General features: G+C 40.7%; 7 protein-coding genes and 1 long non-coding RNA gene across 14 annotated transcripts; 5 read left to right on the plus strand and 3 right to left on the minus strand.

Moving 5' to 3' along the window:
• The first annotated feature begins 65,629 nt into the window (after positions 1-65,629).
• Positions 65,630-80,162, plus strand: LOC130094483 (mucin-2-like). Its single transcript, XM_056260800.1, has 5 exons — positions 65,630-65,875; positions 66,539-66,859; positions 67,409-68,468; positions 79,350-80,061; positions 80,159-80,162. The coding sequence occupies exons 1-5, from the start codon at positions 65,630-65,632 to the stop codon at positions 80,160-80,162; spliced, it is 2,343 nt and encodes a 780-aa protein (XP_056116775.1).
• A 46-nt stretch (positions 80,163-80,208) lies between these two features.
• On the plus strand, positions 80,209-85,375 carry LOC130092674 (uncharacterized). The gene is made up of 3 exons (XR_008807946.1): positions 80,209-80,291; positions 80,409-80,494; positions 85,191-85,375. It is a non-coding gene; the product is annotated as an uncharacterized LOC130092674 (long non-coding RNA).
• A 4,502-nt stretch (positions 85,376-89,877) lies between these two features.
• Positions 89,878-90,897, plus strand: LOC130094492 (uncharacterized). The gene has a single exon (XM_056260811.1). The coding sequence runs from the start codon at positions 89,878-89,880 to the stop codon at positions 90,895-90,897; it is 1,020 nt and encodes a 339-aa protein (XP_056116786.1).
• A 14,848-nt stretch (positions 90,898-105,745) lies between these two features.
• Positions 105,746-108,404, plus strand: LOC130094658 (uncharacterized). The gene is made up of 3 exons (XM_056261058.1): positions 105,746-106,454; positions 108,138-108,239; positions 108,319-108,404. The coding sequence occupies exons 1-3, from the start codon at positions 105,776-105,778 to the stop codon at positions 108,375-108,377; spliced, it is 840 nt and encodes a 279-aa protein (XP_056117033.1). The 5' UTR covers positions 105,746-105,775; the 3' UTR covers positions 108,378-108,404.
• A 2,232-nt stretch (positions 108,405-110,636) lies between these two features.
• psmd1 (proteasome 26S subunit, non-ATPase 1) lies at positions 110,637-171,934 on the plus strand. Of its 2 annotated transcripts, none has more exons than XM_056260507.1 (24): positions 110,637-110,826; positions 111,514-111,557; positions 111,639-111,712; positions 118,035-118,204; positions 118,347-118,555; positions 121,849-121,992; positions 122,070-122,296; positions 123,862-123,922; positions 124,018-124,143; positions 124,237-124,325; positions 124,420-124,498; positions 125,762-125,935; positions 126,024-126,135; positions 132,160-132,356; positions 132,642-132,737; positions 134,501-134,565; positions 150,824-150,938; positions 154,032-154,148; positions 155,181-155,283; positions 159,275-159,444; positions 161,631-161,723; positions 161,808-161,894; positions 161,992-162,207; positions 171,758-171,934. In XM_056260507.1, exons 1-24 carry the CDS (start codon positions 110,811-110,813, stop codon positions 171,902-171,904), a joined length of 2,931 nt encoding a protein of 976 aa, XP_056116482.1. In that variant the 5' UTR covers positions 110,637-110,810; the 3' UTR covers positions 171,905-171,934. The 2 variants fall into 2 exon arrangements, with proteins under 2 accessions (XP_056116482.1, XP_056116481.1); XM_056260506.1 differs by having other exon boundaries at positions 110,638-110,826; positions 124,015-124,143.
• Positions 136,498-145,437, minus strand: htr2b (5-hydroxytryptamine (serotonin) receptor 2B, G protein-coupled). Its single transcript, XM_056260514.1, has 3 exons — positions 144,963-145,437; positions 140,081-140,281; positions 136,498-137,847 (listed from the first exon to the last, which is right to left on the minus strand). The coding sequence occupies exons 1-3, from the start codon at positions 145,222-145,224 to the stop codon at positions 136,955-136,957; spliced, it is 1,356 nt and encodes a 451-aa protein (XP_056116489.1). The 5' UTR covers positions 145,225-145,437; the 3' UTR covers positions 136,498-136,954.
• Positions 171,935-181,361: 9,427 nt separating the features above from the next.
• On the minus strand, positions 181,362-229,617 carry LOC130092711 (arf-GAP with coiled-coil, ANK repeat and PH domain-containing protein 2-like). 6 transcript variants are annotated; one of them, XM_056260513.1, is made up of 24 exons: positions 229,278-229,614; positions 221,736-221,793; positions 217,423-217,542; positions 216,397-216,450; positions 215,252-215,310; positions 214,306-214,489; positions 212,041-212,085; positions 211,862-211,957; positions 208,080-208,154; positions 200,138-200,250; positions 199,983-200,034; positions 199,802-199,902; positions 199,242-199,347; positions 198,955-199,163; positions 196,768-196,837; positions 196,319-196,413; positions 195,692-195,882; positions 187,397-187,477; positions 186,187-186,270; positions 184,760-184,959; positions 183,708-183,817; positions 183,503-183,613; positions 183,342-183,403; positions 181,362-181,467 (listed from the first exon to the last, which is right to left on the minus strand). In XM_056260513.1, exons 1-24 carry the CDS (start codon positions 229,328-229,330, stop codon positions 181,388-181,390), a joined length of 2,409 nt encoding a protein of 802 aa, XP_056116488.1. In that variant the 5' UTR covers positions 229,331-229,614; the 3' UTR covers positions 181,362-181,387. The 6 variants fall into 6 exon arrangements, with proteins under 6 accessions (XP_056116488.1, XP_056116484.1, XP_056116483.1 ...); XM_056260510.1 differs by lacking the exon at positions 181,362-181,467 and adding an exon at positions 207,138-207,191 and having other exon boundaries at positions 183,227-183,403; positions 229,278-229,616; XM_056260509.1 differs by having other exon boundaries at positions 198,955-199,347; positions 229,278-229,616.
• Positions 229,618-232,460: 2,843 nt separating this feature from the next.
• ppp1r2 (protein phosphatase 1, regulatory (inhibitor) subunit 2) lies at positions 232,461-255,344 on the minus strand. Its single transcript, XM_056260515.1, has 6 exons — positions 254,979-255,344; positions 246,609-246,716; positions 245,938-246,021; positions 237,159-237,262; positions 236,304-236,474; positions 232,461-233,835 (listed from the first exon to the last, which is right to left on the minus strand). The coding sequence occupies exons 1-6, from the start codon at positions 255,101-255,103 to the stop codon at positions 233,816-233,818; spliced, it is 612 nt and encodes a 203-aa protein (XP_056116490.1). The 5' UTR covers positions 255,104-255,344; the 3' UTR covers positions 232,461-233,815.
• Positions 255,345-259,473: the final 4,129 nt, after the last annotated feature.

Here is a 259,473-nt window from a genome sequence, read left to right on the forward strand (position 1 = left end):
TCGAACCGTTGCAAATGGCCGAATTAAAACCACTTTCACTGAAAACTGTGCTACTGCTAGCCTTAGCATCACCATCACTTGCACCTGCTCTGCCCAGTCAGAGCTCTGAGAGCATACATTGAGCGCTTTGCCCAGTACAGACAGTCGGAGCAGCTTTTTGTAAGCTTCGGTGGCCGCACCAAAGGGCTTCTGGTCACGAAGCAGAGACTATTTAGATGGTTGGTGGATGCTATCGCTTTAGCCTATGCTTCTATGGGCCTGCAGTGCCCCATAGGCGTCAGGGCCCACTCCACGAGAGGCATGGCCTCCACCTGGGCGTGGTCCAGTGGGGTATCCATTGGTGATATCTGTAGAGCGGCAGGCAGGTCTTCGCCGTCTACTTTTACCAGATTCTACAGTCTCGAAATCCCTGATCCCTGATAAAAAAGGGGGGGGGGGGGGGGGGGCCTTCACAGTTAGCCCTGTACTACAAGTACTTAACCCTTCACTAGGATGGTGGCTGGCCTCAGTGAGCCTGGCCCTTTACAGTTAGCACTTGGGGTCCATACTCAGACACATGTCATTGCACTCATCATTGTGGAAGCAATTTAATATGCAGTTTAATATCATAGCACGGCGTGACTGAATAGTTTCCCTAGCGTCTTAAGCTAAGACGTAGTACGACTGACCGTTCAAAAGGGAACGTACTCGGTTACTAACGTAATCTCGGTTCCCTGAGATAAGGGAACGAGTACTGCATAGACGGCCGTGCTATGGTGCGGATGACTAGCGATCGTCGCTTCAGTCGATAAAAACCTGAATCCATGGTAATTTGAGCGTCTTTTATAGGTGGATTCCCCTGGAATTCCCCCTGAAATTTCCCTGGGGATTCCCCTGCGCTCAGTTCGGAGGGCTTCGCACCGATTGGTTCGTGCAGTTACGCCACTCTGTTGTGCGCAGGGGCAGTGAGGGAAAAAACACTGAGTTTAGGGCAATCGGTTCGTAGCTCTGCTTCGCTGAACCACGTCCCCCTTGCCACACACACACACACACATATATATATATATATATACAGGTCCTTCTAAAAAAAATAGCATATTGTGATAAAGTTCATTATTTTCCATAATGTAATGATACAAATTAAACTTTCATATATTTTAGATTCATTGCACACCAACTGAAATATTTCAGGTCTTTTATTGTTTTAATACTGATGATTTTGGCATACAGCTCATGAAAACCCCAAATTCCTGTCTCAAAAAATTAGCATATTTCATCCGACCAATAAAAGAAGTGTTTTTAATAAAAAAAAAAAAAAGTCAACCTTCAAATAATTATGTTCAGTTATGCACTCAATAGTCAATACTTGGTCGGGAATCCTTTTGCAGAAATGACTGCTTCAATTCGCCATGGCATGGAGGCAATCCGCCTGTGGCACTGCTGAGGTGTTATGGAGGCCCAGGATGCTTCGATAGCGGCCTTAAGCTCATCCAGAGTGTTGGGTCTTGCGTCTCTCAACTTTCTCTTCACAATATCCCACAGATTCTCTATGGGGTTCAGGTCAGGAGAGTTGGCAGGCCAATTGAGCACAGTAATACCATGGTCAGTAAACCATTTACCAGTGGTTTTGCCACTGTAAGCAGGTGCCAGGTCGTGCTGAAAAATTAAATCTTCATCTCCATAAAGCTTTTCAGCAGATGGAAGCATGAAGTGCTCCAAAATCTCCTGATAGCTAGCTGCATTGACCCTGCCCTTGATAAAACACAGTGGACCAACACCAGCAGCTGACATGGCACCCCAGACCATCACTGACTGTGGGTACTTGACACTGGACTTCAGGCATTTTGGCATTTCCTTCTCCCCAGTCTTCCTCCAGACTCTGGCACCTTGATTTCCGAATGACAAATGCAAAACTGAGCAACAGTCCAGTGCTGCTTCTCTGTAGCCCAGGTCAGGCGCTTCTGCCGCTGTTTCTGGTTCAAAAGTGGCTTGACCTGGGGAATGCAGCACCTGTAGCCCATTTCCTGCACACGCCTGTGCACGGTGGCTCTGGATGTTTCTACTCCAGACTCAGTCCACTGCTTCCGCAGGTCCCCCAAGGTCTGGAATCGGTCCTTCTCCACAATCTTCCTCAGGGTCCGGTCACCTCTTCTCGTTGTGCAGCGTTTTTTGCCACACTTTTTCCTTCCCACAGACTTCCCACTGAGGTGCCTTGATACAGCACTCTGGGAACAGCCTATTTGTTCAGAAATTTATTTCTGTCTTACCCTCTTGCTTGAGGGTGTCAATGATGGCCTTCTGGACACCAGTCAGGTCGGCAGTCTTACCCATGATTGCGGTTTTGAGTAATGAAACAGGCTGGGAGTTTTTAAAAGCCTCAGGAATCTTTTGCAGGTTTTTAGAGTTAATTAGTTGATTCAGATGATTAGGTTAATAGCTCGTTTAGAGACCCTTTTCATGATATGCTAATTTTTTGAGACAGGAATTTTGGGTTTTCATGAGCTGTATGCCAAAATCATCAGTATTTAAAACAATAAAAGACCTGAAATATTTCAGTTGGTGTGCAATGAATCTAAAATATATGAAAGTTTAATTTTTATCATTACATTATAGAAAATAATGAACTTTATCACAATATGCAAATTTTTTGAGAAGGACCTGTATATATTCGTTCAGGTTAGAATTAAATTGTACATGTGTTTGTCAAAGATTAATTTTAGCATTTAATTCAGTCAAAAGTATATAAAAACATAAAATACTTTTTTCATATACACATACTTAACTGCAGAGACTTAAATGACATACACTATATGGTACAGTATAAATATTTTGATTGTTCTTTATACAGTCTCTTATATTCCTATACTGAATCAAGATTATTTTCCTATCCCTTATTTTCATTTGCTGAAGTTGGCAACCCTATACTATGCCCTGTTTCAACAGAAAACACACACAAAAAAAGTTATGTTTGCCTGTCACACCACGAGCTGTCCAGCAGAGGGAAACAGGGAGCACAAGACCAAACTTCTCCTGACTCTCTGTTCATTCATTATTAGTTCAGTGAGATCCCCTCTGTGCCTGAATATAAGTTCTTCATTTGTTTATACCTTTGCTTAGTCTTGTCTTGTGCCTTGTCCAAATACCCACACTTGTGGTCTACTTGCATGACGTATTTCCTCTATTTGGCCCAAGTGTTCAAGTTGGCGTAAAGACTGCAAGTGTGTGTAGAACTTTTGATTACTCGATGGGACACTTATAGTCTTGCAAAAAATGCGTTTACAGATCTATTATATTTTCAATACTTTGCATTTTAAAATAAACTTCTACATATCTGTTGAGTAGTCGCTATGTAACTAACAGAAGACACAAATTTAAAATTGCTTCTAATTAAGTGATAAAAACATTTGCAAATGTTGTACAAAATAGGCCTACACATACCATACTCATCTTTGCACCAACAAAAATGTTTTTACTACCAAATTATATGTATCTTATTAATTTAAATTACAGAGGAATGTTTTCCTCGACATCTCGCGATTTCGGGACACACGAGTCCCCGGACATAATGCATGATGGGATATTGTTGCTGGGCAATCTTGCCAAGCGATTGTTGCTTGGGCACTTTACCATTGAAAAGGGGCAATACATTTCTATCTGGATAATTAAGATCGGTCGTGGGCCCGGTGTCTCATCTGGTTGCCCGTTGACGGAAACATTGCCCAGCAACATTGCACAAAAAGTTGTCCTGTGTCATCACCTTTAGCCTTGAATACCGCTTCGGAGCTAGTGATAGTAAGGGTTTAGTGTGCATTCAGGGACCCTCAAGGCATTTTTAAGACATGCGACAGTCTTGCACACCTTTTTCCTCATGCATACACGCGCTCTCAAGTGGCCAAGACCGCAAGTGTGGGTATTTGGACAAGGCACAAGAGTTCCTTTGTTAAGGTAGACCTGCTGGGAATTGCCTGTTCTTTTGTGGCACCACAAACAGGCAAAAGAACAGGCAGACAAAAGAAAAAAATCCAGACCATGTCTGGATTTATCTGAAAGACTTTTGCCTCAACTCTTTTGAGTTGTTTGTTTTGAATTTTTTTCTTTTCATTTGAATATTTATTGGACATTGTTGCCTAATCCAAGCCTACTATAGCTCTGTATTATCTTCAGCCGCTGCATTGATTCATGTACTCTTTGCCTGTGTTTATTCAAGAGGATTATAAGTAAAGACTCGAGAGTGTTTATTTCCCTTCAGTCCTGCCTGGCTGCCTTTAATATTTTTTTCTGCAATTGGGTCCTCACTACCCCATAGAGTAGTGGTTCACGAGTTCACACTTACATCAAGATTATGCGTATTTGGCATGCTGTCCGGGGGGAGGGCTCCGAGCTCGGAATTTTGCCCGAACCCAGAGTACTCCCCCCGTTGTTGTAAGAGTATTAGGACTATAAGTGAGGAGATGGGGTGGTGGAGGGATGCTGTTAAACTGTCAATGAACGGAGGTAAGTTTGCTGTATATATACACAGCGCTTAACTCGTTGATTAAGCACCACTCGTGTCTAATTAGGTTTGATTATCTGAATGTGCTCCACGTGTGTTTAATTATCTGAATGTGCTCCTCCCGAACTTTGTTAATAAAACATCATTAGAGCTCTGGGTTTCCAGCACCACAGTACAAGTTTTAAATCCTGCTCATGACAATGCCAAATTTAATACCTCGTGCTAATGAGGACAAATTAATAAATTATTTAATTAGTAATTGATCATATAACCAGCTAAATTATGAGACAAATCACTTCAGATTTGAAGGTTGATGCTATTATTGGCCAATATAATATTCACAAAAAATCTTAAGGCTAGAAGTTGCTCCTAATGTAGAAGTTCTAACTTTAAGAGCTGGTTTCACAGACAGGGCTAAAAATAATTCAGGATTAAGCCTTAGTTAAATTAGGACATGTAAGTAGCTTTTATAAACGTGCCTTAGAAAAAAAACATTACTGGTGTTTATCTTGAGACAAAACAAAGACACTGACATATTTTAAGATATATCAGTGCAAGTTGCTTTCAGTTAAAACAGCTCAAACTTAATTTTAAATCTGGGACTACCTTAAAAGGATACTTTTTCATATTAAACTATGTCATTCCCTTAACTAAGACGAGTTGATACATACCTCTCTCGTCTCAGTGCATGCACCAAATCGCTCTGTCTTGCGGCGAAACTTTGTTAGCACTTAGCTTAGCCCAGTTCATTCATTAGGATCCAAGCAGAGAAGCGACCAAACACCTCCATATTTTCCCTATTTAAATACAGTTACACGAGTAGTGTAACTCGACCAAGAATGGTGACACAAAATAAAACGTTGTGCTTTTCTAAGCGTGTAAAGTGGATAACTATAATGTATGGCGAAATGCCACAGCAAGTGCTTGGGAGTGGATAACTATAATGTATGGCGGAATACCACAACAAGTAATTGGGAGCACTTAACTAAGCGTATTAACACTAAAAGTAGCTCCTAAACCTAGGATAGCTTAGAAGTCCTATTGAGGGCATCTGAATCCCTAATGCCTATAGACTATGCGATTTCGGCAATCCGATGAGATCACTACAAATAACACTGTGCGACACGGATCTAATAAATTTGGGTATGGCATGTATGTACACTGTACAATGATGACACCTGTTTATTTGAAGGTTACGACACAAAACAAATAGAGCAAGATCAATCGCACTTTGGCAGTTGAGGTTTTTAGTGTATGTGCGCTGAAAAAAAGAGGAGAAAATGGACATGGTCGTGGCCAATGTTGCAAATGGAGCTTGAGGTAAGTAGTTTTAAGTTTTACTGGCATGCTGCGTTGATCAATACGCCATTTCATTCTTTTTGGCTAGTCAGTAGACGTAGGTCGTAGCAGCAAACACACTGTAAGGTGATCATGCTAAATTTATGATACTGTCAGAAAATGATCGCAGGCTATCATTGGTCACAAGACCGTGACAACGGCCGTCTTTGAGCCTCTCTGATAATGAGCATCACCTGCACGCCACACTGGTTACGTATCTCACGGAGGAGCTTTGGAAGCATAACAGCGCTTTTCCACTGCATGGTACGGTTCGGTACGGCTCGGTACAGCTCATTTTGGCGCTTTTCCACTGCATGCACGGCTCGCTTCGGCTTGCTTTAAATGGTACCACTTCTGTTGAGGTTCAAAGCGTACCGTACCAATACTATAATGTGACGTGAAAACACTACAGATCACTGATTGGTCAGAGAGAATTGTCACTACTACCAGCATCATTGGATTTGCAACACGAGACACCAAACCCGCTAGATCTATATAGTCAGCAACAGCCACCGCAGTATTATTTGTTTCACAACTTTTATTAAACGACTTGCTTTAAAAAAGAAATAAACTTGAAAAAAGAAATGGCTGAATCGTGGTGACTGGTCAGTACTAGACGAGGTGCAGACGTTCCTCTCTTTTGTAGCCGTGAGAGCTGGATATTGCGACCAGGAATGAAAAAGTTTTTCAACAACTTTAACGAGCAGTCTATAATCCCACACACTTTGAAGCATACTATAGTGGAAAAACTAGCCGAGCCGCGCCGCATCACGCAGTTAAAAGAAAGCGCCATAAAAGGAGGAGCGACGACAGTGAAGGACGAGAGAGGTCCAGGCCTGGACATTTATGTTATGTTTTGGTTTATGTGTGTGCGTCGTCCGTTATGGGCTGCCGCCTGTACTTTCGTTTTGTGTTTATTTATTTTGCCATTAAAGTAGTTGAACGTTGGCTGGTTTCTGCCTCCTCCTTCTCTTATCAACATGCTACAACATGCTTCTGTATATTTCTGAACTTGAAAAATCAATTCCTGCACCCTTGGAATGCATCTCATGTTATAGCAGTAAAATTAACATATCTAAATCGGCGCTCATTTTTTAAAGCACCTTCAGATCCGTCATCTTATAAAATCCCTGTCTAATGAAACCAAAAAATAAGGGAGGTGTTGTCTAACCAAACATTCAATTGTATTACTGGTCAGTGCAAGTGAAGCACACAGTGAGTTGGGACAACTAAAAACTGATTCTGTGTGGAACAATGGCTTGTGCTCCCCTCCCAAAAAAGTTTATAACAAATATTAAAAAGCTCAAATGAATTTCAGTAAATTTCTTAATTTCAAACACTCTTTTGGCACGGAGAGATGTAAAAACATATCTTAAAAAACCAACTTGACTTTCTTTGTTATCCCTTATCTCTTTTAACCCTGATTTTCCAACTGCTCAGTATTACAAAATACTGTAACATTTTTCGGCCTGGTCCAAATAAGGGATCACTCAAATATATTGCTTCTTTCTAAGTAATTCCTTAAAATCATTCTAACAAATATTGAATCAATGCAACATACTGCAATCTAATTGTTCAAGAACCTTTAGATGCGTCATTTTATAAAATCCCTGTCTGATAAAAGCAAACTGAGATTTGAATTGACTTGTATTTTGTCACAAAGGATTGCAAAATAAAGATGAGATAGGATCTAATCCCAAGCGGTTAAAGTTTTATTAGCAGGAAACAATGAACATGAAAGGAACAACCTAATAACAATGAGAACTGACAAAGAACTGAAAGAAAAACAGTTTAAATAGACAGACTAAAGCAATCAACGAAATGAATAACAAGTGAACTTAATTCTAAAAATTAAAACTGAAAAGGTCAACATACACAAGCATGTGTAACCGGTCTGCAGCTCACCGCTGTTACGATTCTCTTTCTCTACGTTGTGTACAAGAAGGACCAGGACACTGTTACTGCGGTTCATCAAAATGGGGATGTTTATTAAGAGTCATGCCCAGCATGGACTTCTCACCATCTGTGGATCAACATCAATAAAGTTGATAAATCGCTTGTGGGCAGGGTTCGAATTATGATTTCATCTTTCTGGGGGTCTCTTTAAAAAAAAAGAAAAAAAAAAGTAGCCTATGAGCAGGCGCGGTGTCTGTGATAAATAAATAGCTTAACACTGCACTTCATTCTTTTGAGTTCAACGTTTATTAATACAGGAGTAGAGAAACGACAATAATAAACCACCTTATATCACCCTGTTGCCAATGGTATGACTTTGTTGTCCTCATGGCAAAGAATGGGCTCTTCAAAGTGGTATCCTTCGGTATTTAATTCACTTTTACTTTACAACAAGCAGCAACCGAGGTATAACATGACCAAAAACACGCCCATGCATGGGGAAATAATGTGAAAAGTCTGAAAGGAGGATAATTCCACTTAACACACACATACTGTCAAGAACAGGGCAGGATCATTCAAACCAAATTTTAGAACATCTTCCCCTACACTAGAGTAATCTTTTTCCCCTTAGGCCTATATTTAAATTAAATGAATATTCAAATATGAAATTAATTGGGGTTTAACTATGAAATGAAATTTATTTTTAACTTGATAGCTGAGATGTCTTACTTATTTACAATTAGGCTACTCATTTCTAATATTGAAATATGTACATGTCTTATTCAATGACAATGACATTTTTGGAAATAGGATGAAAAAACATTTCTCAATTGTGGTGCTGAACTGTGCAATTCAGTTTGTGATATTTTCCATTATAATAGCCTAAATCTTACACAATGGCCAGTTAAACAGAAAAAGTCTTTAATTAGCCTACCATTATGCAGAGAAAATGGACCAAAGTGGTCTGATTTCAGCAGGCTGTGGTTGTGGTCCTGGGACCCATGATGCTGACGTCCGATGCCTTGTCCTTATCCACGATTGGACGAATGGAGTAGGATCAAATCTGTCGAGGGGCGGCCCATTTAAGTCCACGAACAACAATGGAGAAAGGCTCCAGTCTGTTTCTGGTCTGACAGTCTGTGTCATTGCATGCAGACAATCCTCTCTCGCACTCTGAAGTGTTGACCTCTTCCCTTTTTCTCCTTTATTCGCCACCAGCACATGGTCCCCAATATTCAGACATGTCCTTCTAACTTTCTTCTTGTAACCTTTTGCCTTTTTCCTCTGCTCTTTATCATAATGTCGCTGCGCAATCTCAGCCGCCTCATGGAGGTATGACATCAACTATTTCAGGTAAGTACCATGATCAATAACTACAGGGTCATTTAGTACCTGTCTGAACATAACATCCACCGACAGTCTTGGTACACGACCAAACATAAGCTGAAACGGAGCATATCTGGTCATTTTATGGTAGCGTTGTAGGCAAAAGTCAGCGTTTGTATTTGCTTTGGCCATTTGTACTTCACTTTTAGAGGTAGAGTTCAGAGCATACTTCCTAAAGTCCCATTAAACCTCTTTACTCCTTCGTTTCCCATGGGGTGGTAGGCGGTGGTGTGAGACTTTGCGACTCCTGGTAGTTTTAACAACTCTGTTAGAAGGGCACTCTCGAAGTTGGCTCGCTGGTCGGTGTGGATGCGACTCGGGAATCCGTACACACAGAATACACGATCCCACAGCTTCATTGCGACTTGTTTTGCAGATTGATTCGCACAAGGGAAAGCATGAGCCAACTTCGTGAAGTGGTCTGTCACAACGAGCACATCCACAGAGTGTTTCTTCCCATCCTCCGCAGACCAGACGTCCAGACATACCAGCTCCATGGGCATAGAGGTCTTAATAATTTCAAGAGGGGTCTGTGCGGATGGTTCGGGGGTTTTGGCTAGGATGTATCTTTGACAGCACTTGATGTATTCACACACATCATTTCCCATTCCCGGTCAGAAGAAGCGTTGGCAGGCTAGATGAATGTTCTTGCTTGCCCCTGATTACCCGCAAGATCATATACATCCTTTAAAGCCTGTGAGTTTTGCCTTGGACATGACGTAAGTGAGCGGATTGATGGCGTGACAACCCGCCCGACCATAATGTCTTGTGACACAGACCTTGAATTCATAGGTTCCACTACAACTGTCCTCCCGGGTGACATGGGGACATTTTTTGTCAGCTTTCCCCAGACAAGATGTTCCTGCCTTGCTAAGAGAGTGACACACTGCTGTAGCTTGATTGTTCCCACCTTGTCTTGCAGCTCTGAACCCTTCCACCGTCACGTTTTGGCCATTACATCCAGGAACTGCTCATATCCTGCCACCAGATCGACTCTATGATTAGAATCAAGTCTTCAAAAATCACTGCTACCTTTCATGCGATGCCCAAGGAATTTTATGACAATTGTACCAATGGTCAGATCATCCCGCTGGCCGGGTACAACGTGAATAGGCTCTGTTATTAAACTTTCAACTCGACCTCATACATGCATTTTGGTCTTGTAACCTTGCCACCACATCCTAATAAGGTGTGGGTGAAGGCAGTACATTCCCACTTAACGTCCTCTTTTCAACTTTGTCACTAAAAGTGCAGGCCCTGGAGCCTGTATCATGCATTTGCTTTATCGAAAACACGTTATTAACACTGACTGGCACAAAGAACAAATTGTCAAATGCCTCAACTGCCTGGACATTTTGTGCGGTCACCTTGGTCCCAGTGGGAGCCTCTGCACGTGCATTATCATAAAAATGGTGAAGATCAACACTCTCTAGGGGTTCTTCACTTGTGCTCACGCATCTCCTTCCAAACGTGAGCCATCTAGTTTAAACCTGATAGACCCCGGAATGGTGCCGGGCCGGGTCTGGATCTGTCACTTGTACAGTCCCTCTTACTGTGCCCAGGCTGAAAGCATGCAAAACACAGATGTTTCCGTCAACAATGTGTTACAGTAGAGTAATCATGAGATTGGCATACTCTACAGAGCTTGCTTTGGGGCTGGCGAGATAGCATTGTGACATTTTGAGACGGTTAAGGAGATTAATCAGAGTTCTCATACAATTGTTGTCATCCTGTACAGTGTGTGCATTACTGACTCTGCTGCACTCACCTGGCTCTATTGGAGAGCCAACATCCACTTCATCCTCATTCAACATCTGAACGTGAGCAGTGACATGCCTTGTAGCAGTGTGACGCTTCAGCTTGGATTACATCTGCTCTTTTAACTCTTTTAACTTGACCTGGTACCGGTCAAGCTGTTGGATTTCCTGTGTGGTCCATTTTTCTGGAGCTTTGAAACGGAAAACTGCAGCAAGAGTGGAATCAGGGCAGTACTTCACAAACATCATTGCAGCTTCTTGACATGGATCTTCCATTCGTCGCCCAAGTCTCTTTAAAGTGAACCTATTATGCCCCTTTTCACAAGATGTAAAACAATTATTTGATGTCCCCAGAGTGTGTATGTGAAGTATTAGCTCAAAATACCCCACAGATAATTTTTTATAGCATTTTAAAATTGCCAAATTTGGTTTTGTGCAAAAATGAACCCTTTAGTGTGTTTCCCTTTAAATGCTAATGAGCTGCTGCCCCGCCCCACTTTTCAGATGAGGGAGGAGCTTCTAGGACTGCATGACAGCAATAACAAATCCATCACACTTTCATACTATGAAAATTTTTGAAACTGCAAGTAATGTTGTTCAGCCGTATATGTTATGAACCGGAATCGGACAGTGAAGGAAGGGCTGTAGAAGAAATTACAACATATAGACTACAACAGGAAGTTCAGGATGGTTAGTTGATGTTTTAATGTAGTTAATATGAAGATGTTGGTTAATTGATTAGCATGTTCCGTCATGATTATCATTATTATTATATTATTATTAATTTGACTGCAACGTTGTATTGTCCTAAAGTGTATTCTCACCGTGTACCGCCTGCAGAAACACTGCATCCATAAGGGCTGCCATTGTTGTTTTGTATGGTTTCGCGGGCTATGTGACGTCAGAGCTCGTAACTGGGAGTACATCGATCTAGTACGAGTTCACGGGTGGGAAGTCTCGGGTTTGACTGCCGTTCCAGTGCACTTTCACGGGTATAAGGTTGGAAAAACACGGGTTACAGGTTGCCTGGAACGCGGCACTAGTCATGGAACTGATCATGCAGATTGGTCTACTGTATTGTATCTAAAAGCTACACTGTGTAACTTTTTTAGTTTATTCTTAGCTAAAAACACTTAGTTCTTTCAAAAATATATGTGCTCATTAATGTATATTTACTTCGTTCAAGTAATAAAGTATTCTCGTGTGTGTATAATATGCCATTGAAAATACATACGGGTAAGGGGTTCTAATGTCGGTCGCCATGTTGCCCCTCCATCTTGAAAGTACATTAGCCAAAGAGGGACATACTCGTTAATTCAAGCTTCGCCTTTCGCGAAGCAATGATAAAAGTTACTTTACTAAGATTAGCTTGCATTCGTCTGGGAACCTGATAACTGATGTTAGCAATGAAATGGTAAAAAAATAACGAAAACATAAAACTATTATTCATTTTACATAGATGTCATAACCTATATGTTACCTGACAACTTAAATTACTGCAAATTATAATAGTTTTCTAAAATAACCTCATCACTTGAAGGAACACTCATGGACGAGGTCGAACTGGAAGCCATCTTAATCTTGGACTACATTGGTCACCGTAGGAGTTAAACGAAATCGGAATTGAGAGGAACAGAAACTAATATTCACTGGATGGTCATATACCTTTTCACCGCTAGATAGGGGTAAAAATCACACAGTGTAGCTTTAAGTGTACTTCATGAACTTAATTACAAATTTATTGAGAGAATTTATCTCACACCATTACGCTTGAAAAAGATGTACAGAAATTCTTTTTTTTAAAAATACAAGGGAACATTTCACTGCTTCACTGCTTTTGGTATTGTGATGAAATCATGCCATTTGGACCAAAAATACATCATTTCCTAGAAGAACTTTGTATGCTGATTTCTTTTTTTTTTTTTTTTTTGTCTTTGCAATTGAATCTGCTGACTGTTGGAGTGGAGACAGTGTTTGACCTCAACACTAAACATCTTGGTTCAACCGGTTTATCTAGCAAACAAATGTATACGGTTCCTTTGGTCATCTCCCCAGGTACCATCCTTTAAAATGTGGATGTCTCAGGTTTTACATTACCTCCACTCGAGAAACTCAATCATGATATACATCAAAAGCCTTTGGCAGATATGGATAGTTATATATTTTTTATCACTTTATATATTTCTTCTTCCTGCTGTCTGACTGCTACACTTCTCTACCAATCACTGTGTGCGATTTAAAAGAGCGCTTATGAAAAGTGACATTATCCATAGCAATGAGGTCAACCCCACCTATTGAGAGTTCCTTAGTAAAACAAGCTTTTTGCTCTTTTAAAAAAAAAAGAGTTTTGCGAAAAGTTTTTAAGCTAATACTCCTAGCTACTCTTATGAGGACTTCTATTGGTAAGATAAAATTATTTGTGAAAAAGGTCCCATGATCTTTTACTATAGCAACTATTTTGAGCTGTGATATCAAAGACAGCAGGCAGAGCCAACTATAACAACTCAATTTCTTTCTCATTTCAATACATTTTTGAAAGGATATTATAATGGAATATTTATGTATTTTTATTTATTTATATAATTGTGAGTCATATACAGAGCAAAGAACGTATATTGACAAGAAGTGAAAGCCAATAGAACGTTCCATTGCAACACCAGCGCCCAGCAGCAGCGCTACGCGTCCGCCATTTTGGGGTGAAAGCGACTCGTCAGTCATATATTATACATATATTTAGTCCAGTGCAGAGGTCATTTTTAGGTTGAAATAATTAGGTGATTATTTTAACTCACAACAGTTAACGTTATAGCAGTTAAAAAGAAGTTGCTACTTAAGCAGGCTTTTCCCCCACATAACTTGAGACAGGGAAGTTCAAGGATTTAATTAATTATATTACTCTCCACATTAAGTGTGACAGGTAAGAATAAAGTGATATCAGTTCATAAAGTTATAATAACATTAGACCGTTTCCCAGGAGGTACACATAACGTTACATACAAAAATAAGTTATCAATGAAATAAATTAATTCAGCAAATAAATGTAATTGTACTAAAATGTAAATGTTGAACAATAAATATATAACAGCAATAGAATAGCTTTACAGTAAACTGTTTTTTTGCAGTACTATCTTATATTAATGACCGTTAAAGCAAGACTATGTAAATTAAAAAAACACAGTCACTGTCCAAAGTGGCAATTAAAGTTATAGGATAACGGACACAGCAATGCATCATGTTCTATAAGATCCTCATGTTTGTAGCATGATCCAGGGGATTAAAACATACAAAATATATTTCAGGCCTAGTGGAGTTGGTAACTAATAATATTAGTAAATGTGTAAAGTTCCATACAATGGAAATACTCACTAATGCAAGCAGGGGCGGACTGGCCATCTGTGTGATCTGGAGAATCACAGAACGGCCGGTACTCCAGGACAGCCGGCGGGCCGGCCCACCACCCGCCACACACGCAGTCACAGAGAGGGAGCGAGCTAGAGACCTTGCGTGTGTGTTAGGGGTGGGAGAAAAAATAGATCCATCGATGCATCGCGATTCTCTCTCCAACGATTCTGGATCGATTCTGAGAATTCCAGAATCGATTCTGAGCTCAGTTTTTAACCAGATGTGCGATGACGTTGAGTTTGCTTTAGAAACACCCGTATTCTGCTTGCTTCCAATTCCTCACACACATACACCACTCGAACCTTCCGTAAATAATCTTTCATAAAGTTCGGAAAGGTTGAAGCGAATTACAAGGACATTCACAGGCTTCATTGCACAGGATACGCTGTGAGAGACGCGCGCTTTCTTTGATGTTACACTTGAAGTGTGCTGTCTCGCCCGTCGGTATTTTCCTTACAAATGCTCTACGAAGTCATCATTTATGTGGTTTGGAATGCAGTGGACTTATATATTTAAAATATGATCCTCACTAACAGAAGGCTGCTTTCAATTTCAAATGCTGACGCGCGCTTTGTTTGTGAGACTGCTCGCGCATGCGGCTGTGCGACTCCGTGTAGTGGTTTAATGTACTTGTGCAAAATTAACGTAAACACAGCCAGTTATGTCTTAAGGGATTAAACGGACAGGACACACCGCATTACTTCTTTTATTTCAAAAGAGATGCGTGCGTGAATGCAGCTTAATAGATCTTCCGCAGTCTATGATGTCATAGTAAAAAACAACAATAAAGATGAAGAAAAATCACTCACAGTTCTTGAATGGAAAATGTTCAGATAATCTATAGGCTACTGAAAGCACTTTTTGTTTGTTGTTTGTTATATTTTTCTATGCTCCTCTTTATTATTTGTTATATTAGTTATATTAGTTTAAAATTCTTAACATACAACTGTTTTAATAAAAAAAAAAAAATTAGGAATTATTTTTTAAAAAGTACTTAATTACTTATGTAAACTAATGAATTAATAGAGGGGGGGGGGGGGGGGGGGGGGGGGGGGGGTAGATAAAGAATCGTTCTGGAATCGGATCGTGAGGTGACCAAAGATTCCCACCCCTAGTGTGTGTGCTAGTGTGCGCGTGTCTCATGGGATGATGTTAGGAAGTGATATTCAGCTTGCTACATTTTTAATGATTACAGTAGTTAAAACAGCTAAACTTCAACATTTTAGCTGTAAAATGCCACAGTAGCTAATAGTAAGAAATATGTTGTGCTTTTACTTTTAAAAATGTTGGTAACGTTACAGTTAATGCTTACAAACTTTGAAGATTTTGAATACAGAAGTTACATTTGTAATGGTGTAGCCTATTTTCATTTAGATGTGGTATTATTATTTGTGCAGTAGCTAAGATTAATTACTGCATAAATTAATTAAGATTATTAAGTAATACATTCATTTTAAGACAGCATGGAATAGATTGTATAATGCTGTTAGCTATAATTTGGATGGTATAGTATCAGCCACAATTAAAGTCTTGTGACACATGCCAGGCGGCAGGCGTTATTGTTGTTGTTGTCGAGTTTCCGCGCGCCGATTGCCTTGGGCCGGGCCTAGACAAAGTCCAGGGCCGTTTTTTAGTCCCAGTCCGTCCCTGAATGCAAGGAAAAACTACCTCAACAAACTGTTATCTGTGCTGTTGTCCAGTAACTCCAGTTGGAATTTTCACCCCAAAATGGCGGCCGCGCTACCGAAGCGCCACCTCGTGGCTGTTACCAAAAAAGCATCAGAGTTTCGTCTCTTGTTCTTCTATACTCTTTGGTGTTAGTCAGGAGCATTTCAGCACTGGAATCAGCTGAATTGTTCATAATATGCAAACTCCATCTTCTAAGAACAATGCTATACTTACTGGGAATCTGTTACCATGAATCATTTCTTGTTTATAATCAAACATATTCTATACTAACAGAAAACAATAGTCTGACATCATGGCACTGCTGACATTGTTTGAGCCATTGAAAATCATGCTTTCAGGATAACTTCTGGACAGTACCGGCCGTTGCTGTGTTTCATCCAGGCCTCCATCCGCTTGCGCTCAAAAAAAGAACCATCACGGAAATTATTGGGGGCTTGGGGCAAAAATGCCATCCAAAAATCAAGATATATATGGGCCAAAAATGTCCCTGTCTGCGTTCATGTTTTTAATATTTAGGCCTATTGCAGGATATAGAGGGCTGTTTTAGCACTGTAATATCAGCATGATTGCCTATTGATTTTATACAACAGTTCAATATACAAGAAGTTAATGTTAGGTGACTTTCATTTTAGACTTAGAGGGCCCTATCTTGCACCCGGCGCAAATGACTTTGTACACAAACGCATGTATCATTCCTATTTTGCACCCGCGCAAAGCGGGCTTTTCCCTCCACAGACGCACGTCGGTAAACTAGGAAATGAACTAGCGCTCCCTGGGCGGGTCGGCGCAAAAAGGAGGCGTGTTTCGGCGCAAACATTTCCTAGTGCTATTTTGCAGTTCCAGAAACAATTCCCCCACTGACTAGAACAAACCTAGTCTAAAGTCAGTGGCGCATTGCGCGTTGTTCATAATGCTATTTTAAGCGCGCATGCTTGGCCATAATGTAGCGGGTGCACAACGCGCATACACTTGATTCTCTCATCAACACAGATGCAGCAGTTTTTATTTTTGCAAATCATATATTATAACAAGGAAAAATATGAACACATGAGGGAAATCATTATGGTGTCCATGAAGATGTAAATATTTTTATTTTTTTTCACCCACGCCTGTTTAACCAACGCTGATTTGGGTGGGTTTCTCCCATCCCCATACAACGTCACTTCTCTGTCTTTCACTGCCCTGACAAGAACGTCGGTCTCCTCGGCTGTTAACCTCCTGGCGCGCGCCTGGTAAATCCACCGTTATAATAGCAATCCCCCATAATAATAATAATCCGCCATGCAACATGCGCACCTGCTCTTAAAGGGTATGTTGGATGACGCTCTGATTGGTTTATTTCACGTTACGCCCAAACCACACCTATGAATAATGAAGCTATTTCAGACCAACCCCTTTTAAACTTGCGTCGGGCGCAAGAGTCATTTATCCCGCCGGTAAAATAGCAACAGCGCCCAAGACCCGCCCACAAAGTTACTTGCGCTTCGCGCTTGATACTTGCGTTTCAGATCGTTAAAAGATCTGAACCTTGTCTGTTTTTGCTCTATTTCGCAACAAATCCACAGAAGAGCAATTGTGCGTCTCCGGGCAACTGAATGAGTCTGCGGAATTGCTTGACTGATTGATTGAATTACTCACTCGACAATGATTTGCCGCCACCTACTGGCAGTTATAGTTTCATAAAAAATTCCTCCATAGTTTTTATTTTCTATATTTATATCTCCCGCCTCCGGCTGATAAAATCATAGCTGCGATCCACCATGCTGCAAGAAAGACTGTCCTCACTTGCCGAGATATCAACTGAGCACAACGTTATTGTCATAATACAGAAGGAGGCAACACAGGTAAGTAGCGAAACACTGGTGTTTTATTGGCAGGAACCAGAAGCATGAGCAGGAGAGAGTCAATGGTGAGTATAACTGCAGACGGATAGTTTATGGATAACTTAGCTTCATGATAACTGGTATCTTGGTGTGTTTGCAGAAGCGAATGGCTGAACAGGACTCAGACAAGCTGACGGGTAGCGGCTGAAGACAGATGACAGAAGACTGGAACTGCATGATGGCAGTTGCAGGTAAGTATAACAGGTAAGTATAACAGGTAGGGAGTCAGGTAAGTGTCTATAGTGTAAATGAGACCAGACAACTGGAGTGAGGATGGTGACTTCAGATATAGTAAAAGTGATGATTGGATTGTCGCTGGTCAAGAGCCAGACCTTCTGTCCCGGATGATACAGTGGAGTAGCAGATCGTTGTGCGTCAGCCGGGCTCTTGTGTATTCCTCTGGTGGAAGTAGGACTGCAGGTATCTCCCGATCTCTTGGATCTTATGCTCAGTCTGGCCGTTGGTTTCAGGGGGGTACCCTGACGAAAAGCTTACAGAGACTCCCAACAATCTGAAGAAGCATCACCAGACTCGAGATATGAACTGTGGTCCTCTATTCGATACTATATACTCGGGGAGTCCAAAGTGATGGAACATGTGGTGAAATAACAGTTCAGCGGCTTCCAGAGCTGTGGGCAAACATTTCAAGGGTATGAGTTTACAGGCCTTGGACAACTAATCTTCCACGACGAAGGGGAGGTCAGAGTGGACCAGGATAGGAGCTGTATAGGAGCCTTCAGGCGTTAGAAGGCTTGTGTGGCTGGCTGGCTCTAGGAGAGAGTCTTTGGTTGGATGAATTGCTGACGAAGTGCTTCCTCGATGTACTCCTTCATGGCCTTCTGTAGCCCAAGGCAGCAGGTCAATGGCACAGTCACATGGCCGATGAGGTGGTAATTGGGTAGCCAGTTGTTTACTGAAGACATCCTGGAACACCCGGTACTCCGAAGGGATTTCGGCCTTGCACTCGGTCTCAGGACTTTCGATGGACGTAGAATTAAAAGAGAGACTGGAAGAAGATGATCAGGGGTTCCGATTGGCAGGAACTGATGGCCGTTTGTGAACTGGCGAAATGCAATCGTGGAAGCAGGACTCACCCCATTGAAGAATCTCTCCTGAATTCCAGTTGACTCGAGGTGCATGTTGTGACATCCACGGGCGTCCCAGGATAATTCTTCGCAGTGGAACCTTCCAGCACCACTAATGAGATCTGTTCCTGATAAAGACTTCCAATGCGGAGCGTCACCGTGGGGGAGAAATTACGGATGCGACTACGACCTAGTGGTTTCTCGAGGATTGTATTCACTTTTAATTCCTGGGAGCAGAGCTTCCTCTTGAGGTTGAGCCTTTGGAGTAGTTGGTGGGAGATGAAGTCCCCCAAGGAACCAGAGACGATGAGAGCTTGCTCTGAAACGGAGAGTTTAGGGGTTATTACTAGCACTGACGTGCATGAGAGGTGCAATCATGGGCGGAAGTTGGATTGTACTCACCACTGGTCTTGGTGGTCAAACGGTACTGTTGGCGATCTGATGGCTATCTCCCCCTCAATACAGGCATAACTGATGGAGAATTCTCCTCTGAAACTCTGCATGAGTCAGGTGGTATGAATCGATCTGCATGGGTTGAGGTGCTGGAAGCACGACAGGTGGTGAGGTGGACGGAGGAAGCGGAGCGGGTTGGTCCAAAGAGCATGCAGTGAGGCGCTGAGAGATGCGGATGGCTCGTTGAATAAAATTTTCTTGCCCGATGAAGTCATCGTAAATGACCATTTGGTGAAGCACTTCAGTATTCAATCCTTGACGGAACGCTGTCAAGCGTTAATTGTTCTATGTTCAGTGCAGTCTCATTCCAGCCGCTGGAGGCTGCTAGTGAGGCGTGGCCTAAGCCAGCTTGTACTATTTATACAGTGTGTTTACAGCACTTTTTAGAAAGAAGCAGTCAAGCAACAGGAGGTGACAGTAACTGTTAGTGTTTTGTATATTTTTCTCATTTGATTTAAGTGCAGTTGTAGTTACTAGGAAACAGTGTTTGTTTACTGTGCTCACAAGCTGAAATCTCGAAGTCTCGTTTGTTCGCGCTTAGTCACGTGGTAAACCGTTTTGCTAGTGAGGCGTGGCCAGCTGTATTCAATAACGACATTTCAGGTGAGTATAAAGCAAGTAGTATAAAGCAAGTAGTATACCGCGGCAGCCCTCGTGTGAAGACCGAAGAGTGTAAAGACCAGCGACTGTACCTGCACCGAGCAAGGATACCGACAAGGCACTTGAGTATTACTTTCTTGTTGTTTCCTTGCACTTCTACACAACTTTTCTTCTCATATTTCTGTTTGTGAGCTCTCTTACACTGTGTTTTCAAATCCCTACTATTACTAACACACGTAAATCAAATGTCACATGTAGGAGGCAGCACAATCCTAGCAACCTGTGTACCTTTCCGGTGTCTTCTAACACTTTATTCTCTTTTCCCATCTGTCTCTGGGATTGCCAGTCCGCTGTAAACAAAGCTGATTTCATTACATCTATTTCTAGTCATTCAGGTCTCAGCCTATTGGCCCTGACTGAGACCTGGATCAGACCAGAGGACACTGCCACACCTGCTGCCCTCTCCACTAACTTCACTTTCTCTCACACCCCTCGTCTGACCGGACGGGATAGAGGTACTACTGGTTTTCTCATCTTAAACGATTGGAAATTGTATCCTTTATCACCTCTGTGTGACAACAGCTCATTTGAATCGCATTCAATTACCATCACTAGGCCAATTAAAATCCATTTTGTAGTTGTTTACTGTCCACCAAGTCAACTTGGCAGTTTCTTGGAGGTGCTTGATGTGCTACTTTCATCCTTCCCTGAGGATAGTACTCCTCTCATAGTTCTTGGAGACTTCAACATCCACCTAGAAAAGCCTCAGGCTGCTGATTTCCACACTCTGCTTGCCTCATTCGACCTCAAACAAGTATCTACTGCAGCTACTCACAAATCAGGTAACCAATTAGACCTTAACATGCGCTACTGCTCCATTGACCATACACTGGTCACTCCGCTGCCAAGGTTATAATAGTTTTGCATTTTTCATAAGTTTTTATTTTTATTTAGTTTTGAATTTTTGTTTTCAAATTCAGTTTAGTTTGAATTAATTTTTAAAGTGGGTTTGCTAGTTTAGTTTAGTTTTATTTTTTGAAAATGCTTAGTTTTAGTTTAGTTTTTATTAGTTTTAGTGTTAGTTTTAGTCTTTTTTGTAGTTTGTCATCATACAATTTTAGAAATATCTATTCAACAATAAAACCAGTACATAAAATGTAGCCTACAATGTGAAATTCCTTTACCTTACAAACGCGTACCAAAAATCTACACATCTTCTATATAAAATTCACACCCTATTCAAATCCCACAGCTGTACAATTTCCACACCCAATACTAAATTTACCCTATACAATACTCATCTGGATTGAAGCAGCAAACATTCAGTGTAAGAGTAAAATAATGACATAACATTATTTAATATTTGAATCACAGCTTATAGTGTTTTGACATCGACAACCCAAGTGCATTTTACCTCAAATTTGCGACTAGTTAACTTTCTAAAGAAGGCACAATTGCTTCTCGGGTCGACATTAACACACTGACAAAATTGTATTAAGAATTTAAAATATTTTTACACCACTTTTTAATGTGTGATTGTGTAAAGGTGTTCACGAGATATCAAACTTTTGCGAACTTGCTTTCAACGTCGAACCCTCGTGCTCTTACAAGAGTATCTCTCGTACTGCGTAATATCTTACGCTATGGGGAAAACCTCTTTTCCACGAGATATTGAAGCCAAAAATTATCCTTAATTTTTAATCAATATAAAACGCTTTGCGGCAGCATGCAGACATAGGCGAGGCAGCTCGCACGCCTATTGGCTGCCCTGCGGCAAAAGCAGCAGCCTATCGAGAGCGGCCCTGCGTGACGCCATGTCCAATGAGGGCACTTCGCGCCCATTTCGTCACGTCCCGCCAGAAAGGGCGTGGCCTCGCCCTATAAAAGCAGGTCGATAGGCTGATACAAACTGATTTTCATCTCTTCAGCGAAGCTCTCGCATTGCTGGATCCAGAGTGAGAAGCCGCGCGTCGACGCAAGCCTTCAGCGGGACGAGCCCTTGAGCCTGAAGTCGCTGGCCTTCACCTCGCCGCCTTCAGCTGCCGTACCTGCTGCGCTTTCCGGCGCCTATATCCTTTACTCTGCTGAGAGTGTTTGTTCGCCGTCGCAACTCACACTTCTCTCAAAAACTCCTAAAAGAGCTAGCGTCTTTTTCAAGATGCCTTCCTGTGGCTCGTGCCGAGCCCAACTCAGCGACGGGGACTGCCAAGTCATCTGCGTTTCCTGCCAGGGTGAAGATCACGCGGCTCTCGCACTCGTTGAGGGCGGATGCCCTCATAGCAAGCTGATGCCTATGGTGACTCTGAGGACTCGCCTGGCATCCTTCTCGGAGCCCGCACTTCTGCCTGCTGTGGTTCCGCGCCGTAAGAAGCGCCGTGCTCAGCGCGCCCCCGAGCTCTCTCCTGCCCGCCAAAGCTCGCTCGAGTCGCCCGCCAGCTTCGCAGGCATCGCTCGAGTCGCTCACAGATGGACAGCGGCCGCCGTCTGCCGCCGCTTCCGCCCTTGAGCTCGACGAACCTACCGAGGCATGTTCTCTCCTGGCATCGGACAGTGAGGATTGGGCGAGCTCTGTAGACCTCCCCTGGTACCCGTCAGCCCTCTGGGAGACGAGCCGGCATTGAATCTGAGCTGATGCGTCTGCTCTCTCAAGCCGAGGATAACATCGGCCTCGACTGGGAGGCGCCCGCGCAACCCGCGCGCAACAGGCTGGACGGATGCTTCCTCAGAAAAGACGAAGCCCCATCACAGTCGAGACCCGCGCCCTTCTTTCCTGAGCTTCACGAGGAAGTCGCGAAGTCTTGGAACGCCCCCTTCTCCACCAGGCTGCGTACCTCTGTCTCTGCTGCATTCTCCACTGTGGACGGTGCGAAAGATAGAGGGTACCTTTCTCTTCCTCCTGTGGAAGCAGCTGTAGCATCCCCATGGTAACACTTTACTTGAAGGGGTGTGCATAAGACTGACATGACACCTTCATAACCATGACATGATATATGTCATAAATATGAAGTAGGGTTTATGAATGTTTATGACAACTGTCATTAAGTGTCTTTCGCTCAATAATGACATTTTGAATGTAAATATGACATTGTTTAAGATGTCTTTGTTATGACATCTTGACATAAACCATAACATCATAACCTGTCAGTGTCTTTGTCATGACAACTTGACATTAAATTAAATGAAACTGTCATGTGTTTAGTTTTGACACTGGCTGTCATAAGGCCATTATAACTGTGTCATGATTATTTTTCGTGACCTCAACTACAGTGGTACAAATTGAATTTGTCATTAAACAGTTATACTGGCTTCATGACAGCCAATGTCAAAACCAACCACATGACAGTTTAATGTAATGTTAACCAATAAAGCTAAGTGGTTTCTTAAGTTTGATAATTAATCTGCTATGTCATGTTTATGACAGGTTGTGTTGTCTTAGTAATGTCAAGTTGTCATGACAAAGACACTGACAGGTTATGATGTATTTGTTTATGTCAAGGTGTCATAACAAAGACATCTCAAGCAATGTCATATTTGCATTAAAAATGTCATAATTGAGCGAATGACACTTCATGACAGTTGTCATAAACATGCATAAAACTTCCTTCATATTCATAACATGTGTCATGTCATGATTATGAAGGTGTCATGTTGGTCTTATGCACACCCCTTCAAGTAAAGTGTTACCCATCCCATCTTTGCCCGCCCTCCGCTGGATGACGCGCTGAGACGGCGCTACCATCCAAAGCCTGCCGAGTGACGTCAGCCATGCACGGTCGCGCTTACACCGCCGCCGGGCAAGCAGTTTCAGCGCTGCACACTATGGCTGTCCTGCAGATCTTCCAAGCCGACCTTCTCCAAAAAATGGACGAGGAAGGACCGGAGGCGATCTGCGTGGCGGACTTAAGAAGCGCTACAGACCTGGCTCTACGCGCTGCAAAAGCCGCTGCACAGGCCGTTGGGCGGAATATGGCCTCTCTCACCGTGGCTGAGAGACACTTGTGGCTAACGCTATCTGAGATGACGGAAGCAGAGCGCTCCGTGTTCCTCGACGCGTCCATCTCCCCAGCCTGCCTTTTCGGATCTGCCGTCAAAAATTTTGCGGACAGATTCGTTGAGGTGCAGAAAACATTGCAGGCTATGAAGCATTTCCTGCCAAAGCGCTCGAGCTCCGCTACAGGCCGCTCAAAACAGCCGTCTGCCCGGAGTTCTCAGCCGCAACCTGCACCACCCGCCGCCGCCGCTTCACAGCGCCGCCAGGCCCGAGACCAAAGACCGCGCTCTCGCTCTGCTGGACGCCGCCCCCCTCAGCGCGGGCCCCGGCCGAGGATTGAGATCAAGACTGAGGTCTCAAAGCCTTCCTAGCCTCTCTAGGAAAGCGACGGTGTTCAAATCCCGCTGCGGCCGGATTTTCACCAAAACTTCTCGCTCGTTCAGTTCCAAGCAATGTGACTGTTCCAGTGTATTTCGCAGTAAACAAGCCGGTTCCACAGCCCGCTTGCCTGCACACAAAGGCCGTTTTTACGGCTACCCAGATAAATCCAATAGAGCATTTTCTGGTGTTCCGGCCATGGCCGATGGTGTTATGAGTGTTGTAAGAATGCCCACGTCCCAGTGCCCATTCCCACACCCAGACACAGCCCGCCACAGTGCAGGGCTAGCACAAATAAAATCGACTCATGCCGATTGTGCAAAACATGTAGTGAACGCCCTTCTCTGCACAACCCGTCATAGAGAAGCTGAGCGCGGCCCTCGAGAGCTCCGGTGTGCTGAGAACTCAACGCTGTGTTTACAGTGTGCGAGGCGGGGGGCGCGCTGATCACAGCGTTGAGTTCTCAGCACACCGGAGCTCTCGAGGGCCGCGCTTATGCCTTATGCTTACGCCGTTATGCCGCGGCCAGAGCCCAGACTTCATTCTACCTCTAGCTATTCGCGCAGATGCGTGGGCAAAGCTCCCCGGGGTATCAGAATGGGTGCTGAACACTATAAAAAGAGGCTATTCGCTGCAATTCGCTCGACGTCCCCGCCGTTATACGGCACCTGTCGAAACAATGGTGAAAAACGAAGTATCTCATCTACTTCGAGCCGAGATAGCGAAACTACTGAGCAAAGGGGCTATAGAACCTTTATCTCAGAGCGAAGGGGGCCTATACAGCAGATATTTTCTGGTACCGAAAAAAGATGGAGGTCTCAGACCCATTTTAGATCTGCGACAGCTGAACAGAGCGCTTGTGAAACGCCAGTTCAAAATGCTTACAACCAGGAAAATGCCACTGCCGGAACCCTCAACAACTTCAATTTTCCACAACTTCAAGAATTGTTCCCACTACAAATGCAAGTATGTGAAATGTGAAAATGAAATGTGAAAATGAAATGCTGTTGGTTCTTCTCATAGTTATATGGATCTTCTCCATCGTTACCTCATTCCATCTCTCACTCCTTTTTCCTACACATGTATTTATGTATTTATGTATGTTTGTTTAGTTTATTCATGTTTATGATTTAGTTAATACAACTTGTGCACTTTATGTATTTGGTTCTGATTCACTGCTTGCAAACAACGTCTCTTTTACGATCTTGATCTTGCTACAGCCTCAAAGCGCTGTACATGCTAAGAAATAATTATTCTTCTGTGGCGGTGGAAGATACCCTTTTCTTAGAATAAATTAATAATCAAAAGAGTTCGTTGGACGAACTGATTAATTGATTGTAATATTAATTTAGCCATGTCAAGATAATTCAATTAACTGACCCAAATATTCATAATTAATCATAACAAGTTATTATTGATTATTAATATTTCCCAGAGCTAAATTCCTTATAGACGTAATGACTCAATATAGTCTACTAGTCAAGACTCCTTCTTTATGTGTACAGATGTGACGCAATGACTCAATATAGCCTACTAGCCGAGACTCTTCTTTATGTGTACAGATGTGACGTAATGACTCAATATAGCCTACTAGCCGAGACTCTTCTTTATGTGTACAGATGTGACGTAATGACTCAATATAGCCTACTAGCCGAGACTCTTCTTTATGTGTACAGATGTGACGTAATGACTCAATATAGTCTACTAGCCGAGACTCTTCTTTATGTGTACAGATGTGACATAATGACTCAATATAGCCTACTAGCCGAGACTCCTTCTTTATGTGTACAGATGTGACGTCTTTATGTGTACATATGTGACGTAATGACTCAATATAGTCTACTAGCCGAGACTCTTCTTTATGTGTACAGATGTGATGTAATGACTCAATATAGCTTATACTAGCCGAGACTCTACTTTATGTGTACAGATGTGACGTAATGACACAAAGACATGCTCGAATTTTCCGCGGAAATCCACCAGTACCACTGGAATTAAAAAAAATGTTTTAAAAAAACATTAAAAACTTACCGTTTTGAATCGAGTTGTTATGAACACTGGCTGGTTGTGTACTTGGTCAAAAAAATAATTTTGAATAATTTTTAACCCAAAAAAGTTACGGACTGGAGCTTTAATAGAATGCTGGTTGACCACAATCAGTTATGTGGATATTTCAAGAAGCCTAAATGACCTCCGCATTCTGTTGAATGGGAATATCTTTGGAAAGTTTTATCTCCACACGTTTACTTGTGTTTAAAATCAATTTAAACCCATACAGAATGCCGTTTGTCCCGTTTAAGCAGTAGTGTAGTCTAGGATACATCTCGGCATCAAACTCTAAATTAAGAATTAATCATTCTTTTTGGACAAATAATTGTTTGCCAGCAATCTACCTGAGGGAAGAAGTGATCAAAAAGGGAAGTCATCTTTCACTATTGTACTACTGTATGTACATATCTTCATGAATAAAACATTTATAAGTGTATAGTATTTTGAAGGGAGCTGATGATATTAAAAATGCGTCTCCCACACTTTTCAGATAGTTCCCACAACCCTGGTTAAAACTGAGCTTTTGTGAGTTATTATTATGTTATTATGAAATTAAATGGTGTATTTTATCTTATTTAATATTAAGTAGCCTCTTATCTTTCCCAATGATATTTGGACAAGGATATTAAGATTTATTTGTCTTTGATCTGTCCATGTTGGAGGTGTAAAAAGGAAAACTCCTTTGTCCGAAATACTGAAGCCTTTATAAAATAACGCAGTGCTACTCCATAGAGTGCTGAGGTTTACACACACGCTATTGGCTATTGGCGAACCAATCGGTGCGAAGCCTGCCTAACTGAGTGCAGGGGAATCCCCAGGGAAATTCCAGGGGAATCATGTGGCACATGCAGAGCCTCTCTGTATGATGACGACGGTCACGTCCAGTGTGTGTCTGCCTGGGAAAACCCCACGCTCACGCCGCTCTCAGCGAGTCCAGCTGCTCTCACTGCGAGAGTATGCCGCTCGCCTCTCTCAGCTCACGGATAGCGCTCTTTTCAGAGCGCGACCCCGCCCCTCGCGCTCTCCCATTCCCTTTTCCTGCCGAACCTCGAGGAAAAAGGCTACGAGCGGCTACCTCTGCTCGAGGAAGCCGTGGCAGCGCACCTCTGCCCACCCTCGACGTTTGGCTGGAAAGCCAAGGTTTCTCACCCATCTAAGCCCTGCAGGACGTCCTCTGCCTTAGCGGGTACGGCCTATGCGTCCACTGGCCAGGCAGGCTCCGCCCTCCACTCGATGGCGGTCCTCCAGGTCTTTCAGGCCAAGCTCCTCCGTGCAATGTATGACCTGACCCAGAGGCTTTCTGCGACCTTTGCAGCGCCACAGACCTGGCCCTGCGCGCTTGTGGTGTTCCGTGGCCAGCCTTGTGGTGTTAGAGCTACACCTATGGCTCAACCTAACTGAGATCAAGGATGCCGACAGAACCGCCTTACTTGAAAGAGAGAAAATGTTGTTGTTTATGTTGTTGTTGCGAGTGTAAGCAGCGAGCCCACTCAAATGCGCGCTCCCTTACACTCGACCGCTGTTATAGCGAACCCAATAAAAAACTAAAATCCTGCCATTCGGACTGTCTCTGGCCCCCCACACTTTTACAAAGTGCATGGATGCAGCACTCTCCCATTTAAGACAAATGGGAATGCGCACTTTGAACTACCTCGACGACTGGCTCATTCTGGCCCGGTCAGAGGTGGAACTGAATTTCCACAAATCTGTGCTCCTCAGCCATCTAGAATGCCTGGGTCTCAGAATAAACACAGCCAAGAGCTAATTGCTGCCCAGGCAGAGGATCTCTTTCCTGGGTGCGATTTTAGACTCAGCCCAAATGAGGGAGTGGCTGTCAGACGAGCGCTCGCTGACTATACAGCGGCCTGCGCGCTCGTTCAGAACGGAAACCAACAGACCCCTCAGAACGTTTCAGAGGATGCTTGGTCTTATGGCCTTAGCTTCATCAATACTCCCGCTGGGTATGCTGCACATGCGCCCCCTGCAGTACTGGCTGAAACCTCGGGTTCCTCCCCAAGCGTGGTGCTCGGGAAGTCTGTCTATCAGAGTGGGCCACGGCTGTATCAGAGCCCTGGGTCCCTGGTCGACACGACAGTCTCGAGACGAATGGTAGTCACCACAGATGCCTCCAACAGGTTGGGCCACTCTGTGCGAGGGTGAACCGGCCTTCGGCTCATGGTCGAGCACGGAGGCACGGTTGCACATCAACTGCCTGGAAATGATCGCAGTAGTGCTAAACCTCAAGACCTTCCCACCACGTCTCTCAGGTCACCATATCCTGGTCCGCACGGACAACACGACAGTAATTCCTACATAAAACGCCAAGGTGGGCTCAGGTCGAGACGGCTGTACAAACTGGCCAGAGATCTTATTCTATGGGCGATCGGCAACCTGCTCTCACTAAGAGCAGCGCATGTGCCGGGCAGACTGAACCATGGCCCAAGTGTCCCCTGGGGAATGGACTCTCCACCCCCAAACGGTTCAAATGATATAGAGTGTTTTTGGGAGGGCAGAGGTCGACCTCTTTGCCTCCGTAGACAACTGTCATTGCCCAACATTCTTCTCAAAGGGCCCACGACTGGCCTAGCCTTCTACTTTATGCTTTTCCTCCGGTCTCGCTCCTCCCCCAAGTCATAAAAAGGATCAGGGAGGGCAGACATACAGTTCTACTAGTGGCCCCTCTCTGGCGGACCCAACCTTGGTTCCCCGAGATGATTCAGCTGCTCGCAGCAGCCCCTTGGCCAATTTCCCTGAGAAAAGACCGCCTTTCCCAGCCGAACAGGACGATCTGGCACCCCCGTCCCAAAACTGTGGGCACTACATGTGTGGCCCCTCGACGGGAGCTCTAGGACTTCCCAGCGAGTGTCCTGAGTACTATGAGCGAGGGTAGCGCTCCTTCTACCAGGCACCTCTATGCTCTTAAGTGGTCTGTGCTCTCTAGCTGGTGCACTGCCAGAAACCAGGACCCGGTCTCGTGTGAAGTATCACAGATGCTCTCGTTTCTTCAAGAGCTGTTGGATGCAGGCCACTCTCCATCCACGCTTAAAGTCTATGTGGAAGCCATCGCAGCTTTTCATGCACCGATGACTGGCCAGTCGGTTGGTAGGAATGACATGATTGTCCTCTTCCTGAAGGGACCCAGGAGGCTAAACCCCCCACGAGCCCCCATTCGAACCGTTGCAAATGGCCGAATTAAAACCACTTTCACTGAAAACTGTGCTACTGCTAGCCTTAGCATCACCAGTTAGCCCTGTACTACAAGTACTTAACCCTTTACTAGGATGGTGGCTGGCCTCAGTGAGCCTGGCCCTTTACAGTTAGCACTTGAGGTCCATACTCAGACACCCCTGCACTGCAGGCACACAAGTCCCTTCATCATGATTGTGGCTGGCCTGGCCCTTCACTTTATGAGTCTTTGCCCCCTTATATGATATGTCAATAAACTCTAGCTTGGGACCCTTATTAGCGTCCCAACTTGGGTAGTGTACATGTCATTGCACTCATCATTGTGGAAGCTATTTAATATGCAGTTTAATATCATAGCACGGCGTGACTGAATAGTTTCCCTAGCGTCTTAAGCTAAGACGTAATACAACTGACCGTTCGAAAGGGAACGTACTCGGTTACTAACGTAACCTCGGTTCCCTGAGATAAGGGAACGAGTACTGCATAGACGGCCGTGCTATGCTGCGGATGACTAGCGATCATCGCTTCAGTCGATAAAAACCTGAATCCATGGTAATTCCAGCGTCTTTTATAGGTGGATTCCCCCTGAAATTTCCCTGGGGATTCCCCTGCGCTCAGTTCGGAGGGCTTCGCACCGATTGGTTCGTGCAGTTACGCCACTCTGTTGTGCGCAGGGGCAGTAAGGGAAAAAACACTGAGTTTAGGGCAATCGGTTCGTAGCTCTGCTTCACTGAACCACGTCCCCCTTGCCACACACACACACACACACACACACACACATATATATATATATATATATATATATATATATTAGTTCTTGTTAGAACTAAATTGTACATGTGTTTGTCAAAGATTAATTTTAGCATTTAATTCATTCAAAAGTATATAAAAACATAAAAGACTTTTTTCATATACACATACTTTACTGCAGAGACTTAAATGACATACACTATATGGTACAGTATAAATATTTTGATTGTTCTTAATACAGTCTCTTATATTCCTTTACTGAATCAATATTTTTTTCCTATCCCTTATTTTCATTTGCTGAAGTTAGCAACCCTATACTAACTGCCCTGTTTCAACAGAAAACACACACAAAAAAAGTTATGTTTGCCGGTCACACCACGAGCTGTCCAGCAGAGGGAAACAGGGAGCACAAGACCAAACTTCTCCTGACTCTCTGTTCATTCATTATTAGTTCAGTGAGATCACCTGTGCCTGAATATAAGTTCTTCATTTGTTTATACCTTTGCTTAGAATTTGAGGGAATTAGGGGTACAGGAATTAACATTAAATGGAGTGTTGAATATAGGTGACAGAGCACAGGTTAGAATATTGTTACATTTTTTGAGGGAAACTGGTTTGTATGATAGGTTATGAGGATAAATAGGGATATAGGAAAGTGTGTAGGGAAATTAATGAATGTGAGTGTGTGTTATAAGGTGTTTTTTTTTTTTTGTGGAAATTAGATTGTAAGCCTAATGTCTGATTCACACTCCGGAGCAGAAGGTGGCGGTAATGCACCAAAAGCTGGTTGCCAACCGCCGTTAAAAACAAAGAAGAAGAAGAAGAAGAAGAAGAAGAAGAAGACCTTTGCTTAGTCTTGTCTTGTGCCTTGTCCAAATACCCATACTTGTGGTCTACTTGCATGAGGTATTTCCTCTATTTGGCCCAAGTGTTCAAGTTGGCGTAAAGACTGCAAGTGTGTGTCGAACTTTTGATTACTCGATGGGACACTTATAGTCTTGCAAAAAATGCGTTTACAGATCTATTATATTTTCAATACTTTGCATTTTAAAATAAACTTCTACATATCTGTTGAGTAGTCGCTATGTAACTAACAGAAGACACAAATTTAAAATTGTGGTGGTTCTAATTAAGTGATAAAAACCTTTGCAAATGTTGTACAAAATAGGCCTACACATACCATACTCATCTTTGCACCAATAAAATGTGCAACACATTGTTTTTACTACCAAATTATATGTATCTTATTAATTTAAATTACAGAGGAATGTTTTCCTCGACATCTCGCGATTTCGGGACACACGAGTCCCCGGACATAGTGCATGATGGGATATTGTTGCTGGGCAATCTTGCCAAGCGATTGTTGCTTGGGCACTTTCCCATTCAAAATGGGCAATACATTTCTATCTGGATAATTAAGATCGGTCGTGGGCCCGGTGTCTCATCTGGTTGCGCGTTGACGGAAACATTGCCCAGCAACATTGCTCAAAAAGTTGTCCTGTTTCATCACCTTTAGTCTTGAATACCGCTTCAGAGCTAGTGATAGTAAGGGTTTAGTGTGCATTCAGGGACCCTCAAGGCATTTTTAAGACATGCGACAGTCTTGCACACTTACTTCCTCACGCATACACGCGCTCTCAAGTGGCCAAGACCGCAAGTGTGGGTATTTGGACAAGGCACAAGAGTTCCTTTGTTCAGGTAGACCTGCTGGGAATTGCCTGTTCTTTTGTGGCACCACAAACAGGCAAAAGAACAGGCAGACAAAAGAAAAAAAACTGTTTTGAATTTTTTTTCTTTTCATTTGAATATTTATTGGACATTGTTGCCTAATCCAAGCCTACTATAGCTCTGTATTATCTTCAGCCGCTGCATTGATTCATGTACTCTTTGCCTGTGTTTATTCAAGAGGATTATAAGTAAAGAGAGTGTTTATTTCCCTCCAGTCCTGCCTTTAATATTTGTTTCTGCAATTGGGTCCTCACTACCCCATAGAGTAGTGGTTAGAGCTCTGGGTTTCCAGCACCACAGTACTAGTTTTAAATCCTGCTCATGACAATGCCAAATTTAATACCTAGTGCTAATGAGGACAAATTAGTCATTTATTTAATTAGTAATAGATCATATAACCAGCTAAATTATGAGACAAATCACTTCAGATTTGAAGGTTAATGCTATTATTGGCCAATATAATATTCACAAAAAATCTTAAGGCTAGAAGTTGCTCCTAATGTAGAAGTTCTAACTTTAAGAGCCGGTTTCACAGACAGGGCTAAAAATAATTCAGGATTAAGCCTTAGTTAAATTAGGACATGTAAGTAGCTTTTATAAACGTGCCTTAGAAAAAAAACATTACTGGTGTTTATCTTGAGACAAAACAAAGACACTGACATATTTTAAGATATATCAGTGCAAGTTGCTTTCAGTTAAAACAGCTCAAACTTAATTTTAAATCTGGGACTACCTTAAAAGGATACTTTTTCATATTAAACTATGTCATTCCCTTAACTAAGACGAGTTGATACATACCTCTCTCGTCTCAGTGCATGCACCAAATCGCTCTGTCTTGCGGCGAAACTTTGTTAGCACTTAGCTTAGCCCAGTTCATTCATTAGGATCCAAGCAGAGAAGCGACCAAACACCTCCATATTTTCCCTATTTAAATACAGTTACACGAGTAGTGTAACTCGACCAAGAATGGTGACACAAAATAAAACGTTGTGCTTTTCTAAGCGTGTAAAATGGAGAACTATAATGTATGGCGAAATGCCACAGCAAGTGCTTGGGAGTGGATAACTATAATGTATGGCGGAATACCACAACAAGTAATTGGGAGCACTTAACTAAGCGTATTAACACTAAAAGTAGCTCCTAAACCTAGGATAGCTTAGAAGTCCTATTGAGGGCATCTGAATCCCTAATGCCTATAGACTATGCGATTTCGGCAATCCGATGAGATCACTACAAATAACACTGTGCGACACGGATCTAATAAATTTGGGTATGGCATGTATGTACACTGTACAATGATGACACCTGTTTATTTGAAGGCTACGACACAAAACAAATAGAGCAAGATCAATCGCACTTTGGCAGTTGAGGTTTTTAGTGTATGTGCGCTGAAAAAAAGAGGAGAAAATGGACACGGTCGTGGCCAATGTTGCAAATGGAGCTTGAGGTAAGTAGTTTTAAGTTTTACTGGCATGCTGCGTTGATCAATACGCCATTTCATTCTTATTGGCTAGTCAGTAGACGTAGGTCGTAGCAGCAAACACACTGTAAGGTGATCATGCTAAATTTATGATACTGTCAGAAAATGATCGCAGGCTATCATTGGTCACAAGACCGTGACAACGGCCGTCTTTGAGCCTCTCTGATAATGAGCATCACCTGCACGCCACACTGGTTACGTATCTCACGGAGGAGCTTTGGAAGCATAACAGCGCTTTTCCACTGCATGGTACGGTTCGGTACGGCTCGGTACAGCTCATTTTGGCGCTTTTCCACTGCATGCACGGCTCGCTTCGGCTTGCTTTAAATGGTACCACTTCTGTTGAGGTTCAAAGCGTACCGTACCAATACTAAAATGTGACGTGAAAACACTACAGATCACTGATTGGTCAGAGAGAATTGTCACTACTACCAGCATCATTGGATTTGCAACACGAGACACCAAACCCGCTAGATCTATATAGTCAGCAACAGCCACCGCAGTATTATTTGTTTCACAACTTTTATTAAACGACTTGCTTTAAAAAAGAAATAAACTTGAAAAAAGAAATGGCTGAATCGTGGTGACTGGTCAGTACTAGACGAGGTGCAGACGTTCCTCTCTTTTGTAGCCGTGAGAGCTGGATATTGCGACCAGGAATGAAAAAGTTTTTCAACAACTTTAACGAGCAGTCTATAATCCCACACACTTTGAAGCATACTATAGTGGAAAAACTAGCCGAGCCGCGCCGCATCACGCAGTTAAAAGAAAGCGCCATAAAAGGAGGAGCGACGACAGTGAAGGACGAGAGAGGTCCAGGCCTGGACATTTATGTTATGTTTTGGTTTATGTGTGTGCGTCGTCCGTTATGGGCTGCCGCCTGTACTTTCGTTTTGTGTTTATTTATTTTGCCATTAAAGTAGTTGAACGTTGGCTGGTTTCTGCCTCCTCCTTCTCTTATCAACATGTTACAACATGCTTCTGTATATTTCTGAACTTGAAAAATCAATTCTTGCACCCTTGGAATGCATCTCATGTTATAGCAGTAAAATTAACATATCTAAATCGGCGCTCATTTTTTAAAGCACCTTCAGATCCGTCATCTTATAAAATCCCTGTCTAATGAAACCAAAAAATAAGGGAGGTGTTGTCTAACCAAACATTCAATTGTATTACTGGTCAGTGCAAGTGAAGCACACAGTGAGTTGGGACAACTAAAAACTGATTCTGTGTGGAACAATGGCTTGTGCTCCCCTCCCAAAAAAGTTTATAACAAATATTAAAAAGCTCAAATGAATTTCAGTAAATTTCTTAATTTCAAACACTCTTTTGGCACGGAGAGATGTAAAAACATATCTTAAAAAACCAACTTGACTTTCTTTGTTATCCCTTATCTCTTTTAACCCTGATTTTCCAACTGCTCAGTATTACAAAATACTGTAACATTTTTCGGCCTGGTCCAAATAAGGGATCACTCAAATATATTGCTTCTTTCTAAGTAATTCCTTAAAATCATTCTAACAAATATTGAATCAATGCAACATACTGCAATCTAAATGTTCAAGAACCTTTAGATGCGTCATTTTATAAAATCCCTGTCTGATAAAAGCAAACTGAGATTTGAATTGACTTGTATTTTGTCACAAAGGATTGCAAAATAAAGATGAGATAGGATCTAATCCCAAGCGGTTAAAGTTTTATTAGCAGGAAACAATGAACATGAAAGGAACAACCTAATAACAATGAGAACTGACAAAGAACTGAAAGAAAAACAGTTTAAATAGACAGACTAAAGCAATCAACGAAATGAATAACAAGTGAACTTAATTCTAAAAATTAAAACTGAAAAGGTCAACATACACAAGCATGTGTAACCGGTCTGCAGCTCACCGCTGTTACGATTCTCTTTCTCTACGTTGTGTACAAGAAGGACCAGGACACTGTTACTGCGGTTCATCAAAATGGGGATGTTTATTAAGAGTCATGCCCAGCATGGACTTCTCACCATCTGTGGATCAACATCAATAAAGTTGATAAATCGCTTGTGGGCAGGGTTCGAATTATGATTTCATCTTTCTGGGGGTCTCTTAAAAAAAAAAAAAAAAAAAATAGCCTAGAGCAGGTTGTGATAAATAAATAGCTTAACACTGCACTTCATTCTTTTGAGTTCAACGTTTATTAATACAGGAGTAGAGAAACGACGATAATAAACCACCTTATATCACCCTGTTGCCAATGGTATGACTTTGTTGTCCTCATGGCAAAGAATGGGCTCTTCAAAGTGGTATCCTTCGGTATTTAATTCACTTTTACTTTACAACAAGCAGCAACCAAGGTATAACATGACCAAAAACACACCCATGCATGGGGAAATAATGTGAAAAGTCAGAAAGGAGGATAATTCCACTTAACACACACATACTGTCAAGAACAGGGCAGGATCATACAAACCAAATTTTAGAACATCTTCCCCTACACTAGAGTAATCTTTTTCCCCTTAGGCCTATATTTAAATTAAATTAATATTCAAATATGAAATTAATTGGGGTTTAACTATGAAATGAAATTTATTTTTAACTTGATAGCTGAGATGTCTTACTTATTTACAATTAGGCTACTCATTTCTAATATTGAAATATGTACATGTCTTATTCAATGACAATGACATTTTTGGAAATAGGATGAAAAAACATTTCTCAATTGTGGTGCTGAACTGTGCAATTCAGTTTGTGATATTTTCCATTATAATAGCCTAAATCTTACACAATGGCCAGTTAAACAGAAAAAGTCTTTAATTAGCCTACCATTATGCAGAGAAAATGGACCAAAGTGGTCTGATTTCAGCAGGCTGTGGTTGTGGTCCTGGGACCCATGATGCTGACGTCCGATGCCTTGTCCTTATCCACGATTGGACGAATGGAGTAGGATCAAATCTGTCGAGGGGCGGCCCATTTAAGTCCACGAACAACAATGGAGAAAGGCTCCAGTCTGTTTCTGGTCTGACAGTCTGTGTCATTGCATGCAGACAATCCTCTCTCGCACTCTGAAGTGTTGACCTCTTCCCTTTTTCTCCTTTATTCGCCACCAGCACATGGTCCCCAATATTCAGACATGTCCTTCTGACTTTCTTCTTGTAACCTTTTGCCTTTTTCCTCTGCTCTTTATCATAATGTCGCTGCGCAATCTCAGCCGCCTCATGGAGGTATGACATCAACTATTTCAGGTAAGTACCATGATCGATAACTACAGGGTCATTTAGTACCTGTCTGAACATAACATCCACCGACAGTCTTGGTACACGACCAAACATAAGCTGAAACGGAGCATATCTGGTCATTTTATGGTAGCGTTGTAGGCAAAAGTCAGCGTTTGTATTTGCTTTGGCCATTTGTACTTCACTTTTAGAGGTAGAGTTCAGAGCATACTTCCTAAAGTCCCATTAAACCTCTTTACTCCTTCGTTTCCCATGGGGTGGTAGGCGGTGGTGTGAGACTTTGCGACTCCTGGTAGTTTTAACAACTCTGTTAGAAGGGCACTCTCGAAGTTGGCTCGCTGGTCGGTGTGGATGCGACTCGGGAATCCGTACACACAGAATACACGATCCCACAGCTTCATTGCGACTTGTTTTGCAGATTGATTCGCACAAGGGAAAGCATGAGCCAACTTCGTGAAGTGGTCTGTCACAACGAGCACATCCACGGAGTGTTTCTTCCCATCCTCCGCAGACCAGACGTCCAGACATACCAGCTCCATGGGCATAGAGGTCTTAATAATTTCAAGAGGGGTCTGTGCGGATGGTTCGGGGGTTTTGGCTAGGATGTATCTTTGACAGCACTTGATGTATTCACACACATCATTTCCCATTCCCGGCCAGAAGAAGCGTTGGCAGGCTAGATGAATGTTCTTGCTCGCCCCTGATTACCCGCAAGATCATATACATCCTTTAAAGCCTGTGAGTTTTGCCTTGGACATGACGTAAGTGAGCGGATTGATGGCGTGACAACCCGCCCGACCATAATGTCTTGTGACACAGACCTTGAATTCATAGGTTCCACTACAACTGTCCTCCCGGGTGACATGGGGACATTTTTTGTCAGCTTTCCCCAGACAAGATGTTCCTGCCTTGCTAAGAGAGTGACACACTGCTGTAGCTTGATTGTTCCCACCTTTTCTTGCAGCTCTGAACCCTTCCACCGTCACGTGTTGGCCATTACATCCAGGAACTGCTCATATCCTGCCACCGGATCCACTTTATGATTAGAATCAAGTCTTCAAAAATCACTGCTACCTTTCATGCGATGCCCAAGGAATTTTATGACAATTGTACCAATGGTCAGATCATCCCGCTGGCCGGGTACAACGAGAATAGGCTCTATTAATAAACTTTCAACTCGACCTCATACATGCATTTTGGTCTTGTAACCTTGCCACCACATCCTACCACCCCAAGGTGTGGGTGAAGGCAGTACATTCCCACTTAACCTCCTCTTTTCAACTTTGTCACTAAAAGTGCAGGCCCTGGAGCCTGTATCAAGCATTCGCTTTATCGAAAACACATTATTAACACTGACTGGCGCAAAGAACAAATTGTCAAATGCCTCAACTGCCTGGACATTTTGTGCGGTCACCTTGGTCCCAGTGGGAGCCTCTGCACGTGCATTATCATAAAAATGGTGAAGATCAACACTCTCTAGGGGTTCTTCACTTGTGCTCACGCATCTCCTTCCAAACGTGAGCCATCTAGTTTAAACCTGATAGACCCCGGAATGGTGCCGGGCCGGGTCTGGATCTGTCACTTGTACAGTCCCTCTTACTGTGCCCAGGCTGAAAGCATGCAAAACACAGATGTTCCCGTCAACAATGTGTTACAGTAGAGTAATCATGAGATTGGCATACTCTACAGAGCTTGCTTTGGGGCTGGCGAGATAGCATTGTGACATTTTGAGACGGTTAAGGAGATTAATCAGAGTTCTCATACAATTGTTGTCATCCTGTACAGTGTGTGCATTACTGACTCTGCTGCACTCACCTGGCTCTATTGGAGAGCCAACATCCACTTCATCCTCATTCAACATCTGAATGTGAGCAGTGACATGCCTTGTAGCAGTGTGACGCTTCAGCTTGGATTACATCTGCTCTTTTAACTCTTTTAACTTGACCTGGTACCGGTCAAGCTGTTGGATTTCCTGTGTGGTCCATTTTTCTGGAGCTTTGAAATGGAAAACTGCAGCAAGAGTGGAATCAGGGCAGTACTTCACAAACATCATTGCAGCTTCTTGACATGGATCTTCCATTCGTCGCCCAAGTCTCTTTAAAGTGAACCTATTATGCCCCTTTTCACAAGATGTAAAACAATTATTTGATGTCCCCAGAGTGTGTATGTGAAGTATTAGCTCAAAATACCCCACAGATCATTTTTTATAGCATTTTAAAATTGCCAAATTTGGTTTTGTGCAAAAATGAACCCTTTAGTGTGTTTCCCTTTAAATGCTAACGAGCTGCTGCCCCGCCCCACTTTTCAGATGAGGGAGGAGCTTCTAGGACTGCATGACAGCAATAACAAATCCATCACACTTTCATACTATGAAAATTTTTGAAACTGCAAGTAATGTTGTTCAGCCGTATATGTTATGAACCGGAATCGGACAGTGAAGGAAAGGCTGTAGAAGAAATTACAACATATAGACTACAACAGGAAGTTCAGGATGGTTAGTTGATGTTTTAATGTAGTTAATATGAAGATATTGGTTAATTGATTAGCATGTTCCGTCATGATTATCATTATTATTATATTATTATTAATTTGACTGCAACGTTGTATTGTCCTAAAGTGTATTCTCACCGTGTACCGCCTGCAGAAACACTGCATCCGTAGGGGCTGCCATTGTTGTTTTGTATGGTTTCGCGGGCTATGTGACGTCAGAGCTCGTAACTGGGAGTACATCGATCTAGTACGAGTTCACGGGTGGGAAGTCTCGGGTTTGACTGCCGTTCCAGTGCACTTTCACGGGTATAAGGTTGGAAAAACACGGGTTACAGGTTGCCTGGAACGCGGCACTAGTCATGGAACTGATCATGCAGATTGGTCTACTGTATTGTATCTAAAAGCTACACTGTGTAACTTTTTTAGTTTATTCTTAGCTAAAAACACTTAGTTCTTTCAAAAATATATGTGCTCATTAATGTATATTTACTTCGTTCAAGTAATAAAGTATTCTCGTGTGTGTATAATATGCCATTGAAAATACATACGGGTAAGGGGTTCTAATGTCGGTCGCCATGTTGCCCCTCCATCTTGAAAGTACATTAGCCAAAGAGGGACATACTCGTTAATTCAAGCTTCGCCTTTCGCGAAGCAATGATAAAAGTTACTTTACTAAGATTAGCTTGCATTCGTCTGGGAACCTGATAACTGATGTTAGCAATGAAATGGTAAAAAAATAACGAAAACATAAAACTATTATTCATTTTACATAGATGTCATAACCTATATGTTACCTGACAACTTAAATTACTGCAAATTATAATAGTTTTCTAAAATAACCTCATCACTTGAAGGAACACTCATGGACGAGGTCGAACTGGAAGCCATCTTAATCTTGGACTACATTGGTCACCGTAGGAGTTAAACGAAATCGGAATTGAGAGGAACAGAAACTAATATTCACTGGATGGTCATATACCTTTTCACCGCTAGGGGTAAAAATCACACAGTGTAGCTTTAAGTGTACTTCATGAACTTAATTACAAATTTATTGAGAGAATTTATCTCACACCATTACGCTTGAAAAAGATGTACAGAAATTCTTTTTTTTTTAAATACAAGGGAACATTTCACTGCTTCACTGCTTTTGGTATTGTGATGAAATCATGCCATTTGGACCAAAAATACATCATTTCCTAGAAGAACTTTGTATGCTGATTTCTTTTCTTTTTTTTTTGTCTTTGCAATTGAATCTGCTGACTGTTGGAGTGGAGACAGTGTTTGACCTCAACACTAAACATCTTGGTTCAACCGGTTTATCTAGCAAACAAATGTATACGGTTCCTTTGGTCATCTCCCCAGGTACCATCCTTTAAAATGTGGATGTCTCAGGTTTTACATTACCTCCACTCGAGAAACTCAATCATGATATACATCAAAAGCCTTTGGCAGATATGGATAGTTATATATTTTTTATCACTTTATATATTTCTTCTTCCTGCTGTCTGACTGCTACACTTCTCTACCAATCACTGTGTGCGATTTAAAAGAGCGCTTATGAAAAGTGACATTATCCATAGCAATGAGGTCAACCCCACCTATTGAGAGTTCCTTAGTAAAACAAGCTTTTTGCTCTTTTAAAAAAAAAAGAGTTTTGCGAAAAGTTTTTAAGCTAATACTCCTAGCTACTCTTATGAGGACTTCTATTGGTAAGATAAAATTCTTTGTGAAAAAGGTCCCATGATCTAGCAACTATTTTGAGCTGTGATATCAAAGACAGCAGGCAGAGCCAACTATAACAACTCAATTTCTTTCTCATTTCAATACATTTTTGAAAGGATATTATAATGGAATATTTATGTATTTTTATTTATTTATATAATTGTGAGTCATATACAGAGCAAAGAACGTATATTGACAAGAAGTGAAAGCCAATAGAACGTTCCATTGCAACACCAGCGCCCAGCAGCAGCGCTACGCGTCCGCCATTTTGGGGTGAAAGCGACTCGTCAGTCATATATTATACATATATTTAGTCCAGTGCAGAGGTCATTTTTAGGTTGAAATAATTAGGTGATTATTTTAACTCACAACAGTTAACGTTATAGCAGTTAAAAAGAAGTTGCTACTTAACCAGGCTTTTCCCCCACATAACTTGAGACAGGGAAGTTCAAGGATTTAATTAATTATATTACTCTCCACATTAAGTGTGACAGGTAAGAATAAAGTGATATCAGTTCATAAAGTTATAATAACATTAGACCGTTTCCCAGGAGGTACACATAACGTTACATACAAAAATAAGTTATCAATGAAATAAATTAATTCAGCAAATAAATGTAATTGTACTAAAATGTAAATGTTGAACAATAAATATATAACAGCAATAGAATAGCTTTACAGTAAACTGTTTTTTTGCAGTACTATCTTATATTAATGACCGTTAAAGCAAGACTATGTAAATTAAAAAAACACAGCCACTGTCCAAAGTGGCAATTAAAGTTATAGGATAACGGACACAGCAATGCATCATGTTCTATAAGATCATCATGTTTGTAGCATGATCCAGGGGATTAAAACATACAAAATATATTTCAGGCCTAGTGGAGTTGGTAACTAATAATATTAGTAAATGTGTAAAGTTGCATACAATGGAAATACTCACTAATGCAAGGAAAAACTACCTCAACAAACTGTTATCTGTGCTGTTGTCCAGTAACTCCAGTTGGAATTTTCACCCCAAAATGGCGGCCGCGCTACCGAAGCGCCACCTCGTGGCTGTTACCAAAAAAGCATCAGAGTTTCGTCTCTTGTTCTTCTATACTCTTTGGTGTTAGTCAGGAGCATTTCAGCACTGGAATCAGCTGAATTGTTCATAATATGCAAACTCCATCTTCTAAGAACAATGCTATACTTACTGGGAATCTGTTACCATGAATCATTTCTTGTTTATAATCAAACATATTCTATACTAACAGAAAACAATAGTCTGACATCATGGCACTGCTGACATTGTTTGAGCCATTGAAAATCATGCTTTCAGGATAACTTCTGGACAGTACCGGCCGTTGCTGTGTTTCATCCAGGCCTCCATCCGCTTGCGCTCAAAAAAAGAACCATCATGGAAATTATTGGGGGCTCTGGGCAAAAATGCCACCCAAAAATCAAGATATATATGGGCCAAAAATGTCCCTGTCTGCGTTCATGTTTTTAATATTTAGGCCTATTGCAGGATATAGAGGGCTGTTTTAGCACTGTAATATCAGCATGATTGCCCATTGATTTTATACAACAGTTCAATATACAAGAAGTTAATGTTAGGTGACTTTCATTTTAGACTTAGAGGGCCCTATCTTGCACCCGGCGCAAATGACTTTGTACACAAACGCATGTATCATTCCTATTTTGCACCCGCGCAAAGCGGGCTTTTCCCTCCACAGACGTCGGTAAACTAGGAAATGAACTTGCGCTCCCTGGGCGGGTCGGCGCAAAAAGGAGGCGTGTTTCGGCGCAAACATTTCCTAGTGCTATTTTGCAGTTCCAGAAACAATTCCCCCACTGACTAGAACAAACCTAGTCTAAAGTCAGTGGCGCGTTGCGCGTTGTTCATAATGCTATTTTCAGCGCGCATGCTTGGCCATAATGTAGCGGGTGCACAACGCGCATACACTTGATTCTCTCATCAACACAGATGCAGCAGTTTTTATTTTTGCAATATATTATAACAAGGAAAAATATGAACACATGAGGGAAATCATTATGGTGTCCATGAAGATGTAAATATTTTTATTTTTTTTCACCCACGCCTGTTTAACCAACGCTGATTTGGGTGGGTTTCTCACATCCCCAATACAACGTCACTTCTCTGTCTTTCACTGCCCTGACAAGAACGTCGGTCTCCTCGGCTGTGAACCTCCTGGCGCGCGCCTGGTAAATCCACCGTTATAATAGCAATCCCCCATAATAATAATAATCCGCCATGCAACATGCGCACCTGCTCTTAAAGGGTATGTTGGATGACGCTCTGATTGGTTTATTTCACGTTACGCCCAAACCACACCTATGAATAATGAAGCTATTTCAGACCAACCCCTTTTAAACTTGCGTCGGGCGCAAGAGTCATTTATCCCGCCGGTAAAATAGCAACAGCGCCCAAGACCCGCCCACCGTTTTGCTAGTGAGGCGTGGCCAGCTGTATTCAATAACGACATTTCAGGTGAGTATAAAGCAAGTAGTATAAAGCAAGTAGTATAAAGCAAGTAGTATACCGCGGCAGCCCTCGTGTGAAGACCGAAGAGTGTAAAGACCAGCGACTGTACCTGCACCGAGCAAGGATACCGACAAGGCACTTGAGTATTACTTTCTTGTTGTTTCCTTGCACTTCTACACAACTTTTCTTCTCATCTTTCTGTTTGTGAGCTCTCTTACACTGTGTTTTCAAATCCCTACTATTACTAACACACGTAAATCAAATGTCACATGTAGGAGGCAGCACAATCCTAGCAACCTGTGTACCTTTCCGGTGTCTTCTAACTCTTTATTCTCTTTTCCCATCTGTCTCTGGGATTGCCAGTCCGCTGTAAACAAAGCTGATTTCATTACATCTATTTCTAGTCATTCAGGTCTCAGCCTATTGGCCCTGACTGAGACCTGGATCAGACCAGAGGACACTGCCACACCTGCTGCCCTCTCCACTAACTTCACTTTCTCTCACACCCCTCGTCTGACCGGACGGGATAGAGGTACTACTGGTTTTCTCATCTTAAACGATTGGAAATTGTATCCTTTATCACCTCTGTGTGACAACAGCTCATTTGAATCGCATTCAATTACCATCACTAGGCCAATTAAAATCCATTTTGTAGTTGTTTACTGTCCACCAAGTCAACTTGGCAGTTTCTTGGAGGTGCTTGATGTGCTACTTTCATCCTTCCCTGAGGATAGTACTCCTCTCATAGTTCTTGGAGACTTCAACATCCACCTAGAAAAGCCTCAGGCTGCTGATTTCCACACTCTGCTTGCCTCATTCGACCTCAAACAAGTATCTACTGCAGCTACTCACAAATCAGGTAACCAATTAGACCTTAACATGCGCTACTGCTCCACTGACCATACACTGGTCACTCCGCTGCCAAGGTTATAATAGTTTTGCATTTTTCATAAGTTTTTATTTTTATTTAGTTTTGAATTTTTGTTTTCAAATTCAGTTTAGTTTGAATTAATTTTTAAAGTGGGTTTGCTAGTTTAGTTTAGTTTTATTTTTTGAAAATGCTTAGTTTTAGTTTAGTTTTTATTAGTTTTAGTGTTAGTTTTAGTCTTTTTTGTAGTTTGTCATCATACAATTTTAGAAATATCTATTCAACAATAAAACCAGTACATAAAATGTAGCCTACAATGTGAAATTCCTTTACCTTACAAACGCGTACCAAAAATCTACACATCTTCTATATAAAATTCACACCCTGTTCAAATCCCACAGCTGTACAATTTCCACACCCAATACTAAATTTACCCTATACAATACTCATCTGGATTGAAGCAGCAAACATTCAGTGTAAGAGTAAAATAATGACATAACATTATTTAATATTTGAATCACAGCTTATAGTGTTTTGACATCGACAACCCAAGTGCATTTTACCTCAAATTTGCGACTAGTTAACTTTCTAAAGAAGGCACAATTGCTTCTCGGGTCGACATTAACACACTGACAAAATTGTATTAAGAATTTAAAATATTTTTACACCACTTTTTAATGTGTGATTGTGTAAAGGTGTTCACGAGATATCAAACTTTTGCGAACTTGCTTTCAACGTCGAACCCTCGTGCTCTTACAAGAGTATCTCTCGTACTGCGTAATATCTTACGCTATGGGGAAAACCTCTTTTCCACGAGATATTGAAGCCAAAAATTATCCTTAATTTTTAATCAATATAAAACGCTTTGCGGCAGCATGCAGACATAGGCGAGGCAGCTCGCACGCCTATTGGCTGCCCTGCGGCAAAAGCAGCAGCCCATCGAGAGCGGCCCTGCGTGATGCCATGTCCAATGAGGGCACTTCGCGCCCATTTCGTCACGTCCCGCCAGAAAGGGCGTGGCCTCGCCCTATAAAAGCAGGTCGATAGGCTGAAACAAACTGATTTTCATCTCTTCAGCGAAGCTCTCGCATCGCTGGATCCAGAGTGAGAAGCCGCGCGTCGACGCAAGCCTTCAGCGGGACGAGCCCTTGAGCCTGAAGTCGCTGGCCTTCACCTCGCCGCCTTCAGCCGCCGTACCTGCTGCGCTTTCCGGCGCCTATATCCTTTACTCTGCTGAGAGTGTTTGTTCGTCGTCGCAACTCACACTTCTCTCAAAAACTCCTAAAAGAGCTAGCGTCTTTTTCAACTCAGCGACGGGGACTGCCATGTCATCTGCGTTTCCTGCCTGGGTGAAGATCACGCGGCTCTCGCGCTCGTTGACGGCGGATGCCCTCATAGCGAGCTGATGCCTATGGTGACTCTGAGGACTCGCCTGGCATCCTTCTCGGAGCCCGCACTTCTGCCTGCTGTGGTTCCGCGCCGTAAGAAGCGCCGTGCTCAGCGCGCCCCCGAGCTCTCTCCTGCCCGCCAAAGCTCGCTCGAGTCGCCCGCCAGCTTCGCCGGCATCGCTCGAGTCGCTCACAGATGGACAGCGGCCGCCGTCTGCCGCCGCTTCCACCCTTGAGCTCGACGAACCTACCGAGGCATGTTCTCTCCTGGCATCGGACAGTGAGGATTGGGCGAGCTCTGTAGACCTCCCCCCGCTACCCGCCAGCCCTCTGGGAGCTCAGCCACGTCAGCCATGCACGGTCGCGCTTACACCGCCGCCGGGCAAGCAGTTTCAGCGCTGCACACTATGGCTGTGTGCAGCGCTGAGAGTGCATTTTCTGGTGTTCCGGCCATGGCCGATGGTGTTATGAGTGTTGTAAGAATGCCCACGTCCCAGTGCCCGTTCCCAGACACAGCCCGCCACAGTGCAGGGCTAGCACAAATAAAATCGACTCATGCCGATTGTGCAAAAAATGTAGTGAACGCCCTTCTCTGCACAACCCGTCATAGAGAAGCTGAGCGCGGCCCTCGAGAGCTCCGGTGTGCTGAGAACTCAACGCTGTGATCAGCGCGCCCCCCGCCTCGCACACTGTAAACACAGCGTTGAGTTCTCAGCACACCGGAGCTCTCGAGCCGCCGTTATGCCGCGGCCAGAGCTCAGACTTCATTCTACCTCTAGCTATTCGCGCAGATGCGTGGGCAAAGCTCCCCGGGGTATCAGAATGGGTGCTGAACACTATAAAAAGAGGCTATTCGCTGCAATTCGCTCGACGTCCCCGCCGTTATACGGCGCCTGTCGAAACTACGGTGAAAAACGAAGTATCTCATCTACTTCGAGCCGAGATAGCGAAACTACTGAGCAAAGGGGCTATAGAACCTTTATCTCAGAGCGAAGGGGGCCTATACAGCAGATATTTTCTGGTACCGAAAAAAGATGGAGGTCTCAGACCCATTTTAGATCTGCGACAGCTGAACAGAGCGCTTGTGAAGCGCCAGTTCAAAATGCTTACAACCAGGAAAATCCTCGCGCAAGTTCGCCAGGAGGACTGGTTTATGTCAATTGATCTGAAAGACGCCTATTTCCAAATACAAATAGAGTCCCATCACAGGCGATTCTTGAGATTCGCCTTCAAGGGCCAGGCATATCAATACACAGTCCTGCCGTTCGGCCTGTCCTTAGCACCCCGTACATTTACGAAGTGCATGGACACGGCTCTCGCACCCCTGGTATTTGTTATTCCAAATCGACTGCGCCCACAGCTCGACCAGAGAGTAATGAGATCATGTAGCCAATCTTTGCGCACTCTGTGGAGAACAGCTGAGGTTGCATCCCAAAGTAGAGAGAGCACTGTAGAAGAAACCCTCTGCATTCCTACGCCTCACCTGTGTAGAGGCAGAGGCAGACAGCGAAGTAGACGTATTGTGGGATTCAGTGACTGACGAATAGCTTGTACGAGTTTGGTGAATAGATCGGGCTGAGGATACCCGCTAGCTTCAACGGTACACTGCATGACATACTGTCATAATATAATTCAATTCAATTCAATTCATATTTATTTGTATAGCGCTTTTCACAATACATATTGTTTCAAAGCAGCTTTACAGAAAGTGCATTTCAGAAATGTACATAGAAAAAATACAGTTAGTTAATCATGTATTAATTTAGGGCATAACATATCGCCGGCGTTGAGTCGTCTCTTCACAGGCGTTTAATCATCTCATCGCGTCCCGAGATAACAGCAGAAAAGCAGATAATTAGCATAGCTGCTGTTCATAATATTAATGCATTCGATCTGATTCAACAGTAGTATAAAAGGTAAGCATTATGTGAATGCTTGGCTCTCTATAGAGAGACAACACAGGTATGAGATAAGGATAAACGGTAACGGAAGAAGGTTTTATGAATGTTTATGACAACTGTCATTTAGTGTCATTTGTTCAATTATGACTTGCAAATATGACATTGTTTGAGATGTCTTTGTTATGACAACTTGACATAAACCAATACATCATAACCTGTCCGTGTCTTTGTCATGACAACTTGACATTACTAAGACAACACAACCTGTCATAAATATGTCATAAACATGACATAGCAGATTAATTATCAAACTTAAGCAACCACTTAGCTTTATGGGTTAACATTACATTAAACTGTCATGTGGTTGGTTTTGACATTGGCTGTCATGAGGCCATTATAACATTTTAATGACAAATTCAATTTGTACCACTGCTGAGGTCAAGAAAAATATTCATGACACAGTTATAATGACCTCAAGTTGTCATGACAAATACACTGACAGGTTATGATGTATTAGTTTATGTCAAGGTGTCATAACAAAGACATCTCGAACAAAGTCATATTTGAATTAAAAAAGTCATAATTGAGCGAATGACACTTAATGACAGTTGTCATAATCATGCATAAAACCTCCTTCATATTCATGATATGTGTCATGTCATGATTATAAAGGTGCCATGTCAGTCTTCAAGTAAAGGGTTACTGGATAAACTTGTCCGAGCTTTCGCAGCACTTCCTTATCGGAAAGCCAAATTCTAAACGTCAAAATCGGAGCTGATGTAGTCTCTTTGTTGATAGGCTACCTCTTGATATAGCCTATTCATATTCATATACTATTAAATCACTTATCTAATCCCTGTTCTCTAATTTTCATTTCTTTGCTCTTATGGCCTGGTCATTATGCTGTCCACGGTGCTCGCTGAAGGGACAAAGATTGAATGTTGATAATGTTGGTCGTAATTAAAATGCTGGTTAGTGGTATAACACATTTATAAATAGACTATTAAGAGTGAAATAAGTGTTAAACATAACAGAGATAATAAAGTAATTGCAGTTGCATTGAATACATTGCTTGTTTGAGAATTGCCTCCGAATTGCAATGCAGCCTCTGCTTCTGGAATGCAAGGACCCAGAATTCTATCAATAGAATTTATATTTGTTATTCAAACAAAACCGTGCAGGAACTAAAAAGTAGAAATACAGGTTTCTCCACTCCAAATAGACAACCAGACAATCAGATGCAAATCTGAACAGTTTATTAACACTTTACAAAAAGGTTCAGGTCTTTAACATTGGTTAACTATCGTGAACTATGAACAATAACAAATGTTCATTTTAAACATGCTACTGCTCATTTTTAAATCAACGATTTTAAGTTCAACGATGCCATAGAACAATTTTGGGTTCCCAAAAGAACCTTTGGCAATACTTTATTTTGATGGTCCCTTTTAAACATTCTACTAAGTAACATTGAAACTACATGTCAACTAACTCTCATTAGAGTATCAGTAGACTGTCTGCTTAATATCTGATAACACTTTATTTTGATGGTCCTCCAACAGACATTTTACTAAGTAACTTTGCAAATACGTCAACTTATTCTAACCCTAACCCTACCAGTCTACTAATACTCTACTAACACTCTAATGAGAGTTAGTAGACATGTATTAGGTGCAACGTTACTTATAGTCAACAGAATGTGTTAAATGGACCATTAAAATAAAGTAAAACCGAACCTATTTACACTATAAAGAACCTTTTGTGGAATGGAAAGCTTCCATGGATGTTAAAGGTTCTTCGTGAAACCATTGATGCCAATAGACAACCTTTAGTGTAGTAGGCAATCATAAGACAGATTAATTTACAATGTGAAATTATTCAATCAGTTATTTGCTATTTATAAGACAGTATATTTAGTTGGGTGAATCTATTTAATATTTGATATTTCTGTTGATATAAATTATTAGTTTAATAATAAAATTATATATATTTCTGAAAACACACTGCCCCACACAGAGAACCTGTTATATTAGTATAACATAATGGGTAGGTGGGGTTTAAGGACAGCTTTAGTCTGATGTCAAAACATATCAGTCCTCCGTCAATTTCAATAGAAGAAGATTATCAGTCATTTAGGTTGCTTCTCAAACGGGTGTTTTTCTCGCTTTAGGTTCGTTAGCAAACTATTGAAAGATGTATCGATTTATTGTATTCGCTGGATTGGCTTCACTGCTTAGTAGATCAATACTAACAGGTAAGAGGTCTATTTAAATCTAAATATGTAAGTATATGTGTTTTTATGTGATGTAAATGTATTGTCATAACTAAATACTTTGATGCAAAAAAGCACTAAATATGCATGTGTATATTTATTAATAAATATGTATGCATACAATATACTGCATATAAATGAATTATGTCTAGGTGACAAAAAAAGATTTAAAAATAATAGATATGTACTACTGACACCCTAATGGTATAATTGTATTATTTTTTGTATGCTTAACAAAAAAAATCTATATTATTCTATTTATATACTTTTACCATTTCTGAATAATATATGTATTTTTTGTCACGCATACAAAAAAATTATACAATCACTATTAGGTTGTCAGTTATAAATGAATTCAAATTCTGAAAACAATCTGAATACTGCTGATTTGCATATATTTTGCACTTATTTATCTGAACAGTGAAGCGTAATAAAAAAATGCTGGTAGTGTTTAGTCAGTAAATCATATGATGTTGATTCATAACAGAACTACTTTTTTCTGTAAATGTAAAGTAAACTATGCACATCAAAGAATAACAAGCCATTTCTGAAACAATTGCTTACTGTTAATACATCTTGTTCTTAAATGTATTTATTGAATTACTACATATTATACTATTGTTACGGGTGATCTGTGTTTGTTTCTGTTTGGGGTTGGTTTTATCATGTTTTAGTTTCCTGTGTTTCAGTTGGTATCAATAGTTTTTCATTGATTTGATAATCAGTAGCACTTGTTCATTTCGTGGATTGGTTTGATTGTGTATTTAAGGTTTGTTTCTTTCAGTCCATGGTCTGTTCTCGTTGGATTACGTTGGTTGTTCTGTTCCTGGTCAATCTACTATCCTGATAATTTTGTTGTATTGTGCCAATACAACAGGCAATACGCTGGGATTCCATATACTGGCGCCACCGATTTTGGTTAGGGGTAAACAAGATCTACCTTGTTAGAAGGTAGAATTACCAATATTTCAACTCTTTAATGTTATTCTATAAACGCTATTTCTGTAAAATGTCGTTAATTAATAATTTTGGCAGAATTTTTTTTTTGAATTATTAAATCAATATTTATATTAAATTAAATCTATTGTTTTTATTGTAGATGTATTGAGGGTCATTTGTTTTGTGTGGATATATTCATGCATGCATTACATTGATCATTCATTTTACCATTGTGAATAGCCGGTTGCTTCACGACCAATTTCAAAGTTCCGTGCGACTGACACTAGGGGGCGAAATGCGACAATCGAATGCGAATGTCGTGTGCAGTGGAAAGGCGGCTTAAGACTTTCGTTCATCTTCGGAACACAAATGAAGATATTCATTTGCAGCAGCACGTTTGAGCTTCAGCAAGAACCAATGAGGTTCATTCTCGTGTTACGCAGCATGTTTGAGCTTCAGCAAGAACCAATGAGGTTCATTCTTGTGTTACGCAGCACGTTTGAGCTTCAGCAAGAACCAATGAGGTTCATTCTCGTGTTACGCAGCATGTTTGAGCTTCAGCAAGAACCAATGAGGTTCATTCTTGTGTTACGCAGCACGTTTGAGCTTCAGCAAGAACCAATGAGGTTCATTCTCGTGTTATGCAGCACGTTTGAGCTTCAGCAAGAGCCAATGAGGTTCATTCTCGTGTTACGCAGCACGTTTGAGCTTCAGCAAGAACCAATGAGGTTAATTCTCGTGTTACGCAGCACGTTTGAGCTTCAGCAAGAACCAATGAGGTTCATTCTCGTGTTACGCAGCATGTTTGAGCTTCAGCAAGAACCAATGAGGTTCATTCTTGTGTTACGCAGCACGTTTGAGCTTCAGCAAGAACCAATGAGGTTCATTCTCGTGTTACGCAGCATGTTTGAGCTTCAGCAAGAACCAATGAGGTTCATTCTTGTGTTACGCAGCACGTTTGAGCTTCAGCAAGAACCAATGAGGTTCATTCTCGTGTTATGCAGCACGTTTGAGCTTCAGCAAGAGCCAATGAGGTTCATTCTCGTGTTACGCAGCACGTTTGAGCTTCAGCAAGAACCAATGAGGTTAATTCTCGTGTTACGCAGCACGTTTGAGCTTCAGCAAGAACCAATGAGGTTCATTTTCGTGTTACGCAGCACGTTTGAGCTTCAGCAAGAGCCAATGAGGTTCATTCTCGTGTTACGCAGCACGTTTGAGCTTCAGCAAGAACCAATGAGGTTCATTTTCGTGTTACGCAGCACGTTTGAGCTTCAGCAAGAGCCAATGAGGTTCATTTTCGTGTTACGCAGCACGTTTTAGCTTCAGCAAGAGCCAATGAGGTTCATTCTCGTGTTACGCAGCACGTTTGAGCTTCAGCAAGAGCCAATGAGGTTCATTCTCGTGTTACGCAGCACGTTTGAGCTTCAGCAAGAGCCAATGAGGTTCATTCTCGTGTTACGCAGCACGTTTGAGCTTCAGCAAGAGCCAATGAGGTTCATTCTCGTGTTACGCAGCACGTTTGAGCTTCAGCAAGAGCCAATGAGGTTCATTCTCGTGTTACGCAGCATGTTTGAGCTTCAGCAAGAGCCAATGAGGTTCATTCTCGTGTTACGCAGCATGTTTGAGCTTCTGCAAGAACCAATGAGGTTCATTCTCGTGTTACGCAGCATGTTTGAGCTTCAGCAAGAACCAATGAGGTTCATTCTCATGTGTTACGCAGCACGTTTGAGCTTCTGCAAGAACCAATGAGGTTCATTCTCATGTGTTACGCAGCACGATTGAGCTTCTGCAAGAACCAATGAGGTTCATTCTCATGTGTTACGCAGCACGATTGAGCTTCTGCAAGAACCAATGAGGTTCATTCTCATGTGTTACGCAGCACGATTGAGCTTCTGCAAGAACCAATGAGGTTCATTCTCATGTGTTACGCAGCACGATTGAGCTTCTGCAAGAACCAATGAGGTTCATTCTCATGTGTTACGCAGCACGTTTGAGCTTCAGCAAGAACCAATGAGGTTCATTCTCGTGTTACGCAGCATGTTTGAGCTTCAGCAAGAACCAATGAGGTTCATTCTTGTGTTACGCAGCACGTTTGAGCTTCTGCAAGAACCAATGAGGTTCATTCTCATGTGTTACGCAGCACGTTTGAGCTTCAGCGAGAACCAATGAGGTTCATTCTCGTGTTACGCAGCATGTTTGAGCTTCAGCAAGAACCAATGAGGTTCATTCTTGTGTTACGCAGCACGTTTGAGCTTCAGCAAGAGCCAATGAGGTTCATTCTTGTGTTACGCAGCACGTTTGAGCTTCAGCAAGAACCAATGAGGTTCATTCTCGTGTTACGCAGCACGTTTGAGCTTCAGCAAGAGCCAATGAGGTTCATTCTCGTGTTACGCAGCACGTTTGAGCTTCAGCAAGAACCAATGAGGTTCATTCTCGTGTTACGCAGCACGTTTGAGCTTCAGCAAGAGCCAATGAGGTTCATTCTCGTGTTACGCAGCACGTTTGAGCTTCAGCAAGAACCAATGAGGTTCATTCTCGTGTTACGCAGCACGTTTGAGCTTCAGCAAGAGCCAATGAGGTTCATTCTCGCGTTACGCATCACATTTGAGCTTCAGCAAGAACCAATGAGGTTCATTCTCGTGTTACGCAGCACGTTTGAGCTTCAGCAAGAACCAATGAGGTTCATTCTCGTGTTACGCAGCACGTTTGAGCTTCAGCAAGAGCCAATGAGGTTCATTCTTGTGTTACGTAGCACGTTTGAGCTTCAGCAAGAACCAATGAGGTTCATTCTTGTGTTACGCAGCACGTTTGAGCTTCAGCAAGAACCAATGAGGTTCATTCTCGTGTTACGCAGCACGTTTGAGCTTCAGCAAGAGCCAATGAGGTTCATTCTCGTGTTACGCAGCACGTTTGAGCTTCAGCAAGAACCAATGAGGTTCATTCTCGTGTTATGCAGCACGTTTGAGCTTCAGCAAGAGCCAATGAGGTTCATTCTCGCGTTACGCATCACATTTGAGCTTCAGCAAGAACCAATGAGGTTCATTCTCGTGTTACGCAGCACGTTTGAGCTTCAGCAAGAGCCAATGAGGTTCATTCTTGTGTTACGCAGCACGTTTGAGCTTCAGCAAGAGCCAATGAGGTTCATTCTCGTTTTACGCAGCACGTTTGGTACGCGTCCTTCAGGTTAATCGCTGCAAACCAATCTCGGGGACGGATGCATTCGAAAATGCGTTTCTGCGTTAGCATCTTGAACAGAAGCTTGTGAAGGGCCCGATTCAGGACTCGCAGGTCCAAGATTGGCCGTAATCCACCTCCTTTTTTGGGTACAATGAAGTACGGAATGTAGAAGCCAGTCTTCATATCGGCTTGAGGGACCGGCTCTATCACATCCTTCACCAGTAGGACTGCGATCTCCGCATGCATGACAGGGGCACGTTCGCTCAACACTGAAGTGTAACGAACACCGCTGAACTTGGGCGGACGCCGGCCGAACTGAATCGTATAGCCGAGTCTGAAGGCGCGGAGGAGCCAGCTGGACCGGTTGGGAAGGCACCACAGATGAACCCGGGGTGGGGCAGCGAAGTGGATGACAGGGACCCGACTCGAAAGGCCCGAGGGCGGCCCGAAGTGGGGTCTGAGTGTGCGGTGCAACACTTAACCATCTCCACAGGTCGGCAGGGGGTGCGTGAGAAGGCGTAACGGGGTCCCCGAACCACACCTTGCTGCCGGCTGGCGATACAAGAGGGGGCTTGGGGTGGCAAGGCTTTGCAGGGTCGCACACCGCCAGTATGGCCCTCTTGGGACCCAGGAACAGAGGAATTTGCTCTTTATTTGAAAATGTGGGTGAGCCAGCGGCGGAACAGAAACAGACACAAAACAAAGATTCTTCACCCGGCCCTCCTCCGGGGGAGGGAGTGGTTCGGTCACCATCTCCTGAAGAGCTCGTTCCTCCATCCCTGGGTGGCCCGTCTCAGGGACGATTGCCCTTGCCACCTGGCTTGGCAGAGCCTGAGGCGAGCTGGGTCAGCCTGTCTGCGGCCGGCTCCATGCTGAGGCCTGTGTAAAGGCTGATGCTGTGGCCTAGTGGGAGAGGAGCCAGTGGCAGGGGGACACCCTCGGCGACGAGCAGGCGGAGGATCTGCCATTGGCGGACGGGTGGAGGCAGCAGCCGGGGCAGGATGTGCCGGATTAACTCCATCTACTTCTGGGCGGCAGAGGAATGTTGGGCGAAGTTCTCCACAGCGTCGCCGAAGAGCCCAACCTGGGAAATGGGGGAATCCAGAAACCGAGACTTGTCGGTCTCCCCCATATTGGCCAGGTTGAGCCAGAGATGGCGCTCCTGGACCACTAGAGTGGACATCGCCAGACCGACCACACGAGGATCACCCTTCCAAGAGGTAGCGGTTGCCGGGCACAGCTGCATCGCGACAGATCACTCCACTGGAGGGATAGCCTCATAACCCTTCGCCGTTCCTCCGTCAAGGGTAGTGAGGGGGGAGGAGGTACTAAGGCGGTTTCTGGCAGAAAAGGTGCCACCCACGAGCTAGTAACCTCCTCATGCACCTCGGGAAAAATGGCACTGGGGCGGCGGGCTGAGGACCAGCCCGGCCCACCCCGAGAAACCAATCATCCAACCGAGACGGTTCGGGACACAGTAGAGGGTTCCACGCAAGCCCGACCGTCTCGGCGGCCCGTTTCAGCATAGCTGACATTTCTGGATCCAACTCGGGCAACGCTACTCTCCCAGAAGGAGGTAGCGCAGCCGAGTCGTCATCTCCAGAGTCCAGCTCCCCATCCGATGCAGCGATCGATATCCTGTACTCAGGAGGGGCCCCGTACGAAATGACTGGACGGTCCACTACAGAGGGACCAGCACGTTCATTAGGGAGCTCCACCGGCTGCGGTGTGACAGAGGAGTGAGGGGCCCACGGGGAGTGGTTACCGGGTGGGGAAGCCCTCACTGTAATCCTGAGATCACTAGGGATGGGAATCTTCTTCAGAGCCGGTGCTCAGTGAACCAATTCCTTGGAACCGTTAGCATTTCCTGCTGAACGATTCCGCTAATCGGTTCTGCTCGTTGCAAATGTGTCATGACGTCACACACGCGCTGCGTTGTTTTGGTTCAGAACGCAGCAAACATGGCATCGAGGCAGAAGCGCTCTACAGTTTGGTTATATTTCACGCGAAAAGAAGACAATATGAGGCGCCGTATAGAGTTTAATCAAACTTCATTCACGCACACATATGAAACACTTGCATTCACTACTAGTCAAACATGCATGTATACTGCTGAATGTGCAAACAAATACATATGAAATGCACAACGACACACCTAAAGTCGCTCACGCACATACTGTACACGCAAACTCCACACACGAGATGCGCGGAACTCTACAGGCACATACTCGTATGAGACGCGAGCACACACACACAAACTCGCGCACATACTCAACGAGAGTATGACGGCGCCTCATAACAATACGCTCACTTCCAACACGTGTAAAATTTCCATTTCGTCAAAGGGGGGAACTACCTCCAATATGCAGAAACATTTGGCCACACAGCAACACCTGTAACATTATACACTGATGAATGAGCACTGCTTTTAAATGAAATTTTTTTTTAAAACAAAATTTATTTTACAGAATTTCATTTTCTTAATGGCATAAACAGACTTTAGCCCCATGAAACTTAAACTGGAATGTCACTGTTTCTGTCACTGCGACTTCCCAAACAGGCGAACACGCACACACACGCGCACGCACGCACAGATCACTTTTGAAGTAAAATTGAAAATTGATGATGCAGTGCATGTAATGCATCGAGATATCGAATTGAACTGAATCGATGACATGATAATCTTAATCGAAACGAACCGAACCGTGAGACCGGTGTAGGTTCACACCCCAATACTATGTGCTGTGTCTTCTGATCAGATATTAAAGCGAGTTAATACAAACAAATAATTTGTACTTATTCCCTCACCCAATGAGAATCGATAAGAGAATCGATAAGGAATCGAATCGATGAGCAATATCGATAATGGAATCGGAATCGTTAAATTCTTATCAATTCCCATTCCTACAGATCACCCATCCCACTCAGGCGCTAGAGCGGGGCATGGGAATGGGTACTACAATTCTACGGCGAGTATCAACACCGAGATAGTCATGTTCCCGCAGTGGGAACACGAACCATTCACAAAACCTACTTCAGCGTGCTGAATATCCAAACACATGATGCATCTATTGTGACCGTAAGCTGGGGACAGGGAACGACCGCATCCAGAAACGCACGGGTGGAATGGCATCTTGAAAAAGACGCAGACACACCCGTGTTGCTCTTTCAGGAAATGATACTCCCAACCAGTGCCGAAGCACACAGGGGAATGACCGCGGCAACACTGACAGGAGATGGTGCAGCCTGTACCAGTGAAGCATTCACCCTCTTCGCCCTCTAACCAACCGTCAGAACAAACAAACACAAAGAATGCTGTTAAAACAGCAGTTGAGAGCTCAGAAGGCTCGCGATCACCGCTGCACTCACGCTGTAACCACACCAGCAACGGGAGAGACTTCCAGAAGAAGCACCGACACACTTGCTCGTTGAAAACACTCCAACACTCTGACAACGGAGACAGCGACATCCGATCGGCTCCGAAGCGAAAGACAAGTGGTGCATGCATCCGCTTCCGTGTTTATACCCGCACTGCGGGGCGGAGCGCGAGATGCAAATCCCATGTGCATTGGCACATTTTTTCAATACTCGAAGATGACAGGCTCCCTAAGCGTGATCCCAATCAGTACGGTACATCCGACTACGTCGAACGTGACCAAACTGAAAGGGGACCAAGCTAACATATCTGTGACAGTTTGTATTTCGTATAGTTATATATTTCTCTTTTTATAAATTTCCAACTTATTAATAAGATTCCAACTTTTAAAAACCGTTTTACACTCTTGTAGAACTCATAATTACAACTTGAAAACTCCTACTTGTGTCCGCTGCACCACCTTTAGCATTGATACCTATACGTGTTGGCATAGAAATGCATAATTCCCGGTCCGAGGACGTGAACGTCATGTGTTGTCATCTCGAAATTAGGGTTATTACGACATGACATGAACGCAGCTCTATTTAGAAGTATTTACACACTGAGATCAGCAGGATAGTTTATATACGCAAGATTGAATTTCTAACAATGCTACATACTAGGAATCTGTAACCGTGAAGAACTTGTTTATAAATCAAAGAAATCATACACTAACAGAAAACAATAGTCTCTTGTCTCTCTCTGTAGAACAGCATGACATATTGACTTTGTACATTTATATTCTTTTACGTTCAATTCTGGAATGCAAGGATACACCCATTTATTAATCTAAGTTCATGCTAATTTTAAATTTGCTATTGCTAACTTTTTTACATTTTCATTTATTTATATCACATAGAAAACATAATTTAAAGAACCCTTTTCCACTATACCAAAGATTCCAATTTAGAACCTTTATTTTTTAAGTGTATCATACACTCACCTAAAGGATTATTAGGAACACCTGTTCAATTTCTCATTAATGCAATTATCTAATCAACCAATCGCATGGCAGTTGCTTCAATGCATTTAGGGGTGTGGTCCTGGTCAAGACAATCTCCTGAACTCCAAACTGAATGTCATAATGGGAAAGAAAGGTGATTTAAGCAATTTTGAGCGTGGCATTGTTGTTGGTGCCAGACGGGCCGGTCTGAGTATTTCACAATCTGCTCAGTTACTGGGATTTTCACACAACCATTTCTAGGGTTTACAAAGAATGGTGTGAAAAGGGAAAAACATCCAGTATGCGGCAGTCCTGTGGGCGAAAATGCCTTGTTGATGCTAGAGGTCAGAGGAGAATGGGCCGACTGATTCAAGCTGATAGAAGAGCAACTTTGACCGAAATAACCACTCGTTACAACCGAGGTATGCAGCAAAGCATTTGTGAAGCCACAACACGCACAACCTTGAGGCGGATGGGCTACAACAGCAGAAGACCCCACCGGGTACCACTCATCTCCACTACAAATAGGAAAAAGAGGCTACAATTCCTTACCGTAAATGAGAGGGTTAATGTTACTGTAATGAATGGTATATATGTATATGTGGTATGTCGCCTATATTCACACAACAATGCAGTCGAAAGTCAAAGTGTTCAAATGTATTAGTACAATTACAACAATTACATAAGTTCAGTCAGGACCACTTTGAGAATGAAATGTATTAACAATCTTTGGATTTGGCGAGAGGCTTAGACTCTACGGTGCTCGAGCTGCCATACTAGACAGCTTGAGATACATCCGTAAGACAAATCCCCCAAGCCTTTTAATAACCAAATGTTTCTTAGCATATGTTGCAGAAGGAGATATAATGATTACGTACATATGTTTCCATACAGAATCCAAACCAGGATGATGATGTCTGAGAGCTAAACGCAGTAACAAACAAAGCACTACAGTGAGAAAACAGCTTAAATCCTCAAGACAATCTTTAAATAGCCTAAGGGGTTATTAAAGGTATTAAATGACATGAGAAAACCCCAGCGAATTGGCGAGCACATGTCAAACCTAAACAAACAAAGGCAAAGGGAACCACGCAGAAGACAGGATCAAACTTTCCGGTGAACTATCCTGGAATCTCAACATCTTTGTTAATGTTAATAAAAATATAACTGTCCATTGTTAGTTCATGTCAGCTCAAGTCCATTAAATAATGAAGAGATATAACTTAAATGTTTTAGTAGATTTTGAAATTAATATTAACTAAGATTAATAAATGCTTAAGTATTTGTATTTATAACTAATGTTAACAAATGAAACCTTCTTGTACAGTTGTACCAGTTTAAAAACAGAAATCTTACTGAACACACACGGACCCACTCTGAGAACCTGTTATATTAGTATAAAATAATGGATGGGTGGAGTTTAAGAACAGTTTTAGTCTGATGTCAAAACATATCAGTCCTCCGTCAGTTTCCATATAAATCAATCAGAAGATGATCAGTCATTAAGTAAGCATTATTCACATTAGGTTGCTTCTCAGAGGTTATTTTTCTCGCTTTAGGTTCGTTAGCAAACTCTTAAAAGATGTATCGATTTATTTTATATGCTGGATTGGCTTCACTGATTGGTAGATCAATACTAACAGGTAAGAGTAAGAGATCTTTTTAAATCTAAATGTGTGAGTGAGTATATGTGAAGTGAGAATATAATCATGACTAAAGACTAAAGCACTAAACATGTAAGAGAATTACATCTCTGCCACCAAAATTATTAAAACAATTGGAACATATTGTGAGATATCGTGACAAGCTTATATAGTATATTTTACTAAAGCATCGAAGCATCATTTTTTAGGTTAGCTTTTAATTGAGTTATTGTCTTTTATGCTTGTTGTTTTTTGTGTTTATTTTACTGTGTATTATGTCTCTTTTGTGTGTTGTATCTTTGCTATTTTAATTGTTTTTGTACAGCGCTTTGAGATGTACATTTAAAGGCGCTATTATTATTATTATTGTTATATTTGAATAGAATTTGAATTAATGGTAGGAACAGCATGAATGATTGTTCAAACCACAATAATGTTAAGGAATATAAAGATTGCAAAATTTCTTACAGTCTTTGGTAACAAAAATAGCCCAAATTATAATCTGTTAATCTGAAATCTGATCAGCTTGAACAGTTTTTAGAATGAAAAATGAAACAGTAACAATAATTAATTTGGTATTAATATTTGGTACATTAATGCAGTAAAAGTATTTAATACAACATTCAAAACACCCAAGACATAATTTATTATTAATAATTAATTGGATGATAAAATACTTTTCCTACCCCATCTTCATTAAAAAAATCCCAAATCAGGCAAACAGAATCCTGTGGTTCTCTCTTGTGAATTTACACATGGTGATTCAGTACTGAAACTGCTCTTCGCAAAAGTGGGTGAAGTTTCGATCTGCTTATTTAAGTTTAGCTGTATTATAATAACTCAGTTCTTGCTCTACAACTCCTTAAATGCCTTTGTAAGTATGCATTGCATTCCAAAACCACCTGCCAACAAAAGACAAAGCAAACATTCTTCCTGAGAATCCAAACCAAACTTGTAACCAAAGTTATTTTGATTGTGTTCGTGCCAAAGGTAAAAAAAAGCACTCAATAACACAACTGATAATGAAATATGTTGCACGGTTCATGGTTATTTTCCGCATTGTCACCAAAATGTAACTTCCCTGTCACAGCACTTAAAAGCTGTTGTAGCTGAGGGTAGGCCAATTTAACGAAGCAGGTTGTGACATACCTCGGTATGTTTAAGGGAAAGAGTAACCGCAAAGTGTGATGTGCGGACAGCAGCAACAGTTATAAGACACTTGATTCTGCATAGCTTTGTGGGGTTAGACACGGCACAGCAGGCGGCAGTTTATCAGGATCTTTTATTCCCTGACATAAAACACAAACAAGCCAAAACAAAACACTCTTCGTGAGTGAATCGCCCTGGAGTGCGTTTCCCATACAATGACGTAACTCGATGCTTCACTATCATAGTACGATTCATCGTTGAAGAAATCAACTAGCCACGACTGTTTACCGAAACCATTATTGTCGCAAAGTATTGTACAACCACGTTGGTTTATGACGTCACACACGTGGTGGAGTAATAATTTATTTTAATGAAACTGTTTGAGATTGAATTAATGCTAGATGTTTTGATATAAATTACAGACATGGCATTTGAGGAATATTTTCTCATTTTTCTCAGTTATTTCAATCATCAGATTCAATCATAGGCTCCTTACATAGAGCTCGTTCACACATGCGCAGTCTTCAAAAACGGTGCTTTAAATCTCTTGACAAACTCAAAGATCGACGTAAATGACATTTGTATGTATTCTAAATTAAAGACACGGGTTGTACTAAATGTCAGCTTGTTTATTTTGCTCAACATAAGGATTTATCAAGTCACACATCATGTCATGCAATCTAGAAACTATGCTTCTAACCACAGCTCCCCTCGAGATCGCTCAAACACACAACTTTGCGATGCTGTTTGCGAATGTTCGCTGGAACGATGGTTTCGGGAAACACCGACTCGTGGAACTATGCTGATAACGACGGAACTTGCGACCATAGTTGGCTAACGATGCTTTCGGAAAACGCACCCCTGTTTTCTCTTCCATGCAGTTAAAGGGACCCAAAAAAGGAGCATGAAACATAAATTGAGTAAAAAAAATCACATTAAATAAGAAAATGTAAAACAGAAAACACCTGATAAGACAAATAAGCAGCTGCTTTGGGTGAATTATCCTGGTTATCTCTTTAAAACAAATATGATGTAGGCTACACATCACCATGTGCTCTCATTTCCAAATATTTAGGCAAAAGAAAAAGAAAAAAGAAAAAAAAAAGGAATCAGCATACCTCGAGTAAGCAAGGATTGGGTCAATCAACCAAGAGTGCGGGGTTTGACGGAAGATTTGAATTGAATTGCATTGAAAATCTGTATTTCGAACTATTAAAAAGAAAAAAACACATAAAGGAAATATCAAACAAAAATATATAACAAAATAATATTTCAACATAATACTTATGGAACACTATCAGTTTTCATAATAGTTCAAATCCCTTTCCAACCAATTGGATGCCATTATGATTGCCCGAGCTATATCTGAATTGTTACATGTGTTTTTATAAAAAACTGTGGTTGTTAATCAGAATTGTTTTTGCAAATCTACTGGTCTCAAACCAAAAAAAACAGTAATGTCAGTGGTAACATAATGTAACATATTTTTCAAAGAATCAAATATGTGAACAACAATAACAACTGAAACAAACAACAACAACAACAACAACAAAAACAGATAAAAAAAACCAAACAAACCAAACCAAAACAGGCACAATGATGTGCCACTTACATGACATTTCACTGAATATTTATTATTTTTTAAATTACTTCTATGTTCCATTAAAGCCAGCTTGTAATTAAATAATTAAATTAAGTCTGTCAATTTATTAAAATATTTACTTATGATTATTCTAACGACTTTCTTTGTAATTACTTAATTCTGTTCCTTTTTACAGAAAGAAAACTAATAATATGTTAAAAAAAATGTTGGTGGGGGGTGAATATAGGTATATATTTATATAAAGACACCAGACAGAGGTAGATTTGTGTAACAGTGCATATTTAGGCAGTAGAAGTTATATAAAATATAACTCAAAAAAGGTCAAATGACCAAAAATAGTAAAATAATATTATACACATGACTTGGAGTGAAAATCTAAATATAAAAAGCAATAATTACAATAAAGATTAAAAAAGATTATCAGGAAGTCAAAAGAAACCTCAAAGTTACTTCCTTGAAATGACTTTCATAGTCCTTGCTAACAGAGTTGTGGGAGGATCCCTTGAGAAGTAATTCAGTTGCTCACTTTCATTTGAACATGCCTTCAAGAAGAGACCCTTCCCGCAATGCCCTTCAAGGGTTCAGATACTGTATGCTCATATGGCGCTTTTCCACTACACAGTACCAGCTCGCCTCGGCTCGACTCGACTCGACTCGCCTTTGTTTGGTTTTCCACTGTGTAAAAGTTGTACCTGTACCTGCTTTCGGGTACTTTTTTTCGTACCACCTCCGGCGAGGTTCTAAGCGAGCTAAGGCGATACTAAAATGTGACGTGAAAACAATGCCGACTGCTGATTGGTCACAGAGAATCTGCGTCATCATTGCACACGCCAGATGGAGTATCCAGAATAACCCCGCCATTTTTAAATAGTTTGGCCAGAGATATAAGCCGTTTCTCAATGTCAAGGAAGGATCCTCGGAAGCCGGAATTTCGAGGATGCTACGTCATCGACATCCGTCGAAGGACTGTTCCAATGTCGAGGATCCTCAGAATTTCGACCAAGGACTGAGTCCTTCGTTCGGAAAATATCCCATACACAGGAAAGGATGCATATGTGTAGACTTCGCGCTCTTCGCGCTCTCAAATCGCCCACAATCCTATGCGCGTAGCTTTGCTATCTTGTTAAAAAAATACACAATGTCGGACGTTAGCGGAGTCGGAGCAATAACGGGGCAATATGCTTTCAAATGTAAATATTTACGTTACCATACATTTGTTATAACCGTCATATAAGTAAAGTTTAACGTTTAAATGCCAGTACAAATTACTACCGTATTGATATTACAAATTATACAAATATATACTAATTTAATACGTTATTGATGGGTAACTGAACCGGACCTGTCCTTTTAACAATTGTTAGCTTGTTTGCCGTCACCAGCATTTCTTTTATAAATAACTACTTAAGTTGTACAAAGTAATGTAACGTTAATATTATACCATTCGGAGCGTTATTCATAGCGTTCTCGTCTTTTTTAGCAGGGACCAATGGACCTTTTCACTGACGTAATGATGCAATAACGTGCACTTGCTAGCCTGTTCCATTTACGTGTTCTCCGAATGCTAAGAGGAGCCTCGCCTAGCCTCTGAAGGAAATGACTTGGAAGGACGAGTCCTGCCAAGGAAGTATCCTTGACATTGAGAAACACCTTATAGTTACTAAACTTACTACTATTATTATGGCAACTCTGGTAATGGAAAAGCGCCATGGATTGCTCTTTGTCTCTCTCATTGTGAAGTATTGCAGTATTGTAATATATATATTATATATATATATATACACCCACAATTGTTCTTGAACCATCAGTATTAGAATCTGTGTAGTAAAACTTTCTCCAGACTGGAAGCCTCATGATTAAATTTACATGAAATTTACATAAACAATACATTTACATAAACAATACATGAAGCTTTTGTGCTTCATGTATTGAAGGAGAATTTCTGTCCTTCCTCCAATGCCATTAAGCTGTTTTATTAAGGGCAAGTGAAGTTGAGGAGGTGTTCATGATTTGATTTTTAACCTGATTTTTAAGTGTTTCAGTGTTACATGTGAAAATTACAAAAATAATACTTGTTAGTGCTTGGTTAGAGAGATCAACAATGCATCTAATTCATTTTAAATCATGTTAAAACAGAGTTCAACAATTCAAAGATAGGTCATATGGTTCACTTCCACTGTCTATTTTTCCAATATTAGTCACTATTGTCTGCCTCTGCAAACTTATGCCTTTCTTCTATTTTATCTATTAACACTTTATTGTTAATTTATTTATTTTACATCACTAGCTGCACAAACAACAACACAAGGAAATACATCTTTAGATCAAACAGATAATTCTACTATAGCAGTAATTGACTCTGCTCCAACAACAATTGCTGAACCTACACCAACTGAAACCACATCTACAACTGAACCAGAAACATTAACTACGTCAGCATCTACATCTGAATCAACGACAACTGAAACCACATCTACAACTGAAACGGAAACATCAACTATGCCCACATCTACATCTGAATCAACGACAACAGCTGAATCAACAACGGTAGATCAACCAACAACAACTGAAACCACAACTCAAATGGAAACATCAACTATGCCGACATCTACATCTGAATCAACGACAACAGCTGGATCAACAACGGTAGATCAACCAACAACAACTGAAACCACAACACAAATGGAAACATCAACTTTGCCCACATCTACATCTGACTCAACGACAACAGCTGGACCAACAACAGTAGATCAAACAACAACAACTGAAACCACAACACAAATGGAAACATCAACTATGCCGACATCTACATCTGAATCAACGACAACAGCTGGATCAACAACGGTAGATCAAACAACAACAACTGAAACCACAACACAAATGGAAACATCAACTATGCCGACATCTACATCTGAATCAACGACAACAGCTGGATCAACAACGGTAGATCAACCAACAACAACTGAAACCACAACTGAAACGGAAACATCAACTATGCCCACATCTACATCTGAATCAACGACAACAGCTGGATCAACAACGGTGGATCAACCAACAACAACTGAAACCACAACTCAAATGGAAACATCAACTATGCCGACATCTACATCTGAATCAACGACAACAGCTGGATCAACAACGGTAGATCAACCAACAACAACTGAAACCACAACTCAAATGGAAACATCAACTATACTCATATCTACATCTGAATCAACGACAACAGCTGGATCAACAACGGTAGATCAACCAACAACAACTGAAACCACAACTCAAATGGAAACATCAACTATACTCATATCTACATCTGAATCAACGACAACAGCTGGATCAACAACGGTAGATCAACCAACAACAACTGAGACCACAACTCAAATGGAAACATCAACTTTGCCCACATCTACATCTGAATCAACGACAACAGCTGGATCAACAACGGTAGATCAACCAACAACAACTAAAACCACAACACAAATGCAAACATCAACTTTGCCCACATCGACATCTGAATCAACGACAACAGCTGGATCAACAACAGTAGATCAACCAACAACAACTGAAACCACAACACAAATGGAAACATCAACTTTGCCCACATCGACATCTGAATCAACGACAACAGCTGGATCAACAACGGTTGATCAACCAACAACAACTGAAACCACAACACAAATGGAAACATCAACTTTGCCCACATCGACATCTGAATCAACGACAACAGCTGGATCAACAACGGTAGATCAACCAACAACAACTGAAACCACAACACAAATGGAAACATCAACTTTGCCCACATCTACATCTGACTCAACGACAACAGCTGGATCAACAACGGTAGATCAACCAACAACAACTGAAACCACAACACAAATGGAAACATCAACTATGCCCACATCTACATCTGAATCAACGACAACAGCTGGATCAACAACGGTAGATCAACCAACAACAACTGAAACCACAACACAAATGGAAACATCAACTTTGCCCACATCTACATCTGAATCAACGACAACAGCTGGATCAACAACGGTAGATCAACCAACAACAACTGAAACCACAACTCAAATGGAAACATCAACTTTGCCCACATCTACATCTGAATCAACGACAACAGCTGGATCAACAACGGTAGATCAACCAACAACAACTGAAACCACAACACAAATGGAAACATCAACTATGCCGACATCTACATCTGAATCAACGACAACAGCTGGATCAACAACGGTAGATCAACCAACAACAACTGAAACCACAACACAAATGGAAACATCAACTTTGCCCACATCTACATCTGACTCAACGACAACAGCTGGATCAACAACGGTAGATCAACCAACAACAACTGAAACCACAACTCAAATGGAAACATCAACTTTGCCCACATCTACATCTGAATCAACGACAACAGCTGGATCAACAACGGTAGATCAACCAACAACAACTGAAACCACAACACAAATGGAAACATCAACTATGCCGACATCTACATCTGAATCAACGACAACAGCTGGATCAACAACGGTAGATCAACCAACAACAACTGAAACCACAACTCAAATGGAAACATCAACTTTGCCCACATCTACATCTGAATCAACGACAACAGCTGGATCAACAACGGTAGATCAACCAACAACAACTGAAACCACAACTCAAATGGAAACATCAACTATGCCGACATCTACATCTGAATCAACGACAACAGCTGGATCAACAACGGTAGATCAACCAACAACAACTGAAACCACAACTCAAATGGAAACATCAACTTTGCCCACATCTACATCTGAATCAACGACAACAGCTGGATCAACAACGGTAGATCAACCAACAACAACTGAGACCACAACTCAAATGGAAACATCAACTATGCCCACATCTACATCTGACTCAACGACAACAGCTGGATCAACAACGGTAGATCAACCAACAACAACTGAAACCACAACACAAATGGAAACATCAACTTTGCCCACATCTACATCTGAATCAACGACAACAGCTGGATCAACAACGGTAGATCAACCAACAACAACTGAAACCACAACTCAAATGGAAACATCAACTATGCCGACATCTACATCTGACTCAACGACAACAGCTGGATCAACAACGGTAGATCAACCAACAACAACTGAAACCACAACTCAAATGGAAACATCAACTATGCCCACATCTACATCTGACTCAACGACAACAGCTGGACCAACAACAGTAGATCAAACAACAACAACTGAAACCACAACACAAATGGAAACATCAACTATGCCGACATCTACATCTGAATCAACGACAACAGCTGGATCAACAACGGTAGATCAAACAACAACAACTGAAACCACAACACAAATGGAAACATCAACTATGCCGACATCTACATCTGAATCAACGACAACAGCTGGATCAACAACGGTAGATCAACCAACAACAACTGAAACCACAACTCAAATGGAAACATCAACTATGCCGACATCTACATCTGACTCAACGACAACAGCTGGATCAACAACGGTAGATCAACCAACAACAACTGAAACCACAACACAAATGGAAACATCAACTTTGCCCACATCTACATCTAAATCAACGACAACAGCTGAATCAACAACGGTAGATCAACCAACAACAACTGAAACCACAACTCAAATGGAAACATCAACTATGCCGACATCTACATCTGAATCAACGACAACAGCTGAATCAACAACGGTAGATCAACCAACAACAACTGAAACCACAACTCAAATGGAAACATCAACTTTGCCCACATCTACATCTGAATCAACGACAACAGCTGGATCAACAACGGTAGATCAACCAACAACAACTGAAACCACAACTCAAATGGAAACATCAACTTTGCCCACATCTACATCTGAATCAACGACAACAGCTGGATCAACAACGGTAGATCAACCAACAACAACTGAAACCACAACACAAATGGAAACATCAACTATGCCGACATCTACATCTGAATCAACGACAACAGCTGGATCAACAACGGTAGATCAACCAACAACAACTGAAACCACAACTCAAATGGAAACATCAACTTTGCCCACATCTACATCTGAATCAACGACAACAGCTGGATCAACAACGGTAGATCAACCAACAACAACTGAAACCACAACTCAAATGGAAACATCAACTATGCCGACATCTACATCTGAATCAACGACAACAGCTGAATCAACAACGGTAGATCAACCAACAACAACTGAAACCACAACTCAAATGGAAACATCAACTATGCCGACATCTACATCTGAATCAACGACAACAGCTGGATCAACAACGGTAGATCAACCAACAACAACTGAAACCACAACTCAAATGGAAACATCAATTTTGCCCACATCTACATCTGAATCAACGACAACAGCTGGATCAACAACGGTAGATCAACCAACAACAACTGAAACCACAACTCAAATGGAAACATCAATTTTGCCCACATCTACATCTGACTCAACGACAACAGCTGGATCAACAACGGTAGATCAACCAACAACAACTGAAACCACAACTCAAATGGAAACATCAACTTTGCCCACATCTACATCTGAATCAACGACAACAGCTGGATCAACAACGGTAGATCAAACAACAACAACTGAAACCACAACTCAAATGGAAACATCAACTTTGCCCACAACTACATCTGACTCAACGACAACAGCTGGATCAACAACGGTAGATCAACCAACAACAACTGAAACCACAACTCAAATGGAAACATCAACTTTGCCCACATCTACATCTGAATCAACGACAACAGCTGGATCAACAACGGTAGATCAACCAACAACAACTGAAACCACAACTCAAATGGAAACATCAACTTTGCCCACATCTACATCTGAATCAACGACAACAGCTGGATCAACAACAGTAGATCAAACAACAACAACAACTGAAACCACAACTCAAATGGAAACATCAACTTTGCCCACATCTACATCTGAATCAACGACAACAGCTGGATCAACAATAGTAGATCAAACAACAACAACTGAAACCACAACTCAAATGGAAACATCAACTTTGCCCACATCTATATCTGAATCAACGACAACAGCTGGATCAACAACAGTAGATCAAACAACAACAACTGAAACCACAACTCAAATGGAAACATCAACTTTGCCCACATCTACATCTGACTCAACGACAACAGCTGGATCAACAACGGTAGATCAACCAACAACAACTGAAACCACAACTCAAATGGAAACATCAACTTTGCCCACAACTACATCTGACTCAACGACAACAGCTGGATCAACAACGGTTGATCAACCAACAACAACTGAAACCACAACTCAAATGGAAACATCAACTATGCCCACATCTACATCTGAATCAACGACAACAGCTGGATCAACAACGGTAGATCAACCAACAACAACTGAAACCACAACTCAAATGGAAACATCAACTATGCCCACATCTACATCTGAATCAACGACAACAGCTGGATCAACAACGGTAGATCAACCAACAACAACTGAAACCACAGCTCAAATGGAAACATCAACTTTGCCCACATCTACATCTGACTCAACGACAACAGCTGGATCAACAACGGTAGATCAACCAACAACAACTGAAACCACAACTCAAATGGAAACATCAACTTTGCCGACATCTACATCTGAATCAACGACAACAGCTGGATCAACAACGGTAGATCAACCAACAACAACTGAAACCACAACTCAAATGGAAACATCAACTTTGCCCACATCTACATCTGAATCAACGACAACAGCTGGATCAACAACGGTAGATCAACCAACAACAACTGAAACCACAACTCAAATGGAAACATCAACTATGCCCACATCTACATCTGAATCAACGACAACAGCTGGATCAACAACGGTAGATCAACCAACAACAACTGAAACCACAACACAAATGGAAACATCAACTATGCCGACATCTACATCTGAATCAACGACAACAGCTGAATCAACAACGGTAGATCAACCAACAACAACTGAAACCACAACTCAAATGGAAACATCAACTTTGCCCACATCTACATCTGAATCAACGACAACAGCTGGATCAACAACGGTAGATCAACCAACAACAACTGAAACCACAACTCAAATGGAAACATCAACTATGCCCACATCTACATCTGACTCAACGACAACAGCTGGATCAACAACGGTAGATCAACCAACAACAACTGAAACCACAACTCAAATGGAAACATCAACTATGCCCACATCTACATCTGAATCAACGACAACAGCTGGATCAACAACGGTAGATCAACCAACAACAACTGAAACCACAACTCAAATGGAAACATCAACTTTGCCCACATCTACATCTGAATCAACGACAACAGCTGGATCAACAACGGTAGATCAACCAACAACAACTGAAACCACAACACAAATGGAAACATCAACTTTGCCGACATCTACATCTGAATCAACGACAACAGCTGGATCAACAACGGTAGATCAACCAACAACAACTGAAACCACAACTCAAATGGAAACATCAACTTTGCCCACATCTACATCTGAATCAATGACAACAGCTGGATCAACAACGGTAGATCAACCAACAACAACTGAAACCACAACTCAAATGGAAACATCAACTTTGCCCACATCTACATCTTACTCAACGACAACAGCTGGATCAACAACAGTTGATCAACCAACAACAACTGAAACCACAACACAAATGGAAACATCAACTTTGCCCACATCTACATCTGACTCAATGACAACAGCTGGATCAACAACGGTAGATCAACCAACAACAACTGAAACCACAACTCAAATGGAAACATCAACTTTGCCCACATCTACATCTGAATCAATGACAACAGCTGGATCAACAACGGTAGATCAACCAACAACAACTGAAACCACAACTCAAATGGAAACATCAACTTTGCCCACATCTACATCTGACTCAACGACAACAGCTGGATCAACAACGGTTGATCAACCAACAACAACTGAAACCACAACTCAAATGGAAACATCAACTTTGCCCACAGCTACATCTGACTCAACGACAACAGCTGGATCAACAACGGTAGATCAACCAACAACAACTGAAACCACAACTCAAATGGAAACATCAACTTTGCCCACATCTACATCTGAATCAACGACAACAGCTGGATCAACAACGGTAGATCAACCAACAACAACTGAAACCACAACACAAATGGAAACATCAACTATGCCGACATCTACATCTGAATCAACGACAACAGCTGGATCAACAACGGTAGATCAACCAACAACAACTGAAACCACAACTCAAATGGAAACATCAACTTTGCCCACATCTACATCTGAATCAACGACAACAGCTGGATCAACAACGGTAGATCAACCAACAACAACTGAAACCACAACTCAAATGGAAACATCAACTATGCCGACATCTACATCTGAATCAACGACAACAGCTGGATCAACAACGGTAGATCAACCAACAACAACTGAAACCACAACACAAATGGAAACATCAATTTTGCCCACATCTACATCTGAATCAACGACAACAGCTGGATCAACAACGGTAGATCAACCAACAACAACTGAAACCACAACACAAATGGAAACATCAATTTTGCCCACATCTACATCTGAATCAATGACAACAGCTGGATCAACAACGGTAGATCAACCAACAACAACTGAAACCACAACTCAAATGGAAACATCAATTTTGCCCACATCTACATCTGAATCAACGACAACAGCTGGATCAACAACGGTAGATCAACCAACAACAACTGAAACCACAACTCAAATGGAAACATCAATTTTGCCCACATCTACATCTGACTCAACGACAACAGCTGGATCAACAACGGTAGATCAACCAACAACAACTGAAACCACAACTCAAATGGAAACATCAACTTTGCCCACATCTACATCTGAATCAACGACAACAGCTGGATCAACAACGGTAGATCAAACAACAACAACTGAAACCACAACTCAAATGGAAACATCAACTTTGCCCACAACTACATCTGACTCAACGACAACAGCTGGATCAACAACGGTAGATCAACCAACAACAACTGAAACCACAACTCAAATGGAAACATCAACTTTGCCCACATCTACATCTGAATCAACGACAACAGCTGGATCAACAACGGTAGATCAACCAACAACAACTGAAACCACAACTCAAATGGAAACATCAACTTTGCCCACATCTACATCTGAATCAACGACAACAGCTGGATCAACAACAGTAGATCAAACAACAACAACAACTGAAACCACAACTCAAATGGAAACATCAACTTTGCCCACATCTACATCTGAATCAACGACAACAGCTGGATCAACAATAGTAGATCAAACAACAACAACTGAAACCACAACTCAAATGGAAACATCAACTTTGCCCACATCTACATCTGAATCAACGACAACAGCTGGATCAACAACAGTAGATCAAACAACAACAACTGAAACCACAACTCAAATGGAAACATCAACTTTGCCCACATCTACATCTGACTCAACGACAACAGCTGGATCAACAACGGTAGATCAACCAACAACAACTGAAACCACAACTCAAATGAAAACATCAACTTTGCCCACAACTACATCTGACTCAACGACAACAGCTGGATCAACAACGGTAGATCAACCAACAACAACTGAAACCACAACTCAAATGGAAACATCAACTATGCCCACATCTACATCTGAATCAACGACAACAGCTGGATCAACAACGGTAGATCAACCAACAACAACTGAAACCACAGCTCAAATGGAAACATCAACTTTGCCCACATCTACATCTGACTCAACGACAACAGCTGGATCAACAACGGTAGATCAACCAACAACAACTGAAACCACAACTCAAATGGAAACATCAACTTTGCCGACATCTACATCTGAATCAACGACAACAGCTGGATCAACAACGGTAGATCAACCAACAACAACTGAAACCACAACTCAAATGGAAACATCAACTTTGCCCACATCTACATCTGAATCAACGACAACAGCTGGATCAACAACGGTAGATCAACCAACAACAACTGAAACCACAACTCAAATGGAAACATCAACTATGCCCACATCTACATCTGAATCAACGACAACAGCTGGATCAACAACGGTAGATCAACCAACAACAACTGAAACCACAACACAAATGGAAACATCAACTATGCCGACATCTACATCTGAATCAACGACAACAGCTGAATCAACAACGGTAGATCAACCAACAACAACTGAAACCACAACTCAAATGGAAACATCAACTTTGCCCACATCTACATCTGAATCAACGACAACAGCTGGATCAACAACGGTAGATCAACCAACAACAACTGAAACCACAACTCAAATGGAAACATCAACTATGCCCACATCTACATCTGACTCAACGACAACAGCTGGATCAACAACGGTAGATCAACCAACAACAACTGAAACCACAACTCAAATGGAAACATCAACTATGCCCACATCTACATCTGAATCAACGACAACAGCTGGATCAACAACGGTAGATCAACCAACAACAACTGAAACCACAACTCAAATGGAAACATCAACGTTGCCCACATCTACATCTGAATCAATGACAACAGCTGGATCAACAACGGTAGATCAACCAACAACAACTGAAACCACAACTCAAATGGAAACATCAACTTTGCCCACATCTACATCTGACTCAACGACAACAGCTGGATCAACAACGGTTGATCAACCAACAACAACTGAAACCACAACTCAAATGGAAACATCAACTTTGCCCACAGCTACATCTGACTCAACGACAACAGCTGGATCAACAACGGTAGATCAACCAACAACAACTGAAACCACAACTCAAATGGAAACATCAACTTTGCCCACATCTACATCTGAATCAATGACAACAGCTGGATCAACAACGGTAGATCAACCAACAACAACTGAAACCACAACTCAAATGGAAACATCAACTTTGCCCACATCTACATCTGACTCAACGACAACAGCTGGATCAACAACGGTAGATCAACCAACAACAACTGAAACCACAACTCAAATGGAAACATCAACTTTGCCCACATCTACATCTGACTCAACGACAACAGCTGGATCAACAACGGTTGATCAACCAACAACAACTGAAACCACAACACAAATGGAAACATCAACTTTGCCCACATCTACATCTGACTCAACGACAACAGCTGGATCAACAACGGTAGATCAACCAACAACAACTGAACCCACAACTCAAATGGAAACATCAACTTTGCCCACATCTACATCTGACTCAACGACAACAGCTGGATCAACAACGGTAGATCAACCAACAACAACTGAAACCACAACTCAAATGGAAACATCAACTTTGCCCACATCTACATCTGAATCAACGACAACAGCTGGATCAACAACGGTTGATCAACCAACAACAATTGAAACCACAACTCAAATGGAAACATCAACTTTGCCCACATCTACATCTGAATCAACGACAACAGCTGGATCAACAACGGTAGATCAAACAACAACAACTGAAACCACAACTCAAATGGAAACATCAACTTTGCCCACATCTACATCTGAATCAACGACAACAGCTGGATCAACAACGGTAGATCAAACAACAACAACTGAAACCACAACACAAATGGAAACATCAACTTTGCCCACATCTACATCTGAATCAACGACAACAGCTGGATCAACAACGGTAGATCAAACAACAACAACTGAAACCACAGCTCAAATGGAAACATCAACTTTGCCCACATCTACATCTGACTCAACGACAACAGCTGGATCAACAACGGTAGATCAACCAACAACAACTGAAACCACAACTCAAATGGAAACATCAACTTTGCCCACATCTACATCTGAATCAACGACAACAGCTGGATCAACAACGGTAGATCAACCAACAACAACTGAAACCACAGCACAAATGGAAACATCAACTATGCCGACATCTACATCTGAATCAACGACAACAGCTGGATCAACAACGGTAGATCAACCAACAACAACTGAAACCACAACTCAAATGGAAACATCAACTTTGCCCACATCTACATCTGACTCAACGACAACAGCTGGATCAACAACGGTAGATCAACCAACAACAACTGAAACCACAACTCAAATAGAAACATCAACTTTGCCCACATCTACATCTGACTCAACGACAACAGCTGGATCAACAACGGTAGATCAACCAACAACAACTGAAACCACAACTCAAATGGAAACATCAACTTTGCCCACATCTACATCTGACTCAACGACAACAGCTGGATCAACAACGGTAGATCAAACAACAACAACTGAAACCACAACTCAAATGGAAACATCAACTTTGCCCACATCTACATCTGAATCAACGACAACAGCTGGATCAACAACGGTAGATCAACCAACAACAACTGAAACCACAACACAAATGGAAACATCAACTTTGCCTACATCTGAATCAACGACAACAGCTGGATCAACAACAATAGATCAAACAACAACAACTGAAACCACAACTCAAATGGAAACATCAACTTTGCCCACATCTACATCTGACTCAACGACAACAGCTGGATCAACAACGGTAGATCAACTAACAACAACTGAAACCACAACACAAATGGAAACATCAACTTTGCCCACATCTACATCTGAATCAACGACAACAGCTGGATCAACAACGGTAGATCAACTAACAACAACTGAAACCACAACACAAATGGAAACATCAACTTTGCCCACATCTACATCTGAATCAACGACAACAGCTGGATCAACAACAGTAGATCAACCAACAACAACTGAAACCACAACTCAAATGGAAACATCAACTTTGCCCACATCTACATCTGACTCAACGACAACAGCTGGATCAACAACGGTAGATCAAACAACAACAACTGAAACCACAATTCAAATGGAAACATCAACTTTGCCCACATCTACATCTGACTCAACGACAACAGCTGGATCAACAACGGTAGATCAACCAACAACAACTGAAACCACAACTCAAATGGAAACATCAACTTTGCCCACATCTATATCTGAATCAACGACAACAGCTGGATCAACAACAGTAGATCAAACAACAACAACTGAAACCACAACTCAAATGGAAACATCAACTTTGCCCACATCTACATCTGAATCAACGACAACAGCTGGATCCACAACGGTAGATCAACCAACAACAACTGAAACCACAACACAAATGGAAACATCAACTTTGCCCACATCTACATCTGAGTCAACGACAACAGCTGGATCAACAACGGTAGATCAACCAACAACAACTGAAACCACAACTCAAATGGAAACATCAACTTTGCCCACATCTACATCTGACTCAACGACAACAGCTGGATCCACAACGGTAGATCAACCAACAACAACTGAAACCACAACACAAATGGAAACATCAACTTTGCCCACATCTACATCTGAGTCAACGACAACAGCTGGATCAACAACGGTAGATCAACCAACAACAACTGAAACCACAACTCAAATGGAAACATCAACTATGCCGACATCTACATCTGAATCAACGACAACAGCTGGATCAACAACGGTAGATCAAACAACAACAACTGAAACCACAACTCAAATGGAAACATCAACTTTGCCCACATCTACATCTGAATCAACGACAACAGCTGGATCAACAACGGTAGATCAACCAACAACAACTGAAACCACAACTCAAATGGAAACATCAATTATGCCCCCATCTACATCTGACTCAACGACAACAGCTGGATCAACAACGGTAGATCAACCAACAACAACTGAAACCACAACTCAAATGGAAACATCAAATATGCCCACATCTACATCTGACTCAACGACAACAGCTGGATCAACAACGGTAGATCAACCAACAACAACTGAAACCACAACACAAATGGAAACATCAACTTTGCCCACATCTACATCTGAATCAACGACAACAGCTGGATCAACAACGGTAGATCAAACAACAACAACTGAAACCACAACTCAAATGGAAACATCAACTTTGCCCACATCTACATCTGACTCAACGACAACAGCTGGATCAACAACGGTAGATCAACCAACAACAACTGAAACCACAACACAAATGGAAACATCAACTTTGCCCACATCTACATCTGAATCAACGACAACAGCTGGATCAACAACGGTAGATCAACCAACAACAACTGAAAACACAACTCAAATGGAAACATCAACTATGCCCACATCTACATCTGAATCAACGACAACAGCTGGATCAACAACGGTAGATCAACCAACAACAACTGAAACCACAACTCAAATGGAAACATCAACTATGCCCACATCTACATCTGAATCAACGACAACAGCTGGATCAACAACGGTAGATCAACCAACAACAACTGAAACCACAACTCAAATGAAAACATCAACTATGCCCACATCTACATCTGAATCAACGACAACAGCTGGATCAACAACGGTAGATCAACCAACAACAACTGAAACCAGAACTCAAATGGAAACATCAACTATGCCCACATCTACATCTGAATCAACGACAACAGCTGGATCAACAACGGTAGATCAACCAACAACAACTGAAACCACAACTCAAATGGAAACATCAACTATGCCCACATCTACATCTGACTCAACGACAACAGCTGGACCAACAACAGTAGATCAACCAACAACAACTGAAACCACAACACAAATGGAAACATCAACTTTGCCCACATCTACATCTGAATCAACGACAACAGCTGGATCAACAACGGTAGATCAAACAACAACAACTGAAACCACAACTCAAATGGAAACATCAACTTTGCCCACATCTACATCTGAGTCAACGACAACAGCTGGATCAACAACGGTAGATCAACCAACAACAACTGAAACCACAACTCAAATGGAAATATCAATTATGCCCACATCTACATCTGAATCAACGACAACAGCTGGATCAACAACGGCAGATCAACCAACAACAACTGAAACCACAACTCAAATGGAAACATCAACTATGCCCACATCTACATCTGAATCAACGACAACAGCTGGACCAACAACAGAAGATCAACCAACAACAACTGAAACCACAACACAAATGGAAACATCAACTTTGCCCACATCTACATCTGACTCAACGACAACAGCTGGATCAACAACGGTAGATCAACCAACAACAACTGAAACCAAAACTCAAATGGAAACATCAACTTTGCCCACATCTACATCTGAATCAACGACAACAGCTGGATCCACAACGGTAGATCAACCAACAACAACTGAAACCACAACACAAATGGAAACATCAACTTTGCCCACATCTACATCTGAATCAACGACAACAGCTGGATCAACAACGGTAGATCAACCAACAACAACTGAAACCACAACACAAATGGAAACATCAACTTTGCCCACATCTACATCTGACTCAACGACAACAGCTGGATCAACAACGGTAGATCAACCAACAACAACTGAAACCACAACACAAATGGAAACATCAACTTTGCCCACATCTACATCTGAATCTTCGACAACAGCTGAATCAATAATGGTAGTTCAACCAACAACAACTGAAACCACATCTACCACTCAATCAACAACGACTGCACCAACATCTACCACTCAGTCAACAACGACTGCACCAACATCTACCACTCAGTCAACAACAACTGCACAAACATCTACCACTCAGTCAACAACGACTGCACCAACATCTACCACTCAGTTAACAACAACTGCACCAACATCTACCACTCAGTTAACAACAACTGCACCAACATCTACCACTCAGTCAACAACGACTGCACCAACATCTACGACTCAGTTAACAACAACTGCACCAACATCTACCACTCAGTTAACAACAACTGCACCAACATCTACCACTCAGTCAACAACGACTGCACCAACATCTACCACTACAACGACTGCACCAACATCTACCACTCAGTCAACAACGACTGCACCAACATCTACCACTCAGTCAACAACAACTGCACCAACATCTACCACTACAACGACTGCACCAACATCTACCACTCAGTCAACAACAACTGCACCAACATCTACCACTCAGTCAACAACGACTGCACCAACATCTACCACTCAATCAACAACAACTGCACCAACATCTACCACTCAGTCAACAACAACTGCACCAACATCTACCACTCAGTCAACAACGACTGCACCAACATCTACCACTCAGTCAACAACAACTGCACCAACATCTACGACTCAGTCAGCAACAACTGCACCAACATCTACCACTCAGTCAACAACAACTGCACCAACATCTACCACTCAGTCAACAACAACGGCACCAACATCTACCACTCAATCAACAACGGTACCAACATCTACCACTCAGTTAACAACAACTGCACCAACATCTACCACTCAATCAACAACGACTGCACCAACATCTACCACTCAGTCAACAACAATGGCACCAACATCTACCACTCTGTCAACATTTTCATCTCCAGATGCTCCTCCCCGAAGTAAGCAAAATTTATTTTATCTGTTTATGCAGTTTTTTGTTATACACCACCAAGATTTTCTTATTAAAATTGTATTCACCTATCACTGATATAAATCTGTGAATTTGAATTTTACAGATATGACAGCATCTGCTTATGCAACTTTAAAATTGAGATCCTTTGTTGAGCTGAGCAATGATGAGATCATTTCATATATTGACATGGTAAGCTAATATTTTATCTTTTAACTATTTTGTTTAATTTTAAAAATGTACTTTCTGTTGAGTTCAACAAATTATTAAGAACAAAAATATATCCAGCAAGCAATTACAATTTAAATGTATTGTATCCATGGCAGGAAGGAAACAAGAACTCTCTTAACTCTCTCTTTTAAAGGGGTTATATAGAATTCAGAACCCTTTGTTATTAGTGACACCGGTGGCCGTTAAGTAAACTGCACCCAGCAACTTATTGCTCGCACTCCTGCACACATAATTTACAAGAGACTGAACGTGATCCAATACCCCAATATATTCACAACAAAGTTCTTTTTCGTTCTTTACTTAGAAGAAAAAAGAAATTGAAAATACCTTTGCAGTGATGTACTGTTAACAAAGAGCCCTACACTGTCCACGCTGCTGAGAGCGACGTTTAGATGGATATATAAATACCATATGTGCCGTGCGCTTTTCTCTCAATAACAAATTAAACACATTAAAAAATTTGAGCGTTAAGAAAGCAGCATTTAAAGGGATAGTTCGCCTAAAAATTAAAATTAGCCCATGATTTACTCACCCTGAAGCCATCCTAGGTGTATATGATATTGTTATTTCAGACGAATACAATCGGAGTTATATAAAAAAATATCCTGGCTCTTCCAAGCTTTATACTGGGAGTCAATGGGTATTATTTTTTTGTACTGTTTCGAGCACTTTTGTCATGGATGGATGCACTTGATGGACTTCCAAAAAAAATATACCCATTGACTCCCATTATAAAGCTTAGAATATAAACTCAGATTATATTCGTCTGAAAGAAGAATGTCATATACACCTAGGATGGCTTCAGGGTGAGAAAATCATGGGCTAATTTTCATTTTTGGGTGAACTATCCCTTTAAGAAAGTATCTCATCATAGAGAAAGATGCGGATGTTCGCACAAACACTGCAACTCACTGGCATGTCGGACGATGAGGTAAAATTACACTGTTATGATACTTTGATTATAAAGTATATTTGAAACTATCTGGCTATGTGAGACTATTTTGAATGAATCCCTTTTCTTTGCATGACACATTGACATTATGCCAGCGGGCACTGGACGTCAATGTAACATCAGGAAGATGTTGTACTCCAACGTTGGACAGATGTCAAATTTTGGTTAAGCATGAGAACCGGGTTTGACGTCAAGCTCAACAGATGTTAAATATTGGTTGAAAATGAAAATTGCGTTGCTAAACCTATTTTTTTTATGACGTCAAGGTCCAATGTTGGGTAAAAGTTTGGTTAAAAATTAATATTGATCTGATGTCAAAATCTAATGTCTTTACATAAAACTTCAACGTTGGGCAGACTTTGCATTGTGGTTGGAATAGAAAGAGATCTCTCAAAACACAAACTTAGCTGTCAATTTCAACTTTAAAGTAAGATGATTACATAGTATGTATTTTGTTGGCATGACATCAAACTTATACCATGGTCAGACAAATGTCAAGATCCACTGTCAGCAGACCCAACATTTTTAAATTACCCCTAAAATTTTAAGTAATCAGCAGAGAAAGTAAACAAACTTATGCTTAACATCTCGCAAACTCTCACTGTGAGAGCACGAGTCGCACCGAAAGCGGAGCCGGTAGTCAAGCCACGCCAAACGCTACCCATTTCATCTCAAAGCTGTAACAGGTGCTGTTCACCGCCTCAGCACGAGACGCAGCCAGTAATACCTCAACAATTTACCACTCGACTGGATGTTGAGCTGGATTTTGTGGACAAACAAATAAGGTTACTCGCTTCAATTCGCTCGCAGGCCCCCCGCTTAGGGTTGCGGAACAACGTGGCTCACGTCCTCTTCACCGAAGTGATGAATTTGCAGGCTAAAGGGGCTGTAGAAACAGTTCCTCCGGCCCACAATGTGTCAGGCTTTTACAGCCGCTACTTCATCGTTCCAAAGAAGGATGGCAGCCTCAGGCCCATCCTCAACCTCAGACATCTGAACTGCGCCCATATGCAACGGCCATTCAAGATGTTGACATTAAAAAAATCCTCTAAAAAAATGCCGGGCCTCATGGCCTCCACGTCACCAGTACTTCAGCTGGGCATGCTTCACATGCGGCCCCTACAGTACTGGATGAAACCCCGGGTTCCCCTCCGCATCAAGGAGGATCACGGCTGCATTATGGCCCTGACCCCTTGGAAGGACCCTCGTTGGTTCCAATCGGGCGTGGACCTGGGAATGGTCTTCCAACGCAGGTTGGAGAGGGCAAGCCGACTTGCGGCTCCTGGTCGAGCACGGAAAAACAGGTTCATATGAACTGTCTGGAAATGCTGGCAGTCTTTCTGACCCCCAGAACCTTCCTGCCAGATCTGAGAGGGCACCATGTCTTAGTCCGATCAGACAACATGGCAGTGGTGTCCTACATAAACCACCAAGGTGGACTCAGATTAAGGCCTCTGTACAAACTGGTGAGACACCTCTTCTTTTGGCCATAACCCAACCTGTGCTCGCTGAGGGTGGCGCATGTGCTGGGCAGACTGAACCAAGGGGCAGACATGCTGTTCCGGAGCAACGTGCCCTCGGAAGAGCGGACACTTCATCCCCAGATGGTTAACATGATCTGGAGTATCTTCTTCGGGAAACCTCAGGTCAACCTCTTCACTTCAGAAAACAACTCTCACTGCCCAATATATATCTCGAGGGATAGAGAAATGGCCCAGCATCCCCCTATACGTCTACCCTCCAGTTCTGCTCCCTCAGGTCATCAGACAGATCAGGGAGGACAGTCGCACAGTCCTTCTGGTGGCCCCCCTCTGGCGAAACCAGCCGCCCCGTGGCCAATTCCCCTGAGGAAGGTACTCATTTCCCAAGTAAAAGTAACAATCTGGCATCCCCAACTAGAGTTGTGGGCCCTTCACCTCTGGCCCCAAAATAGAAGCTGATGGACCTCCCTGCGAGAATCTTGAACACTATTTGTGAGGCTAGAGCCCTGTCCGTAAGACTCTTCTATGCCCTTGTATGGTCTGTCTTCTCCAACTGGTGCACAGTTCGGAATGAAGACTCTACGTCCTGTGACATTTCACTGGTACCGCATTCCTTCAGGAGCTGCTGGATAAGGGTCGCACCCCTTCCATGCTCAGTATATGTGGCGGCCATAGCAGCATTTCACACTCCTGGGGCCAGCCAGTCCATGGGCAAGAACAACCTGGTTGTTCACTTTCTAAAGGGGTCTAGGAGGTATAAATCTCACGGTTCCTACATGGGACTTGTCACAGGACATCCCTTCGAGCCACTCCAGGTGGCCGAATTACAGACCCTTCCGCTAAAGACCGCTCTCCTGCTAACCTTAGCATCGGTCAAAGGAGTGGGTGACTTGCAAGCGCTTCTTGCCTTGAGTTTGACCCTAATGACTTGTAAGGTCGTCCTCAAATCGTACTCCATTCAGAGCACATGTTATTACTCTCTCTGCTTTTTCCCCATCTGAGGATGAGCAGAAGTTTCATTTACTCTGCCCTGTTCGGGCCTTAAGAGTATATATTGAGGCAGCCCATTCAGGCAGTCAGAGCAGCTCTTTGTGTACTCTTTGGCTGCACTAAAGGGCATCCGGTCTCAAAGCAAAGACTGTCCAACTGGATAGTGGATTCCAGATTGCATTGGCCTACGGTTCAATGGGCCTACAGTGCCCCATTGGAGTACAAGTGCACTCCACCAGAGGCATGGCCTCACCCTGGCTATGGTCCCACGGAGTGTCCATTGGCGACACTTGTGTGACGCCCGGCTGGTCCTCGCCGTTCACATTCGCCAGATTCTATAACCTGGATGTCCATGCACTACAAGCACAGGTCCTGTCTGTGTAAGCTGGGCTTCCAAGCGCGGCCCGATTGGACTGGGTTCCCATTGTGTTTAGCGACGCAGTACGAGTGAACCATATCGAAAGGGAACGTACTCGGATACTAAAGTAACCTCGGTTCCCTGAGATAACGGGAACGAGAACTGCGTCACCGACCGTGCTATGATGCTGCATTACTTGGCGTTCGTTGCTTCAGTTGAATTAACCTGATTCTCTAAGGCAGAACGCCTGCTAGACTAGAGGGATAGCCCCACTGATTTCGGCGGGCTCTGGCTGCCTTTCTCACCATAGGTTCGTGCAGCTTCACTGCATTATTCTATAATGTTCAGTAATAATGAAAAATGATTTTTCCCGTGGCGTCTAGCTCCTTCTTCCCGTTATCTCATCGAACCAAGGTTACGTTAGTAAACGAGTACGTTTTATCAATGCATTTCTCACTTTCCAAACCACCACTAGAATACCTTTGGCAATGTTCTAAACAAATAGAGTACAAACAAGATGTGAAAAGATTGAACTGTCATGCATGTATTAATTTGGATGGACCATTGTGGCCTCCCCTTTTTTAGCCATTGCTCTTGCATCCAAAAAGTTGTGGTTGGCTTAGGGATTATTCAAGTTGGGTTCAGGGCATAAACTGCCTGTGGACCAATGAGAAGTCCTGTCCTTCCCATGCTTGAGGAAGTCCTAGCATCCTTATCAGATGGTGTTGGATTTTTTTTTTTGTGCTAGTCCACCAAGATCCAATCGAAATGAAACCTGTCTCCACTGTGGTAGTAAAAGATGGGCCCTGCCATAAATCTGGGACCTGGAACGTGTTGTTCCTAACATGCATATAACGTTGTCAATTTTCATTTCAGTTTGTCAAGCATTTCCCAGCAAACATTAGTGGGAACATCAGGATTACTGTAAAGAAACAAAGAAAATTGTTGGCCTAAGGATCTGACATGGAAAACTTCTGTCCGTCCACATGCAATCCTCTACACACAATGAAGTTGGCACTTTACAGATTAAACAGGTTTTGTCAAGTCAGTTGTTTAAATACATTTCCTGCACATTTGAATGTTTATTTTTTGTTGTTATGTTTATTTTGTGTAACTCAAATTCAATGGTTTTCTATAACATATGTGAAATAAAACCTTTTCTCCAGCTGCCATTTTGAGTGTTGCATTTTTCCCTCATTCAGTTTCTATGAGTTCCTCCTATACTGTTTCTAGCCACATCAATTCGCATTCTTAATTTTATCCTAATCTGACTTTTTTAATGTGCTATAGGAAAATCTAAAGCTTATTTATAAGTAATGCGATATATTTTAAATAAATTATAAATACTGTTTATTTAAAAAAAAGAAATTTCTGCACATGTCTGGGGTACGTTTTAGTGTTAATGTTAGAATGAAGTTTAAAATTAGTACAATAAGTAACAACATTTGCATTTATCTAGGAGGAAGTTAGTATATTTTGAGAAGTCACACTTGATAACAATCTGAACCCATAAAGTCAATGCTACTCATCGTTTAAATGGTTGTGAAACTACTTGGCACTTCAAGTGACTTAACCAGAATCAGTAATGAGGAAATTTCAAGAAACCTAAATAAACAAACGGTTATGAGAAGATCAGTTAAGATCAGATAAGAAGTATCAGTTAATTTTTTTCCTCACTTGTTTAAAAACAATTTAATTAAATTAGGTGTTTGAGTCTGCTATAATCCCAAACTTAGCCTGAAATAAACTTAAGCTAACCTTAAACTGGATTGAAGATCATCTTTGTCTCAGTCAGAACGGACTCAAAGAGTTAACAAAGACTTAGTCTCTTTACATCCCAATTGCTTCGTCCAGGGCTGCATCTCTCAAAAGCATTGTGAGCGGAGTTGATCATAGAGACCATGGAGTATGGTTCTACGATCTACTTTGGCCTACGATGCTTTTAAGAAACACAGCCCATGCAGATCTTTTTTTTATTCTATCAAGATTATCAAGAAAGATTGGTGATAGAAGACGGAAATCTAATTTAATGCATGAAGCTTTTCATCTCATCTTAAATAACCAAATAGCGTGTTGGTTACCAAGAATGATTGATGGGTCACAACCAAATTTCAGAAACTTACCCGGATCAAATTTTTTGATTTGACATAAATCAAAATATAAATATAAAAGCCAAAATATTAAATGTCACAGATGTATATTTACTGAGTAATCCACTATTTTGTCGAGGGGGTAAAATATACTGAAATGGTCAAGTTGAGGCACACTATAACTTGCTCTAAAAAGTGTATTTATAAGAATCTATATTTGAATCAGTTTTAGGGGTATTTGGAAGAAGGGATTTTGTTCATGTTAACAGATTCTGAAGCTACCAAGAGTTCAAATACACAGTATTACATGTTGGCGCATTGACATCCCAATATCTCCAGGAATGAAAGATAAAGGGCCTTAAAATGAAGATCTTATGGCACCAATATTTATGGCACCCAGAAAGGTATATTTTATGCAATTGTGTTGATAGATAGAATTTCTAGTTTCAACATTATTTATTGTTTAGATATTACTCTTTAAAAAAAAAAAAGTATCAGCTGTACGCAAAGTGACCCACATTTGGTTTTTGACCACTGAAAATGACCAATTTACTCATGGAGCCGCATTAAGATCTCCAAATCTCTGGGATTGAACCATCGAGGGCCTTTAAAATGAAGATACCAAAAGAAAAGTTTGTAAAGAACCAGAATCTAAACGGATATTAAGAAATCCTTAATACTTCTTGAGTTACAGGCATGCAAACTTGAGAAAAAAAAGAAGAAAAAAAAACGTGTTTTTCCCCATTTTTTACCTGTCACTGTCAAAGATTGCTAAATATTTTACTTATAGACCTTCCAATCTCTGTATAAAAATAAAATGATGCTACAGTCATTTTTACACCCCTCTAATTTGTCTTCAAATCTCATGTGAAAGTTGTCATTTTGACCCCCTCGACAAAATAGTGGGTTACTCAGTAAATATACATTCATTACATTTAATATTACGGCTTTCTTCTTTATTTATGTGTATTTCTTTCACCAGAAAATAGAAAAGAAACATATTTGCCTGGGGGCGCGGGGTGTTGACATGGAATGACCCTGATGGGAATTACATGATGTTTCCTCATACTGAACATCTGAGAAAAGTCATCCTGACCTGCAACATATTTCAGTCATATAATCTGGTCGGACTTATAACAATTAGTGGATAGAGTTTCAAATAACATGACTGCCACATTTCAGTCATTAGAAAAAAGAAAAAAAAATCACTTCCAGCTACATTACTGAAAATATTTTATTTATAAATAAATATTATTTAAAATAAAAATCTTTTTCACCCGCATGTACTTAGTTTAAAAGTACTGTGTTGATGTCCGACGTTCTTTAATGTTCATGCGAAAGATTATTATTAGTGAAATGATCTGATGTTAAGGTTTATTGACTACAGTCTGATTTGTCACAAATATAATGTTAGCTTATAATCTTCTGGACAAATGTGTTGAAAGCTACAAACCAAACTGTTAAGTTTTGCATCATGACATTCTTTAGGAAGCAAAAGTGTTTCTAAATGTAAAGCTTGTTGTGTATTTTAATTTTGTACAGAAAAGTAAATAACAAACAAAATATATAGCGAACACATTTTTGGATGAAAAACAAACACTTCTAGCAATAAATTGATAATTATTTTAAGAGGGACAGTGAAATTGTTGGAAAAGCAAGTAAGAAAAAAATGTACAGTGAATAAATATATATTTCTTTATTGAAAACCCTCTACCAAAGCTCTAAAATCACACATCAAACATGGTCAGTGAAACAACTTACATTTATGTATTACATTTTTATGTATTGTAAGATTAATATTTAATGAAATATACCGACATTACAGCAAATAAAATACATTTTTCATTATTTCTGTTGAAAAAAAAAATCAGTTTATAGATTTCATTTTGTGAGTCAATTTCCTGCGCCATAAATGCCATATGACTGATCAGATTCAGTCTCTAATTAATGTAATATCATTTATTATAACTCCTTACAGCAGTGTTTTACAGCAGCTTTATTGATCAGTTGAATAGTGCTTTTATTAAAATCACCAACAGATTATGTATGTTTTAATGCATTTGATATTGTTAGTGAGCAGCGAACAGTAAACATGAAGTTACGAGTCAGATTAAATGACAACAGATTTACAGTGATCATGCACATAGACTTATAACTTTATCATGCTCTGCAATGAAGAAGACTGCACATAGTCATGGCTGGTCAAAGGTCGGGAGGACTGTTTACCCAAGACCTCAGCTTATCATTAATTACAAAGCTAGTTATTTATTGAAAAATATCCTGAGCGGAACTGTTTGAATGCTTTTTAATGGCGGTTTTGATAGCTAACTTTGACATTTTAAGTTTTTAATTAAGGAAAAAAATCAATTGAATAATGAAAAATAATAAATAAATGTAGGTCCTAAGTAATGGCTTAAAGGAGAACTCCGGCGCAAAATGAACCTTTGGTCTAATTACACATTGTTACCTAGTCAACCGTTATCTGAGATTTGTTTTCATGATTATCGAATGTAAATAGTTTTATCTCTAAAAACAGTTTAGCCTATCCACCTGTTTCCGGGGGGCGCTACTGTAAAATAGAACGTGGGTGAAACTTCCGGTTAGGTGGCGGAAGTAGTAAATCAACGGTATTTTGTGTTACATAGCGAAGAGGTTAGGTATTTTTCAAGTACATTTTTCTACTATTTAAAGTCGCAAACATTAATGAGAGATGTCGTTACGGAGCTCAGGGACAACATGTGCTGTTCGTGGTTGTACATATAACCGCACTAAACTAATTCAGTGGCTTAAACGTGAGTGTTTTGAACATAAGCCTAAAACTAAATCTGAGTGTTCCTGTGAACGATTATACAGTTTCCATCGCCTCCCAAAAGACGACGAATCAAATAGAATATGGAGGAAAAACTTAAACTTAAAAACACCTCCAAAACACCTGTTTGTGTGCTCGTTTCACTTCGTGGACAAGAAGCCAACACTGGATAACCCGTACCCAACGCTCTTTATGGGTTACGAGAAGCCACCGGAGAAGAGACGCCGACCTAGGATTCGACATGTCACAACAACAACAACAGGTAACTTAACATTTAATCTAATGTCAACTAGCTTGTTTTTTCCTTAGTTTTTCTTGAATTACTTATTATTAATATATGAAAAACTGTGCCATGATGGTAGACAGGTAGCCTGATGTTTTTACCTCACATAAACTTTTATTGTGACGAACTTGGAGGGCACAATGGTACACAGTGACAGATGCTAATTTAATTTCCTCTATTAGTTAACATTTGATGTTACAGAATATCTATATTGATGATAATAAACGCAGTCTAGATGTTTTTCAAGACTCTAATGCCCCCTAATTGTTTTGTTTTTTTCTGCCACTAAACAAAACGTCATTGAAGGACTAACCAGCTAAATATAAGACCGCCACAGCTAAATATGTACTTAATGTATTCCCTGCAGATGAGCCTATTGTGATGCAGGTTTCTGGGGACCCAGATCCTACCTCACAGACCTTTCATGATGCCCAGACACAGTGGTCAGACCCAACAATGGATGACCACACCTACACCAAAGCACCTACCATCACATGTGGTATGACAACTGCCCCATCCACTGAGAGGACACTGTCTGTTGCAGATGTCGTTTTGAAAGACGATACAGACTGTCTGCTGTACACAGGGATTCCACTTCTCGAATTCAAAACCCTTGTGTCTTGCTTGCAACGCTTTGCCCCCACATCACCAGCATTTTCAGCAGAGGACCAAATCCTCTTGACATTAATGAAGCTTAGACAGAACTTTGTTATTGCCGATTTACCTAGACGCTTCAAAATGTCACCTGGTCAGATCAGTAAAACACTGACATTCTGGATAGATGTGATTGCTGAGCACACCCAGGATCTCATTCCATGGCTGCCGCTCGAAACAATAAAAGCCACTTTGCCGCAAATTTTTAAGGACAATTTCCCCAACACAACTTGTGTCATTGACTGCACAGAAAGTGTCTTGCAGAAGGCTAAAAATCTGGACTCAAGAACTGAATCTTATAGTCACTACTATGCAAACAATACTGTCAAGTATCTAGTAGCAATTGCTCCATCTGGTATGGTTGTGTACATTTCAGAGGCTTACGGTGGCAAATGTAGCGATAGATTCATCACACAGAACTCTGGGTTTCTCGACCATTTGCGTGCTGGAGATGAGGTGATGGGCGACCGTGGCTTCACCATCAGAGATCTGCTAGAGGAACGGCATGTTCGTTTGATCATGCCAGCTTTTACGCGCAAGAAATGCCAGCTGACAAATGAGCAGGTCACTCGCACAAGACGCATTGCTAATGTCCGCATACACATTGAGCGAGCAATCAGACGTCTTAAGGTGTACAAGATCCTCTCTCAAACTGTGCCTATTCATTTTGTCCCTAAAATCGACAGAATACTAAAAATCTGTGCAGCACTCGTAAATCTGCGAGGAGAGCTTATTACTAGAACATAGACACCATATCTTACACAATCAGCTTGAGCTTAAATGTTCAATTCTCTCTATAACTTTATCAACTGTATAAACCAATACACAACTTTTACTTGCACTGATTTTTTTTTTCTAAACTGTTGTAATTATTCTTATTTGTTTTGATTATTTTAATTTCTTCTATGTAAAGCACTTTGAATTGTATGAAATGTGCTATATAAATAAACTTGCCTTGCCTTGATATACCAACACCTTTTCTTTTAGTTGTTGTTTCATAGACAGCTATTTTCTTTTTGCTGTGTAAATTTAAATTCTTAATATTTTTCAATCTCGTAATATTTTTCAATCTCGTAATATTCTGCAAAAGAGAGAAATGTGTGTACTTTCACAGTATAGTATTGCTATTTTTATTTAATGAAATGTTCTGAATACAACTGTTATTCAAATGTGCAAATGACACATTAATTTATTCTTATAAATAAATTCAAAAGCCAATGACTAAGTGTCTAATATGTTTTTATTCAGTGTGTATTTTTTATTTATTTTTTTATTGTGGTTTGTTTCCCCCACAATTGTAACCATGCCTTTTATAGGCATGGTATATAAAGACATGGCTTATATATTATTATAATATTGAGAACAGTGTAAACATTCCCCCAACTACGCATTAAACATCTGCAGGTATGTTAAACAGAGATGGATTTTCTTGTCAGCAAAATCATCAGCCAATCTAGGTAGCATGTGAACAAAGAAGAAGTTCTGCAGCTGTTGCACTTGTGCATCTGTGTAGTGCTTATCAAATGGAATCTCCAATTCGATGTCCTCACTTGGTGTCCAGATGACTAGCTTGCAACTTTGTAGGCCCAGACACATCATGGTTAGTTGTGTCTGAAAGAAGGATTAAGAGTACATGTTTGTAAAAATAATCTGTTTAATTAATGCATACAGGTGCATACATTAGAATGTCGTGGAAAAGTTCATTTATTTGAATTTGGGGGTTTCAGAAGCTGTAAGCCATAATCATCAAAATTATAACAAATAAAGGCTTGAAATATCTCACTTTGCATATAATGAATCTATATAATATATTAGTTTCACATTTTAAGTTGAATTCCTGAAATAAATTAACTTTTCCACGACATTCTTATTGAGAAGCACCTGTAAGTTAACAATACATGTTAGTCTAATAATAGAGCTACTTTCATATTAAAAAGTATATTTCTAAATATAGACAATATATTTTATTTAAAAACAATAATCTTTATTATTAAATTATTAAAGAATCACCTGGAGGTAGTATCCATCCTTTCCTTTAGGAGAAATCAGGTACTGTCCATCACCTAAACTTTTGATGTCACCATTTGGCCGTCCTAGAAATTCTGCCAGTGACATGGAACTCTTGAAGAGGCACTTGATCTCAAGGAGTTGTGCTGAGTCAAGGATCCCATCTGGGCTGGCTCCCAACCAAGGATGGTCAGGGTGCACGACCAGGCCTCTCTTCTCCACAGAATGCCCTCTGCTTTCCATGAGTGTGATGACGTTTATCTCATTTTCTTTGCCATGCAGTGTTGCTGTATTGCCGGTGAATGTTGGGTACAGATGCTCATTTAGAAATTTTTGAGGATCTGTGGTGCTTCGTTTTGGGACCCGTTTTGCTGTGCTGGCTGTTAGACGAAGCTTTCTAGCATCATGCCATGACTGTGAAGCACTTTGCATCCTGGTTTCTTCCATTAGTGTAGCTGCTTGTGTAGGGGACACTTTAATGTAGGCCTCATAAAAATGTGTGCATTTTGGACATGTTAGTGTTGTGCTGTGTTCTGTATGACAGAGTGTATTACTGTGGGCTGGATCATGTTTGCTGTGGCCTGCCTTGTTGCTGTCTACATCTGCTCTATAACTTAACTGAATAAGACCATTTGTCTGGAGCTGAAACAGTGGGGCCATCACTGATGAATTACTGTGGGCTATGAACTCTCTGTGGTTCTTAAAAAGTTGGGGAGGCATTGTTGATTCTTGCATTGTTGATGTGCCTGGATAAATGTGGTATGGCCTGTGATGGTTAAAATTAATGTTCTTCACCTTCCTCATTCCCACATTCTTCTTCGCACCTGAATTCCACTTCCTTTGCACATCAGTGCATGCCATCCCTGTCTTTCCCTGCCTGACTGCATTCTCAACCTAAATTGAATTCAATTTTTATTATTATCCAACAATATTAAAATAAATATTTTAAGTCAAGGCTACTGTGAAGCAACACATACAGAACATGAATGACACACAGTAAACATTTCAGTTTAGTACATTTATTAATTAATAAAAAATATACAATAATACACAATACAATAATACATTTTGTGCCCTTAATTGTCCTAACTTTACTGACCTTCCACAAAAGTGCTGCTGCATGACTACAAGAGCGTCCTGGCCCTGCAATACATGAACAACCCGCAGTCTGTACTTCACCTGCCACTGAAACTAGCACCCAAGCCTTATGATGTGTTACGTGCAAACTCTGGCTCGGCTCAATGTCAGCTTTTAGATACGCAAGGTCGTTTCCGACGTCCTTAAACAACACTCGACCGACTTTATCACTGTGTAGATATTGATATGCCTCTGAGCTTTTCAGGTTGCTCATCGCCTTACCATCACAGGCTACTGAATCTACAAAATAGCTAAAAATGTTACCATACGTGATACGAGGCCACTTCTTCACGTCATCCTCCCAACCATCTACCGCGGATGGTAAAGGTACTGTTATATCACCCCTTTTTATTTCGTTGAGGTTGTGTTCCCACATCATTAAGTTTGGATCGCTAAATCTTGAATGACGGTCAACTAATGAATGAATGAGTGTCAACTCCGGCTTGTTTACTTCGAACTGGAAGTCGCGCCCACTTTTGACGCAATGCCTCATGGGACGTAGGAAACTTGTGGATAAAGCTAGTATAACGCTAGTATATTGGGCATAGTGTAATGACAAATAAAAATCGCTTGTTAATACCACTAACAAGGCTGAAAATAGACCCACACTAGCACGGTAGCATAATGAGGGTCCCTACCTTCAAACCGAAGCATTGAGAACTTTGTCAGTGTCCAGACAGTTTAATAAGAAGATATTTTAAACATACAGTCAACTTCGCGTATACAGGCAGAAGCCATCTTTGAAATACAGCCTTTACCAGTCGATCTACGAACGCCGATCCAAGTGCGCTGGTGAGATGTGAACGAGCTATAAGTTGTGATAAGGTGAGCGCGAACAGCAGGCTTGGATCGGCGTTCGTAGATCGACTGGTAAAGGCTGTATTTCAAAGATGGCTTCTGCCTGTATACGCGAAGTTGACTGTATGTTTAAAATATCTTCTTATTACACTGTCTGGACACTGACAAAGTTCTCAATGCTTCGGTTTGAAGGTAGGGACCCTCATTATGCTACCGTGTTAGTGTGGGGCTATTTTGAGCCTTGTTAGTGGTATTAACAAGCGATTTTTATTTGTCATTGATCTATGCCCAATATACTAGCGTTATACTAGCTTTATAGGCTAAACTGTTTGTAGAGATAAAACCATTTACATTCGATAATCATGAAAACAAATCTCAGATAACGGTTGACTAGGTAACAATGTGTAATTAGACCAAAGGTTCATTTTGCGCCGGAGTTCTCCTTTAATTATATATATAAAATATATATATATATATATATAATCTCTTCAGTGGGTTGTACTATTATTTAATGTGTTTTTGGATTGTTCTGCTGACTAAACACTGCAAAACTATTTTCCGAGAAATTTCAGTTGACAAAAAAACCCAACAAAATGATCTAGGAGCTGTTTTTTTTTTTTTTACAGCGGATGCCATTGAAAACACAGTAGCTGTGTCCCAAATGACGTACAATACACTATGCACTTATACACTGCACTTATGCACAATGTACTCAACCGTGTAGTTTATGAAATTTATACGTTTATTTTGTCTTTCAACATCGGCGTCTGATGCCCCTCCCCCTCCGCTACATCATCACAGCTGTGACAGTCGAGTGCATCATCGAGTGTCTAACATTAATAAGTGCATCATCCGGGTACTTAAAGTTTTCAGTGTGAACGCACTCCTCACACTATTTATACTACAAAAGGGCGTAGAATAGTGCTCAAGTATGCGATTTGGGACGCCTATCTCTCACAGCCTCGCTTTCATACCTGTCATGGCGCTGCTCTGAATGAGGTCTGGCTGCGTCCCAGTTCAGAGGCTGCATCCGTCCAAGGCCGCATTTGAAGGCCATTGCGTCACCGCGGCGTGATGAAGGCTCCTCCAAATGTGTCCTTCGTTTCCCGTGAAATTAAGGATACAACAGATGAATCCTTCACGGCCTTGTCTACCCCAGAATTCATTGCGTGCTGAAGGATTTTTTTTGAGAGAGAGAAGTTGCCAAATTACACTTTTTAACGTAAAAATTGGGTTTCAATGTACTTAAAGGTCCCATATTGTACACCTTTCTGACGTTTTATATTAGGTTTTGATGTCCTTAAGAATATATATTTGCGGTGTAAGTACCCAAAACCATCCCAATATATTTTTACAGCTCCTTTCTCAGGAGCTCTGCTTAGAACAGGTCAGTTTTGGCCTGTCTAATTAATATTCATGAGCCTCTCTTCTGATTGGCCTGTTGTTTTCTGAGTGACGCACGGCCAGGCCAATAGGGTCATGTATGCTGTAGCCTGCTGTGGCTGGGTGATGCTCTCAAGTAAGGTAAAGAAAACACCTGTAATGATGGACATTGCTGAGGGAAATGTTATCCGGCCTTATATGTTCGAGCCGGACTCAGATCCCGAATCGGTGACGACAGGAGACAACCAACCACCTCCTTACTTTCGGCGTTATTGTAAGAGTATTATTATACATCAATCTGCACGCAGATTTAACCTTAACGCTAATTTAAACTGTCTGTAAACAAACTCAGACTTTTTTTGTCAAATTCCAAAATATGTACGTTAATAGCTAGTTATACACTGATTTTGAAACACTTCACTTTTTTATAATACGTTAGCAGACAGACACCGAATACAGTAAGCTAACTACTGCTTTTCTACTGATACAGTAAGTTGACGCGCTACAATTTCTTTTACAATGTTACTTTTTTCTGTAAAAGATGTACTTGTGGTAAATCTGCAAGGATGCCCGCAGAACGCGAGAACATATGCTGCAATTGACGCCCGAGGTAAACTCGTGAAACTATGAACTGTAGGGACTGCAACATCTTTGAGGAGAAGCTTCTTTGAAAAACCGGCATTGAACTGTGCCTGATTGAGGGAGCCTGATGAGAAAGTGCAGAACAGACGGTTAAGGTCGAACTAAATTGCTGTGGCGTTTCTGAATAAATAAACATTAGCCACTGTTCTCTTATATTAATGTTGTTCGGAAGCCTGTGCAATGATAGTTTCGTGACGGTGCAGTGCTCGGGGTGAGACTGAAGGCGGTGACTGTAGTTCTGACGTCACATTTATACGGAAGTCACAACGGCTCGTGAAAACAGCTTATTTATGCAGGCTGTGTGCATTTGTCTGTGGATTGACTGTTTTGAAACTTACATGGTAACATCGCCCCTAGACCTCTATCATCATGAAAAAAGCCAGGAAATTTCAGTTTTGACAATATAGGACCTTTAAACATCTAATGACACAAATGTAAAAAAACTAAAACAAACTTTAAGCCGTTCAAATGTTGACTTATATCTTACTAAGATGCTATTATATAGTGTATACTCTTCATACGGAAATGTACCGTTTTGTTTTCCGACAGTTTAATATAACTTTCAAAACAGTCTAGTGCAAAGATTGCTGCCACTCGTCAAAGGCAGCTGTCACAAAGAAAACGTACTCGGTTACTAACGTAACCTCGGTTCTCTCTAGAGAGGGAACGAGTACTGCGTAATAGCTTACGCTTTGGGGAAAACCTCTTTTCCACGAGATATTGAAGCCAAAAATTATCCTTAATTTTTTATTAATGTAAAACGCTTTGCAGCAGCAAGCAGACACAGGCGAGACAGCTCGCGCGCCTATTGGTTGCTCTTGCAGCAAATGCAGCAGCCTATCGAGAGAGACTCTGCGTGACGTAATGACCAATGGGGGCAATTCGCGCCCATATCGTCACGTCCCGCCAGAAAGGGCGTGGTCTAGCCCTATAAATATGCTCGTTAGGCTGGTACAAGCTGGTTTTCATCGCCGAAGCGAACCAGAGCGTATTCCAAGCACGGCAAGATACGCAGTACTCGTTCCCTCTCTAGAGAGAACCGAGGTTACGTTAGTAACCGAGTACGTTCCCTTACGAGAGTATCTCTCGTACTGCGTAATAGCTTACGCTATGGGGAACACAATGCAACACGCCGTACGTACAGGGATCCAACACCAAAGTCCCAGAGGCCAAAGCCCAGGGCTCATATAGTGCATAATCACCATAAACTCACATAGAGTGAAGGAAGAGAGGCTGGAAGCATCATTCCTTATAAAATAGCACCCAACAGGGTTATCATATGACAATTAAACGCGCAGCCAGGGTGAAAGCTTTCAGCCTGAACTGGGTGGCCATACATGTGTCAACACTCATGGGGCTGCAGTAAACTCAGCATCTGGGCCGCACAGCGGGGCAGATAGCACTGAATTTTAGACCGCCAAAAGCTTAGCTTGTAAGGCAGGTACCTCCAGGTTATAATATTTTATAAATGTAGACGGCGAGGCCCAGCCCGCGGCCGTACAGATATCTTGCAGGGAAACCCCGCTAGACCACGCCCACGAAGAGGCCACGCCTCTCGTGGAGTGCGCTCTGACACCCAAGGGGCACTGCAGGCCCTTTGCAGAGTAAGCGAGCGCAATGGCATCCACTATCCATCTGGATAGGCTCTGTTTTGAGGCGGTGAGTCCCTTGGAACGCCCGCCAAACAAAACGAAAAGCTGCTCAGTCTGTCTGAAAACAGACGAGCGCGACACATCAGCTCTCAATGCCCTGACGGGGCAAAGGAGACTCACGTCCTCCTCCTCATTGAGAACCGGAAGGGCTGACAGGGAAATTACCTGGGCCCTAAACGGTGTATTGAGGGATTTCGGCACATACCCGTGCTTTAGGGATGGCTCGATACCACAATTTTGGCTTCGGTACGATACCAGAACCTAATACCTCGGTATCGATACTAAATCGATACCACAGGTAAAAAAAAAAAAAAACAGTCTCAAAATTTAAGTGACACTTAAAAAACACTGCTTGAAATTCTCCACTACCAAATGTGCAAAGAAAATGTATCAAATTGTAAAAAAAAAAAAAAAAAAATCAGTCAGGGAACATACAGTAGGTTAAATTTTGATTTTGAAAAAAAAAAAACCCCTGAAATTATACAATTAAAATAGGTTAATATCTATAATAATAGATTTACATATAATAATAATGATAGAATAATGAAATGACATGTAAACCATTAGCTGTCATGCATCAACAAATATTTATCAACATTTATTGCATTTATTCATCTTGGTTTGGTTACTGTTTGGGTTCATATTAGTTTAATGCATTGCATAAAGTAGGCTAATGTTAACATGCTAAAAACATGTATTAGTAAATTTAATTTTCTAGGTAATTTAATTACTGATTGATATAGATTAATAAATGCTTTATTACTGTTAGGTCAGGTTACCTAATGAATGTTGACAAATGTAGCTTAATTGTAATATTAGTAATATTCATATTACTACTATTACTCTCTCCCTCTCTCGGCTTATTGCTCTAGGGGTCGCCACAGCGGCACTAATATGCCATTCATTTTACTATCACTAATACTAAAATTCATATTATTCACATTTTTATTCTTTATTCATTCAAATTAAATTAATATATGTTTGTTTGAAAGTGCAAAAATGATGAGACCTAAACTTAATTGATTCTAGCGTGTCATGCAAGCAGATTTGAGCTTACGTGTTTACCGTATCATATATAATTGATAAGCTCTTATGTATGTGCGCTGTTCAATAAAAGTCTAAATTAAATCAGTTGAATGATGGACTAACCTGTCGATCTCTGAACTCTTTGAACAAGTCAAGATGAGCAACTGACAAGTCAAGTGCTATAGGCAGATTTGATGTGTTGCCTCCCCGTTTGCAGAGTGGTGAATTGAGATCTGTTTCTTTACTTTTCTCATTACTTTTGTTGGCAAAGTAATGCCTTATTTCACTCATAATGCTCTCTCTATTTATTAATTTCGGGCGTGTAGAAATTCGAATGAGCTTCGTTTGATCCATCGTCTTCCTCTGTTGTCACCGTTTGCCGGTTTCGCGTGACCCGCGTCAGTTTAGGTAGCGCACTGCCGCCTAGCGGTGAACTTCGAAACAGCAGCGCATCAAATACCGAATTGAACAAAATTATGATATTGTACCGTTTGAAATATAATATATACCGGTATTTTTGCAGTACCGGTATACTGCGCATCCCTACCGTGCTTAGGTTTGAGGATGACCTTAGAGTCATTAGGCCCAAACTCCATACATGACACGCTTACTGAAAGCGCCTGCAAGTCCCCTATGCGCTTCACTGAAGCGAGAGCCATGAGAAACACTGTTTTGAACGACAGGTCTTTCATGTCCACCAGCTGGATTGGCTCGAACGGGGCGCCTTTCATGGCCTCCAGGACCGTGGAAAGGTCCCACGTCGGGACTGAAGGGGGCCTGGGAGGATTTAGCCTCCGAGCTCCCCTAAGGAAACGCACGACTAAGTTGTTCTTCCCCAGCGACTGGCCAGACACCGGTTTTGCAAACGTTGCTATGGCCGCCACATATACTTTGAGCGTGGATGGGGTCCTGCCCTTATCCAGTAGCTCTTGAAGGAAGGAAAGCACTTCCAAAACCCCGCAGTCCACAGGTGAAAAGCTCTAGGCTTGACACCATGCAGAGAAAACAGACCATTTCGAGGAGTAAAGCCGCCTGGTAGACGGAGCTCTAGCCTGCGCGATCGTGTTTAACACTCCTTCTGGGAGGCTAGCGGGTACCCGTTGATGGCCCATGCGTGCAGGGACCACAACTCCGGGCGAGGGTGCCAAATCGAGCCCCCCGCCTGAGAGAGGAGGTCTCTCCTCAATGGTACAGGCCATGGGGCAGCGCTGGTCAGCTGCATCAGGGCAGGGAACCACGTCTGGTTTGTCCAGAGCGGAGCTACGAGCAGCACTGGGCATCCATCTTCCCTGACTCGTTCCAACACTTGAGGAAGGAGCGAGACAGGAGGAAAAGCATATAGGGGGCAGCGGGGCCAAGCATGAGCCAGCACGTCCTTGCTTTTCGAGAAAAACTTTGGGCAATGAGCGTTTTCGTGGGACGCGAATAGGTCCACTTGTGCTCCACCCCGAGGTGGAGGCGTCCGTAGACACCACCTTCACACTCGAAGCGGTCCCCAGACTCACACCTGACTGATACCAGTCGGTTATTTTCCAAGGTTCCAGAGCTGAAACGCACTGTAGGTCGACCTTGAGGCGAAACAGACCCGCTGTCCATGCCCTGGGCGGAACCCGCGCTTTCAGCCACATCTGCAGTGGGCGCATGCGAAGCAAGCCCAACTGGAGTACAGAGGCTGCTGAGGCCATCAGCCCCAGCATTTTCTGAAACCTTTTGAGCGGAACTATCGAGCCGTGGCGGAAGGATTTTGCGACGCGCTTAATATTTAGTCCGTGCTCCGGTGAAAAGGCGTGCCGTCATGGATAGCGAGTCTAACACTGTTCCCAGAAAGGAAATTTTCTGACTGGGAGACAGTGAGCTTTTCACCCAATTGACTGTGAGGCCCAGCTCCTCGAGGTGCTCGAGTAATGCGGCCCTGTGTTCTATGAGCTCCGATCGTGTCGAGCTAGAATCAGCCAATCGTCCAAGTAGTTCAGGACTCGCATGCCCTGAAGTCTCAGGGGTGCGAGCGCCGCGTCCATGCACTTCGTAAATGTACGGGGTGCTAGGGACAGGCCGAACGGCAGAACTGTGTATTGATACGCCTGGCCCTCGAAAGCGAATCTCAAGAATCGCCTGTGATGGGACGCTATTTGTATTTGGAAATAGGCGTCTTTCAGATCTATTGACATAAACCAGTCCCCGTGGCGCACTTGCGCGAGGAGTTTCCTGGTCGTAAGCATTCTGAACTGGCGTTTCACAAGCGCTCTGTTCAGCTGTCGCAGATCTAAAATGGGTCTGAGACCCCCATCTTTTTTCGGTACCAGAAAATATCTGCTGTATAGGCCCCCTTCGCTCTGAGCCTGAGATAAAGGTTCTATAGCCCCTTTGCTTAGTAGTTTCGCTATCTCGGCACGAAGTAGATGAGACACTTCGTTTTTCACCGTAGTTTCGACACGCGCCGTATAACGGCGAGGGCGTCGAGCGAATTGTAGCGAGTAGCCTCTCTTTATAGTGTTCAGCACCCATTCTGATACCCCGGGAAGCTTTGACCACGCATCTGCGTGAATAGCTAGAGGCAGAATGAAATCCGGGCTCTGGCCGCGGCAAACCGGCAGCTCGAGAGCCCTCGTATACTGGGAACACAACAACGTGTTTACAGCGTTCGAGGCGGGGGGCGCGCTGATTACAGCGGGCGGCCTGGCCGCGCTCAGCTTCTCTATAGCAGATTGTGCAGAGAAAGTGAGCGGGGCAGATCCCGTAGGATTCGGCGTGTTTGTGAGAAAATGTGGGCGCGGGACAGCGGGCACATTTATTACACTGGAAACACTGTCGATTAGGGCCGACTGAATGTGTGTTGGTTTCGTTTTTACAGAAACCAAGGGACATGCAGCGTGTAGTGTAAGCGGGCATTGTGATATGGGCGCGTTCACTACATTGTGTGCACAATCGACCTGAGTCGATTTTATTTGTGCTAGCCCTGCACCGTGGCGGGCTGTGTCTGGGTGTGGGAATGGGCACTGGGGCGTGGGCATTCTTATAACACTCATAACACCATCGGCCGTGGCCGGAACACCAGAAAATGGACTCTTTATTGGATTTATCTGGGTAGCCGTAAAAACGGCTTTTGTGCGCAGGCAAACGGGCTGAGACACCGGCTGGCTCACTGCGAAATACACTGGGACAGTCACGATGCTTGGAACTGACCGAGCGAGAAGTTTTGGTGGAGAACCGGCCGCAGCGGGATCTGAACACCGTCGCTTTCCTAGAGTGGCTAAGAAGGCTTTGAGGCCTCGGGCTTGATCTCAATCCTCGGCCGGGGCCCGCGCTGAGGGGGGCGGCGTCCAGCAGAGCGAGAGCGCGGTCTTTGGTCTCGGGCGTGGCGGCGCTGTGAAGCGGCGACGGCGGGCGATGCAGGTTGCGGCTGAGAGCTGCGAGCAGACGGCTGTTTTGAGCGGCCTGCAGCGGAGCTCGAGCGCTTCGGAAGGAAGTGCTTCATAGCCTGCGAAGTCTTCTGCACCTCCATGAATCTGTCCGCGAAATCTTTGACGGCAGATCCGAAGAGGCCCGCTGGTGAAATGGGCGCGTCGAGGAACACGGAGCGCTCGGCTTCCGTCATCTCGGACAGCGCCAGCCATAAGTGTCTCTCAGCCACGGTGAGAGAGGCCATATTCCGTCCTATGGCCTGTGCAGCGGCTTTAGCAGCGCGAAGAGCGAGGTCTGTAGCGCTTCTCAGGTCCGCAACGCAGATCGCTTCGGGTCCTTCCTCGTCCAGTTTAAGGAGAAGGTCGGCCTGGAAGATCTGCAGGATAGCCATAGTGTGCAGCGCTGAAACTGCTTGCCCGGCGGCGGTGTAAGCGCGTCCGTGCATGGCTGACGTCACTCGGCAGGCTTTAGACGGTAGAGTCGTGTGAGCGCGCCGTCCAGCGGAGGGCGGGCAAAGATGAGACGCTACAGCTGGCTCCACAGGGGGAACGGAGAGGTACCCTCTGTCCTTCGCACCGTCCACCGTGGAGAAAGCAGCGGAAGCAGAGGTACGCAGCCTGGCGGAGAAGGGGGCATTCCACGACTTAGTCACTTCCTCGTGTAGTTCAGGGAGGAAGGGGGCGGGCCTTGACTTCGACGGAGCCTCGTCTTTTCCGAGAAAGCGTCCATCCAGTCTGTTGCGCGGCGGTTGCGCGGGCGCCTCCCAGTCGAGGCCGATGCTTTCCACGGCCTGAGAGAGCAGACGCATCAGCTCAGTCTCAATGCCGGCTCTCTTACCAGTGGTTTGGCAGGAAACGGTAGCGGAGGGGAGGTCCACGTTGCTAGCCCAATCCTCGCTATCGGATGCCAAAAGAGAACACGCCTCGGTGGGTTCGTCGAACTCGTGGACGGACGCGGCGGCAGGCGGCGGCCGTTGTCCGTCGGTGAGCGACTCGAGCAGGGCCTGAAGTTAACTTTTTTGGCCACCAGCCACTGTGGCAGGTGGATATAAAAATTCACCTGCCACAGAGACTTTTTACCAGCCTTTTTTTTTTTTTTTGGCTCATAGCCTAAAGGTGAAAAACGGGAATTTCACAATATTGTTCTTTAACTTGTACACATTTAAGTGCTGTGAAGTTATTAACGAAATCAATATAAGTAATAATAACTCTTAGAATATACATTTTAAAAAAAATCTTTTTATTCATTGATTTTGACACACACATGCACAACAGATCTATAGACCTACCGCAGCTCGTATGTAAACAAATCACCCGCGGCTGTGTTGATGGCTGATTTAGTCACGTAGACAGCTAGGTCCTGACAGCTTTTAGTTACAGCGTTCAGGAACCGTTAAGCAGAACTAAATTAATATTATTATTGGTAAAGTTACCGGGTACCGGACATTTTCTCACCGGTTCCCAACTCCCAACATGTACTACAGTTGCACACGCACACATCTGTGCAACTGTCATTGTTCTGGAGCCTACGTCAGCGTTACATTATCTCATCCCATCTCACCAACAGTTCAATACTGGCACATCCAAACGTAGTCAGAAAAGGGCCTCATCTTCTTTCTGATCGCATGAACGTTACGAAACAACAGTCGCTGTCATAAATCAGCCGCTCACGAACCTTGCCGTTGTCTCCAATTGACCACTTTGTATTAAAATGTCTTATTTTACTTTTCTTTGACTCATCCTCATCTTTTTGTTGGTTGTTTGTTTCAGCTGGCCTTTTTACCCCAGTAATGTGCCGCCACATTATAGCTAAGGTCCAACGCAATGAAAATGAAAACGTAAAAAAAAAAACCTAATGAATCACTCAATTCTCATTGGCTACCTGCCAATGTGGCAGGTAGATTGACAGTGTTACCCGCCAATAGCAAAATTCACCCGCATTTGGCAGGTGGTCGGGTGTTAATTTCAGGCCCTGGACTCGAGCGAAGCCGGCGAAGCTGGCGGGCGAACCGGCGAGCTTTGGCGGGCTGGAGAGAGCTCGGGGGCGCGCTGGGCGCGGCGCTTCTTGCGGCGCGGCACCACGGCGGGCTGTGGTGAAGGCTCGGAGAATGATGCCAGGCGAGTCCTCAGAGTCAGCATAGGCAAAAGCTCGCAATGAGGGCATCCGCCGTCAGCGAGCGCGATAGCCGCGTGATCCTCACCCAGGCAGGACACACAGATGACATGATGGTCCCTGTCGCTGAGTGGGGCGCGGCACGAGCCACAGGATGGCATCTTTAAAAAGACGCAGCTCTTTTGTGACGAGAAGTGAAAGTCGCGTCAAGTAAGCGAGCTAACACTTCTCAGCAGAGTAAATACAATAGGATATAAAAGGATATAGCACGCCAGAAAGCGCAGCAGGTACGGCAGTTGAAGGCGGCGAGGCCAGCGACTCCAGAAGCTCGTCCCGCTGAAAGCTTGCTTCGACGGCGCGGCTTCTCACTCCGGATCCAGCGATGCGTGTGCTTCGCTGAAGAGATGAAAAATCAGCTTGTACCAGCCTACGAGCATATTTATAGGGCTAGACCACGCCCTTTCTGGCGGGACGTGACGATATGGGCGCGGGTTGCCCCCATTGGTCATTACGTCACGCAGAGTCTCTCGATAGGCTGGTGCATTTGCCGCAAGAGCAACCAATAGGCGCGCAAGCTGTCTCGCCTGTGTCTGCTTGCTGCTGCAAAGCGTTTTACATTAATAAAAAATTAAGGATAATTTTTGGCTTCAATATCTCGTGGAAAAGAGCTTTTCCCCATAGCGTAAGCTATTACGCAGTACGAGAGATACTCTCGTAAGAGAACCTCCACAATAGTGTTTTTTTTTTACAACGTTCAAAAAGAGGAAAAAAATAGCGAGATTGTTAACGGCGCCCTCACAGCAGCATTTAGTTGTTTGCTATTTGAGTATTATAAGGTAATAAAATACAAATAATTATAATATTGTAAATCCTGCAAAGTATTTTTTTTATAAAAAAAAAGAACAGTGTGTAATTGGATTACCATCATCAAAGGGGAAAAAATTAAATGACAACAATGATTTTGATATCCCTATAATTCTGGGATTTATAGTTCCTGTTTAAATTTAAATTACTGTTATAATTGTCATTTGGAACATAAAGTGTATTTAAAAAATAATAATTAGGAAAAAAGATTTCAAAGTAGGCTACCTGGCTTATGCTTTTGAATCGCTCTCGCGGTACTTTGATGTCACAATTCACGGTGCAGCGCTGGTTCAAATCGAACAAGCCTACAGCCTGTCAATCACGCTGAAATAAGCCCCGCCTATATATTTGCTTATCCAATCAGAAGAAAAGCAGCACTCCCACCTTCACGGCGAGCTTGTCAATCTTGTGTAAATAAACCCTCCTACACACGAGGCGGAGGGTACACGTCCACTCTCACTAGAGATTTCTGCAGTTCTTCATGTAAAATGGTCTCGAATGAGTTTTTCAAGTAAGTTTGCCCTTTAAAATTGCTTTGACAACGCTGTCTTGTGCCAAAGACATAAACGAGCTGCCTTGTAAAGGAGTTAGCTACATTGGTAATGGCCTCTGAAAGCGAGCATGATGATCCATTCCAGCGAATTCTGCTTCAAATCGGTGGGAAAAGTAACATTCATTTAATAAGCGCGGTGAGCGGACCTGAAGGAGACACCGGCGTTTTACAGGACTTTATCGCTGATATGTTTAGCAACGGGGAGCATGAAGAAATCCACGACTGTATTGGCAACAGTAACGGCGAAATCAAAATCCAAACAAACGTCTGCATTCCCGACCCATCAGAACAAAGTTCATCTATTCCTGATGATCGATGCACCAAGAGCGAGAAACCAGACCCACTCGAGAATAAAAGCGTGAGTTCAAGTAGAAACATCGGCGGCAAGCAGAGAGCCATCAAATGCTCCGTGATCATATTCATCTTCAGACACGATTATGTGTGTGAGAAGGAGAACGAGGTGTGTTTGAGGGAGATCCTGAAGGACGTGAGAGCTCGCTTAAAGAGAAACGCGCTCCGCCCGGCTCTGCTGGGACTCGTCCACACGGACAGCGATCAGTCTGAGAGCCGCGCGTCAGTGGAACTACTGGATCGATCAGTGCGATCAGTGTTTATTAGTCACCCCCAACAGGCCATATGGACCGGCCGGTACGTCTCAAAGTGCCCGGATGTGTTGCAGGAGATCAGATGGAGCACATGCCGGGCTGTGAAGTCCTCAATGTCTGCAGGTTAGAAGCTCAACATAGTGCACTGTTTGGCCATCACTTTCCTAGGAGCCCTTAAAGGGACACGGTGAAGTAAAAAAAAAAAAAAATAATAGGTGGAGGAAAAATTATTTATCAGTGCTTCTGCGTTCTCTCGCAAATGTTTTTGTGTTCCCTCGAGAAACTTTGCGCTCGCTCGCAAAGAGCTAAAAAGTACGGTGGCCGAGACAGCTCAAAGTGCTGGAAATACAAAAAAAACACCCGTAAATTAAGAAAACATTTTCATCGGTTTTACAACACACGTGTGCTCCAAATACTCACAACACAAGCACATACAGAAACGCGCTGCAAATAACACAGACCACAGCGGAAATGTTTCCAGGGGACCCCAATAAGTGACGAACCCGGCTGGGACGTGCTTATAGCTCAATGTCTACTCTTTATTTATTTACTTTTTTTTTCTTGCAAAACATACAGAGGTGACATGTGTGTACTATAGCCTATACAAAATGTATTAACAATATGTTCAACGTCATCAGAATACAAATGAGAAAAGAGTTAACAAAGAAAACTAAAAAAAACTAAATAAAAACAAAAAAAGATAGAGAAAAAGAGCATGAGGGTAAGATATTAATACGGCTCCTTATGCTTTCGAATTGCTCTTGTGGTGCTTTGTGTCATACACTGATCGGTCTGCACTGAGCCACATCAAGTCAAACACACTTTTGAGTGAGTCAATGAATTAAAAACATTGATTCATCCAGTAATGAAACAAGTGAAGTCTTTATGAGTGAGTCATTGAATCATTCATTCAAGAGATTTGTTCAAAAACGCTGATTCATCCAGTAATGAAATAAGTGAAGTCTTTATGAGGGAGTCATTGAATCATTCATTGACATAGATTAAAAAAATTTAAAAAAAATTATTCAAATGAATTAAATATTTTAAAATAGACTGCAGCAATTAACATTTTGTCAGAAACTCTAGTTAATTACATGTTATTTTGTTTCTGTTCAGAATCGTGATCTCTAGCTATTTTTTTTTTTTCATCCAGAATCGCACAGGCTTCAAAATGAATAAAAGTTGTGTTTATTTGTGAACAAGATTATCTTAATGAACAAAATGTGTAAGGAAGCAACTTTTGTTGGTCATAGAGCTTATATTCGGCAACAATTCAAAAGCCATTGAAAAATTAAGCCATTGTAGTCTTTTGAGACTAGTAGGCCTTGTAAGCTCCCTAAGAGCATGTGGCCAGTATACACTCTAGACAATACAAGTAATGATGCCATAGAAGAACCATTTTGGTTCCCCAAAGAACCCTTCAGTGTACAGTCCTTTAAAAAAAACTATTTTTTTTTCTTAGTATGAAGAACATTTAAATAATCTAAATAACCTTTATCACTATAAAGAACCTTTGGATGTTAATTTTTGGATGTTAATGGAAACTTCATTGATAATACACAACCTTTACTATTTTAAGTGTACAAACTCAAACTGACTGAGGCTTCTTGCCTAGACACGAATGTTTGTAAAAATACAATGAGGCGGATATCCATAATGAGCAGGAGTGTTGAGTGTGTTTGCCTGTTGGGTTTGTTGTTCATGAGTCGGATGATTTGGGGAATTATAATGCCTGGAGGCCCCAGAAGAAGGAGAGAAAGAAAGCCAGCTTTGAATGAGTCGTTCCTCTGGCTCTTTGTGTTGCAGAAAGCGGCGCTGGCAGTAAGAGCGGCTTGTTCTGGCCCCTGAAATGTTTCCCAGGATTGTTCAGGAAGCGACACAGAGGACAGGCGGACCTCAACACCAACAGTATGGCAGTCATTTCCATTCGCTTTCAAAAAAACGGTTGTTTCTCTATTGATTAATTGCGCAATCTTTGCTCTTGCAGCAAATCCAGATCCAGCTGAAGAAGGAATCGCCCTGCAGACGAAGCCCTCGGCACAGTGACGCTTCGGGACAGGTCAAGCCTCGCACCTCTACTCAGGTCATTTACTCTTGCACTGCACCTCCCCAGCGGAGGAATGAAGGAAACACACTCGTGATGCACGATGGACATCAGAGGGACATCCCACTGCTATCACTGAAGAGTTTATTAGCATTAAATCATCTATTGTGACAATTGCTGAACACTGTGAATGACTAATGTATTAATTGCTGTTATTATAAATACAATAAGTTGTATTAGTCAGTAAGTTTTGCACTATTCCCTCATGTGATTCTGAACTAACCAAAGGAAATGAATTGTAGCTGTTCAAAACTATTCCAGTGGTTCATAAACCATAATGTTGAATACATGAAAAATAAAGTCACCATGAAATCAAAATGAACAATTCTTGTTTGTTTGTTTTTTATGGAATATGGCAGTTTATTCTATGGGATTTATCTGTGTCATTTTGTTTATTTATTAATGTGGCCTCATTTTCTTCCTCGCTTTTCTCTGATGACGTCGTTCACTGGCGCGAGGGCGGGGCAACCTGTCAATCACATGATGAGATCCACTTATTTTGTCATAATTATGACTGAGTACATCATCATTTTGTCTCAGTACATAATATTTTGACTTTTTAAAAATCTCATGATTTCAACTTTTCTTCGCATAATTGACATAAGTACATCATCATTTTTTACATTTTATGTAATAAGTTTGACTTTTTATGTCATAATTAAGTTTTAAAAACGCTTAACTTTTTTTTCTAATGTGGTGGAAATGGGCTTCCATAGACTTGTTAGTTAAAGCAGATTTTATTTAATACGTACTGCGTACAGAATAGGCTAAATCATATTTGGGATTTTCTGCTGGCTGTTTACAATCTGAACTACTAAATGCATGTTATTGAATTGAGTGATTCTTTTGAGTCGGATCTTTTCAGTTGATTGATCACACCAGACCAGACAGCAAAGGTTTGAATCGGTTTGGTTCAGAATGATTCAAACGGATGACTCGCGCACTGAATCGGTTCGGTGAGCTTCTCGCAGTGGTGCTCACTTAGGGGCGGGGTTAGGGGTAGGTCATCAGACCCCCAGTGACGGGTAGGTTTAGGGGCGGGGTTAGGGGTAGGTCATCAGACCCCCAGTGACGGGTAGGTTTAGGGGCGGGGTTAGGGGTAGGTCATCAGACCCCCAGTGACGGGTAGGTTTAGGGGCGGGGTTAGGGGTAGGTCATCAGACCCCCAGTGACGGGTAGGTTTAGGGGCGGGGTTAGGGGGTAGGTCATCAGACCCCCAGGGGGTAGGTTAGGGGGTAGGTCATCAGACCCCCAGTGACGGGTAGGTTTAGGGGCGGGGTTAGGGGGTAGGTCATCAGACCAATCAGGGATGAGTTCCCTAATGAATATTCATGAGTCTTCCCCTACCATCCTGTGAAAAAAAATATCGCCCCATATCGTCCTCGGACACTTCTTACCATAGATATGCTTCTAACGGGCCTCACAGTAACTCAAAATTATGAGCTACTAAAACCACTCAAATAAACATGTTAGCCTACATGTACAATACTGTAAACTGGCATTTTTTTTATTTGTTACAGAAATTACAAATTATTCCATTTCCACCACATAAAAAAATGCTTTTGTAAATCATAATTATGACAAAAATCAAAGAAATATTGAGATATACTAAGTCATAATTGTGAGATATTTGAAATTATAAAAAAAAAAAAATCAAAATTATGAGTCATACATTTGACTCGCATATCTCATAATTTCGGATTTTTATCTCATAATTTCCACTTTTTATCTCTTATGATGATTTAGGATATCATAATTATTACTTTTTATGTCATTATTTGACCTTTTCTTTAAGAATTTTTACTTATTATCTCGTCTTTTTAACTAATGATGTCATATATAAAAAAACATTCTCAGACTTATGATGATTTACCAAATTATGATTTCGGAAATGGGCTACAGTTATTATAGATATAACAGAATGAAATGTGTTCCATCTTGGACCACAGAGTGGCATGAGGAACCACAGCCTTCACTGAACGGCAGAGAAGAAGAGCCACTGACGGGCTGGCCGCTTCAAAGCCTGTCTGGAAACAATTACTACATGCCTTACACATCTAATATATTCATTTGAAAATAATTGATATTACCCATAAAAGAATAGTTGTATAATATTTGCTTATCACCCCCTTCATATGTTCTACAGCGAGTGATTTAATACTTAATGACAACTCGTCTCACTCAGGCGCAGTTTCCGGCGCGTCCCGTAGAAGCGCTCATTCAGTCAGATGAGTTTGTGCCGCTGCTGTAATAGCAGTTGATCGCTCGAGCGCTCACAGTTTCATTGAGAGTCAAATAGACTTTATTCTTCTTAATACTGTTTGTGTGTTTAAATCCTTGTGCTGGAGGAGATCCAGTGACCGTCGCAAGCAGACATGATCACTTCAGCCGGTGAGTGAGTGCGAGTAACCGAGAGAGAGTGCGTTTGATTTAGCTGAGTCACACAGCTAACGGCTAACACGCCGCACAAGCTCGACGAGCTTCAGAACTTTATCTGTGTTTAATGCAAATATATTTTCAATCATAAGTATGCCACATGTACTACTTTAGCGCTTAAAGGCGGTGGTGATAGTGTAAAGGTTTGTTAATGTCATTTCTCCTGGTGTTTTCACTGCTGTGGTTTGTTTACATCGGCAAAATAGCGTGATTTTTGAGAAGTAGATCTGTTATATGTCTCAACATTGTTTTGACTATATGAATAATATCAAAAAGCCATTTATATGTTAGTTTGAATTAAAACGCATGTCTGAGGTTGTTATTCAGCAGATCTGTCATGTCACTGTTGCTAAACGTTAGCCGTGATGGACTGATATGAAGACAGATGGACATACAGGCTTATATATATATATATATATATATTTATATTAGTAGTCAACATTTGAATTGGATCAAAACATTTAATCAAAGTTATACATGAATTTTAACAATCCCCGTTCTTCTCTTAAGACAACTTTGATTAACTATATATATTTATTTACTTACGCACATATATATATATACATACACTCACATGTAAATAGACAGAAGGTAGGATAAGCCTGTATATACTGTTCTGATGGATGGTTTGCTGTTTTGTAGCTGGTATCATTTCCCTCCTGGATGAAGATGAGCCACAGCTCAAGGTACTGGATCGGCTCAAACAAACATATACATGCTTATCATATGGATCTGGTTATTAACAATATCTTTTTCTTCTTTTTAAGGAGTTCGCTCTACACAAACTGAACTCCATTGTCAATGACTTTTGGGCAGAGATCTCTGAGTCCGTAGACAAAATGTAAGTAGCGCTGATCGTTTGAAGGCGTTCACCCAAAAATTGCCATAAATATGAAAAAGATTTACATTGATTTCTGTATTTTCTAACCTGAAAAGTATAACCCATGTGAACTGCATAAATCCAAGAAAAAAAATATTATTTTAAATTTACTGTAAAATAATAATACTTGTTTTTATTGTAAGTAATATTATGCTACTAATAATTAACTAATTTTGTATCTTGTTACGACTATTGTAGTACTATTGCAGTAGTAATATTCCTAATAATATAATTATATTAATTAAATATATATATAAATATAGCTGTGAGCAGCGATTACGGGCCCAAGCCGGTGGCACCGCCACGCTGGTGCCTTTAGGGTTACTGTGCATGACGGGCAATAACTTAACCCCGCTTTGACTGTTGAGAAGATGTGTACTGTAGAGCTTGCATTGGTGTGGGCTCTGCAAAAGTGTGCATTGAGGGCACATATCATATGCGTGAGCAACCTTCTGAAACCTAAAATGAAAAATGAGACACCCTACGGTCTCATGGACTTAATGGACACATGAAATAAGTACACAAGATTGAAAGTTAAATCAAGTGTGCCAAGACAGAATATTACTTGCCTGATCTGATTAGAAAAAAGTTTGTGTGTGTGTGTGTGTGAAACGTGATTGAACAATGTAGACATAAAAACATACTCCGTCCTTTTGTTCATACAGGACATTATTCAAACTGCAAAGTGTTTACTTATATTTGTGTACAATCGCAATAAAACACAACATTGTGCTTTTGTCAAACTGTAAACTAAAACTGTCACCCAACCAAAATCTCTTTTTTATTTTATACAGAAATAAATAGTCTATCATTCAGATGAGAATAAAGTTAGTTCAAATTTTAAGGAAAACTCTGAAATATAGCACATTCATTTAAAATTCATTCAGGTTCAATTACCAAACATACAAATCTTAATGTAATTTAAAGCAAACAATACATTTAAAATATGCCTAAAAAGATATATATCCAAAAAGACAAGGCCTAAACTTTAACAAGGGTTAAACAATCACTGTAACAGACACAATCATACACACACACACACACACACACACACACACACACACACACACACACACACACACAGACACACACACACACACACAAGTCAAATCACTTACATTTTATATGCAATATTGACTTTTTTCTGTTTCAGCAGCGAAAATAGTTAAACAAATATCACAGCAGAACCATCGAGCATCTCACAGCAACGCGTTCTCTCATTACTGAATGATTCAGCATTTTGAACGAATCGGTTGACTCAAAGATTCAATGACCAATCCATAATCTGTCTCATTCATGAATGACGTTCGAACAAATGAATCATTTTATCATTCAGTAATGAGAAAACACGTTGCTGTGAGATGCTCGATGGTTCTGCTGTGATCTTTGTTTATATATATATATATATACACACATATATATATATACACAAAAATAAAATAAAAACACATTTGAAGCGTGTTTGCTTACTAAATTGTGAGCAGAACGAAAGTTGCAGCAAAGATCAGCAACAGGAGTCAAATTTCATTAATCACGAGAGTGAAGAGCTGACTGGAAAAATTATGACGGAATATTTTGTGTAAAAGCGCCTATTTAAGCGAATCTGTCATTTACTCTTTTGTTGTTGTGTTTTCCCTGAAAACCGGAAGCAATCGGTCCCCGATATGGCGCTAATTTTAAAGTGACACTAAAAAGTATGCGGCTGCACTGGCATTCATAACGGTGCGCGTCCATGGCGACGAGCGAGCAAAACAGAGCGAACATTTTTTCATTTCTACTTCCATAGAAATTCATTCGAGCGCACTGTGAGCGCCACCACTATAAATGTCCTTGCGGGCGTCCGTACTTTACTTTCACTTTTAACTTAGCGATTTAAAAGCCCCCGGTGTTACACGTCAAATAACCGGTGAGAAAATATTCTCGGAGTCAAATAGGCTACCTAATATATTTAAATACAATAGGCCTACCTGATTTTGAACACAAGAGGGCAGTATAGCCCTATGTATTATTTGATATATATATTTTTTTAACTGAATAGTGCATCCTGGCTGTTTTTAAACTTGTACATTATTCTTAAATTGAAAACAAGAATAAAATGGGTTTAGTTGTGATATTTGTATAATTTTATCTAGAAATAAATGGTGTATAATTAAATTTTTAGAAGATATGAGGCTTTTAGTGTTTATTTTTTTTACATGACTTTAATCCCTCGCCATAGCAAAACAATTAGAGATATTCAATAGATATTCACAATTATGCTTCTTTAATGTATTTTCATCATGTTGAAAAAGTTTGGTGGGAATAAAATAAACCACTTAAGAGGAGTGGGTAAAAATGTAGAGCCTGGTTTTGCAAAACATCCACATTAAGACAAAAATAGCCCACTTCCTGTTGGGCTGGCTTAAAGTTGTTTGGCCCGATGAGATCTAAATGTGTACCGAGTTTCATAATATTACATGCAAGTGTGTTTGATTTATGGACCAAATTTTCTGACCAAGTTTATGAACCAAGTTAATTTAATTAATAAACTAATTATATAAAACTATTTTCAATGCACTACAATTCAACTGGTTATATGCCTTTACTTATTAATACAACTTATTTAAAAAATACAAGGCGTAAGACATTTATTTTCTTTTTTAATGCAGGCCAGACCACACAGCAGTGAAATGGCTAATCTAGCCCCCCTCCCCCTCCCCACACTCACAGACACACACACACACACACAGACGTAGGCTCAGAGAGAGAGAGAGACATAAAATGACAATTTTCAAACCAAAATATCTGACTTCCTGTTGGTTGGAGCTATTGAGTGTAAATTAGAAAGTTGTCTGGCTCGAGGAGAACAATACACAAACCGATTTTTATTACTGTAGATAAAATTAATCCCCCCACTTTTGACAAAAGGTGGCGCTACTGAGCCCTCAACACGCCCATTTCTGAAACTTTGCACATGTCTACTGGCTAATAAATGAGATGTGTCTGTCGAGTTTCATGCAATTTCAAGTATGCTAAGAGTCTCAAAAGCATAAAAAAAGAATATTAAAGTTTGATGCGTTGCCATGGCAACATTATCTAAGATATCAAGAATCCATTCACAGGTCTACATCTGCCGTGTGTTTACATTAGGGATGGGACGGTATGAAATTTTCATATCACGATTATAGTGACCAAAGTTATCACGATTATCAATATTATCACGGTTTTGTTAAAATGAGATGGAAATGTTCAAAAAGAACTGATGCTCACCCTGAAAACATTTGAAAATCAACAAACAAAAAAATACAATTAGCAGGCTAGCAGCTATGCACTTTAAGCATAAACATTATATTAACATTAACATGGAGCCCTGATAGTGAGAGGTAGAAGTTTTCCTAGTGCAGATTTTAATGAACCCGTCATTAAACCCTATCATTAATAATGATAATAACACTTATGGATGTGTGTAAGTTATGACTGAATATTATTATTATTAATAAATAATAAATCACTTTCTCTCTCTCTCACACACACTCACACGCGCGCACGCACGCACACACACTTTAAATGAACAAAATATGTTGGTTGGGTCTATGGGGTAAGAATTCGTTCACAATTCTGCGCGAGCAAGATCACATTTTGAGCGCGCAAAATGACATTTCGCACGCGCGTGAACTGAGTTTTGAGGAGAAATGTTCGTCTCGCAGATAAGAAAATATTTCGAGCGAACGAAAATCAATTTTGCATTTAAAATAAGTATTTGGATGTGCGCAGACGTTCTCTTTCGCATGTGCAAAGTTTCACTTTCTTGCTCCTCTCATACCAGCCATAAGCGCTCTCGAAGCGCAGATGGCTCGCGTGCTCAACACAACCCAGCGTTACAATATGCCATAATTCCAGCCAATCAGAGATGAGGCTGCTAAATTCTGATTGGCTGGATTGAAAACCAATCACAAGACTCCCTGCATCACCGACTGTGGACGAGGACTAAACTACTGGCATACTTATAATGACTGTTGTAGCAACACTACACAGCGCACATCCATGTCTCGGATCACCGCGGACGCAATCTCTGGTTTCATTCAAATGTGTATGTCTTGCGTCTCAGTTTTGATTGTTTTGAAAATTAAATCAGAGTAATTTAGTATTAATACTACTACAATATTGTTGTAGTGATCACATTTACTTTACGATTGATTTGGACACTTGTATAATGGATTTATAAACCGGCAAGATTTAAAAACATTAAGTTAATCACAATTCAATATTTCATGTCCCTTAAATTATTTCTGTGGTAAAAAATAAAAAAATAAAACTGTAATAAGTTTACTATGAATGAATACAATACATTATCCCTTAAATGTCACCCTTAATAGTTTGAATATGTTCGTTCGTCTTGGCTCAAATCCACTTGCTGTAAAACTTTTCTCTTCGCGGAAGCTTTGCAATAATTACAAGTGAGATAATGAAATAATTCATCTCCAATAAATTTTTTGTCTAATTATTTGCCCAAGTTAGTTGTGGTATTAAGGTAAAAATGGTTGTCACGTAACGTTAGATGACTTAGCAGATTTGACGTGTTTCCCCCTTTTGCAGCGACTTTCCTCTTGCAAGATTTGCAGACAGGGTGCCCATCCTCGATAAAATTGCCCTCGGGACTCTTGTAATAGCCAAAATACGACCATACCTCCGATTTTGTCCTCTTGGATGGCTGAAAAATCTCCCGTGCGCTGTCACTGCCTTCCGCCATGTCTTTTCGCGCAAAAACAACAACATTGCATCTGCGCGCCAGCTGAGTGCTCGCGCCTGCGTCTGATTCTGGCTGGACAGGATTTACCGCGAGTTTTCAAAATCACGATAATCAAACACGGTTTTTATGATAATTAAATTTTAAACGATAATACTAACCGCCAGGACATTTTATCGTGGTTTATCGTGAAACCGGTAATCGTCCCATCCCTAGTTTACATTATAGTAGTGAAGTTTGAAGCAAATCGGGTTAAAATAAGAGGGTGATTTCAAAGCATTTTGAAAGTGACACACTTCCTGCTGCCAGTTGGTGGCGCTATAACTTTGACTCACAATAGTCACATCCATGTGATCGGCCTCTTACAGCGAACACACTGCTGAAGTTTCATCAAGATCAGTTAATGTATGCTGAAGTTATAACACACTTCCTGTTTCCATTATTCGCCATAAATTCGTTTCCTCGCCACGGCCACACCGTTCGAGATATCAAAAATCCGTTCCCAATTTGGGATCCTCAATGTCTTGACTTCATGCACACCGAGTTTGGAGACGAACGGCGGAATTCCCTAGGAGAAGTGTTTCAAATTCCTGAGCATGCGTTTCCAAACAACCCTAAATAGCCGACTTCCTGTTGGGCTGGCGTAAAAAGTAAGAGCATGAAGGATATATGAACCGATGAGATCTATATGTGTACTGAGTTTCATATTATTACATGAAAGCGTGTTTGATTTATAGACCCAGTTTTCGGACCGCGTTCCAGGGGGCGCTGTCGAGCCCCCCTGCCACGCCCGGGTACCATCTTCAGCCCGGCCCTGATGGCCGCGGGTTCTGACCCGTGTGCAAAGTTTCAAGAGTTTTCGAGCACGTTAAGGGCCCCAAAAGTGCCCGAAAGGTTAATAGAAAAAGAATAATAATAATAATAAATAATCCTTAGGAAAACAATAGGGCCTTCGCCTTTTCAAGGCTTGGGCCCTAAATATATATTTATTTTACAGTGAAATACTGCTATTGCAATAGCAATATTTCTTTGTCTTAAGTAATTTAAACTATTAAAATTAATATAATTATTATGCTAACAATAATTATTAAATGCTTGTTTTTTTATTACTGTACATACAATAGTATTGTAATAGTATTTTCTGTATGGATTTTTTATTAAATAATAAAATAGAAAAACATTAATAATACTATGATATTATTACAAACGTATTTCATTATTGATTAAAAATATCCTTAAGTAAAACAATATCCTTAATAACAACAATAAAAATAATAATTTACAATATTACAATCACGTTTAGATGCCTCTTTTCTCAATACTCAAAGCACTTTACATGTGGAAGGGGGAATCTCCTCAGCCAACACCAATATATATATATATATATATATATATATATATATAATGAAATAAAAATTGAAAGCATATTATTTTACAGAAGAGAGCAGCCAGTCTAATTCCCTCTTATTATTTGAAGTGAAATGTCTGGCGTGAAGACGTTAATAAGCTGATAGATACGAGTGTTGTAGCTGCTAATGAGATGTTGTTCTGTGTCAGCGAGGTCCTGTACGAGGATGAGACGTTTCGCAGCCGAGAGTTCGCTGCACTGGTGGCGTCTAAAGTCTTTTACCACCTCGGTGCCTTCGACGAGTCTTTAAACTACGCGCTGGGTGCTGGAGATCTCTTCAACGTCACCGACGACTCCGAATATGTGGAGACCATCATTGGTAAGTCATCAGCTTATTTCAGTTTTTCAGCATTGATAATAATTAGAAATATTTCTTGAGCAGCTTTTTGTACTTTTTGATCAAATAAATACGACTCAAGCTTTTGAATGCTAATGAGTATATGTGTTGTTTCGCCCATCAGCCAAGTGTATCGATCATTACACCAAACTGCGCGTTGAGAACGCCGAGCTGCCAGAGGACGAGGAGAAGAAAAGCATCGACCCTCGTCTGGAGGGAATCGTCAACAAGATGTTCCAGCGCTGCCTGGGGGATCACAAGTACAAACAGGCCATCGGCATCGCGCTGGAGACCAGGCGCTTGGACATCTTTGAGAAAACCATCCTGGAATCTGTATGTTGCTCATCCGCAGAGTCTTGCTGAATATTGCTGGATCGTAGTGTCGTTGAGGTCATCGTTTAAGAGTGAAGTGTGCCGTTTATGAGTGTCCGGTATAGCGAAATATCGCAATTTGGCTTAGTGTGTTTGAGGGAATGCATTGACGTCACTTTCCCGCCAAAACACACTCGCTCAGCCGGACTGAGTGGCAGAAGAGCGGCTGCATGATGCGATTAAACAGGGGAAACTGTGAAAACGCGAGTAAAACAAACCATTACCAGTTTAAACTAAAGGTTGGACTTGATATAGAGTTCCTCACAACTTACCAAAGATCCAGTGATCCGTGGATGTTGACATGCAGCAGGAACATGTTTCCTGACATTTATATGAGCCTGATTTCCACGCCGGGGAAATACATACAGCAAATTTACATGCGAACGCTTTATATAACTACAATATAGGTCTAAATCCATGTGATCACTTGCATCAATATCAATGTTATATATATCATCATATCGTCCAGCCTTAAAACTTGTATTTTTGTCAGTGTTTATTTAAAAACATCTGATTATGCTTAATAAGCTGACAACGCACGTGGTCATGTAAACGCAGAAACCTGTTGTCTTTTATCGGAGTAAGGTCATAAACTGGTCCACACCGGTCATTTTTCGCCTTTCACTCCAATTTTGCGCGGCATGTAAACGCATGAACCTGCTTTCTTTAAATCGGCTTATTGAAGTGCGCATGTGTGACGTGACAGGAAAGCACCCTTAATGCAGATTTCAACACATCCAGACAGAGCGAGCATTTTGCAGGAAAGGAAGAAGGAAATATATCACAAACCCAGACTTTTTCATGACCCAGAAAATGATAAAAATGTGTCCATCTCGTGAAGCACAAGTAGAAGTGGCCAGTCAAAGCGCTGCATGAGAGGATAATATACGAGCTGTAAGTTTCCCACTGACATGTTGCAAACTTTATCTAAAAACACAACCCACATAACAAATTAAATACGAGTCAGATACGCAAATGATGGTTTTGTCGTCACACAGGGGCATGGCCTGATTTGTTAATAAATCATGTAAACGCGCCGCGGTTTACTTGCGTTGTCATGGTTACTGGTGTGCATGTAAACGTGCTCAATGATACAGCAAATCCACCTTTCCTGGCTGGGTCCAGTTGTTTCTGTGAATTGCAGCGATCCATTTGCTTCTCTGTTCTGTAGCTTTCGAGAGTCTGTAAAAATATACCTCAGATTTCTTGTCAAATCTAGTTGTACCGTCGATCTCAAAACTCTTTCCCGTTTTAGATGTGTTTTGTGTTTCTCGCAGCATTCACGCTGAAAACCAATGCTGTCGCTCAGTGTTTCTGCCACTCAGTGGGTCTCATTCATGAAACATTCGTAAATATGAGAGTGATTTGCGGGTAAAGACTAAGAGACCTTCCCGAAAACTCATCTCCTGATTCACAAATACTTCGTAAACGTCAGATGTGAGAGTGAAATGTGTGTGTGTGTGTGTGTTAATGAATTCCAATCAAACGTAAATGCGTGCACGCTCATTCTCAATTACCATAAATCCTGCCCATATAACCGACTGACAACTATATATGGGCATCATATTATGACACCAAACGAAGGATTTCAACGTCTTCTCAAAAGCGAATGAAAAAGAAAAATTTCTCAGATGCAGAAATCGAAGTTTTATAATCAGAAGTTCATTCAAAACACCACATTTTATTTTCAAGCGTACATAGTGGCGTATCAGGTCCTAAAAATATCAGGTCCATTACAGATGCAGTTAATGGAGTTTCATCTGTTAATCAAACAGTCCCAGAAGTAAAAAGAAAAACCGTATGTAATTACTATAAATAATATTTTTTCAAAATGCTGTGTAAATATATACCCGATTAAGGTGAATTAAAATGCAGCCTTAGTTATTAATGACAGGGTATCCGCGGGGTCTTGAAAAGTATTAAAAGGTGATAAATCAATTTTGGGAAAATTAAGACCCTTAAAAAGTATTAAAGTCTTATCACGGCTTTATAAAGTCTTACATTTTGAAAGTATTTTTTCTGAATTAGCTATCCAACAGTTTGAGTCCCAAAAACATTGTAAAAGTGTGTGAATTTAGTCATTTTTATTAAAAAACAAACAAACCGGTACATAAAAAACTAGGCTATTGTGGGTGCGTCCGTAAATTGCCTCTGAGGCGTGTTTTTTTTTTTTTTTTTTTTTTTTTTTTTTTTTTAAACCCCTTCGGCGGAAATCCCGCCCTGCAGCCGATTCTAAAGTTTTCATTGGTCATGTCAATCACTGTACTGATTGCCTACACCAAACACTGATCCCTAAACCTACCCGTCACTGTAACCTAAACCAATGAAATCGGTTGCAGGGCAGGATTAAAACTGTTAAGTTAAAAGTATCACTGATGTAAATGGTTACAGCTTGAAGTGACGGTGAGGTATTAAAAAATATTGAGAAGTTCTTGAAAAAGTCTTGAAAAGGTATTAAAATTAACTTCAAGAGTCCTGCATATACCCTGAATGAGCAAAACGTTCGGATGTTAAACTCTCTATTTACGCGTGGCTGGGAGCAGGTGTAGATTTCTAACATTTGGAAAATACCAACATTTTAATGAATCTGAAAATTTACGCCAGAACCACTTTAGACACGATTTACACAAAAATTCGTTCTGCTCGTGTTTCATGAATGAGACCCAGTGTGTGTGACCGGCGACCGCAGTCACTCCGGCCGACGGCGACGTCACGCGCATAACCTCTATTGTCAAATCTCACAGGATGCAATTTAATTAACTACATATATGTGCTGTCAGTTTCAGAGTGGAGCGTGGCATTTACACACCTGACGTGTATAAATGAACACAGTGCCGAGCTTCACTCTGAAATCAGCAGTGCACCCCGTCAAAATAAAAGCTCAATGGTTATCTTTTGAAAATTAAAAAAAATTAAGTTAAATTAATCACCGTGTGATCGTCAACGAGTGGATCTCTGAGCTGCTGTGAGTGAGTGGAGGCGGGGCTCATTTGCATATTCATAGAACCGCGTATACTAAATGAGGCAAGGGTGTCGAGTTACATTCAAGCTATTTTAAGGTGTGAAGACATTTTTTGCAAGGAAAAAAGGTTTAAATATGTCATTTTGGATATCAAAGATGAGTTTTTAAGAGATACAATTATTGACTACAGGGGGACTTTAAGATGTAATATGTTGTGAACTGGTGGATGTGATGTCATAACTTCAAGGACTTTACAGCGCTCACCATTTTACCGTGTTGTGTTTTCCTGCAGACTGACATCGGTGGTTTGCTGGCCTACAGCCTGAAGATCTGCATGTCCCTCATGCAGAACAAGAAGTTTCGTAACGAAGTCCTCCGAGTTCTCGTCAAGCTGTACATGAACCTGGAGAAGCCGGACTTCATTAACGTTTGCCAGGTGACCTGTCCTGAGCGCGCTTCAGCTTCACTGCGCATTCAGAGATTCCTCTCTAACATCTTTCTCTTTCATCACAGTGTCTGATTTTCCTCGACGACCCTCAAGCGGTGAGTGATATTTTGGAGAAGCTGGTGAAGGAGGATAACCTCCTGATGGCCTATCAGATCTGCTTTGACCTGTATGAGAGCGCCAGCCAGCAGTTCCTGTCCTCCGTCATTCAGAACCTGCGGACCGTCGGCACACCCATCCCCGCTGTGCCCGGATCCACCAACACGGGCACTGTGCCCACACAGGAGAAAGACAGGTGGGCATTTTACCTGTTCCATATTGGTGTATTCAATTGACCCTTCGCAGGGAGTTTGATTGACAGGCAATCTGACCAATCATAATCCGCCTTTTTTGTCAGACAAAGCAGTCAGGAGAGTTCCTATATTAACATTGGAGGATTTGAACTTGAAAAATGGCGTATACTGACGTCTTTCCGCGGTTGAAACAACATTACTTCTGATGTTTATTTAATGCTATTAATGAACTAGAAGGAAGAGATGATCGGTTCACGAGCAGCTTTAACTGAGACTCTACAGCGATCTGTCAGACACATTAAAGAGCCACAACACGGTATTTATTGTTTAAATTTCTTAAAAAAATTACCAAATTTGAAAGTTGAGACTTTTTTTCATATCAAAAGTAACCTGGTCCGTCCTGTCCTGGCGTGTTGTCGGTGTCCTCTCTGCTCCGCGATGTATTTTTCACTACGTGAGAACATGGTGTGTGTGAGAGCGGCGTAGCTTGTCGGACATAGCAACAGTAACTAAAGGGGGCGGGTCTTTGCGAACGGTCAATTGCATGAATGAATGAGGCATTTATATAGCGCTTTGCACATGTACTATTGTACACCCGATGTGCTTTACAATCATGTCAGAGAATCCCTCCTCAACCGTCCACCACCAGATTTGTATAGCGCTTTTCACAATACACATCATTTCAAAGCAGCTTTACAGAAAATGCATGGAGTCCACATTACAATTTACAGTGATCTGCTATCAGAGGAAACGGTCTAAGTTATGTATTTCAGAAATGTACATATACAAGATCACAGTTAGAGAAAAGGTATTAATTTAAACAATGTAATAATTTAATACAGAAACAATGAGCTCATTGAAGTAATGAAACTTGTTTGTCACATTGTGTGTGTAAATGAATAGGATTGGTGTCTCTAACGCACGGGACAATAGAGACACCAGAATAACAATATTCATGATTCTGAAGCTGAAAATACTGAATTATTTCAGATGAATATGCTTGCACTCGGTCACTGACTCGATATATTTAAAATAATGAAGGCCACTTTTTACTGGTAACATCAGACAATCTGGCATTATCAGGACCACAAACTAGAATTTTTTCTCACACAGAAATTTTATTTTGAGTGAATTATACACAATACATATTGTCACTATCCACGATACATATTGATGCATTTTTGTATTGCGATATATTGTGACACCTCTATTATAGTAAAACATTTTTTCAATCTCTGTCTCTTTCAAAAATATCATAATTAAAAAAAATATTTTAAGTATTTATACATCATCATGGTAGTATTTATTGTACTACCTTTTAAAATCATTGTGCAAGCTTTTTACTGTAATACAGTAATAAATATCATAATGCTCTCTTAAAATAGGCTTAGTTTCATCGCCAATTTTTATCATTTATTTTTTTGTTTTCGTGAGATTCAGCCTCTTAATCACGGGGAAATCATTGTAACTCAGCCTTGAAAGAGTGAGATGTGCTGTATTTTTCACAGTAACAAAACAAAATGTATGAGATGACATATTCATTCTATGTTCTATGTCCATATTTCAGTGACGCAATGGAGACAGAAGACAAAGCTGGAAGCTCTCCGGCTGGAAAGGCTGTGGAAGTGGTGAGTCTTCACTTTAAGTCTTTTAACTCGTCAGATATTAGGCTTGTATAAAGTGCGTGTATGTGTTTTTTCTTCAAATGTATTTAAAATAGAAGGATGAGCCGAAAGACCAGAACTCAAAAATGATCAAAATATTAAGTGGGGAAATGGCCATTGAGCTGCACCTTCAGTTCCTCATTCGAAACAACAACACAGACCTGATGATTCTCAAAAACACAAAGGTGAGAAACCAGTGTCATTTTTAGCATGAATCAAATCCCAGATGTTGGTATACTTCATAAGCTAAGTATAGTTTTATTCCTGATTCGTTTCAGGATGCGGTGCGAAATTCGGTGTGTCACACGGCGACGGTCATAGCGAACTCATTCATGCACACGGGAACAACAAGTGACCAGTTTCTACGGTACAGTTTCTACATTCACATGCTCACCAAGCGAAATGTGGCCTCTTGATGTAGTGTAAACTGAGAGGAGAATTGTCACCTTTTTATTTTACAGAGAGAATTTGGAGTGGCTGGCGAGAGCAACTAACTGGGCCAAATTCACAGCAACAGCGAGTCTTGGCGTCATTCACAAGGTTAACGTTATCATATGCTCACTTTTAGGGGTGGAACGGTACACAGAAGTCACGGTTTGGTTCATACCTCGGTTCAGACATCACGGTTCGGTACAGTGGAGGGAAAAAGCAAAACAAAAATGCAGAAGGCATTGTATTTTTTAAATAAGTTTTATTAATAAAGGCATAGAACCAGTTTATTTGTAGTGCAATGACAATAGTTTTATATAATTAGTTTATTAATTAAATTAATAAAAAGACAAAAAGACCTTGCGATATGTTTGGTAATTGTACCTGAATTAATTTAAAATTATTTTGCTATATTTCAGATCAATATATTTGTTTTCCTTAATTTTAATTAACATTATTAATTGACAATGTAACATTATTCTCATCTGAATTATAAATAATTGATTTCTGTATAAAATAATACTACCATTAAAAACACATTCGATTTTCTTTTTTAATCAAGGTTGAATGTGTAAGATTAGTGCTCCGAGGACCAGAAATGAAAACCAATGCGATATGACGAATGTCCAAAAGACAGACTGTTTTGAAATGGAGTTGGATAAATATGTTTTGCTTTTAAAACAGTGTGTGTGTGATTTTGGTTGGGTGACAGATTTCTGTCTGTTTCAGATTTCTACTTATTTGTTTCAGATTTCTGTTCAGTTTGTTTAAATTTCTATTTTTGGTCTAGATTTCTTTCTGATTCAGAATTCTGTTGTCTTAGATTTCTGTTTGTTTGTTTTCTTGTTAGATTTCTGTCGTTTTCAGGTTTGTTTGTTTGTTTGTTTTCGATTTCTGTTTGTTTTTAATTTCCGTTTGGTCTGTTTTCGATCTGTTTTTGTTTGTTTTCGACTTCTGTTTGTTTTAGGTTTCTGTTTGTTTAAGATGTTTTGTTTGTTTGGATGTTTCTTTTGTTTATTTGTTTAGATGTTTCTTTTAGATGTTCGTTTATTTAGATGTGTTTTTAGATATTTGTTAGTAGTGAGAACCATTACAAATATTTAGATATTTAAATATTTTTAACTAAATTTAGACACCACAAATGTTTTTGTGGTTTAGTAAAATCATGATTTTATTATGTCTATTTTGAGATGATGAATTGATTTAATTCATAGTAATTAAAATAGTTTTTACAACAATGTTATAAAACATGGGTCATTCCTGCATAGCAGTGCTATTTGTGGAAAATCCCTAAAATATATATTTTTTCTTAATAAAGAAAAATATCTTTGTTATTACGTTTTTATTTTCATTGATAAATGCATTTGTGTCCAGGGCCATGAAAAGGAAGCACTACAGCTAATGGCGACTTACCTGCCCAAAGACACCTCACCAGGATCAGCCTATCAGGAAGGGGGAGGGCTGTACGCGCTTGGGCTGATCCATGCTAATCACGGCGGGGAAATCATCGACTACCTTCTCAGCCAGCTCAAGAGTGCCAGTAATGATGTAAATGCATAATCACATTCAAATAAACTTTTGCAGCACTGCGACTCCAAAAAAAGCAGGAATAATTCTCCATATTCCTTCTTTGCAGATTGTCCGTCACGGTGGCGCTCTGGGTCTCGGTTTAGCTGCCCTGGGCACCGCTCGTCAAGACGTCTACGACCTGCTCAAATCAAACCTCTATCAAGATGATGCAGTAACAGGCATGTAAAACATCTTGTATAACGCAGCTGAAAAAAAAAATCAATATCACGATTATTGAAAGGTTCAGTTTTGTCAGATTTCACTAAGGCAAGCATCACTATTACTAAAGATTAAAATATAAGCCGACCACTTGTTTTTACAAATTGTGATTTATTAATTACGATTATCACAATTTACATCGAATGAGGTTTTGAATAGGTTTATACCAGTGGTTCTCACCTCGTTTGGCAATGGGACTCACATTTGCAACTTTGGCCCGGCGGGCCGCCGGCCTCAGCGTCTGGAAGTATCTCGTGATATCAGCTCTCGTGGTGTAACATATTCCTTTACGGCACTGCACACATACACGCCCCCATGCAGGATCCGGCTAGCTATAAGAACAAGGTAGGGATGGAGTTTGTCACACTATCGTCATGGCTGAGCCGGCATATAAGAAGCAGAAAGCTAGGAAAGCATTGTCGGAGGAACAGAGAAAGAGGAAACGGCAGACTGACCGAGCGAGGAGTCAGACACGTGCATAGGCGTAATTTGCGGGTGGGACATGTCCGCACCACTTTTTACCAGGGTCGATTGTGTCCCCACCACTTTTGAAACATCTCGCGGCACGGATGTACCATTACAAACAAATAAAACACCTCCAGGTAACTCTAGTAGAGCATTCATTTCGTTTGTTTGTTAAATAAGAGGCGATCTGAAATGTGTTGTTTTTGAAATCAAGTGACCAAAGTGCTCGTTGCCGCTGCGATACAGTGTTCTGGTGTCTTCACACGGACGCGCGCTTCAATCTGTTGCGGAGAGACTCTCTATATTCGTTACGGTGAAATCACAAAACATAATGCACAAAAAAAACCGTGTCCCTACTTGAAATACAACCACTAATAAACAATCGGTTTTGATGAGGAAAATAAACTATACTACTAGTGCGGATTAGAACGCAGAACCTCTGACACGCTTGGCAAAAGTTCTGCTACTACTGGACCATTAAAGTTCATGGTGATAACAGTCGGATCTATGTATTTATTCATATATTAGATCTCATTAAACGATAAATTAAACACAATGTAGGGATGCACGATATAGGATTTTGGCCGATATTCGATATGCCGATATTTTCAGACTAATTTTGCCCGATACCGATATATTTGTTTTGTTTTTTTAAGTGCAAAAAAAGCTTATTAAAGCTTCTATTAAAGTTCTCAGTCAAGAGCAGTGAGTGATTTCCTCTTTGTGTTTTGTTGTTTTATTAACATTAACGGGATAGTTCTCCCCAAAATTTAAATTGTCATCATTTACTCTCTCAAGTTTCTTTCTTCTGTTGAAATTATAAAAGTTATTTGGAAGAATGTGGCTAACCAAACAGTTGCTGTACTCCAGTGACTTCCATAGTATATTTAAGGACAAGAAAGAAATGAATACAGGTTTGGAACAACATTAGAGAGTAAATAATGACAGAATTTGTATTTCTGGGTGCAGTATCTCTTTAAGGACAAGCGGCAGCATATTATACTGTCTCTTTAAGAACTGCACGCGACGCGTCTAATATACACGCATTTGACAAGCAGATTTTCTCTGTTTGCTTTCACTTTAGACATAACCAACTTTGTTTATGTAAACCGTGTGTGTATTTGACAGTATCAGCGCAATAAGACTCGAAAGATTAGTCCAGTATGCAGACTCTGTGACAGGCTTTAGTTCCTGTGAGCGTCGGGTGTAACGCGCTCAGAAAAGCGGATGTTAGAACAGCGCATCAGCACGTGAATGACATGTTTACCTAGCAAGACTTTGACGCACATGCAAACAATGAACTTTTGTGAATTGCGGTGTCCCGTGAGTGTAACTCTACCTCTGCGTGTGATGTGAATGTACGTCGCGTTGGACAGTATGTTGAGATGAAGGCGCCAGAATTGAACTGATAGAATGCACGATACTATGATTTTTCTTCAAAAGCAGATCGTGGAGACATTTTAATCGTCCACGATCAAAAACCGTGAGACGCACGGCACACCCCTAGTTGGAAGTTTAAGTTGCTGGCGCTCATGCTTCGTTCGCGTCACATGCGCATAGGAAACACGCCACCCTATCGGCAGGACTCATCGGCAGAAATATTCATACCTGCCGATGATGGGCATTTTAAGCTTTTATCGGCCGATACCGATGTTGTCCCGATATCATCGTGCATCCCTAACACAATGTACTATTGTATACTATGTAACACGTAGGGATGGGCATCGTTAAGAAATTATCGATATCGATGCCATTGTCCAGTCTGTTTATCGATGCAATTCCTTATATCGATTCCTGTACCATTTGCTGAACACTTACAGGGTGGCTTTGAGAGTTGTTGGCTTTGAATGTCTAATTTAAAGTTGTTTTAGAGAATGAAAACCAAGTGTGCAATATCTAGGGCCCTATGAAATCAGTTTTATTTTTTCCCAAATTCCGTTTTTTCCGTTTTCAGTTTTGGGAATTCATTTTTTTTTTTTTTACCCTTTACTGTTATTTTAGTCATAAAAAGAGTGTGCTTTTAAAGTTGATGATTAAAATGTATACAAATAAAATAGGAATGACCTTAAATTACAGACATTTACTCAGTAGCCTTTTCAGGACAAATCGGTCTTTGTCAGGTGACGTCACACTCGTGATACACGAAGTGCATTATGGGGCGTAGCCGCCATTTGTAAGGTATCGATGCAGGGGTATTCTGTTGTTGGAGAATTGTGTTTTTCATTATTTTTTAAAACTAAACCATCCTCAACATGACATTATCATCATCATCAATACAGCAAACCTATCTTTGCTGTTACTACTGTGTCCTTCGGTGGGAATGTAAATAAATCCTGTACTCAGCTGTTGGTAAAATGTCCGTGGGTTTTAAGAGATTTATAGTTTTTAAATTGTTCACTGGTATATGCGCTTATACCATAAACAAGAGAGTTGACAATGTCCCAGTATGAGGATGAGAAAGCAATGCGGGATCAGGACTCCAATTTACTGCAGTCAGCTCATATATGGATCTATGTTCTGAATGGATGACAATTTCTCTAAATAACGGTTCCTGCCATATTTATTGAGTTTATTGCGGTACGGCATTTCCTGTTTTCTTGTGCTTCTCCAGTTTTGCGAGTTATTTACTTGTTATCTCTACTCTTGTAATCTCTTTAATGCTCACAGTCAGTAGCGATACCTCAAAAATGGCGCCTGCGGTGACGTCACACACAACAAACCCACGTGTCTGACAAAGACCCATACTGCATGATGCCACATGACACTGCACTCTTCAAGTAACAACAAAATATGGTTATGAGCTTTAAACTGTCCAGTAAAATAAATTATATTAGTTTGTATAAGTTTAAATAAGTCACACTCTGTCTCTCTCTCGCCCAGTGTCGCTCGCGGAGTTCGCTTTGCTTTTGTCCAGTCCGGCGCCTCATAGACAGACGTGGTGTGTGTGTGTGTGTGTGTATGTGAGAGAGACGCGTGAGTGATAGAGAGACGGAGGGAGAGCAGGGAAAGGTAAGAATACGCTGCGTGTTTTAAATAGCATAAAAAAAATGAACGAAACGCAATATGTGGCGGCCGGAGTTGATTTTGTGGCCGCGAATTAGTCTATGTGTGGGAAACACTGCATAAAAGTCACGTGCGAACTGCTCGGCTCGGCACTGAGGGCTTATAGCGTCGAGTTTCTTAACTTTTTCGCCGAGGAAAGCAGAGCCGCGGAGAGCCGCTTCGCCATGCTTTCATTGTTTTGATGCCGTCATTGGAGCTGAAATGACGGGAGGGGTTGTGTCGCTCGTTTACGTCTCGTAGCCATCGCGCTTTTGGGGGATTTAAAAATCCAGTCGCATACTGTAACGTCATGCCGCGTCGCGGGAATGGATGGAACGGAACATTCGGAATCGTTAGTGGAATCGTTAGCGATGGATCGGAACGTTTATAATAGGGCTGTATTGTCCTAGTCGATTAGTCGATTAATTGGTCGATACGTTCTGGTTCGACCAAAATTCTGATTGGTCGATATTTTTCCCCGCGTTCATTTCATCAGTTTTGCCCATAGACTGTAAAAAATGGTTTTGCCGCGCTGAGGCGCGGTCATTTCATCAGGTGGAAAGCACTAACTGCTACTGAGGGTGTTTTCAGAGTACCCTTGTTTCACAGGTAACAGTCTGTCTTCAGAACACCCCCTTGTTTTCACCTTTTTTGGATTAGCCCAACCCAAGAGAGAACGATAAGTAGGCTATAAGGTTTGATGCTGAATATTATTTATTTAATTGTGAGAGCGTTTAATAGTCAGTCCTCTTCTAACATGTCAACAACAAATAAATCGACAGTGTGGCAGCATTTAGTTAAAATTGATAACGGGAAAAAGGTTGAATGCAAAGTGTGCAAGCAACCACAGCTCGACGACAAACATGACATATCATCTAAAAGTGGTAAGCTCACTTGTCTGCGTTAGCTTGCCCTGTCTGTTTTGAGTAGGCTATATGAACAAATCAGAATTGGCATATTTCAATGTTTTAGTGTGATAACCTAACTTTTTTATTTTTTGTTTGGAGCCTAATGCGCAATTGCGCTGTGCCGACTGTTTGTGTTAGTTTTGAGCCTAAGATGCTTTATTTTTCAGTTATGCACTTTATTTCGTTTCTGCTCTTGATCTGGTTTGTTTAATAAATATTTTTTTTTTTATTAGTGTGTTTATTAAGAGTAAAAGCTTTAAGTTTATAGTCTATTCGTGTCTCAGCCGCGAAGCTGATCTCTCCTATGTTCAGCCTGTGCGAGGACATGCACAGAGCGGCTGAAATGATAGTGTCTGACAGTTATAACATATGACAAAAATAATTGTCTAAATTATGTTGCATATTCCTCAACAGTTCGTGTGATGATATTACTAGTTGACAACATAGTACTATTTTCGGAAATCATAGGCTATGATATTGTGCAGGTGCACGTGATGCAACGCTGTCAGAGCCGACAGACTCGTGTGTTAGACTCATTTCAGTGCAAAATAATTCGGTCAAAAACGATTTAATATACTGCAAATAGCCTACTAGTTTTTTTTTAGTTTTTTTTATAATTCATTTAGGCGGACAGCAAGGCTACCAAGTACTGCGCACTGTGCGCAGCTAATTAATTTAACGGGTTTTTTTTCTAACGTCATTTTTAGTCGATTTTAGTTGATTTTTAGTCGAAAATGTCAGGACTTCAGTCGACCAAGATTTTCTTTGGTTGAATACAGCCCTAGTTTATAACCGGTTCCAAACCGGAACCTGGAACCCATTCCCAAGCCTACTAACACGTCACGCTCTGTGCGAGTGGTATTTACGACAGTAACGTTAAATACAAGTACTTCACAGCGACTCTAGGGGGCGCTGTTTGACAAAAACGGATTTCCTGCATAGTGTGCCTTTAATACAATGTTGGTATGAGCCACCACAGTCATTTTAAAACATACAGAATAACACCGTGAAAATAAACAGGACAGGAAAGTCTGTTTTTTTGAGGCGAGAGACTTTATTTCAGCGTACATTTACGTCGCTGGTTCTCTGAAGTAGTCGTGATTCTCACAACGTAACATGCTCTAAACACACCTCTTAAGGTCTTTGTGGACCGAAATCTTCATATGTGTTTTTCCGTATTCGTTATTCGGCGGCTCTTGACCTCAAAATGCTTTGCTACGGATGCGAAGAACACAGAAACTTTCGGCCGTCATAAAAACATTCAGATCAGGTTCGATTTTCTGAGGCAGTTTGCAAACATGATTGACACAAGGTGAGGTCACATTTATTTTTTAACGTATGAGAATTTGGGAATCTGTGTGCAAGGACCTGTAAGCACACAGAATAATGTAGGTGGTCTTTTTTTTTAGCAATCGCGGCTTTGAACGATTACTTAATCGCAATTAGAAACTCGATTAGCGACCACCCAGAATACTTGATCATAATGCCGTTCAGTTTTAAATGGTCACCAAGCCAGTCTATATTTCAAGGTTAAGCTCACTGTCATGTTGTTAATGGGTGTTGTCACAGGAGAGGCGGCTGGTCTTGCTCTGGGGCTGGTGATGTTGGGCTCAAAGTCGGCCCAGGCGATCGAGGACATGGTGGGTTACGCTCAGGAGACCCAGCACGAGAAGATCCTGCGCGGATTGGCTGTCGGCATCGCCATGGTAATGTACGGAAGGATGGAAGAGGCCGATGCTCTAATCGAGAGTCTATGCAGAGATAAGGTGAGCACTGTTTTCATATTTTGTATGACTTTTTAGATTGCTGGGAGTTTTTTGGAAAATATTAAAGTCAAAACCTTAAGGGCAGTACCTCCCCTTGATTGCATACCTTTTCATACAAATGTAATGGTTCATAGCACAATTTTCCATGCAGAATGCATTCTTTGTAGTCTTAACCGTTTCCAGAGAGCTGTGTTTATTCTGTGAATATATTAACTGTGCAGCTCGCTGATGTCTGAGGTTCTGGTCTGCACATTGAGCTTCTGTTTTATCTCTCTGTCCTGACAGGACCCCATCCTGCGCCGCTCGGGAATGTACACAGTGGCCATGGCATACTGCGGATCTGGGAACAACAAAGCCATCCGACGACTGCTACACGTGGCTGTGAGTCTACACTAGCAGATATCACAAACGACATGGATTATTAGACACAAAAAAACAATATAAGGGTCATTCCACAAAACCGTTGACCGTTTGAAAATCAGTAATCTTATTCTGAAATGTAAGATCTGAGAGTAGCTTTATTAGATTAGATATTACCAAACAAGTCAGTAGTGAAAAAAAAACAAGGTCATAATCTGATATTTATTTTAGGACATTTAGAATGGTTTAAAGATTTCAAGTAGTAAGTAGTGCTGCACGATTAATCGTAATCGCGATGTCAAGCCTATGCGATTATATGACGCAAAATACTGCGACTTTATATGAAATGAACAAATTAGGGCTGTTAACGCGGCATCTGTTATTTTTTGTCATCCTTTGGCTAGTGTTACATGATCCCGCTCTTATTAATGCGAATGCTTTAAACCATTCAGCGAGACAAGTCAAAAGAGAGCGCGCTGCCTGTGAAAGTCCTGACTTAAAGACGCGCGCCAGTATCATGCGCGCGCCAGAATACAGTTCTCTTTCCGCTTGAAGTGAACAAACAATAACACGCATTTATGCCAAAATATCATTTGTCGAGTGTCTTCATAACAAAAGAGTAGTCTTATGATGGTCGTAAAGAGTCGTGTGAGATCCGCGTCTCTGTCAGCAACTCTTAAAGGGCCAGCATCCAATAATGCTTTCTGTCAGTAAAGTTAATCAAAGAACAAAGGGAACAGAGAAACTGCTCTTGACCAAAGAACTTGTGCAGCTTTAATTAGAATTTTAGTCCAAATAATTTATAATTTATGCAGCGCAGACTGTTTGAATAACTTTATTCAATTTCTGTATATGTCCTACCTGTTAGACAGGAAGAGCACAGGTAAATATGACATTTATTATGGGTTTATGTGAGGATTGTTTGAAGTTCACTTAGATTAAAATTAAAATTATTTTTATCCAGACATCAATGGCTTATTGATCATAATAGGTGTTATCAATCATTTAGTTGTTGTCGCTAGTTTGAGTTGAGAAATACACATTTCAGCATTATCACTAATCTGTGTGTGCATTTTGCTTTAGAACCAAGCAAGTTGACTCATGAAACCATTTGTTTATTATATCGCAATCGCATATCGCAATATTGACCTCAATAATCGCAATATGACATTTTCCCCAAATCGTGCAGCCCTAGTAGTAAGACATGCTCCTAATTAATCATGTTAATTTTCGATTTTAGATAAAAATTGCAACATTATTTTCTTTTTGAGCATGGGGTCTATCGTGCATTTCTTTCAGGGGGCGACATTTCCATTCTGTGTTGTACTTACATCAATAGAGCTTTTAGTGTTTCTGTGTAACTGTAACTTCTGTGTAATTTATGTATTTCTTTTAGATTTAGGCTCTGGTTAAGCTCAGGCACTTCAACTTTAATTATTACTTGATTATTTATACAACGGCAAGAAAATAACCTGCATGCCATACGGAGCTACATTTAGCCACTGCTCAGTGAGTGATTGAGAGTTCGCTTGCATGAGGACTAAATTTGAGATTGTGGACATGTGAAAACCTGTTAATTGTAATTACTATTTTGAAAAATTAAATGCCATGAATTTTTTATAATTTATCAGCTTTTTACCTCAGTGCTGGCAACATGACAAATTTGGCAATATCCGCTCAAATCAAAGTAATGTTTAGTTAATTATGTTATTATAGAATTGTTGTTTTCTTTAAGATTAGTGAGTTTAATATTTTGTCTGATTTCTCGCCCCTCTTCCTGTCAGGTGAGTGACGTGAACGACGATGTTCGGAGGGCTGCCGTCGAGTCCATCGGATTCATCATGTTCAGGTATGTTGCCTGTCCTCACCTGTCTCTTGTCTCATCAACGCTCCCTGTCGTCTCGTCCTGCGCTTCATCATAAACAGACGAGCCGCTTTCTGAACCCTTGCCAGGAACGGATTAATCAGGCCTTAATGTATACACAGACGAGATTCCTCCCATTCCTCTGTAGCGCTTTACAAATGTGTTTGGAGTGTCTCCTGATGTGATGTCCCATTGAGAGATCGATCACTTCCTCTTATCGTGCCCTGTGGCACTTGCTTTATTGTCAGTGAGAGTGTGCACACATTTTCCATCCTCTTTTGCTCTGACTTAGTGTTTCTGCATTGAGTGTATGTCATCAGTTCAACAGAATTTCTGCCATATTCTTAAAGGAACACGCCAATTTTTTGGGACTTTAGCTTATTCACCGTATCCCCCAGAGTTAGATAAGTCCATACATACTCTTTTCATTTCCGTGCGTGCTGTAACTCTATCTGACGCACCCACCACTAGCCTAGCTTAGCACAAAGGCTGGAAGTAAATGGTTCCAGCTAGCATACTGCTCCCAATAAGTGACAAAATAACACCAACATTTTCCTATTTATATGTTGTGATTTGTATAGTCACAGTGTGTACAAATAACAAGGTCATATATGAGAGAGCCATCTTTTAACCGTATACATACTGGGAACTATATTCTCAGAAGGCGAAGCACTGCTTCTTGGGCGGAGTGATTTTTGTCAATAATTTGGAGCAGTATGCTAGCTGGAGCCGTTTACCTCCAGTCTTTGTGCTAAGCTAGGCTAGCAGTGGGTGCAGACAGACAGAGTTACGGCACGCACGGAGATGAAAAGGGTATGTATGGACTTATCTAACTCTGGGGGATACGGTGAATAAGCTAAAGTCCCAAAAGTCAGCGTGTTCCTTTAAGCTGTAGTTCAACCAAAAATGAGTTGTCATGTCCTAGATTTATTTTTATGCTTTTTGCCAAACCCTACATTTTTACAGGTTTAGAAATGCATGTTTTCAAAGTCAGGTAGTCAATTGTAAAAGCTCTGTTTAATGAGTTTAGGGTCATGTCCACTACACACTCATATGCGTCCCTGCATTCAAAACATCTGAACATCAAGCAATTCTTGAAATAGTCAGCTAGGCGGCATTGATCTTTGATTGATCTCAAAAACAATATTTGGTGACCGAGAGAATCAGTGCTTTCAAGACAAGAATGCCTTGAAGTAGTAGGGTTTAATTAGCTAGGTATCCATGGGTTCAATGTTACACCTTTAGACATCTTGCATGCAGTTAGAAGGACATGTTGTGTTGTCCCATATATATATATATATATATATACATTTTTTAAATTCTTTTGCACAGTCTTTTGTTATTGGTGTCAGTAAGTTCCCCCTCAGACGCCTCTCAGGGTTCTGGGCCAAGTAGAACTGGTGAACTATTTTAAGCCCTAAAAAGGCCATGGGATTATTCCCATGATCAACTGTCATTTAAACAACAAGAAAAATCAATGTAAATCTTTCCTTTGTTTAGAGAGTGCATAGATCTGCAACAGTTCAACAGGTTTCTGTCGTCTGTCCCGCAGACATGCAAATCACGCAAAACAGTTTTGTGGGTGTTGATGGATCTCTTGCTGCAAATGCAAGTGGAATATTCTCACTATGAGAATATAACAGTAAAACATGTTGAATGTTTTTAGTGGCGTCATAGATGATTGTTTTTTTTGTGCAATTAACATTAAGGAGCACTTGCATATTCAGTATGCAAGAAACATTGTTTTCTTAATTCACAATGAAACCATAATGATTATCTGAAAAAAAAGTTTATTTGGCAATAGTTCCAAGAATCTTCAGAAATGTCAGTATCTACAGATAATTCTTTCTTACATTTACAAAAGCACTTGTTTTTGATTCAAGATCAGTCTACAGAAATAAAGAAGCCCTGCTATAATTCAGTAAGGCATTTATTTTTCCTTGTATACAGAAGGTAAGTGGAGGTGTGATTTAAATGAGCTATTTTTGCTTATCTTTATTAAGATGTCTTTTTTTTTGTTTGGTTTCACATTGTAGACCCTGTCAACCAAATTTAGTTTGTGCGAAGACAGTCCTCTCTTGCCCCCAAGTACTGTTTATTTTCACAGTACCGCCAATTATTAGGCTGCCCATTATTTTCTCATGCAAAAGCTGTGTTGTGTCTTGGTGGTTCTCAGACATTCATCTTATATCCCCCAATCCAAGGTTTAAAGATGGAGTATTGTATTGGCTGCAATGCTGAACAAACCTTGGACTTGGCCTTGAACTTCTTTTCGACCATATCTCATTGGTTCCCATGAGGACTTGTCGTTTTTATGCCACTGCAACACTATGGCAAGTCTCTATCTTGTCTTTTCTGAAGCGTGTCAGATATACTACACGTGACTTACGTGTTCGTCAGGTTTGCAGTCTTCATTCTCCGCCAGAAGCAACGTGTCCAGCGTGATATTTGCGGAGGTCTGCAGATTCGTGGGCCGACGCCGGAGAGGACTTTGATAGCTTACAGGGCTAATGCCGTTTTTCATACCGTGTTTCATAAACCGTTTTGAGTTTTCAGTCACTGGTGACCGAAAAGCAATTCTGCTTCTCCGTTGCATTTTTGGAGTCCTCACACGTCTGTAGTTACAGGTGATGTAGCGCCTAAAGGCCTGCCTGAACGTCCTATTAAACAGCGTATAAACCAGAGGGTTGATGCCCGATGAAACATATCCCACCCATTGAAAGATATCCAACAAGTGTTCCACTAGATTACCGTTGCACCCTTGACAGAGTACAGAGGTCACATTAGTAATGAAGAAAGGACACCACATCACAACAAACAACATGAATACAATTCCCAGAACCTTTGAGGCCCTTTGTTCATTAGTCAAGTTTTGCATGGACCTCTTCCCTATGGTGGACATCCTGCGGAGAGGAACCTCATCCCCTGTGACGGAGCTCAGTGTTCGGTCCCTTTTTATTCCATTTGCAATGGCCACTTTCTCAGTTGAAGAGAGAGCCGGCAATTCCTGCTGGAAGACAGTGGAAACGGTGGGCCTCCTAGCTCTCGATCTCAAAAGGTCAGCCTTCTTGCGTAGTACTTGGATTGTCAGCAAGTAGATGATCATCATAATTGTAAGGGGTATAAAGAAAGCCGTCAAAGACCCATACACCTTGAAGTCCCCAAAGCCCTCTGGTGACAACAAACAGGTGTGGTTGTTGTTGAAGGTGATGTTGTTTGGATGATCGAAGACTTGTAGCCCTTTGATTGGAATTGGTATTGCAATACCTGATAAAGAAAGACTAATCGTTAAATTGAGCAGAGAATAAGGTTTAAATAAAACATTCAAATGGTTATGCTAGTTGAAATGGACTAATTCAGGTGTCCATTCATGGTCCTGGAGGACCACCTTCCAACACTTCAACTATTAGTAAACACCTAAACTCACTAATCATGGCCTTTGGGGTGACTTGAAACTTCTAGGCAGGTGTGTTGGAGCAGGTTGGATTCACTTCATTCACCCCAAGGAAATCATATTGACATTGAAACATTCAGTCCCTCTTCAAGTCTATCTTGACTTGCACTCAACTCTCTTTTGGCCTCTGTCGAGTCATGACATGACTTAACCCACTCAGGTCTCAGCCCAGAATGAGCTGGTTTCGACTACAACACCGGTTAGAGTTAAACTGTCCAGCAAGATGGAGACCCACAAACAGGACTGGACACGCCTGGACTAGGTTATTGCATAGTCATTCATTCCCTATCTAAGCTCCTGCCCAACAAATAGGTTTGTGCTTTGGCAGATACCTTTTTTTCTTTGTTTTTTAATAAAATGCTACTAGTTGATTGGCTGCCAGAAAGACTAGTTGATTAATGGTCTCTTCCGAACCTTGATCAGTTCAGCCTGTGTGGTGTTTCTCTAGGCGTGGGCAGAACTCTGGTCTCGAGGCCTTTTTTAAAATGCAAAACTTGTAGAAAAGTACTATCAAAAACAGCACGAGATGCCCCTCTTGATATTGTGGAGCTCTTATATATATATATAGCTATATAATTGCCAATTATTACTAATAATAGCATTTATGACATCAATAACACAACTTGGACTTTTACTTGAAGTATCCATAACCAGGTGTGCACATAACTGGTGCGCATGCGTGGTAAAAATAAGCGATGGTTAGATAGCAATCATGATGATAAGTGTGTTCATTAATCATTAGGGGTGCAACGGGTCGCAGTTGATCCGTGATCTGCACGGACCAGCCCTCACGGTTCAGCAATCATGTGATCCGCAGATTTACTGCTAAGTTTAGCCATCATAGAGAGAGATAACATCATTCGGACATGTTTTTTCTTGCCAATTTACACATTCAAATGATTTTAAACGTGGAAGAAGAGATGAAATTCGCGAGAGAGGCACGTTTCAGACAGCTCTTGAATACCGAATGAATTCCTCTTTTGCCTTTACTTGCGCTTGAACGGACACATACACACAAAAATACGTCAAAATACCCGTCTCGGCAAGTATTCTCTCAGTTATGTCATAAGTGAACCGTTGAGAAAGAAACCGGATGGGTGTTAGTATATTTGTTCTGTGCATTCGGTCTTAAAGTGATGGCAGCCTAATATTCCTGCTGTTGTCGGTGTCATTAATGTTAAGAAAAGAAAAAAAAACACATCATCTACCGTGTTCGAGAGAAATAAAGGTAGTGAGGAGAGCAGTCAGGAGGAAAGTGATGGCGACCGCTTGTAGGATAAGTGTGCCGTGTAAAGTGTGGCAAGCAGCATCTCCAGGTGCTCCCTCGAGAACCAGACCAAGAAAGTGATGTGCACCCCTGTCCATAACCATGAGCTCCTGTCTTTTCTCAGTAAGACCGCTTTGTCAAATGTGAGAATATGTGAACTCGTTCTCAGGAGTACACAGGGATGTGGTGTTTATGGTCAGTGTTGAAGTGACGAAGCACGTGGCCTGCCTTTTTATGGTGGTGAGACGATTCCAGAACCATGCCTTGAGGTCGTTCAAACAACACAACTGTTGTTAACGAGCAGACATTTCAAGGTGTTTACTTTCATTTCACCCCCACAAGCCAATCTTGCTTGTGTAAATGGAAGTTTGCTGGCCAGTCAGTGACACAAGATAAAGGATATTTATGCGTATGCGACTTTTCCAGAGACACAAAAGTGCTGAGATCATTGATCGGTGTGGAGATTAAGGACTGGGGTTTGCCACATTTTGAATATAGCTATACATATTTTATTAAATGTAGGTAATTAAACTAGATTTGAGCTTGTTCCCATTTTTGAAACCGCATTGCCTCTTCATCTTTTGAGAGAAAATTGTGGCAATTGTGTTTTTAAAATTGATTTCAATTGGGTTAATGCCGTTCCCCACAATTGTAAAGGCAATATTTCCTTTTCGTTTTATAGTAGATATATGAATATGTATTTAAATGAGTATTTGTAATTGTTCATGCATTCATTGATTTCATGTAATAGTGTCTTTTCGGCTTGTGTTTTGACATACCTATAGAGATTAGCCAGACAAGTGCGATTTTCGCCAACGCTTTAGCTCTGGACTTGAACTGGCTGTGCTGGATTGGCTTCTTGATCGCTATGTAGCGGTCGAGGGAGATGGCGCACAGGTGCATGATGGACGCCGTGGAGAACAAGACGTCCAGAAACAGCCAGATAGGGCACAGGAAGTCTGGAAGGGGCCATCTGGAGTCTGAAATATGAAGAGAAGATTAAGCACCAGCCAATGGGTTGGCTGAATTGGAGATACGACAAACTTTTGGCCATTTTGTGATGACAAACGCTTAGCTTCTGTCAGAGTTAGTGACCCATTTAAAGTTATGTTGTGTTTCTGGAGACATCCAGCCCTAACCTGCTCCCTCAAAGTTTCAAAACTAGTATAATTGCTTGTTTCTCCTCTTCAGTCAGGCCTAATATTATTATGAGCATTTACATTACAGATTCCACGTAGTGCTACTAGTAGTTTTTTTTTTTTTTTTTTTTTAAGATGATCATACAAAATGTTTTTGCCAATTCTTCCAGATGACTTTGCAACTTTTCGTCGCTGTTGCGTTTCTCACAACGCATGACTCACTGTAAATGTCAATAGACTGGTTTTCATTTGTTTGTCTTGTTTGGACATGGACGTTAGAGAATGCATTACTTTAAATTTATCACAGCCTTTGCATCTCATCTTGCATCTATTGGATCTGAACATTATGAAATAAATTGATACAAGCTTGAGTTGAACAAAAAACAGTGCACAAGATTAGACACTCGGGGGCTTTTGGCTTATTCATCAAGCTCTTCATCAGTGGTGCGGTTTATTTTAGTGACAGACATGAAATGGTGAATCGAGTTGATCTTCATCCCAGTACGCTTGCAGATGATATTGTCTAAAGCCTTTAAATAAGATATTATTGTCTTCATGTTGCCAGTTTTTCCGTTTGTCTTCAGATAAACTCCTATTGCCCTCATGACAACAAGTGAAAAAGAGGGTTATATGCTAAAGTTAGCAACATTCCTCAAAAAGGTAATTATAAAACTGTTAATAATCCTGAAGTTGAACAAAGCTGCATTTTGTAAAAACTCTTTTGGGTTATATGTGTTTTCAAACATGTTTTTTTTTTAGCTTGCATGGACCTAAACTACAGTGTATCTCCAAACCTGTGGTTTACGAGCAGATCTCCATGGTTCGGAGAGGCCTTGACCAGATGTTGAAAACTGGCATTAGTCAGATCACCCCTCTTTACTAAACAGACCTTCATAGTAGCTCCTCAGACGGTACATTATTGCCAGCTGGGCTTTTTGAAGCGTTCTGAATAATTTTTGATCTTAATTGATTTAATCAGCATGAGTCAAATGCATTAAATGACACTATTCTGAATTTTTGTGCATAAATTGAGCAGTTTCTTCCATGCCATGTTTGGTGAAATTTGAATATATACATATATATATATATTTTCTCAGTATGTGAAGCAGTATAGGTTACTTTAATTCCTTTTGGATTTTTTCCCCCAATCCCAGGAAACCTTTTTTATCTAAAATGCTGTTGTTGCTCATTAGATTCAGATCTAAAAATTATTTTGTAGAGTGTAAACGTGTGTCCATGTTCACCATTGTTTTGTGAATTTTCACAGATGAAATTCGGTCAGTTGAATAGGACAAATTATTGCAGTATTTGCGATATTCCAAAATTGGATGATGCCTACATTAATATCATTAATATTACCTAAATCATCCATCCCTAGTTTCCATATAGACTGTCAGGAAAGTGTGCCCTCTCTTCCTGAAAGCTAAATAAAGAGACACTCTACCACACTTTAGGTTTGCCCTGCCAAGTCTCAACTTCCTCATGTAAATATTTCTCTCTTTCTCAGAGAAATACATTTGTGGTGTGCTCTCAAGGGTTGGCTCTTGTTTTTAGCCCTGCTGAGACACTTTATCAAGCGCTGTGTAGGTTTTCACAGTGCTCAGTCGTTGCTTTTTTTTCATGGCTTTAACTTCAGTTTCTGTCTTCACCTGGTCCACAGATGTGGACGTGGCCTTTGGTATAACACTGGTTTTACTGTTTGAGCAAGCACATCTTACAGGATAACTCCACAGGACCGAACCCTTTGAGTTACTCCAATTGGGAAAGGTTACTTTTATTTTTATGATTACATTTAATCGCAAGTTATTATCTTGAGAATTAAGGTCTAGAGTTACTGCTAAGTTGAACCTAGAGTTACTTGGTCAATAAGTTGTTGCACTCAAGCAAAATGTGTTATTGTGGCCCTTCCTCCTAAGGTAATTCAGCTTAATTACCTGTCAGTGTTCATGGCTTCTGGTGAGCTTCAGCTGTTTGGCGAAATCTTTTCTGCGTTCACACATGGTTCTCTTTGTGTGGAACACCTTTAGAAAACCTGGACTTTTGCTCCCTTTTCCTATCCTTATGGTCCTTGGGGGACGACTCAATGTTTTCACGTCATCAAGGCTTGGTTTAACTCAACGACTGAAACCTCAGTTTCATTTTCAGAACCGCCCCGACTCAAAAAAAAATCAATTAAAGCCAACCCTCTCCATCTTTACATTTTGGCTCTGTTTCCCCCCAATCTCTCAAACAAAGTGTTTGACAAGTTGCTTTGGATGAATAGCATCTGTTAAAGTATTTTCCAGGACAGATGACCGGAGTTAAAGGGATAGTTCATGCTAAAAAAAATCTGTAATTTTTGGGCGTTTGTGTCGTTCCAAAACTTGGACCACTTTGACTTTCATTCTATAGGAAAAAAAAAAAAAGTTAACATTTTTGATGGAATTGTTTTCTTGGTAACACTTTATTTTGATCGTCCCTTTTGATCATTCTGTTGACTAGCCTATAAGTAACTTTGCAACTACAGACTTATTCTAACCCTAACCCTACCAGTCTACTAATAATGAGAAGTGCAACTTTACTTTTAGTCAAAAGAATGTGTTAAAGGGACCATCAAAATAACGTGAAACCATGTGTCCCACAGAAGAAAGAAAGTGATTCAGGTTTGTTGAGTAAATGACCGAATCTTTGGGTGAACTATCCCGATATTGTGACGAAGCCAGCAAAGTTCTGGTTCACCTTAAGCTTTAATGTGTGAAGACCAGGTGCAGCAAATGAAGTAATAAATGTCATCAAATCTAATCAATGAGGAATAATGGACCGACTGGAGTGCTCTGGCATCGGAACTGAAAGACACGCTGGCATACGAATGACAGTAGCAGCTTGGCAGATGTTTGAAAGCTGTGCGAGACATGTTTTTACGACTGCTGTGTGTATTCGGTCTCTCAGTGCAGGGAAACGAAACACGGTCTTTATCATTCTGTTTAATATGCGTTTAGTGCTACAACTAGTCAAAATCATAGACAAAAAAAGCCTACAGATTTCATCTGGGTTATAACTTTCACTATCATACAAACCTTATGGAACCACCAAACTAATGTTGGAAGAACTTTTGGTGACACTTTACTTAAAGCCCTTATGTAGAATACACTATAAAGCTATTTATAATGTACATTATAATATGTTATATCTTTTCCATAAATGATTGTAACCAGTTATAATGTTTGCAGATTCTGAAATTGGTTGTGTCGTGTGTTTTAATGCATTATACTTTCTAAAGGTGTTCAATGAATTGATAAGTAGTATAGTGTATTATAACTGTGGTTACAATTATTCATGAGCGGGGTTCCAGACTGCGACCATTTTTTGAGAATGTGCGAGTTAAAATGTTATGTGGTCGCATTTGTGCGAGTGGACGCTTGAGCAACAGAACGCCGTTGTATCAGCTGCTGCAGTCCGTAACTTATGTTCAAAATGAACGAGTAGGCTACATCATGAATCCATTTTCCAAACCGTGTTTTTGACTTATTCTGAATCACTACGGTACGCCTATAATAAGTGTTTATATTCGGACTATTTTATCCCGGGCTCGGCTCGGCTGCGGAGTAGCCCAGTGCCTGCGTGACTCGCCGTAGACATTAACAGAGAGAAGTAGCTCCGGCTACAGTGTTCTTCCGCAAGACACGTGCAGTTTATTTATTGACGAACGTAGACGTCACGCGCATTATTGCACACTGATGGTGGAACGCGCCAATTACGAATTCCCGAATTAAGGCATATAAAAATGGTCTCACGAAACACAGAGCCCCTTCCTCCTACGTCTTTTCAGCGGTTATATTTTCCTCTGTCTAAAGATTACTCTCATGATCGCTCGACAGAGGAAAAGGAAATTATTATAAAATGCAGAAGGTAAGGAGTGTGACATTTCTGCTTTTTGTTACAACTATAAACTTTGATAACGAAAAATCTGTATCATTTATTATAATACTCTAATCTTTTAAAATGTAATGCATACATTTGAATGTTTAATGATTTTTAAAAGATAGAAAGATGATAATAGACAGATAGATAGATAGAATATGATTCAAATGTAAATAGATTGTATATAATTCAAATGTAAAATGCTTAAAATTACAGATTAAAATTACTGTCCAAAATCCATGAAAATCCTGAAATTTGGCAATGATAATTAATATATTAGAGGTATTTCTGCTGCAACACAGAAAGCCTTTGCTAGCCTTGGTCCATTAAAACCACTATTCATCAGCATGCATTGATTAATCCCATGGCATGTAGCAAAAAAAAAGAAGAAAAAAGGTGCGACCAAATCATATGCTGGTGCGACCAACTGAGAAAGTTGGTAGCACCAGTGCAACCAGTGGAAAAGTTAGTCTGGAGCCCTGATGAGACCATACAATGCATTATAAGGCATAATTACTGCATTAAAAATACGTTTATAATGCATATACAGAAGGACTTTAAGTAAAGTGTTACCGAACTTGTTTTATTTTTTATTTGTACAATCGAAGTTCAGATTACTTACGGAAAAGCACGGTCACCAGTGCGATGGGCATCACTAGCAATCCCACCAGTAGATCGGCCACAGCCAGAGACATCAGGAAGAAGTTAGTGGCGTTCTGCAGTTTCCTCTCCAGTGACACTGCCAGAATGACCAGGATGTTTCCACCAATGGTGGGAAAGATGACCAGGAGAATGAGCAGTGCGGCCCAGCGCAGTTGTTCTCCAGGCTCGTGGAAATCCCAGTCCTCGCTCCCCGTTTGGTTGAAGACACTATAGCTAGCCATTCTGCTTTGTGAAACTGAGCTTTTGTTCTTTCCGTGGGCTCGTCCAGCATGGTCACAGACTCGCTCCGGTCAGACGGTGGCCAAGCGTGTTCGGTTCAAGCGGTGCACGTCTTCTGTTTGCTTGCAAAATCCAATTTATCGAGAAAATGAGTTTCCAAAGTATTCCCCTCCAAATTCTTAATTATCATCTCCTGTTGGAACAGTAGAGTAGTCACATGGTAGACGAGGTTTGTTCTGTCTCTGTGCTTTTACACTCCTGGAAATACAAACATTTGAACGGTCTCGTCATTCAAAACACATTATCTTATAGCGACATATGATGAATATGATTTTCTTGTCATGTGATTAGCAGTACGTGTACCAGACCATGTTTTTAATTAAGCAAGGAAGTGGCTATCAGTAATGATCTGTGAATGTTGGCCGTCTGGAGTCATTTGTGTTCCTATCCAACCCAATCAGTCGAGGCAGATTGACTTCATAAACAACGTTTATGTTTTCAGATTAATTAGGATTTCATAATTGCATTATAATTTGGAAATGGTTCCTTCTGTCATAACATTATGTAATGAGTATTATGAAATACAGTCAAACAAATGTTGTGTAATCTTATTTATCTTCTATATTAAAATCTATATTTTATGTTATATATTGAAAATAAGATTTTTTTTATATATAGAAAATTAATAGGAATTTACCTTAGAATTTGGGTAACACTTTACAATGTTTTTTTTTTGTTAACATTAGTTAACTACTTTAGTTAACATGGACTAAGAATGAACAATACTTCTACAGCATTTATTAATCTTAATGTTAATTTCAACATTTACTAATACATTTATTAAAATCAAAAGTTGTATTTGTTAACATTAGTTAATGCACCGTGAACTAACATGGAAACACAATGAACAGCTGTATTTTTATTAACAAAAATGATGTATCACAAATGTATTGCTCATTGTCAGCTGATGTTTGTTAATACAGTAACTGATGATAACAAATGAACCTTATTGTAAAGTGTTACCAAAATTATTATTTTAGAAGCTCTGTGAAAGTAGACTGTTATATTTTCCCCTACAAACTCTGTTCACCGTTTGAAATTTTGCTATTTCTTCTTATAAGCTAAACATATATATAATCTCACCAATATACATTTACACTATTTTATAAATGTAAAATATTTCTAAATAGATTAAATTTTTCCCATTATGGGAAATTTTTTTGAAAATGATTTCTACTTACCGTGCTCCCAAAGCTGTGTGTTTCCTCTATTCATTAGCTTAACTCCGTATCATTCATGGTCTTTTAAGCAAGTGAAACAAGTGCACTAAACGTCCCTCAGATTGTGACTTATCGCCTTTTATATGTGCACCCAAAAAAAGTACAAACAAAACATCAGGTTGTCCAAATTCCCTGTGGGAAAAGATCCAGATATCATCTCACTTTTCGGTTTCATGCTGAGGAATTTCCCTGTTCTTGAGGAGCTGGACGAATCCCCAGATCGTCTCCGCATCACCTATCATGATCACCGGTCTAAAACTTCCACACGTCCTCGAACCCTTCCTCTCCTGCTCTGTGTGTGTTTACGACTCGCTCTGCTTCTCCCTCCCTCTCCCTCTCCCTCTCCCTCTCTCTCCCGCTCACGTGTTAGACCTGGAGAACCTGAAGGATGTGTCGACGCCGGGGTGGATCCAGTGATCCTGGGGGGTCGGGTTCCTCAATGCAGAGTGGCAGATAATATTCATATGTGTCAGTCATTGTCTTATACTGCAGTGCGACTGCCATATCTTTTATTTGTACCTTATTATCCCCCCCATTTAGTCAACTAGACTATTTTAATAAGTTTTGCACATCCCAGCCGTCTACTTTTCATAATTTGTCAAACCCCTCCCCAGAAACGGGTAGTTTTTCATCAATCTCTGAAAAGATGGTGTTGCTTTGCTTTTTTTTTTTTTTTTTTTAGAAAATAAAAATCTAAAGCTCATTGAGTATCTCTCCATACTTGAACCTTGAAAGCAGCAAGCTAACGATCTTCAGGTGTCCATAAATCCAGATTGGAGGGATTGATTGAACACCCTATGAATACTAAAGGGCTGATCTGTCATATTTTAAGATCGATTGAGGACTTGACTCCCACTTTTGCATTAAATGGCTTTTTTCTTGCTGGGTCTTTGTCCAGCTTCCCTCTCCCATTCCCACTATGTTTTCAGGCTGCATGTGTCTTGGCACATCTGTTTCCCACCTTACCAGGGCGAAGTTGAGATTTGAGCTGGTTATCGAAAACAACAACAAAACCTCCTAACTGTGTGTGTGTGTGTTTGTTACACACATTACCAACACGCCTACTACTTATGACTAAAAGTAAAGCCATAATTTTGAAATGGCATAAATGTAAATATGAGAATTATGTAGAGACCATGAGACGGTTTAAACCTCTTTCTCTAGATTGCCGAGGCTCATTCTGGTGCTGCTGCATGAGGTGCATCTTGGGATGCGGTTAAACTATTGAAGGCGTTTCTACACTGTAGAGAAGTTTCAACTACTTCAACTTTTAAAAATCAGTTCTTTATATTTTATTAAACCGACTTAAAATCGAGTTAAACTTATATAAAAAAAAAGTGTAACAAAAATTAAGTTGAAATTGATTAAATAAACGTGAGTTAATATGAAAGCACGTTGCCATTACTTATGGATCATATCATTTTTATAGAGTATGTGTACTTGACACTTGTTGGCTGCTTTGCATTCATTATCAGCTCCAGTTTGCCCTCTTCAAAAATAATATACTACTTTTGAAATTCATACATCCGCATTAATGCTCAATGTTGTTTTTGAAGACATCTAAGCCATTACTTCAAAACGTTTTAAGATAATGGGAGATATTTCAGTACTTGAAAATCTTTGTATTTTGTGTGTGCATGGAAACTTAATGCCAAAATGTCTTTAAATGCTTGTTTAAAGGAAAAAGAAGAACAGCTCATAAACCTGAATTCTATACTTTGATGATAAACTAGTAAAGAAATACTTTTCAATGGAGCAAGGGCTGTTGTGCAGAACTCTCTTCTGTTTGCTCAGTTTACTCGGTGCGTTGGATAGCGTCTGGCAAAGAGAAACTCTTGAACCATGTACGGCACGCCTCTGACTCCTGGAGTGTGTCATGCTCCGTCTTTTGTTTATAAAAGTTAACAAGAAAAAACTTAAATCAGACAAAACAAATTTAGGAGGGAGCTTTTAGCTAAAGATTTAAGAGTCTGTTAAGGCTGATTGTGTTTTCCAAGTAAGACAAAGCAGTTCTTATGAAGGAATTTTGGAGGAACACACACACACACACACACACACACACACACACACACACACACACACACACACATACACATAATTACAGTAATTAAGTACTTAGTAATGCATTACACCCAACACTGATACCAAAGCAACATTTACTAGACTAACTAATAAAGTCATGGGACTACTGATATAAATTTAAGCAGAATATTTGCGAAAAAAAAAGTTTGTTTAATGTTAGAAAGCATGAAAACTCAAGTCTAAAGCAAAACGCGAACCATATAGCAATGTGTTATGGCAACAATGTCTGACGGCAAATAAAAGTAAGTCGTAAATATACGACTTTCGAGTGATTCGTTACAAACCCGCGCATCAGATATGCTAAAGCTCAACCGTGCTTGTGTGATGCGCTAAATCAGACCTTCCCGCACGTTACGGAAGCACATTTGAACCACTTTTCCTCTTAATGGCGATTGGCAAACCCAGGTGAATGTGCATAGCGCCACCTACTGTATGACACCTGCATGACAGCGATACTGATCAGTTAAAAAAAGCCACGATCTGCTAAATCGGCTCTGATATCCCGATCTGCTTGAGCTCGGCTCGGGACATCCCTCATATATTGCAGAAAGTAGATTAGCACTTAAAGGGGTTTCTGCTAAATCTGTGTATGAAGTGTGGCTTTTTTTATAACAGATTGGCAAGTGGTTATGAATAAATAGCATAACGTATTGAAGGCAAATCTAAAACGTTTTGTAAACAAATGAAGCTTCAGTCTGAATCTGAGACTGAAGCTTCTGAGCCCAAATGACTAGTCGGGATTAGATGAACTAAATGTTCGTGAATAGGCATAAGACCCTGGATGAGATTTGTATTTGTACAGAAGGTTCATCAACATTGAGACTGTGTTTCCCAGCCTGCCAAGTTTGGCAGAACCCTTGATATACTATGCAACACGTTAATTCCAGCCTGATGAAAGATTAAGTCAAATCCTTTTTTATTGCTAGTGGCATTCGTATGCGAGTGCTAAACTGTGGATTAGCTTCCCACGGAAAGGGTTTTGCGGTGGGAAGAGTTCAGGCAGTCGTCTGAACTGGACACGCTGTCCGTTATTACAGACCAGATTATTCCAAAAGACTGTTTTTTGGCTACTCTGGTCTGGACCTAAACTGACCTTTAATTTAAGTTAACCCGGTATTGCGCAATACATCTGTTAGCATATTGCTGTCAGCCAATCGTTGATCCGATTAGTATGATACCCATAGAAAATAAAGTTACTCATCTTTTCATTGTGCAGTTTTATATGATGCCTGATTTAGCTTGAAACTCATAAAATCAAGATTGGAGCTTTACTGGCCATCATTTCAGTTATTGGCCACAACAAAGACATATATGCTTTTATTAGCAGAATTTCTATATCTGTGCCTCCCTAAGATGACAGCTTTATATTATAATTTGATTTATTCTTGCTTTTTGAATGCAAATTGCAAATAGTTTCATTGTAAACTAATTCTCTTCAATATAATACGTTTCCTCTTTCATTGACTTTGTGTAACGTGAGTGTCGGCATAACGGAGTCTCTGAGGATTTGATGAGGAAAATGATGCTGTTATTTGATCATTTTATTCCTAGATGGGCATTTAGTCCTTCAGGCTGTTTGAGAATACCATTAAACAGAGGCTTTACATGCGCTCTCAGGGAATGTTTCACGGACTAAAAACCTAAATGAAAATGAAGGCGTATTTTCTCAACATGAAGGCAAACATGATTTTGAAGTTCAGTGTGTGACGAAATCTGACTGCAGAATTTAAATATGCATAACATCATGAAAAAAAGATGTAAAAAAATATACCTTGACACTGTTGACTGTGTAGTTGTGCCAAGTGTAGTTTGTTTTTCACTAGAGTAGCTTAACTGTTGTTTTAACCAATTGAATCTCCTTGAAAGGTTTTTCACAAAAATGGGAAAGTCCATTTTGTCTGGAAGTACTGCTGCTTTTACTAAAAATGTTTGTCACAATTGGCCTAACATTCCCATTCCTATAATTTTATGGCCTTTTTCATAGTAACCACACATCTATACTTGATAAAACAGTGCAGGAGAGTTATTTCGGTTTCCATTACTCAAGTTAGCATCGTTTGTGTTACGAACAACAGTTTGACTGAGAGCCTGTGCACCAGTTTAAGAGTTCCTTTGCATAAACTTTGAACAAAGAACTAAAGCCTCGCATTCCTACACCCGATCCAAAGTGTTACTGTCAGAGAAAATAAACCGGTTTGAAAAATTGATGGTCTTTCCTTTTTTCTATTTGTGTCTACAGGACTCCAGAACAATGTCCCAGTGTGGTTTCCCTGCTGTCCGAGAGCTACAACCCTCACGTCCGCTGCGGCGCTGCAATGGCTCTGGGCATCTGTTGCGCTGGCACCGGGAACAAGGTACTGGGTCGGCACTCTTGCAGTCGGTTTCGTTGAATTGGCTTATTAATGAGGCTGTGGAATATGAATGATGTAATAGGCTGGGCTTGACAATAACTTTTTTGCTCACCAGCCACTGTGGCTTGTGTTTTCCAAAGTCACTAGCCACTCAGGATTTTCACTGGCCACCATTTTGACATCGATACCATGGGGAAAAACTGCCATATAGATATTTTTAATAGCATCTCATAATTTGGCAGCCGGTATATTAGGCTGTAGGGCTGGGCGATATGACCAAAATCTCATATCACGATAGAAGTCATCTCATATCCCGATAACGATATATATCACGATATACTGTAAAACATCAAATAATAGCCCGGGCTTTTATTTTCCCAAATCGCCGAACTGCACCGGCTTGTATTTGAGGCAGGCGTCTATGAGACAGGCCTTTAATTTAGTGTAGGCCTAGAGATAACGAAGATTACGTTTTATTTATAAATGTGTTTAACAAATCCGTTAATCTAAGAATTAGCCTAGGCTACTTTATTATGTCTAAAGGGGGTCGCTCACCGGACGAGAAGCGCGCGCGCCGTGTCTATAGCAACTCGAGGTATCGCACACCGGACGCGCGCTGTCAGTTTATGGCCAGCAAATTGTTATGTTTAAGGACATTATGGAATTAAGATCATGTCTGTACTATGTTATGATAGTACTGTACAATTAAATACAATCGTTGCTTAGTCTGCAGTCTGAACACTTTACCTCAGAGCGTCCGTTAACTGAATGAATTGGGAATATCACCTGAAAATCCGATAACAGCATCAATTTGAATTCAACCAGCTGATTTCTGTAAATGAATGTACAACTAAATGTATGTTGCAGCACAGGGTGAAGTCAGTATATACATAACGATAATTGTACATTTAATATAACCATAGCTTTTAGATTATTGGCAGAATTAAAAAAAGACGAAACGATGTGACACCCATGGGCTGAACAATACATTACTGGTAATATCCATCGAGCCTATGAACTTGTTGCCCGAAACACATCAACAAGAAAGAATGAAGGCTATACCCTGTAAAACGATCTCCTTCTCTCTCCGGCCTCCGCTAACTCTGCTTGCGCTAACAACTCCGCCCAGATGCGCGCAATCTGCACCACAGAACTGGTTTAAACAGACGATCTGACGGGTTTTAGAAGATTAAATACAAACCGAAACTAAAAAACAGACCAGGCCTCTATTTGAGACTGGCGTTTATTTATCCAAACCACCCTAAAATGGTCAATACAACAAATAGAAAGTTAACCAAACCATCTAGCCCCTCGTTTAGGAACGAGCTCCTCGGTTTGTTCTGGCTGGTTCTTCTCCTGCTCGGAAACACCCGGTTCTGTCACCCCTTCATTCATGCTGTTATTCACGTTTCTGCCTGCATCCCCATGTGGCGTGAAAGATTGCAGTCATCCAAATTTTTGCCGTAAACAATGTTTTTTTGCGACACCACGATATAAACGATATGGCATAATATGAAACGATAGGCTTTTTATATCGTCCATCCGATATATATCGTCATATCGCACAGCCCTATTAGGCTGCTGTCACTTTAAGACCTGACGTACGGACCTCTATATAGCCGATATACACAAAATCTGAGTAAAATGATGCTCAATACGCACAATCCCACGCCGAAATTCAAGCCCTGTAACACCAACAATATTCATCCGGAACAAATTAAATGAGTGAGTAAAGGGACTCGGGTTTGCGAGAAAGATCAGCTGTATTGTATATCCTTTCAGTATCGAAAAATCGATATATTTGACAACACTAGATTTGTACTTGGTTTTTATTTCAGATGCCTTTTTAAAACACTACAATTGAAAAATGTATATCATATAAAATTCATCCCCGCCAGCGTGGCTTGTGGGAGTGACTGCGTTACACGCCACCGCTGAGATACACCCGCGTTTGGTGGGTTTGCGGGTGTTAATGTCAAGCCCTGGTAATAACCTGGCAAACACAAACTCACATAGTGATATAGGTGCATACAAACTTTTCAGATTTTTTAACCCACTATCACTATTTTTGTTGTTGTTGTTGCATTTGTGACCATTTAATCACAGTCTGGAGCTCAGATGTGAATGTTAGACGGCTAAACAAACGTTCTTCGGTCTGTGAGACAGCTGAGCGAGGTCTGCCGAGACCCAAGAGAGATGTTTGAGCTGTCTTACAGCCATCCCGAGTGATGTTACAGAGTCTTGTACACGCTCAGGTTGGTTCTGCGACTAATTGCATTACCAGTGGAAGAGTCACAGATGGCACATTTACTACTTGAGTGGAGATGAGAGTCTAGCGGATACCTTGGACAATGTTCTTGCCATTTACCTCTCGACTCCCTCGTTGGCTGAGCTGGAAAAGGGAATATGAAGATTGGTCTTGACCACTTGATTTATAATAATAACTCTAATCCAAATCCCTCTCAGGTGCCCAAATACAGGCATGGGGCGTACGAGCCAAGTTCTCCCACACTTTCAAACCTATCAGGCCTTTTAAATGGGTCACAAATTCTGCTTCGGCTCTGTAATTTATACACCTGGTTATTTTTACTGCGTTGTAAGTTCTGGAGTTGTTTCAATCCTTTTTTGGCTCCATCTGTCTTGGGCTACAGGTAATAATGACTGCTTTATTTTGTCTGAATCGTTCCAAACAACTTCTGACGCTATTGCACAAACACGTGTATCGATGGGATACTGTATGTTGTGTAATGATACTTAAGCTTTTAGTTCTCTATGAGCCAAATGTGCTGTTTTCAGGGCAGTCGTAATTCAAGTGCTTGATGGTTTGGCTTTTGACCTAAAGATCAAATGTGACCCTAAATAACGCTCTTAAACAAACCCAACTGAACCATTCTGAGAGAAAGGGATGGAAAGCTCTTTCTTTGTGGTTTGTGTATCATTAGGTAAATTAGGATGTGAACATGCCTACTTTTCACCTCTATATATTCAGGTTACCTTATTATGAAACCACAAATTTACCCATTTGGCATGCTGTGTCTTCTGCTTTTCCATAAGCATATTCAATATTTATCATTTAATGGTGATTTCCTTCAACAGGAAGCAATCAATCTCCTGGAGCCCATGACCAATGACCCGGTGAATTACGTCAGACAGGGCGCTCTGATCGCCTCTGCTCTGATCATGATCCAACAGTCGGAGGTCACCTGTCCAAAGGTAAGGGGAGTGTGTGACTTTGGGTTGTTGGGGTTAATTATTTGGCTCATGGGATTAGTAAACGTAATCTATATAAATGACCACTGATAATGCTGTAGTTACACCACGTCATGCCACATTTTTCAGTCCTTGCCTGACAGCGAAATGTGACAAAGCTACAAAATCACTGCTAATGCTAATATATAAATATGTGAACTGCATGTTGGACCAATGGGTTTCCAATAAATAAATGGATGGATGGAAGGATGGATATTATCTAGAGGAAGTTGGTTGAAATTATGTGGGCTTTAGAGACTACACAGACTGAAAATGAACTATAGTCTGTCATTTTACTGTTTATTGTAGATACTAGTACACACCTAAAGTCATAAATATTGGCCTTTTATAATTTCAGACTCCGTCCAATCATTTCTACAGTGTGGTTGTGTTGTCACGGTACATGTTCTTGTTTCTTGGGGTGATTTTCCTTCAATTTTTACCACATGATTATTACTGGGCTGCAAATTTAATGGCCACATGAAAGTGAAATTGATTTGAAAATCAAATCCCTGTTTTATGGAGTAATAAAGAGCTGGAGTTGTAGTAATGGCAATCGTTTGTTAAATATCCCTTACGGGCACACTTTGATTCATGCTAGCCACGTTTTATGTGCCTGGGCTTAAACTTTGCGGAAAGAAAGCAGATTATGAATTACAACAGACATCAGTATGCCTCTGCAAAATATTGAAAATATCTGAATTCAAAGCGAATTAAGTAATTTCACACTTGAATCCATGAGCGTTGCCATAAAAGGACGTGAACGAAGTCAAATCCCTTAGATACCATCTTTTAATTACTGTAATTATAACAAGTCATTAATGCAGCATAAGACCAGAGCCGTTTATTTAGAAAGTAAATGTGGTCAGATTTCACTTCTTTGAGATTTGCTGGTATATTGTTTCCTGTTCTCGCTAATTTTTTAATTTAAAACGCCTGTGTCCGTCCACAGAAGTGGTGTCAGAGATCAGCTGTTCATCGCCTCTGTTTCCACAGGTGAACCAGTTCCGGCAGCTCTACTCAAAGGTGATCAACGACAAGCATGATGATGTGATGGCCAAATTTGGGGCCATTCTGGCTCAAGGCATCCTGGATGCAGGTCAGTACCAAATGTGGAGAAATGCAATACAATAAGTCAATACAAAAACAACTAACAGGTATTAGGACGAGCGTAAAGAGGGCGCTTGAGGCGTGCACAAGTCAGCAATATTTCTGATGATTTATTGGCGTGAAGTTTCGTGCACAATGACAAACAGGAGCGCAACATTCAGAGATTGAAATTAACACCCTCCAACTCGCCAAATGCGGGTACAAATGAACTTATATGTTCATTTTTATGAACTTATATGCTTGAACTTATATGAAATATGCAACTCGTGAGTCCTCATGATATATTAAATACAGCGTATAGCGCAGAATCTGCGCATTTCTGGCTTACTTGAACACACACGTCACTAAGCAACAAATAATGGCGCGCTTGTTCACTTGCATTGAAGTAATAGCGAATATTAAAAAGCATTTGGTGAACAGAAAAGACATTGTTATTTTCCAACATCGTACATGTTCTGTGTGCTGTATTGATCTGTCCACCTAAAACACATTTTTGGTTAAAATCGATTCCCTATTTTCGTTTTCGAAACTTGTGTTGGTTGGTCCGATCGATTGTGAAATCGATTTTCGAAGGAAAAGTTCTGAGATTCTCCTTTTAAAGCTGTAATTCTGTTAAGTCAACTGGTAAATATATCGATACATTTGGAAGTATGTAGATTTGTCTATTTTCCATTTTTACTTTCTGAGTCTCGTCTCAAATAACTCGATGGTTGGGTGTTCAGTGGAAAATGCGAGGGTGAAAACAAACCTTTGTATGCGTGTCAAGGCAGGTACGTCCCGTTGAGGCTGTGTGAGATAAAGCACTGATAGGATCGTGACAAGAATGTGGCATTAGAAACCAGATAGCGCCACGTCTTCATGACTTTACAAGCAATCATTCACTCATTCCCAAGGGGGCTTGCCTATTAATATTGAAAGAATGCTTTGACCTTCAAGATGCTCTTGCTCCCAGCTTCCCAAATATCAGCTCGTATACCAACCCAAATACAGGTTAGCGCAGATTCAGGAGAGTATTTCACTTGGAGTGTTGTTTTTGCCCACGGTTAGTGAATTAGGACACACTGAGGCGATGTTGCATCTTAATGATCTATTTATTACCACTACAGCTCATAAATTGGGAATTTGAAGGTTTCAGTCAGGGGTCCATGCCTCAATACTTCACTTAAATACATGAGCCATGCCACCACAGGCAGACACAACTTTCCTACCACTTGTTAAATAGCTGTTTTACATAAATAGCGCTCATCATGGAATGCACCCATGATCAACTCATTTGATTTCAATAGACTTTGATGTTAGCTTGTTCCTAATGCTAATGCCACAATATTTCAATGAGCATAAAAATGGACAACACACAAATATTACAGTTTGACATCAGCATGTTGCTAAGCTAATGCCACAGTACTCCCAATACGCAATGAAATAGATTGCATAAACACATATTGCAAAATTGAATTTAGCTATGTACAGATTGGTTAACACTTAAGTTTAGGGTCCAATTCTCATTATTAAGTAGCTGCTTATTCTCATGCGTATTTCTAGGATATTGGCTGTTTATTAGTACTTATAAAGCACATATTAATGCCTTATTCTGCATGATCATATTCTACATCCCTTAATCCACCCGATACCTAAACTTAACTACTTTACTAACTATTAATACGCCGTAATTAGGAGTTTGAAGCAAGAAGTCATAGTTATTAGTTAATTAATAGTGAGAATTGGACCCTAAACTAAAGTGTGACCGAAAATTGCAATGTCTGTTGAAATTATGACATTTTGAAGTCTTTCTTAGTCTGGCTTGATTCATGGCCTGGTTTGGCGAGAGTTTGAACACTTGGGGTTTTGGTTGTCACCAATGATGTAAGTCACTGCAGTCAAAATAAACAATACAGGCCATAATTTCTCTAGGCAATTACAGTAGATGCCAACAGGAAACTTGCCGTCTAATAATTTAACGGGCTGTGACAAAAGTAAGCTATTGTCTGCGATGCCTTTCATTCTGAGCCAAAGCGATGCTTTAAACTGATGATACCATCCCCTCTCCCCATTTATCTTCTTTATAAATGCATTATGGACGTGTGCACACCTCTTCCCGTGCTGGCACTCATCCCTCACTCCCGGTATTGTCCGCTCAGGCAGTTTAAGGGTGGAGTCGTCTTTGGCCGTGACCTTTATTCTCATATTAACAGCCCGCTTCTGTATCGGCTCCATGTGCCGTACACCTCGACAGGGAAGGACATCTGCAACGCCAGTGTTTAATCAAGATATCCACACCTATGCCCTTCACCTTTCAGCCTCGCATGTGTGGCATCTGCAGCCTTTAAATATAGTGTAATGACACCAATCCAAGAGTTATAGTCCTGTTTAGCCAGACCTGTCCTGTTAAATATCAGTATAAAGTCTGGTCCACAGTGGCTATGTTTACATGCACAACTTTTGTTTCACTGAATTCATTCCGATTGATGAATCTGAACGTAGCGTTTATATGTCTCAAGCTTCAATTTGGAATATATTTTTTGACATGCGGACACGGCAGGAATATACAGTTTCCCACTGTTTGCGCATAATAGCCATTCTCCTACATTGGTTCTTTATTTGTTTTAAAGAGCTTAATATTTATCCATTTCTGGTCATAATTTGGAGACACTAGCTTACACTAGCTTACATCGACACCTTTTGGTTCAATCGGAATGAAATCAATCCGTTTGATGAATCCAAACACGGTGTTTACATGAACAATAAATAAAGTAATCGGGTTGATGTGCGCGTTTATGTCACAAGATTCAAATCGGAATTGATTTTTTGACATGCGCACACTGCGCGAATAAACTCGCTGTTTGCGCATAGCTATTCTCCTATATTGGTTATTTATTTGTTTTAAACAGCAGACTTAATCAGGGTGTCCGCGGGGTCTTAAAAAGTCTAAAAAAGTCTAAAATTTCAAAATCACAATTTAAGGCCTTAAAAAGTCTTAAATTTGCTGAAGTATTGTGTTCTAGGTCTTAAATAATTTTAAACAGGTCTTAATTTTCCTACGTCCTCCCGCAGCGCTTTGGAATGTTTTGGTTTTTTTATTGTGTGGTGTTATAGTTCCTTATTTCGCTAGTCCAAATATAATTCACTTTAATTAAGACTACAAAATAGACCAACATGCAACAGCCAATCAGCTTTGTGCATCCATCTAAGCTGTCTTCAGTACTGTTCAGTTTGAATAAATTAATTTACTTTGCAAGTAATTTTGAGACTCTGCATTTCCTTTGTACGTTTTTTTTTATGTCGTGATATAGGTCTTAAATTTAATTCATAATTGTCTTAAAAAGTCTTAAATTTGACTTTGTGAAACCTGCAGAAACCCTGTTAATATTTGTCCTTGTCTGGTCATGATTTGGAGACAATGAGCATATGAACCGTTTTGCCGCTGCTTATATTGATCACGCAGTAAAACCCCGCGCCCAAAACCAGTCGTCCGTGGATGAGAGTCTGAAACCAGGACTGGTGGGACGCTGTCCGGCTCCACTTCACACACGCTGAGGAGTGAAAGGAGAATTAGAGAATGACGGGACACTCATTTATACGACACTTTATTCAACAGGAAGAACGGCTCGTTCAGCACATCATACGTCATTACGCTATTTCAACGTCATTGCACATGCGCAGTCCTTACAAGCTGCGTTTACATGGAAATTGAAAAGGTCGGTTCATTCCTTTTGTAATCCGATCGAGAGAGCATGTAAACACTTGATCAGATTGAAAACCGAAACTGAAAGGACTGCGCATGTGCAATGACGTTGGAAACATTTTTCGTTAAACGCCATTTAAATAAACGAATTGCAATAAACGATTTCGAATGCAATATTTTTGAAAAATGCCCATCCCTAGTTTTTGCCGAAATTTCATTAATGTGACCAAATCTTTAGAGGAGAAAAGGGTGGTTGAGGAGCATTATAATAACACTCCATCTTTCTGATTGTTCTCAGGTGGGCGTAACGTGACGATCTCTCTGCAGTCTCGCACAGGCCACACACACATGCCGTCTGTGGTGGGCCTGCTGGTCTTCACCCAGTTCTGGTTCTGGTTCCCGCTCTCTCACTTCCTCTCCCTGGCCTTCATACCCACAGCCATCATCGGCCTCAACAAGGACCTGAAGGTAAGCAGAAATGTCCAACCTGACCTATACTGCAAAATGTGACGTCACCGTGGGACCACAGAAACGCTTGTCGTAGGATATTTGTATCTCCTGCATTGAGCCCTGTGTCCACCAAAGCGTATTTTTCACGCATCTGGAGTATTTTTCCAATTGTTTTCAATGGGAGCACCACATTTTTTAAAACGCCAGGAGCGCAACGAGGAGCTGAGCGTCTTTTTCACGCTGAGCACTCGCCGTTTTTTACCGGTCGCTGAGAGTTGAAGAAATGTTCAACTTTGGGTAAAACGCAGCACTCCTCACTGGCACTTTTACCCAGCCGTCCAATCACAGTGGAGGAGGGGCGGGACAAAAACCACACCGACCAACCGCCACATTCAGCTTGTACAACGTCAACAGACGACAACAACAAGCTTAATAACGGAACAAAATCATTTAAAACAAGAGCCAGAGCAAATACTTCATTTTATATAGAAACAAACAGAATCAAACCATCTGTGAAATTAGATACTAGTATTCCGTATCCAGTTATTCCGTATCGTAGCAATATCATCTCAACTGAAAAACACTAAGGTTCTAAAAGTCCAATGTTCTAAAATTCTAAAATCTAAGTTTCTAAAAATGCAAGGTTCTTTGAATCTAATGGCGCTTTTCCATTACCAGTACCAGCTCGACTCCACTTGACTCGCCTTGGCTCACCTCGACTCGGCTCGCTTTTCACTCCGTTTTCCATTGCAGAAAGTACCGCCACAAATAGTACCCGGTCGTCATAGCGACGCATTTCGTTCCTCGTTGCCCCATCAAGCTCTCGCTGGATCCTCTCTTCGGCAACCAAACAAAGGAATGTCTGCACCTCCTCGTTTGACCACGGCGTATTCTTCCGAGTTGCCATAATAATAGTAGTAAGTTTAGTAACTATCTCTGGCCAAACTATTTAAAAATGGCGGGGTTATTCTGGATACTCCATCTGGCGCGTGCAATGATGACGCAGATTCTCTGTGACCAATCAGCAGTCGGCATTGTTTTCACGTCACATTTTAGTATCGGCTTAGCTCGCCTCAGCTCGCTTAGAACCTCGCCGGAGGTGGTACGAAAAAAAGTACCCGAAAGCAGGTACAGGTACAACTTTTACACAGTGGAAAACCAAACAAAGGCGAGTCGAGTCGAGCCGAGCCGATCCAAGGCAAGCTGGTACTGTGTAGTGGAAAAGCGCCATAAGAGACTGCGCTGCCAAAGCTCTCAAGCGCCCACAGCTAGGCGTTTTCAGCAGAGCGCCTAGTGCTTTCAGCTGGCTAAAACGCTTTGGTGGACACGCGGCCTTAGTGTGGCTAAAGCTGAAATCCCCATCTGTCCAGTGAGGAAACTATTAATCCATGCTAGAAGCATTAGCAGAAGTTGCAGCATTGCTGTTGTGGTTAGCTCTGCGGTGTCCAATCCTCTTCTGCCACGGTCCTGCCGAGTTCAGCTCCAACACCAGTTAAACGCACTTAACACCAGCTAATCAAGGTCCTCAGGAGTACTAGACACTTCCAGGCGGGTGTGTTCAGGCCCCCCAGACGCAGGGTTGGGCACCCCTTGGGTTTGCACATTGGCAGAAGTAGGGAAAGCTGATGCCACCAACTCTCAAATTAGTGATGGGAAGGATAATTTTACTGGCTCTCATGTTTGATCTCGTCTTTGAGTAATTTCATTCTTTTAAGTGGCTTTAAATGTTATACTTTTAACAGCCATATTCCCCAAACACATCCAACTATGCAATCTTGATTCACATATTCAGAATTAAGAAATCATTATATAATGCAGTCAAAAATGATATACAGGGAACATAATTACTTAACCTTCCGAGTCTTTTGTTCTTTTGTCACGTGACAGACGCAGTGTTCATGAATCACCCATCACGATCTCAAATAAAGCTGTGTTCAAACCCTAGTGAACTTTCTTGCTTTTGGCCATATGGACCGTGTCCTAACTGTCATTGAGCCTCACGTGTGACCCTTGGGGATAGATGTACGGGGGCACCAACTTCTGGGGTCATACAAATAGCACTTCTCAAACTAAAGCACTTATGTCACAAGAGTATTTTAGAGTTTGACGTTTATGTTTCTAAGCTAACAGCGTAATAGTAGTCAGTAGTCAAATGTAATCAATACTTTTCAGTTTCTGATGAATACGTTCTGTCCTATTAACAGATGCCGAAGGTGCAGTATCGCTCCAACTGCAAACCCTCCACCTTCGCCTATCCTCCACCCCTGGAAGTCCCGAAGGAGAAGGAGAAAGAGAAGGTCTGTTTACCCGTGAACTCGCACACCTGACGGGACAAATCTCAACAAGAGACCGATTTAATGGCTTATTTTGTCTTCTGTCAGGTTTCCACCGCCGTTCTGTCCATAACGGCTAAAGCCAAGAAGAAGGAGAAGGAGAAGAAAGAGAAGGAGGAGGAAAAGATGGAAGTGGTATGAATGCTCAAAAATACATCTAGACCTGTTGCAAAGCACTTCCCGAAACCTTTAGTATGACATGTACCACCAAACACTTTATCACCTGATGCAGGAAACACATGCAGAGGCCGAGAAGGAGAAGAAAGACGAGGAAAAGGAGAAAGAGAAGGAGAAGGAGAAAGAGAAGGAGAAAGAAAAGGAAAAGGAAAAAGAGAAGAAGAAAGAGCCAGAGCCAAGCTTCCAGATGCTGGAGAACCCAGCGCGTGCGATGCCGGCCCAGCTGAAGGTCCTCACCATGCCGGACTGCAGATACCAGCCCTTCAAACCTGTGAGTCCAGCGCCGCTGCTTACACATAGCCTCAGATACACACAGCCTCAGATACACACAGCCTCAGATACACACAGCCTCAGATACACACAGCCGCTGCTTACACATAGCCTCAGATACACACAGCCTCTGATACACACAGCCTCAGATACACACAGCCGCTGATACACACAGCCTCTGATACACACAGCCTCTGATACACACAGCCGCTGATACACACAGCCGCTGATACACACAGCCTCAGATACACACAGCCTCTGATACACACAGCGTCTGATACACACAGCCGCTGATACACACAGCCGCTGATACACACAGCCTCAGAAACACACAGCCGCTGATACACACAGCCGCTGATACACACAGCCGCTGATACACACAGCCTCAGAAACACACAGCCGCTGATACACACAGCCGCTGATACACACAGCCGCTGATACACACAGCCTCTGATACACACAGCCTCAGAAACACACAGCCTCAGATACACACAGCCTCTGATACACACAGCCTCTGATACACACAGCCGCTGATACACACAGCCTCAGATACACACAGCCGCTGATACACACAGCCGCTGATACACACAGCCGCTGATACACACAGCCGCTGATACACACAGCCGCTGATACACACAGCCTCAGATACACACAGCCGCTGATACACACAGCCGCTGATACACACAGCCTCTGATACACACAGCCTCAGAAACACACAGCCTCAGATACACACAGCCGCTGATACACACAGCCTCTGATACACACAGCCTCTGATACACACAGCCTCAGAAACACACAGCCTCAGATACACACAGCCTCAGATACACACAGCCTCAGATACACACAGCCTCTGATACACACAGCCTCTGATACACACAGCCTCTGATACACACAGCCGCTGATACACACAGCCGCTGATACACACAGCCTCTGATACACACAGCCGCTGATACACACAGCCGCTGATACACACAGCCGCTGATACACACAGCCGCTGATACACACAGCCGCTGATACACACAGCCTCAGATACACACAGCCTCAGATACACACAGCCTCAGATACACACAGCCTCTGATACACACAGCCTCTGATACACACAGCCTCTGATACACACAGCCGCTGATGCACACAGCCGCTGATACACACAGCCTCAGATACACACAGCCTCAGATACACACAGCCTCATATACACACAGCCTCATATACACACAGCCGCTGATACACACAGCCGCTGATACACACAGCCTCAGATACACACAGCCTCAGATACACACAGCCTCAGATACACACAGCCTCTGATACACACAGCCGCTGATACACACAGCCGCTGATAAACACAGCCGCTGATACACACAGCCTCAGATACACACAGTCGCTGATACACAGCCGCTGATACACACAGCCGCTGATACACACAGCCGCTGATACACACAGCCGCTGATACACACAGCCGCTGATACACACAGCCGCTGATACACACAGCCGCTGATACACACAGCCTCTGATACACACTTCCGCTGATACACACAGTCGCTGATACACACAGCCGCTGATACACACAGCCTCTGATACACACAGCCTCTGATACACACAGCCTCTGATACACAGTCGCTGATACACAGTCGCTGATACACACAGCCGCTGATACACACAGTCGCTGATACACACAGCCGCTGATACACACAGCCGCTGATTCACACAGCCTCTGATACACACAGCCGCTGATACACACAGCCGCTGATACACACAGCCGCTGATACACACAGCCGCTGATACACACAGCCGCTGATACACACAGCCGCTGATACACACAGCCTCTGATACACACAGCCTCTGATACACACAGCCTCTGATACACACAGCCTCTGATACACACAGCCGCTGATACACACAGCCTCTGATACACACAGCCTCTGATACACACAGCCTCAGATACACACAGCCTCAGATACACACAGCCTCTGATACACACAGCCTCTGATACACACAGCCTCAGATACACACAGCCTCAGATACACACAGCCGCTGATACACACAGCCGCTGATACACACAGCCGCTGATACCCACAGCCGCTGATACACACAGCCTCAGATACACACAGTCGCTGATACACACAGCCGCTGATACCCACAGCCGCTGATACACACAGCCTCAGATACACACAGCCTCTGATACACACAGCCTCTGATACACACAGCCTCTGATACACACAGCCTCTGATACACACAGCCGCTGATACACACAGCCTCTGATACACACAGCCTCTGATACACACAGCCTCAGATACACACAGCCTCAGATACACACAGCCTCTGATACACACAGCCGCTGATACACACAGCCTCAGATACACACAGCCTCAGATACACACAGCCGCTGATACACACAGCCGCTGATACACACAGCCGCTGATACCCACAGCCGCTGATACACACAGCCTCAGATACACACAGTCACTGATACACACAGCCGCTGATACCCACAGCCGCTGATACACACAGCCTCAGATACACACAGCCTCTGATACACACAGCCTCTGATACCCACAGCCGCTGATACACACAGCCTCAGATACACACAGCCTCTGATACACACAGCCTCTGATACACACAGCCTCTGATACACACAGCCGCTGATACACACAGTCGCTGATACAGTCGCTGATACACACAGTCGCTGATACACACAGCCGCTGATACACACAGCCGCTGATACACACAGCCGCTGATACACACAGCCGCTGATACACACAGCCTCTGATACACACAGCCTCTGATACACACAGCCGCTGATACACACAGCCGCTGATACACACAGCCGCTGATACACACAGCCGCTGATACACACAGCCGCTGATACACACAGCCGCTGATACACACACAGCCGCTGATACACACAGCCTCAGATACACACAGCCTCAGATACACACAGCCGCTGATACACACAGCCGCTGCTACACACAGCCGCTGCTACACACAGCCGCTGCTACACACAGCCGCTGCTACACACAGCCGCTGCTACACACAGCCGCTGCTACACACAGCCGCTGCCACACACAGCCACACACAGCCGCTGATACACACAGCCGCTGATACACACAGCCGCTGATACCCACAGCCGCTGATACACACAGCCTCAGATACACACAGTCGCTGATACACACAGCCGCTGATACCCACAGCCGCTGATACACACAGCCTCAGATACACACAGCCTCTGATACACACAGCCTCTGATACACACAGCCTCTGATACACACAGCCTCTGATACACACAGCCGCTGATACACACAGCCTCTGATACACACAGCCTCTGATACACACAGCCTCAGATACACACAGCCTCAGATACACACAGCCTCTGATACACACAGCCGCTGATACACACAGCCTCAGATACACACAGCCTCAGATACACACAGCCGCTGATACACACAGCCGCTGATACACACAGCCGCTGATACCCACAGCCGCTGATACACACAGCCTCAGATACACACAGTCGCTGATACACACAGCCGCTGATACCCACAGCCGCTGATACACACAGCCTCAGATACACACAGCCTCTGATACACACAGCCTCTGATACCCACAGCCGCTGATACACACAGCCTCAGATACACACAGCCTCTGATACACACAGCCTCTGATACACACAGCCTCTGATACACACAGCCGCTGATACACACAGTCGCTGATACAGTCGCTGATACACACAGTCGCTGATACACACAGTCGCTGATACACACAGCCGCTGATACACACAGCCGCTGATACACACAGCCGCTGATACACACAGCCTCTGATACACACAGCCTCTGATACACACAGCCGCTGATACACACAGCCGCTGATACACACAGCCGCTGATACACACAGCCGCTGATACACACAGCCGCTGATACACACAGCCGCTGATACACACACAGCCGCTGATACACACAGCCTCAGATACACACAGCCTCAGATACACACAGCCGCTGATACACACAGCCGCTGCTACACACAGCCGCTGCTACACACAGCCGCTGCCACACACAGCCGCTGCCACACACAGCCACACACAGCCGCTGATACACACAGCCGCTGATACACACAGCCGCTGCTACACACAGCCGCTGATACACACAGCCGCTGATACACACAGCCGCTGATACACACAGCCGCTGATACACACAGCCGCTGATACACACAGCCGCTGCTACACACAGCCGCTGCTACACACAGCCGCTGCTACACACAGCCGCTGCTACACACAGCCGCTGATACACACAGCCGCTGATACACACAGCCGCTGCTACACACAGCCTCTGATACACACAGCCGCTGATACACACAGCCGCTGATACACACAGCCGCTGATACACACAGCCGCTGATACACACAGCCGCTGATACACACAGCCGCTGCTGATACACACAGCCGCTGCTACACACAGCCGCTGCTACAAACAGCCGCTGATACACACAGCCGCTGATACACACAGCCTCAGATACACACAGCCTCAGATACACACAGCCTCTGATACACACAGCCTCTGATACACACAGCCGCTGCTACACACAGCCGCTGCTACACACAGCCGCTGCTACACACAGCCGCTGATACACACAGCCTCAGATACACACAGCCTCTGATACACACAGCCGCTGCTACACACATCCGCTGCTACACACAGCCGCTGATACACACAGCCTCAGATACACACAGCCTCTGATACACACAGCCGCTGCTACACACAGCCGCTGCTACACACAGCCGCTGCTACACACAGCCGCTGCTACACACAGCCGCTGATACACACAGCCTCTGATACACACAGCCGCTGATACACACAGCCGCTGATACACACAGCCTCAGATACACACAGCCTCTGATACACACAGCCGCTGATACACACAGCCGCTGATACACACAGCCGCTGATACACACAGCCGCTGATACACACAGCCGCTGATACACACAGCCGGCTGATACACACAGCCGCTGATACACACAGCCTCTGATACACACAGCCGCTGATACACACAGCCGCTGATACACACAGCCGCTGATACACACAGCCGCTGATACACACAGCCGCTGATACACACAGCCGGCTTATACACACAGCCGGCTTATACACACAGCCGCTGATACACACAGCCGCTGATACACACAGCCGCTGATACACACAGCCGCTGATACACACAGCCTCAGATACACACAGCCTCAGATACACACAGCCTCTGATACACACAGCCGCTGATACACACAGTCGCTGATACACACAGCCGCTGATACACACAGCCGGCTGATACACACAGCCGCTGATACACACAGCCTCTGATACACACAGCCGCTGATACACACAGCCGCTGATACACACAGCCGCTGGTACACACAGCCGCTGGTACACACAGCCGCTGATACACACAGCCGCTGATACACACAGCCGCTGATACACACAGCCGCTGATACACACAGCCGCTGATACACACAGCCGCTGATACACACAGCCTCAGATACACACAGCCGCTGATACACACAGCCGCTGATACACACAGCCGCTGATACACACAGCCGCTGATACACACAGCCGCTGATACACACAGCCTCAGATACACACAGCCTCAGATAGATACACACAGCCTCATATAGATACACACAGCCTCAGATACACACAGCCTCTGATACACACAGCCGCTGATACACACAGCCTCTGATACACACAGCCTCTGATACACACAGCCTCAGATACACACAGCCTCTGATACACACAGCCGCTGATACACACAGCCGCTGATACACACAGCCTCAGATACACACAGCCTCTGATACACACAGCCGCTGATACACACAGCCGCTGATACACACAGCCGCTGATACACACAGCCGCTGATACACACAGCCGCTGATACACACAGCCTCAGATACACACAGCCTCAGATACACACAGCCTCAGATACACACAGCCTCTGATACACACAGCCTCTGATACACACAGCCGCTGGTACACACAGCCGCTGGTACACACAGCCGCTGGTACACACAGCCGCTGATACACACAGCCGCTGATACACACAGCCGCTGATACACACAGCCGCTGATACACACAGCCGCTGATACACACAGCCTCAGATACACACAGCCGCTGATACACACAGCCGCTGATACACACAGCCGCTGATACACACAGCCGCTGATACACACAGCCGCTGATACACACAGCCTCAGATACACACAGCCTCAGATAGATACACACAGCCTCATATAGATACACACAGCCTCAGATACACACAGCCTCTGATACACACAGCCGCTGATACACACAGCCTCTGATACACACAGCCTCTGATACACACAGCCTCAGATACACACAGCCTCAGATACACACAGCCTCTGATACACACAGCCGCTGATACACACAGCCGCTGATACACACAGCCTCAGATACACACAGCCTCTGATACACACAGCCGCTGATACACACAGCCGCTGATACACACAGCCTCAGATACACACAGCCTCTGATACACACAGCCGCTGATACACACAGCCGCTGATACACACAGCCGCTGATACACACAGCCTCAGATACACACAGCCTCAGATACACACAGCCTCAGATACACACAGCCTCATATAGATACACACAGCCTCATATAGATACACACAGCCTCAGATACACACAGCCTCTGATACACACAGCCGCTGATACACACAGCCTCTGATACACACAGCCTCAGATACACACAGCCTCTGATACACACAGCCTCTGATACACACAGCCTCTGATACACACAGCCGCTGATACACACAGCCTCAGATACACACAGCCTCTGATACACACAGCCGCTGATACACACAGCCTCTGATACACACAGCCGCTGATACACACAGCCTCTGATACACACAGCCGCTGATACACACAGCCTCTGATACACACAGCCTCTGATACACACAGCCTCTGATACACACAGCCTCTGATACACACAGCCGCTGATACACACAGCCGCTGATACACACAGCCTCTGATACACACAGCCGCTGATACACACAGCCTCTGATACACACAGCCTCAGATACACACAGCCTCTGATACACACAGCCTCTGATACACACAGCCTCAGATACACACAGCCTCAGATACACACAGCCTCAGATACACACAGCCTCTGATACACACAGCCTCTGATACACACAGCCTCTGATACACACAGCCGCTGATACACACAGCCGCTGATACACACAGCCTCAGATACACACAGCCTCAGATACACACAGCCTCAGATACACACAGCCTCTGATACACACAGCCTCTGATACACACAGCCTCAGAAACACACAGCCTCTGATACACACAGCCTCTGATACACACAGCCTCAGATACACACAGCCTCTGATACACACAGCCTCTGATACACACAGCCTCTGATACACACAGCCTCTGATACACACAGCCTCTGATACACACAGCCTCAGATACACACAGCCTCTGATACACACAGCCGCTGATACACACAGCCTCTGATACACACAGCCTCTGATACACACAGCCTCAGATACACACAGCCTCTGATACACACAGCCTCTGATACACACAGCCTCTGATACACACAGCCTCAGATACACACAGCCTCTGATACACACAGCCTCTGATACACACAGCCTCTGATACACACAGCCTCAGATACACACAGCCTCAGATACACACAGCCTCAGATACACACAGCCTCTGATACACACAGCCTCTGATACACACAGCCTCTGATACACACAGCCTCTGATACACACAGCCTCTGATACACACAGCCTCTGATACACACAGCCTCAGATACACACAGCCGCTGATACACACAGCCTCTGATACACACAGCCTCTGATACACACAGTCGCTGATACACACAGCCGCTGATACACACAGCCGCTGATACACACAGCCTCTGATACACACAGCCGCTGATACACACAGCCTCTGATACACACAGCCTCAGATACACACAGCCTCAGATACACACAGCCTCAGATACACACAGCCTCTGATACACACAGCCTCAGATACACACAGCCTCAGATACACACAGCCTCAGATACACACAGCCTCAGATACACACAGCCGCTGATACACACAGCCTCTGATACACACAGCCTCTGATACACACAGCCTCTGATACACACAGCCTCAGATACACACAGCCTCAGATACACACAGCCTCAGATACACACAGCCTCTGATACACACAGCCTCAGATACACACAGCCTCTGATACACACAGCCTCTGATACACACAGCCTCTGATACACACAGCCGCTGATACACACAGCCTCTGATACACACAGCCTCTGATACACACAGCCGCTGATACACACAGCCTCTGATACACACAGCCGCTGATACACACAGCCTCAAAGCAGAGGGAACGGGAGAGTACTGCAGCAGAGATAGCTTCTAGAAGACAATAGCTCACAGTCCAGCTTCAGTGATGGTTCATTTCTGTTGTAGAGAAGTTATTCATTTAGTTCATTTATATATTGCCGCTCTGGAGAAAACCATGATGTCATCGTCCACCTCAGTTCTCATATAATGGTGTTAATGCAGGCAGATCAATAATATTGTTGGATATTAAGTGTCCCCAACTAAGCAAGCCAAAGGCGACAGTGACAGGAACTCCATCAGTGACACAACGGAGAATAAACCTCGGGAGAACCCAGACTCAGTCGCTCAGTTCTCCTCTCGCCAATGAACCAGCGGTGTGATTATGGGTGTAAAGCTCCTTGCACACACTGAGTCCGAAAGTTTCGTATTCGTCATCCTACAAATACGCGCAGTCCGATGCGTATTAATCAGTAATCGCAAAACAATACAAAATGGAGTCTTCAAGCAGTGAGGATGATTTTGTTGTCCTCTCTCTTCTTAAAAAGAGAAATATTGGGTCCATCCAATCCTGAGCTTGCGTAGAGAGGAAGGAGAGTTTCCCCGAGAGATTGAGAGTTTACTTCAGGATGTCAGTGGCTCAGTTTGATGCTTTGCTGGCGATACTGGAGCCACATATTAAAAACAAGACCAGCAATTTATATGAACCAGTTGACCCTGAAACAGTTCTGGATTTGCATTTGCTTGTACGGTGGCTCTGAACTGTCAAAACACCTCAAAATGCTTGCTACGGAAGTGGAAAACACAGAAAATTGAACCCGATCCGATATTTTGTATGACGGACTAAAGTTTCAGAGGCAGTGTGTAAACCTGATTATTTATTTTTTAACGTGCGAAAATTTCGGACTCCCTAGTGCAAGGACCTTTACTCTTAATCTGGGCCCGTTGTGAATGTTAGAAACCAGTCTTGCTGCTAAATGAGAGCGACTCTTCAGAGGGAACACCATCGCCTCCCAAGTAAACCTCTTTAAGAGCTGCCAATTGTTTTTTCTTTTGGGATTTTAGGAGACTTCATAAATGCAAATATGTGCTTTAGCAGGAAGTCGTTCTGCATTTCCCACTAAATCCGATTTCTAAGACAACTACCATCACACAGTATAGTGATCCTCTTCGTCCACTTTGTCCCCAGTTACACACAGGCGGCATCATCATCCTGAAAGACACCAGTGAGGAAGAGGAGGAGCTCGTGGAGCCCGTTTCCGCTCACGGCCCCAAGATTGAGGAGGAGGAGCAGGAGCCCGAGGCCCCGGAGCCCTTCGAGTACATCGACGAGTGAGAGGCCTCAGCCTACAGGTACTTCCTCTGACCCGAACTGGCATACTACTATCCCACACGTTCCATGGCCATTACTCCCAGATGTTTTTGGCCTTAGATGGTGTGCCAATTGTACATTTAGAGGCTTTTATGAGGAATGCAAGCACTGAGAGAAGCTTCACACTGTACAGATCTGCAAATCTACAAGAGGCTGTCGCAATCTCTTTTATATATTCATATTCAGTCTTTTTTGTTTGATTCTCAAACTACTGATTTAAATTGGAATGGGGAAAAGAGTTATAATTTGAAGAAATTATTATAAAGAGATTCTATTTTGAAATATTTGTCTTAAATTGCTCTTAGTGCTTTTTAAAAAAAAATATGTACACCATTCCTGTTTAAATTTACATTCTGTACCATTTGTTTACATTAGTTTATATTTTTGGTATGGGTGTGTGTGCACTTTTCGAAGGAGAGACTAAATTTCATTGCAATGACAGTAAATGTAATCAGTTGTGTAGAGTTCCAGCTCGGGTGTGGCGATCTCCTGATCTCCTCTCTCTTGCAGGTGTGGTGACCTCAGCGTGTTCACAGCATGTCCAGGACCCCACTCCAAATGCCCACTTCTTTTCCTTTTTTTATGTTGTTTCCTCCACTTGGCCTATCATGGCCTCTTGAGGGATGTTTTACATGACAGAATTCAGTCATTACAATAAAATATATATGTTGAACATGAGATTCTGTGTTTTTATTGCTGTGAGTCTGTAATATGCAATACAGTATTTTTTTTTTTTTGACATTTGTCAGCTGAATACTTTTGGGAATACATGCTGCTCTTTTTAAAAAAGCACAACTTAAATTCATGCCTGCAAACTGCAGGATCTAAAATGAAATGACGACAAAAAAGGTGTTTAAAATGTGAAAAGCAAATAAGAAATGGTGACCATTTATTGAGATTTTAGATGTGTATATTTGTACGTTTAAAATGACTCATGGACAAGTGGATAAGCTTTAAAACACTTCATACTAGGCTTTTTTTAAACATAAATCAATGAGTTTTACACATTGAATATACAGTATACACCTGAAGACCCAATATATCAGTGGTCTATAATAAGCAGCTTTAATGCACATAAAATTATGAGCGTCGCAATGTTTTGCAATTTGACTTTACCTCAGACTGACAACTTCATAAGACTCTGCATTGCAAAGATCACTGCATTGTCAATACAGCTAATATATTTATATGGTTCTTAATTGAAGATCCACCAACTGTCTGGAGTAAGGAACATAACACGTATTATACTGGCGAACACATATTACTGTATGTGGAACGGCATCAATCATGGGTGCTACATTTGGTTTGAAACTGGCTTTGCCATGGGTAAAAAAGGTGTGTGCTATATTGTATGGATGTGTGGAAAGAGTGACATTTGTACATACTACATCCCCCATGTTGCCATTGTCATGTGACCTACTGTGTCAGGTGTGTCTCACCACTCACAAATCCTCTCCCGTGGCCTCATGGGATAGTAAAGTGTCCATTGAATGGGCACTTCAGAATCTCACTGGTAGTAGGAGGTCATCTAGGTACTTTTTTTACTTACTTTTTTATTAATACTGTGAATTTGTTCTACTTGTCTCCTATACTGTTTTTGACCTTCTATATAGTATGGATGGAAGTAGGCATATTCGGACACAGCGATAGTGAAATTGTCTTCTTTGAAAAATCAACAAGCAACCGTCTTCACATACTGTATATCCCAAGGTGCTTTCTATAGAAACTACCAAGTGACTGTATTTAATGGTATGTGGTCAGAAGTGTTCCACCAACCTAAACTAAACTGACACGAGGAAGCCTTTAGTCACACTTTTTTCTTCTTCTCCCATACTCCAGTATATCCCCTAAAAGGAAAGGTTTTTTGTCAAGGCGTAAATTTCCCGTATGTCTTTGCAGTGTGGGTGGTGATTCTGTGGACTTTGACTTCAGGAAAATTGGCACAGTTCCGGAAAGATAGTCTTTTATAATTTATAGTTCCTTTGTAATTGTCCTAGCATCTCATTTTAGGGAGTCTGGAGGATCCCGACCTCCCAGTTCTCTTGTTTCAGAGAATGCTGCATCCTGGTGTTTGGTAGATAAAAGATTGTGAATTCTGTCATAACTGCAGACATTTTCATTATAAAAATAAAATGTTCCACTGTTCTTTTTTTGGACGTTGCAACACAGATCCCAGACATCATCAACCTCTCTTAATCGACCATGCTCTTGTAAACTGAATTCAGAAGAATTGCAGTCCTAGCGAATCCAAATCCACTGGCCTGATGGTTCGACATCACGGCAAAGCAGAAGAAATGTAGATGAGATCACTATATCGTTACCCTTTATTATGTGTTGATATCTTTGAAAGTCCTTCATTGCCCCCGTTTTAGTAAATATGCCCATAGAAGGGGATAAGCATGTACTGGGGCAACAGAGACTCGTCTTGCAATGAACCCATGCGAACACTTTGGGAATGGCACGTCCAACCCAAGTACGGTTGTTGGTGAACAAATACCTCCATCCCTTTCTGCTGTGGAGTCACAGTCTGTAACTATTGATGACAGACCGGATGGCAAGAGCAAAGCTCTTTTGTTTGGTCAGTCGGCGGACTGGCCCGGGTGGCTTTGGAGCAGTGTTTATGATGGGTGTCCAGGCCCTGGAGGCGGTCAAGAGCCCTCTGTTTGTTGTTCTGGCGGGCTAGCGTTTGAGCTGGGGACAGGGATGACTCTCATGATTCCTCGAGAGTCCGGGAGTTTGTGGGTCTTGGCAGGAATTGCAGAAACATCATACATACAATCCTCTAATGGGACACAAAGATTGGACCAATGGTTGGTCCTACCAGTGGGAAGAGTAAAAGTCACATTAGGCGACCAAGATATGACCAGCAGGATTTCTAGCAGCATCAGTTGACCTATCGGTAAGCCCCGCCCCCCTTAGTTACTGTTGCCAACTCGGACAAACAAACAGCATTCAATGACGGCCGTCAGTGTGAAAACCTCGTCCCAAGATGTTTTTGATCAATTTTAGACACAGAAGGACCAACTCTCGTCGAGGAGCATTCAAGTGGGACTTAAATTTGCCATGGAGGGATATATAAAAGATTTTAAAATAAATATAGTGGGTAACGAGTTTAATATGGAGGGGCACTGAATTGTAGACCAGTCTGTACATGACGTGAGAACAGTTAGCTATTTAGGTTTGTAACTTAGCATGGACTCGTTACTTTTAATTGTAACTTAATGAGAGTATGACAAGCAGAAAATGAACATTTTCGTCTTCATTGGGATTGGGGTCAAATCCTTAAAGGAACACTCCACCGTTTTTTTTTTTTAATTGGGGTTATTCACGGTCTCCCCTACATTTAGATAGGTGGGCAAACACATTTTTGTCTCAGTGCATGCATTGTCTTAGTCTGGCAGCGCCGCCGCTAGTTTAGCTTAGCATAATGAATGGAATCCTATGTTGCCAGGTAGCATGTCGTGAGTAAAAGTGAAAAAGAAATATTAAAAGAATAAAAAGAATTACTTCTTGTGGCCTGCTTATTCACAACGAGTACAAATAGCAATGCAGATTAAGACTAGGTGCTTTCCTAGGCAGAGATTGATTTGGGACTATATTGGGGGGAAGCACAGGCAAAGCACTGCTACTTGGGCGCAGAGATATCACGCAACACCTGAAATAAAGCTTGCCACAAAGAACCGGCGAAAGTAATGATTATGCATGAAATATTTGAATTGTTGATAAAGTGATAAATTTGACGATGCAGACTCGCCATCTTCGCAGTAGTGAACACGCCTATAGAGACGCCTATATGGGGTCGAATCCTTAAGGAACTGGGTTACTGCACCCACGTCATTGGATTAATACACAGCTTGATCCAAAGCAGACATTTTGCTCTGTCTTGTTTGGGTTTAGGAAATGGAATAAAATAAATTCCATTGCCCATCATCTCCGGATACCAGGAATCAGTGTTACAAGAACCCCAGGCACATCGTTTTACCATTTTTTTATAGCATAAAACTCCATAAAACCGATGAGAGCTTCAGATCTTCCCATGTTTCTCTATGGCGCTGAAACCTAAAGATGTCTTGAGTTCGGGTCCCTGTGCAACTGATACTCAACTCCCATTGGCTCATCTGCGTCCGAGGGGAGGGGCTTACCGATAGGTCAATTTAAACTGCGGTCTGTTTGTTTGAAAGACCCGACTTGGCCGGTCCTAAGAACTCTTGGTTTGGAGTGGGACTCTGTTTCCTGACCAATGGAAGATGTTTGAAACTTATGCTAAGCCACCAAAGTGTGGCTTCACCTTAAATACTCTGAGAGCGCTAACAGCTCTTTCATTTCCACCACAGCTGAGGTCATCATTGTGGACCATCTTGTTAAGGACTGTTGTTTGACAGTAAACTGTTTGTTTCCACGATTGCATATCTATAGTGCCCACATTCCAGGAACTACAGCGAAGGAATTAAGTTTATATAAGAGATGAACATAGTTGATAAGCTTCTATTAATGGGCACAGTCTTTGGGTGTGCCTCAATCTGCTCCCTAGTTCAGAAGTAAGTCAAGGCCCATTTATAGCCTATATCATTTTCCAAAATGTTGCAGTGTACGGACACATACAGAGCATCATCTTCTGAAATTATATTTTTCAGTCTTAGTGCCACTGTGCTTTTGAACATCTACAGCAAAAGACAGAGTATAAACAATGACTAAATTAGACTAAAATACTTGAGAGACTAGTTATCGTGTCATCATCATCAGAGGATCAAGGCCTTTCCAAGTTCCCAAATTTGTTCACAATATGCTGATGCATGTCGTGGGGAACTAGGGAGTTTGATTTTGCAGGTAGACCGCCAGACCCAATCTTGGCAGGATTTAGAAGTATTGAAGAATACAAGGACCTATTAAACTTATTGTCTGTTGTGGTGATTAAAAAACAGTTTATTTCATTATGGGTTTAACTGAACATCGACCATAGAAGTGCTTCCGCCAGTCTTCCAGTTGCTTTCGGGATATGGTTCATTGGACCTCTATGTATGTGTTTATTTTATTAAAGGGACCCTGGAAAGAGTAAAATACATTTTGGACACTGATAGCCTCTCGGACAATGTGTTGATTGAATGAACCTCCACAAGAGAGGCTTCTTGTATTGGTCAGGGTCTGGGCTAACCTGTCTGAACTCGCTCTTTGAACACAGCTGGAAGCCAGATTCGCTGTCATGGATTCAGAAGATTTTCCAGCCATTCTCTGGCGAAGCATTGAGGTGTAGATGAAGAGACCCATGGGACTCTGCTCTTATAAAAAAGTGGTTCCACTGGAGAAAGGGCCTCCCTATTCTGGGAAGTGAGAATAGAGTAATAGAAAAGCAATGAGTGAACGGATCGTATAGAGCAATTTTCCAGACATTAGGTGGACAATTGTGGTGTAGAAATATGTTGCTGAAAGCTCCCTTTCATCACCGTTGAAGGAATAATTCCACTAAGACTGTTTGGGTTCTTCATGCTTGTGATTCTTTGAATGTGAACTCATGACTCAAGGACTTTGGTTCATTAGGCAAGGAACTTATTAAACAGAGAGGTAGAACAAATGTGGGCCGTGAACATGGTTATGGTTGGCCTCTACACTTCCCACTTGGTATTACCGATAAGTAGGCTATGACATAATTTGGCTTCTTGCGTTTCAGAATTGAAGCATTAGCAGACCCAAACTTGTATTGTTTCTGGGGAACTTGTTGACGTTTTACAAGTTTGAAGAAGCCATGGACAAGTTTAAAATAACAGTCAAGTATCCTGGGACTTTTGAGGACTGTAGTGTCCAGCCCTCATCCTGACTGTCCTAAAAAGCAATCCGGATATATTAATAGAGCTTAGCCTCTTTGTATTTGTGCAAATGTCTTTTTTTATGGAGGGAAAAGGACTCAAGCAGTGGCTCTCCGTCTCTCTGTGGGAAGCCAACCACAGGTTTTCTCTCCAGCGCTGAGGACGGATGGATTCCCGGAAGCACTCGCTCGGATAGAGTGGAGTGACTTTTATCATTGTATCATCGGACCAATTCCCAAATGGAAATGATGTCAAAACATTAAATCATTCAAGTTACTGTCAAGTCACTCACTTTCAAATCTGTTTCACATTGCTTCATTTGTTTTATACTCTCAACCGTCCCAGGCCACAGTTACTGTTAAGTTTTATGAAGCATCCAATGCAATAATTTGAGCGCAACAGTTCAGTGACTTCAGGAAGGAAATGACTTGGCACAGCAGACAGACGGGTCACACTGTTTCAGAAGTAATGAGGCACTGAGGTTTGCAATCAGTTATTCATACTTTGCACGTGACGTCACACAAGTACTGGCTGGCGGGCAAGAACGTCGTTCTCCAGCAACGAAACCCAGTAAACTAATCAAGGATCTTGCCAGGACGTCGCCAGTTTTACTATACAAAAGTTGGTGTTTTGAGGTTTGTGATATCCATGGTTTTCAATGAGAACCAGAGATGACCCAACAGTAGAGCTAGATTATTTACGGAGGAATTATTACTGCTCGATTATCTTAAAAAAACCTTGTCTGCTTTACACAATTTAGCTACCTTGGAGTTAATCCTATTTCTAGTCCATAGTTATGCAGCTAGCTCGCTAACAGACTTGATAGCTACTAAAATATAAGTCCCATGAGACCTGGAACTACAGGACTCTACGTTGAAAATACCCGTTTGTTGCCCGCCAGGTATTCATGGTAGTCACGTGACTGCAAAGTATGAATTGGACACCAGATGACTGGAGGCAGGGAGCAAGATCTGTCAACTGTTGCCGCTGTTTCAAGCCAACGCTAATGGTACACATCTAGTGGAAACCCAGCAAACAACTGAACATGCATGTCGAATGGAAACTCTTCAGGTAAACAGACACTGGGATGGTTTAGAAAAGGGAAAAGCAATCCATGGCTTGGATGGCCACTGTACTGCAGAGTTTGGCTCCATCACTAATCAAAAACACCTGCCTACAATTTCCAAGTAATCCTGAGACCTTGGCTGTCTCCGAAATCACCCCCATACCCTTAAATAGGGCACCATTTGTGGCGAAAGCCATTTGTAGTGGTGTCCGAAACCATAGTGAACAACACAACCTTTAAAAGTTTGAGATTAAACTCATTGTTAAAGGGAGCGTTCATTGTTATTGTTAGCAAGACATTGTTTGGGATACAATTGGGGTAATCCACCACTGGCGCCTTGTGACTTTCATGTTGTGTAACGCTTTCCCCGCCATTGACTTAGTTTTACATAATTTATGACACAACGCTTCTCCGCCATTGACGGAAAATTTCGGCAATCCATGTTTTCACTGTTATACGGTAGACATCTATTACACATCTTCCGAAAGAGAATGGCATCTACGGATCCAGAAACAAGAGATAGGCCCTGTCCCAAATGGCACCCTAGACACTCGCGGTCTTCCTCTGAGTCGGCACTTTCGTGACGTAACGCCGCTTTGACTGTCGGGCAGAAGTCTGCTGAGGAGCTTCAGTTCTGAAGATGAACGAAAGTCTTACGGGGTTGGAACAACATGAGGGAGAGTAATCACTGACAGAATTATTATTTTTGGGTGAACTATCCCTTTAAGTGAAAGTTTGTGTCAATGAGTCCATGCATTTTGGTCGTTCATTTAGCTTTGGGGGCCTGAACACGCAAACTTTAGAAATTGGGTTTCAAAGTTTTTCAAACCGATACCGTTATCGTTGCAAAACTACACAAACGTTAATTTGTGAAACGGTGACGTCATGCGCACGTGTATCACGTGTTCAGTCTAGAGGCGCGCAGTGTTTCTTTACAAAGTGACGTCGCCACCTACTGGCCTGGCATGAATAATACAGCGTTTTAAACGTTTTCACGGATCCGTGTGAACGGGGATCATTTTGACAACGCTGTCGTCTGCGCGCGAAAAAAGCAAAGTAAAATCTTTTTGACTTTTAGTACATCATTGACATGTAAATGTATCCTTAGTCATCACGATGCAAGATGTCATTGCCGTATATCTGCCTAATAGGGGTGTAACAATATATTATAGAATAAGATATAGATGCAATACAAAAAATGCAACATGTACTGTGGAAGGCAACGATATATATTGTGTGTAGTAATTACTGACAGAATTTACATTTTTGGGTGAACTATCCCTTTAATCACAATGTCAGTTGCAATTTTTGCAGGTTACCTATTAATGAAATAACAGTGCTTAAAAGGAAAGACGTCCCAGAAGCACTGCCTCTTAAGAGTCACTATTCACTTGGCTTTAGGATAAACGTAGCAATAACCGCAACGCATGGCTTAAGCCTTCTTGTTTTGCGAGGTTTATAAATAAAGCAGTGTGATGGTAATGTTCTACGTTTAGAAAAGCATGATATGAAAAGGTGATTCAGTGCACAGCTGGCAAGAGCGTGAGGCGTGAGCTCATCCCGTCCCGAGCGACAGCAATGTTTACATTATACAGACACGGACGACACGGGAGGTTTCGTCACACAATCTGATACTGTAAGCTAGAAACAAGACCGGTTCAACACACAGGTTTCGTGTGTTGAAAAAAAAAAAAAGGTGCTAGAAATAAAGTATTTCAAGTCAAACAAACAAGGCGGCATTATAAAAATGGTAGAGAAAACATTTTATAATATATCTTGAGATATTTTCAGTCATTCGCATTGGATAAGATAATCTTAAAAACTGCATGAATCATACAGAGAATCATACACTCAGAATGAGATATAGAAGACATGCAAACAAGCTTATTACAACATTTAAAGTACCACAAAATACCAAATGTTTCCCAGCCCAAGATGATGTATGTACAGAATATACATAATTTACACCCCTTATTCTGTGGTCGGATTATGATTCGCGTGTACGCTGTCTGAACTAAGAAAACAGTGGGGTGTGCATGCTAACACAACGGTTTTGCGCAAGATTTCCTTTCAAATATGCATTCAAACATCATCAACCTGCAACTAAATACATAATAAACACCATAAAAGTATAGTTTGTTGAAATTGGTATTATGTAAACTTGCTCTCGCTCTACAGGCACACAGTGATGCGATTCACTAAAATGTAGTATTTCGCTAAAAATGGGCCTCATTTATGAAACACGAATGTGTACATTGATGCATTTACTTAAAAATTGTTTGGTATGTTTCATAAGTTAGATCCTATGGCTCAAATATTACATTCATCAAGAGATTCTATATCGATATACTGATAAAGCCATGAAATAAACACTATATGAAAGAGTTGCATCTACATTTACTTTAAAAAGACAAAAGACGCAATATTTCAACTGGTGTTGCTCAGATTATTATGTGGGCAACAATACTGATTTTATAAAAAAAAAAACCTTTATAAGATGTCCCATTGTCACTTGAGAAATACCTACTGATAAAAAAAAAAATCCCATAGAAAAATGGAGTGATTACGCCAGCCGTTCGCTCAGTAGCGGTTGAGTTTGTCCGGGTCGTTTGATGCCATCTGGGTGAAGTCCTGGAAAATGTCCTGGTACGTCTCATCTCCTGTGAAGAGAAACCAGCTTGATTAAGAGAAGGAGAGAGGGATTGATCTGCATCAAACACGCTCAACACACACGAGCACATGCTGTAATCTGAAGAACACACACACACACACACAGATGAGCTCCATACCTGCACTATTCACAGCAGAAACTCACAGAACAGCAGGAGAAAAGAGCAAACGCAGAGTTTGAGAAGCACATGATCAGATATCAAGTATATTTATTGACTATTTACATGATATCTATCATATAGTAGCACAGAAAATAATTGAGTGTTTTGCAAAGTGTGAAGATTTCCATGTAAAGGAACGTTACAGGAGCGATAGATAGCCACATGAAATATGTATATGTTCCAAAGAAAGAGAAACAGACAGTAAATAAATGAATATACAACGTTTTTAATGCTTTGCAGAATTATATATAATAATTCCATCACTTAAGGCCTTCTGAACACCTTGATGTTGCATATTAATTAACCTGAGACTCACAATATATCGCTCACAATTTTGAAAATAATATTTTTATTAAAAGAGGTCACGTAAAGTCAGAGAATGTCTGTGGCGAAATGAAGCGGAGGAAGAAAATGAAACGCTTGAACTGCATTGTGGGGCGTAAAGTCCAGCTCTATAGCGCCCCTCTGTGACCGATGCCAGTACTGCAACTCATTTGGCACAGAATATATTCATTACAACATTCAGACGGTCACATTTCTCTTGTAATGTAGCTGAATAAACATTTAGTACGTAAAGTATTTAATCTATTCCACAAAATATATATATATATTAAAAAAAATTTACAGAAAAAAAAAAAAAAATGTTCATTACCTCATCATCAGTCTTCAGTGTCACATGATCCTCCAGAAGTCATTCTGATATGATGATTTATTAGTAATGTTGGAAACAGTTGTGCTGCTTAATATTTTTTTTTTTATAACCTGTGATACTTTTTCCAGGTTTCTTTGATGAATACAAAATTAAAAAAGAACAGCATGTATTCAATATAGAAATCTTTTGTAACATTATACACTACTGTTTAAAAGTTTGGTGTCAGTACTTTTTTTAATTTAAATAAATTAATACTTTCATTCAGCAAGGATGTGTTAAATTTATAAAAAAGTGATAGGAATCGTTTATAACAATAGAAATTTTACAATTAATAAAATAACTTTCACTAATAAATCAGCATACTAGAATAATTTCTACATGGTGATGTGACACTGAAGATGGAGCAATGCTGAAAATTTTAAAACATAATTTACAGGTAATTATAATTTAAAAAAATATATATATATTACCATATATTATATTAATTACCATTTATCTGCATAACACAAAAGTGATTTTTAAAAGGTAAAATAATAAATAAATAGATATAGAAATAAAAACTGTACTTTGTACTAAAATAGATGGCCAGTACAGATCTGTTATTATTAACAGAACATGCATTCGTAACAATGATCTATATTTTATCCATGGCCAAATGCAGTGGTCCACTACGTCTTCATAGATATAATATTTATAAACACACTGATTTGATTTAGACCCAAGAATATATAAGAGATAAATACCAGGAATGTGTCCGAATGATCATAAATACACTGAGCTTTCATTGCACTGCTCACTCAGACAGTAATAAGACAAATACACACTCTGTAAATAAGGTGCATGTGTGTTCAGTACTAAGTAACGTCACTCTTTCACAAGACTAGCTATTGCACGTGTGTCACATGGGCTGGATGAGCTCATGTACTGGCGGTGTACATTCGGCTGCTACAGGTTTGTGGCGTGTGTTAGGCGTCTCGGAGCTGCAAGCTAATGAACTCCTCCATACACTTGCGGTACTGCACTTCAGTAGGGCTGTTAGAGTTATAATGACCTGAGTGACTGTACGGACCCTCCGATTCACGCATCTCCTCGTTCATCTTGGCCAGACGAAGCCTGTCAGACACACAGGAAAGCCAAGACCGCATTAAACATTTTATGATCGACACAAATCTCTCAATAAGCATCAAACGTGTGAAAGCTAGGGGAACTTACAATGTGACGATGTCAGCGTTTGCTGCCTCGACTGCGATTGTCAGTGGCGTTTGATTCTCTGCGTCTGCTGCGTTCTGATTGGCTCCACGTTTTAGAAATAAACACACTTGTCTGTGGTAGCAAAACAAAAAGAGCATTAAACCATGATTCACAACTAAGAAAAGCAAAAACTGCATTGCTGTGAGGTGTGTTGAGCAGAGCTCACCCAGTATGGCCCAGTATAGTGGCGTGATGTAAAGGGCCTCGGCCCAGCTTGTCCAGCTGATTGACACTGGCTGAATTTTGGAGCAGGAATTCACAGGTGACGAGAGACCCCTGATGCAGACACACACGAGACACTGTCAAACACTCAGTCTTTGCTGTAAATATGAAGTCTGTCTGAATAAAACAGCATTCGTCGTTACGACTGTAATGTGATGCATTTCATATTCAAATATTAGCCAGAAATGCTAATTGTAATAACTTGCACTGATGAATCATACAATAAGACCACAGACATTTACTACTTGAAAAGTAAAAGCAATTATTATTTTAAAAGTAAAAATCTACTTAATCTGCACGATTAATTTCTGTATGTCGATACACAACACAAAACACACACGGAAAAAAAAGCAATGGCAAATAAAAAATTAAACAAAAGCAACAAAAAACAAAATAAAACAAAAACAAACAAAAAAAGAAGCAAAAACAAAAACGATAGCAAAACAAACACACAAAAAACAAACAAGATGCAAAACAACCCCCCCTCCCACAAAAACAAAAAATACAAAATAAAACAAAAAAACAAAACAAAAAAAAGCAGCAAAACAAAACAAAAAACAGACAAAAACAAAATGCAAAACACCCCCCCCCCCACAAAAACAAAAAACAAAAAATAAATCAAAAAACAAAACATAAAAAAGCAGCAAAACAAAACAAAAAACAGACAAAAACAAAATGCAAAACAAAAACCAAAAACTGAATAAAAACAAACCACAAAAAAGCTAAACACAAAAACACACAAAAAACAAAAACGATAGCAAAACAAAACAAAAAAACAAACAAAAACTAAATAAAAACAAACCACAAAAAGCTAAAAACACTCATGAAAGTAAATCACAAAACAAAAAAACAAACCAAAACATGAAACAAAAAATTGCACAAAACAACAAACCCCCAAAAGACAGCGTGTAAAAGCATTGTGACGGTGGTGTGGAGGCTTCGGTATAATCCCGCCGCAGTTCATCAGGTTCAGTGTGTGTGAGTGTGTGTCCTCACCCCGTGAACGGCCATGATGAGCGGAGTCCTGTTCCCGTCGTCTGTGTTGGTCCAGTTAACCCCTCCCCCGTGCGCCAGGGCTTCGGCCATGTCGGGTAAACTGCGTGCGAACGAGGCCCAGTACAGCTGCAGGCCCGGGCTGAACTGCTCCGGCTCCAGGAACACCACCACGGCTTTACCAGGACACTCCTCTGGGGGATCTGGACCGCACATCCAGCAATACACACACAACCATGACTTTATCTACAGCTGCAACAACTGAAGAACTCTGCAACATTAATAATACTCTCATTTCCTTGATGGAAAACTGATCAATTCTGATAAATAAAAATAAGTGACATTGTGATAAATAACTTTTATATTGTTTTTTAAACAAGTTTATATCTAAAAGTCAGAATTGCAAGATGCAAAAAAAAATGTCTAGCAATTGAGAGTTTATAGTTAAACGCGGAGTTATGGGAAAAAGTCAGAATTGTCAAAGTTGGAATTGCAAGAGAAAAGCCTGAATTTCAAATTACAGACCTGGAATTGTGAGAAAAAGTCAAAATTGTGACTTATGAACTTGCAATTCAGACTTTTCTCTTTCAATTTCAAGTTTATAACTCAAAATTTTGACTTTTTCTCACAATTCCAGGTCTGTAATTTGAAATTCAGGCTTTTCTCTTGCAATTCCAATATAAATGTGAAATTCTGACTTTTTTCTCACAATTCCAGGTTTATAGCTTGCAATTCAGACTTTTCTCTTTCAATTTCAAGCTATAAACCTGGAATTGTGAGAAAAAGTTTATATAAGAATTGCGAGAAAAATGTCAGAATTCTGAGATAAAAAGTTGAAATTATTTTTTTATTCGATTTAAAAAAACAAAAAAAATGACAGAAACAAGCTTCCATGATTATTTAATTAAATAAATATATGTGCTGCATGTTTCAGAGCGAGTCTACTTCTGTCAAATTAAAAGTTAGATAGAAAGAAAGAAAAAGACGATAGAAAGCGCATTAACTTTACAAAAACCACAGCATTTAGTTTGTATAGTGAGTTTACACAAATAAAAGTACAGTTTCGAATAATGTCTGTCTCTGTTCAGTATGAGCATGAATGACAGAGCAGCCCAGAGGGTTAACGTTTCAAAATGGAGAAATTAACACAGTCATAGATATTAGTATTGTAATTAATATTTAATATTTATTTTGTCGTAATAATAATTATCATAATTAATAGTTATTATGATTAGTTTATAGTCATATTGCCATATAACCTCAAATTTTAGGCCAAGTTTTACAAACAAGGACAAAACATGGATTTTTTTTTTTTAAATCACATTTTCTTTCAGAAAACCCCCCGGAATTTTTCAAAATCTATTTTTCCCTCAAATTGTGCAGCCTTCCGGAAGTGTTTCCCCTGAAGCTCGTGTGTTGATCAGACTGACCCGTGTTGTTGGAGGACGCACTCGTGCTCAACATCTCTCTGCTGCCATCTGATTGGTTCTGCACTTCAGCGTCGGCACTTTTCACTGTCAAACAGAGATCAACTTACAGACTCTTCTGTAATACAGTACGCAAACCAGCAACGGCACAAAACATGACGTGAAACTAAACATGAAAACAAACAGAAACACAAAAAACATTCAAAGGAGAAAACAAATAGGCATGAGCCATGTCAAAGTTTCTTACAAAGAAACGTGTGATGGGATGTTGAGGGATGGAGAGACGCTGCAATAATTCCTTCACTGAAACCCGGTGGTCGATTGAGCAAATTCCAGAATTTGAATTCAATTTAAAACTAAATTCTATCTCGAACTGAGGTAGCAAATGGGATGCGAAACTACTGAATTTGAATGTAAACAAGGAGGAAATGGAGGGAAAACACTCCATATGGCGTAATTTCAGAGAGATTAAAGTGTAATGAATAATCAACATTTGAAATCAGAAATGTGTGTTGGTACATCTCAATATAACAATCAACAGATTCAAATTTTGATGCATTTATTTATGTACTTACGTATATTTATTTTATTCAAATTTTTTTTTTTTTACAATTTGTGGTGCTTATGGGGAATTTAAAATGTGTTTAATGGTGGGGCTTTTACTTTTTTTAAAAGAAATATGTCTAATCAGTTAAAGAAATGTATCTACATATGAGAACTTACTTATTTGAAAGTAAAAGCATTTATTATTTTAAAAATAAGATATCTAGTGCACAGTTAACAGTTGCACATTGATGAAACAAAAATAAAATATAACAAAAACATTCTTCCTTCGTGACATATAAATAAATAAATAAAAAACAACTTTTTGATTGATGTCATCAAGTCCACTTGTGTATTAAAGTGGTGTTTTCAAAGTGTTGTGTTTATTAAGAAATATGACTAATCAGTTAAAAAATCTATATTTTAGACAATAAATTGACATAATTAGTCAAAATTATTCATAATTAAGTGTAATATAATTCTTGGCAGTTAATGAAATTTGTTTCGTCACAGATTTTAGTATGACAGCGTTGATTTTTTTTTAAATTCATTCAGTAAATTTCTCATCCTGTGGGTTCTGTGACGAGTTCAACTCAAATCCACACTTGTGAACTGTAACAGTGAATTTTGCTCAACCGTGACACTGAATAAGACAGACAGCTGTACTTACAGCGGCGAGGCTTGGCGGAGGAGTTAAAGTAGGAGAAGAGAGAATCAAGCTCATCTACACAGAAGAGAGACTCGTGGTGCGCTTCAGCAGGTTAGGGTCACAGAGAGGGGCAGAAACACAGAGTAAAAGCACTTCATTGAGCCCGTGGCCCCGTTTAACACCGTCAGAGAGAGGTCAGCTAGAGGTCGAGGTCAGATAGAGGTCAAGGTCAGCTAGAGGTCAAGGTCAGCTAGAGGTCAAATAGAGGTCGAGGTCAGATAGAGGTCGAGGTCAGAGAGAGGTCAGATAGAGGTCGAGGTCAGAGAGAGGTCAGATAGAGGTCGAGGTCAGAGAGAGGTTAGCTAGAGGTAGAGGTCAGATAGAGGTCAAGGTCAGCTAGAGGTCAAGGTCAGCTAGAGGTCAAATAGTGGTCGAGGTCAGATAGAGGTCAGATAGAGGTCGAGGTCAGAGAGAGGTCAGATAGAGGTCGAGGTCAGAGAGAGGGTCGATAGAGGTAGAGGTCCGACAGAGGTCAGATAAGTAGTAGGGTTGCCGCGGTGAGGAAAATTTCCCACCGGTTAATCGACGTTTGACAACACCGGTAATCCCGGTGTCACCGTGGGGTGGGGGGGGGTTAAAAAGCTTTTACAGAGCTGCCAACTCTCACGCATTGGCCGCGAGACACACGCATTTGATTGCTTTCACACTCTCTCACGCCACACTCCCGATTTCTCACGCATGAAGTGTCAACCTGGTCGGTCAAATGCCTGGAAGATGAGTTTATATATCTACCTGTTGAGCCACTCGTGATCGACTAATTATACCGCAAAATAGTTAAAATCTCCTGGAATCTAGAGCGAGCGCGCACGCGAGACAGAGATTATGCTTCAAACCGCATAGCGCGCGCGTACGGAAGAGAGGGAAAGCGAGCGAGAGACCTTGCGTGTGTAAGTGTAAAACCTAAACTCAAAAGTTGGCAGCTCTGGCTTTTACATGCGTGCGCGTTATACTTTCACTTTCGAAATAAGCTTTTCTGTTATTTGACTCGTTCTCATCTCCACACGTGCTAAATGGAATCCTGATGCTTGCTGATCTGTGACGTGATTAGCTCTTGGCACGCACTGCGCAGTTCAGTTTTTAATTATAATGTATGCTCTCTTCTGAACTACATAATTGATAATTATTATTTTTAATTAATTTAAATAAATATTTTTTAGCAAAAACGAATACTTTAAAAAAGTCAAGACATCGCGGTGTCACGGTGGGAAAGTGATGTCACCGGTGATGGGGCTTAAAACCGGTAACACCGTCAACACCGTCTATCGCGGCAAGCCTAATAAGTAGAGGTCAGATTGAGGTAGTGGTCGGATAGGTAGTGGTCATATAGAGGTCAGATAGGTAGAGGTCAGATAGAGGTCAGATAGAGGTCGAGGTCAGATAGAGGTCAGATAGGTAGTGGTCAGATAGAGGTCATATAGAGGTCGAGGTCAGATAGAGGTCAGATAGAGGTCGAGGTCAGATAGAGGTCAGATAGAGGTAGTGGTCAGATAGAGGTCAGATAGGTAGTGGTCAGATAGAGGTCATATAGAGGTAGTGGTCAGATAGAGGTCAGATAGGTAGTGGTCAGATAGAGGTCATATAGAGGTAGTGGTCAGATAGGTCAGATAGGTAGTGGTTAGCTAGAGGTAGTGGTCAGATAGAGGTCAGATAGGTAGTGGTTAGCTAGACGTAGTGGTCAGATAGAGGTCAGATAGGTAGAGGTCAGATAGAGGTCAGATAGTGGTCAGATAGAGGTCAGATAGGTAGAGGTCAGATAGAGGTAGTGGTCAGATAGAGGTCATTTAGAGGTAGTGGTCAGATAGAGGTCAGATAGGTAGTGGTTAGCTAGAGGTAGTGGTCAGATAGAGGTCAGATAGGTAGTGGTCAGATAGAGGTCATATAGAGGTCGAGGTCAGATAGAGGTCGAGGTCAGATAGAGGTCAGATAGAGGTAGTGGTCAGATAGAGGTCAGATAGGTAGTGGTCAGATAGAGGTCATATAGAGGTAGTGGTCAGATAGAGGTCAGATAGGTAGTGGTCAGATAGAGGTCATATAGAGGTAGTGGTCAGATAGGTCAGATAGGTAGTGGTTAGCTAGAGGTAGTGGTCAGATAGAGGTCAGATAGGTAGTGGTTAGCTAGACGTAGTGGTCAGATAGAGGTCAGATAGGTAGAGGTCAGATAGAGGTCAGATAGAGGTCGAGGTCAGATAGAGGTCAGATAGAGGTAGTGGTCAGATAGAGGTCAGATAGGTAGTGGTCAGATAGAGGTCATATAGGGGCTGTTTACACCTGGCCACTTCATGCGTTTTCTCAGATCGGATAGCTATCTGATTTATCAAAACGATTCCATTTACACCTGGTCACATAAATGTGTTTTTGCAAAACGGATATAAATCCGATCTTCAATTCCCGCGCTATATGCAGATTTAATGGAGTGCACGTCACCGAAAGCAACAGATATGAGCTGCATTTTATTGATCCATCAGCTAATTTCAAAATCAAAGACCGCAATAAGAGGGAGCGGCAACAGCCCTGGTAAGATCATTTCGTTTCTTTACTTTTAATGAAGATGATTAGTGTGTTAAGCGTCTGCGACTTACTTTCACTTTGATTTGCGATAGTTTGCACGTTGGCTTGATGAATAGATGCTCAGCTGCTCATCTGCGGTAATGCGTGTTGCAGTAGCGACGTCATATCTGACTATAACATGACATATAGCCTATATAACACGCTCTCACACGTTTATTTTTTAGCATTTTTGTGAGGAGTGAAATTTACATATGTGGTTTCAACAACCAGATGCATTTACACTTGTCCAGTTTCATCTGGAATGCGGCCCAGACCACCTCCTGAAGTGGTTTGAGTGATCGGATTTAAATCCGTCTCGAATGCGTTTCAGAGGGCATTTACACCTGGTCTTTTCACGATCGGATAGCTATCCGATCACGGAAAACGCAAGAAGTGGCCAGGTGTAAACAGCCCCATAGAGGTAGTGGTCAGATAAAGGTCAGATAGGTAGTGGTTAGCTAGAGGTAGTGGTCAGATAGAGGTCAGATAGGTAGTGGTTAGCTAGAGGTAGTGGTCAGATAGAGGTAATGGTCAGATAGAGATAGTGGTCAGATAGAGGTCAGATAGGTAGAGGTCAGATAGAGATAGTGGTCAGATAGGTAGAGGTCAGATAGAGATAGTGGTCAGATAGAGGTCAGATAGGTAGTGGTCAGATAGAGGTAGTGGTCAGATAGAGGTCATATAGAGGTAGTGGTCAGATAGAGGTCAGATAGGTAGTGGTAAGCTAGAGGTAGTGGTCAGATAGAGGTAATGGTCAGATAGAGATAGTGGTCAGATAGAGGTCAGATAGGTAGAGGTCAGATAGAGGTAGTGGTCAGATAGAGGTCATATAGAGGTAGTGGTCAGATAGAGGTCAGATAGGTAGTGGTCAGATAGAGGTCATATAGAGGTAGTGGTCAGATAGAGGTCAGATAGGTAGTGGTTAGCTAGAGGTAGTGGTCAGATAGAGGTAATGGTCAGATAGAGATAGTGGTCAGATAAAGGTCAGATAGGTAGAGGTCAGATAGAGATACAGGTCAGATAGGTAGAGGTCAGATAGAGATAGTGGTCAGATAGAGGTCAGATAGGTAGTGGTCAGATAGAGGTAGTGGTCAGATAGAGGTCATATAGAGGTAGAGGTCAGATAGGTAGTGGTTAGCTAGAGGTAGTGGTCAGATAGAGGTCAGATAGGTAGTGGTTAGCTAGAGGTAGTGGTCAGATAGAGGTCAGATAGGTAGTGGTTAGCTAGAGGTAGAGGTCAGATAGAGGTAATGGTCAGGTAGAGGTCAGATATAGGTCAGATAGAGGTAGTGGTCAGGTAGAGGTCAGATAGAGGTAGTGGTCAGGTAGAGGTCAGATAGAGGTAGAGGTCCGACAGAGGTCAGATAGAGGTAGTGGTCAGATAGAGGTCAGATAGGTAGTGGTCATATAGAGGTAGTGGTCAGATAGAGGTCAGATAGAGGTCAGATAGGTAGAGGTGAGATAGAGGTCAGATAGGTAGAGGTCAGATAGTGGTCAGATAGAGGTCAGATAGGTAGTGGTCATATAGAGGTAGTGGTCAGATAGAGGTCAGATAGGTAGAGGTCAGATAGAGGTAGTGGTCAGATAGAGGTAGTGGTCAGATAGAGGTCAGATAGAGATAGTGGTCAGATAGAGGTCAGATAGGTAGAGGTCAGATAGAGATAGAGGTCAGATAGAGGTCAGATAGATGTAGAGGTCAGATAGAGATAGTGGTCAGATAGAGGTCAGATAGGTAGTGGTCAGATAGAGGTCAGATAGAGGTCAAATAGAGGTAGAGGTCAGATAGAGGTAGAGGTCAGATAGAGGTAGTGGTCAGATAGAGGTCAGGTAGAGGTCTCCTTGGGTCCTGAGATCTGTACCCGACCCCAATCACTTCGTACCACTGATCTATATAATGACTGCCATCATCGGAAGTGTTCGAGCGGCCATCTTACTATTCCCTACAGAGGGCATCATCGAGTTACAGCCAAACATTGACCTATAAACACCCGATTTGCAGCGTCTCAGTCGCACAGGATTAGTTTTATAACATATGTATGTAAATTAATTGTTCTGATGTTATCTGTAATGTTTATGGTCTTTTCTGAGAGTGTTGAAATCGTTAATGTGGGTGTGTCTACTGCACACTTCCCACACAGGAAACCGGCCGAACACAAAAATAAATGTATATATTTATAAATATGTACGTAATTATGGAGGAAATATTAAACATGAACATATATATCTGCGTTTAGTTGCAGACATTGATTTGAATAACATATATATATATATATACAAGCCTCTGTTACTATATTGGACTATATTGTATTACAATTTCACCATCTTGGAATTCAGTGTTATTTATCTGAATAAGTTATGATGCATGCATTTTATTTCCTGGTTGAGCAACATCTATTTCAGACTCTTAAAGACAGCGCAAATTCTGTTGTGATTGGTCTACTCTGCTCTGATTGGTCAGATGGCCCAGTCTGCTGTGATTGGTCTACTCTGCTCTGATTGGTCATATGGCCCAGTCTGCTGTGATTGGTCTACTCTGATCTGATTGGTCAGATGGCCCAGTCTGCTGTGATTGGTCTACTCTGCTCTGATTGGTCAGATGGCCCAGTCTGCTGTGATTGGTCTACTCTGCTCTGATTGGTCAGATGGCCCAGTCTGCTGTGATTGGTCTACTCTGCTCTGATTGGTCAGATGGCCCAGTCTGCTGTGATTGGTCTACTCTGCTCTGATTGGTCAGATGGCCCAGTCTGCTGTGATTGGTCTACTCTGCTCTGATTGGTCAGATGGCCCAGTCTGCTGTGATTGGTCTACTCTGCTCTGATTGGTCAGATGGCCCAGTCTGTTGTGATTGGTCTACTCTGCTCTGATTGGTCAGATGGCCCAGTCTGTTGTGATTGGTCTACTCTGCTCTGATTGGTCAGATGGCCCAGTCTGTTGTGATTGGTCTACTCTGCTCAGATTGGTCAGATGGCCCAGTCTGCTGTGATTGGTCTACTCTGCTCAGATTGGTCAGATGGACCAGTCTGCTGTGATTGGTCTACTCTGCTCTGATTGGTCAAATGGCCCAGTCTGTTGTGATTGGTCTACTCTGCTCTGATTGGTCAGATGGCCCAGTCTGTTGTGATTGGTCTACTCTACTCTGATTGGTCAGATGGCCCAGTCTGTTGTGATTGGTCTACTCTGCTCTGATTGGTCAGATGGCCCAGTCTGTTGTTATTGGTCTACTCTGCTCTGATTGGTCAGATGACTCAGTCTGTTGTGATTGGTCTACTCTGCTCTGATTGGTCAGATGGCCCAGACTGTTGTGATTGGTCTGCTCTGCTCTGATTAGTCAGACGGCCCAGTCTGTTGTGATTGGTCTACTCTGCTCTGATTGGTCAGATGGCCCAGTCTGTTGTGATTGGTCTACTCTGCTCTGATTGGTCAGATGGCCCAGTCTGCTGTGATTGGTCTACTCTACTCTGATTGGTCAGATGGCCTAGTCTGTTGTGATTGGTCTGCTCTGCTCTGATTAGTCAGACGGCCCAGTCTGTTGTGATTGGTCTACTCTGCTCTGATTGGTCAGATGGCCCAGACTGTTGTGATTGGTCTACTCTGCTCTGATTGGTCAGATGGCCCAGTCTGCTGTGATTGGTCTACTCTACTCTGATTGGTCAGATGGCCCAGTCTGTTGTGATTGGTCTGCTCTGCTCTGATTAGTCAGACGGCCCAGTCTGTTGTGATTGGTCTACTCTGCTCTGATTGGTCAGATGGCCCAGTCTGTTGTGATTGGTCTACTCTGCTCTGATTGGTCAGATGGCCCAGTCTGTTGTGATTGGTCTACTCTGCTCTGATTGGTCAGATGGCCCAGTCTGCTGTGATGGGTCTACTCTGCTCTGATTGGTCAGATGGCCCAGACTGTTGTGATTGGTCTGCTCTGCTCTGATTAGTCAGACGGCCCAGTCTGTTGTGATTGGTCTACTCTGCTCTGATTGGTCAGATGGCCCAGTCTGTTGTGATTGGTCTACTCTGCTCTGATTGGTCAGATGGCCCAGTCTGTTGTGATTGGTCTACTCTGCTCTGATTGGTCAGATGACTCAGTCTGTTGTGATTGGTCTACTCTGCTTTGATTGGTCAGATGGCCCAGACTGTTGTGATTGGTCTGCTCTGCTCTGATTAGTCAGACGGCCCAGTCTGTTGTGATTGGTCTACTCTGCTCTGATTGGTCAGATGGCCCAGTCTGTTGTGATTGGTCTACTCTGCTCTGATTGGTCAGATGGCCCAGTCTGCTGTGATTGGTCTACTCTACTCTGATTGGTCAGATGGCCTAGTCTGTTGTGATTGGTCTGCTCTGCTCTGATTAGTCAGACGGCCCAGTCTGTTGTGATTGGTCTACTCTGCTCTGATTGGTCAGATGGCCCAGACTGTTGTGATTGGTCTACTCTGCTCTGATTGGTCAGATGGCCCAGTCTGCTGTGATTGGTCTACTCTACTCTGATTGGTCAGATGGCCCAGTCTGTTGTGATTGGTCTGCTCTGCTCTGATTAGTCAGACGGCCCAGTCTGTTGTGATTGGTCTACTCTGCTCTGATTGGTCAGATGGCCCAGTCTGTTGTGATTGGTCTACTCTGCTCTGATTGGTCAGATGGCCCAGTCTGTTGTGATTGGTCTACTCTGCTCTGATTGGTCAGATGGCCCAGTCTGCTGTGATGGGTCTACTCTACTCTGATTGGTCAGATGGCCCAGTCTGTTGCGATTGGTCTGCTCTGCTCTGATTGGTCAGATGGCCCAGACTGTTGTGATTGGTCTACTCTGCTCAGATTGGTCAGATGGCCCAGTCTGCTGTGATTGGTCTACTCTGCTCTGATTGGTCAGATGGCCCAGTCTGTTGTGATTGGTCTACTCTGCTCAGATTGGTCAGATGGCCCAGTCTGCTGTGATTGGTCTACTCTGCTCTGATTGGTCAGATGGACCAGTCTGCTGTGATTGGTCTACTCTGCTCTGATTGGTCAGATGGCCCAGTCTGTTGTGATTGGTCTACTCTGCTCTGATTGGTCAGATGGCCCAGTCTGTTGTGATTGGTCTACTCTGCTCTGATTGGTCAGATGACCCAGTCTGTTGTGATTGGTCTACTCTGCTCTGATTGGTCAGATGGCCCAGTCTGTTGTGATTGGTCTACTCTGCTCTGATTGGTCAGATGGCCCAGTCTGTTGTGATTGGTCTACTCTGCTCTGATTGGTCATATGGCTCAGTCTGTTGTGATTGGTCTACTCTGCTCTGATTGGTCAGATGGCCCAGTCTGCTGTGATTGGTCCTGTAAGAGTTCTTTAGGCTGCTCATTTTTGTTCATGGTTTTTAGTTGCAACAGAATGTTTTGCAAAAAGACATAATAAGTATGTTTGGTATCCAAATGTTTGACTTAATTTTTCTTTATCTTATTGGGATTTAAATTAGGAATCGATAAGCAGAATCAGAATCTAAAAAACTTCAAACGATACCCAACCTAGCCCCAGGTCGGACCTCTGGTTTGCATATTGAAGTGGACCCTTGTAGACCTCTACCATGAACATCTGGTCTATGGTGATTACACCACTTGGACAATGACATGATAATACCAGCTAAACGGGGCCATGGCAGGACAAAGCAAAGGTTGAATTGAATCAGCAGAGGGTCCAGTTGCAGGATAGAGACGACGGCTCACATTGGGTTTGATCAGACCTGATGATCAACTCACCAGAGGAACCCGAGGCTGGATGGGGTTTTGACGTTGACTGTCCACTTGTAGGTTGGGCATCCGAGCAGTCGCTGAGACGTTTATCTTGTTTACTCAGTGATAAAACCTTCTGTCTGATCTCATCTTCCGACCGTCTCTGTACAAACCTTCGCTCCACATACTTGGCTTTAATGTAGGCCTCCACCTCATGCCTGTGGGTCACAAGACACAAACGGTGAGCGTTTACAATTGAAAACGCTTTTTTGTTTTCCAATAGGAGATGAATAAAGTAATCTTGGTTTAAAAAAATGGGTTGTCATTACAAATTTCAATTACATTATTTAATGCTTTTGAAATTAGTCTCTTCTGCTCACCAAGGCTGAATTTATTTGATCCAAAATACAGTAAAAAGGCTAATATTATGAAATATTACAATTAAAAATGATTTCTATGTGAATATATTGTTAAACTGTAATTTATTCCTGTGATCAAAGCTGGATTTTTTAGTATCGTTCCTCATTCAGTGTCACATGATCCTTCAGAAATCACTCTAATATGCTGATTTACTGCTCAATAAATGATTATTATCAATGCTGAAAACAGCTGAGCTGCTTTATACTTTTGTGAAAACCACAATTTTTTTTTTACCTGGGATCTCCTGGTTGTGGTTTTCTGGCTCCTAGCTCTTCTCGTCGAGCCTCGTAGATCTGATTTATGACACCATTACCCAGCTCACACATCACCTTAATAAAAAATGAACTGTATTATTTATTCATATATAAGAACTGAAGCAGTTTTCCCCCCCAAATAGCTGGGCCATTTTAGAATGAGAAAAAATCCTCTTGAAAAATGTTCAGTTAAAATACAAGATGGAAGATGTCTCTTTGTCCTATTTGAACAGACAGACGAACTCAGCAAACCTAAAATCTGGTGCAATCACACTCCGCGTGTCTGAAAACGATCTATGAATTCACGTGTACGAGGCAATGAGATGTTTATGAGATGAAAGAGACGGACAGATGTTCATATGCTCTAACAACCATCTGTCGACCCCTATCCATATGTTCATTATGTTGGATTGAAGCCTCGTGTCTCACCTTGAGCAGTTCAGGCTCCCATGTGTCCAGCGTCAGAGATCTGACCTTAGAGAAATGAACTCCAAGACTCCTGACAAACAAAACATATAGTTTATAAAATATATAGCACACTCAAGTAGTGGTAGACCGATATATCTGCAAATCTGTTATTAGTTTTTTTTTATTATTATCGGCATTTACATTTTTCTGTTTGGCTGATGTGATAGCTTTCATTTTGACAGTGTGTGGGACTTTTATTTTGACAGCACAAGAAGTATTTGAATATCTAATGAACATTTAATTTCACAAACGTTGGCAAATTTAGCTGTGAGATCTTCTGAAGTGTGCATTTGTGTCCAGCATAAAAACGTGAACTCTGTGCGTGACGGTCGGTCCATATGAATCGGATGCGGACAGGAGAGTTCAGCTTCACTGGAGACGCACGATCCACAAACTATATTCAGTTGCCCACTGTCATATTCACTGTGTGCTGTGCGTAAAATTAGCGCTGCCTTGGCTAGTATTTATTTTGTTAATGAAAATTATGACAACATTTCTCAAAAAAGAGCTATTTTCCAATGACGAGACGACAATAAGGTTATTAAACGATTAAGCTTTCTCATTAAACTGTGACTGTATTATACGGAAGCCCTGAACCGTAACGTAATAAAAAGAGGAAAAATCTAAAATTACGAGAATAAAGTTGAATTATTTCGACCTTATTCTTGAAATGCTACGACTTTATTATCATAATTTTACATACGTTTTATTTACAGATTTATTTTTCTTTCTTTTTTTTATGCTGCGGTACAGGGCTATCGTATTATCAACATGCAATATCACTCATGAAAAAAGAGAAGCCTAAAATATAGTCCAAAAAATTTAAATAAAATACCAAAATCTCTTAGCCTGGCTAACGCCAGACCCAATTCTCGTTGAGACGTGGTCTGGGAACCACATGTTCATTTTCTCGTGTTTGAGGCGTGGTTTACGAATGCCCAGAGCTGTTTATTGGGTGCTAAGAATGTCTATCAAATGCGCCTGTACGTAGCTCATAGCCAATCGCTTCAATTATACCAGATGACGTATGTAGAGCGACAGAAATGAGACGAGGGAGACGACGATGGCCGATGGGTCAGAGATTTATGTGTAGCCTACACGATGGCGTCTATCTAACGGCCATTTCACACCGCATGCGTGAGCGGCGCGTATTTTTTTCGGCGTGCATGTTAATCAATGAGTGCATTCACACCGGGAGCAGCGCGTGAGCGTCGAGCAGGAGCGGCGCGTGAGCAGCAGTGAAGCGGGGGTTTCGAATCTGTTTTTTGCTGCATTGCTCACGCTAAATTAAAGTGAAAGCACACTTTTGATGGACAAAAATAAATGTGATTTCACACAAAAATTGCCACAAAAAGTTTTAACAAGAACTTGAGTAGGAAAATAAAAGAAAATAAAGACTCTAAAATATTTATAGAAGATTTACCCGGTAAAAACTTGTTTTTAATTATTCAGTTTGGGTGAAAGTTGTGTATTATATAAATAAAAAAAACTAAAGTAAACTAGCCAGAAAATATTATATATAAACGTTCTTTTAGTTCATGTAACGTTAACACACAGACAGCTACAGGCTAGCACAACCCAAATCAAACCCGAGTGTGTGGTTTATTTGTGTGTTTTGTTTTTTATCCGCGGAGTTGCGGTCTTGTAAACATCGAAAGGTAACTTCGCGTCTGCTGCCATGTTTGATCCATAGGTATAAACAAACTGCTTCGGTGTGTCGCATAGACGCGTCATCGTCTTGCTGCTCCCTCCCCGTTCTGTGATTGGTTCCCTAAATGAGGCGAAAATTTGGTCCATGGTATCCAGACTGCCTTTCAGCGTGAATAAAATCGCGCTGCGGGAAGGCAGTATGGGGAAACCCAGACTAAAAATCTCTCCTTATTTTTGTAAAAAACAAAACAAAAAAAAGGCTATACAAGCCTCTACTATGACCATTCATTTTTGCGTTTGCCAGACGTCAAGAGTTTAAATCCCCCAATCAGAGCTGTTCTATTAAAAGTATACATTTTCAGGCTGGTGTTTTTTCTTAATAGTAGAAATCTGCTCAGCCACCCTGCTCTCTGAAATATCAGCATCAGCCATCAAAAAAAAAAAAAAAATTGCTATCGGTCGCCCACTACATTGCAGAATGAGTGCAGTGAAGTGCACCTGTGTATCCCGGAGCACTGTATGCAGAGAGTGATGCCCAGGTTGATGCTGGCCCAGCACGGGTCCGGTTGCCCACAGTCACAGCAGCTGCTGTTCCCAGCGATGGCCATGACCTTCTGCAGCGCACCGTCCCCCTTCAGAGACTTCTCCTTCGCTTCGCCCGCAGAGTCCAGACTGCCGGTAGAGGTGGACGACTTTCTGTCCATCTTCTGCAAACACATGCCACGGTTACACTGAGCTCCTCCAGCTGGGCATGAGTGAGCTGAAGGAAACAGAAAGCGTGGTACCTCTGCGTCCTCTGCTCGGTCCCTGAAGGCGGTGGCGATGCTGTTCTGGACGGCTTTGATCCAGGCCTGCCTGAGCTTCTCAGAGTCCGCTTGCATCATACAGCTCCTTTAAGAGAAAGAACATCACCTATCTGACATACGCACTGCGAAATAATCAGACAAGAATCAGTATGGCCTGAGTGGCCTTTTATTGTGGCCAGCCTAAGGCACACCTGTGCAATGCTGTCTAATCAGCATCTTGATATGCCACACCCGTGAGGGGGATGGATTATCTCGGCAAAGGAGAAGTGCTCACTAACACTAACAATTTAGACAAATTTGTGAACAATATTTGAGAGAAATGGGCCTTTTTTGTACATGGAACAAGTCTTAGATCTTTGAGTTCAGCTCATGAAAAACGGGGGATAAAACAAAAGTGTTGCGTTTATAATTTTGTTCAGTGTATATAGGTAACAAACAGACAATTATTTGCTAAAAGTAGGTGTTCAATAAACATAACTTTGTGTTCCTTGCAAAAATAAAACTGACCAGAGTGATCATAATTGTGTGCTTATACTCACTTGGTTGGAGAAACGACTTCGAAACAAAACCTGCGCTCAATGTCCTCGCAGTGTTTGACGGTGCACAAGCGCAAGTCTTCCACCACAACTGTAGGGTTATCCTGAAACACAACACCCAAACGACTGATAAAAACAGAGTTTCAAAGGTCTTGCTCGTTCTTTTAGATCATCCTAGGATTACCTTAAATTTCTTTTGGTACACTAGCTGATTGTTCTGAATTGAGAACCATCGCCTGCAAAGAAAATGCAATTAGCAACGATGACAATTTCGGCGATGTGTGTGTGTGTGTGTGTGTGTGTGCCTGGAAGACACAGCATGAATGCCTCGTCACTGACCTGTTCCATGTTTTGAAGGCGTTACTGGCCCTCTTGAACAGATATCCCTCCATGACAATCCCATTCTCTGCATCCACATTGTACTCAAGCTTAGTGTCGTCATTTGAGAAGTCCTGAGCAGAAAAGAAAAAAAAAAGAAAAAAAAGGAGTTAATAATATTCAATAAATATACTGTATAAACACTCCACACGCATTTTGGCTGACCACACATGATGCACACCCAATGTTTTGCTAATGGACGATAGATAGACACGGGGTTTCGAACCTACAACCTTCTGGATACCAGTCCAGATCTTTAAAGGATTAGTTCATCAAAAGTCGAAAATTCTGCCATCAATTTCTCAACTTTCATTCTTCCATGGAAAACAAAAGGTGAATTTTTGACATTTCTGAAAAGAGTTTAGAGGTCGTACGAACAAAATAAATGTCAAAAGTCAATGCCATTTGACAGTATTTATGCCGATCATCATTGGTTCTGGAGTGTCATGTGACCAAACGTCAAATCTAAACAAGCCTGTCTAAAAATACCATATTTTATCTGAGCCCTACAGCAGAAGGGGAGAAGTCAGATTGACTAATTTCATGATTCGCTTTTATCCATTCACTTTATTATTGGAAATGAGCAGCATGTGCATTCTTCAAAAGTTCTACTTTTGCAATTGTAAATGTGACCGCTTTAGACTATGCACTTTTTCAGCGAACAAAAAGGCCAATCACTAATACCAATAATTAGATGTACTGTACCAATAGTGAATTCATTTATAGTGCACAGTGAGAAATCATGATAAGAAATCTAGCCACTGGTTCTTGTTCACGTTAAGGATCGTCTAAGATCCCTGCTTCCTGTAGATGTCATGAGAGCTGGGCTGAGCTCAGACTAGTCAAGTCCAGCCCAGTTGAGTTCAGACTAGCAAAGCCCCAGTAACACTAGAGCCATCACCGGATCCTGTGTTTGGTGATGGAGTGAAACTCAAACAGCTGAAGACAGATAAGTGTGACATACTAGTAGATGAGGTAAGTTTACAGCCTGCCAGTATATGAATCCAGTTTGATCTGATACTCTTCCATCACATCTCCAGTAAACAGGGGAGAACAGAACACACGAGTCGTAAGATACACACAATCAGCCGTTTAGCGGACGCTTTATTCAGAGCGAGCTTCAGACACTTAGCCAGTGGGACTTCTGGTTAGTTTCAGAGTGGTTAGCAAAAAGTTTGCTCAGAAATAATTCAGCACCCCTTTTAAGTGTGCCTGCGAACAACATGCTTGAGAATGTAACATTTATTATATTTTTTTAATATTAATTAGAATACTTTTACAATATTTATTAATCCAGGTCAACATTCCAGGTTGTTTTTATACATTTCAATTCTATACATTATACATTACAGTTTTATTATTTGTTTTTTATGAACAAATATGAATTAACAAAATCATATTTATAATGAATTCTGTCAAAAAAAATGATGCCTAATGCATTCATTAATGTTAACAAATGGAACCGTATAGTGAAGTGATACCAAAAATGTTATTGCCTTATATCTATGTTGCAGAAATATATAACTACTGGACTTAAATCCATTAACTCATTTTAAATTAGTTATTTATGTATTGTCGTTCAAACAAACACTCTTAAATAAATATGAATTCATTTAAGAGTTACAAAAATCTGCAGTGTGAATGGAAAGTGCACTGAGACCAGAAGTGGCTAAAATGAGATCTGAATCCACTTTCAAGCCCAGTGACAGTGTGAACGCTAACAGAACTGGGTTCTTCGTCACTTTATGATCCACCTACAGCAATCCTGCTCTACGTGAACTCCAGACCACGACATCCAGTGTGACCCTTCACTTGTGTTCACCGCAGTCCAAGAGAAGTGGACACGACAGCACCAACTGTTATTAAAAAGCAGATTGGGTTTCCATTTCTTTGTAACCTGATCAATCCACGAGCTGATACGTGAGCTTGCCCGCTTAATATATACAGGGTGGCAGGAAAAATGAATGAGGCTCCAGCTGTTCCCGAACCCCCTGCTGTACCTGCACTCCTCCTTTAGCTCGGCTCCTACAGCCACTCAGTGAAGAGCCAGAGCTTTGAGCGAAGTGATGCAAAGATCGTGAGTTTAGATATCATACAGTATATGATGAACATACTTTAAATTCCAAAGTCAACACATTCTTAAGTAGTCCAGCAGTTTTGTTTAAAAACTATTTATTTTATTGAAAATTATATTATTGCAAATAATTATCAACATTAAGTGACACTGGAACATAAATTTGCTTTTTTTTTTTAACGCCACTATATTTTCCTTGATGGTTAAACTACTTGGCTTTTCATTAAATGTAAATTATTCTTCAAAAAGTGTTCATCTTTTCATCATAATGGACATCCGTATTTGTCATTGACCGACTGACGGAATATTCTTTCGAACACAGCAGTGCCAGACCTAAAAACTGATCTCTAGATACATAAAACAGTCATTTACAAAATAAAACCATGTATCTTCAATGCAAACCTGTATTTGTGTATATGACAGTGTCGTTATGAAAATCCCATCTTGATGAACTAATGCTACATTTAAAAAACAAACCACATCAGAACCAGCAAACCAAACAACAGATTACACAAGAAGATGACCAGACGTCTAAATAAAAAAATATCATTAGTTAGGCAAGATGTCACACCAAGCTCTCAAGAGGCAATACGAGACACTCGCATCTATCACCTCTCAAAGTAAACAACAACAACAAACAAAAATAGTAAGATTAACTCACCAGATACCACACATAGTGGAACCTGCTGAAGATCTTCATGCCGAAGAGAGAAGTGTGTGTGTGTGTGTGTTTCATCTAACTTCCAAACATTACTGTGACAGTCTACGATCACCTGAACTGAAATGAGCCTCTACACACTCAACATAATGCGTGTATGAGAATGAACGTCCATGTACATGAAGACTGAGACGGGCATAAGCCTTGGTAACCATTGCTGGCTCCTCCCCTTCAGGAACGCTCTAGTATGTATGTGTGTGTGTGTGTGTGTGATGAATGAATGAATTCATTAACTGTGGCTCATGGGTTGGATTCACCAATCCAAGAAGAGCATTAAACATTTACACTGTCGGCAGTGCACTTTGATACGGCTTTGTTTTGAGTATTTTCTTCCAGAGTGCAGGTACGATAGTGTGATTAACTCTTTATTCTACAGTTACAACCACCATAAACAAACTACAATGTGTTTTTGACAACTTGTCAATGATTATTAAACAGGGCTGTCAATGTTAACACGTGCAATTAATAAAAAATACTTAAAGCGTTAAAATAATTGAACGCAAATAAATGACTGAAGCACGTGAAATTGCGTCATTAATGTAGTTCGCTGATCTCGGGAGTTAGGGTTAGGGTTTATCACACTGAGCATCTACAAGCACCTGGGAACAAGCACAAGCGGACATTTCTATTCGAACCCTTTAACCCGATTTCGCTTCTCTGTTTGTGATCAGGTCATTTTAAGCCGGTCCAAAATGTTCGGTCCAATGATCCAGTATTTAACCCTCAGGTGCTCTTCGTTTCGGAGTCACACTTGTTATCTTCCCGGTCAGAAGTGACCGGACACCTAAAAATGAAACTTTCTCCATCCCAGTAAAACCAATGCAATTTTTTTTTTTTCAATAATATTTTTTCTTTTTAATTTTGTATTTTGAGACAATTTGATGTTACTTATTAATATTTATGCAATATTTATGGTCCATTTTTGCCATTGAAAACAATACCTTTTTTTTTTTTTTTTTTTATACAAAAATTTCTTCAATGTTTGCAGTATTTCATATTAATATAGAGACCTGGCCTTTTAAATCCAATTTTTGAAGTCAGATTAGGGCCATCTGTTGAGAGAAATTAAAATAAAACATGTCGTTTCATAGTGTAACCACTAGATGCCTGTATAGCTCTCTATGGAGAGGCTTGTGAATTCTCTAATAGTTTTTGGACAAAATTACTTACTTTTAAGATGTGGATTTGAATGTGTTTTTTTTTTAATTCTCAAATAATATTTTTTGCCATGTTTTATACATTTTTTTTTAAATAAATTTGATGTGAAGTGTACACGTTTTTGCATTATTACTACAGTCAAACCTGAATACAGAGAAAGCATTTTGTTACAGGTAACATTACCATTCAATAAAAAAAAAATAAAAAAATGAACAGTAATGCTTTTTCACAGCTTATTATTATTTATATTATTATTATTATTATTATTATTATTTTAAAACATTAATTTATTATTTTTAAATATTATATTAATTATGATTTTAATAATTTTAATAATTATTATATTATATATTATATATATATATACACTCACCGGCCACTTTATTAGGTACACCTGTCCAACTGCTCGTTAACACTTAATTTCTAAGCAGCCAATCACATGGCGGCAACTCAGTGCATTTAGGCATGTAGACATGGTCAAGACAATCTCCTGCAGTTCAAACCGAGCATCAGTATGGGGAAGAAAGTTGATTTGAGTGACTTTGAACGTGGCATGATTGTTGGTGCCAGAAGGGCTGGTCTGAGTATTTCAGAAACTGCTAATCTACTGGGATTTTCACGCACAACCATCTCTAGGGTTTACAGAGAATGGTCCGAAAAAGAAAAAACATCCAGTGAGCGGCAGTTCTGTGGGCGGAAATGCCTTGTTGATGCCAGAGGTCAGAGGAGAATGGCCAGACTGGTTCGAGCTGATAGAAGGGCAACAGTGACTGAAATAACCACTCGTTACAACCGAGGTATGCAGCAAAGAATTTGTGAAGCCACAACACGCACAACCTTGAGGCGGATGGGCTACAACAGCAGAAGACCCCACCGGGTACCACTCATCTCCACTACAAATAGGAAAAAGAGGCTACAATTTGCAAGAGCTCACCAAAATTGAACAGTTGAAGACTGGAAAAATGTTGCCTGGTCTGATGAGTCTCGATTTCTGTTGAGACATTCAGATGTTAGAGTCAGAATTTGGCGTAAACAGAATGAGAACATGGAACCATCATGCCTTGTTACCACTGTGCAGGCTGGTGGTGGTGGTGTAATGGTGTGGGGGATGTTTTCCTGGCACACTTTAGGCCCCTTAGTGCCAATTGGGCATCGTTTAAATGCCACGGCCTACCTGAGCATTGTTTCTGACCATGTCCATCCCTTTATGGCCACCATGTACCCATCCTCTGATGGCTACTTCCACCATGTCACAAAGCTCGAATCATTTCAAATTGGTTTCTTGAACATGACAATGAGTTCACTGTACTAAAATGGCCTCCACAGTCACCAGATCTCAACCCAATAGAGCATCTTTGGGATGTGGCGGAACGGGAGATTCGCATCATGGATGTGCAGCCGACAAATCTGCGGCAACTGTGTGATGCCATCATGTCAATATGGACCAAACTCCCTGAGGAATGCTTCCAGCACCTTGTTGAATCTATGCCACGAAGAATTGAGGCAGTTCTGAAGGCAAAAGGGGGTCCAACCCGTTACTAGCATGGGGTACCTAATAAAGTGGCCGGTGAGTGTATATATATATATATATATATATTAATTAAAATTATTAATTATGTTATGTTTTTCACTATTGATGTTTTTTCTGCATTGTGGCCAATTTGTAGAGAATTTGTGTTTGTCAATTTCCCATTCATTTCCTATGGTCGGTCAATTCATTGGTGTGTATGTGTATAAAAAGTGTGTGTGTGTGTGTGTGTGAGTGAGTGTGTCTGTTTTGCACTCTTGGTGTTTTAGAGTGTCACCCCTTCATTGTTGAGCACTTTTTTTCTGCATCGTGGCCAATTTGTAGATTGTACACACAAAAATTCTTAAAGTTTTTGTGTTTTTGTCAATTTCCCATTCATTTCCTATGGTCGGTCATTTTTGACCGAAGAGCACAAGTGTGACTATTTTTTTTTACGACCACTTAGCATGCTCGGATCATGACCTCAATTTTTTTGTGTGTTCACATACCCAATGCCATAAAAGTCACCAAGTTTCGTAACATTCCGATGAAGCTGTGATTTTTAAAAATTTAAAACAGAAATTTTTCGGTCAGAAATGACCGAAGAGCACCTGAGGGTTAAGCGAACCCATTCAAACAATCAGTCCAAAACAGCGCTAATGTAAAGCAAACCAGGCTTATACATCAGAGATGGCAGAGAGAATAGAGGCTCACACTGTGTTATCAGTGAATTATTCATTCAGTGTGTGTTTCGCTTCAAAACACAAGCTCGTCATATTCTGTGGTGTTTCTGAAGAGCACGAGACCTCACACACCGCTGTATGGCCAGATGATACACACACACTACGTTTCTCTGCTGGATAGAGCAAAGGTTTTGATGGATGAGGATTGAAATCAAGGTAAAGTCCATTGCAGTGGCGTACAGGAGTCGTACAGTAAGCACGCGCGAGTCCGTTATTACAGATGCACAAACAAACCTCTCGACGCACTGATGATCACACATCGCACTTATGGTCGTTTCCAGACACACATTCAGGATAATGGTTTGATCGGTCATGTGTATGTTGCTGTGTTTAGTAATTCTGAATGGATCCGTGTTCAGTATCACAACTTGACATGTCTAAAACGTAAACAAGCTCTTTGCTGTTGCACTGTACACTGAATTCTGGAAAGTTTTGTTCTGTAATGTTTTAATCTGATCTTGCTGGGTATAGCAGATAAATAACAAAATAACGCGTTAAACAAGATAAATGATGTCTGCTTAATTCCAAGAGGAGTACGCGATTAATCGCGACTAATCGCACAAATTGGTGCGATTAATCGCGACTAAAATGTGAGTCTATTGACAGCCCTAGCATTAAATAAATTTTTTTTTGATAAAATAATACTTGTATTTGATAACATGAGCTACTGAAGTAAAACCACATGTCTAATAACCATAATTGACGCAAGTAACACGATTCATGCAGCATTCAGAAGGAGAAGACAGAGGGGACAGACTCACCTGCAGTGTGGCCTCATATGAGCAGTCAGAAAAGAAGAGAGAGCACGTTAACAACTGCTGATACAGCGGATATGAGAGAGAGAGAGGGGAGGAAAACAAATATAGAGAGATCGAGTCACACTTGACATGAGATCAAGGTCACGCTGGATTGTGGCATGAGCAATATGGCATGATAGATGAACATAAGAACCTTCAGGTCGTAAATGACGTAAATCTATAAATCTCGTAAAAATATAGACATTAAAAATGGCATTTTTCATTTTTTTTCCAATTCTGATACACTTTAATTGAGCTTAGTGCATCTTAAGGCGCAGTCACATTAGCAACATTTAGGTAAAACCTTCACAAGAAAAGTAGGTCCATACTGTAGAGAAGCATGAAACTCCAAACCAAGTTGCTTCTAAAGGCCAATGTGGTGAAAACTGAACCCAATATCGAAATCCACGTGGCAAGACTTTTTTTGAGAAAATTTTATGAGGGACTTCCATTGGCAAAAAGTTTTTAAATTGCTCTGGTAATGAAACTGATAGAGGAATAATGAAACTATAGTGGAATTGGTATTGAGATTTTCATATCCTGATGACCCAACAACTACCCAGAACGCACTTACACATGCCATGTGTGAGGATTCAGTTCAAATCTCCCATCATGCTCGTGGTAATACCGAAAGATGAACAGCTCTACTGTAAAAACAGCAGCTTTATTACTTTGAGTGTTTATTCATATACCCGAGGACAGGATATCAGGCAAAAGCTTTGCTTTGTGTACCGTACTTTAAACCATTTCTAAACCCAAAGAAAGAAGAGAAGAGAAGAGAAGGATGTTCTGTTTCAAAATGCATCAACAACATGATTGTGTTGCTAGTTCTCATTGGTTAAACAACTATTTTCTGATTGGCCCTGTATTGTGTGAGATCTGAGGTGTTTGGAGAAGCTCTTGTACCTTCTGTTGAATAGTTGAGTGTTTCGTCTCCATATCCTTCCTCTCTTTGGCCGAATCCATAACCAGCTGATCCAGCTGAAAGACAGACATTCAAAAATGAAAACCGATATTCTTATGCGCTAAAACAGGAAGAGAAATGAGGAGTCAGAGTTGGATATGCAGGTGCATATTCCACTTTAGAGATTCTGCTCGATTAAAAACAGTCTATAAGGCAAAGAATGTTTTCATGTGTTAAACAGAATAGTTTCAAGGCACAGAGTGAGACACCGCCTTCACACAACGCTACTGAACTACATAAAGCTGGAATTAGACGCATGGCTGCCCATGAGAAGCCACTTTAAACACGAAGTCATGTGGTGTAAAGATGGTCTGGTTTCCTACATCTGCATGGAAGACCACTCTTGCCTCATTATTTTCCCATATTCTGATGATGATGATGATGATGTAACAATGCACTGCTGCACCGGCACTACACACAGCTTAACTGTAAAACATAGACATTCATAACCTTTCCAATGGCCAAATCTACACTCATTGCCTCTAAAGGGAATATCCCACTACACTGCTCTTCTAAGCTGTCTTTATATATTGTTGGATACTACTATTATCACGTATAACTACCTCTACAACTGATGCGTGTAAAACTGGTGACTTCAGACTGATTTCACAGTTTATTTTCCACAGATTAGCATTCACTTCCTATCCAACTGCCTCATCAGATCCGCAGAAGATCACATAGAGCATCTGTGAAGACTCGTGTAGAAAGTATTAAAAAATAAAATAAATGTGAAATTTATGGAAAATAAAACTACTAACCAATTCAGTGACTCACTCGTCAGATAAACCTCCAAATATTTACATGCTATATACTAATAGCGAGCAATTTATTAATATTACCCCTGGTTGAGAATCACGGATGAAAACTAAAAAGCCTTTTGGAGATATATATATATATATATATATATGTGTGTGTGTGTGTGTGGTTCTCAACCAGGGGGCCTCATGATTTAAAATACCAAGAAATTCAGATTTTTCTTATTTTAATTAATTCCCTATGACAACTGTTTGTTTCTTTTGAATAACCCGAATTATTGGATAACTTGGATATACAGTATGAGGAAGTCTAATTTAAAAAGTGTGCTTTCTAGACATGTAAACTCCATCGACAGATTTATAATTAATATACATTTTTATAACTACCGTATGTTAAACTCTAAAACATTTTATGGGTGTTAAAAATCGTTATCTAGTAGATCACGAATGACTGGAAAAGACACGTAAATTCAGTGATTAAAAAGAGTAGGAAGCATGAAGAATTATAATTATTTTACTTGCTTATTTTAATCAATTTTATAATTATTCTCTTGGTGATCTGATAAAGAGGCTCATGGTTATTATCAGGAACACGTTCAAATTACTTGCTTTTAATTTTGTGCATGCAAAAACTTGTCAACATTTAGGAACTAGCAAAGTGTAAGGGTTCAAATCGCTAACCCCAAGCGAAACCTGCTCTAGAAAACACCACTGTGTGTCTTTTCTATAGGGGAAGTGGATGACAGGAAGTGACCTGTAATGGGATCTTAGCACTCTTTATCTGCTCAGATCCAGCAAGCGATCATCCATCACCCAGTATCATGCATGGATCCACGTCACGTGTGGTATTTCGGGCGAGCGCTTTGTTTTGATCCGCCAGGAAAGAGGCGGGCAGATGCAGCGCTGATAATATCAGATGGGAAATGTTTTTCTCCGTCGCAGTCATAAAGTTTCCACTCTCGATAGGTGTTTGACAGAGACTGACCACCTGACCAATCCTGTGAGCATGAATCAACCATGAGCTGCATTAAAGCAATGTGACTGAAAGCTATACAACGATGATGCTATTGTTTCATTATGAAAATGCATATTGTAAATGTACATAATAACTCCAGATCCATCAATAGAAAGGTTCCATCTCCATATTTCAGTACAGCATCAACAAATGATAAAAAAATACTCACTGACACTTATAAAACACGCCATTAGTATTATAATCATGTAGTTTACTTTTTGTTTTCCATATTTTGGGTCACTGTATAATTCCCCTACTTCCATTTTTGTTATTTCCTAGAATGTGAAAAATAAGTAAAAAAGAGCAGATGTGTCTAGACTGAGATGAGAATATCCAGACACACACACACCTGAGTGCAGCTCCTCCAGACCTCTCGACAGAAGCGCTCCACGCTCTCGAGCTTCATGATGTCCGACACTAACCCTGATAGCCTTGTGCTGTGTAACTCACGTCCACTCTGATCTAAACGGCCTCATACAGACTCAATTTAACTCCCAGACTGGGAAAACCCTGTAATCACCCAGTTCAAGTTCCTGTTTCCAGTGTAACAACAGCCAATCACAAATCTCAAGAAGCCCATCTCATCCCTGCCCACAGCAAACAAGGATTCACGCGCTCCTCATCACACCGGGGTGAAAGTGAAAACACTGGTTTGAGACAGACAGACAGACACAGACAGACAGACAGACACAGACAGACAGACAGACAGACAGACAGACAGACAGACAGACAGACAGACAGACAGACAGACAGACAGACAGACAGACAGACAGACAGACAGACAGACAGACAGACAGACAGACAGACAGACAGACAGACAGACAGACAGACAGACAGACAGACAGACAGACAGACAGATAGATAGATAGATAGATAGATAGATAGATAGATAGATAGATAGACAGACATGCGTGTATGGAAGTTTGTCTAGTATTTATGGATAGTATGTATGGGCATTAGGGGTGTAACGGTTCACAAAATTCACAGTTCGGTTCGGTACGTTTCGGATACAGCGAAAAGAAAGAAATGCCAGAGAAATTTCCTTGATTTAATTTTTTTTATTATATTTTTATTAAAACTAACATCATAAAGTATGATATGTTTTAACTTTGAGCAATGATGGAGCTATACTTGACTTTTCTTAGGAGCTTATAAAACAAAACAGCTCCTTGGACAAAATGAAATGTAATATTGTAGTAGTTATAAACAAAGGTTTATTTTAGTTCAGATTAACATTTGAGGGCAGCAATTGTATTCATAATGTCAAAAAATTAAACCGACGTGATGTTACTTGAAAGCATTATAGCCGACTATTCCTGCCACACTCCCATGGCTACAGTTAGTAGAGTAACTACAGTAAACTCATGGTGAATGTGCTGATCTGTGGACACTGGATAGTTCATTCATGGCACAATGTTTCTTCCTGGTTTCCACGTCAGCGCTGTTTGATCCGTTAATAACGTAGAAATGTGAATGTTTCTCACTAGATCTCGCAGCGATGTTATTACTTCAGTGGCGAACTCAAATGTTTTCTTCACTGGATTTGGCTGTGTAGTAACGGTGCTGATGATCAAGATCGGCTCGCGCTGCATTGGTCCAAACTGATAAACTGTCCATCAACCACACAATAACGAGTGGTTTCGTTCCGCTTACATTACATTTGCCAATTGATGTTGGGCAATGTTGTGGTCACACCAGCCTCTCTTACATTATGAGCGTGCTTACCACGCACGACGCGCCTACATTTGAAATAACGAAATTTTGGTCGGCAGGAAAAATGGTCCAACGAACCGTTCGGTTCAAAAATGCGTACCGAAAACCGAACCGAAAGCCTCGTACCGAACGGTTCAATACGTATTTGTGTATCGTTACACCCCAATAGGCATGTATGTTTAGTATGGATATATGTATGGATAGTACAGACAGACGGATAGATGACAGATGCATGATGTACCTGTCCAGTCAGGTGCTTCATAAGGGGTTGTAGTTCACTGAACAGATCATAGCCCTGGTGGAAGAAGGTCAGGTGGGCGTACATGAACGACAGCATCTGTGCAACACACAAGAGTTTCAGCAACAGCTCACACACACACGATCATCTGCAGACACACATCATGAGTGCGAATACTGTACCGATTTGAGGATTTCTGATCGCCTCTTCGACTGGAGCACATTAATCTGAAATAAAGAAATGAAGAAAGGTTATACTTTATTTTACGGTGCCATTGTTACATTGTACATACTCAAATAAGTACTGAGTAATATTAATTTACCACATGATAGAGTTACGGTTAGGGTTTGGTTTAGGGTTAGTTACTTGTAATAAAGCATAATGTACTGTTATTACTATAGTAAGTGCATGTAGGAACTACGTCACATTAAAATAAAGTGTTACCTAAAAATTCCCTACTTAAAAAACAGGTAGTTTTTATTGGCATCAAGTTTTCAAAACAAAAGTAAAACAATAAAGACATGAGGCCAACAAAAGAATTGGGGATTTCCCACAGAAGGGAAGTGTTAATATTGTCAACAAAATTACTGACAAAAATTGATGTTTTTGATTTTGTCTTTTATAATTGTTTAATATATTTATATATATATATTTTTTTTTTTACATTTGGTAATGTTTGGTGACGTGTCACTTTACATGTTTTACTCTGAAATATTCAGTGACTACAATATATGCAATTTCGGCCACGGCAAAAATATTAAATATTACACGACAAACAAAAACAAAAACTGTAAAAGTGCACACCGGCAACAACCACAGCTTCAAGAATGACACATTACTATTAAATGTAAGACATCTGCTTCCTGAAGTCCTAAACTGCACATCCTTTATTCTTTCTCAACAGAAACACGGCGTTCTCTCTCTGTGCCACCAGGTGGCGCTCTTCTCTCCGCACTGACAAAACAAGCCCGTTAAAAGCCCTCGCTGGAGGGATTTACTGCAGTTTCCAGGCGGATGCACATCGCTCTCAGAGAAAGGTCAACCTGCGGTAGTTGAGATACGAGCCTGACCCTGTGAAGGGGAACCATCTAAACTGAGCATGTGTGGTCACTGCAGAACACAGGAAGGGCCGTCAGGGAACAGATGTATTGTGTAACATCAACCGATCAAGTTGCTTTCTCTTTCAAACACTGCTTTACTCCACAAGCTGATTTCATTATACCACGCAAACCCATACACACTATGATCTCCAGTAAACCTGTATTATTATTAATATGATATTTATGTGTTTGTTTTGTGACTATGCTGTAATGGCACAAGAATTTGTACAAAGGTGGAGGGAATTAGCGGAGTTTATACAGGGGCCGCAAAGATTCAAGACTACAAAAAACCTTTGCAGAATATAACAAAAAATGACCAACTAGACTAGTATGAGTAGAAAATATGGTATATAATTATGTATAAAGTCTTATCGTCCACCAGACAAAACTCATAAGTCTGTTTGCTTTGAAAAGCAGCTCGTACAAAACAGGTTTCACTTTATTTTGATGGTCCCTTTTGATCATTCTGTTGACTATAAGTAGCTTTGCAACTACAAACTTATTCTAACCCTAACCGTACCAGTCTACTAATACTCTACTAACACTCTAATGAGAGTTCATAGACATGTAGATGCAACGATACAGTACTTATAGTCAACAGAAGGTGCTAAGGGGCCATCAAAATACAGTGAAAACAAAAAACATAAAACAAAACACACAAAATAAAACTAAACAAAAACAAAACACTACACACAATAAAACAAAACAAAAAACAAAACACACAAAATAAAACAAAACACAAAAACAAAACTAAAAAAACTAAAAACAAACCCCACAAAACAAAAGAAAACAAAACACAAAAGAAAAGAAAATAAAACACCACAAAACAAAAAAACTAAAAGGCAAAAAATGTTTACCTAAAAACAAAAAATGGGGTAAATAAATTAAATACAATTGTAAAAAGTGTAGCTTAAAAAAATGAAGTCTGGCAAAAAAAATAATAATAATAATAAAATACAACAAATATTAGCTTAAAAATGTCCATATTTTCCCTCCATTTTGTATTTTGTCAAAGTCTGTTTTGCTTTGAAAAGTGGTAGATAACAAAACACTAAATAAAGCAATTTTGTTTTATCTATAAACAAAACCAAAACTAAAATTAATTTAATTTAACTAAAAAGTTCAGCTTAAAAAAGTCTGACAAAACAAATAAAAAAAGCAGACCTAAAAACTAATAAATAAATAACATACACATTTTTGGTAAACTGTTTTTTGTATTTCATTTTGTTTTATTGTAAAAAATGTCAACTGTTAAAAACTGCATGTAGGCAGTAAACACTACGGTGATGGATCAACACAGATCTGCATCGTGTGTGTGTGTGTGTGTGTGTGTGTGAGGTCTCTCACCTGCAGCACGTAGTCCAGGACGATGTGCCGGAAACACTTGCGCGTGGCGATGAGGATGTTGGTGGCCTCCTCCACCTCGTGCGGTTTGTTCCGGGGCGCCTGGGCATTTTTGGACAGCGCTGTGTCTTTCTCCTCGCTCACTTTGTCAAACTGTTTCTTAGCTTCTTTAAACTTCCGAAGGTCCCTGCGCACAGAAACACCAGTCCTTACATGTGCACTCAGCGATCGCCAGTATAACCCACACCAGGAGTGAGTCTGGCACATGCAGAGGGTCACAGTCTGCACTCACACTGGACCCGGAGGTGCAAATGCATTTGATTACAAATACAATAATAACAGTAAAATTGTGAAATATTATCACATCTATGAGAATACATGTTAAAGTGTAATTTAATCCTGTGATCAAAGCTGTATTTCAGCATCATTACTCCAGTCTTCAGTGTCACATGATCCTTCAGAAATCACTCTAATATGAGGATCTGATGCTCAGGAAACATTTATGATTATTATCAATGCTGAAACCAGTTGTGCTGCTTCATATTTATGTGGAAACTGATACTTTGTTTTCAGGATTATTTAATGAATAGAAAGTTCAAAAATCACCATTTATTTGACGAATACTTTTTTGTAACAATGTAAAAGTATTTTGGCCAATTTAGTCCTTGTTGAATAAAAAAAAAAAAAAAAAAAAATTACATTGTCCGATATGTGTATGCAAATATTACATTTTATTCATAATTTAATTTTCACAAAACCATAGAATCAACTAAATTTAGTATTTAGTATATAAATAACTCATTACTCTAGATTTTGGCATCAGCTTAAGAAAAAAACAGTCAACTGCTAATTAAAATATATATATATATATATATATATATATTAATAACTTAAGTAATGATTAAGAGATTAGAATCATGTAAAATGATACGCCAACGGTGATACTCACTCTCGCACAAACGCCAGGAGTTGAGATTTGATGGATCGCTGCGCTTGGTCAAATAAAATCTGCAAAAAGTACAAAATGCAATAATAAATCACCATAAAAAAATTAAGCCTGTCATTATTTTCATTACAAACCCCCTTATTTTCTTTCCAGGTTCTCATTACTGTAATGCAGCAAATACAGCTTACAGTCTTTTAAATATATCATAAATTATGCCATTAAATTATGAAATAAATGTTTAAAAAATAAAGGTTGTCAAAGTATTAAAAGAATTACAAACAATTCATCAAGTGTTTGTTGTTTTTGCATAACACATTCAGTCTTTTACAAAGAAAACCAAATATGTTTTTTCGTAGCACGTTAATATCAAAGCAACTGCTATCGTCACATCAATATTTAATATATGAACTACAAGCACATTTCCAAAAAAATGGCTCTAAAAATAAAGTCATATATGTTAGTACGTCTTTGTAAGGTTTTTAACACAGTGAGCAACCAATTCAAAGTATACTTTTATCACATATTTTTTGGCATATTTCAACTTTAAAGGCATAAATTGTGTGTGTTTAGAGACATTCGAAGCCAGTGCCAACCGGATCAAGCGTGTCATGGCTGCATTTGTGCTTCAGAGATCATGTGCTTAGTTCAAACTCATGAGGACTTTAACCACAAGTCAGCTGACCTCAGCACTGACTCAGAGTCCCAGTCTAACACACACACCAGCACTGTCCAGCCATGAAGATCACAGAATGATCCTTTATATTATAGGAATAAAAAAGGCACAAGAACGTGAACGCGAGGCACAAGCCTGACTTCACAGGACATAACGCGTTGCCACAAGGGGCGCTATTGCAGGCGTGATCATAAATCGCTGTCTTCCATGGTCAGTTTTAGGTGAAAATAATGAAGAATCAGTTTGAAGATTAAAGATAACTTCTAAAAACACTCGTTTATAACGGTTACAGACAGCTCATAACTGAATCAGTAGTGTGACCGCAACAGTTGCAGACTGCTGTCGCATGTCTAGTGTTCTCCTGATGTCAAAATCCTCATCTCAGCACATTCAAGCTTCGCATTTCGAGAAAGAGAAGAAGAAGTCATAAACAATAATGCAATAGGGCAGACGCTCTCCGCCCAGATTGTCTCACCGTGTGGTAGTTGATCATCTCTTGAAGATTCTCTGCAAACGTGGTGAGACTGGACTGTGGAGAGATCACCAGCAAACATACAAGAACACAAACACTCGGGTTATTCATCACAACTGCACAAAACACCACGCAGAATCCCGCAGAACTGGGTCCGAGGTACACAAAACAAAACACTAAATGTTTACCTCAAAATAAAATGAAGTAAATAATAATAAAAAAAAAGGTTAGCTTAAAAATGTATTCATAATACCATCATATTCGCCATGTTTTCCCTAGAAGTTCTCAATTTGACTTTTTGTATTTCATGTTTTACATAAAAAAATCTGACAGTAAATATATTATACTGTACTGTTATACAGTAATGCATCATTAGTCAGTATAAAAGCAGTACAACAAATACTATAATGATGTATGAATGCTATATAATTTTAACGTGTGTTTTTTATTTTTCTATATATATATATATATATATATACACACACACACAAACACACAGCCCCATTTATCGTGTGTTTTTTTATTTTTGGGGGGGCATAACTGATAGTCAAACAAAAGGATGGTACCGGTAAATAATATCCCCCCAAAAAAAGAGAAAAAAAAAAGAGATGCATTTCATGAATATCTTGTACATGTTGCTGGAGGTTTGTTGACCCTTAATGATGGAATTGTAGAGGCAATACAAAAACACACACACACACACACACACACACACTGGTATTTACCTAGGCTACATGCACAAGGAAATAGACTGGTATGTTTTTATCGTACAATGGATCGTTCACAATGGACATTTCAAAGCAGCAGGAAAGTAGATCTGCAGAGACTAGGGATGCTGGCTTGCAGCCAATGTTTGTATGAGAGCACAAACTAAAAATGCTTTCAATGACCCGTAAATAAAGCGCAGTCTTGAAATCAAACCGGACGGGCAGGGAAACTCTCGAGGCGTTTGCTCCGGGGACGCGTTCATGCGTCCGGCTCCGGGTGTTTCTGACTCTGAAAGCCACTGATTGGCTGTTACGCACTCACCTCAATGACATCATCTTTGGCGGACTGCTGTGCTAACTCCCGAATCCCGTTCACAAACTGCTTGTTGGCCGTGTTGTACGCCTTTCCAGCGTCTATCATCCCGATGCAGAGTTTCACCAGCTACACACGGAGGAGACACAAATATGTACATTGATATTGAAATATATATAGTAAAAATGAATATAAAATATACATTTATAGTATAGAAATATACAAATATAAGATTAAAGGTATTTGGGATTCGTTAGACTTTTGCCTGGCAAACTGTAAAACAAGCCAGATTGAACTGGTTGGTGCTTTATTTTTGTACTTTTTTGTTATTGGTCAAAAAACAACAACAACAAAACACAAAACAAGACACAAAAACTAAACAACTAAACACAACGACAAAACAAAAACTAAAAAACTAAACACAACGACAAACAAAAACTAAACAACTAAACACAACGACAAAACAAAAACTAAACAACTAAACACAACGACAAAACAAAAACTAAACAACTAAACACAACGACAAACAAAAACTAAACAATTAAACACAACGACAAACAAAAACTAAACAACTAAACACAACGACAAAACAAAAACTAAACAACTAAACACAACGACAAAACAAAAACTAAACAACTAAACACAACGACAAAACAAAAACTAAACAACTAAACACAACGACAAACAAAAACTAAACAACTAAACACAACGACAAAACAAAAACTAAACAACTAAACACAACGACAAAACAAAAATTAAACAACTAAACACAACGACAAACAAAAACTAAACAACTAAACACAACGACAAACAAAAACTAAACAACTAAACACAACGACAAAACAAAAACTAAACAACTAAACACAACGACAAACAAAAACTAAACAACTAAACACAACGACAAACAAAAACTAAACAACTAAACACAACGACAAACAAAAACTAAACAACTAAACACAACGACAAAACAAAAACTAAACAACTAAACACAACGACAAACAAAAACTAAACAACTAAACACAACGACAAAACAAAAACTAAACAATTAAACACAACGACAAACAAAAACTAAACAACTAAACACAACGACAAAACAAAAACTAAACAACTAAACACAACGACAAACAAAAACTAAACAACTAAACACAACGACAAAACAAAAACTAAACAACTAAACACAACGACAAACAAAAACTAAACAACTAAACACAACGACAAAACAAAAACTAAACAACTAAACACAACGACAAACAAAAACTAAACAACTAAACACAACGACAAAACAAAAACTAAACAATTAAACACAACGACAAACAAAAACTAAACAACTAAACACAACGACAAAACAAAAACTAAACAACTAAACACAACGACAAACAAAAACTAAACAACTAAACACAACGACAAAACAAAAACTAAACAACTAAACACAACGACAAAACAAAAACTAAACAACTAAACACAACGACAAACAAAAACTAAACAACTAAACACAACGACAAAACAAAAACTAAACAACTAAACACAACGACAAACAAAAACTAAACAACTAAACACAACGACAAACAAAAACTAAACAACTAAACACAACGACAAAACAAAAACTAAAAAACTAAACACAACGACAAAACAAAAACTAAACAACTAAACACAACGACAAACAAAAACTAAACAACTAAACACAACGACAAAACAAAAACTAAACAACTAAACACAACGACAAACAAAAACTAAACAACTAAACACAACGACAAAACAAAAACTAAACAACTAAACACAACGACAAACAAAAACTAAACAACTAAACACAACGACAAAACAAAAACTAAACAACTAAACACAACGACAAAACAAAAACTAAACAATTAAACACAACGACAAACAAAAACTAAACAACTAAACACAACGACAAAACAAAAACTAAACAACTAAACACAACGACAAAACAAAAACTAAACAACTAAACACAACGACAAAACAAAAACTAAACAACTAAACACAACGACAAAACAAAAACTAAACAATTAAACAACGACAAAACAAAAACTAAACAATTAAACACAACGACAAAACAAAAACTAAACAATTAAACACAACGACAAAACAAAAACTAAAAAACTAAACACAATGACAAAATGTGACAATAAAAAAATACAATAAAACATTACGACAAAAACAAAGCAAAACAACAAAAACAAAACAATAAAACAACATAACAAAACAACATAATGACAAAAAACACAAAACAACGTGACGACAAAAACAACATCAAAGGATCAAAGAATCCTGAAAAAAAATTAACATAACTTCAACATTGATAATAATAATACTAAACGTTTCTTGATCATCAAATCATCCTATTTCCCCGTATTGTTCATCAAATAAATGCAGCCTTGGTGAGCTGAAGAGACTTTTATTTTAATTAGAGATTTTTAAAACATTAAAAATCGTACCGATCCCAAATTTTGAACGGCAGTGTTTGTATAATTTGTCCGGATTATAGTTGATAAACCTATAAAACAGAAATTGCGTTTGTCAAAATATGAAAATAACACATTAGTGTTGACTGTAAGAAAAGCTTGGGCATCAGCTCCTCCTCCAGAGCTCGTATCCTTCCTCAGAGAGAGAGAGAGAGAGGAAGTGAGCGGCCTGAGTCACTCGGCCGAGCGGCGCTGGGTGGGTCTGATATCTGAGCGCTCGCTCCCGGTCCCGGATCCTGCTTTCACAGCGCTCGACAGGGACTGCAGCAGGAGAGAGCCTCTCGCTTACAGCCAACATTTAATACTGACATGCTGTTTCTTTTCTCCTCAGATCCAATCTAGCACTAGACTATGGAGGCTTGTCTCCGCCACAGAAAAATAAATATATAAAAAAAAAGGTAATTGCGACTTTTTAATTTCACAATTCTGACTTTTTATCTCAGAATTGCGTGAAATAAAGTCGCAATTGTGTTATAAAGTCAGAATTGTGTGATATCAACTTGCAATTGGGAGATATAAAGTCACAAATGCATGTTATAAAGTCAGAATTGTGTGATATAAAGTCAGAATTGTGTGATATAAACTCGCAATTGTGTTATAATGTCAGAATTGTGTTATAAAGTCAGAATTGTGTGATATTAACTCGCAATTGTGTTATAAAGTCAGAATTGTGTGATATAAACTCGCAATTGTGTTATAAAGTCAGAATTGTGTGTTATAAAGTCGCAATTGTGAGTTATAAAGTCAGAATTGTGTGATATCAACTCGCAATTGTGAGACATAAACTTGCAATTCTGAGGTTTTTCCTCAGAATTGTGATTATTTCTCGCAATTCTGACTTTATAACTCACAATTCTGACTTTATAACACACAATTCTGACATTATAACACACAATTCTGACTTTATATCACGCAATTCTGACTTTATAACACAATTGCGAGTTAATATCACACAATTCTGACTTTATAACACAATTCTGACTTTATATCACGCAATTCTGACTTTATATCACGCAATTGCGACTTTATAACTTCCAATTGGGAGATATAAAGTCACAAATGCATGTTATAAAGTCAGAATTGTGTGATATAAAGTCAGAATTGTGTGATATAAACTCGCAATTGTGTTATAAAGTCAGAATTGTGAGACATAAACTTGCAATTCTGAGGTTTTTCCTCAGAATTGTGATTATTTCTCGCAATTCTGACTTTAAAACACGCAATTGGGAGAAAAAAAGTCAGAATTGTGTGATATTAACTCGCAATTGTGTTATAAAGTCAGAATTGCGTGATATAAAGTCAGAATTGTGTGATATAAAGTCAGAATTGTGTGATATAATGTCAGAATTGTGTTATAAAGTCAGAATTGTGTGATATTAACTCGCAATTGTGTTATAAAGTCAGAATTGTGAGACATAAACTTGCAATTCTGAGGTTTTTCCTCAGAATTGTGATTATTTCTCGCAATTCTGACTTTAAAACACGCAATTGGGAGATAAAAAGTCAGAATTACATGATATAAAGTCGCAATTGCATGTTATAAAGTCAGAATTGTGAGATATAAACTTGCAATTCTGAGGAAAAGAGTTGTAATTATCTTTTTAAATGTTTTATTCTGTGGCGGAAGCAAGCTAGACTGATGTTCGGACATTAGAACGGATTTGTCCACATCGTGCCGGTTCATCAGGTTTCCTTCATGCCAGTTTGAGTGCGGATCACATTAAAGCAAAAGATGGTCCTCGTACCATCGCAAAGCATTTTTACAAGAGGTTCCCAACTCAATTGTGTAGGAAACGCAGGTCATGTTCGCTGGCATCAGCTGAGCACTACTCTGAGGAATACCTTGTCTAGTTTGGACTCCAGCTCACAGACATCTCCCTCCACCTCCTCGATCGTCGCCCTGTTGAGGACAGAACAAAACTTCAGTCATATCAGAAATGGCACAGGCCAGGCTAAACTGTCTTAAAGGTACAGAAGCACAAACAGCCCACGACTAACATTATAAGTGACCGTCAGGACCAAACTAAATGCTACAATAATGTTAAAGATGATCCCTAGGCATATTAGCATGAAAACAGAATGGCCACCAGCTAAAGGAAACCGTCCGGTTTAGCTGATTAGCCAATAAATGAATGCAATATGTACACATCGGCTCACTTCAATGAACACACAGCTCTAGTTTGATCTAAAACAGCTTCTTCTGGTTCCTGTCTGCAATTGTAACTCTGCCTAGCTTTGTTTTCAATCTCTTTTATTCAACTACCCCTTCGTTGTTTAAATAGCTGAATACAACTTCATTATTATCATATATCTGATATTATCTATTAAATGAATCTAACGTTGCTTGCTTTTTTATGTAAACTGCTTTAGCTAGCACACAGTGTCGTTAGCATTATGCTAGCCTGTTAGCTTGTCATTTGTGTTTACCGTCAAGCTAATATTTTCAAAGTTAGATACAAGTTACACTACACTGAACAGACTTGAGCAGAATTTGTGTAATATTTGATAAAGTTTACATAATGTATTGTTATTTTCCTGTTTATTAGTGTGAAGCTGCTCTGAATAAAGCAAGCGCTATATTGTGTAAAGTTGACTTGACATGATTTTGTCCTGACCACAGCTAAACTGCGGATGACATGATCTGTGCGGTTTCGCTCGCCTCAGCAGCTGTTTTTCTGTTCACATTTCCATGTGACTTCATTGCAGAGATGTTTCAGTCAATCTAAATTCCTGAATAAGCACGAGGAAAACATGCCTTGGAGAAAAACATCTCTGAAAACACTCCCAAATGTATAGTTGAGGTCCTGGATGCTGATCGTCAGTAGGAGGAGGAGACAACAATGTGTTCTTAATATTGATATTTTTAGAGAAATCATTTGACAAAATACCTCTCATAACTGATTACCAAAGAAAACCTTCAAAATCCCAATAAGAGCAACAGAAGCACATGTTCATGAATGCGGTTTGATGAACTTCCACAACCGCTGGCTTTCTGATTGTCCAATCTCATTCAAACTTCGAGACACGTCAAGCCAGGTGTGACGCCGATGAAGAGTTACGCAAGAGCCCATGGCGTTTGGTGTGACGTGAACTTTCACACAGATATGAGTAATGACTCAAAGATAGGGTAGGTACTTTTTTTCATAAACACTTTTTCTTATACTGGTCGAAAGAAACTCTCTTCACATCCTAATAGAAATCAATAATAAGTGGTCTAAATATTAAAACATGTAGGTGAAACTCAAAAGATTATAATATTTTGCTGATAGCATACATGCCACGCTCGCATTGAGGCTGTAATTAATGCAAAAGGGGCCCAAACCAAGTCCTGAGAACATACATGATCAGAGGGCCGACATTTCTGTATTTAAAATCCTTTTTTATATTGATTTCATGTAATATTCTAATTTTGAATATGGGGTTTTCATCACAATTATAACAAATAAAAGCTTGAGATATCTCACTTTGCATGTAATGAGTCTACTAATATATTAGTTTCACCATTTAAGGTGAATTACTGAAATAAATTAACTTTTGCACAATACTCTAATTTTTCGAGTTGCACCTGTATATCATATGTGGAAGTCTCAGGACCAAAAAATTAAATGTTCTTCCGATCATTGCATTCGGGCCGATATCCTGCCAGCCTGTCAACATATACCTCCGCACGCCTGCGACATCACTCACACATCATCAGCGCGTCTCTTGAGGCTATGCAGTAGGGCTGGTGGGTATTGACACACATTTCACAATTCGATTCAATATTGATTGTTTTGGATATCAGGTACAATATATGGCCAATTTTCTCAAGGAAAACCAATCGCTGTAAACTATGGGAGTCAGTTGTAGCCTATTGGCTTCATTAGCCTACTATAATATTGAAGGTGAAAATTAACTGATTTGTATACAAACACTTAAATTGCACTTATTTATTTTTATAATAATAAAGTTATATGAAATATAAACATTTAAACGGTGGCTGTCATAAAAACTTGGCAGATTTGTTCAAACATGCATTAAATATTGAAGAACATTAAAAAGTATAGGCTAATGAATATGTAATATGGTGCAAATATTCAGCAAAATGCTCCTCTTTAGAGTTAATTTTTATCTTGCTCAGTCAGAATCGAAATATTGGCAGACAGACATCCATTTAAAATGTAGGCAATGTTATATAAAGAACCTTTTTTCCATATCCACTTAAGTTTCTCAGCTTGCACTCTAGTAACATTTGTGTGGTCAAGGTGGCTTTGCATAAAACATGGTTATCATTCACAAGGCTACTTTTACTTTCACACTTTAAGAAAATTTCCAAGCCTGTACTTTGTTACTTTTACTTGAGTAAAGAAGTCAAATCAGCACTTCTACTTTTACCAGAATATGTAGGTACTTGTACTTGAGTACGGGAAGTGAGTACTTTTGTCATTTCTGATGATAACTACATACTAGTTATGCCATGTTAGCAATGTTTTGTAACCTAAATGGACACAAATTCATTTTCACCCTGATTTTGGAATATGATCTTTTAGGTTAATTCGGGATAATTGGGACATTTTTTCCCAGTCAACTTGGCTTAAAATGCTTGAAAATGTTGGTAATTTAGGCAAATAATACATTATGTAAGTAGGTTATTTCTAGAAGCAGACATGATGGGACATAAACAAAATCTAAAGGTAGGGTACAGTTTTATAAGTTGGAAAAACCCACGCAATACTGTACACACGAGGCCCAAGAACATCACCTCTGTTCTTTATAATCCCACACAGCGACCTAAACTAAACCCCGAAGACACCATGACTTGTGTATGTAATCTATTTTAAACAGTTGTCTTCATGCTGTTGGCTATCTACAACAGTCTTGTCATGATAAAGAGCTCTCGGACATAGTTCATCAGTAGAGTAACAATTCTGAAGCACATCTTCCTGACAAAACGTCTGCTCCTCATTTTCGTCCTAGAGATTTTCCCAAAACAATTGTGGCTGGAGCAGGCTGTTGGGAAAAGTGCTGACACGAGTGAAGTGGGGCTGCTGCTAATGAAATCTAGGCCATTGCCTCAGACTCAAACCTGGAGCCGATCCAGAGACTGTGTGAGTAATGAGAGGGGGAAGGTGCGGCAGAAGCGCTCACATTCAATAACACATCACACATCTGGCTCCATCGGGATTAACTACCTGCCCAGATGTTAGCCCGTCGCCCACCAAATGCCACGACACCAACAGAACCGTCCAATACAAAGTAACTTAAATGAGTCCCAAACCGAACTGAAGAAACTTTACATAACATTTCCACAACAAGGGATACAAACAGAAATTAGAAGTGAAAAAATTAAAAGAAAACTCGATTTCAATCATAATCTGATCACAATTAGTCTTTTTACTGGTTTTGAATTTGATTATTTGGCTAGACACCAATAATATGATGATATTTTACACTGTACTACTAACCTTGCCTTGTTATCTGATGCATTTATTTGTTTACCTTTCTATTGTGTTTTAATTGGTTTTGCTTCATAGTGAAAGTCAATAATAAAATTCATATTTTCCTCAAACAACATAGGCTACTTTTAGTTTTTTAATCATATTTTAAAACAAGTAGTTATCCATATTATAGTCTTCCATTACATCAGTTATAATGTTGTGACATGAATTTAATTGTAAATCGTAAAACTCTGGATAGTGATTTCCCTGCATTGTTTTGACAATATAGCATAGCATTTTAAAGTAAGAGTAAAACATCTGTTTTCTTTTGTGCAAAGTGAAGTTTCTTGTGTCTTCCTTTTGATTTTCCAGTGGCCTACATGACCTAGAAGTGTTCGTGATGGGTATCATTGGGTTGTTTGGTGTCTGGATAATATCCTCATCAGTGATGGACGACCACATTAATAAAAGAACCAACATCAAAGACCAAGAGCCAATGTAGAGGACTAAACAACCCAGGAGCAGGAAACCACATCAGACCTCTACATCTCTACATTCATCACGACAAGCAGGACTATTCCTAAAGAGTGGACGAGGGTTTGTTTATCCAGCTGGATTCAATGGAGGAATAAAGGCCACCTTCAAAGATTCAAATCAAAGATGTTTAGAATGGAAATGCTGTCTTTCTACCAAGAGGTAATGAAGGATCTCAAGACGAGTCTATAGTTGGCTCAACGCCAGTCTCTGAGAACCATGGGAAATCTCTACAAATGGGAAATCATTAGAACTTCCTCATTGGGAATCTGGGATGGACGCTTTAAGGCTGGGGTGTATATCTCCCGCTGTGGCGCTCGGGCCGGCCCCTCTGTTGTGGAACTCTTCCTGCAATTGTTGGGAAATAATCTGGGATGAAACAGAGGGGGAGGGGAGTTCCCAATGAGGTAAACCTCGGATTGTTTTTAGAAAACCAATAACACCACATAATGAGATTACATGGAGGGAATTTTGTAGGCAGATCCTTGCCAACTCTTAAAAAAGTTAAGATAAATCAAAAAGATCTGCACCTTGTAAACTCTAAAAGGCGAGTCAATCAAAAGCTGACACAATACTAACAACACTATAGTGACATTGACAAATGAGAGTGGCCAAGATAAAGAGGAAAATGTTGGTTTCATGCGGTTTTGACAAACACTGTTGGGTGAAAACCTCTTTTGAAATACTTTTCAGGAAATGGAAAAAAAAAAGTTTTTTTTAAAGAATTAAACACTGTGTTGATATTGATTTAGTGGCTTTATATTATATAATTTCTTAACTAGACATCAACCAAGTGAGTATAAGCACACAATTATGATCACTCTGGTCAGTTTTATTTGTGAAAAATGAGCAAAACCCACAGACAGACGTAAAGGGTTCCAGTAGTGATGATTTATGGAAAAAAAGAATAAAAAGGAGAAAATATGCAGATTTGAGGTTTCCACTGGACAGCGACGATAAATCGGAAAAAAAGTGTAATTACATTTAAAGAAAAGTTAATGTGATATAACCAAACAAAAAGTAATAACATATTGTCATTATACTTTTATATATAAATATATTTCTATGTACTTTTATAAAATATTAATCATTTATTCATAAATATCATTACGTTTTTTGGGAAGTTGTACCACATGACGTTTTACAACCTAAACCAACCTTGTCTTTTCATAAAAAAGTCAAATTATGTAATATTTTAAGAGACTTATTGACCTTCCTTGACACACAGTCATGGAGGTCTACATGGGTCATATTCATCTTGTCTCTTGTCTCTCTATTTTCATAATATTTTAACAAGACTGCTTCAATGCTCATTACCTTTTTTTAAAGAAATAATAATACATGTTATTTATGATTAGGAGTTTCACCACCCTGACAATTTAACTCATTTTAACTAGTGCTTTATGCAGTTCCTAGAGTTTTATGGTTCACTGCTTTATAGTTGCTTCCTGATTCGAGTCAAAAGAGTCCACCCACAAGTCTCTATATCTGCAGATTAGTGTATCATATAGTAGTTTGCCCGCATTATCCACCACGTAAAATTGCAAATCTGCTTAGAAAACCAATAGCACACATTTGTTGCCTTTACAAACCCGGCTAACTATAGTTACGTTGCCTTGAGATTGCTTAAACAAACATCTGAGCAAATCCACGTGTCTTTAAATCTGTTCTTGAAACAATCAAAGAGACATCTAGATTACAATTAAAGTTATTTTGTTTGCTTCGTAAGTTCAGTGGTTTATCGCAGCGCTACACAAACGGCTTATTCGGTCTAAGATGAAGAGAGAAGTTGAAATGCTGAAGTGAAATGCATTTGCTAAAAACAGAACAACACCTCGCCTATGCATATCAATTTGCAAACGAAACATGTAAAGCCAGCACTCAACACATAATGAAAACAGGCGCAAAGAGGCCTTTCACGAGGCCCATTTTTATTTATCGTTCTTACAATGCCAAGATAAACCGCGAAATGGAAAGATTAGTGGAAAATCTGCCCGTGGAGGAAACCTTTCCAACTGTACTGTGAGAAATAATGACTTCTGTCCCTTCAAGATAACCTTCAGATCATGGATAGGTGAAGATAAAGCTATATTATCACTTTTACACCATGAAAATGATGCAATCCGTGTTATAACAATTCATAACTTTGGGGATTTTCTCCTGTATGATCACAGTCTCTACAGAGAAACCATTTCAGTAAGAGATTGAAGAAAAAGAGCAGGTTTTACATTGGCAAGCACAGTTTCTTCAGAACATGTAAACATGAGTGGTTGATGAACTTCTTTGTCACTTTGCGTAAGAATAAGGATCATTCACAGCAACCGACGAGTGGTTTCAAACCCTTCCAGCTTAAACTCTGCCAAAAATGCTGAAATTAAAATGTCCAACGTTTTCCATGTTTTTCCTCATGAACATCTGCTCCTTATTTCTGAGCGGATGTTGTTATGAGAGAGGAGGGGGAGAAGAAGAGGCAGAAAGCAGAAATAATAACCCTTCAGCACCTACAGAGAGACTCACTCCAGCTAGACTAGATATCAGGACTTATGGTTTAGTAATTAGCTTAGTCATTTAGCCGAGTTCTGTTGAGACAGGTTTAGCGTTTCTGGAATAGAGGCTAAAATTAAATACTGTTTTTCTAATCCTCATGTCTTTCCAAAGTATGTGGGGGAGTATATGCTCTTTTCCATACAATGACAGTGAATAAAGACTCTCAAGGCCGTCAAGTTCAGAAAAACAACAAAAAAGCACAATGAAAGTATCAAAAGTTGCCGATATAACTTGTGTACTATATTTCAAGTCCTCTGAAACACTGAATCATACTTTTGTGATACACACATGTTAAATGGACTGTTTCTTATGTGCTTTTTGACGTTTTTAGACCTTGACAGCTCCAGTCCCCATCCGCTTGGCTTGTATTAGATGGGGAAAAAAGACATTAAACATATCTTTTTGTTTCCCACAAAAGAAAATAACAGGTTGAGCAACTTGAAAGCAAATAAATTATTGTATTTTTATTATTTTCATTCATAATATTCATTTTTTATTTTGGTTGAACTGTCTCTTTAAATGTCTTGCTCAAAGAGCCAAAGCTGACAAGTCGTTAATTTCATTTCATAATGTAAATATGTTAATGTTTACGTTGTCTATCCACTTCATGACTGTAAACTCAAATAATTTACAAGATCAAATCTGAGACACCCAAGAAGACATGTATGATCAAATCAGCCATTGACAGCATAAAATATCACCAGTCTAACGTTAAATAAATACGTTTAACGTTACTCTTTAAGTGTAAGTTATGTTTACGTTGTATTTTATAGTTTAAATCTAAAGTCACAAATACTTTCAACTAAAATAAATTTTTAAAACACACACACACAAACCAAACAAATCATGAATACTAAATGAGAGTAAATTGAAAGGTCTTTCTCACCTGAATCTAGGAGAGTCCTTGAGACATTCCTCAAAATCCACAGTGATCTTCATGTTGATTTGATGAGGTTAATAAACAGATTAAGAGCTAGCAGGCTAACATTAGCTCCTGTAAAACCAATAAGAGCTCAAACTTCTGCTCAAATCACTCAAGATTCCCAAATGTACTCCACATATGAGCGACAAAGTCCGATATGCTCGTGTCAGTTGGACGTGAAGCGCTAGAAATGATTTTTAAAAGGTGTAGTTCCTCCAGAATTAGCGAGTGGACTGAGCTGATGGGTGTAAATGAAGAGCAAAGACAGGCAGTGTCCTAAAAACCAAGTGCGCTGCCTATCTAGACTGCATATTTGCCCATGAGTTTCGCCCTGAAGAAAAGAAACGGAATAATTCAGTAGAATGACAATTCGTATGTAACGGTCGATTACATAAAAGGCGGGGCTTATTTTTAGCCAATCAGAAAGCGCTTTGCCTGTCAATCACTACGGGCTCTGACATTGGATTGGATTGGTTACTTTGTAGGGCGGGGCGTTATAGAGAGGGCGTGTCGTTATAGGGAAAACGGCTGAAAACGTTCACAGCATATTTAATTATAACATATAATGATTATTATTATTATTATATAATCCACGTTTCGATGTGCAATTCCGTACAAATTAGATTTTCTCAGTATAATTTTTTCATACAATTCAGCGATCAACGATGTCACGTGGTAGCTGTTACTTTTCTCAGTGCTGGTCGGGATAGACCAATCACAGTCGTTTGCAATGAGTGGATACTATTTTTCTTTAAAGATTGTGGGGCGGATTTTCATCTATCTTTATGTCAGGTGTCAATCCTTGAATGTTGTATACTTACATAATTATGCTTTTTAGTGCACACATATGTGTTCAGTGAGACCAAAACAGTCTTGAGATGTCATGCGGCTCAATGGCAGATTGGGTTGTTTGAGCCGAAGAGCGCCATCTAGAGGAAGACCACGCTGAGTCTCAGAAAACCCAAGTAAGTAATATTTGCCAATTTGAGACACAGCCAGAAACAGGCCAACGAATTCAATCCTTACTCCCCCTCCTTCCAAGTCCTCTCTGACACACTCCACCACATAATACACAATTTCCTCGCAGCATTAAAGATTATGCTTCAGATTATCTCGATATCATATAGGCATATATGCTTGTGATATTCGCTAAGTAAAGACACTGACTTTGGTTTCGGGAAACTTATCAAAGCTCTCCAGGATCCACGTTTGAGGAAAAGGTTCACAGTCACACCCACTTTTACTCAAAGTGAAAAGACAAACATCTTTAAAATAATTGATGTGCATCGATCTCGCAAATGCTTTATTTGTATTTGTTTTTATATGTAGCCTATTGTTTTAAAACTTTCCATTCTTTCCAGTTATTTTACTGTATGGATCAAGTTTGTCTTCGTTGCTTATATGTATTTATTGTGAAATACTGCCATCTAATGGTCTATTTCTGACATACATTTAGTTTGAGCCGAGTCATGCACAAGTGGAAACTCTGAGAAAACTTAAAATCACAATGGCAACTATATTTTTTGCCGAAATAGTTACTTTAATTATTGTTACTACTGTAAAATCAATATTATGTGGTGGGCTCTGTCAGTGTAGGTCTAAAGATCCGTTCACACCAGGAAAGATATAATAACTATAACGATAACCATTTTAACGTGCGTAAACAGAGGATAACGCGCTGATTATTGTAAGTACGCACTGCATTTAAAGGGATAGTTCACCAAAAAATGAAAATTGTCGTCATTTACTCACCAAACCTGCATGAGTTTCTTTCTTCTGTTGAACACAAAAGAAGATATTTTGATAAATGTCGGCAGTCAAACAGTTGACGGTAGCCATTGACACTTCCACAGTAGGAAAAGAAAATACAATGGAAGTCAATGGGGTCCGTCAACTGTTTGCTTACTAACATTCATCAAAATATCTTCTTTTGTGTCCAGCAGAAGAAAGAAACTCGTACAGGTTTGAGGGAGAGTAAATGACGACAGAGTTTTCGTTTTTGGGTGAACTATCCCTTTAAGGGTCATTAACACAAGGACGATATCTAGCGATAATCGTTGTAATTCTGTGAGGATAGTTAAAGTCACACCGCATGATAAACGATAAAACATCGACAGCCAATCAGAAGCGTGAGCATTTAAGACATTATAATTTTAATACAGATAACGTCGTCGTCCGTTGGTTTGAACGCTAATTTATGCATCCTTGCAGTTATCATTGTTGGTGTGAATGGGTTTTTAATAACAGTATAAGATGCTTTCATATTTTTCACTTTGATGACAGTATTGGCAGTTTACTAGAGTAATCGTCCAAATATAAGGGGGTAGCTTTGCTTTTTTTATTTTATTTTTATGGCATTTATATTACATAAAAACAATTTCAAAGAACACATTTGTACCAACGTTTTAATGATGACAAATATGCACATTTTCATTTGAAGAACATGCACATCTATTTAAGAAAAGAAACAGAAAAACAAATCTTGAGGAATAAAAATGACACATAAATGGCCATTTTACACAATACAAACGGAGAAAGTTCAACATAATCAAAAAGCACTTGTTTAAGCATTTGTTCGAGAATGAACCAATTTTGGATTAAACTATATTTGACTTGAAACATGTGTGCAATCCATGTCAAAAACTGATGGGACATTGAAGGACAAAACCAGGCGTTTCATATTTTTCATTAAAAATAGACAACCAATTAATAAATGTGCTTTTTGTTCAGTGTGTCAGCACTGTTTTTGAGATATTGCCAGAATTTAACCTTTTTTTGACATCATTCAGTTAAGGGAAGGGCATGTGAAAATGATTTAACATCCACAATGATGGAAAGAAACATAAAAAAAGAGAAAAAAGATCTCAAATGAATGATTCTGCTGGTTTTAGGTTGAGAATAAATACATTAGCCAGAAAATGCTTTAAAATGCATTCAGGCAGATACGGTTGCATTGAAGCACTGTTTCCAAAAAGCAATGCTGCGTCGATATCTGGGTGGATTTCATAAAACCCGTCAAGAACATATACAGCTCATTTTTTGTTTTTCACCAAATCAAAAAAAAAAAAAAAAAAAAAAACTTAATATTATAATTTAACTGTTTGTTTGTTTTTTCATTAAAATTAAGCACACAAGTAAATATTTAAATCATATTAAAAAATATTTCATTATCATTACTGTAATGCATCTGGATGTTTTATGCAACAACAAAAAAATCTGAGTCAATAGCAATATAGTTTTTTGTATATTGCTATCGAGTCGATATTTTAGCATTACGGTAATGAGTACGAATTTTTTTGCATTACGGTAATGATTCTCTGAATTACCTTTTTGCATTAAAGTAATGAGTCTGAATAATTTTTTTGTTTGTGTAATGAACAAATATATGATGCATCAGAATCTTTTGTGCATTACAGTAACGATAACTCACTGTAATGCGCAGAATATTCTGACTCATTACTGTAATATATGGTACTAAAACGTTTTTATACAAAATATAATTTATTTTTTCCTTTTGACTTTGGAGCCAAATATGACAAGTTATTGCAAGGTTTTCCGACATTCACCCATTTAGCTTCTTTATATATATATATATACACAACACGCATATGTGTCAGTTTGACTATAAATTGACAAAATACACCAGAATAACAGCCATTTTAAAGATGAATTTGCTTGGGTCAAATTTATTATTATTATTTTTTTATTTGATACTGCACTATAATTATATTCTTCAGTGACCACAAAAAGAAATAACCCCATTATAATAGAGTTATAAAAAAAAAAGGCAATCAAAACAAACAAAGCTCAATAAGGACGCCAAGACAAAACCCTCCAGATCCCTTCAGCATCTATTAAAGCTGTTGTAGTTTTGGAAAAGCAACAGAGACGGCCATAGGGTCAGTCTACTGATCAGTAGTTTTACAGCTAGGTATGTAATACTCACCTGTTACTTCAAACACAGGGCTAATACAATTAGTGCCAATGTAATTAAACATGGTTTTCAGAAGCCATGCATACAGTAGAGCTCATGTGAGCGGTTTAATACGGGCTGTGTGTGTGTGTGTGTGTGTGTGTGTGTGTGTCTGTCAAAGCCCAAGACCACATCAGTCCCCCTTTACCAGTGCATGCTAAACCAGCAGCTTGTTCAAATGGCATTAAACTCAGTTACTGGAGTGTCAGTAAGAGTGGTGCTGGGAAAGAAGAGAATCAGTATGGTTCGCTGGGCTCCAGCTCACTTGGGCTTGGAGATCCCACGCTCTCGGCCACAGGACGAGGGAGGAGTCCAGGCCTGGAGCGGTTTGATAACAGTCTCGATTCTTAGCATGATGGCGATAGACGTTTGGCAAATGAGGGAGCTGGTTGATATGCGTGGCATTGCGGTGTTGGTGTAATACACAGGGTGGGGGGGATCCTGGAGCTGAACCCAAACCGGTGACGACCCCGCGCCTTCCAGAGGTTCATGACACAAGGCAGGAGTCGAAGGACACATCTTGACATCCTTATGAATCCAGGGAATCAGCTGTAACAAACCAGACGTTTTAGTTCATTTCACAATTTTGAAACTATTTGGAAACATTTGTAAATTCCATGTTGGCAATTTGACTACCACAAAACAGAATCAAAAAGTTACTTTGTAAAACAATTTATTTTTCAATAAATTGTCATAAAAGCATAATGCATCAAATATGATACATAACCAGTAATCAAAGATAAAACATGTTTGTTTTTTTTCATTTTTGGTTCAATAAACCATTTGATTAAAAAAATTAACTTATTTTATGTCAAGCTTTACAGGGTTAAATAGGGTTAATATGAAGGGTTATGGTTTTACAGGGTTCCTGCACACTTTTGAAAGTCAAATTTAAGGCTTTTTAAGACCTTTTTAAGACCTTAAGAAATCAAAATTAATACCGTACATTAGGGCTGTGCAGTATTGACAAATATATCTTGATATTTTCAACGTTTTGTTGATAATAATTAGATGATATTTTACTGATTGTGTTTTTGTGCTGGTGCCATAGCTGGTTTAGGTCTGTTGTTGACAGCTGACTCACGAAGATATTCATATTTTTCATATTCTATGCAGTGGTCAGTTCAGAGCAGTGACAGAAATTAATATTTTGATTAAGGGGCAATATTTGCCACCTTAAATTGATTTTTTCAGGGGCATTTCCACCTATATATGGACATTTTTTCTAAACTTATTTAGAGTTATGCATCACCTTTAATGTCAAATACTATCATTCAAATTAAATTATACAGTAATTATACAATAATACTTAATTATATAATAATCATACAGTACCACTGTTACAGTCAAATTAAATCATTCAATCAAAATCCATCTTTGCAGTGCAGAGTTGACAGAAGCGGCATCAAGTGGCATTAATATATTTACACTCCATTTACAACTGCATAAATAAAGCTATGAGATATATATTTTTAAATCAATATTCAATATTTAAATATGAAATGATTTCTAATTTTAACATTTTATTTAAAGGGTACTTTAAATATGAAACCGCAGCGGCAAATCACTGTCTTAATAAGTGAGTTGAGGGAGTCATTCATTCAACCGATTCGTTCAAACGGCTGATTCATTCGGGAAAGAAGCAAGTGATTCGTTCAAAACGCGGATTTCAGTAAAGAAATCATCGCTGTCGGTTGCATTGAGACTCTGCTACGGTTTCATTTTGAAATTATAGTCGGCGAAATAAAGGGAAAACAAACAATATTAACAATATTGTGTCTAAAAAGTAGTTTCAATGTTAACTTATTGTTAATTTAACAGTTGTATAACATAAATATCACACTTGGAATCGTGCACGGGAAAACGGCACTCTTTCTGATGTGATATTCTAATATAAGAACATAATATGATATAAATATAAGACAAAAACTAATTTGGGGACATAACAGTTACACTGCACACATCACGCAGTGAAAGCACGAGACAAATGCGATGTCAGCTCGCAGTGCCTCGTACATTGTTAAAACAATGATTACAATATCATAATAGACAATACACATCGCACACCATACGCACATAAAGAATGAACTTACAACTAAACTGACATTTACGACCTTTCTTCTCCTTCTCTCCTCTCGCGTGCAGGAGACAGTTATGCTGCCGCGACTCGCGAGTGACGCGAAATGTCACGTGAACTAGCAAATCCACAAAGATAGAATAATAAATAAATACAAATACGTACGCTAATTAGATAGTTTTAATTTGGAAAGCTTTTAGATATGTCTAAGTCAAAGTGTCATCTAAAATTTAAGACCTTTCATAAGTAAAAATAAGACTTTATAAGACTTGTTATGGTCTTAAATTTTAAAAATCTAATTTAAGACTTTAAGGATCCGCGGGAACCCTGTTTTATTCAAATCACCAACCCAAAAAAAACAAGCAACAGCAAAAATAGTGATGCCTGACTAAAGCGCCTTTCAGACAGGATGCGAAATGCGCGGTTCAGCGTTGCGTTGCCCTTCAGATACAACGCGATTTGCGCTCCACTAAGCTAGAGCAAAGTAGGCTGAGTTTTCAAAACTTTTAGCGGGCTTGTTTGGATGCCCTGTTTTCTATTGGTCACGCTGGTAATCGCCACAGATCGCAGCCAGATGCGCAATGCGCAACCAGATATTCGAATAGTTTGAATTTTTTAGAGAGAATATTCGAACGTCATTTTTGAGCAATTTTGACAGCCCTATTCTCCAGGGACCTCTAGTGGTTAGCAGTGGCTGAAGACTCAACACACTAAATATCTCCTCACACAACAATAGATGATGGGCATGTGAACGTTTCGGTTTACTTTTAGCTTTTCAACACAATCCAAAAACATGGACTTGGACTAACCCTTTGAAGTAACTATCCAAACTACATGTGTAGTTCAGTAGTGTTGTCCAGATATGGCTGAACTGTACTAATGTTTCAGCAGGAGCATGAAATATCCCATCAACGCTGTGTGTAAACGTCTCCTTATTTACCATCTTGCGGGGGGTCGACGTTGATGTCCTCGGTCTCTGTGTCGTCCTTCATCTCTTCGTCCTCATCTTCCTCCTCTTCCAGCTCGTTGGCGATGAGTTGTCGGGCTAGTTTAATGTTCATACCTTCATTATAATGCATCTTCCTCATCATCTGAAACTGCTTCTTTCTGGCTGAGGAAAGACAAACACACACAGCTCTAAACTCACGGAAGACATGTCGTCAAACTTTTGTTCTTATTAAACAAAGAACAGAACATATGATTTTGTTCTTGTCTTTAAGCACAACCTTAAAATCATAACCATTAAATTATATTAATAATTATAATGATAAATTAATAATTCGGTTTTTTTGCATTAAAATTAAGCACACGAGTAAATATTTAAATCATATTTTAAAATTATTTCATAGTAGTGCATCGAGATGTTTATGCAAAAAAAATGTCTGACTCAATAGCAATATGCAAAAAAACTCCTTAATGTAAAATGAGAATTAAGAATAAAATGTTAAATATAAAATATAACTTTTATTATTACAATATTGTTGTTCTTCATGAAGTGCCAGTGGACGGCGGCGCCACATCACTACATCAAACTGAATACGGCACGTGCTGGTTTTAAATGTGTAATCAGTGTGAGAGAAAGCAGAGGGGAATCTGAGGCCATGAGAGAGAGAGAGAGAGAGAGAGAGAGAGAGAGAGAGAGAGAGAGAGAGAGAGAGAGAGAGAGAGAGAGAGAGAGAGAGAGAGAGAGAGAGAGAGAGAGAGAGAGAGAGAGAGAGAGAGAGAGAGAGAGAGAGAGAGAGAGAGAGAGAGAGAGAGAGAGAGAGAGAGAGAGAGAGAGAGAGACGTGTCTCACCTTGCTCCTCCGGACTCAACTCCTCCTCCTCCTCTTCCTCACTGCTCTCCTCTTCTGGCTCCTCCATGAAGCGAGACTCCGCGCCCTCCACCGCTGCCTCCAGCCTGAGAAGACGGCAAGACGTTTGTTTGTTAACATGCTATTTTTTTTTTATTTGCTTTATACACTCACCGGCCACTTTATTAGGTACACCTGTCCAACTGCTCGTTAACACTTAATTTCTAAGCAGCCAATCACATGGCGGCAACTCAGTGCATTTAGGCATGTAGACATGGTCAAGACAATCTCCTGCAGTTCAAACCGAGCATCAGTATGGGGAAGAAAGTTGATTTGAGTGACTTTGAACGTGGCATGATTGTTGGTGCCAGAAGGGCTGGTCTGAGTATTTCAGAAACTGCTAATCTACTGGGATTTTCACGCACAACCATCTCTAGGGTTTACAGAGAATGGTCCGAAAAAGAAAAAACATCCAGTGAGCGGCAGTTCTGTGGGCGGAAATGCCTTGTTGATGCCAGAGGTCAGAGGAGAATGGCCAGACTGGTTCGAGCTGATAGAAGGGCAACAGTGACTGAAATAACCACTCGTTACAACCGAGGTATGCAGCAAAGCATTTGTGAAGCCACAACACGCACAACCTTGAGGCGGATGGGCTACAACAGCAGAAGACTCCACCGGGTACCACTCATCTCCACTACAAATAGGAAAAAGAGGCTACAATTTGCAAGAGCTCACCAAAATTGAACAGTTGAAGACTGGAAAAATGTTGCCTGGTCTGATGAGTCTCGATTTCTGTTGAGACATTCAGATGTTAGAGTCAGAATTTGGCGTAAACAGAATGAGAACATGGAACCATCATGCCTTGTTACCACTGTGCAGGCTGGTGGTGGTGGTGTAATGGTGTGGGGGATGTTTTCCTGGCACACTTTAGGCCCCTTAGTGCCAATTGGGCATCGTTTAAATGCCACGGCCTACCTGAGCATTGTTTCTGACCATGTCCATCCCTTTATGGCCACCATGTACCCATCCTCTGATGGCTACTTCCACCATGTCACAAAGCTCTAATCATTTCAAATTGGTTTCTTGAACATGACAATGAGTTCACTGTACTAAAATGGCCTCCACAGTCACCAGATCTCAACCCAATAGAGCATCTTTGGGATGTGGTGGAACGGGAGATTCGCATCATGGATGTGCAGCCGACAAATCTGCGGCAACTGTGTGATGCCATCATGTCAATATGGACCAAACTCCCTGAGGAATGCTTCCAGCACCTTGTTGAATCTATGCCACGAAGAATTGAGGCAGTTCTGAAGGCAAAAGGGGGTCCAACCCGTTACTAGCATGGGGTACCTAATAAAGTGGCCGGTGAGTGTATATACACTGTATATATTAGTGTTGTCAAAAATATCGATACTGAAATATCTGAAACGGTTCCAGTACTCTGTTTCTGCAGTATCGATACACCGATGCCGGCTGCGCGTTCTTGCGCTCTTCCCTCTGACGGTGAATTGACACACACCCGCCTCCTGTCACTCACTTCCTTCATTGGTTGAATAGGGATGGTGTTGTGCATAATTGCACTCATTCTCGCATGTTTCGCGCTCACACCAGAAGCGTGCGCACCACTGATCTATAGAAGCACATAAAGCCGCCTCTCAGATAGATTGTGATGGGTGAATTATTTTTCATGGCCTATTGCACTTAAACATTTTTGTAATGTGACACAAAATGATGTCAAAATGCCCGTCTTGCAGAGTATTCAGGTAAACAGTTGAGAGAAAACTTGTGTAACAGTATATTGGATCTGTGCATACGCTCTTAAAGTGACAGCAGCCTCATAAACCGGCTGCACAAGACAGAAAATCACAATTAAAAAATTTAATAGTAGGCATTAATTTGTATTTATTTAAATTCTGTTGAATTTCTTGCCAGAGTACTAATGGTAAACCCACCTGAAAATTTGTCAATTATATTGGTTATTATTAGGGGTGACCCCGAATAGTCGAAGATTCGATGCTTCGATAGGAGGAGCCTGATTCGACTACCAATCTCACGGTCGAATCTTCGCAGATGTGTTATTAAACGAGGATTATGTCATTTTGGCTATATGAGTGTGCTCAATGTCTGATTTCACATAGAACTACTGGTTTTCTGTCAATACGTTAATATAGGCCTACAGCCTATTATGATAATGCTGTCAATAAAAATGTGCAAAAAAAGAAGCTTTTAATAAATATTTTTAACGTGCGTGCAGCGTGAATAAATCCAAACACCCCGTGACAGATTTAAGTTTCACTTTCGATCCGTGACCGACAGAGGAGCGTCTTGTCGGCAGGGATTTAAATCTTTAAAAATGTCTGGGATAAGAAAATCTAAAGATGCACACAAGCCACAAGGATATTCTCCAAGGCTGGATTTAGCATCAGGAAAACCATGATCGCACTTCTGCCGGCCAACGTTAACAGGTTGGTTTTCCTCGGGACCTTCTAAAACGCTTAACGTGAAAAAATGTGCTTTTAAAACGCTTAAATGGCACTTTTACGTGCTTAATGTATGTACACAGTAGGCTACACACCTTAAGAAACCATTCTATGTGCAGATAAGCAGATGAACCCAGAATATGAACGCAACGCGTTTCTCCTATAGAAAGTCACGTAAAGCTTTTTCTTTAACGCGTTTCTATGGGAGGAAAATGCTTATAGGCCTAATAAAACGCGTTGCGTTCATATTCTGGGCTCATCTGATTTTCTGTAGGCTATATAGTATGCTTTATTAATAAGGTGTGTACATAATTTGATCTTTTAATATAACAGTTTTAGAACAAAGCCGTTAAGCGTTTTTCACGTTAAGCGTTTTAGAATGTATTTTATCCGCGCACACAATTTGAAAAGACTCAAACGGACACAGGCCGAGTGAAAGACTGGATTTTGTTTTTTCGATCAGGTAAGTGATTTCAAAACATTTCAGCCGGTTCTAATTTGATTTTTGGATATTGTGAACACGTTTAGCTAAAAAGACTGCCGCTCCAGTTTAGCGTTTATTGTTGTTTCTGCAGTTAAAAAGACAAAGTTGACAATCCTGGCCATACTTTCGTTATTTTAATAATTTCTTTATTTTTATTTTATTAATTGATCACTCAGGGTGATCTAATTTAACTATTTGTGACATGTGTTTTGAATATGTTCCCCTGCACTTTAGGCATTTTGCACACATTTGTTCTGCTTCTTGTGACTTGATTCTGACTTATTTCGTTTTGTATTTTTATTTATTATAAATGTATATTGTGTTCTTAATTGTTGATTATTTTTCAGTGCATCGATGTTGCGCTGTAGGCCTACTTAGAGCATGCTCGTACAGGCAATTCAGCCGATTTAATTTGATTTGCATGTGAAATGCAAATCCTATCTGCAGTGTGGCCTTTCTGCAGTTATTTATGTTATTTCTTAGTTTTATTGATCCAAAATGTTTTTATACATTTTCTTCTATATCTTTGTGTGATGTTCTGTACATCGTGGCTTTAAAATGTTTAAGCCCCGCCCCCTCCCCAACACCACACACATGATTCGACTATTAGTCGACTATAGGCAGGACTTGACGAATCTGATTCGACTATGAAAATCCTTAGTCGGGGACACCCCTAGTTATTATTATATTAATTATATATTATTTTATGTATTATACATATTACTTATGAATAAAATATCTACTGATCAAATTTAGCCAATTTATGAGACCATAGGCTTGAGCAACAAAACTTTATTTCCCATCATTGTTTGTAGAAGCACAAGACTGATAAACCTAAAGAGCATTGTTGTTGCATAAGAGCTAAAACGTTTCCCGTCTTTGTCATGAAGTGAGTGAACCAATAAATATGTAATTGCCCAAAACATCCATTCATTTCTGACCAAAATCCCTTGATGCACACATCATGTCATAATTACCACTCCTTATAAGAAACTACCCAGGAGGACTTGAAGGCAGCATCATTTCCGTATTAAGGAAAGTTAGTCCAATCATTGTACTCTGACGGCCTTTACGTAGCTAAAATCTAACGTTCAACTCGGTGTGGATTCTTGCAGTAGTTTTTCCTAAAGCCTGATGATGTTTGTAGTATTCTCACTGTTAATGTGTGACAGAATTTCTAAGGAAAGCATCTCTCAGGAGTAATCGGTCACACACATGCACAATGGCCTCAGTGACTGCTGGGTCGGGAAGCATAAAACACACGTAGCTGAGGGAAACACAAGACACACAGTGGGAGGTGGGCGATGACAAGAGCGAGAGCACAGATACTGACGGAGAAGGAAAGAGACGGCGAGTGGGACTAAGGCAAGGGCAGTTGCATTACTAGGAGGCCGTGAGCCGCTCTTCCTCTTCCTTACATCAGATACAGATTCAGTTACAGGCCCGCGGCAGACAAACCACTCTCTCGCATCCATCTCAGCCTTTAAAGACACGGATCTAGATACAAAGATCCAAATCCTGCATTCAAGTCTTTGAATGAATGGAAGAGGTCGGGTTTAAGTGCCTTTCTCTAGGGGGAAGAAAATCTATAAACATTGTGGTGAGATTTCATGCCCAGTGAACTCTTATAACCTAAAGATATAGGCTAGTCAGTGGGTTTTCTTAAAGGACCTGTTCACATAAAAATAAAAATTCGAAATCAAATATTACACATTTGCATGTCACGTGACTTGCCGTCATGATGGTATTGAGGTGTGTGTATATTGGGCTATATATTTTGCGACCTTTTTTCCTGCTGGCGTGACTTTTTCGCACTGGTGCCGCCACCAGGTTGGCCAACTGATAAGAGCTGCCATTTCTGTTGCATATGAGACACATTAAACGAAATGAAAGTGGAAACACTAAACAAACCCACACTACTTGTTTGAGCTGTGCTCCGCGGAGCGTTTATCAGCTCGAACCAATAATAGACAGCGCAGAACAGGTTCACTCGCCACCGTTACTACACAGCGCTGGGAGATCCAGTGAGAGAGCGTTAAACAGTATTAATCACATCGCTGGACATCTAGTGAGACGAATTCAAATGCAGCACAGAAATCTGAAAGGTGAATATGGATTGAATTTTTAATAATGAAAATGTGTTTGAAATGTTTTGAATTGCAATATTCAGTTTAAATATACAACCATGTTGAATTTCAGCCAATAAAAATGCACGCCCTCAATGCATTAAAATGCAATTACGATTAATTCAATGCATTTTTGTTTTTTCTAATTAGTGCAATTCAACCAGCTTTTTTGTTTCAAACACATTTGGCATTAATTGTCTTCCAAAGTTGTGCTTTAATCACTTACATTTTGCAATTTATCATACAAACTGTTCATATCTTTTCAGATTCTTCAGAAGATATTATTTCTTTAATAACTAGCCACCTAATCTATCAATAACAAGAAAGGCACTTTCAAAAACATGACATGATGCTAATAATGCAAGACAACACATTGGTCAAAGACCTTCATTTGCATGTAAATGAAGTAAAAAAGAAAATGGCTGGATGGAATGCAATACTTTAAATATTATTCTAAAAAGCATTGCCCCGCAAAGTTTTTTTCTGGACTAAATAGTCATTTCAAAGAAATTTTGCTTGAGGGAGAAAATTTCCAAATGCTTCCAAATTGATATCGCGATGTGCGGATCCGCAATAGTCAATGCAGCCATTATATTGGATATGTGTATTCGGTCTTAAAGTGACATCAGGCTAATATTCCTGATGCCGTCTGTGTCATTAATGTTAATCAAACAACACAATACAAAGAGAAAATCACTTTAGTAGCTGTAACAAAGATAAATTATGTTTAATTTATACAGTGTCTTCAGTTATTTTACATTTGATTATTGAATTTCTGTACCTGAATACGGTTAGACTTACCTGAAAAACAAAGCACTGTTCATTTCATTTGAACCTTCTTTTTTTTTTGTATTTATCTATGCTTTAGGGCTGTCAAATGAATATTTTAATATCCGTAAAAAAAAAAAGCAGCAGCTAATTCGATTTGGTGTCAATACTTTTTGGTGTGTCAAGAGGCGAGCGAGACATTATGATGACGCAACTGATGCGTTTTGTTTTTGTTAGCTTACCCAAAAACTCTCAGTTGGTGGCAAAAATCGTGCAACAACATACTTGACCACACCTGGCACACGGTCAGAGCTGAGCTACCGTTTTCTTAGTTTACTGATGCACTTACACAATTTGATGCACTATTGTAACCAAACCTTGCATGCACATTAAGGAAATAAAATTTTTTTTTTTTTAAACATTCTTTCAAAAGGTAATGCACTTTAAAAAGTGAATATCATTTCAATGAAAGATGCGATGCTTGATTTGGTTTGTATTTGCTTTTGCGCTCGCTTGCGCCCTCTTGTGGGCATAGGAGACGATACAGTACTTTTTCCCTGTAATTCGAATAGAATTCGAATTTTGCTAATATTTAAGAAAGAAATTCGAATTGAGCTTTTCAGCCATTTTGACAGCCCTACTATGCTTGTAATTTGTTTAGTATTTTCTATGCATATTCATTACCCTACAAAATCACCTCTTCAAATCATCCGGTGAACTCGTTTTCATATTGTAATATCGCAGAAAAACTCAATATTGCAATGTAAAATTTTTCCAATATCATGTAGCCCTATTAGACAATTGCTGCTTTGATGGCTGTACAAGTGATGGATCTAGAGAACTTCTCAGAGAGATGTTTTACTGTGCTGACTGCCTTTAAAGTTCTTTAATATATCACGTAAAACATTAAATGTAAAAAAGAAACAAGTTGACTGGACTGCACTAGAGATCCAACTAGGCTCTAAAGTCATGAGAAATGCTCTGAAGCTCATAGTAGGCTAAACACACCACTATTGATCGGCAAAGTTTTTGTCAGCCATGAGTTGCTGGTTGTGGATCAATACCTGTGCCATTATGAGCTGTTCTTGCTGACATGCGTCTCTGCATTTCAGAGAAGCACATGGTGGGTTTTTTGGGAAACACTGAGCTTACAGGAAAAGTGTCTGTTCTGAGTGAAACTGAAGCAGTACAGCACGCTGGGCAGACACTGATTTGAAAGCATTAGCAGCTCTGCTTGAGTTGCTGTGAAGTTGGCTCGCCTGTAGGCTGTGGCGTGACATCTGTTCTGGTTGCTCATGTACTGTGTCAGGGTTAAACACAGTACCTGCACACATTACTAACATTGAACTAACAAGGCAGGAAACCAAAATTAGCACAAGTACCGTTTCTTGCAGAGACTGTATTTAGTTTAATGAGGTTGTTTAAACCTGCTACATCAGAGAACGCTGTGAGTCTATTGATGTCAAGGCGGATTGTGAATCGCAAAGACACAGCAGGAAAAACGCTTAAAGTTTGCCACAGTGTCAATCTATCATGTCAACAAACTTTGAAGAAACCTTAACTTTTTTATGATAATTATAAAATTTTTACTACTTTTTTTAAACTATAAAAATGTTTTATGCAAATTATTACTATTTCTTAGTACTGGTCTCATTTTTCCTCCCACAACAATTTTTCCACCAATATATATATATATTAGAGATGCGCGGATGAGCTTAAACGTCACCCCGAATCCACCGCCAAACACAAATCCTCCACCCACCCGCACCAATACATTTCTCTGAATGAAGTATCCGCACCCGATGGACATTTGTATGTGTTGTTACGCGTGGTGATAAATGGATGATCAACACCTTCAACAGCGGACTCGGCGACGGTTGCTGCGCGCATCTCTAATGCTAACCTAATACACATTTCTTTAAAACAAAATTTATTTGACAGAATTTAATTTTCTTAATGGCATAAACAGACTTTACTCCTTTACTCTTGAAACTTAAACTGGAATGTACACACGCACAGACAGACACACACACACACACGCGCGCACAACCCCAGCCGTTGCATATTACATACCCAGCACTTGATACATCCTCGTTAACCACTTCGCTAAAACGCTCCCACACGGTACTTTTATTTCCTTCCTTCCTTTTGTTTTGTTTTTAATTCTTCTTTTTTACTTCACTCTCGGACCTGCTCCATTTCTGCTTAAAAAAAGCGGACGCGCAGCGTATATCTTAAAGAGAGGGCAAATGAGTGCCTGTCTGCCTGGAGGAAAAAAAAAAATTGTGTAGACATGCTTAGAGAATGTAGTTAATATTTTCGTTAATATTGATTTATCTTATCCACCCGCGACGCATAAAAGTACCCATAGTTGAAGAAACACCCATTTTGCTTTTAGACGAGCACACAGAGGTGGTCATCCTTGGGGTCTATACATGACATCTTCTTTATGGTGTATTTTTAAAAAGCTTTTTTGAGCATAATACATTATGTGAAATGTAGGCTACAGATGTGAATACACTGAACCTCCATGACACTGCTGGTTCATTTGCTAGCATGCATTAGTGTGCGAAGCAGGATTCAGCACTCGTCTGCATCAAGACCAAATCCCAATCCAAGTTAAGATTTATGCTTTGAACTATTTTGACATTGCAGTCCGACACTCACATAAGACAGTCTGCCAATGATGCCTAAATGATCAGTCATAGTTCTTGTCCATAACAATAAAATATACAAAATAGTAAAGTCAAATGTGTTATTATTATAAGAAAGTATCCTAAAGTGCATAGGTTAATCTTGTGATGTAGATGCGGTGGAGTCACAATTATTCTGGGACCTAATCATGGGTACGCAACGAAACATTGACAATCCCTGTACTACCCTTCCATCCATATCAGAGACAGCAATCATGCATCACTTACTTCTTAGCGAGGTCGTCTCCGTGTAGGACTGTGTTCCCGTCCGAATCGCTGAGCGCCCCCTCATCTTCGTCATCTGCAACCATCCTAGGAGGGAAAGGAGATTGTTGGCCAATTGCCCAAAGGGAGAAAGACAGCGTGACCTTTTCTGCAAATTTGCCCTGTCATATTGAGTTGCAGCCTCAGTGCTGCCCTTGTATTTTGCAGACAGGGCAGTAACATATCCAGAGAAGGGAGCAACTGTTTGAACTACCAATATTTACAATCCATACAGTGCCTCAGCAAGAGAGCAGATAACTTCTGAACAAGAACGTTTCTCCAATAAGTAGCATAAAATGCTATAGGCTACCCTCAATGCAGTATCGTAACTTATCGAAACCTGAAAGTCCATATTGCTATATGCTATACTGCTATGCTAAACATGCTATACTGAAAACCAGTTTGGCCAGATATCATTTAATCATTCCTTAGATAATTAAATCAATACAATTTGTTCTAACAAGCACATCTTCATTTTCTTCTTCGATGTAATAGGCAGGAAGCAGCTTCACTCCTGACTCTATGCTTTAGTATTCGGCACAACCACATTAGAAGTGATACTCAAATCATCACTGGTATTTGACCCACTCATAATCTAGAAGGCATTAATGACAGGTTGTTTATGTGCTGCTCACCTGTTGTATGGCGTACTGGGTTCGTCTATCTTCATCAGCCCATAGTCCTTATCTGCCGGGTGATATGTGGCCAAAATGTTCATTTCATCCCATTTCTGTGACTTCTTCCTGAAAGAATAGGTCCAAACACGGATTTAGAGATTAAGCTATTAGCCCTGATGCAAATATTCCCACTGAGATCTGCTACATTAAACAAAGGACTCTGCCCCACTTTATAACTTTATGGATTACCTTGGAAACAGAGGACACAAAAAAAAATAGCATCAAATGGCATACATAGCCAAATATACCAACCCTTTAGTGATATAAATGGTAAACCTGACTTGATTGGGAAACTTTGGCACACAAGGACCTTTCTCACGTCTCAAGGCACGAAATTGGGACATTTTGGTCGTATGTGCGACAGAAATTGAATCTGTGCAACATTCATTTATTTGGGAGTATTTTTGTGAGTACAAATGATTGTTGTGGTGCGACTTTTTTTTTCTAGAGATGCACCGGTCAACCAGCCATTTTTGTTTAACTTTGGCTTATCTCTATTCCGGACTTTCACACAAACGGCATTTCAATCATTTTTTAATCACATTTGTGTGAAAATATTATGTTAACAGGACATTAACGCAGGCTAGAGACGGGACACGCTGAAGACGGGCGCAAAGAGGAGAGCGCAGACGCGCAGCAGAGCAAATACCAGGCACAGCAAGATCACGGTTCATGATGCTCGAAACATAGGAAGAAAAATATAATATTGGGGTGGGGGTTTATATGAATGCATCTCTGAAGGGAACTGGCTGTCTTCAGAATAGGTTCGATGGCTTAATCTTTTCCTCTTTCCTCCGTATAGTGTTCATAAGCGCAGCTGATTTGTTCACAGCGGTACTCAAAGAAACGCTTATTTTCCAAAAGAGCCACCAGCTGTCAAAGAACGAAATCACATTTTCATTCATTCAGTCTGTCTGTTTTTGTTTTATGTGTCTTATGTAACAATTTTACAAATTTAAAGTCACATCATTCTGTATTTGCTCTAAGTTTTGTAATTATGCAATGTAATTTAAATCAAAACAACAGCTCATGCTACATGTGTGTAGCATCTTTGGTAGCATTAAAATGCAGTGGTTGCCTCTTTCACATTAGTTTTTTTAAGGCCAGTTTGCCCTGTAATAGAGCAAATGAACAATAAAATAAATTTGCCTAAAGAAAAAATAAATAAATCAGCAACCGGTATCGAAATTGGCCGATTTGCTTGTAAAAAAGGTTTGTTTTGTTCTACGTAGAACCCAGAAGCGCTGAACAATAGCGTCAACAACGTAGGAGAATGACATGAAAGAGAAGAGATTGTAGAATAAAGTTGTTATTTTGGGGGGGTTTTGCGCACAAAAAGTATTCTCGCCGCTTCATAACATTAAGGTTGAACTACTGTAGTCGCATGGACTATTTTAACGATGTTTTTACTACCTTTCTGGGCCTTGAAAGTTGCAATGTCATTGGAGGAAATGGGACAGAAAGCTCTCAGATTTCATCAAAAATATCTTCATTTGTGTTCCGAAGATGAACGAAGGTCTTACGGGTTTGGAACGACATGAGGGAGAGTAATTAATGATTTTTGGGTGAACTATCCCTTTAACGTCAGTTATATTATTATGAAGAATTCATTTTTAAAAAGATCTACATTTTCAGTTTCATTCATAGTGATAACATGAAAAATGTGCCATAGTTTACTGGAAGATTGCTGCCATCTACTCGAAAACAAAACACTTAAAATTAATTTTGAAAGAACAGTATGCCAGAGAAGTGCTTAATGAATATATTTAATTACTCTTGCTATGTGTGTTTAGGCTATAATGTGGTGTAGGTGCTATTTTTGTATAGTTTCACCAGTATCAGCTTTTCTTTTATATATATATATATATATATATATATATATATATATATATATATATAGTAATGTAACACCCAATGGTCACACTACAGCATTAATGCAGTTTCTGTGCTTGTATAAATGATCAGTGGTGGAATTGGCTGTGCTGCGAGGAGTCCAGGGCAGCAAATTGGTCAGGGCCGGCCCTGCATTTCAAGGTTTGTACAACCTTTTGAGAATGAAATTCAAGCACTTTTCTATGACTTTCAAGTGCTTCACACTTTTTCCAGCCCTTCAAAGCTCTAAATATTATCCAATTTAAAGCTGCAGTCCGTAACTTTTGGCGCTCTAGTGGTTAATAAACCGAACTGCATGCGTCTTCTCTCCGTTTATGTCTATGAGAAGTCACGCAGGTACTGGGCTACTCCGCAGTGGTGCCGACCGGGCTAAAACAGTCCGGTTTAAACATGGTTTGGAAAATGGATTCATGATGTACTCGCTCATTATTTGATTTTTGTACATTTTGAACACAAAAAAAAGTTACGGACTGCACCTTTAAATGTTATTTTTAATGTGATGACCAAAATTAAAACTTTTTTTTACATTTTTCTCTATAAAAGTTAGGTTTTTCCATGTTACTGTTGTTAATAGCAGCTATTTTTATCTACATCTCATGCTCAGAATCAATTGTGCATTTCCAAGAAATAAACGTAATATTATTAGTTGCTACACTTAATAATGCAAAACAATAGTAATTTTATGATTAAATTACCTTTATGCTTTGATTTATGATTAAACTTTGTATTTGACCATATGAATCATCAATAAGTCAAAGTGTTACAGCTAAATTTAAAGTATGCCCTTAATCAATAGATTTTGGGCAGCAGCAATCATCAACACCCACTCCACACACTGACAGAGACACTTCACAACACAAAGCATCTGATTGGCCTTCAAGCAGTTTAAACTCTGACATGCTACTACAAACCTGTAACTAAAGCACTGGTCGACGTAGTCCGAATCAATTCTTGCCGTCTTCTATAGTCAGATGAAACCCCTGCGAGTGCGTTTAGTGACATGAACGCAGTAGACTGGACCACTAATGCTTGTGCAGTAGCAGTCAAATGTGCCAATCCACACGGAAGAAGAACAGTTACACAACCGCCGTTTGGACGAGGTGCTATGTTACAAAGCAAGTGTGGAAATCTGCTCAATGCAGGATTAAAAACATGATGATTTTTAACTACAGCATTTCAAGTCACCAAAGCACAACCTACAATACTCTTGTTTTGACAAGAGGATTATTTTTAGCTCTCTTTTTAGGGAGGTCCTGGACACAATCAGGGCAAGGTTTACCTAATGCGCACAGGTCTATGATGCATAAGACAGAAAGATGAAACTAAAGCAGAACCGAGGACCAATCGAGTAATGCTAATCTCTTCAGAATAGATGTTCATGTTCCCTCACAAAAAATTCGAGAGATTAGTTTCATTCATGTCAGAGGCAGAGGCCAACTCAATGGTGAACAGAGATTTATTCTGGGTCACGTGGGAGCATACGGTGCACTGTATTAGGGGTCATGTTTTTACGGATCATGGGTTACAAACACAGTACATGAGCAGCCGTCTGTAGTGACTTATTAGGAGAACAAGCACAATACAATAGAAGGAACTTGTCTGCGGTTAGGAGACCCGAATAATGCAAAACCTCATAATTCAAACAATGTGAGATCTACAAGCTGGTACAGGATATCCCTTAATATATATATATATATATTTTTTTTTTCAAAGTTGCCAAAGTCTACGGCAGGTGTTTAAAAAACAAAAAAAAAACAGTTGTTGGGAAAATAACGCCCTCATCTTCATACAGGATAAGCTGGGATATACTATAACCAGGGCTGGGCAATAAAACGATAATGATAAGCATTGCGATATAACTTTCCTCTATACAATTATAAAAAAAGTTTGATAAATGTTCGATATAATGTTATGCACCAAAAGCGGAACGAAACAGCGCTACTCTTTTGAACCGCGAGCCACACAGACGATTTATCCGTTCGACTCACAGTTCATCATTATTCAAGTCATGATGCTTGATGAGGAGATGCTTGCTGTTACTACTTTTATACTTTATATTTTTGCCTCTTGAATGAGAAAACTGGAAAAAATAAATAAATATCATAGACTTACAATGAAAGAGGGACCCATGCCATATCTACAGACCAAAATATCAGAGACTTGGGGGTTAGCCAGTAAACAAAAGCCTAGCAACCACCTAGCATGCCTTAGCAACCGCATAACACACCAGAAGACACTGAGAACACCTCAACAAATGCCCTGGCAAACACACACACACACACAGTATTGTGCCGGTGATTCTGCACGAGCAAAAATGTAAATCAATCAAGTGTTTATTACAAATCAGCCACCTAAGAAGTCAAACTGAATTGACCAAAAGAAATAAAACATTTTGGAAGAATTAATTTACCATATTTTCCATAAATTAAGTTGTCTCTATGAATAGCCTAAGTCACATTTTATTGTTACATTTAGAAATAATATAAAATTTAATTAAACGATTACAAATATTATAAGAACTAGAAACATTCACTTTTAGTTTGAATTTGACTCTATCCTGAACAGAACAGGAATGATAAATATAAGCATAAAACAAACAAATATTAATTAAAAGCATTTTTAAAACCGCCAAGTCTTAACATTTATTTAAAGTGAAAGTGAAACTATTAGCGTGTGGGGGATGCACTATAAAATAAACTTATATACTTTCATTCGACATGAAGTGTGTGCGGCACTTTGCGCATGTTTTGCGTGCTTGACGATAATTGCAATAAAGTCGCTTTGGACTATAAGTAGCAGCATGTTATGATAAAATAACGTGATATTTCAGAAAATAGGATATAATAGTCCTGTTTATCAGAGTAAAAGGGTTTTAATTTTTTTTACTTTTTCCAAAAAAACACATTGCTTGTTGTGGGACAAGAGAAATATCATAACATAATAATACGATCAACAATACTTCCGTCATCTAGCGCAGTGTTTCCCAATCACTGTGCCGTGGTACACTAGTTACACAGGTGTGCTGTGAAAAATGAACAAATTCCCAAAAATGATTTAAAATAAATGCTACAAATAAGAAAATATCAATCTGCTGTTGGGCCGAAACATTGAATCTCTCTATTTGTCATTGACTACGTTTACATGCAGCCAATAACCCGTTCAAAACCGGGATATTAGCAATAACCCGGTCACGCACGGCCATGTAAACACCGGCAAAAACCCGAATATGCTCATATCCCAGATTTTAAAAACCGGGATATGATACCTGGGGTACCCCTTTTCTAACCCGAATTTTTGGTCATGTAAACGTGCATCGGCATATCCCCATAGTGATTTGTCTTCTGCGCATGTTCTATTCGCAAGGAATCTTGGTCTTTTGAGTAGAGGAACTTCTCAGCGCATACAAAAACCCGCGTGCAGTATACCGGAAGCAAACATGGCGAGACCAGAGCCCGTCTACATTCTCTGGCGAGACGCAGCACTTTTAGAACGAGGTCAGTAACGTTACCAGCACCAAAGCGCAAACAAAGGCGATCGCTATCTGCCCCGAACTATTCATTATCCGCGTGCTGCTGTTGTTGTTGTTGTCTTTGGATACAGGAAGAAGAATCGGAAATGACGCATAGTGCGTCTTAAGGTTGTCCGTACGTCCAGACGCTAACCGCGCGTCGCCGTTTACATCGGGATATTGCAATTCCATGTATACAGGAGAAACTCTCTCTGCTCACGCATGTTAACGGGTTATTCCTAATGTTTCAGAAACCCGAATAGTGACCTTAACCCGACCATAACCCGAAAATGGGCTGCATGTAAACGTAGTCATTGTTTTATAAAGTTAATGCTGTTGGTCATCCTTTACGTCTGTATGTGGGAATTACAAATATTTAACCAATAAAAAGCATTTTAAAGAGGTTGTGACTAAACCATTGGCTCCTCAAACTGTCAGTCAAACTGGATTACTCAATCCCGCCTCCATTTCGAAAGCACCGCACTCGGGCAACGCTTGGAGACATCTCTGCTTGTGTGCAATGCAAGGGAAAATAAAGAAGTGATGTTTGCGGAAGTACAGCGTTTTATTCACTCGAGAAACACGTCCATAAAGGCTAACGTTTTCTGTATTTGAATTGTTTTAGTCTTTGCCGTCTAGTCTAGAAGCAAATATAGTGTTTTAAATATCTTGTGCATACATAGCGCTTCATCTTTTGTATCATGAGATTTTGATCATGAGATTTTGATCATGAGATTTCAACAACAAGAAAACTGAGCGCCCATATTACACTTAATATCCTGTATGTTGATGGAAACGTAATGCGACGCACTTACTGCCTCAGATGCGGCTGTTCCCGTGACAGACAAACTATCTGTCATTTGCTGGCCAAAGACCTCGTAACTCAATTTGAGCTTGATTTTCATAAAATGTTAATATTATAAATCACCTGCGAGTGTCTGACCATAGCTATATAAAGCCACAATTTACCAACTTTGACAACAGTGTTTAATTAAAAACGAGTGATATATGTAAATGTATTGTTTTATCATCAGCAACAACATCATGCTTATTGTGTTCCTACCGGACTTAGGCTTTCACATTAAAAGTCAGCACTACTTTTCATATAGGCTAGCCTATAATATCTACATTTATATGCCATTTTTAAGCAAGGCATGTTTGTGCAATTTTGTTATATTTTTATATAGTGGTGTGTGTCATGGGATTTTTTACTTATCAAAAGTGTGCCGTGGGAAACACTGATCTAGTGGTTACACTCTTAAACTAAAAATTAGAAAATTCCTCAAAAAACACATTTTTTTCATTAATTTCATTAATCTAAAGAACCTTTTGTAGAATAGAAAGGTTCCATGGATGTTAAAGATTCTCTATGTAACCAAAAATGCCAATTAAAAACCTCTTTTTTAAGAGTATCGTCACTGAATACATTTTTTTTAAGGGTCTAATTTAGTGTCACTGCAGTCTCACGGGACGGGAATTCAGTAATACGTGCCATTCTTACAGTGTGTCCTATTTTCCTAAGAGTGGGAGAGCTGGATTCAAGAACAATGTCTTCTGGCATGAGAGAGGAAGCCAACGAGAACACCTACATACAGTCGACACACATGCCATACTGACGAACACAACCTCCATGACCAAGAGCTTTAGTGCCTCCTTTATTGATGCTTCTGAAAAATCCTGTTCAGATTTTGGTCGACCTAAAATAACAAATCGATACGAGTGCTGAATATAGATAAAGCCAGATGGCTCAGTTAACAAGGAAGTGGGTTTGTCTTTATTTCGGTCCCATCCTCGATGTGATTGAGACAACTTCTCTGACCTCCAGGAGAGACGGGCGTCCACGACTTCTATGAGTGACTCTGGATCAGTTAATGTCAAAACGAATGAGATCGATTTTTACATGCGTCGCCCTTCAGGCAAAAAATATATATAATAATAATAAATCACTCATCTGATTTTCAAATCTGCAGTGACAGCTGTGTTTTATGATAGCAAGAGTGAGCGGACTAGTGTTGTTATTACAGATTTATGTTGACGTGTTTTACTGTTCATGTTATCTAAGAGAAACCACACTTCCTGTAATATTTTCTTTAATTTTATAATAAATAAAAAATCATCTTGGAGAATCTCATTTTACCCCAACGCCAAAAGAAAATATATTTTGCCTAAAATAAGCCAATTTTTAAAACCATTTAGCTTTTGGTAGTGTGACATTATTCAGTCAAACCAAAGATTATTCTGACACCAGATATATTTTGTTTACTACTGGGTGCAGGACACTATAGTTCATTTATGTAGGTGAGGATGCAAAATAAAGTAAACTAAAAGATTAGTGAGACTTTCCCAGTTAATTCTTAAGTCATAAAATGATTTAATATTAAGGAATATGAATTGCTTTTAAGAAATTTCTAGCCTTAATGATCCACTGTATGCATGTAATAATGTTATTAATGAAACTTTTTAAAGTCCATTAGAGGAAAATAACAATATCAGTTTGAATTACATAACTTGTATGTTTGGTCAAGGTAAAATGACTGAAGACGATCATACTTTTGCTACATATCAGTGAATTAAAATTAACCCATATTTTACATCGAGTTGTGCATCTAAACAACAGGTTCAGGAACTGACTAGAAGAACACAGCTGGTTAGTAAAAAAGAGAGGGAAAGATTCATGTTAATTCCAGTAGGAGGGTTAGTGACAGGTCAGTGGCTAACCTATTAGCAAACTATGCTACTATCACAGTACTCCAACTGGAACAAACCATTAAACTGGACCAGTAATGGACTGGTTGAGTGCACTAGTTCAGGTCACTGTCAACATCATTTCAGAGCAGAGTTTGATTGACAGGTCTCACGGTGACAGTAGCACTGCTATAGACGCCCCGTCTGACTGATTTAAGCTGTTTTAAAGAGCATTTACTCACTGTTGGTCGTCTTCAGAGTTTATAGGGGGTCCTGGTTCTGGAGTTTCCTGGACTGGCTCTTCGGGTCGGCCTTTGATACTGGATTTGTTCTTCAGAATCCCTTTAATGGGTCGCGGTGCTGCCATAACCGTCAAACCCACCCACAACTCCTCTTTTGCACTGTTTACGCCTCAAACAAACGACTAAAACACACCGGGGCTGCTCAGAAACAACACTCTGAACTAATTCGTTAATCGCTTATGTATTGCCTGCCTTAAAATGAAAGTTAAACGCTGTTTGTGAGTAAAGTTTGCGACCGTTGATGACTTGAATTCCGCCAGAGCTCGCGCACGCACTTGTCCATTTACAGCGAGGAAAGGAAATAGGGCGCCGCAGTCAGTCTCGCACTCTTTGCCATCGCGAGAGTTGGAGTGTTGCTATAGCAACGTAACTCTAAAGTGTCGAGGAACCGCCGCCATGTTTGTTGGGGTGGTGAGGTCAAGCACAGGACAGGAGTCACAACGTGCGCATTTTAACCGATTTTAACGAGCATCAGTTTAATTAAAGCATTTATCTTTATTACTTCACAAATATCATAATGGATATGAAAATACTTTAGTCAGGGTAGGGCAATATTTAGTGTTTGACCGGAATGAACATGATGAAACTTGACACATAGAAGTACGTGTGTTAAAGTCACCATGAAATCAAAGTTGACCATTCTTGGTTTTTTAAATTATTATTATTATTATTATTAATATTATTATAAATAATGCACATATTTTTTCCTTAAAATTCACGTGCCCTTGTAATCTAATTAAAATAAGTCTTTGTAAGTCACTGTCTCTTTTTTCCAACATAATAATGACCTGCGCCACACAGCACACGGATGAAATGCAATAAACACAGTCATGCTATCTTGTGTTTGGAGGCAGATCAGATGCCTGGTGTTTGGGAACGCAATCATGTGAGACAGTTCTTGGAGGGAGGTATACCCAACCTTTTTGATGACAGACGACTCAGGCATTTCAGAATGATTAAATTAACATTTTGTCATTCAGACCTCACGTCCATCCTAACATCTCGCTCGTTGCCAGTTTTCTGATTACATGATCTGTTGAGGCAAAGTCACGTGACTTTGCTATAATCAAGCATGTTATTGGGCACTTGGTATTGATTTGAGAAATTTATGTTGCAAAAATAATTAATTTAGCACAATTATGTTCCATATATCCATTGTTTATCCCATGTTGTTCCTTATTGCGACAAGAGCTGCTAAATTAATAAATTGCAAATGGTACCTTTGTAGACATCTTTTGCTAGACAAAACACATTGCTTAAAACCATCACTCACTTTCTCAAAACCTTAAACACAAAACCTCTTTTACAGAACCTCTGACTCTTCTGGCAAAATCTAACAATTGCCTCAAAACCATTCTATCTGCTTAAAATCAAACGATGCTCTCACATCATATACGAGTCAATATTATAAACACTACAGATCATTCGTTAGACACTACATCAAAAAATGGAGAACACAGAATCCAAAGCACGCAGTTGCAGAAGGAAAGTATATTGTAACAAAGGAAACAAATTTTGCAATTACTTAAAATGGATAGTAATGACAACTTACAGTAGTAAAGTGAATAAATTGTATACTGTATATGCGCTGCAAGTGTAGTATTGTACTGAATATTGTATAGGCCTATCGAATGTCTGTATATTCAGCACTTGCAGACTGTGATAATACAGAGACCCAACGGCATAAGCCATAGAGGTTACAGTAAAAACTCTACATGAAAGCATGTTACAGTCAAGTGCACTCAGAAGAGTCATGTGACTGCAGAATCACGGTCAGTGAGAGACTGATTCTGCTTCAGCTTCACGGCCGGAGGAGTTTCTCCACATCACACACACTGTGGTCTCTGCAGGAGAAGGGGAAACCCTACAGCAGAGCCAGCCTTGACAACACTATACACACTCTTCCTCATCCTCTTCCTCCTCCTCCACCTCTTCCTCATCCTCTTCCTCCTCGTCCACCTCCTCACCCATTCTCTTCCTCCTCGTCCACCTCCTCTTCCTCATCCTATTCCTCCTCTTCCACCTCCTCTTACCCATCCTCTTCCTCCTCGTCCACCTCCTCTTACCCATCCTCTTCCTCCTCTTCCTCATCCTCTTCCTCCTCGTCCACCTCCTCTTCCTCATCCTCTTCCTCCTCGTCCACCTCCTCTTACCCATCCTCTTCCTCCTCGTCCACCTCCTCTTACCCATCCTCTTCTTCCTCGTCCACCTCCTCACCCATCCTCTTCCTCCTCATCCACCTCCTCTTCCTCATCCTCTTCCTCCTCGTCCACCTCCTCTTCCTCATCCTCTTCCTCCTCGTCCACCTCCTCTTACCCATCCTCTTCCTCCTCCTCTTCTTACCCATCCTCTTCCTCCTCGTCCACCTCCTCTTACCCATCCTCTTCCTCCTCGTCCACCTCCTCTTACCCATCCTCTTCCTCCTCCTCCTCTACCTCATCATCTTCCTCCTTGTCCACCTCCTCTTACCCATCCTCTTCCTCCTCGTCCACCTCCTCTTACCCATCCTCTTCCTCCTCGTCCACCTCCTCTTGCTCATCCTCTTCCTCCTCGTCCACCTCTTCTTGCTCATTCTCTTCCTCCTCGTCCACCTCCTGTCCACCTCTTCTTACCCATCCTCTTCCTCCTCGTCCACCTCCTCTTACTCATCCTCTTCCTCCTCGTCCACCTCCTCTTACCCATCCTCTTCCTCCTCGTCCACCTCCTCTTGCTCATCCTCTTCCTCCTCGTCCACCTCCTGTCCACCTCCTCTTACCCATCCTCTTCCTCCTCGTCCACCTCCTCTTACTCATCCTCTTCCTCCTCGTCCACCTCCTCTTACTCATCCTCTTCCTCCTCGTCCACCTCCTCTTACTCATCCTCTTCCTCCTCGTCCACCTCCTGTCCACCTCTTCTTACCCATCCTCTTCCTCCTCGTCCACCTCCTCTTACTTATCCTCTTCCTCCTCGTCCACCTCCTCTTACCCATCCTCTTCCTCCTCGTCCACCTCCTCTTACCCATCCTCTTCCTCCTCGTCCACCTCCTCTTACCCATCCTCTTCCTCCTCCTCTTACCCATCCTCTTCCTCCTCTTACCCATCCTCTTCCTCCTCATCCACCTCTTCTTACCCATCCTCTTCCTCCTCGTCCACCTCCTTTTACCCATCCTCTTCCTCCTTGTCCACCTCCTCTTACTCATCCTCTTCCTCCTCGTCCACCTCCTCTTACCCATCCTCTTCCTCCTCGTCCACCTCCTCTTACTCATCCTCTTCCTCCTCGTCCACCTCCTCTTCCTCCTCGTCCACCTCCTCTTACCCATCCTCTTCCTCCTCGTCCACCTCCTCTTACTCATCCTCTTCCTCCTCGTCCACCTCCTCTTCCTCCTTGTCCACCTCCTCTTACTCATCCTCTTCCTCCTCCTCTTACTCATCCTCTTCCTCCTCTTCCTCCTCCTCTTACTCATCCTCTTCCTCCTCTTCCTCCTCCTCTTACCCATCCTCTTCCTCCTCTTACCCATCCTCTTCCTCCTCATCCACCTCTTCTTACCCATCCTCTTCATCCTCTTCCTCCTCGTCCACCTCCTTTTACCCATCCACTTCCTCCTTGTCCACCTCCTCTTACTCATCCTTTTCCTCCTCCTCTTACCCATCCTCTTTCTCCTCGTCCACCTCCTCTTACTCATCCTCTTCCTCCTCGTCCACCTCCTCTTCCTCCTCGTCCACCTCCCCTCCTTTTACCCATCGTCTTCCTCCTTGTCCACCTCCTCTTACTCATCCTCTTCCTCCTCGTCCACCTCCTCTTACCCATCCTCTTCCTCCTCGTCCACCTCCTCTTCCTCCTCGTCCACCTCCTCTTCCTCCTCTTCCACCTCCTCTTCCTCCTCGTCCACCTCCTCTTACTCATCCTCTTCCTCCTCGTCCACCTCCTCTTCCTCATCCTCTTCTTCCTCGTCCTCTTCCTCATCCTCATCCTCCTCGTCCACCTACTCTTACTCATCCTCTTCCTCCTCTGACTCATCCTCTTCCTCCTCTTACTCATCTTCCTCCTCGTACACCTCCTCTCACTTATCCTCTTCCTCCTCTTACCCATCTTCCTCCTCGTCCACCTCCTCTTACCCATCCTCTTCCTCCTCGTCCACCTCCTCTTCCTCATCCTCTTCTTCCTCGTCCACCTCCTTTTCCTCATCCTCTTCCTCATCCTCTTCCTCCTCGTCCACCTCCTTTTCCTCATCCTCTTCCTCCTCCTCTTCCTCCTCGTCCACCTCCTCTTACTCATCCTCTTCCTCCTCATTCACCTCTTCTTCCTCCTCGTTCACCTCCTCTTCCTCATATTGTTTCCATTCATTGTTGGTATCAACATTTTGAGTAAATTGTGGCACTCTGAACTGACTTGTATTATGTACAGTTGGTTTGGTCACATCATTAGAAATAAGTGTGAACAGTTTTGAGCCGTTGTG

Source organism: Rhinichthys klamathensis, unplaced genomic scaffold (assembly GCF_029890125.1).
Source record: "Rhinichthys klamathensis goyatoka isolate OS25496 unplaced genomic scaffold, OSU_Roscu_1.1 h1tg000009l_1, whole genome shotgun sequence".
Lineage (NCBI taxonomy): Eukaryota > Metazoa > Chordata > Actinopteri > Cypriniformes > Leuciscidae > Rhinichthys > Rhinichthys klamathensis.

Bases quoted from the DNA above. Each gene is read 5' to 3' on its own strand.
- LOC130094483 (XM_056260800.1), top strand. From the start codon at position 65,630: ATGCCGACATCTACATCTGAATCAACGACAACAGCTGGATCAACAACG. The intron at 65,876-66,538 runs GTAGATCAACCA...ACATCTACATCT, and splicing joins CAACAGCTGGATCAACAACG to GACTCAACGACAACAGCTGG. The intron at 66,860-67,408 runs ACAACGGTAGAT...ATGGAAACATCA, and splicing joins CAACGACAACAGCTGGATCA to ACTATGCCGACATCTACATC.
- LOC130094492 (XM_056260811.1), top strand. From the start codon at position 89,878: ATGCAGGTTTCTGGGGACCCAGATCCTACCTCACAGACCTTTCATGAT.
- LOC130094658 (XM_056261058.1), top strand. From the start codon at position 105,776: ATGGCCTCTGAAAGCGAGCATGATGATCCATTCCAGCGAATTCTGCTT. The intron at 106,455-108,137 runs GTTAGAAGCTCA...TTTGTGTTGCAG, and splicing joins GAAGTCCTCAATGTCTGCAG to AAAGCGGCGCTGGCAGTAAG. The intron at 108,240-108,318 runs GTATGGCAGTCA...TTGCTCTTGCAG, and splicing joins GGCGGACCTCAACACCAACA to CAAATCCAGATCCAGCTGAA.
- psmd1 (XM_056260506.1), top strand. The intron at 125,936-126,023 runs GTAAATGCATAA...CCTTCTTTGCAG, and splicing joins TCAAGAGTGCCAGTAATGAT to ATTGTCCGTCACGGTGGCGC. The intron at 161,895-161,991 runs GTATGAATGCTC...CACCTGATGCAG, and splicing joins AGGAGGAAAAGATGGAAGTG to GAAACACATGCAGAGGCCGA.
- htr2b (XM_056260514.1), bottom strand. From the start codon at position 145,224: ATGGCTAGCTATAGTGTCTTCAACCAAACGGGGAGCGAGGACTGGGAT. The intron at 140,282-144,962 runs GTAAGTAATCTG...TTCATATTTCAG, and splicing joins ACTGGTGACCGTGCTTTTCC to ACTCCAGATGGCCCCTTCCA. The intron at 137,848-140,080 runs GTATGTCAAAAC...TTTCTTTATCAG, and splicing joins TGTCTGGCTAATCTCTATAG to GTATTGCAATACCAATTCCA.
- LOC130092711 (XM_056260508.1), bottom strand. From the start codon at position 229,330: ATGAAGATCACTGTGGATTTTGAGGAATGTCTCAAGGACTCTCCTAGA. The intron at 221,794-229,277 runs GTGAGAAAGACC...TGTCCTCAACAG, and splicing joins AAGGACTCTCCTAGATTCAG to GGCGACGATCGAGGAGGTGG. The intron at 200,251-208,079 runs GTACAAGAGCTT...TTTTCTGCTCAG, and splicing joins ACTCAACTATTCAACAGAAG to GACTTCTCAAATGACGACAC.
- ppp1r2 (XM_056260515.1), bottom strand. From the start codon at position 255,103: ATGGCAGCACCGCGACCCATTAAAGGGATTCTGAAGAACAAATCCAGT. The intron at 237,263-245,937 runs GTAAGTGATGCA...CCGTCTTCTCAG, and splicing joins GGAGACGACCTCGCTAAGAA to GCTGGAGGCAGCGGTGGAGG. The intron at 236,475-237,158 runs GTGAGACACGTC...GTCTTTCCTCAG, and splicing joins GTTGAGTCCGGAGGAGCAAG to CCAGAAAGAAGCAGTTTCAG.